At 40.3% G+C, this 255874-nt stretch overlaps 6 protein-coding genes across 12 annotated transcripts; 2 read left to right on the top strand and 4 right to left on the bottom strand.

Annotated features, from left to right (window-relative positions):
- Positions 1-15156: 15156 nt before the first annotated feature.
- On the bottom strand, positions 15157-41738 carry CEP152 (centrosomal protein 152). The gene is made up of 27 exons (XM_082061377.1): positions 41718-41738; positions 38966-39088; positions 37813-37913; positions 37517-37583; positions 36956-37297; positions 36267-36435; positions 35843-35983; positions 34757-34896; positions 34240-34440; positions 32650-32797; positions 31254-31345; positions 30296-30459; positions 29551-29758; positions 28607-28720; positions 28367-28497; positions 28044-28172; positions 27759-27894; positions 26847-27026; positions 26023-26295; positions 25409-25540; positions 24496-25146; positions 22764-22938; positions 18233-18314; positions 18040-18146; positions 17157-17313; positions 16805-16908; positions 15157-16448 (listed from the first exon to the last, which is right to left on the bottom strand). The coding sequence occupies exons 2-27, from the start codon at positions 39050-39052 to the stop codon at positions 15442-15444; spliced, it is 5238 nt and encodes a 1745-aa protein (XP_081917503.1). The 5' UTR covers positions 39053-39088; positions 41718-41738; the 3' UTR covers positions 15157-15441.
- Positions 41739-43541: 1803 nt separating this feature from the next.
- Positions 43542-73283, bottom strand: SHC4 (SHC adaptor protein 4). 2 transcript variants are annotated; one of them, XM_082060887.1, is made up of 12 exons: positions 71914-73283; positions 64956-65026; positions 59069-59132; positions 58617-58736; positions 56927-56980; positions 54008-54059; positions 53042-53168; positions 51047-51224; positions 49651-49711; positions 48088-48267; positions 46443-46696; positions 43542-45719 (listed from the first exon to the last, which is right to left on the bottom strand). In XM_082060887.1, exons 1-12 carry the CDS (start codon positions 72490-72492, stop codon positions 45564-45566), a joined length of 1896 nt encoding a protein of 631 aa, XP_081917013.1. In that variant the 5' UTR covers positions 72493-73283; the 3' UTR covers positions 43542-45563. The 2 variants fall into 2 exon arrangements, with proteins under 2 accessions (XP_081917013.1, XP_081917014.1); XM_082060888.1 differs by lacking the exon at positions 48088-48267.
- A 6785-nt stretch (positions 73284-80068) lies between these two features.
- SECISBP2L (SECIS binding protein 2 like) lies at positions 80069-107598 on the bottom strand. The gene is made up of 18 exons (XM_082061265.1): positions 107450-107598; positions 97095-97273; positions 96257-96581; positions 95606-95741; positions 95073-95302; positions 94959-94983; positions 94065-94180; positions 92348-92479; positions 91747-91830; positions 90797-90964; positions 90504-90645; positions 88741-88910; positions 88363-88495; positions 87539-87701; positions 86993-87213; positions 86207-86361; positions 85541-85760; positions 80069-84635 (listed from the first exon to the last, which is right to left on the bottom strand). Exons 1-18 carry the CDS (start codon positions 107465-107467, stop codon positions 83965-83967), a joined length of 3288 nt encoding a protein of 1095 aa, XP_081917391.1. The 5' UTR covers positions 107468-107598; the 3' UTR covers positions 80069-83964.
- A 7118-nt stretch (positions 107599-114716) lies between these two features.
- On the bottom strand, positions 114717-136892 carry COPS2 (COP9 signalosome subunit 2). 3 transcript variants are annotated; one of them, XM_082061316.1, is made up of 13 exons: positions 136735-136892; positions 127011-127124; positions 125891-125968; positions 125162-125287; positions 123118-123207; positions 122924-123001; positions 121953-122127; positions 120734-120912; positions 120555-120607; positions 119525-119622; positions 117791-117873; positions 116219-116277; positions 114717-115472 (listed from the first exon to the last, which is right to left on the bottom strand). In XM_082061316.1, exons 1-13 carry the CDS (start codon positions 136786-136788, stop codon positions 115328-115330), a joined length of 1332 nt encoding a protein of 443 aa, XP_081917442.1. In that variant the 5' UTR covers positions 136789-136892; the 3' UTR covers positions 114717-115327. The 3 variants fall into 3 exon arrangements, with proteins under 3 accessions (XP_081917442.1, XP_081917441.1, XP_081917443.1); XM_082061315.1 differs by having other exon boundaries at positions 123118-123228; XM_082061317.1 differs by lacking the exon at positions 136735-136892 and adding an exon at positions 136130-136256 and having other exon boundaries at positions 123118-123228.
- A 238-nt stretch (positions 136893-137130) lies between these two features.
- On the top strand, positions 137131-183614 carry GALK2 (galactokinase 2). 3 transcript variants are annotated; one of them, XM_082060973.1, is made up of 10 exons: positions 137131-137504; positions 140552-140640; positions 141636-141759; positions 144656-144746; positions 147573-147719; positions 160404-160502; positions 163187-163339; positions 168282-168492; positions 176634-176835; positions 183141-183614. In XM_082060973.1, the coding sequence occupies exons 2-10, from the start codon at positions 140571-140573 to the stop codon at positions 183346-183348; spliced, it is 1305 nt and encodes a 434-aa protein (XP_081917099.1). In that variant the 5' UTR covers positions 137131-137504; positions 140552-140570; the 3' UTR covers positions 183349-183614. The 3 variants fall into 3 exon arrangements, with proteins under 3 accessions (XP_081917099.1, XP_081917100.1, XP_081917098.1); XM_082060972.1 differs by lacking the exon at positions 137131-137504 and adding an exon at positions 138060-138500; XM_082060974.1 differs by lacking the exons at positions 137131-137504; positions 147573-147719 and adding an exon at positions 138056-138500.
- A 30123-nt stretch (positions 183615-213737) lies between these two features.
- Positions 213738-244677, top strand: FGF7 (fibroblast growth factor 7). Of its 2 annotated transcripts, none has more exons than XM_082060975.1 (4): positions 213738-213877; positions 214396-214980; positions 243027-243130; positions 243525-244677. In XM_082060975.1, exons 2-4 carry the CDS (start codon positions 214695-214697, stop codon positions 243717-243719), a joined length of 585 nt encoding a protein of 194 aa, XP_081917101.1. In that variant the 5' UTR covers positions 213738-213877; positions 214396-214694; the 3' UTR covers positions 243720-244677. The 2 variants fall into 2 exon arrangements, with proteins under 2 accessions (XP_081917101.1, XP_081917102.1); XM_082060976.1 differs by having other exon boundaries at positions 213765-213877; positions 214411-214980.
- The last annotated feature ends 11197 nt before the right edge of the window (positions 244678-255874 follow it).

Raw genomic sequence — 255874 nt, forward strand, 5'->3', positions numbered from 1 at the left:
TTATAAGGTAAAAGAGCAAGGATGGTGGCTTTACCTTAGAGGCTTCTGCAGAATGAGTTCTGCACTTTCTAGCAATTAGCCACACCGAGCTCTACTGTACACACTCCTAAATCTCTACAGCCAACTCCAGAACAAACACATGTCTTGTCCTTACCCCGGAAAGGAAAAGGAAAAGCCCTGCCGTTTTTACTTATGCCTTGGGGTTTTCTCCATTACCTTCTCCACTAATTTACAAATCCTGCAGAAGAGCAAACTACTACCAGTCTTAAAACTTCTTGTCTTTCAAATACTGAAATAATTAGAGGCAGAAGATGACAGTTAATAGTCAGAGCTCAAGATTATACACTCCAGTCAAGTAGCTGGGTACCAGGCTTATCCCATTTCAACACACACAAAGATACAAACGTAGATAGATGTATCTAAACGGTTACAGGAAATGCTCTATTTGTGTGTGCTCGCCACAATAACAGCATTCTAAGCATTTTGGTTGTTTTTATCGTCAAAGAAAGTGGTGGATTCTGCAAGCATCGGTAGCCTACCAACAGTCATTTGATTTTGGCCATTCCAAGGTCACTGTTGAGCAGTTTAACATTAAAGCTTTCAGATGGACACTTCAAATACAGGGAAAATGTAGATGTGCCGTGAAATACTATGGTATATTGGCACAAGAAACAAGTATGGGATTCAGAGTGTGGCTCTTCAGAGTATCTGAATAAGGCCCAAGACAGTAGCAACACAAACCTTATACCACTAGTAACTTGTGCAAAACGAATCCAGGGATTCAACTTCAATTCTGCATGCAGGCCATTACAGATTTGCAGAAATTAGGGGTTTGATAATAAAAATTAGAAATTAAGGGGTTTGATAAATGCAAAAGAAATGAAGGGTTTTGAGAGAAATACAAAATCAACATTTTGTATCGATCTATCTGGATTGTTGCAGGAATTGGATTGTTTCGTTTTTTCTTGTTTGTCAGCCACATAAGCAGGTAAAGATTTTCTTTTTAATGCCTATGCTTGTTGAAAATACAACCCAGAATTGTGTAATGGATTTTGCATTTCTTTTGGAGGGGCAAATGAAAATTTGCTCAGAAAAAGAGACCAGGATAAAGGTGCCAGTAACCATTCCTGCTGTTAAGAAATCCAGGACATGCAGTGCATTGCTGTGCAGTTCTCTTCCTCCACTTTCATCTATATGTACAGCAAAATCAAAACATGTATTCAGTGAATATAGAAGGTAAATATGTTTAAACCAAACCACTACAAAAAATGCTGTCAGATATGTACTAATTATGTTTATAACGCAAAGATAGGATTTACCAGTAAACAAAAGGGAGTTATGAAAGGAATTCTGGGTTACTATTTACTCAAACATTCTTTCAGTTTCAACATTTTCTGTTTCAACTGCTTTAATTTTCTGATGAGCTACCAGAAAAATATCTAGTCTGTGTCACAGGCTAATAGGATTATTTTCTCCTATCTTCTAGGACATTTCATGATGTATTATTTGGTATCTCGCATGGCTGCAGAAATGTGGATTACACTATATGAAGTCATGTTACATGATATGTGGGCTGTCCGTTAATTAATCTAGTGAAATATGTAGCACATCATCAACTTCTGGTGTGGCATTTTGAAGAATATGCTTATGTATTAGAGGTACTTAAGTTGTTGACAACTTTAAAATAGTGCCCACCTGGGTTCTCAAACCACTAGAAACCACAGTCACAAGCAAAAGACTTAAATAGAGCTTCGAATAAGGCTCATCCACACACTTTGCCACAGCCACTAGAGCCTTTGCAAACACCTGGACTCTGAAGAACACCTAGACAAACAGATTCCCATACAGCCTCCAGAACACTTGCCATCCGCTCAAAAGTTTCACTCACAAAAAAATAAAGAAGCAATTCTAATGATCCAGTTGATCACTGTCTCTCCCATGGCAAACGAGAAGTTCAACTCTTACATTAACCAAAATCCAGAAGCTCAGTGATGAAGCTCCTTGATCAAACCCAGAAATAAAAGTCACCAAAAAAAGACATAAAATATCAACGCTACATGCATAGAGGGATTTGGCGGAACACATAAGCAACTATTTTTCCACAATGTTGATTCTTCCAGATGATTTTGAGGATCTTATAGATGCCAATGCAGATGGTGTGGACTGTGGTGGCAGGGCCCAAAAGCAGGGGAGGATAATTACAGGTAAATTAATTATATCAGGAATTATAGAGTAGATGAGCTTTTGCAGCTAGGTATCAGCTTGGAAACAATGATCCTAAATATTTACAACACAACACACACATACACTTTAAACCAAGACAGCTGGCTGGCCGGGCCTTAGTGCGCCTCCCTGTGCTCATCAACATCCTGTACATGGAGCATTTGATACAGTGACTAGATTATTAACATTTAACTGATTGTCAGAGAAATACCTGTTTGTCCTGCTATTTGATTTGCATAAAGACATTGAACTGAAGTTTTCAGTGCCGATGATCTTTATCTTCAGCAGCAATGATGCCGAGTACCAGTCTCCCTCCTTCCTGGCCTTTACCAAGCTGGTCCTCTTCATCTTACACATTCTTCCCTCTCCTCCTATAGGATGTTTATCAGAATTTTCATACTTCAGACAGTTACATTGTTTTGAACGGCTGCAAACAGAACACAAACATCTTACCACAGGGAAGTACTGTGATAGAGTTGGGAATTCGTTTCAATCAGGTTTTCTTCATTTCAATTTATGTGAACTTTCACAGTCATTGCACTTTTTGATCTGTGAATTTACTCCGACCCAAGTGAGCTAAAATAAGTATGTCTGTCTTACATATTTCTTAATAAAGCAAGCCTTGATTATGCCAATGAAAACAAATAGTGTGGGAAAGTTTTAGTGTGTGTATTTTTTTTTAAGTAAACTACAAGCACAAACAGTAATTACATCCAGACAACCAATTAATTGGTTTAAATCTTTTAAAGAAAAAAATATTAGGCAACTCAAAATAAACCAAGCTATCACCCATTTTTCTTAATGCAGTTTGGTCAGACAAACTATGCTAACTAGCTATGAGATCCATTAATTATAGCTTTTGGGGAACAAATTTCACTTCAGATTTTTACTTCCTTTTTACAAATGGTTTTGTTTGAAGTTTTCATCTGTCAGCTGAGTTTCTAATGATAGAGGAGGAAATCCAACCTGCATTAGCATTTAACACCATAATTTGTGATACTGTGCCAAGTGCTGGAGTAATAATTCTGTAATATTATAAGAATTAAAAGAGAGTCTTTCTTGGTTGAAACATTAGGGGCCTATGGGCTTCTGGGGAAATTCCAGCATTTTATCTCAGTTGTATCCAAATGACCATAAATCTATCACATTTTATACAGATTCAGAACACATCTCTCCTGTTTATGCCTCTATGGAATAGTTTTAGCACAGAATTTATGTTGGTTTAAACCAAACGATCCCTTTAATTTACAAGAACAAGGCACATTTTGATATCACCCCACCAATAATGGGATTTGTCCTTACTAAGATCTGCACGAAACAGATGTTCCTACTCCTCTAAAACACCTGTATTCTTCAGTATCAGTGCCAAAGAAAGCAGAAGGAAACTCAAGAGATGCCCTAATTCAGATACCCCTTTTCAGTACAACTTTAGGAAAGTTCTGTACCGCATTCATAGCTATTTACTTTTCTAAAACCAGGTCTCATTTTCAATCAATCCTTATCTAAGAAGAGTGAAACTGTTATACTACATCTCTAATTACTGAAGACATATGAGATTACATTAACCAGAGTTAATTATGGGGGTACTAAATGAAAGATAACTAAAGCATAAGAAAACCTGTGACTTCTATTCTGTCCTCCAGGAAGGGGAAGCACAACCCATCTTTTGCAAGACCAGTGTTGAATAGAAATACAAATAAAATACAGTGGAATGGAAAATAATAATTTATAAAGTCCCAGTCTAATATAATACATACATTGACATTTAATTCTATGTGTACAGGTAGAAAACCTGAAGTTTAACAATAGCAATTGTTTATTTGATTTAAATATTAAATCTAGTGCAAGAAAAGGAAATACATACACTACTTTCTGTCAGCTATAATACTGTCAACTTTAATGGGAGCTTTGCCAGATTAACAGTTGCAAGCCTCATTTCATCAATCTTACATTTCTCTCCGATGACCTCTTAAATCCCACCTGTAAGCTCAGTAGCAAAGTAAAATAAATTTCATGGCTTAGCCTGAAATGCCAACTGCTGGGTGAACTTTGAGTCTAAGACGTTGAGCAAAACGGATACAAGTTTTTATTAGAATGAGTGTGTTCCAAGTGGGTGGAAATCAGTAACTAGGAGCCTCTTGTTGTAGCTCTCATTTATGCAGAACTCCCTACTGACTCGAACAAAGACAGCTGAATCAGGCCCCACATTCCTTCAAACGTTGTGTCAGCAAGGGATTGGGTGGCTCTGCCTCTGTTTTCCATCCCAGTATTCCTCTAGCTATGAGATGTCTTGGTTGATAGGGAGTTGCCCCATGATGCAGTTAAAATAATAAAATAGGTAATAAGAGACCGGGGATTAGACTCTGAACCCACTACATTCCATTCGCAAGGCCCTTCCTTTGAGAAATAACATTATGAGAGCATTGCATACATCTCTCATAGAATCAATGATGAATTTAGGTCGGAAGGGACTTGTGGAGGTCATTTGGTCTAGTACCCTGCCCAGCACCCTGTTCAGGTCCTACCCAGCTGAGTTCTGAATATCCCCAAGGACAGACACTCATGTTTCCAGGGTAACCCAGTCAGTGGTTTTACAACCCTCATTGCAATTCAGTTTTTCTTCATACTTAGTAGGAATTTCTTTTGTTGGAACATGTGCCTGTTGCCTGTCCCCCTGCCACTGCTCACCCCAAAGAGTCAGGCTCTATAACCTCAGTATCCCAAAGAGAACAGTAAGATCCTCCTTAACTGTTGCTTCTTAAGGCTGAATGAACCCTCTTCTCATTTGGGGATTTTTCATTTCCTTCCCCCCCCGTCTGCTGAAAGTATTAAAATTGACTTCCTGAGGATCACTGGAGGGTTGTTCTATCAGCTTGATAAGTTTCAGCAGCCAGTCTTCATCACCTCAAAATGCCCCTCACATGCAAGGTCTTTTATACACAACACTAGACAGAACATGATCCATTTCATAATGCATATATCTTTAATATATTGCATCTTGCACTTCCAATATTGTTACTTGGGTATATTCAGCCCCCAGAAGTCAACAGGAAACTCCTATTAGCTTTAAGATTATTTTGTTTCGTTATTAACCCCTTCTCATTTATGTATTGGCTCAACTCCCATCAAGCTGATTGTGTCCTAAAACAAATAGCTATAAAGCATATAAATAATGCAAATAATCAGGTTGCCCTTCTTTATAAGGAAACAGGAAATAATAATTGCAGCTAATTCAAAAATATATTCATTTTACAAGTAACCAAGTGAAGTTAAGGAAGCTTGTTGAGTAAGAAGTTCCAATAGGTTCCAAATACTGTGGCTCAATTTAAATGGGGGAAGCAATGCTAACATTAAAAAAAAAAGCTTAAAAAAATACTGCGTCTAGAACATCCCAAGTGGTTCGCAAATTATCAATGCCAGATCCACCCAAAATTTCTATTACGGGGTGGAGTTCAGAAGAGATCGGTCTGCTACATTTCTTTTTTAAAGGGACAGGTTTTGACACTTTACACATTTTAAATAAGAATGTTGAAAAACGTTTTTAGCTTTGTGAACTCCTTTCAATAAAACAAACAAACAAATGAAAAGCCCCCCAACTTCAGATAAATAAGAACAGAGGTTGAACAGCAGAGGAAATGTCATCTGACAGCCGCAAGGAGAGCCAAGGAAAAATACTCATGGGCAGGAGATGCTTGGGAAAAAGGACATCTATAGCTATCAATAGATAGATGGATATATAATAAGGCTGACTTTTCCCACTCCTGTTCATCAGTAAGAAGGAGGAAGTCTAATTTTATAGATGAAACAGTGGGTGATGTAAATAAGCAGATTCATGCTGCCTTTTCAAGATAAGGAAATCTTTCAGAGGCTCCAGTCTGGACGCATTTTATGATAAACTATTGGGAAAACAGAGTTTCCCTGCACTGCAGTGATCTGGAGAAACTTCCTTTGGCACTACAAGCCTAGTCCAAAGCCTGAGAGAATTCTTTTCCCCCCTCCACTTATTGCAGTGGACTTGAGAGCATGGCCTGACTTCAGTGTGATGAATGCCATCCCATCAGTTAAGCTAAGCTAGAGCGGTGGAGTTTCTGCAAACAGAACGTACCATGGATTCTGATTCATTATGGAGAAATGGAAATAATTCCTTCCATACAATTGGCTACAAAATCTTTTCTCCTTTTCAAAACATGCAGTCCTCTGCATTCCTTGCTCCATGCACACGGCTCGCTACTTACCTGAGGTTTTGTCACAAACAGCAACAAGTCTGTGCAGTCTTGCTGAATATTCAGGGTCCTGCACAGTGAAAATACAAAGAGAAATCTTGGCAGTGTTGTCTAAAACAAGAAATTAATGCTTTTGAATTTACTCCAACTTGTAAAAAATAAGTCTTTAGAATTCGCATGTGTATCATGCTCTAATACACATGTTAAATAGTGACAAATTAAGACCTAAATGTGTTATGAAAACAACTACACCATTGTATCAATTCAGTGAATCACTGATATGCACGTGTTGACAACGGTCGTTCCCCGTGGAATCCTGGAAAAAGTTGATTTTACTAGGGCATCCCAGCATTTGAAATCTTACAGTGTTTCCTGTGGGGCTGTTTTGGTTTTGGTTTTCACCTCTCCCTCCTCCCTCCAATGGTATCATAAACTGTATTTTAGGGTTAAATTGACTTAAGCAACCCTGGTAACTACTTACTCTGCTTTGAAGGGTTTATTTCACAAGCTGCTCTTCCTGTGATCAAAAACTGTATGATACCAGTTGCAAGGGAAAAAAATGGAAAAATTAAAATGAAATACTTAAGAAAACATTGTAATTTATGCCACTGGCTAAACCCCATGATATGAGAAGGGTTAGCCCTGTGCTTAATCAAAATCCTATCCCGGAGAAGAAAGCTCTTCTAACACATTTGGAAGCAAATTCTGTGTTCTGTTAAGTGGGACTGAAGGACCAGGGTAGAAAGAAAATCTGAGGAACTTCTTCCACTCATGCAGAATGCAGGAGGGACTGAGCCCAGGAAGATGCTGGGATGTACAACAGTGTGTTAATCTGTAAATCCCAGCTATAAACCCGAGTCTGCACGGTTCAATCCTACTCCTGAGCGAGAGCTCACCGCCTTGTTTCAGGAAAACAGTCTGACAGCTGCCAGGTGTAGAAGTTGCTGTTTTTCAGATGATCAGCAAAATATGTTGCACAGTTGCCAGCACTTCTGCAAGAAAGCATTCAGCAGACAGTGTGGTGATTTAATTTATAGGATTGTTCATACTCCAGAAGCTCTCAGAACCCCCAACTGAGACTGCACTACATTAGGAGCACAGAAAGCAAGCTCCAGACAATTAACGATTGCCATTCGACACCAGGTCCAGGCAAACCGTGGCAGTGCTGAAAACACTCTGACAGCAAGGCAGAAACATGTGCAGTAAGTACATCTCTAGCATGACTCCAGAACTTCCATTTACCAGAACTAGATTTTACAGCTTTTGGATATAAGCACTTGCACAGTCATTTTTAAGATCCATTTTCATTGTCAACAGTCTCATTCTTCCAAAACTACAAAAAGGGATGAGAATGATAATAAGGGGGAGCAGGCAGGTCCACCTGCGGAGCTGCCAGGTGTCAGGCAGGACACCCCAAGCATCCTCAGATCCTTCCCTGCCCAGGGCCAGCTCCTCTGAGTAAAGAAACTTCCGTACCCGCTGCCTGCTCGTGTGCTTTTTGCAGCTGTACAGACAATTTTATTTCAACATTACGTACTTTACCTGCTTCCTACACGTGTTCATGTGAGTGATTTTGATTTAGTTTGACCGCTGACACTGCTGTTGAAGAGAAGAGTTAAGAAAAAGTCAAACTCCCCGGCTGATGAATTGGTCACAACTTCCCACAGGGACTGCTCAGACATCCGCAGTGATAAATAGAGTCAAAACCTCCACTGGCTCAGCTCATGTTTATTAGAACTATCTGCTAATGACCTAAAGGGAACAATCTTGAGAAACGTAGGAAATAGTTTCCCCAGCTATTGGTTATTATAACACGCATCGCTGACACAGGCAAATAATCCCTTGTAAGAGCACTGCAGGAAGACAGGAGTTACGTTTTATGAAGGATTTTACTTTTCACATTTGGTTTCCTTCCAGCTTGGAAGGAAACTGGGATACTTAAGTTTTCCACAAAAGAAAAATCATGCAGCAAAAAGGCCAGGATTGGATCTCCTAAACTGTTTCATTTCAATTTTGACTTTTTAGAGTTGCAAAAGTTTACAAATGAAGACTCATTTTAAAACAAAAGGTTCCACTCAAAATAGTGTTAAACTGGTTTGATTCTTGGAATGTCTCCATTTTTCTTCCATAACTAAATATGAAGGCAAACAAAATTTTGCGAAGTATTTTAAGAGAACTGTATTTTCAAATGGAAAATTGTCAACATTTTCTTTATTGTCTCTATACCCGTCTTATTCCCCATTATTTTATTCCAAATATTGGTCCAAGGCATTCTAGAGGAAATCTGAAAATTTACAAGTGGGTAGTTTGAAAAGTGAATCCTCTGTCTACGTTTTTCTTAATATACTCTCTGAGCAGAAAATTGAGAGGAGACCAGTGTCTTATGAGGTACCCAATCTTCTCCAAGGACATTTCACAGCCTTTAAAGTACAGACTCCAGGAAGCAAAGAAAAATTTAGCCAAGAACTTACCCATTAACTACTGCTAAATTAAGCCTGTGCAGCACACCTGTATAGTGTTGATTACAACATCCGTAACTTGAGCAAAGAACCAGGGGATTACTGGAAAAGTAGAAGTTTCCATTCTGATCCTGTAGGTCCTCATCTGTTTTCCAGCTAGTGGAAGCCACATCCTACACAAAATGGCCAACTGGCAAGCTTAAAGGAGGAACCCAGTCATATGACAGTCTCCATATGTCCCACAACTTGCACAGGCCCAAAGAGCCTTAGACACGCACCGAAACTGGCACGTCCCACAGAACAAACACACAGATGTGACCGGGTTCTGCTGGTGTTCCTGCAGCCTGGGCTGCAGGCTGAGTCACCGCGACGTTGACACAAACATCCCTTGTAAACAGGTTTGAGGGCACATAAATGCTTCGCACACAACTCCAAGATTTTTCTGTACATGCTGATTTTAAAGCTATGGGTTCGGTTTGACTTTTAATTAAAGTCAACATATAAAGAACAGTTCCATTTAGAGTTGCATTGGCAAGAATCCAAGTCACTGAACTAGTTTCCCTATAGAAAGAGAAGATGAGCAGAAAGGAGGAGAAGTTACCAGTAGACTTGTTGGTTTTGTTGGTTTGGTTTGGTTTTTTTACACAATATTAACACTCTCCTTAAATCTATCGTGATGAAAAGTGTTATATAAAGTATATATGGTATAAGACCACTAGAGGGGAGTAAAGTAACTTAAAAGTGAATGTTTCCTCTACTTGGTTTTGCTGTACAAATTGCATTTGCACGTTAATTAACAGCTATAGTAAAGCCAGAGTATTAAAGAATTGCATTTGCTTAACATTCTAAGCAAAGTTGATTAAATAATTACAGTATTTCTGTGCCATTGTCCCCTCTCACTAGGCTGCAGGCTGACAGGGAACATTCGTCATCTGGATGAAGCCAGAACACCAGGGATGGCATTGAGCCAGAACATTTGGCAATAGACATGAATTTCTTTACTTGTATTCAGATTTACAAAGCAGCAACGCTACATGATAGAAACAGACTCATTTTATCAAGTGTGAAAGAGGCACCAGGCTTGAAAGCTTGCCCGATAGGTGAGCATGTACAACAGGCAGGAAAACAAGAACCTCGGTTCTCACATAGATCACTGCCCAAATCTAACCAACAGCGAAATATTTACCCGAGCAACAAGAACAGAGACAGAAGCATGATTAATTTGCAAGTGCGAAGTATTCTGCATCAGAATGCTGGGTGAAATCTCACTACAGCTGCAAGTAATGTGCTCCTGTATCACTGCCAGGTTGCCATCGTCTCCATTGTAACCCATCTACACTGTGGGAGACAAGACTGTGCAGTGAATCTGCACAAAAGAGCAAACGTTTAAAATAAATTTCAATGGGAAATCTTAGCAACTCCCACAGAACAAAGGGAAACATGAGAACAGAGTTCCAACAGCAGAAGAATGGCTTTGACAGCAAATTTTAAGGATGAATGACTGAAATATATATATGTGACTGTGTATCTCAATACTTCTGGGAAGTATACCCAGCTTGAGATTTTATGGGAAAAGTGACACTATACAGTAGTAAGTAGATCTAACTCCAGTGGAAAGTACCAACTACAAAGTAAAATAAAAGGTAATGGGATAACAAGATATGAAATTCTAAAGGTGTTAAGGAAAGCCGGGGAATGCCGACAAGCCAGAGCTCTCCTTGGTTGCATATCCACAGCTTACACTTACTGAAGGTGGATTTAATCACAGCAGTCTCGAAAGGCTTTCTCAATCACAGACAGGGTGTTTTTGCAAAGAATGTCGTCATTCTGCAGAACAGACAACCAGTGCAACGAGTCTGAAAACCATCAAGCATGGCAGGGCCAAGACTCTGGTTTAATTTCTTTTCTGTTGACCATTTTTTGTCCTTTGGACTCTCTCCATGCTTGCATGTAACACATCTATACATCTTAAAAGCTGATTTATGCAAAAAAGGTTGAAAGAAGTGGTGTTACTTAAGCGAAAGAAAACTGAGGAGGAAAATAGTAGTTTTTAAGCATGACATTAAAAAAAGGCCGTATTCCATGTCCTTGGTACATTGGAGAAGCAGTGATGAGCTTAAACTGCAGCAAAAACGTTCAGGTAAGAAAGAAAGGGAATGGGGAGGCAGCCTTCCAGCAGTAAGGATAATACTGGAAAGGATTTGTCTGGATGGTTGTAGATACTCTGTTATTGGAGATCTTTCAGAAGACAACGGACAAACATCCCTTAGGACCAACATCAGCACAGCTTATTCTGCCTCGCAGCAGGAAAAAGGACTGCATGACCTTTTTGGAAGAGTAAAGGTGGAGAAGACCTGACATATTATGCAAATTATAATTAATATTATGTAATATCATGAAGCAGATAACACAATAAAAATGGTACCTGTCACTCTGGAGAAGAAATTCATAAAGAAGAATCTATTTCCCACTAGCAAATGCTCAACAAGACAGGGGAGCCACACACAGCTCTTGAAACAACACGAAGCTCAAACAAAGTGAAAAAAAGAGAGTCCAGGCAAAGTCAAGTGAAAAGCCTGAGATTAAAATTAGGTAAAGGAAAAAGAAAGAGAGGCTACGTGCAAAGAACAGAAAACTGACCAATATAAACACAAAGGGAATTTACAAAAAAAGTACAAGGGGATAAACCAGACTAGAAGAAAAGATAAATCTAAGAAGTGTAAAAGAACAGTAAAGCCATCAAGGAGAAAGAAAAGGTAATTTAGTGGTTAAAGTACTAGCCTAAGAGTTAAAAGACCTGGTTCTTAATTCCCTGTTCAGGCTTCCTAACGTTCTGAACGAGCTACCTAACCTCTCATGGCCTCAATTGCTATTCACCTCACTATTCTTGTGAACAGCAGCTTGCTGTGATATAGGCGACAAGGTTTCAGATACGCATATATGTTTAGTAAAAATAAAGAATTTGGGAATTTAAATCTAGTTTATGATAGTTATGCTTAATTTTTTTGTCAATAGCTACGGGTGTTGCTCATTCCATCTGAAAGAGGCCACTAAGGGAATAAGCTAAAACACTAGAACCTGAGACCAATAATTCATGTATTAACTACTCAAAACATGCATGAGTTACAGACAATTCCTGTGCATTCCTGTTCTGTATGCCTATAAGCATCTTATGCGTAGTTAACCATATAAAAGATGTTTAAGATGTACACAAAATGCAAATTTTAACTACTACTTAAACACAGTATGAAAAAGTCATCTTGGAAATAGCTTCTATCATATCGATACGTGAGTATGAAATAGTGACGCGTTTTTACAAAGAGGTTGTTCTAAGCAGGAATGCACAGATATACTATACCTGCTAAAGAAAATACAAATAATAAAAATACAGCAAGAAAAAGTAGCAGAATGTAGCAGTACTCTTGGGGATGGGGGTAGGATGTGGTTTAAAAATGTTTAAGCTAAATAGTGCCAAACTGCAACATCACTACAATAAAACTAGATCTGGCTCCTATAGCATAAACGCAGTATTAAAACAAAGAATCACCTGAGTCAAAAAGGTAGTTAATTCTTGATTCCAAGAGGCAAGTTCTCTCAGCAGTATAACCCAGTGGGTGCAAATACATGGCAAACCTTTTTGAAGAAATTCATTTAGTGGCTCTGTTACAATCTTGGCTCAACTATACAAGTCCAACCACATGTATTGCAACATGACATCCCCCTTTCCGAGTGCTGTCAGCTGCCTAGTTTCAGGAGTTGCCACCCCCTATGCTCGCCTGTTATTGCTTCATTCTTTCCTACTGACGTTAGAAGGAGGAGGGCTGAGGAATGCTTTTGACTAGGAGTTATTGATTCTTGGGCTAAATATCTCCTTGTTCCTCAAAATTTACTCACCAAGGAATGATTGCTGCTTGCCCTCCAGGCCCCTGCATTTGATTCTCATTAAGGAAAACTTCCAATCCCCTCAGCAGCTCTGGAGCTCCCTGGAGCTGTCAGTGCTACAAGACACACAATAAACATGAGGTGAGCAAGGATTTCACCAAACGTTCACCTACACCCACCTTCTCCCACACATTGCAGTTTTGGTCACTGGAGTTGCCCAGTACTGTGATGTGATATGACACGATGGAAACAGCAACCAAATCTAGCTGCGCACATAATGCCCACATATTTAAATGTTCTCCCTTATACAAGCTGAGATTAGAAAGGTGTTTTCCCCCCTCTTTTGCACCATCAGCATAACATCTTCCCACTCCATAAGAAAGACAGCCACAAGAGAACCTTTTCTCACTTGAGGCTACAGAGCCTGCTGAAGAAAACTCCCTTGGTTTTCTCATGGTAGCGGGACCTGCTGCACCCTCGGCTTCCTCCAGAGCACTCAGTGATGCAGAAGATCCCCCCTCATTAGTGTGGGACCCCAGCTTCTAAATTAAATATGAGAAAATCATCAGCTATTCATTGCTTTAGCAAGACTAGGATCATTAAGTACTTCGTTCTGCGCTGAAACCACTGAGCTTTTAAACACAGGAGATTTGTTAAAAGCTACAGAGAAGTGAAAGTAAGAGCTAAGCATACAAACAACATTGAACAAGGCAATAAATAAAGTGTACTGTAAAAAGGTACATTTTAGGAGAATTTTAAAAGCAGTTTGCACATCGGCACTGAGCATGTCGTTTTGGGAAGCAGCTACGCAGAAGCTCTTGAATCTACTTTAGGTGAAGGATTACTTGGAAAAGTATATTGGGTTCACACCAATGAGATGATGGCTCAACTCAGCTGCTTTCCAAATGGTCAGGGATGTCCTGCAGGACAGCCGCATGTTTTCTCATACAGACACAGGCTTTCTTCTTCTGGGGAAGGTTTCTGGACTAGCCCAAGGAATTAATAATTCTGATGTATCAGTTTAATCACAAGTATGTCTGACGCAGGATTAAATGTGCTTCTTTTTTAGCTGGTGCCATTGGGAACACGTTTAAGCTAACCAAAACAAGCCACTCATCGCTGAAAAAAAAGCCTCCACATGGGGCTTATAGGACAACCAGTAAAACCTTTCCCCTGCAGACAAGGCCACAGCTATTTCCTCAGCTAAGAGCTCGGAATTCGGCCCTTGAACTTAACCACTGCCCATGTTTGTTTAGGCACAAGCAGCTCTTGTGGCCTCAGTTCGCCCCCACTGCCGCCAGCAAACCTCACCTTCGCTAGCGGAACTGGGCTTGGCTTTATGGGCGATATTAAAGGCCACCACGAAATCCAGAAGTCTCTCATGAGATTGCCCGAGTCTTGAGTCCCAAAGCAGCACTGCGTACCGATAGCTGTAATGAGTTCTGCCTTGCCAGTTGGCCTGAAATGTAAACAGGCAGGGCGTTTTTGTAAAGGAAGTTAAACACATTTTTCAACAGAAGATTTGTGTTGAATCTTATGCTATTTTCCTCATAAAACTGAAGATTCCGAGACTAGACTGTGCTGTTTGACTCTGAAAGAACGAATGAGCATCCTTAGAGCAGTTCAATGTTGTTACATGTGGAAGGAACATACATCATCCTTGAGAGAATATTCGGCCTTTTTTCCTCTAATATCACAGAATAACAGCAAGCAAAACCTTTTTGTTTATGCCTTCCATATTACTGTTGATGCAAATTGCTGGCCCATAACCACACTGCTAATGGCAACGAGTATGATTCAGTGATATCTTGTGTAAGCAACAGAGAAGTCAATAAATCAAGCAACAAAATGCCTCTTTTCCTCACAGTACCACTAGAAATTAACATTTTGCTTTCCATGGGGTTGCAATTAAGAGGAAAAAGACAAACCCAAACACCACCACATTTTCTAGTTCTCTTCCAAATGTGAGCAGGACTTTAAAATAGCAGCTAAGCATCAGGAGGAACATTACTACATCTTCAATTTCTGTTGGTAACCTATGCTAAAGAACATCTGCAAAACACAGTTATTCTAATTTATACCTTTCTCCCGCCCAGTACAAGCTATTTTTTGCTGTATCAAAGAGAAGAATAGTTGAAATCTGATTTGTTACAATAATTTAATGAAAAAGGCACGTATTTCTGCTTTTATTATGGAGATGCATGTAGAGGCTTAAATGGGATCCTTCAAAATGGGAAAGTCTATTAAAATACTTCAAACAAATCCTAAAACGTCTCTCATTGAGCTCTGAAGGAATTTTCATAATCATTTAAAAAGATGACAAGTTACAGTAGCTTTGTTTTAGATAAACACCACACTGCAAGCTAAACAATATAAAAATAGGTTCTATTTAATAGATTTGTATATAATACACTATAAACAATTATGAAAGTTATTACAAAGGTAAACAAAAGTCTATATTAATATATTTCAAGTAACTTTATAGGATTTCTTCACGTAACACTGAAATTGTGTCACGTTGACCATGAAATGGCCACAGCAGAACAGGTTTTCCCTAATCCTCATGCTTTTATTTAAATATCAAGTTGTCTTTTTTTTCCTTCAAATGAGGAATCGCTGGTATTGGTTCAAGTTAGAAAAACCTATCAAAACCACTATCTTGCTGAAGAGACCGGGGTTCCCGCGTTGTTTCTTTCCGAGCATTTGTTGCAGCATTTTCCTCCCTTTGAACCTGGTGCTACACCAAGTTGTGTGACCGAGTTGGATTTGCTGGAGGTAAGGAATGAAGCATCCTCTGGGTTTGCCATCAGTTGGCCTCTACTGTACATTTTAGTGCTGCTTTTTGTGCTGAGAATCTTGTCGTTACTAACGTCTGTCCAAGAAGTAACAGCATCTTCATCCACAGGGGAAAGTAACGTGATGTGAGGAAACTCTTGACAGCACGCAGGCTGCGCCCGCACGCGAGCGCTGCCCTTTTGCTCAGGGTACACGAGAGGCCTGTCACTGCCATGCAGGTGCAGGCTCCCGTTCACAGAACTCCATTCACTGCCGCTCCCTTCATCCTTCTCCGGAGCTTCTTGAAAACCAAATTCCCGAGCTCTTTTAGATTTACTTTTCCATTTTCCACATGACTGGATAGATTTATCCTCTTTCAGGACCATTCTTTCGTTCTTGCTCTTAAGCACGTGATGAGTTGGCCCAGAGGTGGTGTGGCCATTTGTAAAGCTGGGTGCATGCACATTTTCTAATGTTACCTGCAAAGCAGATGAAGCAGCATTCTGAGGTGCTATATTACTAGCAGCACACAAGAGTTCTTTGTCTACATTTACAGTGGGGCCATATTTTTCTCCTCTTCTATCTTCCTTTGGAAAAAACTCTGACAGAGCATCTCTTGAAGCACCATTCAGATTTTTAGAATTATTCCCATTTTGAATATTTGAAGTCTGTGTTTCGTGAAGCATATGGCGCGTTTCAGCCCGCACTGCATCAACCTGCTGTCTCAAGTCAAGTGGTACACACTTCTGTACAACTTTATCATTGGCTTTTTCAATAACGCTTTTGCCACATGCTTTGCCTTCCATATGGTTTGCCCTAGTCTGAAGGACGCCATCTCTTTTTGAGCACGCAGCTCCACATGGTAGATCAGAATCTAATAGCAGAGCTAGGAGAGAAGGGAAGGAAATAGATTAATTAACAGAAATGTTAATGCTGGAAGAAAAACTAGGTTCTTTTGTGGTTTTTTGGGGCGTTGTTTTGGGTTTTCATTTGGTTTTTTTTGTTGTTGTTCTGTTTGTTTTGGTTTGTTGTTTTATGTTTTTTGTTTGTGGGTTTGTTGTGGGGTTTTATTTGCTTTTTTAAAAAGGAATTGTAAGCATTGTCAAAATAAGCACCTTATATTCACATCTCCATTAACGAGCTTGTAAATAAATAGAACTTCACTTTCCATCAGCATTTTCATTACTGCATGCATTACATCAGTGATGATCATTAAGAGAACAACTATAGAACCCAACATACCTGAGTGGGTAGATTTGCTTTGGGGAACGTGTCGAAGAGGCGTTTCTAGTCCTTTAGCCATTGTAGCAAGCTTACTGGCAGCATTCATTATTTTCTTTTCAGCTCTGCCAAGAATTGCAGAACACACAAAAAAAACAGTTAAAGAGTAGCTCCTTTTCAACTCTGCCTTTTCCTCCAAGGTAATGTTAGTGAGAACGGTATGCCAGGCTGCTCGGTGGTGACCCCGTGCCAACCTGAGCAGACTCGCAAGGCTTCAGGTCATACACCATTTGCTCCAACACTGAAACACCAGATTAACATCTACACGCCTCTTTCAAAACCAACAGCAATTTCCAAACATACTTGAACTTACCCTTCATGTTTCCCATTATCAGTAAGAAGCTGTTGAAGGCATGTCAAGTAGTATTTGCGCATTTTCTGTGCAGTTTCTTGGCGCTCTTTTAAAACCTCTGCTTTGATCATTTCAGCGGCTCGTTCCTTACTTTCACGGATATAACGCAGCATATCACCTACAAACACACTTCATTAGTATCAGTTTTCCCCCAGAAGGAAAAAAAAAGGCAACGCCACAAACTGGGAATGTCTGACGGACCTGGAGCAAGTCAGCAAAGGCCTGGATTTACCTGTCAACATTCCACTCAAATCCTTGTGCCAAATGTTGCCTACTGGATAAATGCCCCTCAAGACCAGAGCAGGTTGATATGAAGCAACATACAGGAACTCAATTGTCCAATTCTGCATCTTCAGCAATAGAAAACACAATGCACAGGGATTTGGGAGGAACGTTAGCTGGTAAAATGCAGGTCTAGGAATCCTTTGTGGCAGCGCAGCTGGCGTTTGAGAACCTGCTGCACTCCAGACAACATGGTGCTACAATTAACCCTCTCTCCTCAGCCAGAAAGTTGCTGATTAAGCCAGAAGGCAAGATCCAGCACAAGAGAAAAGCAGATTCTCCCTCAGGAGAAGTTGCAGGGTAGGTGGATTGTTTGCTGGAGAAACAAGAACAGTTCTCAATATACATTTTACCACTTTAAAAGAGTGCAACAAAGCAATTAATCTTCTCTAAGATTACGGTGACAATTCCAATTTCTCACATTCACTCTAGTAAGAAGGAAAAATCTGCTTCTCATGCAATTTGGCTGTCAGATTCCTGTGCAAATTGGCTGAAGGAGAAGGAAGTGACAAAGTAAATTATTTTGCTCTCCTAACTTTTTAGCTAAGACTTTAGTACTTACACTTAATCTTGCTCACAGCTTTTATGTACTGAGCACGCATTTCTTCCAGCCCTTTCACAGAGTCACAGGATGGACAAGGTTTTGAGACGCCTCCCTTTGACAGTGGCCTGAAATGCACATAAGTCATACTGAACCAGAAAAGCAGCTTATATCTTACAAAAAAAGAATTGCCTTGTTTAAAATTTGTAAATACCTTGGTGGTGTTCCCAGGTCTTTCAGTTTAGTCTTCATCTGAGAGCTTTCTGCAATTAGAGCTTCTAAAGCCTTCTCATTTCCTATTAAAAAAACCAAAAGCATGAACCATTCAGTGCACTTCTCTAAATTCAAGCTGGGTTCAACAGAAGTTATTACATATAAACTGCTGTCTCTGGTATAAGAGCTCAATGTCACAAAGCATCATCAGCAAGTGTATAGCTGTCACACTAACAGGCACATAGGAATCGACCACACTACACTCCAGTGAGCCTGAATATAAAAGTCATGTCCTATAGTAACTAAATAAGCTTAAAGCCTTCATATGCCATTACTAACACTATGCTGGAGGCAAAACTTCTTTTTCTATATGTACACCTGGTATCTCAGGACGGGGGGCAGGGAATAAATAACAAGGGTTATAACACAGGAAAAGAATTATTAACATTGGGCTAGCAATTGTGCCTTCTTTGGGGCAGAGAAATAAAAATAAAACTTGTTGGTTGTTGTTTGGTTTGGTTTTTTTATTTTTGGTTTGCGAGTTTTTTTTAATGACCAAAAACCAGTATTACAGAGAAAGGCTGGACTTCCACGTTGAACTCTGCTCAATGGTACTGAGAAGCCACCACAGAGAATGAGAAGACAGTGGAGCTGAAAAAACCCAAAGCATAGGACTTCAAGCTGATAACCAAGACTGTTGATCATGGTATACAGATAGTCCACCTATGGGCCACCTCCTGAAAGTTAAAGAACATTAAAACCTATTTATTAGTTAAGTTTACATGCTATATGGTTGTCAACAAATGAGCACAGAAAAGCTATTATGCAAAGTAAGCCACCTGGCCTTGCTCACATATCTGCAAGCTGGCAAAAACCTTTCCCTTAAAAACATACAGCATTTTATTCCTCCTCACTGAGCAGGCAATTGAGACTTCATTTAAAAAAGAACACAAAACCAAAATAAAGCCAAACACCACACACGTGAAAAACCCACCACAACACATACAAACCACTGTCTTTGGCAAGTAAAACTATTTAGTCACTGGATACAACCTACCACCTCACATCAGCTCTCCCCAAGCTGACCATTTGCCAAACCTGCTTACATTAGCCACAGTGACCTTCCACTGAGCCATGCTCAAACCATCCTGCAGAGTTCCTGACCCTCAGGATGCAGTCTGAGAGCTCTCCTTAGCCAGAACCTTCTGCAAGTCCAATTCCTGCCATGCTCTAAGGAAAGCCTAAAATAAATGCCCTGAACACTACCGTGTGCAGCTTCAGCTGATTAAAACACTGCAGGGAGAACGATCCTCTTATTCAAATCACCACTGTCTTCCTTCAGAGAAAACATCATTCTTTTTGTTTTGCTCCTTAAAACAAAGATCTGCTGACTTCAGTACAGCTGAATAAGGGGATAGAGCTCCTCAGATAACAACTGAATGGGAACTGAGCTCCATATGGAACATTATGCTCAAGTAAGAAAGAAAACGTTCTTGAGCACAGGAACAAAGCAGATTAGGTATCCCTCCTACAAATACTCTCAGAAATAAATCTAGACAAAAGGAATTCTTGTTGCTATCAGAGACAGATCAATGAATGCAACTTTCTCTGAGTGAACAGCCTACACGCAAGGCCCATAGAGGGAGACCCAGCGCAGGAGTAGTTACAGGTATAGCAAAGGGGTTTGATATGCCAAAGATTTTTCATCCTCATTAGCCCAGATTTTACTATGTACTATGTCCAGAGACTTCTACCAAGTTCAATAATGTAATAAAGGACAGAGTACGTTATTCTGAAAGAACAACAGATGTACATGATAAAACAGCCTCCACAATAAATGCAGGTATCAATATCAAGTCAGATGATATTGCAATTGACTAAACAGACGGCCAAGTCTCAGAAAGGTTTTACCAGCAGGCACTATCAGTCTGTCCGCAGGAAGTGATAAGGATATTAAGAATGCCAAAAATAAAGATGTTGGGCAGCAAAAAGAAGGCAATCACAAAACACTACCCCACAACCAGCAGGGTGTGTATTAAACAAGAGTACTGGATAACACCACTACTGAATCAGCAGCAGTGTCTTACAACAACAGAATCTCAACCAAGTTAATTTGCACCATCTTTTTTTCCGTCAGGAATAGCTTCGGAAAAGTCTTATTTCCATACTACAGGCAGAAGCCTTCCTTTCAGTGATTCTTCCAAAAACAAAGTGGATATTTCATATCTGTCATTGGTAAAGACCGTCACCACACAGGAAAGAAAGATTTAAGAACTAGAGACCTTCTCTCAGTCATCTGTCCTGTATTTCTCATTTGAAAGTGACACAAAGGAAAAAAGACATCTTGATTTAAAAGGCATAGGCTAAGTAAAGCCTACTTACATCCTACTTTAAGGTTTACTGCTATTAATGCAGGAAGGCACAGGAAAACTGGTCAGTGGTTTGCTACTACTGGTGCCAAGAGGAAACAAGTAACATTCGAGGCCAGTCTGGTCTCTATACTCCCACTATGCAGATATGAGTGTGTGCAAAGTAGCAATACAGCCCCAAAGGAGAGGGCTAAAGACCTCCTTGACTTATATACGTTTATGTGTGTGTACATGCACCCGCGTGCACTATCTGTGTAACCCTCATAGGCAACAGGATCCACATGTACATATATTCAAAGAGCACGTGTAGCATTCAGTTCTCCTCTACTCTTCCCGACACACACGAATGAGTGTTAAAGCAATATGTAATGTTTAAAGCCAAGAGCGTAGGGGAGTTTCTTAGGAGTGTGGGGGAGAGGTTGGTTTGTGTTTTTTTTGTTGGGGGGGGGGTGGTTTGTTATATTAAGTGTGCACACACACCCACTCCATCCACTGAAAACTATATGATGCAACAGATGAAAGAGACTCAGGCAGCCAGCAAGGCGGAGTCATTCAAACTTTTCTTTAGGTGACTAACAATCCTAACCTTGGCTTTGCTCTGACTTAGCTGCACGTTCCCTCACAGCAAGCTGAAGATGTTTATAGGCTATCTCCAGCTCTCTTTTCAAGTTCTGGCACACAATCTCTCTTTTTTCAAGCTCCTGGCACTGTGCACAGCAAAAATCTTCCTGAGAACCAAGGTTCCTTTTTGTACATTTCTGACCTGCAATGGTAATTGCTAGAAGTTACACATTGACCATGGGACTAAAAAAAGGAATTAACCAACCTTACTATTTCCAGTGTTCTACTTAGGAAAGCGTGTAAGACATTAGCCTAAAATAATCACAAGAGGCTGGAACCCTTATACAGAAGGTGCAGCAGCATCTGTTGAGTCCTCACAGCCTCAATTCACTCCCATCAGTGATGATTTGATTCTTCAGTCAGTGATATGAGACTTGTAGGTTGATCTTTTTATTATCATTTTAAAAAAGCCCAAAGCGCAGCAGAGTCTTTGGAGTCAGCTGAAGGAGACTCTCCCAGCTGGGAAGCTCCACATGCGGCTGAGTCTGGTTAAGTTAAGAAATTCACAAAGACTGGGCTACTTCCAGGAGAGCAGTGGCTCCTCTCTATAGCCAGGGCAGGGAGCTCTAGAGACAGAAGAGCTGCGCTGCTCGTATTGTTTTGTGTTTAATAGATGGCTTGTTATTTTGGTGTTGAAGGAATTCCAGGCACTCTATAGGCATAAAGCCAAACTCTCTTGCATTTTCTTCCTTTATATTTTTTGGTTGCATAAGAACTCAAGCTAAACAGAAAGTCCCAGAGAGATTTCTGTGCCTCCCATAAAGTTTTTCCCCAGCTACGCTGCCTCCAGCTTTGCCATAGTACATGTGACAGCTTTGGGACAAGCTACAGGACTAACCTATACATGGGGGGGAAGGAAGGCAGGAATGGGAAAGAAAAAAAGCAAAACATCACCTGAGGATTTGCATTTTTTCAACTACATTCTTAATCTAAAAAAATCAGAAAAACTACCATGCCAGATGAAGCATAATTCTTGACACAATATCTGTTACATGAATGTAGAATTTCTCATCTTTAGCTAATGTCAAGAGCAAGTGGTATAATTCCATCTTCAAAGCTCTGGTTTAGTATTACCCTTTTACAATATATACTTTAGACCATACTCTGCTCATCACGATCAATATGGACTTGCTTATGAGCTGTTCTATGCCTAAAGTATTAATGTTCATATGTGCACAACCCCCCAAGAATATTTACATCTAGAGCAGATATGGCAGCTATTTCTTTACTCCTGAAGCATAGCTTTAAAGAGCAGAGAGCTACTAGCATTTAATAAAATTAAACCTCAAAGTCTAGAACTAAATAAGTAAGCTGCAGACCTGTAGCATTTGTTACACAGTTTGTGACTTTAACATAGTACAAGCTACTGCAACATTAAACAACCTTACGGTCAGAAGAACTGCATCTTCCTCTATCACCCAAGGATTCACTAGTTAACTAACTATACATTAGAGTCATCAATACGACAGACTGTTAAAGACTGCTACTAACAAGTTTAAATTAATGATACACAATTTGCCAGATTAAAAACAAACCCAATACCTTTGTCTGTTCCAGTTTCCTGCAAAGGTGGCCATCTCCTTAGCCCGCTTTGTGCTTCCGCTTGGTGTCCAACAGTGCACAGAGGAGGCCTTGCCATGGCCCCAGTAACTCCTTCACCACATTGCAGGCAAGAGTATGCTGCTTTATTTACATTATTCAGTAGTTCTTCATATTTCTGCAAATGAAAAACACTTCCTGAAAACCCAACACCTAGCAATAAAAAGCGTTCCACACTTAATGTAGATAAACAGTATTTATGCATAAAAACAAGCAACCCTGGCCACCAAGTAGCTTTAGTAATTGTAACACAGGTGCTTGAAACCTGCAGTAGAACTGCTGATAGCAATCAAATTGGGAGGAAAATGTGTATTCTAGCATATAGAAGTTTCTTCTTAGCATAATTCACTGAAACAGCATTATCTTGAGTTTTATTTTGGAAACATCAGTAGTCCTTAACATTGCAGAACTATAAAGTGTCTTTGAATAGTTGAAACTAACTTGTTTTTTAAAAAGCATACCCAGCAGAAAAGGGACTAGATGCCTTTAGAGAGTCTGCACAAATGTGGGTTGTAGGGGATGGGAAAGGCAGCTGGAAGGATGTAGCTCCTTTATTGTTATTATGGTAGCATAAGATATTACTAAGAGATTCAAAGACTTCACTAGACAAAAGGTAGTGCAAGCCAATCTATGTTTTGAAGTTCAAAGGCATATTAAAAATGGTTCACCAAGAGGCATACATATCTGTTACAGAAGATGCATCAGACATAGGATAAAAACCTAGATTTTCTTTACTATTGTGAAAATAACTCACAATAAGAAAAAAAATCACTTCTGAATAGAAACATATTAGCACTAAAAACTGGCTAATATTGTAATGAGAAATCACTTCATACTCATTTCCCCCCACATCCTGCTTTTTCTTGAAAGCAAGACAGCTTCTTTCTCTGTCCTGTTCTTGGCTAACTCCCCAGCTGCCAAACGCCGGCTGGAAATGGCATTTCCATTGGGATGCTCCCCTTAATAAAAAACTTACAAGCATAAGCATTGCAAAGTCAAATCTGCCAGAAGAAGAGAAACAGAAGCTTTTGTGCAGAATTCTACTTCGCCTCAAACTCCTCTAGAAGAGGGAAGGATCTCTTTCCTCATTTGGGCAGACACGTTGAAAAGGATTTCCTAGAGCCACAATAGAGTTAAGCAATACAAAATACTACAGATAATGTGCAAAAGGGGTTTACTGTTTTCATCTTTATTTGCATCACAAGTGGGGGGAAAAAAAGTAACATGATCCACGATCACTGTCCAATCACCAACGCAAACTGCTAAATTTCCCAAAGAACAAAAACAGCTACAAAAATAACTAAGATGAGCCTTAATGACAGAACCCACCTCGGAGGGCACAAGGAGCTTTCAACAGGCTCCCAAACTTCAGATGGTGGATTCATCTCCTTAATTTATGAATCTTGGCATTAAAGAGTGACACTCCTAACCTGCTTTTCTCTTTTTTAAAGAACAAGGGTGTCAAAGCTGCACCCATCCTTCCCCTTTTCACTTGTTAATGCTACACTTAGTCCTCTTTTACAGTTTTAAAACACTGTTCCTATCAATGAACTCACATATTGGCTTCTCTGATTTTCAGGATTACATAGATATTTTATACTGGGAGAATGCAAGTATGAGTACAACTTCTCAATTCCCTTTTCTGGTTGGCAGTTACAATTCACAGAAATATTACCTCTTTCCATTCTTGCTCTTCCTTTTCCAGAATGGCGTGAACTGTGGTTCTGTAGGCCTGTTGTAAGTAAGCCTTCAGTTTGTCTTTGCATTGGCGATTTAATTGAGCAGGAGCATCAAGACCCTTGTCCTTGCAAGAGGGCTTATTATGTGCGCCCTTGACTAGTTCCTCATGGATTTCACTCAACAAATACTCAAGCTCAACCAGGCTCTTCTCCTCATACTGACTAATTGCATCCTGCAGTTTCTGTCTTTCCTGAGTCTCCCATTCTCGCTGCTTTTGGTCTAGTAACATCTTCATTTCTGCCTCTTTCTGAATGGAGAGGTCATTCTTCTGCTTTGCAAGATCCTCCTTTGCTATTGCAAGTACCTCTTTAATTCTGTTTCTGTGCTCATCTAAGAACGATCGGTAGTCTCTCTCGTTTTGCTCTTGTATCTGCAGGATTTCTTCTTGCTTTTCTTTGTTCCACTGAGCACGGGCTTTTGCTAGTTCTGCTTTGATAGCTGCAGGGAATTCTTCGTTCTTCAGCTCCAGTTCCTTCTTGAGAGAAATTACCTTTTCTTCAAGTTCTTTCATTCTTGGTCCGGATTTCTCTGTATTCTCATATTCTTTTTTCCATTTCTCTTCAGCAGCTGACAGAACTAGAGCTAACTGGTGAACACATAAGAGTCATTATAAATATATACATACATAAAATATAACCCTGGGTCATTATCAGTCTATTGGAGATGATTTTTAAATTATTTTAAATAGAATCCTATATAGGTAAAAAAAATGGATCAGAACCAGAGTACACTAGAAACACCTTTCCTTAATGATTCCCCACCTATGTCTGTATTCATTCCTCAGTAATATATGCGATTTGGAAGACTGAACTGCTTATCTATACAGATATACAAGTATTTTGGGCTACCTGCTTTGCTGTAGTCTCTTTGTGTTCTTTTTCCCATTTTTCTTGTTCTATCTTTAGATTTACTTTGTACTCTTTGAGGTCTGTTAATTCTTGGAGCCACTTGGCACGAGCTTGGGTTAAAGCTGCCTCTACCTACAAGCAGATAAAAACAACCTACTTCAGTCACCACCACTGAATGCATTTTTATTATTACTTCCATGTAAGCGTGAAAGAATAGATTTCAGTTTGGATTACCTATATTTACAGAAATCGAAAGAATCAGACCAGCAGCATCTCATGCATTTCTTGATGCAAAAAAAAATGTTACCAAAATGGTGACTATTCAATTTATTTTTCTTAACAAAATGATATAAACTTTAAGTCAGTTTTGCTCAGTTATTTTCAAAAGTCCTGCAGAACTTGTTCAACTGTGCAAAAAATAAACAGCTAAAAAAAAAAAAAAAATCAAGCTACACGCTATAGCTTCTTCAGAACCTTTTTTTCTAAATATATTTCTAATATGACAGATATCAACTACTGAGTTTAATAGAAAGTGGAAGGGACACTTTTTTAGGTGACTTAGTTGCACACAGCAGTTTCACAGGCTCTGGACAGACAGAACAATTATTGGTTACCTGGCTAGAAATATTTTTACAGTATTTATTTTCCAGTTCTATTTCAAATTCTTTTAAGGCCTCTTCAGAGGTCAGATTTTCTTTCAGAGCCATCTGGACCTGCAGCCTCTGGTCTTCAACAACCCCTTCTAACTCTTTAGTTGAAGCTTCATCCACAACTGTCACTCGGTTCGTTTGGCTGCTGCAGTCATGACACTCAACTGCAGTTCTTCTCCTTTCTTCCAGCCTTCTTTGCCATTCTCTTTCTATTTTTGCAAAGACTTGTTCTTTATTCTAAGGAACAAAATATTTTAAGACAATCTTCCCAGTGTCCAAATAGCTAGAATTTAATTGGTATTTAACAAATAGAGCTGTTTAAACCAATAATCTTCCCTAATAGTAGAAAAGCAAAACCATGGTCAGAGAGCATAGAGTTTGGTAAAGAATGAGCTGGTTTTTCTTCCTCACCACAGTTTTCTTCTATGGAATAAGACACACAAAGTACTTCTATATGATAACTGAATTAACCAATGAAGTGTAACCACTCACCCAGGGATCAGGGTGGAAAACTCCAGCATATTACCAGCTGTGACATACAGGACATTCCGCACATTACTTTGCAAGGTTTAGGTTTGTGGGTTTGTTTTTTGGCAGGTTTTTTTCCCCAAAATCTTAAGCATGTGTAATACCTATTGACTTCTTCAGAGGCTGCTAAAACTATAGATCCTTAAAAGCCACTTCAAATGGCAGACTAAAAATGCATTAGTCTATCTCCATACAAATTCTCCTTACGAAAATAAACAAACCAACAACAACAAAAGAAACCCACGATCTAAGTTCCGCACCTCTTTTTCCTCCTTTTCCCAGTGAACTTTGGCTAATGCAACTTCCTCTTCAACCTGCCGTTCTTTTTCTTCCAGCCACTTTCTCTTTGCTGCTAACATAGAACTGCTGTGTTTCTGTTCAAGCTCAGCCCTCAGAAGGTTAAGAGAATCTTCTTTTTCTTCTAGTAGCTGTTTCTTGAGCTAGGAAAAACAGAAAAAAATAAAGTATACTCCAAGGCATACTGAATTGCTCTGGTACAAAGTGATGAGAATGCATAAGAAGCATGATTAACTCTCTAGGGCCTGTGCACTGATCTGACTGATAAAACACCTCCTTTTGAGAGTGGAGTCTTAAGGTGTGATATCAGAGGTTATTATAGGCTATCGCTCCAAAATAAGTCTTCTTATCAAGCAGCTTTATTCTGACCATACTTTGAGCTGCACCTCTTTACTGTACTCCCTTAGCAAGACAGTTCACCTAATTTAGTCATTTCATATAGATTTCTTCAGAGGAGCAAAGATTCTAAGCAACATAGGGTAAATTAATTATGACCTGACAAAAACACAGTGTTTTCAAATCAGTTTTATACAGGGAGAAGAAAGCTTGTATAGTCATTCAGTTTTTGGAAAATTTCTCCAGGATGTAAGATGTCACACTGCTGACCAAGCAGTCCTCAAGAGTCAAAATAATGAAAGCAGACTACGTAAAAATTAATAGCTATTGAAAAGGGTTACTTCTACAATATTTTAAACCCCAGGACACAACAGCACGTTAATTTAACAACCAATAGGTCACGTATATTATCAGGTCTGATACAGCTGCATCTCTTCCAAATATCTTTCCCAAACAATTACGAAGTTAAATACGCTTATGGATATTACATCTTGAAAACAGTCCGAAATGATATGGTTGATAGGTATTTCTACTAGTACCTTCTCTTCCTTCAGCTGCTGCTCTTGCTCAAATTTCTGCCTCAAAGTAGCTTCCAAGGTGTCCTTCTCCTCACAGACTCCAATGTAACATTCCTTCACTGAAGTCATCTCTCTGTTCAGCTCCTCTATGTTAGCCCTTCACGGGACAGATTGTTTATAATCAATTAGTCTTTACACCCCCAGGACAGCAAGTCTGTTTTACGAGAAGTGTAACCAGCACTGAGGGCCAGACGAGAAATGTGAAAGTTTCAGTAAAAGTGGAAAAAAAAAAAAGGTAAGTCTTACTTTAACTGCGAGATCATCTCTTCATAAGTTTGAATAAGCTGCTGTTTTTCTGCAGCGTATCTCTCCATCAGGTCTTTCTCAAAATGTGCTTTTGTATCCTCATGATGTTGCTGGTAAGTTCTTTCCCACCTATGATTTCAAGAAAGGAAAAAACTTGCTAGTTTGTTTTTTTTTCCCCCCCCTTTTAAACAGGGTTCAACTTTTCTTTAAATAAGAAACTAGCTTCCTAATGTTGAGCTCCCCTTGTACCAGAGAGCTGGTACAAGATCATACACTCAGGCTAAAAGTTCACAAACTGAACTAGACGGAGTTAACAGACTTACCTGTCAATGGCTTCTTGTTTATCCTGATCAAAATCCTGAACCATCTTTCTCATTTGACAACAGAGATCTTGATTTAAGCTTTTCAGTTTTTCTTCATTTTCCTTCAGTTCTTCAATAGTGGAAGCATGGTTCTGGGCAAATGAGTCAAGTATTATAGTAAGTGGGTTGTAAAGAACTGGTTTTAGTTGCAAGTTTTAGCACAGGGTTTTTTTGTAGGGATAAGCAGCATCTCTGTCTCACCTCAACTTCGTGCAGCAAAGTCTCATTAGCCTTTCTGAGCCTTAGAACTTCTTCCTTAAGATTATCAGAAACTGAAGGACTGGCCACCGAAGCATCCTTCAGATTGGTGACAGGCTAACAATAAACAAAATCAAGATGATATCTTTCACGATATACATGACCTAGAAGTTGACTCTTTTAAAAAAAAGTTAAAGCTGTCAAATAAAAATTTTACTTAGAAAAAATGAAAAAAGAAAAAAAAAAAGGAAATTGCTGCAGTGCAAGATATAACAGTATCACCGTTATTCTAGATGAATTCTTGGAACTCATAGTATCAAGCTTTACAGCAGCACTCAATGTTGTGTTTGCAAGCTGAGTGGCTACTATCATCCAACAGAGCGCACACTTCTCAAGGATATTATATTCCTACCCCACAACCAGATCACAAGATTACAAGAGCAGATGGTACAAGTCTGATCAGTTTATAGAGGGAAGTTAATAATGGGTGAAGAGAGATGCAATAAAGAGATTCCTTGTTGATCAAATTACATAGTGAAGGCCCTCTGAAGGCAATCTGTTTAATGTTCCATTTGTATAACCTAATGATACTATCAGCTTTCTCAGAGAAATTACAAGATCTTTTTGGCTAAAGAAAACCTACTTTCTTCAGTGAAATTTAGTTCTGAAGAAAAGCATAGTGGCCATTAAGTGCTTTTAAGTAAGTGAGCCTAGTAAGGCACATGCTACCCAAGTTCGGCTAGTCCCTTTGTTTCTTTTTCAAAGATACAAAACAAGGTATCATCGAGTGACAATACTTTCCTTAAGACCAAAAGACAGATTTACTTAGTTGCTATGACCACTCAGCTGTGTGTAAAACTTTGATCCGTTTTCATAAAGTTTAAATGTTGATTTGGTTCACTAAAATCCAGTGTAACTTTACTTTTAAAAAAGTGTAAAGAACAAACCTCTGACTCTTTCGATGCTTTTTCTGCTTTCAACAACTGCTTGTATTCCTCTGATGTCTTCTGGCAATCTTTAAGATCATTTTGTAATTGAGTAATCTGGTTTCTCTTCATTTTATTACTGCTCAATAAACGTTCCAGCTCAGCTTTTAATTCTACAATAATTTCATCTTTAGAGAGCTCTTTTTCCATGTCTCTGTTCTGTATCGCACTAGTAAGGAAGACACAACAAATCACATTTCTCTGAAAGCTAGCAGTAGCAAAGAGCAACCAATGCTACCAGAAATACACGTCTAAGGAGTAAAAAGAATGAGAGAACGTGAATACAAATGCCGTATGCTTTTTCATTATGTTGTAATTAATGTACAGAAAACTCGTCCATTCAGCTGTTTCCCCCGAAACTTCATTCTCACATGATGTGAGGTATTTTGAGACAACTCAACTGGTTGCTTTAAAAAGACAGGTTTAAGGGAATCTTTAAGGAAAATGGTATCCATGCATATAATCCATACAATTCAAGGAACAGCAACACAGACCCTATAAAATCTGAAGATTTATTAAGCAGCAATTAGGCATCCAATTTATGGCATTAGTCCAGCTTCCTGTTTCCCAGATTAGCTCACAATACAAGCAGTATTTCAAATATCTATCAAACTAAAGGTTGATCCAGTAAGACCATGTTTTACACATCGCTTGTTAAATTTCTTGAGGATTTTAGATTTTTCTTTTAACAAGAATCACTCAATACCTGCAGAACCTTGGTTTCTTCCCAGAGATATTTTTAATTCCCAAGTCTACATAGGAATCACTCGGGTTTGTATGCAGCTCTCCACCTGCATAATTCAGAAACACTCCAAGCTTGGCAGCAGATTCATACAAAGCTATTTCTTCCTTCAGTTCCATTACTTCTTCCTTAATTGACAGAAAAAAAAATTACACTGAGCAGGGAAACTCCAAGCAAGCACATTAGGCCTATGATAACTCTTCCAAAGAACACAAATACACAGAGCTCTTCTTCCTAAATTTAGTTGTTTTTAGCAGTACTTACTTGAATCATGTAGCATTTGATTTATTTATACTATAATTTTTGATACCTCTAGCAAAGCATATCTTACAACTACAAATTAGTTAAAGAATATTTTCTGCTGTTCAGTATATTCTGTTCTTATTACAGTTCATATATGAAGTTCAGCATTATTTCTTTTGCTCTTACTTCTTTCCTGCTGCCCTTGTATAGTAAAATGGATGATAACAGAAGTACATAGCTGGGAAGACAGTGCTACTTATTAGGACTAATGATTTCCAAGATCATTTAAGTCCAATATATGAACTGAACTGGAAACACTGACTTCCATTCATATTTTGCAGAGGGCTCTCTAGCGTTCCCTTTTGTGAGCAAAAGGGAAATTTTAGAACATATTATCTTCAGCTGTCCCTATAGCCTAATTAAGTTAAGAGATTCCCAACACATAGCATTTACATTCTTCTTTTTCCATTATCAGGTTAGACAAGTGTATATCATACATACGCCCAGCTCTGTTTTAATTGAAAAAGAAGCACGCAACACTAAATGAAGTAGCAAGTAGTCCTTTACTGAAGAAACATGCTTGTTTCCCCAACAAAGAGTTTAAACAACTAACATCTGAGCTATAATGCCCATTCCCCTAAAAATCAAAGTGGTAAAATATTTAATAAAATTAATTAACCTGCAAAGCCTTGTTCATGTTATTGCTTATCATGTGCGCAGACTGAGCTTGTTGCAATTGAAACCGCAACTGATTTGCCTCCTGCATCGAGCCTATTGCGGGGAGAAAAGGGAGAGAAAGACCAAGTCATAAATATGCAAGAAAGACTAAGCAATCTGAAAAAAATCACTGTTAAAAATCATCACGTTGATTCTGGTAATAGGCATTACTCTCTCTATATTTCCTCAATCTCACTAATAAAAGATACAAATAACGAAGGCAGGAATATTTCTGCTTGAATTGAGCGGGTGGAGGTTACTACAGGTCTCCAATTTAAACTGCAGTATGTTTTAAAGTTTGGGAATTACTGTGGCTTAGTTTTTTGAGAATTCTTAATGATAGCTTTAAAATAAATACAACGGGGAGCAAGATGTGCCAGATGTTCGCTTTCCTTGTAGCTCATTAGAAACAGAAAATGACATTGTGTGATTGTGCCAGATGTTCAGCAGGAACAGGATCATCTTGGAAACCAGGGCACCTTCCCTTATCCCCACGTGAAAGGTTTATCAGTTTGCCAATTTATTACCGCTTTAAGGCATTTGATGAATACAGCTAAGAAAAATCATGGCATTTCTTCAGCTGATAATTGTAGTCTTTAAATATCTTATCACATTTATTGTTATTTATTTACCACATAATACAGATCCAATAAAGTTTTTATTCTCCTCTATCCTGACATTTAGCACTCTCTTAAAGAGATTTTTCTTGCAGACTACCACAGTTCTCAGACAGAACATGCTCTTAAATTCAGGATCCAGGAAGACAGACATTTTGTTTAGTTAAGAAGTTTGGATTCTATGAAAAGACATACACTACTATTAAAAGACTTCAACGTGTAAAGGTAGGCACAAATCACATAGACAAAGAGCAGAATATTTCACATGCAATGCCTACTGATATAACTCTCCAAGAACCAGCCTCCAGCAACAAAAATAATTCTATTCTCTTTGAGATCTGAATTTGAAATGGCAATTCAAGTCAAATGCCTAACACAAAAATAAGCAGCTTGCTCCAAAAGGCCATTATTTAATCCAAAACTGAGTTTACACATATGCAGCACAAAATGCATACAAAAATAGTTTAATCATTTTTTGTTCGGGATTCTGGTGGGTTTTTTTGGTCGGTTGGTTTGTTGGTTTGGGGTGTTTGTTTTTTATTTTATTTTTATTAGTTTTTAAACTCCACTTTAGAGTTGACTAAACTTCACTTAAATCTAACGCACAGCATAGGAAATGGTCTAGTACACATTTAGCTTGATATTGATTCCATTTCAACAGAAACAAGGGTGTACAGTTTTTTCACTCTAAAAAATTGAGCCACTTCTGCAAGGCAAGATAAATTTGAGTATAAGGCTGACCTGTTTGCAGTAGATTTGCACATTGCTTTTGGCTTTCTTCTAGGCTTCTTGTCAGCCGATTTATTATTTCAGTTTTTTCACATTTGGTTTCTTCCAGCATCTTTTGAAGTTGCTTAACATGCTCTTCTAGATTTTTGCAAAGTTCTTTCTAGGAAGAGAGATTATTCATGTTACAAACATCTAGCCACCTAGGACAGTTTCAGATACAGAAAGAGTCAATGCATACAAGTCACAGGAGAAAAAGAATCAGGTGTAAAGGAGCAAAGGCCAGCTAGATGAACCACGGATCAAACGCTGTCCTTGGCTGACAAGTCATCTCTTACAGCCTCAAAGCCACGTTTGCACTAGGAGACAGTAAGTATGCTCACACATAAACATATGTGGATGTGAACTGTTCTGTATTTCCTAGAGCAGTTAGTTTTCAGTACGTCAGATTAACCCCTGTAATTAGCCTCATCTAGTAGTCCACTGCAGAAAAATCAAGCCTCCACATTATTTATATTAAGCTTGAGTGTAACTCAATTTAGTTTATTTTAACTGAGCTTAAGCCAAGCTAGCAACTTCCAACGCTTCATAGAAGAGGAACTGTACTTTTTATTTTCATATGATATACAAAGGAGACCTTCATATGCCATTGCTTCCACTTACCTACACAGACCTGGGAGGCACAGTACTTTGTCTTTATACCTTTTGACTTTTCTATTTTCTCTCAAAAACAGGAGCTCTCTCTATATACCCCAAACTTACGACCACAAAAACTTCTTTTGCAGTAGAGACAAAGCTGTTTAAGTTTTGCTGTGGTACTAAGAGACAAATTACGCAGCGCACTCTTGTTTACAAGCAAGTGCTAGTTACCTTTTCAAACATACAACCCATTTATTTTCTATTTGAGAAAAGAATTACAGATCTAGAATTAAAGAAATTTAATTCTATTTCCTTTATGTGAAAAAAGAGGACAATTTATTAAGGCCTGCCTAGACTACATTGCGTGAATATTTCTCATCATGTAATGGACTCTTATGACAAGTCAGGTAGAATAATCTTAATAAGCTTTATAACCATATGACACAACCCATATCAAACCCCATCTTAAAGCCATCCTTTTTTCCCCTCCCTCTCTCCTTTCAAATCCATACTTCTGAAATAAAGTGACTGTTCAGTGGTTACAAATCCTTATCATTTTATGACTAAAGCTTCATTATAGACTTTAGCAAACAGGGGCTTTCTGCATCAAAAAGTATCACAGAATTTATTAATTAGTTCTTAGATTTATTTGCTGGTGCTCTTTCGAAAAGAGACTGTGCACAGAATGAAAGCTCAGGAGAAAAACTAAGGCAATGCGTTCCTGCTTCTTCTGCATCTGCTATGTACAAACTCGCAGTTTCAGCTCACAACTGCCTGGAGATGTTTATAAAAACATACCACATAGGCTTCATAATACTGAGACTTCTGTAGAATCTCCTTTCCATTTGCTTTGTAGCTTGCAGGAGGAGTTATTAGAATTATAGGTCAAGCAGCACAGTTTAGAAAACAAGGGGAGCTCTACAGCCTCTCCAGTACAATACTCGGCATCCTAAAATAATTCCTCACCTGTTCTCGGAGTGCAGATTTTGTAGTATCAAGTTTCTGCTCTAATGATAATATTTGCTTTTCATACTTCTGCTTGAGTGCTGAAATAATGGCCTCGTGTTGTTCCCTGGCTCGCTGAAGGGCATCTGATCTTTGAAGTTCTAACAGCTGCTTCTGCATACTTTCCATGGCAACCTCTGCCACTTTGGATTGCTTCAATATCTGTAGGAACAGTAGTAGAATAGGTCCCAGTTACATATATTTGACTTTTGCTCCCATTTTCTGTATGTCAGTTCAGTTTGGGTTTGTTTGTTTGGGTTTTTTGTTTTTGTTATGCAAGACTTGCTGAAAGTGCTCAGATAATGGCTGGATTTAAATACAAACTACCTTCCACCAATGCATCCTATTAATTCATCATATATCCAGCTTCTGCAATGATCACAAACAGTGTTTCAAGACACTAGCATTTATGTTTAACACTAATGCACCACAAATAGAACTGCAGAGCTCGTCTACAATAAGAAGATATTTATAGTACCTGCTCCTCATTGGTAGTAAGAGTCTGTATTTGAGTTTCAAGGGCCTTTATTTGGCCTTCAAGATGCACTTCCCGTTCCTTTCCATTCTGATAGAGTTTTTGAGCCTCGCGAAGACTAACAGCCAAACCATCCTTTTCATCTTAAGAGAGAGACATAATACTTGTGTGAGAAACATGGCCAGCCACCCAACAACTTCACAGTACACCACTGTTCAGTATCTCTGCTCTACAGACCCATTCCCTAGGAGCCCTCTGTCTTATACTGTGGACAACAAGCAGAAGACAGAACAAAACCAGCCTCTATTCAGTAACAACTTTCTCCCTCCGGTAGCTGGAAGCACTCTGAGATACTGTACCTTCAGAACTCCACTGGAAACAAGCCCCATTCTGTCAGCACTAGGAACTAGCGTTATTCCTTATACCATTTAAAGGGAGAAACAAAATATTTCCCCTGGAGGAACAGCCAAGACACAGCAAAATGCTTGACAGCTGAAGTTTTTTCTCTCCTTTGCTTCTTTTGAATTCTAAAAATTATATTATCTAATTCTCTAAACCCATGACTCTTTTTTTTGTGTGTTCCTATAAGAAAGGGGAGACCCAAACAACCACCAGTCTCCACTACAGCTTTGATCTTTTTGGAAGAGCTTCTCTCCACATACAGCCCATGAAATAGCATGTTAAACCAGACAGCACAAAAAAAAAACCCAAGTGTAATAGATGTACGTTTCTCCTGTTGGGGTTTGGTTTGGGGTTTTTTTTGGTTTTTCTTTCAGTTTTAGTGCACTACTTGGGCAAATTTCTCACTTTTCTGAACATTTTTAATACTTGGCACACAGGGACTCTGGAATACAACGGTGGTCTTGAGAATGCAGTAAAAGTTAAGACAATTATGCAGTGAGGCACCAATCCAGAGAATTTTCTTTAAAACAACATCGAGGGACAGAGTTAGGTCCACATAATCCCAAATCAAACTTAGAAATATGATCAATACCTGCAGAGACACTACCTAAACCAAAGTTTCAGAATAAAATTTGCTATATGTGAATAAAAATGGAAGAATTAGAGATCCGTACAAAACCATTTTACCTTGGACCATTGAAAGCTGATGATTCAAATACCTAATCTGCTGTGCACTCTTTTCCAGCTTTTCATTAAGTTCTTCCAGTTGTCTCTCTCTTGCTTTATTTAAAACTTGAAGTTGAAGAATCTGCATATTTTCTGAAGAATCTGTCAGATTTCAAATAGCACACAGATAAGTCAGTGCAGTCAACTAACCAAGGAAGGCATGGCTATAAACAATTCCTGCCCCAAGATACTACTTTCATACAGTGCCAAACACACTCTTGGTTCACAAAATTGCATCATTTTTTAATCCATGTTTGATTCACATTACCTGATCATATATCTACTTTTAGTTGTCCTCTTATTAAAAATCAACAGGTTTTCTGTTGCTGATTTCCATCGGACTTTTCACACAAGCTTATTGCAAGTCTAAACAGCAAACACTTACTTTCATCATTGCCCAAGAATTCACGTTGCACGTCTTCAAATACTTCATTTCTTCTGGTTCCTTCTTGCATTACTGGAACTTTTTGATGAATGCCATTTTGGTATGGTTTATAAGTCACTTTGTAAGATTCTGGTAATTGACCACCAACAGCATCAGATGCAACAAATTGCTGTTGTGACAACGTATACATAAGAGGAAATAAATTAGAACTACAACTGTAGTCTTGCTCACTTAAAATCTTTTTCATTTTACAGACTGACATTAAGAAAAGCTCTAGTAGCAATTCACTTTCAGGCTCCAACCCAGCACACCATTTGTGTGTGACAGAAATTTTCATGAAAGCTTCCACTTTAGGAAAGCGGTGAAATGTCAATTTCACTAGAGTAAGCACACACTTCAGTGAATCACATTCATTCTACTTCATGGAATTCTATGTAGCTGAGAAGAGGAAAAAAGAGGGGATCACACACCACCACCAAACCCCCGCACAAACACCATCAACATGCACATATGGAAATCCAGTTATTTAACACTTTGTTGCTTTAACATACAAAATAGACTACAGAAGTCTCCCATCATTGTTTAAACTCTTCAGGGATCGAAAGCATTTAGAAATTTTAACTACCAATAGTTAAAACCTGTGAAAATTTTCCAAAAGAGACAGAAAAATGCATCAGCTTCTGAAATACCTTAAGGTGTTCCTGTGGAGCATCTGGAAAATTTATTATTTTACTTTGCTGATTGTTAAATTCTGGTTTATGGGCATTTGTGTAGGGCCTGAAGTTTTCAGGAAGATGATACACATTCTGTTGGTAGCAGCTTGGAGCATTAAACCCATCTCTACCAAGATACAGATCATCAGGAGCCTCTTGACCATTCTGGCCACAGTAATCATCTTTATCATCATATAAATGTTTCTTCTCTTCATCAGCTTGTAGGCCATTCCAATTCTTTCCATGTTTTTCAACATGATCATTTTGCTGGTCACATAAGAATTGTTCAAGGTACAGATTTTGTCCTTGCTCATAGCCCTATGAATTGATACAAGGTTTAAAAGTCATCTCTCAAAACTCAGATTTCCTCCCACTTTTTTCTGTGTTTACCCACCCTCAAGTTAGAAACACTTCAAACGAATAGCAAAACATGTCACCTACATGAAAAGTATTTCTCTCAGGAATTTCAGTAATATTTAGCATGATATTATGAACAAGCAGTTCCTACTAATTACATCGATACTCATATAAGCTTACATTTTGAGGATCACTTATCAATGGATGATTGTTCCACCTTCCATCACGCTTCCCAGGCTCATGTGATCTAGAGAAAGACAAGCAGCTTAACTATGTACTTACAACTTCAGTAAATAAAACAAATGATCTCATAATTAAATCAAGCCACATCTAGTTTGTTTCCAATAGAACACAAACCATACTGCAAACTGCACTAGAGCTCCCCTTTTACTTGGATTGCTTTTACACATCTCATCACCCGGGATTTTGCTCTCTTCTCAAAAGCACAACATAAAAAATGATGCAAAAAGCCTTACTGCTCCTCAGTCTCCTGAATGCTACAGTCCGAAGAGCTGGAGAGCTGGTCTCCACTGTCCTCCAGCATATCATGGGGAAGGTCTGTCAATAGCTGTTGCAACTGAAACAGAATAAACTACATTCATTATATGCTTTTCAAAAGAATGCAAACTAGTTCAGTCCGAAGAGACAGGTGAAATAGGCCACTTGCACAAAATTCTGGTTTTCTTCCTCCATTGAAAAATTCACAACACTGGAGTTCACGGAGAAACTTACATGACAGAATGCTTAATAGACTAGAGTACCAGCCTAACAAGAGTTTGCCAGAAAAATTCCTAAGAGCTGCACCAAAGAGAAGTAAGGGAAATGCTGCCAGACAGACATGTCCCAGGACAGACTACTTTTGAAGTCTTAGATTTTATCTTGACCAGGGAACACAGCAGAGCCTGTGTTTTAGCAGGCTAAAAGTCACATCCCACTGAAATATCTACACCACATACAGTTTTGTGAATCCCACCTTGCCCCAGTTCAAACATGTACAACCTACAAGGATTACTACTAATTTATTCCAAAGAGGCTGCTTTGTTCTTTGTTCGTGCTCGTTGCCTCTTGTCCTGTCACCGGGCACCACTAAAAAGAACCTGGCTCCATTGCCACTACATCCTCCCTTCAGGTGTTCATACACATTTAGGAGATTTCCCCCAAGCCTTCTCTTCTCTGGGTTAACAAGATGTTCCCCTCACACTCTGAACTTCAAATGCCGTTTATGCGCTCTCTCACTCACTGCAATAACCCCACAGTTAATTCATTACTTGTTATCCTACACAAGAACAACATTCTTCATCTGGGTAGAAAGCTTTGGAACACACATCAGATTTCCTACAGTGTTTGCAATAGCATATTTCCAAGTTGAACAGCTATTTTTCTGCACATTTTACCAATTTTCATTATGAAACAACAAGAACAGAAACATCTGAAGTATTTCAACTCAAAAAAAACCCAACCCCAAAATGTTTGAATGTATTTCTCTAGAGACTTAAATAGGTAACTTATAATCGGTATTTTAAAATTATTAGTATAATTGTTCCTCTTTTTTTTCTAAGCTAACCAAATTTTTAAGTGAAAGAGAGTAGATACACAAGTCTTCAGATGAAATAATTTGCTCTTTTTCACCTCTTGTTCTCTTGCATAATCCTCTTGGTCATAGTCTTCATCTTCATGTTGAGTTTGTAGAGCTCCACTATCAAAGTCAAGGGACATTGTTGTCTAACAATGTTTTTGAGCATTCAGCAAAACCTATCATAAGACAGGAAAACATCACACATGAGTAAAAGGGGGAGGAAATCAAAAAGTACCACCCTCACTTTCTGAGTCAAGTAGCCAAATACACACACAAAAATACGTTTTTTGAAACAAACATTCCAGATTATCAGTATAATTCACTTGATCTTTTGTTGCTCAGTATAGCCAATGCTATTTGTTTCTAAGAAGTTAGTACTTAATACAGACTATTTGGGCTTTTCATATGCTGACATTATGAAATTATTGAAGTTCACTTAAAACCAGACATTAGTTTCTTCTAGTTCTAATACTGTATGTAATACATACACTACAATATATGTCAATAGTTATGTCCACTTTCAAGTCTTGGTTAATTTATTTCTAGAAAATAACTATATTTTGTACTAAATACTCAAAGTATGCTGCTGCTCACGTATTTGGGTAATGGCTCTGATAGGAAAAGTAAGAAAATTATCATGGAACTAGGAAAAGTATCACGTCAGTTCCAAATGTAACTGCTTAACAAAGAGACTCAGACTCCATGGACTTGTCTCCTCTGAGCAATGAGTTCACAGTAAGCTACAGTATACAAGTGCTGGCCCACACGTGGTTGCAAGGTAAGTTATTCCCTGATGAAGGGATATTCCTGACAGGCAGATATGAACCAGAATGACTGATGAAGATTTTACAGAATGGCACATTCTTTGAGCATACAGGTGTAGCACATGCTGAAATCTTCACTCAGTATAAAGTTAGCTTTACAAGAGCATTATCCCCAAGTTAAAAGACATAATGTGTCATTTACTTCATTATCATAGAATAGCTTGGGTTGGAAGGGACCTTTAAAGTTCATCTAATCCAACTGCCCGGCCATGGGCAGGGACATCTTCACCAGCTCAGGTTGCTCAGAGCCCCATCCAGCCTGGCCTGGGATGTCTCCAGGGATGGTTCAGCCACCACCTCTCTGGGCAACCTGGGCCAGTGTTTTACCATCCTCATTGTAAAAAAATTTCTTCCTTATGTCCAGCCTGAATCTCCCCTCTTTTAGTTTAAAACCATTACCCCTTGTCCTATTGCAACAGGCCCTACTAAAAAGCCTGTCCCCATCTTTCCCATAGGCCTCTTCTAAGTACTGAAAGGCTGCTATAAGGTCTCCTTGGAGCCTTCTCTTTTCCAGGCTGAACACCCCAACTCTCTCAGCCTGACCTCACAGCAGAGCTGTTCCAGCCTCTGATCGTTTTCATGACCTCCTCCAGGCTCAGTCCAACGGGTCCAGGTCTCTACTGTGCTGAGGATCCCAGAGCTGGACACAGCACTGCAGGTGGTGCCTCATTAGAGCAGAGCAGAGGGGCAGAATCATCTCCCTCAACCTGCTGGTCACATTTCTTTTGATGCAGCCCAAGGTACAATTGGCCTTCTGGGCTGCAAGCACACCATTGCCAGCTCATGTCCAGTTTTTCATTCCCCAGTATCACAGTATGTTTGGGATTGGAAGGGACCTCGGAAGATCATCCAGTGCAATCCCCCTGCTGGAGCAGGAACGCCCAGGTGAGGTCGCACAGGAACATGTCCAGGCGGGTTGGAATGCCTGCAGAGAAGGAGACTCCACAACCCCCCTGGGCAGCCTGTTCCAGTGTGTGTCACCCTCACTGAGAAGAAGTTTTTTCTCAAATTTAAGTGGAACCTCTTGTGTTCCAGCTTGATCCCATTACCCCTTCTCCTATCATTGTTTGCCACCAAGAAGGGCCTGGCTCCATCCTCGTGGCACTCACCCTTTATATATTTATAAACATTAACAAGGTCACCCCTCAGTCTCCTCCAAACTAAAGAGTCCCAGCTCCCTCAGTCTTTCTTCATAAGGGAGGTGCTCCACTCCCTTCATCATCTTTGTTGCCAGTACCCCTACATCCTTCTCTGCAGGGCTGTTCTCAAACCCTCCATCTCCCAAACGGTGCTGATACCAGGGCTGCCCAACCCAGGTGCAGGACCTTGCACTTGGCCTTGTTGAACCTCACGAGGTTCACAGGAGCCCCCTTCGAGCTTGTCCAGGTCCCTCTGGGTGGGTTCTCGTCCCTCAGGTGTGTCAGTTGCACCACTCAGCTTGGTGTTGCCTGCAAGCTTGCAGAGGGTGCACTCGACTTTCTGTTTAAAGGACCTGCTTGCCCACTGATATTCAAGGAAACTCTCTAATACAGTTACCAAGAACCTATACCTGTCTCTATGCACCCGCTAAAACACCAGGTTCCAGTGCGACTGCCCACAGCACCTCTCACGGGATGGTGCTGAGGCAGCTCAGCCATCTCCCCCCAAATTCGCAGCAGATGCAAAAAACCACCCGCCCTCTCAACGCCGTTCCCACCCCCCCGAGCTGCGGCAACAGGACGAAAGGGCCCAGCCGCGTTTCCCCGGCTCCCGGGCCGTGGGAGCCGCGGGCAGCCACCGAGGGCCAGCAGGAAACAGGCCGGGGCGAGCTCACGAGCCGCCGCCACAGCCCTTTCAGAGCGGCAGCGCGGGGTTGCACCTGGCGGAGCAATCGCGGCCGCTCCCCAGAGCACCCGGGAAAAGCCCCTCCAGCCGGAGCCCCTTCGCCTCGGCCTCTGCGGGGCAGAGGAGACAGAGCGCGGTCCCGAGCGCCGGGACTCACCTGAGCCGCCAGGCGCCGCGGCTCCCGCCTCCCCCGGGCACAACAAAGGCGCGCCCACCGCTCTTCCGCGTGACAACCGAACTCTGCGCCCGCCGCCTTGACTGACAGCAGCGGCTGCCAACCGGCGGCCGCAGCAGGGCCTCTCCGCGTAGGCAGGTGGAAGGGCGGGACGCACTCGCGCCGCCCCAGTCGCGCTTGGTTACGCTGCAAACACCACCCCCGCTGACTGTTTGAAAGCCGGCGCGCATGGCAGCGGGAACATGCCTGGCTAGCTGATTGGCTAAACGGACGACCAATGGCTGTGGCCGTTTTCTGGAGGGGCGGGATCTCCTTGTGACGTTAAGTGTGTGCGCGCGCAGGGAGGGTGGGGGGAACGTTTGGCGCAGGTGGCGTAGGCGCCATCTTGTAGCGAACGTGGCAGTTGCCTGGCAACGCGTGAGGCGTGGCCGGAGAGATCTCCCCTCGCGAGGTGACAGCCGGCAGGATGACGTCATGCGGCCGGGCTCTCGGGTCTGCGTCACGGTCACAGAATCCCAGAATGTCAGGGGTTGAAGGGACCTGGAAAGCTCATCCAGTGCAATCCCCCCATGGAGCAGGAACACCCAGATGAGGTTACACAGGAAGGTGTCCAGGCGGGTTGGAATGTCTGCACAGAAGGAGACTCCACAACCCCCCTGGGCAGCCTGGGCCAGGCTCTGCCACCCTCACCAGGAAGAAGGTTCTTCTCAAATTTAATTGGAACCTCCTGTGTTTCAGTTTGAACCCATTACCCCTTGTCCTACCATTGATTGTCACCGAGAAGAGCCTGGCTCCATCCTCCTGACACTCACCCTTTATATATCTGTAAACATGAATGAGTCACCCCTCAGTGTCCTCTTGTCCAGCTCCAGAGCCCCAGCTCCCTCAGCCTTTCCTCACACGGGAGATGCTCCACTCCCTTCAGCATCTTGGTGGCTGCGCTGGACTCTCTCCAGCAGTTCCCTGTCCTGCTGGAACTGAGGGGCCACAACTGGACACAAGATTCCAGGTGTGGTCTCCCCAGGGCAGAGCAGAGGGGCAGGAGAACCTCTCTGACCTACTGACCACCCCCTTCTAACCCACCCCAGGTACCATTGGCTTCCTGGCCACAAGGGCCCAGTGCTGGCTCATGGTCACCCTGCTGTCCCCAGGACCCCCAGGTCCCTTTCCCCTACGCTGCTCTCTAATAGGTCATTCCCCAACTTATACTGGACCCTGGGGTTGTTCCTGCCCAGACGCAGGACTCTGCACTGATGAAAGCTGGCAGGACGGCACGGGCATCTCTCATTTAGAGCAGCTGCGTGGTTGAGGTGGGTTGGCAGGAGTTATGGCCCCTTGCCTCACAGAGCAGCCGCCCCACAGCCTGTGCCCTCGTCCTCGCCCGTGCTGGCGGAGCTGTGCCCATGGGTGAGGCCCCGGGCTGAGCTGCACCCAAGGAAACCCTGCAGGGGGACTGGCCCTTTGGGTGGTGAACAGCAGAGGACGAGGAGGACGCCAAGCCCGCACACACGCGGCTTTCCTCGGGGTGCCCCGTGCTCAGCGAGCCGCTGTGCTTCAAGGGCTCGCTTTAATCTGTTTAAATAATTCAAAGTTGCCTGTAGCAAGCATCCAAAAAAGAAAAAAGAAAAAAAAAATCAGGTTTTTTGAACAATGAGCGTTTGTTCAGCGATGAGGAAGATATGTAAGAGCTCCATCTGGTGACACGGCAGCAGTAATAACGCTGCCTGCCTGCCCCAGCACCAGAAAATAGAAGCTGTAGCAGGAGAGAAACATTTGGGTCACTTGTAACAGCTTTATTGATGGAAGCGGACAGATACGTGTGCTAATGTGTTTCAGTGAAATTTATAGGAGCTTTGAAAAAAGAATGAACACGCTATGCCTTGTACATGCAGCACGATGGGCAAAATTAGATGTTTTTCCCAGGGGTTTCCAGTAACCGTTAGAACAGGGAGTAACCAATTTTCCTCAGCATTTTCACAGGTGCGAAACAATTTCTTTTTAAAATAGAAGAATAGAAAAGATACTATGTAAGGATTTAATATTCCAGTTTCTTGCCAACTATCCTTGCAGTGGCACAAAGCCTGAGCAGGAGCTCTTGCTGGGGCCTTTTTCACAACGGAAAACCTTGCATGGGGTACAAGAGGGGTAAGCTTGAGCTTCTAGTCTGAAGGCTTGAGGTATCAATAATGCCAGCAAGGAAAACTACTAATGTTTTAAAGCTTCTCACTGCTTTAATACATGTAATTGAGTATTTTAATCAAGTTATTATCAAGGAATGAAATATATCTTATGAATACTAGCTGAGGATAAGAATAAAGATGGTTTTTAGTCAGCTCAAAGTGTGGCTCTTCACACTAAATTTTCCCCTCCAAGAAAGTTTATGTCTTCAGTAATTTTATGTGTACATGACGCCTCTTGTTTTCTAGAGAAAAGAGCTCTTTAGTGTCCCATTTAACATGAACACAGCAAAAGAACAGAATGTCGTTTGGTTTGGGGTTTTTTTATAGTCAAGTCTTGCAGCAGTTGCTGAACTCCACAGAGATCGCCTGCTTCGTGGGACTGAGCCGCTGGGCTGGGAGATGGAGAAAGTGTCCCTGCTCATGCCAGAGGACACCGCTTGCTTATCTTAAAGGCACCACTTTCTCAGGCCCTCACTCACACTACCCGTTCCTGCCCCAAATCCCCCCGCCTTTTCTTCAGTTACTTATTAAATCACTGTTTCTTCAACAGGAAGCCCGATCTCCGTTCTCTCTGAATATAGGATTGTTCATATTTAGAGTATTTATTGTGGCGAAACAATTCATAGGTTTCCTTTAAAAGAATTTTTTCCATGTTTAGGAACAAATAGCCTCTACTGAAGAAAGGGAAAACAGTAGCTTGTTTTGGAAAGAACACTGAATAAGGGCACATGCAAAGTTCAAACAGTCTTTTAAATAGTTTTCTCTCAAAATGTATCATTAGTTTTGTTCAGCTTCTCTAGTTGGTAAACAACTATGTAATCAATGAAAATATATTTAGCCTAACTTTAAAAAGAGATGTCTCCAGTATTAATTGGTAATAATAGTAAAGTTATATGCAAGACAAAAATATTAGGATCTAGCATGCTTGTCCTTTAACAAGTTCTATTCCAAAATTATATTACATATATTAATTTCAGCTTTGTAAATGTTGCATAATCTCAAATCTTTGAGTAGTCAGACAGTGATAAAAAATTATTAAGAAACCAGACAGCCTTTCTGAATCGTGAATGCCATTCATTTCAAACATTACTTGCTAGTAAAGTGCTGTTACAAGCAAAATGAAATTGTTAGTGTCTATCGAGAGCAGATGACGTTTTAGTAATACTCAAATTGTATTTGTTTTGGCAAATAGGTAAGAGCCTAGACATGTTTGTTTAGCCACCCAAAACTAATTCAGTATAAATAATATTGGTTTCCAATAAGTCTATGCTAAAAGGCACGTACTAATGTTCCAGCAGTTCGTTCAAGTGAGCTTTTGCATGTAGAGGTTTAATTGTGCTTTTAAATAGTTACTGATTCAGTATGACCTTGAAAGTGACATTTGTGCATGTCTAAAATACCTTCTCACAAATCAGTCTCACATCAGAAGATTACATATATCTATATAACTATGCTTGTTGATCTCTACAGATCTACATAGATATACACATATACATATATTCATACATACACACACAAAAAGGTATCTTCTGGAACAGCAGCAGACAGTGCAGTCTATACTTTTCTGAATTGTCTTCATAATATAATAGAAGGTTCTTGGTACAGTTTTCAGATATGAATCATCTTGGGGTTTGTGAGATCCAAGCGATTATTTGTGATGTTCCATGTGTCCCACACTACTCTCTTTCCTTACAGGCTGCTTCAAGCTCACTTCACTTCCAGAAGAGATGATTGGCAAATTATTTTCCATGTGATACTGAATAAGATGACCCACACTATCAAATATATGGTCTTTGGTTCTCACCTAGTGAAAGAAGAAAGAGAATATATTTATGGTAAGATTGTGCTTGTAACTGGCTGGACACGAGCCTAGTGCACTACAGTCAAAAGGTGTTTAAGCCCCTGAACTCACTGGAGTAGGATGATCAGGCTGCAAGCAGAAATTCAGACCTGTCCTTGATCTACCATTAGGTGAGACAAAAAGCAGAGGATCAAGTTAAAGAGACCGTATGTAGAGCTGAGCTGATTCTGCTAAGGGGAATGAAATAACCTTTGTGGTTTTTAATCCACAGAGGAAGATTTTTTTTTCCCTGAATCCCACTGAGGTTTACCTTTCTGATTTGCTCTCTCCTCTGAGAAGTGTCACTCAAGACTGCTATTCTAGCCCTGAGCAGTAGTAGAACTGATATGACAAACAAACCAGCTCTACCTTTTCTTTATCCAGAATTGTGTTACTCATCAAATTAATTATTTAAGGTTACATTAATATTAAGGTATACACTGATATTAAGGTATACACTAATTATCAGTACCTGGACTAACAACATTTAAGTACCTCACTTCTATTTCCATGGTACTGTGGTGCTTTTAAGTTCTTGAGCTGAACTTTCAAACCTACTGAACTGACTGGCTAAATTTAAAAGAACCTGGATGGAATCAGATCAGTTCCACTTCCCGGAATGCACCCAGGCATTTTGACTGAAATATCTGAGCAGCCCTGAAATTGCAGTGCATGAAATGTTCATACCTTGCCCTCAGGATCCACCAAGAGCAGATGCTTTGCTTGCCCTCCCTGAAGTCCACTGAGGACATACTGACCAGGTGACGTCGTGCTCTCTCGCACCAGAAAGTCCCCATCGTTGACTAAGAGGCTCTCTGCTGCTTTCCTGTTTAATTTGCCATGGTAACAATCTTCATTCTTTAGCTGTTGCTTTATTTGTGGCAGAACACAGAGACCAGCTGTGTTGCTTGTGGCACTCTGCTGAACAGCTTCTGGTAATTCTAAAATTAAATGAAAGGGAATGTATTGGACACTTCACCTAGAACTTCATCCTAAAAGGATGAGAGACAATAATTTTTTGTAGCTTTTAATAAATTCAAATGGCTCAGTCTTGAAGCTGTGATCAAACTAACCTTACAGACTGCATATTATTATATGCACATATGAATGCTGACAACCCTCCAGTGCATTTGGTAAAATTATCATACCATCTACTCCTGTACCTGTGATGGGAAAGCCTTAGGTTGCTAGGCAACAGGGATTAGAAACAGGAATTTTTCTGATGCTCTGCTGTTTCGGGTTTGTATTTCTTTGGTTGTATTAAAAGGTCAAATCTTCCCTATAAAAAAAAGACTTTTGTTGTTTTTTAGCCACTTTTTTATTTTTAAAGATGTAGTTTTTCTTTCTTCCTTAACAAGCTCTGAAGAGAGTGTTACGGCTCATAGGGAGAGTCATGTTGAGTGGCTCCAGCTATGTGCAGGAATGTAAGACAACATGGCCAACGGAGCCAGTGGGGAAGGATTACAGCATGATGCATCTGCTGTGAAAAAAACGAACAATTACTGAATGTACTAACAAAACTGGGTGGTTTGGGATATAGCCAGTCAACTGCAAATGATTCACAGGCAGGATTTTTCTAAGGAAAATAAGAGGATACCACTTCTTCAATGGAATTGTGCAACTCAAGGCTCCTCAGGGTATAGTCAGTTCCTTTTAGAGCATACTACAGCCTCGGGTTGGAAGTATCTCCAGATTTCCTTCACTGTTGTTCTGTCCAGTCCTTTGCCCACTTTCCTATGTGGAGCCATCTCTGACAGAGCAAACACTCAGTGGGAAACCATAAGAGGCAAAGCTAATAAATAAAGGATTTTCAATAATGAGGACAATCAGTAGCAACTATATTGTCAATGGATATCCACCACTTTGAGCCTATAAATCAAGACTTAATTTCACATGTTTAATAGATACTACAGATCAAACAGTTTTATTTAGAAACTATTGGATGAGATTCAATGTCCACTTACACAAGACTTGAGAAAAGATGGTCATAATGATCCCACTTTGACCTCACATGCTTCTGCCTGTGAAGCAAAGGCAGCTGAGGCCACTTCTACCTTAGAATGGTTAAGATCTTGAGCATACAGGGGAAGCCTCTTCCTTGAGATTGCAGTCCCAAGCTTTTGTACCATCTTAAAGACTTTCTTGTTATTGTCTGGGAAAAATGTGACCCTATTTATTGTTACCAGCCAACCACAGAAGATGACAGGTTATTCTCTTCCTCGACCTTTTCTATATTTCTTATGGGGAAACTAAAACCTTTCTCCATGTACACAGCTGGCAAGGCCCCCTCTTTTCAACATTCGGAAAGACATGGCATTGCAATGGAACCTACTGGCCTGACGCAGCGGGCTCCCATGGGTCTGTGTCGCTGCTGTACCGCGGGCTGTGCCAAAAGCCGACTGCAGGGTCTGCGTGTTGATGTAACACGGATCATCAAAAAGATCTGTTCTGTAGGCAGGCTTCAATAATTTCCCCTCTTTTTTTGTCTTCTGTGATCTTTCACCAGGATTACCTGCGATTAGTATATAGCTTGCATTATTTCCTTCCTTTTCTTTTGTTTTTAATTAATGTTAAAACAATGGCAAAAGCTGAAATGGCAACATTGTTGTTGTTCTATATCCCACTAAAGTCATTCCTAAGGAAAGAAAAATGAGCAGATGAACTCATTTTTCCTTATGGCTAGAAGGCACAAGGTACACTATCCAAAATGAGTTAGAATGAAGTTTTCAAAAACATTCTGCACTGGCTCAGTTCTGCTTCAGTCAGTGTCAGCAGTAAACCCCCCACTGATTGAAGAGAAATTAATACACATGACTCTACAGAGAAACAAGCCATATACATTGTTTGTCGCAAAACCCCTTCCTTCCCTTCTGCACCACAAAAAAAAGCTTGTGGGAAGCTGAACAATTCTCTCTCTTGCTATTCTGGTGGAGCGGGGAAGATGGAGGAGGTTGGCACTTTGTGGCTCTGCCTGGAGAGCCAAAGCCACATCTGTCATGTTAGGATCCAAGCCTAGGAACAGGCTAACAGAATATCCCCTGCAGGATATGAAAATAATAGCACTTCAGCTAGCCAAATAGCATGCATATTTTTACTCTTTAGAAAACGTTTTATTCATAGATCTATTCATTCATTCTTTTATTTGTTCACCCTCTCTTTGTAGAAACAATTTGATTATCCTTTCCTTAAATCAGAAATAACATAAGAAACTGGACTAGCCCCCACAGATAGTGCCATGGGTCACTTCAGAGCAGTGCAGGTGGGAATTCAAAAAAGACTTAATTGGGAAGAGATGAGTGAGGAAAAGTGGTCAGGGCATCAGCTGTGGCAAGGAAAGGCCACACAGGGATGGAGGCTGCCGATCTCCCAGGGCCCCAGAGAGCAGGTTTTGCTAAAGGCAAATGGATCTGGGGGACAGAGCTGCCCAAGGCAGGCAAAGGGCACAGTCACACAGAGAAGCCAGCGATGCTGGAACCAAAGTCAGAGCGTCTGTTGGAACAATCACCCAATGCTGATAGTTTGGGTCTCATCAAGCTTTTTTAGAGGGAATGGGCATTTTCAGAGACTGATAAGTAACGCAGTATCTTCCTTTCCAAAGGGTATGAAAGGGAATAAAACAACAAAGAGCGTGAAAGAGAATTAGAAAACCACAAAGAGCTACTGTACAGTATCATGACAAGTAAAATGAGTAAGTCTGCCAGCAGACACGAAGATAGATTAGTGGCCTTTAGAAAAGCTGTAAGGCTTTTTTGTCCGCCCTTCATCTAGGGAACTAGAAACGACCCACTAAGTAGAACACTTTTCACCATTGTATGGAAAGCCAAAGGGCAGCTCTTCGGGGCAGTCTGCCTTGGTTAATTCTACATATGCATGAGAAGGAAAACCAAGCACATACCCACAGTTCTGTTTTCCTCGGGGCAATTTTCATATATATTGATGAAAGTTGGGCTGCCTGTCTGTAGAAAAATTGTAAAAACAGTCACGGAAAGTAGCCCCTTAGAAACCTCAGGTAACTTTACAATATCCATGCACCAGTTAATTGGGATACAAGTAACTAAACATATCTTCACAAAAATTCCCCATCTCTTCAAATATAATTCCATGCTGATACTGTTCTTTCCACAGGGCGTCATGCCAATCCCCACAGAAGCTGTTAACTACTCTGTTATGTATCTAAGGTTTAGAATATACAGTATAACTCCTAGGTAATAAAGTTCATGTTTTCTTATAAACGTTCCTTGTAATAAAAACAAAGAAAAATAGCTACAGACATCATGGTGTGAAACAGTCACCAAGTTGTCTGAGCAGTATTAGAAGGTCAACCGAACAAAAAGGAAATAACAAAAAGTGACACTTCGTGGAAAAAAAAGCATTTGCATTTACACATTGCAGGATAACTCCTTGCAACAACTCTGGTGAGCTTCACATGCCAACCCAGGATTTAGTCAAACACCTTTTTAGAGAACGGTTGGGGAGGCAGAGACCACCAGGCCCAGTCAAGATGTGAAGTATGGTTGAGGTTACCAAAGTGAGAAATGGATGGAGCAGCAGCACAGGAACACAGAGGAACCTGGGAGCAGTTGCCACCAGACACAAATAACACTCTGTAGACAGCACCAACTGGATTCCAGCGGGCATGGCCGATGTGCTCCCTCCGAGCAAAGTGGGGGTACCTGTTTCCCTGCGTGGGGAAATGCTGGTGTTCCCCAGAACTCGCCAGCAGCCGCCCAAGTCTCTGCCGCTGCTCTGAACTCGGCTGGTTTTACTCCCTGACTGTTGGGGTTTATTCCCAGACAGAAGCCACAGATACACGCATCTTTTGCTGCTGTAGATGATTTAACAGAGCCTCTTGAAACACTCCAGGGGTAATTAATGTTGTATATACATTGCAGGCAGGCAGTGATGTATGTATAGGTTTTAGAGCATAATGGATGGGATGAAATATTCATCAGATCACAGAATCAGGAGCCAGGAAGTCTCAGATTTTGCAGATGTTCTCTCAGACAAGCCATTTAAATCTGTATCTATTTTCTTCTCACCACTAACGAGTGAACAAGGGAGTATTACTTGGTCTCCTAAAAGTACTCTAAGGACAAACCAGTTAATATTCAGAAAGTGCTTTGGGATTCAATTATGTACTAATGATCATTAAATCTAGCCTAAAAAAAATGCTTTCCCAGGATAATCAGGACCTGGTTCTGATGTTAATGCCATGTTTTACACCACAGTAACACGCTATTATTCATTCCCATAATAGGCAGGCAAATAGTTATCACAGAAGATGTACTTACCAAGCAAAACTGCTTTTTGCACTGTATAAGACAGTTCGCCCTTTGGTCTGTTTGCTCTTTCATTCGCATGTCTAACGCTCCACCTGTGGGAGGCTCTTTCCCTGGGATTTCATTGTAATATTCATGATCCTCCCTCTCCTGTGAATTCCCAGCTGATCCATTAGTATTTGCTGCCTCACTGAAAAAATATGGGGAAAAAAAAGCAACTGATGTAATCAACTGCTTTCTAATGCAGGCAAACGTCCCCAATGCTCGCACAGTACACAGATTAGCCATACGGAGGCTGTAAAGGGCTTTGGGCCTGAACTTTCAGAGCTCTTTATTTTTCCAGTTACCTCTTCCTGAATTAAAAACAAAGTCATTGCGGTTCAGGGTGCACAGAGGTACAGTCATTTTCTTAGTACCAGGTATCCCACATCGCTTTGCTTTGCCTTGAAAATACCAGAGCCACCTATTAAAACTAAGGTGTCCAAAATGAACCATCCAGCTGATTCATCTGGCTTCTTGTCTCACCTGTATAAATCTAGGGATTGCTGGGAGGGGGACTTAGAAGAGAAAATCAAAACCCCATGGCATATAGTTAGATAAGCCTGCAACTCTTTCGAAAGATCAAATATTGCCAAAAAAAAAAAGTCGTTTTCCTGAGTGGCAAGTACCCTGATTTTAATAACCATAATCAACATAAATGCTCTGTTTCAGCCTGAAGAAAACACTGAATGATACAAAGGAGAGAGCCCAGTGTTTTTCTTGAGCTAAACCAGAATGATGATAGTTTAAATGTACAGCTGATACACTGCAAAACAACGAGGTGCTTCCTGTACTGTCTCCAGTCCTGAAATAAAAAGCTGATCTCAAATCTTGCTTCTCTGTTTGACAAGAATATAATTGGATAAAAGGCCTCGAGCAGGAAAGAGATAAAGTTCAAGTAGCTGATTATGTGATATGCAGTGCAAGTATTTGATTACGTGATTCATAGCAGTTTGGAAGTGGGTGACTCATTCACACAGCAGTATCTGACTTCCCTGCCCGAGGACCATTCCGCAAGGCTGGCTGTGGGTTAGTTAGGCTCAAGACCGGAACCTCATTAGCCTCTTCCATCTCTCCTTGCTCCAATTTACATGTGGCATAACCTAGCAGAGTTTCACAGGAAAAGCTCTTCCTCTGGTTATTCCCCGCAGGGAAAACAGACCAGTATTAGTAGTGGAATGGCATGAACCACTATATACAATGAAATAAATATAAACTGGAGCTGAGGCTGCTGTTACATAATCAAACTAGTTCTGTTCCAGAACAGCAACTGCCAGTGCTCAGGATGCAGTTAAGCAGTGTTACACCTTTACCTACTCATGGGAGGTAGCAAGTGATTAAATTTGGCATTATGGTAAAGAAAAGACTGAGAAAAACGGGCATGGCTAACCTGTGAGGAGAGCTATAAATTAAAGCAAGAATTGTGTGTCCAGGGCAATGGAAAAAGCATAGTTGAAATGGAGAATTGTGGTCCAAAAATTAGTCTAGGTCCTGTACTTTGAGCAATGTGCAGGATGTGAGCAGAACAGCAGAAAGATGAATTACAATTGCTCTTTTTGCCCACCACACGCTTACCACAACTGCAGCGAGCTTAAACTTGGCACAGGTCAGGCCTGAGCTCAGTGTGTGTGCCCTATTTATAGAGCAGAACTTTCTTGGGCAGAGTAATTCGAACATCTGTTCAACTTATTTGCATCATTTAAGATACGGCTATTTTTCGAAGCAACAAAATGGCTGAATTCTATGCTGTTATGCACCTGTACAAATGTCACTGAAATCAGTGGAGTTTACTGGGATAAGCTCTTTTTAGTCTGTACTTTGTGCACACAGAATACACTACAATTAGCATATGTCCAGAAAGCATATCCAAAACATCTTATTTATAGATCATTCTTTGGAATATATTGCTTTCCTGAAATGTACAAAAGAGAAGAAAACTGCCAATTAAGTGACTGAGAACGTGCTGACCTTTCATTAGATGTAACCAGGCTGGATGGGTTCTTCAGATACTGTTTGAACCGGAGCTCAAAAGCCTGTCCTATGGTGTTTATCACCTCCTGCGCCATCCCGTTGGGGCATTCCAGTATGTGGCATGCTGCAAAGAGACACCTTACTTGAATTAAGAAAATGGACTTTATACCAGAAAATAGTGACAGAAGCTATATTGCTTACAGCAGAAAATCTAGGCATGAAGTTATGCATCTGGATGGCTTTAGGACATTTTGCAGACTAAGATTTTCGATGTGTTAGGGAAACTGCCCTAGGTATTTCTTTTTAATCATAGTATCAACTTATACCTTAGTAAAATAAACTCTCTATTTATGCTTCCTGCATGGAGCGCTCCTGTATCTTCTCTCCCTGCCCAGCAGTAAGCAGAAGCAGGGGAGAGAACCAGCCCTGCCAGTGTGCAGTTTTGATGTAAAACAGCATGAAAACACAAGTGTGGGTGGCTCCAGCAACCTGGGTGAGCTTTCTAATACTGCAGGCAAATAACGAGCAACGCAAAAATGATTTTATCCCCTGGGTCAGTCTCCGGAGGGAAGAAGGTCTCATACACCTGAGTATTTACCCCACTCTGCCTTCCAGCCGCATACCCAGGAGTCTGGGTCAGATGAGGAGGCTCATTCACAGCCCTCCCTCATCTGGAAGTTGCCCCCAGGCAGGGACGGCTCGGGAAGGCTCCTACGCCTGCATGGAGCCAGCAGCTGGTACAGCTTGAGTCTGACCTGCACGTTCCCGCTTCGTTGCACAAAGAATATGATGTTTAAAGCCACAGCCTGCATACTGTCACCCATATCCATACAGGGAAGTCAGGAATTGTACAGAATAATGAGCTGTTCCGTAGCTTTCTTATTTCAAAACTTAAAAATATTCCTTGGTACGGATAAAGCAACCATATAAACATGTATAACAATCTGGAAATTGTTTCCATACCTCTTTGATTAACAGGATCTTTTGCTACATATGCAACGTAGTCTGTTGTATCCTATAGGAAAGAAGATGACAAATGTCATCACAAACAACCCTAACAAAACAGCTGACTATAGAGAGATACATTTTTACCTTTAAAAGCTGTACTTCTTTCAGGGAAGGTAACTGGAGGTGCTAGCAAAGCAGGCTAAGGGAGAGATCAGTGACACACTGGGACCTACTGACCCAGTAATTGTGCTGGAACGGTTTTCTTGAAATAAATGCACTAGACCGCTTGGCATTCTTTAGGTTTTCAATTCCAAACACTGCGACAGGAGTAGAAACACAAGTGGTGCCCCAGCGGCAGGCGATGCTGCTCCTCCCCTGCTCCCACCCAGCCAAAGCCTCTCCCGTATCGGGCATCAGGGCTGCGTGACTGCCAGTCGCAGCTTTTAGCTGGAACAGTCCTCACCAATAGCAGTGGAAGATCAAATAGTGCTACTGCATGAACATTGAGTTTTGAAGGCTTTTAAGAGAAAAGTTCAGCTCTAAAATATCACATAATACAGGAGGTGCTGCTGCGTGGCTTTAGTCTGGCTACGATCAGGTTAAATCACTTTGGATCTCAAGGCCACTGCTGAGATCAGACAACCCCAGTTGTCTGTTTCAGATTCTCTTTCCAGCCAACAATGAAATAACTCTCTACTTTTTTTCTAGTGAAACCGAAAAGTGAACTGGCATAGAAAAATTAACATTTCTAGTCATACTGCTAAAGCAAAGAGTCACTTGATAATTCAGCGTTATAGTAAAGATGGTGAGGTAATGAATAACATTCTTTTAATTATTAAAGATGCATTTTGTTATTTTGGATCTTTAAGGCGTGATGGGGAAAATGCAATTTGCAGCTTAAAGGCATGGCTCTCCTGAGGGAAGATGCAATCAGCTGGCAGGAAACAAGGCCCCCTTCTGCAATATGCACAAGAACAATCAGTTAGTAATTCACAATGAATGACACGACAGGCCGGTCTTAGGGCCAGCAGAACTTGTCCTAGATCATTTTTAAAAAATCTCCAAAGTTAATATCATTAAAATAAAGCAAGCTAAATATTTCTTATGCATTTAGTGAACTGAATTTCCTTCCAGGTTTTTCTTGAATTTCATAAATATTTTAGGATACACTTCTAAAATAAATCAGATCTAGAGAGCAACTAAAGTAACTGGAGCAGTACCTACTATTTTTATGTCTTTGTAATGTTTGCGTGGATGACTTTGATTTAAAATAAAGCCACAATAGGCTTTATTCTCAGGCAGAATATTGCTATTCCCTAACAGTGCAGAGCAACACTGAACTGGGCTTAGACACTAAACATGGGGGCAGGTGGAGAGACAGGTCCTGTGGAAACTATTGCCCATTTTAAATGGAAAGGGGATTTTGGAAAATGTATCTGAACAAGCTACCAAAATTGCACCTTACACGAAGTGCCACTAGATTTCTAGTTACCACTGCTGAGCAAGACTTGCATTTCACAGATTCTCCCAGTAAGAAAAGTTGCACCAGCAAACCCATTTCCCGCAGCACATCCGTGTGCAAGCACATCTCTCAGCGCTCCTGCCCATAAGCACTGACCAAACCCAGCCCTGTGTAGCCTGTGAGATCTGATAGGATCACTGTGCAAGACCAAAGCAAGAAAATAATATATATTTAAAAATAAAAAAAGGTAAACAAGCTGTGAAGCATTACTCATCCAACCCACTGAGCAGAGGTCTGAAAACACATCCCTGAATTTTCCAAACTGGAAATGTTACATAAAGACAAACTAGACAGCCAGCATCTAGGCCATGGTACATACGCCAAACGCAAGTCAGCTTGAGGACATACTTAAATTGTTTTATCTATCAAGAAAACTGGTATTTGGACATGAAGCACTGCGATGCTGGAGCTACCTGGAAATCCACATCAGGAAGAGCCTGCGAAGCCCAAGGACTGTACTGCACAGTGCGGTGTATTAGGACAGCACAGGCACCCTAAGGTGAAACGTGAACCTCTCAGACTCCCAGAATGCCGTAAGCGCCACACAGGGCTGGTTCCCAGCTATTTTCCCTTCCCTGCTCCTAAATCCAAAGAGGCAGATCTGTCATTTTCCAGTCAAAGCTGGATCTGGCTACCGCCCCAGTGTTATCGAAAGCGTGACCCAGAGCCTTCTCTTTTCCCTGTTTCATAACACAAGAACAGGGAGACATTCGACAAAACTGAAGGGCAGAAAATTCAAAACTGATTAAAAAAAATACCATTTTTCATACCCCACGGAGTGTGAAATTCGGAATACTGGTAGGGCTGAGCTGGCTCAGATTTGAAGAGGGAACGAGACATGTTCATGGATGACAAATTCTCCACCTAACAATCATTGCAATAAAGGGTTTGGAACAGGACAGAAAAGCTCTTGCTTGAAAACATCAGTGACTTCATGACTATGATACTAAGCGAAAAACTCACGTCTGCAGGAAGAAGGTGGTTATGCCATATCTGCTTCATGGGAGCTGTTTCCTTAACTCAAAATTAGCCTAAAAATTCAGAGGTGCCAGTGCTGACCACTTTTGTGACAGGTATTGGATTGCAGGGACCACAGATCTGATGCAATTCCTATGTTCGTGTGTTCTTATTTTTAGATCCTTAAGTCCAAGGGCTTTTGAATGAACAGAGGCTGACTGATGGGCAACAGGAAAGTTAACTACGCATAGCTATCAAAGATCCACTGAGTTTATTCCATATCTCCTTTTCAGTTTCAGCACCTCAGCCTTCTTGTGTTACTGGTCATGATCCAGAAGTGCGGTGTACTCAGTGCTTTGGAGAGGAAGGGAGGAAGCAAAGTATCTGCAGGTACTCTTCCTCTCATAATAATTTCATTATACCTGTGGAAGTATATCTTATAAATCAATACTTACTGGGTCACCTCCAGAAGCAAATGAGATGGACTGCATGTGATGGTTGGCAATAATCTGAAAAGCATGATAAACTAGTTAAACATGCTCATGTGCAACATATTTAGGAAACAGCAGAGCATATATCTTCATAAAGCAAGCAATTAGTTCCTGTCTACCCAAGCCATTAATACATGCACATATCATTTGTGAAGGAAGGAGATAAAATGCTAATGTTTGAGACTACCCATTCATACTTAGCAACACCTAGATCCCCACGTAATCTTCCTCAAAGGGTTTTCAGAATGAATTCAGCCACCAGCTTCTAACCTGGTCAGTATGAAGCTAAATGAGACTATGAAGCTAATGAGGGGAATAACTGGAGACACTGGATGCATTTACGAAGTCTTGAGATATTCATTCATTTTAAAATTACCAACAATTTTATTTAAACGCCTGCCATATGTAATGGTGGTGTTTTTACAAACAGACCCCACTGACACTGATTGTATTCTCTCTCACCACTAGCATCAAACTGTTACCTGGTGGAAATTTCACTAGCTAGATCAAGCATTGACTATTCTTGGTTTCAAACACTACCTCATCTCTGGAGACAAACTGCTCTTTGTTACAAAATCAAGTGAGGTAGATTACACAGGTGTGAACACACTGAAACATAATGGCAAGAAGAGAATAAATAGGACTTTCCATTTGCAAAGGTCTAGTAATGAAAGACCTAGAAAGAGTTTCAAGACAGTGCCCTGCATGCCAGTGTGTGCAGTGACCGGGCACATCAGTGCGTTTGGAAGCGGATCTGTCCAGCCAGCTTTCAGTCCAGTTACAAACAGGAACAAGTCAGAAGGGCCATGCTTTAGCTTCCAACCCCCAGAGTTTCAACTGCTGCACCTGAAAAGAAGGGAAACCTGGTGCCATAAACCCTTACTCCTCCTAGCACAGAGATCCAAGCGAAAAGAGACCTCTGTGCTGCAGGCAAACCCCCGGGAGCTGCGTGATGCTCAGCATGGCATCAGCTCAGTGCAATGATTCCTCGGAGCCAGGAAGCCAAAACTGATGCTCCCTGATGCTCCCCTGCTCCAGCTTGGAATGCAACCCTCTGGTGACCCTGGACGAGATCATCCTGGGAACTGAAGCCAACATTTGAAGGAGTAATTAGGAGGGCAACACAAAGCTCCTCGTCACATCTGCCAAGAAGGGAGCACACCCCAGTTCCAGAGCAGATCCAGGCTCTTGATGGAGCCCAGAGTCTTTGCACAGTATAACTGATTATGCACATATATTTCGCATCTGTAAAATAGCTTTGAATGACACCAAAGCCAAGATCTGACTCATTATTTATATCAGGTGTTTTTCCCTAGGACTTGTCAGAAACTCCAGTCAGGACTAGTGCCTTGCTTATTAGGCACTACACAGGCAGAGACACATGCAGAGAAACGGTTTGCCAAGTGCTTAAGGATCTCTCCCCATGGAAGACACCATCATAAACAAGAAGGGCATGTTCTACATGTCCAATTCCTCCAAAGTGCTCTCATTTTTAAATTCAGAGGCATCATGTAATTCAGCTTTACCAGGCACATACAAGAAAACTAAAGGATGCTGCTTGCCCTTTGAAGCACCCAGCCTTTCCTTCAGAAGCCACAAAAGGAGGAGAATACAGTAGCATAGACAAAAGGACACTGATTTATGTGTCTCTCACCTGCTGCGTGTCAACATTAGTCAGAGTGAGGCTGCTTGTTGAAATGGTCAGCTTTATGTTCATGCCAGAAAACTGAAGGTTACTTTTGCCAAGTACAGAAGACAGAAACTTCACCGGAGGCTTTGAACAAAGGAAAAAAAGAAAGAGACTGTCAGTTGATTCTGTCAGGGGCAGAAACATAAAGTCAAGTAGATTTTACTGTATCTTATTGAGAACTTAAAAGGAATAAGGATAATGGCTTGATCAAATGCAAAGAGATCTTCTAACAAATATCAACCTTGAATACAATGTGTATACATGGGGCTTATGGCAATAATGGGAAAAACGTTTTAAAAAAATATGGATTAATGTGCACTAACTCCACCACAGACTGAAGCCTGTTAGGGAACCATGTATCCAGCTTATCTAAAGCAGATATAGAAAATTAATCGTTCAGGTAAAAAAGTATTTACCTTGCGCTTTTTTATAGCTCCGTTTGTACCTGATACAGCTTCACACAGTCGGCTTATTGCTTCCCTACAAATAGAAAAAATACAGCACAAACTGTTGGATCATTTCACATGCATTATCTGTAATGGGGCCAGCAACCCTGAAATTCATCATCATCATCCCACTTAAAAACACTTCAGTCTTCCGGAAGGTCTTTCACAGTTGCTTTTCTTTCTTCTTTCCTCCCACTGTTAAAACAAAAAACCAACAAAAGAACCCCACAAACCAACACAAACCCCAACAAACCTATTTAACAAAATACAATGATTCAGCAGCCTGGGTTGGGTTGATTCTTTTTCTTCATACAACACACCAGTTTCACCTAAAGAAAATGTGGTTTGTTGGGTTTGTTTTGTTGTTGCTGTTTTAAGTCAACTAACCACAAGAAACTCAGAAGGCCTTATGCCTCCAAATCCTTTTTCTCAGTATGGCTGATAGGTCTCTTGTTTGGCAGGTAGGAAGCCTTCCCTGCCTTAATCCTTCTTATATAGAGCAGCAGGGGCACACTGAGTGAGCCCAGCTGAGAGCCCTCATTGCCTTTCTGGTCTTTGGGCTTTCTCTTTTGGTTTTGGGGGTTTCTTTTAAGTGGGGAGAAAAAAAGGAGCTGTAAGCCGCTTCTCCAGTTCTTTATCAAATCTGAGGTCTCAGTTCGTATCTTTCAGCACTGAAAATCAGTGACGCTGCATTGAATATTCCTGTCAGAGAACATCCTGAGAAATTCAACCTGGACACTGTCAAAACGAATGGACCCTCACCCATGGCAAAATTATAAACATGTAATGAATATGTTCTGAGTGACAACAGCAGGGAAGAAGAAGAGCCTCATCGTGGGCTGCACAGGATGGGTCAGAAACAGAGCCTTTTACACATCGCCTTTTTTTAGCCTTTTAAAGCAAACACTTCCCCTGCCCAGCTGAAAATATGCTTTTGAAGCAAATTCCTGACATCCTTCTTCTTTAGCTCTTGTTTTATTTAGGTGTACCAGGAGAAAGGCCAAAACTAAAAAAAATGAATGGGAAACGCATCCTGCGGGATGATCTTGCAGATTCCAATAATCAGCTTGGAAAATGAGAGCTCATCTTCTCATTCAATATTAAAGGAAATTAAAATCAGAGCCAAGACATTAGGGCTGCTTGGAGCCTTCAAGTCTAGCTCTACCTAGAAAGAAAACCAGATACAGAACAAGCGGGAAAAGTAGGGAAGTCATCTATTTTGGTGACAAATGAGTTCTTGCACGCTTGAGGCAGCCCATGTGGAATAAGGAGTCGTAGGCAAAGTTACCAGCAACAGGTCCAGTTCTTGTCCAAGCCAGTGTGGTGACTGCCCACTTCACCTCGCTCTGGATCACTTGTCCAGCAAACAGGAGCCAAAAAGTAGGCAAATAATTTCTTCTTCATAGTTTCTATTACCTATTTTTGGTAGGAGAAATCTTCTCACAGGCATGTCTTGCTGCATACCTCTGGGTGGTCTGCCAGGTGATCTAACAAACCTTCTCAAATATTATTTTAAAGGGGCGAAGAGCAGCAGTTGGGTAACACCTTACTGCTACACCTCAACACTTCTAACCTTCAGTCATTTCTAATGGGCAGGCGGACATGACCTAGAAACTGCACAGTACAATAGGAAGAAAATAAGCTCTCGATATGTCCGTGAGAAACTGAAATAGGATTTACTGTATCTGTGCTTTCTTTCTGGAAATCTGCTATTAATTCATCCTTACAGCTGTTCAAGCAGTCTCTGCTTTCAGATCTGCTGGATGGCATGTACCTGTGCATAGCTTCTATAGATCATCGCCTTCCTTCTGGAGAAATGTGCAACCTTATGGGTTCTGGCATTTGCTTGTCCGTCTGACATCCTCCAAATCTGAGGCAGCAGCAGAAAACTTGGACTTGTTATTCCAGTCATGTTGCTGCTTTTTCTTTCTTCCATCCTTGTTACTCATCCCAAAGCAAAACACTTTGGTTTGGGGATGTTTTTTTGTTTTTCTTTTAAATCACTCTGAATGAGATAACTCCACTGCAGCAGCTCTTCTCAACCCTGAGAGCCACAGAATGAAATCAGGAGAGCTGTAAGGAATTTAAATTGTTCTTGTAGTTTAAGGCAAAGAACATCTTGCTCCTCGACTCCTCAGGCATCTTCTGCCACTTGAAGTGGAATCACTGTCTGTTGGTCCTGCAGTGTGCACACAATTACATAGACTGGCCATCATTTCATTGACACAGTTTTCACTTTCCCTAGTCAGCTCTTTTCACCATCCTGAAAAATACTATTCTGCATCACTTTGGTCTCCTGGGCCATCTCCAGCAGCTGAGCTGCTGCAGAGGTCCCAAACCTGGCCCATCTCCAGCAGCTGACCTGCTGCAGAGGTCCCAAACCTGGTCCTGGCAGATGCCCATCCATTGCAGGGGGAGCTTCCCAGGGGTTATTCTGCTGGGCACCATCAGCGAGGATCAAGGCTGGCACAGTTCCACGGGATCCAGGAGGTGGGATGGGAAAGCAGGACCATACTTCTTCAACTGGGTCACCAAGGCTGCTGAGCACGCTGCTGTAGGCAGCTCCTCACCTCCTGGGCTGAGATGGACCGAACCGGGATGGTGCCACGGTCCCCGTGCAGCCGAGTGCTGCGGGAACTGGTGGCGCTGGGAATTTTTGCCTTCTCCCCCAAAAATCTGGTGCGCCCCCATGCCCCCACATGCACTGCTCCCTCTGCCCTGTTAGCAGCCACCCAGCCACGCTGTGGCCATCAGCAAGGGCTCAGCATGCACTGGGGCAGGAGGGAGTAACAAGGACAGCCCCATTTTTGGCATCCATAAGCTTTTAGATCAGCTCAGCTGTACAGGCTACAGGTTTTTTCAGGGTCTACACCTCTGCAGTGAAGCCCACGGCAGATGCTCTTCGCTGCTCCTCCGCGAGCCCGAGCGAGCGGGAGAGCGACGCGCTGGCAGTAACACTGAGCCGCTTTGTTCATTGTTCCCCCAAATGAGACTCAAAGACGAGAGATGGGCTGATGTAAGCAAGTAAGCATGCTGTTGAAGAATTGCTTTTAAGCATCTAGGGCTGTGCCTACACTATCCAACAGAAAGGGATTGTGTGTCTCAACAAAGTTGAAATTAATCTTCCAAACAAAGTCAGCTTTCTTCCACCAGCCCTCCCCAGCAGAACGCTAAAGATGCCCTTTGCTGCCTGACCATTTTCAAGTTTGCAAGTTAATACCCCGATCTGAGATACGAAATCTCTTCTCCCACAAATGCCCAACCATAATGACTAATAATACGCTTGATTTAAGAAGGGGCCATTCAAAAAAATGCAAAGCTTCTCAAGCAGAAGAACTTGTTACCTTTGCTGTTATTTCTTGGTGTTAAACTTATCACCTACATGGAATTTGAGGTCATATATTTACGCAAAATGGGAGGGTTGTCAGAAAAGCGTAAGACTTGGGTCACAGGCTGGCAGGGCAGAAAGCTGGGAGAGAAAACTGCGGCAGTGAAACCCCCTCTGGCAACCTCACCATCCAGGCACGGAGGGGAGAGAGCACCCCGGTGGGCAGCCCTTCCCTGGCTGTGCTGCGGCCGTGGTCACTCAGAGTGCCGGAAAGGCCACCTCCTGACTTCCTCGATCCTGTGCCTGGTAAGTGACTCTGAAAATGCAAGTCCAGCAAGAAACTAGAAAATAAACCCTCCACGCTCATCTCTTTGGACTCCTCGTAGCACTCTGGCAAACATGAGCTTGTTGATCTTTCCAGCGTTCGTGTGAGGTACGTAAATACCTCTAATTTTAGAGATGAGGAGACTAAGGATGCAAATACACATAAAGCAAGGCAGAGAGCAGGAATAATTAGAGATCCTTTTTACATCATTTTAAAACCAAAGATGCTTCTCTGTTTAGTGAAATGCCATCAGAGTGAAAATATTTTTTAACCCCCAGTACAAATAACAGAGAATATTAAAATGGGACCATTTGCAATAACTCTTTGGTTGGTGCATTGTGCATGCTGGCTATAAACTTACTCCCCTGGAAGAACAATAGGGGAATAATCAATGTTATCTTCGCTCCAGTCAGCTTGTAATCGATCGAACTTTAAAGTTTGCATGCATGAACTCAGCACTTCAGCATTTGGTTTGCAAACAGTTTAAGTTTTGAATTTCTCATGCACAAAAGAGCCCATTAAGGTCAGCAGTGGCATTTTTTTTAGATGATGGAAATATTTCCATTGTTAAGTTTTCACATAGCTCTCGTTAACAAAACCTTACTATTTGAGCCAAATTTAAGTTGGCAAGCTCCAGTTGCACAGTAATTCATATTCATTATTTTCCAGACAAACTGTCCAAATCTCCGTTCTGTAAGTGCAGCAGCACACATACCCCAAGGAGGCGATAACCTCCCTGTGGCCGAGGCTGCTGAATGCAGTGGCTTGGCCTGAGTGTGCCGGGCTCATTGCTTTAGGCTAAGCCTACGGGTTGGCTCCCTGGGATGAGTGACCGACCAGGCTGAGGGAACTGCATTTGTATCTCAGGCACTTCTCCATGTACACACACAGGAACGGGGTGAGTGTGTGCTTCTGCTGATTGTAAATGTCAACAACTGCTGATTTTGAATGTAAAACAAATCAGGCAGCTTTCGAGTGCGGTATATACGCAGTTAAGGACTCCAGTTTTTCAGTTTATTCCTTTTAGTGGATAAGTCTGGGAGCCAATAGGTAGAAATGTAACACTTATCTCTTCATGTTCCTTTCCCTTCTCCAGGATTTCTTTGATATGAACACTTGAGGAAGAAAAAGAGCATCTGTAAACCATCCACCAGCAGGAAGGAAGAGCTGGGCAGGTGCAGGAAGCCTCAACCACACTCCTGGCATCCTCAGCATGAACCATGGCAGAAAAATAGCCGAGGGGAGGAGGGAACATGTCTAAGGCGGGGCCAAAACACTCTGCACCCACCCATCCCTCCAAAAAACCTCTGGAGGTGCTGGGATGGCCAGCAGAGCACTAGTCCCGGCTGCGGGACCGTGAGTCCATCCCAGCGGCGTGCAGTGCTCCGAGTGGGAACAGGCTGCTTATTACGAACACTCAAACACTCCTGCACTGACAGACTTACAAGAACAAAGGCGAAAATAAAACCGGGCTTTTCCGCTCCTGACAGGACATTTCAACAGCCTCATGGGTGCATTAATGACATATTAATGATCTACGCTCAACAACTGGCAGCAATCTGCAGAAGTTGCAAACTTCTCAGTAGACCACAAAACATTTCATGTTTAAACCACATTGAGTCGTATCTGAGAGCAAAATATTCATCTTTTTCTGATTTGCAGCCTGGAAACTTAAGCCTGCAGTACAGTTGGAAACGGCTGTATTTCAGCAAGCTCCCCTTGTGACTCCGCTTCCAAATGAGCACATGGGGTCAAGCAACGCCATACATCTGATGAAAATGCATTCCCTTGTTAGATTGAGGGACTGACGGCACCTTCTGCACAAGGTGTGGAGCAACGCTGCCGAGACCTGTGACACCCAGGCAGGTTCACCCTGAGCTTTGGGTGAGCGGTGCACGGTGCAGGCAGCACGGAGCCCATGGGCATGGCCTGGCTGCAGCTGCAGCTGCAGGGGAGGCTCTCTGCATCCAGAACAAGAATTGGGAGAGAAACTCAATCTGTGGCTGCAACAATTCATTTTCCAACGCAAATAGCCTATTGTAATGATCAAATAATTCAAATCATCGCTTAGGAAAAGAGAAAACAAAACATGCAAACTCCTATTCAAAAATGTCTCAGAGATTGGCATGTACCCTTGGCTTTATACAGAAATCATTGCTTGGGTTTGTCATTCCTGGGCTGAATTTCAGTTTGATACCACCTACCTGGTGACTTGCGTTCGTGTGCCAAAATCCAGGGACCTCATCGACTGCAGCACTTCAATGCAGCCCATGTACTGGGGAACACAGAGGGAAAGGAGGACTATGTTAATATCTAGCAGACAGGTAAGAGGAAGAGCACAGAAGGAAGTAAATGTGATTTCAGCCCACTAAGTATATGCAGAACCACAGTCTAAATGGAAAATCAAATCAGCCATCCTAAAGCTGCTTCTTAAATAGATCTTGTTTTACTGAAAAGGGTAGAGAAGAACAATAAAGATACCAGTGGTTTCAATAAGATAGTACAAAAAAAAAAAAAAAAGGTAAAGCACTCTGGAGGCACAAAATTTCAGTCATTCCTTTTTTCCAGTTCTGCTTATTCCCACTGATTAGCCTGTGGTGCTGAGCTGGGAGAAATGCAGGAACGCTGGAGGGAAATGCCGCGGGGGCAGAGGGCTCTGCACGCCCTGCAGCACCGACGGACGCGCCCCAGCCCCACGCAGGACAGCTCCACGTCCCTGCAGAGCAGCAGGAAGCGTTACCGGCCACGAGGAAACCACTGGCTCCATGCTGCTGCACGTCTGATGACAAATAACCTCTAGAGAAGATGGACGTAGAGCTGCAATTCCAGCTCGTTGCAACAGCTCTTAAGAGCCAGCACTATAAACTGACCTGCTTTAAATTAGCAGCTGATTTCCACGCTTCTGTTGTATGGGGCAGAGCTGGGGGCTATTTTTAATACTTGTTTGGGATTTGCATAGGACTAAATTTCAGAAACATCAAGAATGTGACGGCATGTCAGCCCACAGAATCCTTTGATGTTATGTACAAACCTATGGAACATTTTCATCTCAATGGAGCATGCTAGGCTAAGCCTATCCACTGAGTTTACCTTTTCCAAAACATATCTTACTAATTCCTTCAGCATTTCAGTTGATATCTATTTCTCTGCTGTTGGAGTGTTCTGACATCTCTGTTTCACGAGGCTGCCATAGGTCTGGGTCTCTATGTTTGCACCCTCTCTTCCACAACGAATTCTCCGGGAGGGAAAAGGGCTTTTGGGAACACCCCGCAGTGCTCCCACGGTGCCCACGCAGACCCCTCCTGCAGAAAGGCAGAGCCCCTGGAAACCCCAGGCAGGGACGCGCATGCTCGCTCCTCTTGTTTCGAATGGATGAAGGAAGCGCTCTGTGTCCAGAGAAAGGTACCGTATCGACCTCCTCTGCGTCACTTTGCCTCTGAATCGATTTTTCTGCTGGGCCATTCAGAGGCGGTTGGATTTAGGTATCTGATTCAGCTTTGCAGACTTTCAGAAATGAATGTGTGTGTGTGTGTGTGTGTGTGTGTTAAAAAGAGAAACGTATGTGTGCAGTCAGGCAGGGATTCCACAACAATTATATTATCCCTATTTTGGTTTCTTTCCAGATAGCAATGTAACCCTTGGGAGAACTCCAGAATTAGGTCAGCGCCCTGGAAGGACATCAATAAGAATCTGAAGGGTTAGCAGAACGGCTTCCCTAATGAACATTTAATGACTTTGTAAAGGACGCTGAGAACTATCTTACTTGTTAAAGATATTCCTGCTTAATGGGAACAAAGCAAACGTGGAAAATATGTCTAGAACCTCAGCTCGTAGCATAGCAGAGACCTCAGATCCTACAGTATAAGGTCAAGCATCCTGTGAGCTGCCCCCCTATCCTTGAGAAAAGCAAGATTTAGAGGAGTAGGTGAGTCATATGCTGATAAGTGAGTCCCCATTGCATCCTGAACAGATGCGTAGGAAGCTACTCTAAGCAAAGATGAAAAATCAATATTAGGTTTTTGCATAAGTGACCCTGAGTGAAGCTGAACTTATCAATGATTCACAAAAGACCTTTTTTCTTTTTTTCTTTAAAAGCCTGAGTAGGGAAGTGCATTAACATAGCACCTCACTGCATCTCTATTTTAGCCGCTCTTGGTTATTGAAACCAACACAGTCAGTACTGGCTGAACCTTCACATCTCAGTAGGAGGCTCCATAGAACCAGCAGAGCCCTGGGCATGCTGGGGACACTGTGGGTCTGGGATTGGGGCAGAGGGAGCTGGGGTCACAGAGCTGGGAAGAAGCCCATGGAGAACACAGAAAGGACAATGGGATAGCAGAAGCCTAGTCAAGAAAACCAAAGATGCTCTCTGAGGAAGAAAAGACAATTAACATATAAACACAGTAAAGAGAATGCCTCCATAGCTGAGTGTGATGAGTATGAGAGAAAGGGGAAGGTGGGGGACAATGACAGTGCCCATGTCAGAGACTTCTCCTGCACCTGGACTCCAGTTCAGGTGGTGCCCCTACTCCCCATCCTGATCACCCAAACAGCAGCTCCCATGAAAAAACAGGGGGCTCATCTGGAGATTCAGGGTTGAGGCTCCTGTTTTCCTGCTCCAGGGGGGTTAAGCCAAAGCATCAGCAGGGCAGGAGCTGCGGGTGCCCTCGCACAGCACCCCGGGAGAGGCGGGCGCAGCAGCGCACAGCCGCTCTCTGCACCGCCACAGCGATGAGACCCCCTGCCCTGCAAGGAGCCCAAGCTGTCGGCCAGGTGGCTTTGGAACACGGCAATAGCGGTGCCAGGGGTGCACAGGTTGGTCTGAGGAAGGAGTGCAGCTTCACTGGGGAAGCTGGACACAGGCAGGAGGCTGCTGGAACCCGCCCAGGGCCATGGGCACAGGTATAATTCAGCTACCTATAGAAAAATAAAATGCCCACACTGAAACACATTGAGAGCTTAAGACTTGACATCACCAAAGCAAGCAGATGCTGTACCCACTGATGTGTCAGCAGTAGGATGGAGGGCTCTTGCCAGGACAGGTGACGGCTCTCGGGAGGGAAAGGAGAGACTCGCTGGCCCCTACTGGAAAGAAAACAGCTCCTCTGACAGTGAGAGGTCCCTGCATCTCCCTGCAAAGGGCTGGGGAGAACACCAGCACCGGGGCACTTTGGTTCTCGGTGTTTGAACCCAGAGCTCGATCTGGGGCTGGCTGCTGCTCCCCTGCGCCACCGGGAAGGGGGGAGGCGTGGGAGGGAGGCTGGTTGCTGAAGATGCACACATCCTTTCACATGTATTTACAAGAGATGACGGAGAGTGATTGCAAACAGGATCAGGGACTGTGTGGGAGGAGGTATGAAGGCACTAGACAGGGCCCATGTGAATAAGCTTTTCAGGCACACTCTAATCCAGACCCACGTCTCATTTCATTCCCTGCTATAACGCAGTTAGTGGCTCCAGCTCCAATGACAGCCAGTGATTCACCCGCAGGACTGATACAGGGAGCAGCGCACGGAGCTCCTAATTAAACAACACAGCTGCAGCCTTGCCATTTTACATATTAGTTAACAGGCATTAATTCATGTATAATGCCATGAGCAGCTCCTACAGACCCCACATCCAACTAATAATGAACCCAAGCAACAGGGTTTGCTCAGAGAGGCAGTCAGGAACTGTGCTGCTGCTAAACAGCTTCTGTCCAAACATATGTGAGACTAGGTTCAAATCCTGCAGAAACATAACACAGCGGCCTGGGCAGGAACTGGCCACGAGCAGCAGTGCTGTGGCACAGGAGCACTGCGGGCAGCCCACTCAATGGAAGCATTTGTTTTCCCAGCTGGCTGCCGGGCTTGGGGACACACTCTTACGTGCTGCAGCACCTGGTTGGAGATCCCCCCATTTTCACTCAGCCAGGGATGCGGGGAAGGAGCAATGCACAGATCACTGTAGTTTTGGTGGGAGTTTTCTCAGCCCTTCCTTAGATGCTGCCTGTGGTGGCTTTGGGGCTGAAAAGCAAACCAGGCTAGAAAACAGACCGGACACCTTTGTGGGAGAAAAAAGGATTAAAGACTGTAAAGAACACCAAAAAACCCACTAGTGGTTCTTCAGTGCTAGCCTAAGCCCCTGTATTGCTGTTCTCTGAGGATGGCAAGTGCCAAGGGACTTTGCCTCACGGACGTGCCCTGCTCTGACCTTCCTCCTGGTAGCAGCAGCGGGGCGGACAGAGAGAAAGGCCCTTGGTCTGTGCAGCTCCTCCTGCCCACGCGGCGCAGCCTCTGCCCCAAGGGGCACCAAGCTGTGCCTTTCTCTGATGAAGAATGGCTTTTGCTAAACGGAAGTTTTCCTGGAAGAGTTTGACCCTTTCATTCATGCCTTTTCAATTTTAAAATAAATTTGGAGAAAAAACCTAGGGAAAAGTTTGAAAATGGGTATATATATATATATGTATATATATATATACATATATATATATACACACACACATGCATTTCCCTTTTCTTTTCAGTTGTGCTGAAAAGCCACTTTCTGCAGTGCTGTACTCAGGCCAGGGCTCCAACAGAACTGGTTGGCGCTGCCCTGTCCCCATGCTCCCAGCTGTGACAAAGCAAACGGCTCAGAAAGGTGCGGGTTTCTGTTAAGAAGCCGCTCCCCGGGCCCTGGAGGCAGCGCCAGCGGGGGCAGGTGCAGCCCGTGGGACGGGGTGCTCAGCGGCGGTGCTGTCCCCTGCACCCTGCACCCCGCAGCCTGAGCCCCCCACTCACGACTCACAGCTGCGGCTCTGCAGCCGTGAATCACCAGCGCCCATCTCCTTCCTGCGAGAGCCCCGGCTGTGCGTACGCCTGTAGTTATTTATTGATGACAGCGATGCAGGGTGCAGGGGACGGAGCAGCTCTCCAGGCACGGTGTCCGGGTGCTGCGCATCAGGGAAGTGGCTACAGCTGAACTACCACAATTATTACAAGCACAGGAGAAGCATTGGCAATGCTCTTGCAGCTCTCCTGGGTTGGCTCCTGCAGGCCCACAGCTGCGGGAACAACAGTAGCAGGAAGATGTAGGAAAGATGCAGGAAAGCAACATTTTCCTGTTGCGCTGGGAGGCGATGCCACCCTTCAGAGGCACTGCCCATGAAATGGGGTGACTTCCAGAAAGACTAGTGGAAAACCATACTGGAAATACACCCTGGGCAGCAGCAGCAGGAGGGGACGAGCCCTTCCCTGCTTCACACAACCTTCCCGTCAAGTCCTTCTCTTCTCACTCTTCTGCCTTTCTTGTTCGTGTGCTCCCTGGCGGGTGCCACCTCGGTGCTGCCGCTCTCAGCCCTGGGACACGGCAAAAACCCAAGGAATTCCCTGGGTCTCCTCCCCATGTCAGAAACTGAACTCTTTGAGTGTGCCTCTGGCATGAACATTTCAGGTCCTGTGTGCTGGGCATCTTGATGCCATCCCCAAGCACAGGCCTGTCTGCGGGCCGGCCAAACGCGCGGCTCCTGGAGCTGCCATGGCCCTTGCACTGTCACAGTAAGTCACACCCGACATGTTCATTCACCTATTTTAGCAGCTTGCTGGTGTCAAGACATCATTACTATGAGAATGTAAGGAAAAATAAGCATAAAAGAACACATAGCAACATGGCATTATTGGCTCCCTCCACCTGCTGCACCCCAGGAGAATGTCCCGGGGCCTCCTGTGGCTCCACTCAGAGCAGCGGGTGCCAGGCTGGGGCTCTGTCACCTTTCAGCCAACATCCCATCAAACCAGCTGTGTCACCGCTGCTGGACACCAGGCAGGAGTCTCGCTCCTGCTTGGGGAAAGGTGACTATGGCTATTTCCCCTTGTTGCTCTTCTCGCCTCTGACCTGCCTGTCCTCCTGCTGCATTTGGAAAGGGATTGATTGATTTTTCTTGGCTTTGCACCATTCTTTAGAGTTTTCTGCTTGTGAAACATCACACAGGAGACACAAATTTTGCGTGGCTTCTGGCTTTTTTTACTCCTTCTGGCACATTCTGACACCTCCTGTACACGAAACTGAGAACTCACACACGCACTCTCAGCGCCCTGCCTGCAGTTCACCAGGAGGAATAGACATGGGTTAATACACCCTTGTACAGCCTGTTCCTGTGGTCCCCCTTGCATGTCTGGGACAGGCACAAGCGCTGTGAGAGCTACAGAAGCCCTTTTGGCCAGTGCAGCCATTACATGAGTATTTCTGAGGCAGGTTTAAACTGCTCTCCTGGCCTTTTCCCTGTGGTCTGTACTGGCTCCCTCCATGCAAGACGTGGGCAGTTTTTGCCCAGGGGTGCTTTTGAGAGCTGAAGCGTAAGCACTAAAACGTGCAGGGTCAGAGGCTGAGAGCATAAAGAAGGAAACAATGGCCAGCAAATGGCAAGGTCTAGCTACAGAAATATAAAGTCCAGAGAGGAAAAGAAAACTAGAAAGCCACCAAGTGTGGCAGGGGTGGCGGGAATGAAAGCACCAAGCCCAGAAGGCCTGATATCCTCTTGGCCACTGACTGCTAATTAGCAGATGATACCCACCAACCCCAGTCCACAAGAGAAAAATTCCCAGGAAGGATATTTCAGGGTGTCTTCTGAAGAAATAGGCAGGGTTTTCTGTACATCCTTCACCACAAAAATCAGACACAGCCCATCAAAGGAGGAGGGCGGCTGTTTCATCCTGTCCACTCCCCGCCCGGGGCAGGAGGCACAGACACGAGGTGCTCTGGGCAGCAGCCACAGCCCCGCTCTCAGCAGCTCTCCCACACCCGCTGTGACAAACGTGTCAGCAGCGTGGGCCAACATGCAGCCTAGTGCCTGGGAGCTGTGCTGCGAGGGACGGGAAGCCCTTTTCATGGGCCTCCTCCTCCTCCAACATGCACTTCAGGCCAAAGCAACTCCTGTTTTAATTGCAGCTCAGCTGTACTCCTCAGAGAATCTAAAGATAGGCTTTTGGAAATGGATGCTGTGTTACCTCTGGGAGCAGCTGTGGTCCTTTTAACTCCGTCAGTTTGACACCACAGCCCTATGTACATTAGGGGACAGGAAATATACGGGGGAAGTCAGTGGTTCGGGGCACTAGCTCCAGGAGTGGGAACACAGAGGCCACCCTACAGCCACCTGCACAGTTTGTTTTGTCAGAGAATGAACACCCTGTGAGAAGTACTCACCCGCACGCTGTAGGTCGCTCCTGGCTCCCCCAGGTTTTCACCGCTCTGCACGAGGCTCCTGTCCTGCCTGCCCACAGGAGCGGCCTCCTCGGCTCCCCGCACGGCGCACTCACCCGCCGGCTTTGGGGTCACGGACAGCCTGTCCACGTCAGGCTGTGGGTAGGAGGCCGAGAGGCAGGTGATCTCAGGCGAGGTTGGGCTGCTCGGGATGGTAACGCACTCCATGAGTTTAATTCTTGGCACCTCTTTCATTCCCAGGCAGAAGCTTTTCAGCCCTGGCAGATTTGACGGGTTGGCAAGTTTAATGTTGGCCATCCGAGGGATCAGCGTGCACAGGGTGCTGCAGGTGTCCTGTGGCCCCAAGGAGACATCTTCCGTCAGTATGTTGGGTGTTGAAGAATGGGAAGAGGAGGAAGAACCTTTGATGTTTAAAGACGTACTTTGTGTACCTTCATCTAGGGATGTTATCGAATCGTTCCTGAACCGGCTGTACTTAGCCCTGTGCAGCATTCCTGGATGTCTGAACAACCCTACATACAGGACGTGTCCACCAAGGCTTTGCTGGCTGCGTTCTCTCATAGCCTTGGCAGTTCCGTAACTGGATACTCTCGCATAAATTGGCTCTTGTAGATAAAGTATATGGAAATCAAGCAAGTCAAACAACTTAAAAAACAGAAACCTATTGGATATTTTTGCTGATTCCCTCTCAAGTGTCTTATTTTCTTCAATGGACGCAGCTTAAACCTGCATGGACACCTGGTATTTTTAAGCAGTAATAAAAGCAGCACACAGAAAAGCACATCAGTGGTACAGCGGCTTAAGCTGAAGAGCTGCTACCCAAACCTGCCTTCATTCTTGCCTCAAGCCAGGCACCAGAAGCCGCCCAGCCCTAAAGCCTCGCCGTGTAGCATCGTTAGCCGCGGAGTCCTGACTGCACCGAAAGCTCACCCATGTTCCGGACAAAGCAGAGCAAGAGAGCTACAAGCACAAACGCATTTTCAGACCGGCACGAACCCCGCCAGGTGCCCAGCTCTCTGCATGTCCATCGTCGGCTGCCCCAAAGGAGAAGAGCATCCCTGCGCTGCAGCGCTCCTGCCCCGCGGTCACGCACACAACCAGTATTTTAAGAAAAATACTGAACAGCGCCGGCAGCTCCCGGCGTCAGTCTCGCTGCAAAGTCCTTCAGCACCATAATCCAGAAACAAGTGAATATTCCTGCGCCTCCGGCGCCGCTTCCCGCAGAGCCGGGGGGCAGCGGCCCCGCAGCGCCCGAGCCGCCCCCGCCGCGCCGGCCCCGCTGCAGCCGCCGCCGCCGCCGCTTTTATGAATGAAGTTTTTTTGTGAATGAGGCTGGGCGCGTGCAGGCGGGCAGCGCCGTGAATGGCGCTCGGCGGGCGGCCGCGGCCCGGCGGCCCCCGGGGTGCGCCTCGCAGCCAATCGCCGCCCGCCCCTGGCTCACGCGCCCTCAGCGCCCGGGGAGGGGGACGGGGGGGCGGGCAGGGACCCCCGGGGGTGGTGAAAATCCCCTCAAAGCCCCTTGTGCCGGCAGGTCCCTCTGCCCCCGCGGCACAGGCACAGCCCAGGGCTGAGCCCCCGGGCTGCCCGCTCGGCACCGAGGGCGGGACAGGCTTGTCCCAGCGGCCGCAGCCAGCCCCGGCCGGGGGGAGCCCGTCTGCCCCGCTGCGTGTAGCTCGGGCAGCGAAAGCAGCGAGCCAGGCTTATTTTACTCAGCACGAGTTCCCTGGGCTCCCCACGGGGTTTTGATGCCTGGGGTGGCGTGGTGGGCAGAGAAATGCGGCATCACGGGGGTCAGGCCGAGAAGGGAGAACCAGCCTCGGTTCTCTCCCTTAGCTGAGGTCTTTTCTCTCATTACATAGTCAGTACAGAGTTCACCTTCCTCATGCTCACAGTGATACCGGCCTCAGTCTCTCCTTGCGTTCAGTGCTGTAAATCAGCTGCTGGTGCCTGTGACAGGAGGAGGAAATCATGGGCAGAGAGCTGGAGAGAGACTGAGAGCTCACCACAGCCGGTGCATTTTTTTTCCTCTTGTATGAAAGCTATGCATTAATCCTAAAAGATGCAATAGTTGCTGCTATAAAATAGGGAAAACCCCCAGTCCAGACTCCAGTGGTGAAATATGGCTCAGAGAGGAAGCAGCGGCTTTTGAATCAACCCTTTTTGAGGAGGGTGGCTCAGGCTGCTCACAGAATCAAACCCAAAGGCAAAACCTGGACCTGCCGCAAGTTGCAAAGAGTGACTAATTTCTCATGAAGCTTTAAAGATGGCTTTGAGCACAAAAGGATAGGAAATGTTCAGAAGTGATTAACAGCACTATTGCTTGTACATAGAACACAGAAACCCTCTTAGCATGGACATTTTCTTAACTCTTTCACTTCAATACCGTGCTAGAGCACAATGTCAACGCAGCTGGAAGAAACTGCTGGGATGGAGAGGCCATGGTGCCCTGGCTGGTGAGGAGGAGAGAGCGGAGAGGGGAGCAAGCTGTGCCAACTGTACGGGGACAACAAGGACCGATGTTCAGGGAGATGTGGATCCCCCAGGCTCCTGTCTTGGGGGACCTCCCAGATTTCTCTTTTTGCCGCCATGGAAAAACATGCAACCAGACAAACCAAATTCTGTCTTCCTGCGAGATCAGCCTTACCATCCCACCTTTTCTGTGAGTGCACGGCGAGGCTCTGCCGGCCTCACAGCAGCGCTTCGGCAGGAAGGGAGACCGGGATGCCTCCCCAGGCCTTAGCTCAGGCAGACACTAGTTCCTGGCTGTGAGCTGCCTCTGCCCTGTGCTGGTCCTCATCTCCTGAGCTCTCCTGCCAGCTGCGTCTTCCTCAGAAGGCAATTTGAGCCTTCTGTACCTGTGGGAGCAAGAAAGGGGTGGGCAGGGTCCCTGCCAGCAGTGCAATCCCCACTGTGTCCTAGTGCAGCTAGCAGAGCTGGCAGGTGAAAAGGGTTAAGGGGACTCTCTTTAAATCAATGTGGTGAAAGGGCACATTTTCAAGAAAAAGAAACAATAGTGCAATAGCCTGTTCTTCACTAATCACCCAAGAGCTGTGTCTTGAGCCTCGCACAGCACCAGCACCTGCTGCCCCACGGCCAAAGCGTTGTCACCCTTCCCAGGGGTCAGGAGGGCTTGCGGGAATTTCCCCAGAGAGGCGAGGGAGGCCGGTACATTAACCAGCACTTCCCAGCTCGCAGGCACCAATGAGTGTGATCACGGTGTGGGAGGTGAAGAATAGCTGCTGTTTTACAGCAAGTTCCAGAGAAAAAGGCAATTGTGACAAGCTCTGTTTTCAGCAGCAATCAAGAAATACAAGCTCAAGAGCAGAGCCCAGCAAAGAGCAGCATTGTCCAAGGAACAGTAGCCATTGCGGGGAGGGGGAGGAGCAAAAAGAAAAATGCCGTGCCTTTGTAAATTAAAAAGCTTATTTCTTGAGGCTAAAAACAAGATTTCTGTTTGAGATACTGGGAAATGGGCCTCTAACCAGCACAGAGAACAAAGCTCCTTTAAGCACTGGTGAAACTGAGCCTAAAGCCTTGTATACTGCCTAAAAGGAGCCTGTGTTTCTTGGTCGCGGCTCACGTTCCCGGTTGCCTGCAGTGCTCAGGGCCTGGGGAGCTGCCCCAGCTCGCTGCCCACCCACCCACCCACCCACCCATCGCTGCCCCAGCAGGACACAGGGAAGAACCATTTTGCCCCTCACGTGGCTGCTGCCAGGTGAGTGTGCTCAGGCTGCGTGGGAACACCCTGCTGGTGCCCCGTTACCAGCTGAAACCTCCCTTGGTCACTACGTTACCTGCCACATCACACCCAAAACCTCCATTACACCCTGTTTATGGCCCCAAACAGGCTCTCAGCCTCCAATATGCTGCATGAAAATCAGATGTGAGCAGCCCCCGGTCACATATTGTCACAGGGGACAGGAGCTTTGGCAGGTGTAATCATGTTGACAGGGCAGCACCATTACACAGGAGCAGGATCAAGCAGTTAACCAGCTCCAGCCACCTCTAACACCCTCTAAAGGAGCTGCAGAGGAGGCGAGCTAGCAGCAGCCACCTGTCCAGGGTCACCGCCTTTGTGGCAGGAAGGAGCAGAACGAGCCCAGATCCCCAGGGGCCTCTGGGCACCGCGGCAACGACATCATTTCAGATTTGGGGCTGTGTGTTGCAGCTTTAGCAGACAGCGCCGCCGCACCACCCTCCCCTTGCAGCGCGAGGGCCGGGGAAGGCAGGTGCTGGAACACACACACGTGCTGCTCATGGGCGACAAGCGAGCTCAAGATGAGTTGGGGACCACCTTAGCAGAGCATCCAGCTCAGCAGAGTCACCCCAGGAGCGTGTGTGGGCAGAGCAGGGAGCAACGCTGCCACCTGCCCGCAGCGCACACCCGAAGGGCAGTTGCGCTCTTGCAGGAGCCCAGAGGAAGCTGTTACATGCTTCTTGCAACCAGCAGGACAGAGCTCAGCGTTTCTGTTATAATACAGAGTAAACAGGGGATTTTTTTTCCTGTATAAATAGCAACAGCAGAGTGAATTTGAGCTAAGGTGCACCGAGCCGATCTGCCTGGCTTCCTCATTGACACGGCTGGCTGACGCTGACAGCAATCAGCAACGTGTTACAGAACAGCAAGAAAACCCCATAACCAGCAACGTGGCAGCAGGTACCTCAGGGAAGCCCTAGAGCACGCTTATTTGCACCAGCAAACGTAATGCACAGCCACTGTTTCATTTAGTAATTTCCCACATATTGGATTGTCCTCACTGGTTTATCTCCTGTAGATACCTTTTCCGTGTTCTGCATGAATTAAAACCAGGCACATTTGACAACCGCAGCCACCTCCTGCTTTTCAGGAGAGCCAGAGCGGGTTTGCACGGGCTGAAGACACAGAGCGGAGAGCTAATGTGTTTGAGGAGGACAAAGGCACAGCTGCTGCCACATCCCTGCATACAAAAGGAGAGTCAGAGATTAGACTATCACCGCTTTTCTCCTGCTCTAGCTCCAAAGAATCCAACAATGCTAATCCCAGAAAACATGTCCTTGGGTGACTTACAGACAAGTTGTGATTTTCCCTCACGGGCACCACACTGTGCTTCGCTCAGCCCAGTTTAACCATGCACAGCAACGTTGCTTTGTCCAAACCCGCAGCTAGAAGCCAGCAGAACTGCACTGGGCTAAGAGCAGAAGGCAGGGCTGCTCTGCCAGGGCGCGGGTGCATCCTCGCAGCTGCGCACGAGTGGAAGGACCCTGCACACTGTTCAACAGGGCTTAGCTGGATGGGCTTTATCCCCTTTTCACCTCCTCCTTAAAACTCTGCTGGGCTTTGATTTTTTCGACAGGAGATGAGAGCTGAACTCTGGAGGAGAGCAGAGCGTGGGGGGCCTGTGCCACAGCTGTCCCTTCTGCAAAGAGATGCCAGCCTCTGCAGGCTTGACAGGGACATCACCAAACACATCGGAGCTACAGCCAGAAAACAACGCTCTGCCCTAACCACAGCTTTCTGAAAGGAGATTTGCATCCCAAGAGCCCAAGGATACGTTCAGTAGCTCTCGGCGGCCTGTCTCAGCACTGCTTGCAAGGAGGACAAGTAACCATGAGCAAAACCCAGCATCATCTGATATCTGTTGTCCCACAAAGTGCAGAAAGCAACAGCAGATTAAACATCGAGTGCCTGGCTCTGGCTGCGAGCACAGCCCCGCAGCAGGAGGGGTACAGACACCAATTTCAGCCTAAAGAACCCCAAAGTAGCCTAAAGCGTCATCTCCGCAGAATTACCTGCCATATGAAACAAGTTGCAGCAATAGCACCACAAAACTGCAGCCAGCTGGCAAGGGAGCTGGAAGGAGTTGTGATTCAGCGGCATCGCAGGGCCTGGTGTCCACACAACAGCAGGCAGGGAACAGCCTTCCCTGCAATTCAGCTTGCAGCTGTATTTTCGTAAGGCACATATTAATATTCTAATAAAATCAGTCCTGCAGCACAGCTGAACTTCTCCCAATGGTTCCATAGCCGTGCAGAGGAGATCCAAGGAAACACTGAAGGACATGCCCTCCCTCGGCATCTCCCGCTTCCAGCCTTGGATGGTCGCCTTGAACTCAGCAGTAGTAAATCTGAAAGGAAACCGTGTCATCAGGACATTTCTGATTAGTTTTGTTAATTTGCTCTCATCCTCTACGATCTTCTCCCAGTTCTCGCTACCCACAGCGTTCTTTCCAAACATCCTCACCTCTTCCCCAGTCTCTCCTGCTCCTCAGGACAGGTGATGGCAGAAGGGGCACTTACCTTCTCAATTTAAGCTGGAAAACCCCCAAGAGTTTGCAGCAATACTCTCAGGGGCAGAACCCACCTGAAATGCGCCCTTCCCTAGCTTAAAACACTTTATAAAAAGTTTAATTCTCTAAATAACTTAGCTTTAGGTTTTTCTCCTGAAAGAAGCCACCCAACAGGAGTGCATTTTTTTTTTAATGTGCAAAACTACCACAAGTTTAGAATGATATTTATTGTTGGTTTATAACTCCGCAATAAATGAATTGACTGCATAGGCACAACGCCTTGTAGAATCACAAAGTTGCTTTAAATTTAGTGTGGCCATGCATTAGCTTTCCCCATAAACACAGACAAGCCCACTGGCTGTGTGCACGGTGTCACCACGGTCCCCAGAGAACCCGGGCACCAACAGAGCTGGTGGGAAATGGAGTTTGCTCCGCGCCCCCTTCCCTTCATACAGGAGCAAGTCTGTTATCAGTGTTACATGATTACTAACCTCCTCTTCACTCATTAAAGCACTATCCTTAGACAACACCACTGTGAGAGAGCTGGGCGGTGTCGATAGGGGCCAGATGGACGCCCACGCGCATCCGCCCCGCGCCAGCTCACCGAGCGCTGCTGCAAAACTCATTTGGCAGCTACGGGTGTACTGGGGGCCTGGAGCTGTTGCCAAAGTGTATATTCCAGCTTAGGCTTCCCTGCCTTTTGTAGCGTTTGCTAACTCATAGAAGACCCCCAAAGGTACACAGGCTTCACTTGTATCATCTCCCTTAGGGTGTGGTTGGGGTATTTTTAAGCAGTATTGAACCAAAACTTAAAAAAAACCCCAAACTATTTAATGAAAACCAAGCCTGCCTTGTATATGCAGTGATCCTGAAAATCTGAAAGCAAATCCAAAGAGTGATGTTTGCTGCGTGAACAGTGCAATGTGACTGACTGGGGTCTTTCCGCAGGTTATGGACAGACAGGCTGATGAACTCCAGCCCTGTCAGCACCGACGCGGTACCCGAGCGCAAGGAACTTTCCTCAAGAGAATGACAAGATGGTTGGTTTTGTTGGTTTGTTTTAAATGGTGAAGAAATGGAGAGAAAATTAAGTTTGTAAGGCTTTGGGGTTATTAATTTTCTTGTCACTTCCACAGCACAAGTCACACGGTGCCACCTACTTTTTTGTACTTTCCAAAATCCACATCAGGTTGAGAAGATGCAGGCAAACCCCAAACGTGAGGAGTCATTCTGATAGCACCACGATGTAAGGTTTACAACGCTTCCAAGAGAAGACAACTGCAATAGCAGAATTGAAGCATGAAGTTAAGGCACATAAATAGAAAACTCAAAATTACAGGATAAAGCTGTATCCTTTGTGAATTGCTACAAATATTCTCACACGTGGGAGTTGCAAAACCAGTTAATGACACTGTTACTAGAGCTGCGGAAGCGTGAGCAGTTCCCAGTGAGTCACTGGAGAACAGGAGACAGCAGGCTGAGAACTTCGTGTTATTTTCCAAAGGTGACTTCATGCACCAGCGTGACAATAAAGGCAGGTGAACTTAAATTCTCATACATTAGCAGCATGCAAGAAAACCAAGTTTTTAGAGGTGCCTGGGGTTATTCTTAACAATTTTCTCTTGAAAGTGTTACTTCCAGCTCAACATTGTGGACCTAGCTCAGTCTGGTCTCTGAAGAATGGTTTTGCTATATATTTTGCTATATATTTTTTTGAGCTGGGGCCCAGGGAGCCACCAGCCAGCAGGAGGAGCCACCATGCGGCTTCTCCCCCTGCGCCAAGCCCAGTGTGACACCGACCTTCTCCATCTCCTCAAGTGCCAGGGCAGGATAGAGCGGTTGTGAACAAACTGCTTGCTGTAATAAAGCTGTAAATTTCTACAATCATTTTTATTAGTTATGGAAGAACCCCCCACTAGTATTTACATAGTGCAAAAAAGCTGTTATTACTCCAAAAAGTACGGTAGACAGAACAATTATCCTTCATACAGCAAAAAAGAAATGGAAAAAAACCCTTCATATTGTATTTCATAATGATTTTTCTACTGCTTTAACCTAAATATTACTATAAATTTTAAGACATTAAACAGCTTTCCTTATTAGAATCCATTTAAACGTAAAATATAAGAACTACTTATGAACATTTAGAAGGTGGGCTGTGCCAACCGTGCTTCTGCTTTCAGTGTTACCATTCAGTGGCGTGGAAGGTTCGGGTTGGACACTCTCACGCTTCCTAACGTGCGGCAGGGTGGGTGGGAAACCCACGTCGCTTGTTTCCATGGCTTCCTTCTGCTGGTTTTTGTTTCGTTAACAAATCATCGGATCTCATTTTTAAATGGCTAACATTGAAATCAACTCAATAGTTTCATTAGTTGGCACAACTTCACAGGAAATACTTAATGACAGTTTCAGCAAACAGCAGCTTTCCAAACAATAATACTTTTTTTACATATGTATTTAAAGTAACATTATTAAAATTTAAGCTCGTGTTAAAGAACTGGATAGAATCACATTGTGTAAGCTCCCACCCACCCAAATGAGCATGAAGACACCTCTTATCTTTACCAGAACACCAACAAGTGCATTACTGAACATTTTCTACAATGAGTTTTTAAAACACAGGTCAATACCCTCTGTCACTGTTTAGCTCCAATCCTACAACTACCCGCACGCAACTTACGCAGATAAACGGGCCACCAATTCAAACCAGTGCAACTAACGCTCTTAAGCCTGTGTTAGCAAGAGCAGGTCCTAAGCCTTACTCAGACATTTTCACTTGGTCCAGCTAAGGACAGACGTTCATCAGAATTTATTTTCCTCTTACGTATTTGTAATCCGTGTTTTATTGTTAATTCTGACAGAGATACCTATTTATATAAAAAGGTTGTATACGTAGGCACCTCTACCAGTTTTCAAGATCCCTACTACCCCTACCACAGATACATTATTTCTGATTTTACCAGATAAATTAAGTGGTGAAATCATCTCTATAAAGTACGTCTTAAGAAAAGTAGATTTGTTTTCAGAATAATCATTTTCACAACAAAAATATCTATACACCTATAGCTACAGAAACATCTTTTCTTGGGGACAGTAACAACCTGTATAACAAACTGCATACTTTTATACTGAAATAGAAATTCAGCTACTTTAAAAAAAAAAAAAATCATGGTACTGTAAAACATTTGTACGCTTTCCTTTTAAATTCTGGCGATAACAGAATCAAAATTACCACAGTGAGATACTCTCCCTCAAGTGCTCTAAGTGGCAAGGAACTGCCCTAATTTTAGAAGCAAATGGATCACTCCCAAAGGAACCGCAATCTCATCCTCACAGTTATTGCTCATTCCCAGCTTATCAAAAAGGAAGCACTAAACCCAGTTTCAGTTTGCTCCTCTAAGGGTGATCTGCCACATTTTAAAAAGAGACTAGTTCCTTATTTGCTGGCAAATTGAGAGATATTAGAAGTGCTATATCACCTTCAAGAACTCTATTAAACCTGTAGCAAAATTGCAGTGAAATAGTGGGCTGAATATTACAAGACTTCTTTGATATAAATACCAGAAAATTTTAAAATGACAGTCCAAGTTCAGAAAAGACGTATAAAAAGATGCGCCTTTGATGTTAATACTTCAAGATCAAAAGTTATTTGAATCACTGGCACTGAAAAAGCAAAAGGAAAAATTATCAACACCTTTGTTTTTTGATGTTCTGGTAGAGTTTTGCCCTCAGTGTATACACTGATCTCAGCTGCTATCAAGACGTGCTTACACATCCAAGGGCAAGTTTTGCTTGTCAGCAGTTCAAACACCTATCATTTCCTAAAGCAAAAACTCTTGCAAAACATACAGACTGTAGAAATCTGCCGTAGGTACAGCAAAAGGTTTAACATTCAGGAGGCATCATTCCTTAGTCTTGGTTTTCCTATCAAATGCCTGTTCTAACATCTAGGAAGATTACATCAAGGAACTAAGAACGTGACAGAACAGCCAGTTGTCCTAGCAGCTCTCTACACTGCTTATCTACACCGCATTTGCTATGTCTATACCTATCAAAGCAGTATTTACATAATACACACAGTTTCTATTATTCTCATTAGCATCCAAAAAACCCAGGGGTAGATGATTTCTAAACCCGGAGTCTTATTTTCCCAGTGCAACTTAAAATGCCAGCATCACTAGTACTATAAGCATTGGTCCCATATTAGTAAGTGTGGCCTGAATCCCTAACTTAACTATCCATTTCTTGTGGTTTGCAGCCTACCCAGAGGGTTTTTATGCATTTCGATACAAGTGATGAAGAAAAATGAAGTGGAATTAAAAAAAAAATACAGGTTTGCTGTAATAGTGTTATTCATGTGAGTTACTTTGGCTGCTCTTGCAGTGAAGCGCCTGCTGCTGGCAGTTTCAGTACAACCCTTGCCAATATAAGGCAAAGATGGAAAAGAGACTCCTTACGTGCAAGGTTTTGACACACTCCATCTTCAATCTGACGTGAATTCTTCATCAGTTAATGGATTTCACTTCAATATCCAGAATAAAACACAGCACAATTCGCTAGCAATGTGTATGTTTCAGGGAGGGCATCTTTTTGTTTCTTGTACCTCTGAACCACTGAAATACCTCCCCGTACTCCAGGGCACTTTCCCCTTTCCTGGCATCACCACTTCCTTTTCTACTCCAGAGCTCAACTCCTAAAGCTGCTACAACTGTAAGAACAGACAAAGAGGTCACATTTTGAGCAAGAATTCCTAAGGTACATCCTGAACTCAACACGAGGGTGGCCAGGATCAAAGCATGCAGATGAATGCGTAGATACACTGAACCATCATAACATTCACACTTGCCGTTAAAGGACTGTTCTTGCTTTTTGCAATGTTATGTAGATACAATATGCAAAACAGCATTCCTGAGGTAAGTGATGGGAAGAAGAGGAATTCATCACTTCACTAGAAGCCCTGGATAGGGATTATGGTTAGTGATTCACTTAGTGTGGTTTGGCAGACAGCAGCTGTGGAGAACATGGGCAATTTTTGTTTTCTTTCCTTTTTTTTTTTTTTTAAAATGCAATATTTCTACTTTGTAACCCCACCCCCCCAACATTAATTACATCCCTCTGGTTTAAAGTTTTTCTGGAATCAAAGTTGTTATAGCTTATTGTAACCATCCCAACTATCAGCAGCTGTTTAATGATGCATTCAGAGACCAACTCAAACGCTGTGCCTACGTTAGCATAAGAATCGAGCACAGATCTCTCTACTGTTCACTTTTCACTAAGACTGCAAATGGGGTTTTCTAGCTTTTCTTTGAAGAGAACCAACATTTTACTTATTTTCTAGACAGAACTAGAAAAATCACAGCCAAACACACTGACGTGCCTGGCATATAACACCAGTGTAAGCTGTGTAATTTGTCAGTCTTCATGTAGGTTATCTGTTTGAAAATGAGCTAAACAGTCACATCTTTAAATAATTTTGCTTAAAACTCATCAATTATAAGATGTTTCCTTTTACAAAAGATCAAGTTAATACTTATTGACAATTTTTCCACAGAGTTTCTATTCTTGGAAATAGATACTGATTAAAAGCTAAGCTAGTTTTTAAATCAAACAAGTAACAGCTACAAAAATATTGTTGTGAATTAAATACACATATTAAATGTTTAACAGTGCAAAACGTTGAGATGAAGCATACGAAATAATGGCTGCAACCTTTACAACAGTTAGTTTTAATATAGTTTCTAAAAAGTTCCTGAGTTCCTGTTTATTTTTACGGCATATAGATGGAATCTGTGTGTTCCTTATTCAGAGAACTGCAGATGGTGGGTTTATGTTGAGTGTTACTCGCGTGCTTATCATTTGTCCATTCCTCACCATCGGTGACTGGATCGGCTGGCTCAGAAGTCTCTATTTCCTCCTCTTCACTTTGTTCTGCGTTGTCTTCGGCACCACTAAGGGTCTTCCCAAGCTGAAGAGTCTCCATAGTTCTCTGGGTTTCTGAAACCCAAGATTCAATTCTGCTGTTAAGCTGAACCTCTACAGAAATGGGTTCATGGGCGTAATCCTCATCATCATCTTCCTCCTCCTCTTCCTCCTCTTCTAGCATTCCTGGTACAAGAGTACTGGTGGTACTGGTCATGGAGGAATTCAAAAGATCTCGGCAGCTGCCATCCAGTGATCCTGTTTCTGTACTCTGCTGTGAGGCCCATTCCAGATTGTCATCTGGTTTCACCTCATCTTTGTCACCTGGTGTGGGTTTTCCATGATTTGTTGCTGAGGTAGTGCCAGTTGTAGCCAGAGGTGGTTGTTTATTACAAGTGGCTTTTTCCATTTGACCATTACCAGCTTTTTCTGCTGCTGTAGTCTTACAGGAGGATTCTCTCTCATTTTCAGAGGTTTCTAACCCATCAGATGTTTCCACCATATTTCTCCAGTTTGTTTCTACAAGTTCCAAAAGAAGTTTAAGTAGGAAACATTAATTCTTTCTATATACTAATATTTCTCATGAACATCCCAGAATTGTTTAGATAGCAATAGGAGCTAATAATTTTAATACTATTCTATGCTTGCTAGAAAAATTTCAATTAGAAAAAGGGGGAAGAAGGGAAAGAGCTAGACAACAAAACACAAAGTTTGAGCACTTAGTTTCCTGTATAAATTGTGGAAGCACCAAATGCAACAGTGAGCATAGTCAAAGAGGTTACTCTCAAGTACAAATTAAAAGCAGAAAATTGCCACAGTATCAAGTCATCTGTTTAAGGATTTTTTGAAAAATATTTAACAAGTTAAATAAGTTTGAGACACCACAAAAGAATTAACTAAAAACAAGGGAGTATCCTTTTTATTTCAACCTAAGACTGAAAAGGACAAGTCCTTTGGTTCTAACAAGCACTCTCCCTTCTATCCCCTCTGTCATCTGGGCTTAAGCAACCAGATCAATGATTTGCCTTTTGCTCACACTATTTCAAAGTTTAACATACACGTCCTATCTACAGAGACCTCAATGATTTAATTCCTTCCCTCTGTCATTGTTTCTTCCTCAATCATATAATCAATTCTGTGTTTGGTACCACTTCTGTACCGGTTCAATAAAACTGCAGAAGCCACCTCCACTGATGCGAATTAGGTAACTGTAACACTTCTGAGGGTTAGAAATTACAATTACTATTTTCTATACAGTTCGAAGGAAAAAAATATTACCCACAAAACTAAGTGAAGACTAACCCATTTTCTCTTATACCTGAAAACTCTAGGATACCATAAACTGTACTTTTTTAGCTACATTTTGCAATAAGCTGCATTGAGAAAATTCTAGCTTCTAGTTACAAAAGTTGTAATGCACTTACCATATTCTTTCTCATTCACTTCAGATATCGGTTCAGAAATAACACTACAGAATGAGATAGCACTTGCTGCGGAGGGGTTACGAGAATGACCCATATGATGCGGTGCCTTCTTGACATTCTTCAAGGCTTCTTCTGCCTGTTCCTGTTCCATTGCAGCAACCATATCTCTGTAAGCTTTTCTGGCCTCTTCAGTCAGTGATACCAGCTTATTAAACAGGTCCTAAGTATGAAGGCAGTTTTTATGATCAGTAGTTCACTAGTAAGTTCACTTTTAGTCAAAGTTACACTACCTAGTAAGCCTTAAGCTTATTAACACCAAATACCTTTACTTCAACCAAGATTAGTTGTTCTCTGTTTACGCAACTTTAAGGAGATGTGCTTAAAAAACTGTTTTTCTTACAATCTTAAACCTTCCAGAGAATATCAGATGGCATTTAAGTCTACTTGAAAGCTAGAGGTGTTGTGACCTGAGTGTGACTCAGAGTCTCTCAGTTCTGTATTGAATTTCAAAGAAATAGAACAGGTCAGGGCCATTATCAAGTGCATATTAGTTAGGTGTGCTCTCCATGCCACATCAATTCTAACTACAAGGATTAACTACAGTCAGTTCTTAACTATTAATACAAGGTGGTTTAATCCAGGCATTATGTGAATGGAATTACTCACCTCAGCACCTGAATAGCTGAAGATACCCACTACACTAACAGGAACCAGCTTGTTCACGCAACGGCCGAGAGCTTTCCGTCCAAGAGCAAAGACAAAAGGAATTTCTTGCTCCCGTGCCATGGCTATTACATTATACAGAGCCTCATCTAGTCCACCTTGAAGAAAGCAATTTTAAATAGGTATCTAGTCAGTTAAAGTCATAGTGTAGCAAGACAACTCTCTCATTTAAACTGTAATTAGTCAGTAAAACTTCAATATACACAATCACCAGCTATTACGTTGAACAGGATGACAAGCTACACATTTCAAGTATAGTGGGAACAGATTAAGGCAATATTCTATATTTCCTATTAGGGCTGCACACACATGAAACCAGAGCTTTCCACAGCTCTTTTCTTGAGCAGAGCTTTGCTCTTCTCATAGCTCAGGAAGCTTCTGTTACATTTCTGGTTGGTGCAAAATGTGTTGGTTGGCTAAGTAGCCAATTCATACTCGTCCTAAGAAATCCTCCTTAAGAGCACCCAGACTTCAGGACTTTAAGTGTATCGAAGACTGAATGGAATAAAACTACATATTATAACATCTATGTTTCTTTAAGCTATTCAAGTGCATGGACAAGTTTCTTCCAGAGCAGAGCAGAAGAGAATGAATGTGGAGCAACAATTGCACAGCCGCTTCTGTAAGTGTTATATCACACACCGTAACTAAAAAACCGCTTTTACCCTTGCTAATCAGCACAAGAAAACTGTAAACAGTTAAGTGCACCACTTGTTTTACCATTTATACCTTTTGACTGGATTTTTTCGCAGTTGGGAGATATGATTACACACTTGATCTTGTTTAGCTTCATATGCTTAGTAACCTCACGCAACCCCATGACCAGTCTTCTCCTTGCTTTAGCTCTCATGGGATCCTTTTGATAAATCCGTTCTTGAAAGCTGACAAGCTCTTGCAATAAGAGAGTGACACACTCATCTATCTCTTTACTTAGAACTTGGTTACAGTATCTGTCAATTCAAAAAACATCAAGTATTAGCACAGCACATACTCAATACTATTTCACCAAGCCTTTTACCAAATAAAAATAATTTTACTTCCTCAGAACAGTTATTAAACTGTTGGGAATTAAAAAGATTTAGAAATCCTGTATAAAGTTACACACTGAAAACATTTACATTACCAGTAACATCCCTTGCATAAATGTCTGCTGATGAAAGAGTAGCCTTATATTCATTACACTCCTCCTGAGTCTACTAATCCTATCCACACTTAAAAGATGAGGGTCACTTAAGTGCAAGCCGTGAATGTATATTGATAATGCAAAACTCTTACTCTCTGAATCTCTTGCTGTGAATTTTGGTTATTGCAGAAGAAGCCATTGGACTGCCTATTCCAGAACTAGCAGGTGAACCTTGTGACACTGGGGTCATGCAGTACGGAGAATTCTGACTTGCTGGCGAAAGTGAAGTATCACTAGGCATACTTAGTCCAGTTTCTGAAAGGCAGTTTTGAAACATTGTAAAATGAAAAGGCGTTTTCACATAAACAGCATCACAGTTACGTATCTCTCCCTCACTTGTTCCAAATTACATTCTGGAAACACTAAACACACTCTTCTTCTGGGGAGGTGGTTGGGGGCGGGGGGGAACAAAACTAGCACATATCCAACACTCAGTGTGGGTTGTGTAAATAAGCAATATTTGAATACTCATTAAAAATATCCAAAGTGTCTTCTAATAAATCTTTACAAAATTATATATATAGATAATATTTGCTCAACTTATTCCTAGAATATTTAAGTTTTTCACACTTATCTTCAATCAGGTCATTCAGAAGCAACCGGTCATGTTTGATCTGCTTTTTAAAAATGCTATCAACTCTGACATGTGTTGGGAACATCTGCCCAAGAGTAACGAATTAAAGGCTGTATGGAGATGAGGTACTTGAACCCATACTGCACTGAGCCTCCCACTACTGAGGGACAGACAAGACATTTTAGAAAAAGAAGGCTCTAATTTCTTGTGTTTGGTAGCATTTAAAAAGGCTAAAGATAACACTAGTAAATTGTGTTGCATAAAAAACGACAAAATATTAACCTAAGCAGATTAGTACAATTAGTGGGGAGGGATGGACACTAGAGAGACAGAGAGACCAACCTTCTTGAGAGGTCAGCTCCTGTGACTGATCAGCAGTAAAGGTTATAGGAACCTCTTTCTGTTCATCAGATCCCAAAAGGCTGTGGTCAGCTGATAACCGGCCTTTCTTCTCCTCTCTCTCTTTCAAAATAATCTAGGAACAAAAACAGCAGCTATCAACAGCTGAGAATGAGAGAGATACCTGTAAGGAAAAATGTCTGACTGAACAAAACAAAACAAAGTTAATCAGGTTGTTCTGAACCTTCCTACTCAAGCCAGGACACAAACAGTATTTAATTCCAACATTTTACAGCTAGTCTACTCAATACTCTCAAGTAAGAAAATATCAGTTTTTCTTTTTCAAGTACGTGTGTGGATGGAGATCCTCCACCTGTTTACCTTTTTAAGTGCTGTAGGGCGTTTCAGTTTTGCAATCTCTCTTTCTTTTCCTCTTTTCACTTTCGGGGCAGTTGAATCCAAAGGATTAAGGCAACCCATAGATGGCTGTCCCTTTGCAAAGGACTTTCTGTTGGCAGATTCTTTGGTATGAAAGGGAGCAGCACTGCCAACTAAATACAAGAAAGATATTAGTTTCACCAAAAGACATGTCAGCTTTATTTCAACACTGCTTTCAGAATTTCCACTGCTGAATTCCCAAAGTACATTTTCCTTCCCCAGAAAAAAAGCAGTTCATAATGACAGGAAAATGACATCATCTGAATCTTACTGTCGCTTCCAGATGGTTTTAAGCTTTCTTCAACTTCTCCTCGTGTTTTAGGAAGCTACGGATCCCAGAAAAGCAATTACTTTAATACCGGTATGGGATCTCTCTCAAGTGACTACATGTAGCTTTATCAGTAAAATGATAATAGTAAAACAAGTTGCAAACATTTATCCAAACGTTTGTTTTTAGTTGTCAAAGACAAAACAGATGAGAGAGTGCTGTATGTAGTTCTGCAAGAAAGAGCATAAAACAAACGCAGTATCCAATGGAAATGCCAAGTGTTCTTTGAGCTTTGTTTGATATAACCTTGCCAACTTGAATTAATGTTTGAACACAGCTGAAACTCCAAGCAGGTAAATGAAGCCACACACAAGATGGAAAACGGTAACTATGTGCATAACGATGGACTCTAGGCTACATACTGCTGCTCAGGAATGAGACTCGCAGGTTATAATAGATAACTACAAAAATGTCAACTCTGTATTCAGCAGCAAGCATTAAAAAAAGCTAATTTAATGTTAAGTGTCGATAAAGAAATAGAGAACAAAAAAGTGTAATCAAGCCATTGCATACATTCATTATGGAACTAGAACTTAACATTCCATGTGTGTCTGATCTTCCTTATTTTCAAAAAGCTAGAGTAGAACTACAAGAAGATACAGAGAAAGCGATATGGACTATTGGAAAATGAGTGCTTCCATAATGGAATAACTAAATAGACTAGGACTCTTTAGACTAGAAAAGAGATGACAGACCTCATGGAGGGAGAGAGAAGGGAATGATTGCTCAGTCTTTTTGTAATACATAGGCTATGGAAGCAAACAAAATCATGAGTGGGGTACAAAAATCCCTGAACCCTCCTCCCCACCCCCTAAAAAAAACCAGAGTAAAAGGAAAAGCTTCTCCACAGAGCATGTAACAAGGTTAGAATTCACTACCGTACAGGCTTATGGACAGTAAAAACATGTGACAGAAGTGACAGTTTAAGAAACAAACTTGGTTTGAGAAAGCCTTGGGTCAAGAGGCTCTGAACTACAATCAGCAGAGGGGGAAAGAATATCCCCCTGTATCACAGTCACAGGAATATCCTCTAAGCTGCTTTCAAAGAGAATTCTGCAATATCTGTAGCAGATGTTCAGTTTGACCCAATACAGTTCTTCTCACATATTCATTTCAGCACTGAATTAATCTCAAGACACAAATCCAAAATTGTGCATAGCGGGTGTTTTAAGAGAAGTTTGTCCTTAGTTCTGTGTGGACTTCCACCATTGCATACTGCAGCTCAGCGGAAGATAGCACCAGTGAATTTTTTGAGAAACACATTAAGAAAGTCTTCCCAGGTTTTTATTAAAACTTGACATAAAAAAAGCATCTGTTCAGATCAATTATATTTTTGTCATAAAATGCATTTAGCAATTGTCAAGCAGCTTAGAAATACCTGTGTATGAGAGAGGCCTGGTGTTGGTGATCTGACGAGCTTTCATTGCCTGCTGCTGCTTTTCAAGCGCTGCTAACATGTCGCCCAAATCTAACTGAACAGGTGTCTTGCTCTTCTTTCCAGCCGCTTTTGATAAAGCCTCCTATAACATGAACATCACATGCTGATAAATACAAAGAAACAGTGCCTGCAAAACACTCTTCACAAAGAGATTCTTGCTATTATAAAGAGAAGCAACAGCTAACTGATATTCCTCTTTACCAATTACAGGGCAGGGGGGCAGCATTACGCACTTGAAGTTTTTTCTGTTCCATGCTTATCTCTGAATACTCTTGAGCTGTTGCAAGTGCTGCTGCCAAGGCTTTCTTCTTCTGACTTTTTGCACGCTTTGGTACAGAGGTTGTAATTGGAATTGGAGTTTGGACTATATTGATTGGAGAATTCTCTGGTAAGTCATCCAACTAGGATTTTAAACAAAAAGAAAAAAACCCCACCATTAAAGACCTTTCTCTCAAGCCCACAGGAAATATGGCACTCCAGAAACCAAGTCAACCATTGCTTTGGTGAGCAGTACGACATCCCAATTATTAAGTACAGCTAGATGACACAGTAAGTTCATAAAATTAGAAATGTATGTGTATTTCACTTTTGGATGGGAAAACCATGTTATTTCTCTGCAATTATGCCTTCAGATTGAAGGTTTTTCAGCCTGATTACTAAATGAAGGAATATTCCCCCCTTCCCCATAAAATTTTCACTTTCCTGGAAAGCGGCCAATTAGATTAAGTAGTCTGTATATACAGTTCTGCAACAAAATACTTAAGTAGACCAGGTATTAAAAGAGCATCTTTCCAACAACTGTTTCTACAGCCTTAAGGCAGATAACGTTCAGTTTATTTTCATTTCAGTTGGGAGCTGGACTTGACGATCCTTCTAGGTCCCTTCCAACTTAGATACTCAGAATCATAGAATATCCCATCTCATGCATCTTAGAGTTTCACTCATTAGCAATCCCATTAGCGACAAAAAAAAAATCCAGCAGCCTTCTTTTTAAGATGGGTTCTCGCCACCACTTATTTTAATCAGTATTCCTTTAGCATCCAATACTGGCAGCACCAGCACCCTAAGAACAGCACAGTTACTGCATTATAACTATTGTAGCAGAGATTCATTACAAAAATACACTAATTAAGTAGTCTCAAAGCAACTTAAACACACTTTGCAAAATAAAAACATTGCTTACTACTTTGGGTGAAATCTTTTGCTGGATGTTACTACTTTTGCTGCTGCCATTGTCACTGTTTAGCTCTGGAAATTCATCTTCATCCTAAACAATACACAAAATGGGAAAAGTCACATGAAAAGCATCAACTGCAATGGTTAAAACCAGAAGCACGAACCGAATCCTGAAGTCCCACATAAGCTAGAAGGGCTTCAACGTGACACAAATGGAAAATGATGAAAAATTAACAAAGCATTTCTGTATCTGAATAACGCATTTCAAAAAATAATAATTCATTAACGTTTTATACTAAAGAAATCCAGTTACAATTAAGGGTTATAAACCAGAGAAAATGGTAATTTTAATTCACAAGTGAACAGAAAAAGTTGCTTGAAAGTTGCTTATCTAATTTGTCAGATAGTTCTGAATTCTTACACTTTCCACAACACCCAAATACAAATCTCTGTATGTACACAATTAAAGCATCATATAATAATTAGTGCACTATACTGTACACCTCTTAGAGTCAGATGTTTTGCAACTTCTCCTGTTGAGAACATCACTTATTCTCCACACTATATTCTGCTACTATAATGGAGAAACAGTTTTCATCCAATACTACCTCAAAATACAGAGGTTCAGGACTCTGCTCTGTTCTACTCGACTGGCTTGTATTTAGAGGTTTTTCATGTCGTTTCTGCAAATTCTGCCTTCTTTCTGAAGAAGTGCTGTGGTCTCTGCATCTGAAACCGGACTGAAAACAATGAACATGATTGACATTTTGCAATTTCATGATATGTGCATGTAAGGCATTCTCATGTTTGCTAAGTAGCAACAAAGAAGGTATAGTTTTCACATAATCAGATTTAAGCAGCTGTGCTTTGGTGGGTTTTACCTGCACAAACATATTCTACAGATAGTATCTGATTATTCACCCCAAGCTAAATACAGTATCTCTATACATTAATCTAGAAATTTGTAATTTAAAAAATAGGTTCATTTTGGCAAACAAAGAAAACAAGAGTTCTAGGTGACTGTGTAACTCCGACATGAATCCCAAGGAACTGTCTGTAACCATGATCAATCACAAGAACTTTCTTCCACTACATAAATATCCTGCATGTAATTATTGCCTTTTCAATATGTGTTTTATGACAATGCACAGGCACAGAGTTCTCTAATGACCAGAGACCTCAGCATAGTGGTATAAACATTCTTCTGTTTATTACCCAAAAAGTTAATGGAAACTCATGTACAAGACTGGCTGGCTGAAAGCAAAGCATGCCTTGAATCTGAAATTCTGCATCTCTCATACTAACATCTTTCCCAAGAAAATTTCCTATAGACCTGTATAAATGCAGTTTCAAAGGACAATAGTTTCTACAAGAATTCTGCCTCGAGGTACAGTGAATTTGGCTGAGGAAACCTCATTTAAAACTCTTTGTGCCAGCTTTGTTTTTAAATATCAAAAAACCTGCCCGATTTAGAGTCTAAACTATGACTAGATGAAAGGATATCTGGTTCTTCCTACTCTCCCAATGCCATAAACCACAAATAGTTGCTTCTAAAAGCCTCTAATTTTACTACAGATTATAAAAAGATTCAGAAGTGCTACAGTGTCAGATACAAGCATCAACAAGCTTCTTTATATAATAAACCCACGGATACCAAAAGGAAAGAGTCAAAACACATTAACAATTCCAACCAAAAACCTTACCAGGGCAAGCTAGCTCACATATACCTGCACATACAGGCACATTTCTGATAAGGGTCTCACTTCAAGCTCAGCTATTCTTGGCTGCAATAACTGAATTCAAGCAAAACCTATGTTTAAGCAAAGCTAGATTTTTCACCCTCATTTTATAATAATAAAAATGCTAAATAATACGGTAGTCCCATATAAATGTGAAAAAGAAAGTGCCAAAGACAACAGGAGTGAGAACAGGGGATTCCAGTTCACCATCACATCAGAATCTTTAAGAAAAAAACAAAACACAAACTTCTGAAGTGCGAACGGGTCAAAAACTGAACGAACTTTTCCACACCCACATTGTCTTTAGTTCACAAATTATTTTATATATGTAATGGTCTTCCTAAGTAGATACATATAAAGAACAGGCTATCAGCAGAAGATTGCCAAGTACATAAAATTATATCTATCATACAGTGCTAGCTCAAGAAACACACAACTGGACTTTTATGTTGATTTTCTACAATTTTCATTCACTGCTTTCATTAGCTATTTTTTTGTATGTTAACTTCATAATCCACTTCAAATTCCTTATTTTCATATATTACAAGAAATAGAATATTCACATGTATAACCATTAACAACATACCTGTGAACTATTTCTTTGCTCAACTTGTCTTCCACCTCTAGAAAACGTCTGAGTTTTTTCAATCCAAGGTTTTTTTTGCGTTGCCTGGGAAGCTGCACTGGTCCAATTTACACCAGCTGAAAGAGAAGTGCCAGCTATGAAAAAATGAACTAGTATGACAGAATGCATCACGATACACGTGACACCAGAGCCAGGAACACAATTTTGACACAAATAAAGTCCTCTGAGCAAGTTTAATTCTCCTCTGACAACATTTACTTCTGTTGCTATTTCTGGAAGTTAGCAGAACGACCTCTATGGAAGAGTCAGATGACAGACATTCAAACTGCCAACAACTGACCATCAAGAAACAGCAAGACAAAGAAAATCTCAGCTTCACATCCATAACAATGTCAGTCCAGTCATCAATGATAGCCACTAGTGTTACCCACTACTACCAGACTAATCAAAACATTTGTTTATGTTACAGTACTTCTTTAAAGCTTTTAAAAAGGTTCCAGTACTTCTCAAAAAGAGAATGAGAAGTCTTTGGCTCTGTTACTATCAACTGCAGTCCAACAGGGTAAGGAAGGTTGAAAATAAAACACAACAGAAGCACAGCTTTGCCTGAATGCTTCCATTGCCATCTCTGGCTTTTTTAACTCTTTAAAGACAGCCAGCTGTTGATAAGTCATTAGTGATAGCTACTTATACACTTGTTCATTCAATATGTAATGGGAATCTTGGTTGAAGCAGTAAAAATCACAGTAAAGACATATCTTCAGAAGTATCTGACCAATCAGAGTATCATGCTGGAATCAGATCGAGACACAGTTTCTAGCAAAATGCAAAGCAAAAAACACAAAAGCGACCCAGCCAAATTTTAAGCAGCTCATCAGCTAAGACAATGCTTACTTGTATTTACCGATGGTTCTACAACCTGAAAAAGAAAAAGCATTTTGTTTAGTGTTTTTTTTATTAGCCTGTAGGATACAAATATAGTGAAATTATTCAGTTATGTTTACATACATTCACTGCACAAGAATCTGTATTTCTCGAAGCCATAGCTGCAGCCTGGTTATTGCCGTGCTTAGGACTACAATAGCCACTGTCACTGTCGATGTCTGCTTCGCTTGCACCCTGTTCACTAGAGGACTCTGCAGCAGGGTGAGAAGCTCTTCTGCGCCTGCCTTTTGATTTCCAAAGCATTGTAGAGGCGCTCTCAGAAAGTGACTTATTAGCTATATCGGAAGGAAAGTCTGCAAGACACAAAAATATAATTACATGTGCCGAAATTGTTAAGAGACATGAAAAACCTACACGTCATAAAGACAAACGGAGAAAGCCAAAGTCTGCACATGACAACAATTTCCTTTTAATAAAATTTAAACCAGCTTTGAATTAAACAAAAAAGAAGCAGCTTAGGTTCAACTATCAACAACCAATTCCTTCGATAAGAGTTCGTTTTTGACAGTGGCAAAGTCCACCTCTTTTTGGGAAAGATGGCAACTGACATGCAGTTCTAGTCATGTTGTCCACCCAGAACACAAGCGAGAAATTACCTGTTTGCTGTGATGCATCAACCAACAAAACAATCTTTGATCTGTTCTCAGGACCTGATGAACTAGTCTCCTTCTGAGTAGCAACATTTTTTACCGGAGGACGTTTATTTTTTATGGGCATCTGTAACTGCTGTTGCTGTTTTAAAAGATAAGCCACACATACACATAAGTCATATGATCTGACTTCATAGCTGTAATTAAAGCAATCAGAAGTCCTACTGATCTCTACAGAAGTCGTATGTTTAAAGACAAGAGATTAAAGGGAAATATTTGATTTATTAACCTCTTTGAAGCATTTTCTGCATGAATTTGTTATGATGTGGAAGGATTAAAAAAAAAAATGACAAAGTATGAGTAGACTTCCTTTGTTCCCTAATGAAGCAATTCAAGCTCAGACCAAACCAGCCAAGAGGCAGCAGAAGGGAATCTCTCCCACATCCTACTTGCAGGCTTTATAAACTCACCAAGTATTTTACCACGGAATGTCTCTGTAGACAGAGTTTTGCTACTCTCCAGTTAACACCTTTGCTGCCCACCTTTCCTTCCATTGATACTACTGACATCCCTGCTCCTGCTCAAATGAGATGCATGCTTCCCACGCAAAGATACTTTCTTTATAGAATTCTACTTATCCTATTAAAAGAGACTTACTTTTTGTATGACTGGTCCCCTGTTACTGCTTCTGCTCCGCTGATTGGATAACGGAAAGACCTGGCCCGCCGGGCTGGGACGCTCAGTGCATTCTGTAGTTACTGTATTTACAGCACTTGCTGTTTGAAAGGGTGCAGAATAGGGGGTAGGGAAAGGATGATAGAAACCCATGACCTGAGCACATGGTGCTGGCATCAGCTGATAATACGTGTATTCTGCAGAAACAGGTGGTTGCGCAGATATTATAGGATAAGCAAGGTATGGTCCTGCAGGATTTGGGTTGGGTTGCTGCCATCTGATGTCGTTGTTGTATAATGGAAACTGTCTGTTAGAATTAAAAGGAAAGACAACTCCTCAGTAAGTCATTCCCTCTCAAGGAAATTCAGACCTCTACCACCCCCTTAAAAAACTCAAACCGCAACTCACTGGTTTCATGAGCTCCTAGCTTTTAATAACTGAACTTAAATTTATTAGGACTTCTTAGAGATGCCAATTAAACAATCCACAAGCTCAGATTACATTCAAGTGCAAAATAAATATCTTTGTTGAGGTTGGCATTTGTATAAACTTAGTAAATTTCAAATATTAACCTTGGAAATAATATATAGGTACTTCCTTTGACAAGTACTTTGGACCCATTACAATTTCATTGTTTCAGAAAACACATATCACGTAAGTAGATACCTACGCTCACACAAGGTAAGCCAGCAGATGCTAGAAGATTAAATATGGTGAACAAAATGAATATAGAGCCAACAGTCGCTGACTCCTGCGTACCAGAAGTTTAAGCTCATTTAAAAATAGGTCATCTTCCATGAAGACCACAACCACATATTACCTATTGGATTGGTTTTCCTGTACAAACGGATAGCAAGTGATCAGGTAGCTGGGGATAGGAGTTGGTTCCATGCCATTAATTCCTCCACTGTCGTTAGGAAGCGCCATTGGGATCATTAGTGTTTCTGGACCCTTCTTCTGAGGAATAAACGGTTCTACTTCAGCTGACAGCTTGACATTCTTAAGAAAGAGAAAAGAAATAATATCTTTATTAAATACAGACATAAATTGTTCAGGAACACTTAGATCCGTAAAGTTGTATGGCAATTATCACAAGTAGCAAGCAAATGGATGACAAGACTACAGGATTTCTGCAATAAATTGAAAGAGACAGAAAACAGTTGGCAAGTGCTTGCTACATCCTTCCAATCAACACAAGCTGTAATACAGATCACCAGCATTTAGCATTTGTGTTAACCTTTACATTTCCAAAGTGCAAAACAAACACTAATTAATTTGAAAGGGACTGAAGTTCAGATCTCGCAGAGGATAGACTAGCTTGAGCCCAGAAAGAACTCGAGTCAGCACTGGAGGTGGAGCACAGTTGCGTAGGCTTGCACAAGTGAAACCAACATATGGCACACGTAGTAATGCCTGGTATGCTCTACAGACTTGACCATGTTCATAGGCAATTAAAAAAATAGATGGTGTACCACAGAAGAACCCCCCCACACACATTCCATCTCCACAATTTTAACATTTTTTAAAGTGTTAAGAATATGATTATTTTTTGCCATGAAAAGGAAATTAAAGACTGCTTAGAAAGTTTTAAACTGTGCTTTCAGAGTAAAAGATCTTCCCTGATTCTGAATGTATCTTTAACAGTTTGAGGGTATTTTTGCCCACACTTTTGCTCTTGTATAGATTAGCTGGATCTTGTACTTAGACAATGAAAAACACTATTTGTACCAAAAAAACCACTCGTGCAAAGATTTCAGCTTAATTATACTCGTCTCACATTGGCAGCTCATAGAATACCAATTTCTACGAAGATTCTCTCTAAAGTTGGCAAGGACTCCAGAAACTTTTCCTTTCATTTGTCTCAGAAACTATTCCAAAGTCAATGCAAAACCTTTATGAGAACAGGCCCTTGTTTTACAAACAGAAGAGCCTGAAGGTTTGATGTGCTGAGGACAGTCTCCTGTCCTTATCACCACCTGTACAACATCCACATGAACAGGATCAATTAAGCAATGGGGGCCCTGAAAATACCACAGCAAGTAGCCCCATGCCTACCACATGCTTCTCAGTCCATTTCCTTGCCCTATGTCAAATCCACAATACATCCACAGATATTTCAGCTTTACTGTCCAATATCTGAATCTACAACTTTGTTTTAAAAGCCCCTAAAATTGATTTTTTAATAAAACATGGGGTCAGATCCTATATTTGTTTAGCAGAATGAGGACGGAAGGGTTGGGAGGGGCAAGTCCAAGAATGTTTTGAAAATAGAGTTGTCCCAGGCAGGGAGAAAAGCTACTTTTTATTTGATGAATAGGTACTTTAATGTATTAGACTGATCTAGAAATATTCCTAGCTCAAGCATTGGTCTGAGCAACAGTGAGGTCAAGACCCACTCATATAGAGTAATGGATCTTTGTTTAGTTAGTCTGACACACTTACATACAAGAAAGTTTAATTACTGAGCAAAAGGTAGAATCATCATCAAGTAAATTACTAAGACCACGAGTTACACTGTAATTCACCAGCAAGTTTCAAACCAACTGGTATTTAAGTCATTTGCTGTCATGTACTCTTCGAAGGAAGACAGAAAAAACAGTTGAGGCTGTAAAAGCTCCATAACTTTCATGTGAGCATTATATTCACTATTAAATTAGCATAACTACCAGTGACTGATGCAATATATTTTTATAATATAGAATTATTTTCAATACGTATTACTTATAATTGTAGCATTAGAATTCCCAGCCAATTTAAAAAATTAAGCAAAAAATTTTGCTCAATGCATTCTTTTCAACTCCAAATACAACACCCAAACTAAGCAATGGAGAAGGCTGTCATTCTGTAACAACCATTCAGGTGATTTCTACAAGTGGAATCAAACTTCTCCTACAGAAAGTGTTACTATATACAAAGTGTCTGCCTCTGTTTTTATTTTTATCCTTCCATTATCACATTTCCTAATTCATACTTCTTCCATAAGTTTTGATGCTGTCTTAGCTGCAGCATTAGCTAAATTTTCACCATTAGCCATTTCCTGTAAACGTCAGTTCACCATATAAGTTCTTTTAAATGTCACTCACTTTTTGCAAATACCATGCACCTCTCTAAAAAATGAGCTTTATAAACACAGGAGGAAGCTTTCTAAGTGAAATGTTGTTTACAATCAGCGATGGCTGTCTGCAGGATGTCTGCAAGTATTAACTGGAGATCAAAGTTACATCCTTAACAACTTTGATGGTAGGACATCTGCAAACCACAGTGGTCAAGGTCAAAGCTTGTTTATAATTGATCTGAGAACTCAAAAAAATGATAAAGAATGAGGGGGTGGAAATCATGAAGGACAGAGTCCATAATTATTTTTAACCATTTTTTCAAGAAACTTCTGTCTTTGAACTTGCCAAAATGTGCTGAAATGTCCCTTCCAACAAAATGAGTCTCTGCTTTGATATGCTTCTTTAGTAAGAACATCAGTCATTTACAGATACAATTGTAGCAAAAGAGACCTGAAGTTTCAGCAGCAATCAAAAAAGGAAAACAAAACATCCAAAAATATAAATAGAAAACTAAAAGTGGAACTAGAGTGGTAGAGGCAAAGAAGTACGTCTTAGCAAGTGACAAGATATACTATCCTCACCAAAAGAAGTGGTTATTAATGAGTGTTCTGAAAATGTTTATGGCTACAAGAACCAATACAGAAGTATAACTACCTGCTGTACAACCAGGTCCACGCTACAGTGGAATAATCACTTTAATATTAATTAAATGCATTTTTTTCATCATTATGTACTAGGCAAACATTGCTTCCTTCTATGTTAACTCTTTTTCAACTCCTGAAGTTACTCTTGGAGGACAAGCTGTGGTGCAGCAGCGGCACTGATCTTAAGCAACCCAAACCAAATCCTGCTCCACCCAGAGCTTCCCTGTGCGCGGGCACATCCCTCAGCCTACCCAGCAAAACTCCAAGGCATCCTCCTCAACACACAGCACAACCAGGATAAACACCAGTCAGTGAAAAAAACTCAGGTGTTAATGTACAGCGATCACATCATCAATGAAAGGAATACCACCACTCAAATCCTTCCCTGTAAACTAAGAGGGTTTTTTTTCATGCTATTTGCCAAGCAAAAGTATTTGTTCGGGAACAAATGGTGGCTGGCCTACAAAACTAGATGGCATAAACATTAAAGAAATATACCAAGGCTGTCTTATCTATAGAAAATTCAACAGTAAAACTAGGATGAGTGCTTTACAAATAGGGTATTCTTAGTGACGCACTGAAAACTTTCCAACCCCTATTCCTCCAAATCTGCTGGTCATTATCTCCCAGCAATGTGTCAAGTGAACTTTAGACAAGATACTGATTATAAACCACTCTAGTACTGGCTCAGAAAATAGTCAAAACATTTTATTTGTGATTCGGGTCAGAAGAAGATTCCCTATTTTAAAGGTCTTTCCTGTCTGGCTATCTGCTCTTTCCCTGTATTATTTTCAGAGACGTGGAAATACTAAAACCATTCCTTAACGGTGAGTCACTCGCAGAATGGTCTCATTACAATTATTTTTGTGATATTGTATTGTATCATCATTCGTTACTAGTATTATGAAAGAACAGCTTTTCACATCAAGTGTTAAAAAAATGAAGATAAAATGGATCAAATCAGGAGCTGAATGACTTCCCTCAGCAGGGCTGCCATAGAAAGTACTTGTCAATTTGCAAAGATAATCCCTACCTTACCTCTCCATCCAAGTATTTTGGACAAAAAGCTATTAACTTAAATATTCCCAATAAAAATAGGATTATAGATCTTTTAGGTTTACAGTATAAAACACTGTAATGATGTAATTTGACAAGCTTAGGAAAATTTCATTTGAATTATTCTGCTTGATTGTGCTAGGTTCAAACAACACAGAGATGCCCAAACTAGAAGGACAACTTTAATGCTTCCTTTCCTGTTGCCCAGTCTCTTATACAGGTAATGATTAACTACTGCTATGACAGAGCAATTTGCTGATATATTTAATTACCGTTTTCTGTACAGCTCCTAACATATTTAGCTTACCTATAGTGGCAAAATAAAGGTGCAATATATCCCGTAATCATAAGCACATATGGGTGTATTTGAAAGTTAATTTCTTCTTCTACCTATAGAACTTCAATGATGTCTGTTATTTAAAGGAATCAAAACTGTATTTCAGAAATCTTTTACACACATTATACCTTAAACACCGTTTTCTTTTGCAATTTAATCTGTACCTACAGGTTGGGCTGGTTTGTGGAGGGGTGGGGGTTTTTTTGTTTGGTTGGTTTGTTTGTTTTTGTTTTGTTGTTTTTTTTTAAATGCTTCCAAGAAACTTGTTTCAGCAAAAAAGGTGTTCAAAAATCATTCTGCAAGCATAGTACAAGGAATCCTCAGCACAACAGATACATCTCATTAGACACCAAGTCCCCATTTCTACCTCAGGGTAGAGAACAGAAGGACAACTCAAGTAAGTTGCTAACTAAACAAAATTAACTTCAACGTATTGCTTCCTAACAGTATTTACCAGTCCCTCTAAAATACCGTGCAGTTCCTTTTTACATAGGATGCGTCTTTAGATGAGAACAGTAAACTTCATTAAAGCTAAAAGGGAAACAACGCACCAAGTGGGGTCAGACTGCTAACCAAACCAAAATATAAACAGAATTAACTCTCCAGTGTGACTACCCGGACATCTCAGTGCTTTTCACAGGTGGCTAGTGGTTTCATTTGACATGTGACGGAAACAAAATAGCAAGCCTAAGTAATTTGCTCAAAGTTATCTAAGCAGATTTTGTAGGACTATGGTTTGCTCAGCTAGGAGGAAGGGTTGGTGAAGATAGACAGCCAACTAATTCCTCTTTTTAATAAATGGCATTTTAGGTGTCCTGATTCCTGTCTGAACAACAGAAATAATATTCCCTTAATAGTGCAAGAAGAGATAGTGAAACAAAAAGCAAAAGAAAATAATAACCAATTTTGTAGGAAGAGAAGGGGCTGCTAATTTCTCATTACACTGGACAAGCAAAAACAATCTCCAACTGAGACTTAATTTTTCTTTTAACAGGCTGTCTCTGTGCTGCTTTGGCCAGACAGAGAAATAATAATACCAAATATAAGTTTGTTGGTGTTGTTTTAAATACCACGTTGACATGGTTAACAATCAGTGGAAAATACAACTGAAGTGAACTCCAGAATAAGAGATGAGATCCTTTTTTAAAAAAAGTATTTGCTTCTGAAACAAAATGCAAGTGCATGAAACAAAGTGCATGCAAATACATATTAACACAATTCCTCCAAGATTTCATCCGCACAGTACAAATGGAGTGACAAATGCAAACAAACAGAACTAACAGAACTGATCATGCCACTGGTTTTGTAATCACAAGCAAACAAAAAGAATTAGACAAGAAAGATTTGTCAAACACTAAAAGATTAGGGGAAGGTTCCTACACTTTTCCTAATCCTTACAACAGAGCACTTGCAATATTAACTTATGCTCTAATTGCTCTCTCAGTGTTGAGATTTATTTTAGTCTGCATCCACTAAAAAAGTAGCACTTTGCCACTGACATCAGTTGGTACAGGGTCAGACCCTAAACAGTTAATACAAAGTAATATATGTTTTTGATCAGGCAATCTCAAGACAAATATCGCAAGAGCAAACAATTTTATTTTGGAGTGCAACTTTCTGATGTTTATTCAACTTTCCACATCACAAAGCTAAACAAAGCTTTATTGAAATTGACCTTTGATAACCAAATTCAATTCTAAATATAAATTTAAGTCACTTGGAACCATCAGCTTTTCAATCAGTTGCCTATTAATGGAAGCACACCGCGTCAGAAGAAACCAAGATTTATACAGAAGTCTCTTTTATAGATATCCCTAGTTTCAATTTACAAAATGTTTTGTAGTAGCTCATTACATATTTCAGTCCAACAATTACAAGTCTTTCAAGGCAGCATATATACTGAAGCGATCCTTTGTTTCCTATATAAAAGCTACTGTAGTCAGCAACAGCTGCAAAGACAGAAGATGACACAAGCAGGAACAGACTGGTAAACTTGTCCTATAGTTATAACACTGTATGTTTAATCTTAGAAAAGTTTTTGTTCATTGTAGCTTAATGTCACTCAGCACTTTCCATTAAATAGGATCTCTGTCAGCCTGCTCTCTGAGAAGAGAACACTTGGATATCAATCTTACCATTTACAGGGTAAGAAAATAGACACAGATGCCACATTTCAGAGGGCTATAATAAAATCAGATGGTTTACTGTCTCAAAGTCTGGAAACAAGAAGTCTCATCAGAAACGTAAGATAAAAACACAGCTCAAAACTTTTTTATTTTTAAGAAAAAACAATCCTGTTTCTGAATTTTGGATTTCATCATTTAAAAGTAATTTTAGTAGTAAGACCGGTCACATTTCATCTATTTTAAGAGAAACTTTACAATTATGGAAGTCATTGTTTCTATAATTAGTTGCTTCTAAGTGGCAGATACTTCAGGAATGGCAAATATGCGGTCCAACTGGAAACACAGCAGCAGGCATTTTACAAAGCACAAAATTTAATCTTCCCTATTTAGATTAAACATATTCAGTTCAATGCAACACTTAAAGCAAATACACTATTAAGTTACTCTTTCTTTTTCCCTCAGCTTATAATGGAACCATGCATAATCCTCTTCCCTTTCACAGAAGTACCAAGCTCAGAATACAGCAAAGTATTAAAAACTCTATGTATATGTAGAAAATGAGCAAGTGGCACAACATGACAAGTTGGCATGCTTAACCTCAAAACCAGAATATTCTAGAAAAAAGGGGAAAAATAAAATTTTATATTTACAAATGCTTGTTCAAAGATAAAAAAATAAGCTATCAACAGGATCCTCTTCACTTACCGAACTTATAGCATTGAACAGCACATACGAACTTCTAACTCACACTAGCAATGTGAAGTAGCAATATTTGAATGCTTTGTAGCCTATGCACTAAAAGTATTAATGTAAACCATTCATGCAAATCAGCTTCCTCCTCTCCACAAACTAGTCAATGATAAATAAATTTGTGATCCAAATGTTATGATGTTCATGTGTGTGTATATATATATCTCTTTATAAACATTCAAATTCACCTTCTATTACAAGATGATAGTAAACTCAGTTTTTCCTTTCAAGGTTCAAGAGAAAGTAATGTGCAAAACAGCACAAGAAAACTAACCTTTTCCAGTTTACCTCAGTCAAAAATCCTGCCATGGGTAAGAAACACTGAAGTGACTTGGATAAAGAGCACAAACCATTGCTCCAGACCTACTTCTATGGCAAGCATGTTATCAAGGCAATTGTTGAACAGTCAGGAACAGCAGAGGCAAGCACAACAGGCTGTCTTTAAGCAATACCAATACAAAACACAAGTGACTGATTTTGCAACTCCACCTGATTTCATATCTGCACTACTGGAACCAAATGTCTTAATCACAGGGCGAGACAAATGTATAACAGTGAGAAAAATCAAAGCACAGCAGTACCTTTGAGAGGGGAAGTTGTTTCTCCAACTTTCTACCGCAATCAGCTTCAACAGAAAGAGTGCCAGAGGTCACGTGCTGAGTTTTATCTCTTGTAGGAAAATAATCTACACATAACTGCTGAAACCCAAACACTTTGTGATGGGAACAGTTTCGGTTCTGGTGTAGCCAGAAGTAAACTCCACACCTACTACAAAAATCACAACACATCCTATCATAAAATAATCCATTTTAAACAGCTTGATTATGTTTTCTGCTATGTTAGCTGCCAAAATATCACTGAGCACATTATAACAAGCAAGGTCATACTAGAATTTAGGTAACAAAAACCTGAAGAACAATCTGTAAGTAACACCTTTTTGTTATTTAGGTGTCTAAACATTCTTGGTGCATGACACCTCATACTGATTTACTGAGCCAATATCATAAAACTCTTTTCAAATACATTCCCAACAAAAAAGCATTTGTGATCCTCCCTTACTCTCGAAATACTATAAAATAGTACAATAGTCCTACTCCCTCATATTCTAATTCCACAGCAGTTAATCCTGTCTGCATGCACAGTTACCATACTGTGGCTGAGAGTGTTCTGGAGGAAAGACGAGGATAAGTACTGTTAACACACATTTGAACACCTCAGTAGTCATTTATCAGATGTCATGAAATACAGGTGCAGAAAGGAGCCTGAATCAAAGAAAAGATGGAACAGCACCCAAAACTGATGCAACCTCACCAAACACACTAGTAAAGGAGATTACATACAATTCTAAGAGTACAAAAGGTTCAAACTCAAAGCATTTAGAGATCTCCTAATCAAGATGCTACTGTATAACAGGAAGACAAAACCAACAAGATAATTGAATCATTTTAGAAACTCATCAGGTATTAATTATTTGTTGGCCCAGAAGCCTTATTAGTGGATAAGGAACCAACAGAACTAGATGTACTGCAAACAGACTAAATAAGAAGATGGTTCCTTCTTCAAAGAGCTTAACTGCAACCTCCAAGTTAAAATACTGCACTTAGATAATGACATAGACAGAGTCAACACTTCACCCTGTAAATAACACAATGATTCTCAGTTTTCACTAACTATTTCCAATAAATAAGAAGAGAGTGGTTTGAAAGGTGCATGTGTGTGAACCTCTGGTAATGAAGAGCTCAAGCAACACAGAATAAATATTTCACAAGTGCAGTACTAATTACAGATGAACCAAACAGGGGGAGGGGGAACCAACACACCAAAACTCAAGATTTTAAACTAAAAAGTACAACAGATTAGACTGATCTAAATTTTATAGAATAAGTTTTTCTACATGAAGGCAAATAAGAAAGCATGAAAAAAAGGGAATTTGAAGTTATTATCACACTAGAAAGACTAATGAGAAAGCCAGAGTGGGAGCCATAGTGTAATAAGATACACTGTTCACTAACTTCCTTGGACATACAGACAAAATGAAAAAGCAATATATCTTACAGAGTGCATTATTACTCAGTATCTACTTGGCCACAGTAGCCCTTGTGTTATTTTATTGATTAGACCTAGTATTAGAAACCCTGGAGATGCCAAAGCTGAGAACAAGACAAAACAAAAAAAGGCAGTAATTCATGAATTTTCAACGCATTCTGCTGAAACAGAAGCTTAAAAGTAAGACCAGGTTGTTGTGGATGGTAACACTCACTTTAGACAGATCTTCTTTTAGAACTATCTCTTGATAATAAAACATTTTATTACTTATATGAAACACAACATATGAACCCTTAACCCCCAACTTAAGCTTCTTCATACCTACAGTCTGAAGGGTCTTAAGCATAACAGAAGCTGACTACCTTAACAAAGCCAAGTTAAATACTGAAGAAAACAAATCAGCGAGCTATACCAAATTCTTGCCAACCCAGCTAACCAGCTGAGGCCACCAGCTGTGTCCTAACGCTGAAAACTTCAACCTGCGCCTGATATTTACAGTATTTCAACAAGAGTGACATATCTCTCACGTTGTAAAGTTCTCAACAAGCCTGTAAAAGGCTCTTCTTGGGACCAGGCAGGTTTAAATCAAGTGCCACTAACTGCAATTATTCCCTAAGCTTGAAACAAAGCCTGAAGGAACAGGAGGGAGGCGGGCAAACCGGAGCTTTACATCCCTCCCGAATACCAAGGGAGATGCTCAGAGCTCCCCAGCCGGCCCGGCAGACCGAGCCTGGGCGCTGCCGGGCCGGGGCCGGGCCGGGCCCGACGCCTCTCGCAGGCCGGCGCGGGGAGAGGGGACAGCGGCCGCGTTACCAACCCGCAAACGCGCCCCGAGCTCCCGCTGCCAGCCTTGAAACCGCCCCATGTGAAGCCTCCCGGGGCCGTTCTCCGGTGGGGAAGTACGGCAGCCCCCCCCGCCCCGCTCCCGCCGCACCGCGGGCCCGGCAGGCCGCGGGCCGCACCCACCCCTCCGCTCGGCGCTGCCTGACGGGACGGGCCTGACAGACGCGGGGCTACCGGGCCGAGCCGCCCCCTCGCCGACCCTCTTCTCTCCCCGCCTGGCCGCTCGTCCCCCTCCCTCACCGCGGCGCCGAGGCGCTGCAGCTCCCTCCCGCCACAGCTGTTTACGGTCTCCTCAGCACCGAGCCCGCCCCTCGCACCTTGTCGGCTTTGTCCATGGCTCCAGCTGGGCTGGGCGGCGGCGCTAATAAGAACGGCGGAGAGGGCGAGCCGCCTCCTCCATGTCGCTGGCTGTCCCCGCCGGGCTCCCGCACACACCCGGGGCGGCGCTGGCCCCGCTCGCAGCTCTCACGGAAACCGAGCCCGGCTACGCCACGGCCGGGGGCGGGGAGGGGGACGGCGGGGGGGGGAGGGCACCGGGGAGGGATCATCTGGGACGGAAGCCGGGCGGGCCCAAGCCGCGCGAAACGCCTTCGCCCGAGCGGCGGCGGGCGCCCTCAGTCCCCCCTCCCCCCGGTGGCGGTTGTCGCCGGTGTCCCCTGCCCGGTGGCTCGCTCGGCCGTGTTCCGGCCACCCGTAAACAAGCGAGGCTGTGAGTTTAACATTAAAGAAATCGTCTCAAACAACCGGGGAGCGGCGCCGCGTTACCCCCGCTGCCCGAGGGCGTCGCGCTCGCGGCGCTGCTGCCTGCGGCGCGCGAGGGCGGCAGGTGCGCGCGGGGCCCGGTCTCCTCAGAGGCGCTGGCGGGCGAGTCTCGGGCTGGCGGTGTCCTTGAAATTATCTGTAACACAGAAGGTAAAAAAAAAAAAAAAAAAAAGAATCTGTGATTTATCTAGAGGAGGAAATCTAAAAATGTCACACAAGCAGCCTGAGCACGGGCCGGGCTGTGAAGCGGCCGTGGCGCTGCCGCCGGCCCAGCCCCAGCGGCTGAAACCCGCCGGCCTGTGTGTGGTGACCAGGTCCCTGCCATTGCAGGCGGGACAGTTCAAGACGTGGGTTTCAGCACAACCTGTGTGATGTTTATTTATTTATTTTGCTGCCCTGGTTTTAACTCATGTTTAATTATAGTGAGTAGTGCCAGCAAAGTCCATGAGGCTGTTGTTCACCCCTCAGACTGTTCATCTGTGGAGGGCGGGAAACAAGTGTATGAGCCAGTGCTGCGTAACAACATAAGCTCCTATATGCCTGTTCAATATGTAATGTTCTACATTTCATTAAGCTAATATGTCTATTGCCTTGGGTTTAATGGAAATCAAGCATGATTTATCTACACTTGGTTGATAAAAAAAGTAGAACTAGGCTGAGTACTTTTGTAAAAGAAAAATGCGAAGGATATTCTGGAGCAGAATCTTGAGAACTTCCAGGTGAAATACATTTATAAAGTGTATTAATACAAAAGCAGGTTTCTGCTTGATAGAGGTTCTTGTGAGAAATAAATAGCTGAGGTAAAGGAAAAAGCCTATATCTGAATTTGCCAGAGATAAAACTACTAAAAAATGTCTCTATAGAGCTATATTGCCAGAAATTCCTATATTTAACCTTTGTTTTATAATTACTTAATCTTTGCAAATTCGTGTTCATTATGCTACATATTTGTTCTACTTCATATAAAAAAAATTCTATTTCTTGGATTAATTGACATAATCCCTTTGCATTTTCTTAAGAGTTGTTCTTCACCATTAAAACTTCATACGTAACACATGGTATTATGAAGATGGCTATGACATTGCACAGTAAGATCTCATCTTGCAGAGAGATGACACAAACAGAGAAATTGTGCAGACTGTCACTGCCTTCTGTGCTATTCCATCCACATCAGCAGGATCACCATACAAGTGTAACTTTTGCCTAGATGACTGCAACATTACTTAAGTTCTGTGACTTGACATTTTCATGGGGTTGCAGCCAACAGAGTTATAGGTCCCATGGATCATATGGGAAAGGGAGAAGGTGAAGTTGTAATCCAAATTAAATTTAACTACAGAACTTCTGGTAACTTGTGTGAGGAGTGTTTTTACAAATAAGAAGAGGAGGGCTGCTGCAGCACCCTAATTGATACAGAACTTCATCTTAACTAGAGAAGCTACAGCAGTTGTACACTTTATATGTACTTCTGTATCTTAGCACTTTTCTTGATAAGATTAATGGTCGTCAGAATTAACCCAAGTGTTCATAACCCTAGGAAGCCATTTCAAGGTAGTAACAGATTAATTTCACGGTATAATGTTACATTCCCAGGGTCTTTTACACAATGACATTGGTTATTTCAACACAATAAGCCATGAAAGCAAAACTGGGGATTAAGCTCATCATATCAAGAGCTTTCAGTAGCTGCAATGGAACAGTATTTCATCAGGCACTGATGAACTTAAATATGAGATGTAAATCTACAGATAAATGGTTATGAAACATAAAATAAGACACCTAAACTTAATCTCCATAAATGAAACAGCAAATCCCTACTGAGTGAAAGATATTTTATTCCCCATAGTTGAATGTGTTATGCTTATTTGTGCAAAACCTAGTCACTTTGCATCTTCCAAGTAATGTGGGAGAACTTGCCTGACTGGACAGAAAACAGTGAAAAAAAATCCCACTGAAACAGCTATAGAACAATTGTCTTCTTGTATTAGCACACCAGCATTTTAGTGTGGAATGCAGCTTAATTTGTCCAAATTGTTGCTGACCACAGAATATATATTATGACATTTGCTTAAGATAGTTGCTGTATTTTTAAAAAATAATGACTCATTATGGCAAGGCTGTTCATTATGAAATCCTTCTTTTGTTCCCAAGATACATACCAACAGAAAGGTCAATTTGAAAGGGCTGTTATGCATACTTAAACAACAATAAGAAGTTCTAAGATCTAAATTGGGCAGTGATTAAATAGACATAAGATCTACATAAATCTATACAATATACATATACAGAAAGTCATGCTGTGTGACCTGAGAGGCCATTCGAGAGAAGAGACCTCAAATCTCCCATAAAATTTTGCTTTGTATTACCACCAAAAAGGAAAACATACCAAAGCACTCAGAACCAGTTATGTTAGATCCCCTATCCACAGCTATCACAACTATGCCAGGGGATCTGGTTACATCATCGTCATCAAGTGTTGTGTAAGAGAACTCAGTGTTACAGTCCTTAAGGAAGCCATAAAAAAACCCAAACCAAAACAAAAAAAAAACGCTGTTCAATTTAAACACACTGGTAATTGCAGTAGCTGGGTTTGCATATTCAGTCTTAAGGGTCCAGTTCTCAAACCTGGCAGTTAGTAAACAATTATTGCTACTATTTTATTGTAACACGGAGTAAATGAGTGAATAGTTGGGAAGCAAAAATTATGCTTGAACATAGCGGGTGATGACTGCAGTTTTGCTAATAACTTGTTTGGTTTATTGCTACATCTGCTGGATAGGGGAGATACTCTTCCTGAAGACAATGGAGGACAGTGACCAAATGAAGAAAATCTAGGTCAAACCAAAAATAAAAACTGGAGTCTAAACCAAAATATCTCAGCAGTACGGAAAGGCACTTGGTAATGACTATTCAGAATTAAAATCAAGATTACAAGCAAATCTAACAGCATACATGTGGCTACTCACGCTCTCTATTTACATAGGCTCAATTTACGTTAGTGGGTAAAAAGTCCTACAAAACATGGAAGGATGTGATTACACACGTCTCATTGAAATCAAGGCAGGTTCTTATACTGCAAGCTGAACTTGTATATAAGCTTCATCGCACTGGCATGGAACTGTGAAATAACATCCCCCTGCACCTGCGAGATCTGGGCAGACTGAGACTGAGCCCCATGGCAGCACCACCTGAACCTGGACCACAGCAGCACTAACATGTTTGGAGGCTGCTGCAGTGAGCAAAGAGGCAGAGGCAGCAGGTATGCAGCTGACTCCCAGATGACAGCTGTACTGGGGCTAAAATCCTCAGCATAACTCTAGAAAAATACAAGTACAAAAAGCAAAGTATTTCTTGGCAAATAAGCATTTGCGTCTGGTGTGGGGAGATAAGATGTGACATCCTGCACAGACAGCTAAGGGCAGACGCAACAGGGAACTTAGTGCAACCAGAGTGGGAAGGTGAGCTGGGAACTAGCTCGCAAAGCTGAGAATCACAATTCTGAGAGCAACATGCGATTGCTACCTGACAGCAGCCAGAGCCAGCCCAGCACTCCCACACAGAGCAGCTGCAAAGTGCCCTCAAAGCCAACCAAGACAGGTCCTGCCTTGCAACTCTGTGTAATATGGCCAGGAAGGGATTAGCCTTTACTCTTGCTGTAATGCTTACAGTTATTGCATCTAAAATTTAGTGCTAAATATGCAATAATTATAACGCAGATGCAGTTTGCATTCTACATTTCCACAGATTTAAAAGCATTTAAGGCAGAGATAATATTTTCTGTCAGTATCTTAATTAACATTTAACTATGACTAGCTGTAATATAGTATTTTATCTAGTTCTCTAATCTGGTTCTAAAACATGTTTTTAGCACTTTGAAAATAATAAAGTGATAGCTAAACTTTGACTTTTAAAGTCAGTATTAACATCTATATGGAGAAATTTAGTTCAAATAACTGCTGTATTTTTGAGAAACCTAGAGGTACTGTCCAGAGTGATGTCATTTTACTCTTAATCCATACACACACAGTTCCTGCTCAAGTAAATTAATTCGCCACTCCTCAAAAAAAAAGTAAACGTGAGAATACAGTCTTCAAATGCAGACATGTTTTACAGCTGACAACTTCTGCGTAATTACAAAAGTCACAGTGTTTATTAACAGACTACAATTCAAATACCTTCATTATGTTATTCTGCCAGGTGCATTTCAGCTGCCTTGCCCTTTGTCTTTTTTTTGTCGTTCTTCAATGTATTTCTAAGCGTACTTAAAGGAAAAATGAAATGAAAATGAAATCCTCACTACATCATGGTTTCAGATTCAATCCACTAGAGAAGGGCTTCGATATGAGAAAAGAATGCATTCCTCCAAAGTATGTTTGATAAATAATAATAAAATCTAAAATGCATGCAGACATAGCACCCAGATCCTGCCAGATTTCATTTGCATGACGTTCAGTTTTAATGAATAAGCTACCAGAAACTTAAAAGAGGGGTTTATAGATACACAGCTTAATCATTATTGCCATCTTACATGAGATTACAATAGCTGTTAAAATGTTCTTTTGCAAACAGTGTTATTGGTACTAGCTAAGGTGCCAGTTCTACCAGCAGCAACAAAAGGTTTATAGAAACATCCAACAAGTTGTGAAAAGCATGTCTTGACAATTAATGACAATTGCAGCAATTTAATGATTGGAACCGAGACTGAAGAATGCAGTGAGACTGCTTTGCGCTTCTTGAACAACCTGCAGTGCAATAATATTATTTGAAAAAAAAAAAAAAAAAATTCACATTCGCGCTCTTCCTTCAACTGCTTGTTCACTTTTCCTGAGGGGGCAGAAATGACCCCAGAGCTAGATCTACCAGGGAATAAGCGGGCTATAGCAACTATTAGCAAGTTCTGCTGCAGTTGTGTGACAACACAGCTCTTCTCTATTTCCCAGCAGACAATTCTCATCTTCCAGGCTAAGATTTACGAGAACTCAGAAAAAGGAGTAGAATCCCTTAGGGACTATGTAAATCTTCATTATGTGCCTAGAGCACAGATGCTAAGGCACTGTATGCATGAGCAAAAACTAAAGTATGCCAAAACACACAACAGTTTATTAGAGGTAGACTGACAAGAACTGAAGTATGCCAAAACACACAACAATTTATTGGAGGTAGACTGACATTTTTTTAATCTAAAACCACATTGCTAGCCCTCACTATTCAAACTAATAGCGCTTCACTAGTTGTGCTAGGCCTACTACAATTAGTACTTCACAACAAAAAAATAAAACAAGGGTACTAGCTGGATAGGACAGGATCTACTACAGCATTCCCATTTCCTTTTTGATAAATCCAAACATGCCTCCCAGCAGACATAGTTGGGATGGGAAGGATCAGTTACAACCCACAAAGTCAAGACCTTTTTTTTTTTTAAGTTTACACACGGTTCTTTTTTTCCCTCCTCTACAAGACAGTAGTTGTTCCTTCTCACAGCAAGGGCGGCAGGAAATGGCAGTGAAAGGAAACACGCTGGAATAGCTGTCACTATCCTCTGTGCCCATGGGAAGGAGAACCTTTAAATAGTTGTCACAGTCCCCTGTCCCCATGGGAAGGAGAACCTTGCAAAATTTGCTATCCAAATTCAAGTCTCTGGATCTGTAGATAACAGTCCCAATTAGTGTGTAGTATTATTAAGTTCAGTTTCACATCATCAGATCCTAGTGGGGTTTTCAAAGTAAAAACAATGTTATGCATCACAGCACTGTCAGGAAACAAAATATGAACAATGTGCTTTAGTGAGTATTATCTACTGATTTTATGAGGGAAAAAACTTTGCTTAAAAACTAAGTTCAATTTATATTCATAGTTTACTATTAAGTAAGTGGATAAGTTAGAAACACCTAGTGGTAAAAAAATAATGTATCACTGAAGGAGAGATGCTCACCCAACATACAGCATCATGCTACTCACACAACACATCAAGTTTACTGTGTAAACACCAGGAAAAAAAAAAATCACTTGCTTTGACAACTGTTGAGCAAAATAATTTTCCAAGGGACATAACTATTCTTCAGATGAAAGTTAATTTTATCCTATTTAATTACACACTGTTACCAATTTAAATCCTGTCCTATAACAGTGAGTTTAGCACGCTGCCTTGCACATGCGTGATGGAGATGTGTCCTTTCCTTATTTTTGGGGTGGTGTTAATTGCTCTACGTATGTATTTTTCCTTCTTCTGTAACAATGGCCGTGTGTGGCACGGCTTCATGCACCATTACACCACACCCTCAGGTTTCAAATGGAGTACTTGCAGTCACGGAAGAAGTGATTTCTACATTTTTGAGACCTGCAAGAGAATTTTTCTGTCAGCTCCCAAAAAGCTGCTACAGGAAAAAAAGCTGCTATGCTTAACATAGATCTGCTGATCCCAAAATCTTAGGACATGGAAGGCATGTGCCTACTATGTGGTAGGACTTCAGGATTTAAAGAGCAGCTATGAAGGGACTTACAGTACAATCAAGCATATTCCTGAGAAATGCCAAATACCCACCAACATCAACTAGACACGACTCATAATAGTTTGGTATCTTGCAAGATAAACGTCAGTTAGCAAGACTGCTACATGTCAGCTTTTAAACTCTCCAGTATTTACTTTTAACTATGTCAAGGGAAAAAAAAAAAAGAAATCAACAGCACACACACAAATGTTTAGACTTAAAATCTCCATATTGTCCTTCATAAGTGAAGTGAGGATGAAGTAATACCTATTTTCTTTTAAAAATACCAGAAGTAAAAATCAAGTATAACGAAAGCACAGCAAGAAACAAACTGTACAATTTCTGAACCGCACTGTTTATTTTGCTGCTTGAAACCTAAGTGACAGTATGCCACTATAATTATGGGGTTTCTTCTAAACCTTTACTACACTGCAGGTACAGAAATATATGGACACATTTTTGGAGAATTGACATTTTGCAAAATGCAGCAAACATTTCAATTTATACATGAGAAAAGGAAGTGTTCAAAAGGGTATGCATTTCAAGTTATTGCAGGTTATTTTTGTGAGAGAATTTCTGCAGGTAAAACATGTTTAAATTTAACCAACAGTAACGTGTCAGTGTATTCAAAATCATGACAAAAATCTTCTCTCTGGTCATTAACTGCCCTTTGACAAATTACTAGGATGTTGTATGTTTAGGGCAAGATGTCAATACAGCATAAATCCCGTGGCATTTTGGTTTTCTTCTGGAGATTAAAGCTGTTTTTTTCTTGGGATAAATGCAGCAGCAAAACACAAACCAGCTGATCAAAAAAGCACTTCTGCCATAACTCCAATAATTTCAGGGCACACCAACCGACAGTAGTTTTGCCATTCCCAGTTCTTTTAATGTTTACATGACTCCACTGTTGCCTTAAGTATGTTTGTAAAAGCTTGTTTTCTGTTAGGCCAGCTTGCTGACTACAGCCTGGTTGAGAGAATTTAGTTGGTTGGTCCATTTATCTAACGCAGTATACCGTGCACCACCTCTCTTCTGGTGATCCAGTTCTAGCAGCTGGTTGACTTGATCAATTCGGCCGTGTATAGTGCTAGAAGTAAATAAATACATAACTATAAATTGCTAATGCACATGGAAATAAGAGCTAACAATAAATCAGAGGTAAAATAAGAGGTCCTCTTATACTAGAGACACATGAACTCTACTTCGGAATCCAGCAATTTATAATATATTGTCCTGAGCAGTACTGCCCATTTAGTTGTTATGATGGGAAATAAAATGGACTAATTCATTGGGAAATATGTATATTATCTCCCTAGCTATGACCCGCATACAAGTCTGCAACAATGTGAGGTAAACAGTTATTGACAAGCAAAGAATCATTTAATATGGAGATCTATGTAAAAATAAATTAAAATATAAACCTACATATGGATTATATTTCCCTAGTAGATACAACAAGTTACCCACCAAAAAAGATTTTACAAATTGTAGTCATGTTTTTCCAGTCAAGGAGAACAGACTACTAAGTTGTCAACTTGAAAATGTGCTCAAAAGTATACATCGGCATAAGCACCAATTACTAAGAATAAATAATTCAACTAATTTATCACATAATTAAAGTAAAAACATGCCACTCAATCTCTTTCTATAATTTTCTTGGCTCACATCTTACAAATATATCTTACTGCTCATAAGCCAAGCAAATCCAAACAAAGTCAGCACTTTCAGGTCTAGAGTCAACCAATATTGTCACAATGCACAAAAATACTGTTTTGTTGCTTCTTGTATACTTTATAGTAATCAAAGATCAGTAATCAAGAATAAAGTACATACTTATCCAATATGCACTGCACAAGCAAGCTTTCCACATCAGCTACATCTATGTTTAACTCCTAAAAGAAAAAGAAAACTCATTATGCTGCTGCTCTGTTTTGCAACATCCTTCCAATCTTTATTTTCATATGAAGAATTTGGTTTCATTTCAATTTTTTACTGTTCAAAAATATCAAGTCAATAATGGTCTATCAAATAAAAGTACTCCACCCCAAAGTATATATGGCAAATGATCAAGAGATACGTAGCCTCTCAGGAGAGGCTGAAGAATCTAAAGCAAAAATTTTGGAAGCTCCAGAAACAAGTTCCTTTGCTGACTTACTGAAAACAGAACAAAATGGAGTGTGGGGCAGGGAACAAAATGAAACACTACGAAATAAAATAAGACAATAATTATCAGAAAATAATGGGTCTGTACTCAAAACTATTTAGAAGGCTAATTGCCTCTTCAAGCTCAAGCGAGTTCTACAAGTGTTAAGGCTAGCTTAAAAAAAAAGCACACGAGTTCTAAAGAAAATCAGGAATCGCCAATACTTCACGATATATTTTGGAATTTTGTGAATTTTTGCAAGAAAAATCACAGACGCACAGGACATGGAAATAGTAATCTATTGTCACTGGGTTTTGATTTTGTTCTTTCCAGATTAGGGAATTAAATCAGTAATCATGTTCCTACCCAGATGCAAGACTCTACACTTTCCCTTGTTATATTTCATTAAGTTTTTCCCTGCCCATCTCTCCAGCCTGTCCAGGTCTCTGGATGGCAGCACAGCTTCCAGTGTCAGCCACTCCTCCCAGCTTGGTGTCATCAGCAAACTTGCTGATAGTACACTCTATTCCCTCGTCCAAATCATTGATGAATATATTGAATAATATAGGCCCCAGTACTGACCCCTGAGGCACGTTTTATCTGCCACGTATTGGAAAACAGCTCTTCCTGTTGTCCTTGATCCCTCTTGCCAGGTTTAATTCTAAGGAGGCCTTAGCTTTCCTAGTTGCCTCCCTACACCCTCTGACAACAGCCTTATGTTCTCCCCAGGTGGCCAGCCCCTCCTTCCATGATCTATAAACTCTCCTCTTCCACTTGAGCATACCCAGCAGTTCCCTGTTTAACCACGCAGGACTCCTGGCTCCCTTTTAGTAGAATAGTTGGTTTGTTCTATTACCCCAGTTCTGGAATTCGTATCACACAGACATTTTAAGATATCTTTTAAACAAAAGGAATTAAAATTTAGATTTCTATGTTCATAAATTTAAATTCATAGTTACAACTTGAATTATACAAATTCCACTTTTTATATTTCTCTTCAGAAAAGCGCTTTTCTACACCAAGTAGAATATGGTAACTGAGTATTTCAGAAATATATCATATTACATATTATAAAAAGCATCGGGATGACACCTGCAATTTACATTTTCACTCTGCCAAGCTGCCAGCAGTGCATCAGTACTACTTTGTGGTTTAGATTATATTTTAGATGTTCTATTTCTGGAAGCACTGTATTTATTTAAGAACTTTTATTCACAATTACTAATTTGCTTAAGCAAATGCAAGGCTCTGCTGACACATACCTTAGAAATAAAAGGAATATGTATTCTTGTGTAAGGCTTAATTAACTTTATAAGCACTTGTGTTCTGATGTTTCGCAAAAGCTCTGTAAGAGAAGAAAAAAAACTGTAAAAACAAAAGTACTGAAATAAAGATGCAACACAGCTCTGAAGGTGGACTTGAGTTGAAAACTGTATGGAGCACTGTATTCTCTGGTACAAATTTAAACTATTCAAATTAACAGGATAAATCATACAGATTAGTGCACAGTATGCCTGCCCCTCTAATTTATAGCTAGAATGCCTGCCTTGTACAAAAGTGAAAAGAGGCTTTCTTAAGGCTCAGTAACTCACATATGCATGAACTTCATGGGGGATATTCACATTTTAGGTTAAAAGATCAGGGCCTAATGGTATAATTATGATGAGGAACTGAAGTATAAAACAGTCTGCATGAAGTGGCTGATTCTGCTTACATAAGATTGTGCAGCCATTGTTTTACACATGTTTACATTATTAAAGAAAAATTGGATAAAATGAAAGCAAAAATTACAGCTGTAAATTAACAGAAAAAGACCTGGATCCATTTTTACCTAACTAGTTACACAAGGAGTGTTTATATAAAGAAAAATAATACTGAAGACCAGATTAGGTATCTCAATAAAACTAAGGAGATTAAAAGAGTGAGGCAAGGGATATAAACATTCTAACCATGAACATGCATTCTGTATTACTACAGAGTGGAAAAGATGAGAATCTCTTTTTTCCCCCCTGCATATCACTAGCAGACTATTATCATATAAGGGGTGAAACTCAAATACTGTTCAGTCCTTTGATTCAGCTCTTCTCTTGCTTTCCAGTTCTGTCCTACTTTCTTCCTTAAGCATCCCTCCCTAACCTTGCAGAGCCTCCCTACAAGACTTTGAAGCTTACCAGTAGTCCACACAAGCAGCAGTAGAGGGGTTATATTTAGGTTCCCCTGCTGTTTGCTATGTTCTCTTTTACAAACAAATGTAAGAAAACCAGGTCTCCAGATTTAACTCTTCCCTTTCGTGTAGCTATCCAGCTGAATGATCTTGCAGTGCCACAGTAAGACCCGCTTGTTGTGAAAACAGTAGTTATCTGAAAAACTCCACGCTATGTTCAAGTGAAGAGACTTTAAAATTCTCAGACACATGACAAATGCAGGGGGTAACTATAATATATTAATGGAAGGTAACGGCACGTGTTAGTGTGTTTCCCTGTTTTATTAAGGAGAGGTACTATAAATCCAAACTTTGGTTTCAATATACACATTAGAATTATGTATCTTGTTACATATTTTATTATTACACGTTTATTAATGCAACCTTCAGTACACTGTCTACATATTTTGTCTTTAATCTGGAGCAGAAAGTTAACTGTATAAATCAGCAAACATCTAACCTGAGACTGAGAAAAAACACCTTTACAAGTAACGCTTGCCCTCATTTAATCCTTCCAATGGAAAAAAAACCCACACCACTCAAAATATTCAGTGCCTAACACCACTGTAAATATTATCTTAAAATATCCACTCTTGCTAGAACTTTCTCCATAATTCCTGCAATTCTTCACAGTCATTCTACACGTCTGCATGCACGCTGACCATGACCAATTTCTAAAGAACTTAGAAACACTAAAGGAATCATCCATAAGTAATTACAAAGAACTTTCATTCTACCAAGAAGAAAAATAAACAAGTAGTGGGGGAAAAAAAATAAAAGACTGCAAAAATACCTTCAATGTGCTCCCTTATGAAGGGATCATCCATGATGTTGCTGTGATTTGTTTTCAGAATCTTCTCAAATTCAGTGATGTCGTTATTCTGATAGGCACTTCAGGAAAAAAAAAGACCGAATTATTATTTTTAAAAGTTAAACAGACTCATAAGACTGTGTTCTACTACTTCTAAAAAAATCCCTGTATTTAGTTTTGGTGGCAAATAATTATATTCAGAAGCTTTATAAGGAAAAACTATTTCAAGATGAGATGCAACAGAAATTACTTTTATCCTATTCAAATTTTAGTAGCATTTACAAAAGTTTAGTATGAACATTTAGTTACTCCACAAGTGCACTATAGTTTTAAAACCTTTGTACTTTAAGAAGTTATTATTTAAAAAAGTCTAGACCCTAAAAGGAGCCAATTGTGAAGAGTACCATTACTTGAATTTTGGCTTCATGAAGCCACACTTCATGGAACTAATAAGAGCTAAAGAGTCTAGAGGGCTGTTGCGGTCTCTACAATGTCTGTCTTAAGCTGAATTCTGAAAATACTGAAAGATGGAAGAAATTCTGACTTCCAGGATTAACCATCAGTAATTCTGGCATAATATTATTATACTGTTTAGATTCTTATTTATAGCTTATTTGTAGGTCTGTATTGTTTAACTAGACAATCTTGTTATCTGAGAAAGGATTACAAAAAGAAGGTGGGTCACTCATCTCAGGTTCTCGTATATAATACGGCAAACCCTAAAGACCAGTTGCACTGCAAGGTGGGACAACTCTAAGGAATGAAATAAAGTTTTTGCCACTGCAGAAGAAATTCACTGTAGTAGAAGATAGAATGTTTCTGTATAGTATAGTATAGTATATAGTATAGATACTTTGGTAGAAAAACAGTCTGCAAATATTTGCCCAATATTTATGAAATAACTGTGTTAGCTGTGCAGAGAAAAGCCACCTCTAAAAATACTCCACTTCTGGTTTAGAGACTACATATTTTTATTTTTTTGTTCTCTTCTCCAGAAAAATCAAAATCTTACCTTACTAAATTTGTCATTGCTAGAATCTCTGGATCATTTTTGTATGGTTTAGCCTGCACAGAACAGAAAGCACAATACGCATGTTTAGATTTTCAATATTTTTTTCCATTTTCATCTTATGGGTAATTTCCCTATCAATTCAAAAAAGGGGGGGGGGAGGGAAGGAAAAAATAAAATACCTCCTGAGAGTCAAATGGATTTATTCCAGATTTCATGAGCATGTTTGCTAAGACCAAGTATTTTAAGCAAGTGGTTCTTCTGGGGCTCCCTGATTCATCATAATTCTTGAATGCTTCAAAAAAATCAGTATGTGCCTTTTCAAACTCTCCTTCTCTTAAGTGCATTTTGCCTCCACATTCTGAAAAGAAAAAAACACAGATGAAAAGGAACACTGTGTGCTTGTTGCCGACTACAACAATTGTGCTCAGAAGTTCCATGCTATTTCTAAATAGATTACTGAAATATTTTCAGGAGTCCTTTCATTCTCTGAGGCATTAGGCCTTTCACATACAGCATTGCCATTTGAATAAACCCATTTCAAAGAAGAAAAAACAAAACGCAGCCCACACCATAAATCTAAAAGCACACTAATCCTCACAGCCAATAATTATTTAACCTTATGTTAAAATGCTGTAAAAACTGTAATGGCATTTATCTCAGTTTCAAAGGCAACAGACTTGCTATATTTATGGAATTTTCTCAATCTGTTGAGCAAAACCACATGGAAAAATTGAGGAATACTTTATCTTTCCTTTTATTTCTGAAGTACCCACTGCTGCCTGATTGTCTGCACAAGTGCCTACACTAGGGGAAGAAGGAGGGCACAACAGCATTCCGGAGAAGGCTTTTTTCAAGACCCGCGGCACATTTCCATTATAATTCGTCATTACAGATAATAAAAAAAATATTTTCAAATGCATCTTAAAGCCCTTCAGTTCCTGATGAATTTTAGCAAGGTGAGACATCAAACACAAATTTATAAAAGGGGAGTGCAGAAACTGCAGTCCCTGCCGCTAGCAGTCCTGTCAAGCCTTTGCATTTCTCCTTTGCAGATGCCTTTGCATTTCTCCGTTGCTGCCTGCCATGGTGTCAAACAGCTCAAGTCTTCCTCTTGCTCTGCTATTGCTTCTCTGCCACAGTACACGTGTCCTGCCCCCTCTGACCACTGCAGCTGGCACTCAGGCACCAGAACAGCAGAGCTGTTTGCAGGAGGCAAACACTAAATGATGAGACTGTAGCCACTGCATTTGTAGTTCTTTACTTTCATATAGCTGGTCTGCCTCTGAATCTACAGGATCTTCTGTCTTCTTTATAGTTGGAACCAGAAAAAACATATCAGATTTTTGTAAAAGTAATCTATGTAACAGACATTAAATGAAAAATTCAAGATTAACTTGCCTCTGATAACTCCCATGATCAGTGGATGAGGAATGGCTGACTTGATGTGCAATGACTGTTCATATAATGCTTTAAGTTTTTTGTTATTTTTCTGTGCTGTATACATTTGAATTTCCAAAGCATAGATTTCCAATAGTTGAGTACCTTTTTTTAGATCATCTTCCCCATCATCAGTCTAGAATAGATTAAATAACAAATACTGTGAAATTTTTAGAGAACAGTGATTTCAGTTTTATTACCAAATAATCTCAGTAATTTCCTGTCAGCAATAAAGATATTCCTATTAAACCAAAACATAATACTCAAATAACTTATCACAGGCCAAGTTGTGAAAACCTTTATTTAAAAAGTCAGTATTTTGGTTTATTTAAATGTTTTCCTTGCAACAAATTTCAGAACTTTGCCCTTTATTATTTTCCAGTTCCGTTAAGCCACACTCTCGGTATATCAATGCAATGACTGACACACATACATATATATAAGATACTACATACAACTCTTCTGCTGCCTATAACAGAATCATTTCCCAGAAATTTGTAACCCATTTTCCATGCTGGAGGAAGAAAAGGGGAGACAAACAAGCACAGCAGGCTGCATGGCCAATTCCCCCCACACTTCCAAATGCAAAAGTAGCAACTGTACTTCCAGTTTTCAGTAAAGCTCACTTGGCATCTTCACTGTGTTTTAAAATACATGTCTATATATTATAGGCTATTCATATGTGCTTCTCATACCTGCACCTAACTAAAAGGAAACGTAATCTACAGTTGTGAATAATTTTTTAAAAATCATCTTTAAGCAAGAATAAAACATCATTTTTTGGTTCACGCTATCACACAGATCACAAGTGAAAGCAAGCACAGTATTTTTCCCTCTGTACTAAAGCTCAGCAACATGCCTCAAAGGCCAACACCAGATGTAAAAAAAATCAGTTGTTTACTAAGCTACAGTGATTTAGAATATAAAGGTACCTGGCATGACTGATGCAGCTGACGCAAAATCTTTTGTAACTTTCCGTATTCTTCTCGTTCTAAATATAATTTGCCAAGCTGTAATGAAAAAGAAGCTGAAGTACTATTCTATCAAGATTTCAAAATTATCATTCATAGGAATTAGCTGAAGGTGTCACAAACAAAAGCAAAAAATAGTAAGTTATATATTTTACCTTTGTGTTTGTCTTAAACCACAATCTATCATTCTTAGCATCTTTCAGAGCTTCAAGTGTTGTTTCATAGAATTCCTGAAGCAAATCCATCTGACATAAAAAATCAGAATTCTATAATTGTAAACAGCAAATTTGTACCTGTTAATAAAAGTCAATCTGAACAAACTAAAAGTGCATGCTTGAACTTCAAAATAAGGTATCTGCAATCTTATCAAATGTCTGCTTTTAAATTGTAAAGAGCCCCTAAGAAACAAAACTTAAATACATTTGCTTTTATTATATAGATATAATTAAAAAGTATTCGCATTTTAAGATTTGCAACCATCTATCCTGCTACTGAAAAGCGAATGCCACCTTATACAAGCCCATCTTATACAACCAAGTATTAAATTTTTTTATTGTGTAACAAAAGACAAATAATAATAGGCAACATTGCTCCTACTTAAAAGTAGAAAAACAAAAAAAATTTACATATCAAAAAGAAAATATGATTTACAAAGAGAGAGAAATGGCAAAAGGAAAAGATTTTTTCTCACAGAATCACAGAAGGTCACGGATTGGAATTGTCTCCGTAATTGCCACTAGGTCATAATCTCCTGCCCTAACACAGGTTTCTAACTCCTGCCTATTCCCTATGCTGCACGCATTGGTGTGCAGGCATTTCAGAGAGCGAGCTGAGCACACCCACTTCACCCCAGGGCTATGGGAGGCCTCCCAGCCTTCATCAACTCTAGAGTGATGCCCTACAGATGCAAGCCCAGCTACCACCCCATTCCCCTTCGAGTCTAGTTTAAAGCTCTCCAAATGAGCCCTGCTAATTCCTGTCCCAGCATCCTTTTGCCCCTGCGAGATAAACCTTTCCCACGTATCACTGTTTGGACTGGTGTCCTGTAAAACCAGCCGTTATCAAAGAACCCAAAGCCCTGCCTGTAGCACCAGTCCTGGAGCCAATTGTTTACCGACTGAATTTTTCTATTCCATCCCATATCATCACCCAAAACTGGAAGGAGGGAAGAGAAAAATCACTTGAGCCCCAGACTCTTTTACCATCCGTCCCAAGGCCTTGAAATCTTTTTTGATTCCCTTCAGACTGTGGGATGCAGCTTCATCCCCATCTGTCTGGATTCTCCTTTCTATACTGTCAGTGCTGCGTGAAAGAAAGCTCTTGAGTACAAACTGTTTCCTTGCAGTAAAACCCCAAAATACAACATCCAAAATGGAAATCAGAGTACTGACTGTGACCTTTAACAAAGGTGCTACAGAAACTGCATTAGTATTGTTTACAGCCATTGTTCTTTTGGGGATAACTCGATGTGTAGCCACAGGTAAGAGCTCCAGATTGACCCTCCAACGGCAGTGAGACCTAACACACCGACCTCTGCCAGGATCGTCTAAGACAATCCTTTACATCTCAAGAGCAGACCATCATTCAGCTATTAAACTTGCATTTCCTCTGAGTGGCAGGACAGGAATGATTGTGACAATGACAGAGGAGTCATCACTACAGACCAGTGATGGTCTGCATGCAAGTGCTACTTCCAGATAGACAATTAGAGGAGCTTTCTACTCTCTGTAAAGCTCCCACAGCACAGAAGCTGGGCTGTGTATCTATGAACACGTGCCTTGCTTGCACACTACGCTCAAAACCAGGCAGTGTGCAACACCAGCACTTCAGTGCAAAGTTTTCAAAGGTTTCCCTCTCCACACAAAGTAAAAAAAAAAAAGTATTGTTTAATTCCAAATTATTTTTGAGAAGGCACGTAGAGTGTGTAGCTACTGTGCTGAAAAAATAAAAGCATTTACTTGGCTTATTAGCATAGAAACCCCAGGGAAGTATAGCTGGAAAAAAGACAAATTTATGAAAAGTCATGCATGTTGATAAATATGGGAGATATATTTTAAACATATAACAACAAATTAATACTGCAAATGTTCTCTATTAAGATCAAAAAATCCCCAACTAACAGCCGACCATACACAAACAAGTCCACAGTTAAAAATGCAAAAAGGCAAACCATGAACACAGAAGAACTGATGATCTAACCTGCTTAGAAGTAGATATATAATCAAGAATAGAATTGATGGATTTTTCAGAGTAATTCCTTGTAACTGCACTCCGTATGTAGGTCAACAGTTGTTTATATCTGTTCATCATTTCCGGAAAATTAGTCTAAAAGAAAAACAAAACTACATGATAATTTTTGTTTTCATTATTAAAATCCAAGTTATATCTTGCAAATACACAGACAGAAGAGAAAGCATAGCAGAAAGACTATGCAGTAGTGGTTGCTATAAGGAACTTTTACATCACCGCTCTATTCATAAGCAGCAAAATCAGGAATTACTTCAGCAAGACTGCATGGAATAGATATTTAAAACACTTCTATCGACAAAGAAAGTAGAGTTGGCTCTACAACTATTTGGAGCAGTTGCATATGTAGCATGTAAATTTTTCCCGGATTTGTTCTGGTGAAGTACCCTATATAGAAATGTTAACGGTTTCAGTGCTGTGATCCCTCAGGATAGCAAGGCCTGAGCCTCAGCTTGCAGAAGGTATCAGCTGACCACAGCAGCTGTTCTGGATCCATTTTGCCTTTGACTTGCAACCAACACATCATTTCCCTGCCATGCCTGTAGTGGCCATTAAAAGCCACAAAAGACAAGTTCTGGCAGATTGAGTTGTCATAGCCATAAATTAGAATAGTAACTTAAGATCCCTGGATCAAAAACATATTTATGCCTTTTACTCTCAAGTGATGGCTGTAATTCCTACCAATTTAAAGTTTATTTTAATCATCTGTTTCAGAGCTTTGAATCCCCATTCTCCTTTTTCACCTTCGAGCTCCAAAACCTGAAATAGAAGAATTTTTTCAACGTTATTTAGGAAAGCTTTATTCAAACTTAAATTGATTTGCATCTTGTTTAAAATGTACACATCCCATACATGCCTTTTCCCCCCACTTTGATCCTTACAAAGTCATGTTTCACTCTGCCCTCTTCTTCAATTTTACTCTTTCCTGATATTATTGAGAAAGTTAATAAGGGGTATGTATCTTATTAGTTTTCCTAACTTAAATGCCATAGGGAGGGTGAATTGTTTTGTTGTCGCTGTCTAACACCAAACAGTAAACTTTAATGCCACTCCATAAATACATATACACAAAAAAGTTGTAAGACTTCTTGACTAAATTAGTCAAAAATTTACACTTCTGAATTACTACGATTTCTTCATATATCAGAAAGGCTTCTAGGCTTTAATGTAACATAATTAATGTTACATTATGTTTGGGAATGTTTTGTAAGCAAAACTTTTAGAAAGTTTTTTTAAGTCATACATAAGACTGTTAAACACTATAAACAAGCCAAGAGATGCAAAAATCTATTTCTCCTTCAAAAAGTTACGTCTAACATATTGCTTTCTGGTGGCAGTGTGCAAACATTAAAAAATTAAAACTGATACGAAGGAAAGAAACTCTGTGTCATTTAGTATTTATACATTTAAAGCTTTGGAATCAGCAAACCAAATATAATACCTAAGACACTGGGGAAAACACCATTTCACTTAAAAAAAAATGAATGGATCTGGGTTCTATAGTTGACATATGAAAACACACTTAGGACTGTTTAATTAACTTAATAAATCTTGAAGATTTAAAACTCAGTTCTGCAATAAAACAGGAGTATTCCGTGTCCTATTTATGCTCCCTGGGAATGATGCTGAAAGGCAGTCAGCCAGGAGTCCAAGTTGTCCAAATATAAGCTTAGCACATTAATAAGTTAAAGTCTAAACATTACTCTTAAAATTCCAGAAAACAAATCAAATGCTAAGCAAATTTTAAAATGTGAATTAATCTACAAAAGCCCCAAACACATAGAATATAAAGACAGAAAACCTTCTGAAAACTGCTTAATGCTGCTTTGGGATCATCTTCCTTCAAAGCTTTGGAATTGTAGTATTGATTTTCCAGATCCACATTTGGTTCAGAATTGCTGTCTTCAGAATATTCCTACATTTTAAAGAAAAAAAGGGGGGGAAGGTCAAATTAAAAGGTTCAGAACATCTAGCATTCTGCTGAAAATGGATAAAATATTAAGACATACTGCTCAAACTGACCCGGAATGCTTGTGTATTAACAGAAAATCATCCGTTTTGGAGCTTGAAACAGATGCGGACTCTTAGGATGATTTCATCCCTCTCCCATTTCTCGGCCAGCCCCACCATCCACCAGCGCTTCCCTGTCAACAGATTTCTTTCTGGACTCGTGAACTCATAGCTCTACCAACTCCGCCTTTATGACAAGTACAGACTGTATTACTAAAATTCTGCCAATTTTGGTATTTAAGGACAGCCGCCTAATAGCAGATGCCATTTCTGTACGGGGGAGAGAACATGCTGGCCACTAGTCTTGTACAAGGCACTCTCTTATATGACTTCGGCTACCCCCAGAAAAGACTGTGGCTGAGTTGCCACACAAGTAATGATTCAGCAATGGAGGAGATAAAATGCTCCCATGAATCTCTCTCTAAACTGCCTTTTAATGCCATAACGATTCATACTTGTCTAAGGAAATTAAAAAAAAAGAATAACGACAATAACACCAGCTGCTTCTGTGCTGAGAAGCAGGAGATGATTGAGAAAATGCTAAAGATACTGCCAAAAAGGGCTGGGGTGGGGCACAGGCACAATAATTTAATCAAATAATTATCATGTATACTAGTGCCAGATAAATTAAAGAATTTACTTCTACCAATTATTACTTCATCTAAGGAAAAAAAGAAGTACTCTGAGGCTTTTTCTGCTGGAAAAAAAACTAAGTATTTTGTCTTCTTTTGCTGAAGGACAATGTTTTATGTCTGAATTAGAAAACACTAACAAAGCTCAAATAATTTAATTTGAGGTTTACATGAGTCAAAAATATATCACACCTCTGCATTTTCAAGCCAACTTCTCTCAAGAGAGTGCTACTAGGAGATGAACTGTTGAACAGAATCTGTTTAAATCTCCAAGTTACTGTCAGCAGCGTCACCTTCCCTTGTACCATTCTAAGCTGTGCATAGTCAGGTGCCCTTCTTTAAGCTGGCATTTCTTCTTTTACTGTACTTCTTCATGAGGCACATTTATTCTTTTGCTCATTCATATATTGTTAATATTAATGGACTCCTTCAAAACCATGGGAAGGAATGAAAAAAAGATGAGGCAAAAGAAGTTTTAAATTAGCTCTCTCTTCCCTACAGTGCAGGCAAATCTTTCAACGTTTAAGTTTTCTGGAGTTCTAATGGAAAAATTAATTATGGAAGCTCACAGTTGCCTCAAATTTTATTAAACATGGTCCTTGAGACATTTATCCTTTAGCCTGATAATGTTTCTATTTGTTACATGTAGGCAAGTTGTTCACATACGTATTTATTTATACTCACACAATGTATTTGTGTTTAGTGAGAACCAATGGACTTAAAGGCCTAGGGAACTCCATAACCCTGTTCTCTGAATTCCCAGAGAACTATAAAACTTAATACTGAAAACTGCAAAGAAAACAGGAAGCAAGTGTCTCATTTCACTGGACAGACTTTCATTCTGGTTATCTTGTTTTCGTAAATTCTCTATCCTATTGACCCAACATTAATGGAGCCACTACAAGAACACGCACACGATGTCAAGAGCTGTAAGCGTATCAGGCACCTTGTGAAGAGATCGGTTGCCAAAGCTTAAACAACACAGCATTTAAGATACGTATCATCAGCTGACGTCTTGTTTATACTAAACTTGAACAATGAGGAATATTTTTGGCAGAAGTATCTATCTGTAAAGATAAAAGGAAAGCAAACTAAATTAATTCCTTTTAGGAAGCAATGTGCCCTGTTAGCCTCAAGCCAGAAACATCTGAATTTTCATCTTAGCTCTGGCAGTGATTCTGGATGTGGACTCATGCAGGAAGCCTTTTATTCAGGTAATTTTTCTCAATGCTACTTAAATGTTCCATAAAGCTATTTTCATAATAATATTAATACATAATAATATGTGTTGAGAGACAGTTTTTTTCCTAATCGAAACACTTTGAAATCAATCAAAGGTAGTGTCTGATGTTCTCACAGCTCTATTCTTCCCTCACTTGATGCCTGTTTGCCTCACGTAGAATTCTGGATGTTGATATGGACTCAAAGGCCTAAGGGAGATAGGGCTTTCCTACTTCTGGAAAAAGTAATGTGCTTACTTTAAAAGATATATTTAGACTTAATGGCTGCGAAGAAAAATTTAAAACCATGAACTAAGTATGACATGATGTTGTGAGTCTGTAGATAATAAACCAAAGATCAGCCATGTAGATACTGCATCTTAATTTAAGCATCAATGCTAATTATGCAAGTGCTGATCAATTCAGGAGGACCAGCACTTTACTCTTCTGAAGCAGAGATGGCTTAGTGCAGTACCATGCCAATGTGAGAACAGTCGGCTTTTGCCAAAAGCCAAATGAAAGGAGGAAAGGAAAAGTGTGAAGCTGTCTCCTCCAAGTTCAAACTAAGAAAAAGATGCATTTCCTTCCCAGTACTGAAACCAGAAAAGTTCTTTTAACAATAAATTCAGATATTAAAGGCCTAACCTTTCCTCACCCTCATTTTAACACCCCTACTTCCTGCCCCAACAACTTCCCCAACTCAACCCTTTTAAAAGACAGAAAGTTTGTTACATCGAACAATGCAGTACCAAAATAAAAGCACACAAAAATTAGGTAGAATATCTGGTTTACAGAAAGGATTTCGACATAACTCTAAAAATCTCTACCATCTAGACCTAATATTTTGCCGAGTGATGAAGACCTTTAATTATAACATCAAAACAGAAAAGCACCTGTGTGATATACTGAAGCTCCAGCTGATGTAAAAAAAGGAACAGATCTTGGTGATATTTTTTAAATGGACATCAACACTACCAAGTACAAATGAACACAAGACAAGTCTGAGTACACAGAACTGATCTTTGAAACGTATTTAGTTCTCCCTTCCTGAGAGGATCAAAAGAAACAAGTAGGTTTTTTAATTATTACTCATGAAATCAGAAAGCCCTGATACAGCTTTAAAAAAAAGCAGCTAAAAAAAAAAGTTCAGACATTATTTAAGCACTGCTCCATTGAACATCTGCATCCAATCCCAGCACTTTTTGGGGAAAGAAAAACTACCACACTACCTCAACTGTAATGGAGATAAAGCCTCTGACATAGCTTCCTCTGCCTGGAACATAGCTCTTTCAAACCATTTTAATAGAAGTTAAATTAGCACCAAGGAACCAATTCATTTTACAAGTCTTTATTACATTACATATTAAGTTTTCATAAAATTTATTTCATCTAGTAAACAGCTTTAACACATTAAATCTCAACTTCTAAAATGAACACAGGCAGAAGACAATTCACCCCAGTCAGCTTTCCTCGTCCTTTCTAGGGCATGGATCCATTTGCAGTTTCTCCGCAGCGAAGGCCGGCTCAGAGCATTCAGCACTCCCCAGCCCTCTCTGGTCACGTCTGCTCCTGGCATCCCCCTTCCCCTCCACTGCAGCAATTCACCATTTCATGCTGTACAAGTCCTTGGTGGCTGATCCCGCTCGGGCTGAGCGACCGGACCCGCCAGCGCTCACACACAGTCCTGGGGCTGGTGAGACACGGCAGAGGAGCCGCTGACCCGGGAGGTTAAAACCGGGCGCGGTTTCAGAAAACTGTAGCGGGAGCCGTAGTCCATGTGGGCTCAAGAGATTACACAGAGCTCCTGGAGCACAGCACCTCTCCTCACAGACAGAATATAGATTAACTTGGAGACCATACCACTGTATCAGTGACATTTAACGGTATATTTGTGGTATTCTGGCAGATTAGAGCAGCACATTAACGCGAAAAAGTTAAACGTGCAAACGCAAAGATAGCTTTTATGAAAACTACTGTTGTTTAGTTACTAGTTTTCTTGTCTCCTCTCTTGCCTAAAGCACTTCCTTAACCTCTATGGCGAAGTGGCATGATAATGTAAACTTTTACTTCTCTGTTTATTATTCACTGGCTGTATAGGAACCAAACTCCTATTTTGCAAACCTTTCTTATAAAAAAGGGAAAGTAGCTACTCAGAGGATAACTTTCCAGACAAAAGACACAATACAAAGAGTTCTATTTCTGCAGAAATTTATCCTTCAAGGACATTGTTAACAATACTTATTACTGTCAATTTTCAATTGCTGGTAATTTTACCAAATTTCAACCACTGGGCTGACTCAAACCATTCTTTTTTTATTAAGTGCAATTGTTTCTGAGAACAAGTCTGGTACAAATTTGATTTTACTTCAGCTAACGTTGTTTCATAACCATGGCATTGAGGTGGTCTGCTATATCTAGGATTTGGAGTGAAGACCTGGTATTTTGCAAGAGAACTTGTGATGTGGGTTGGGGGGTTGTGTGTGTTTGTTCAAAACAAACAAATGCCCAAATGAGGCCAACTGAAGACAAAACAAAAACACGCCCAAAAAAACCCACAAAAAATGCCCACAAACCTGCAAGTAACTCCTAAATATATTAATATATTAGCTTGCCAGCTAAATTTCTCAAACATTTGGTCTATAATTAATATGCACTATTTTCACATAGCTCATATGCACTGGCTGCAAAAGTTACCAACCGAACCCCATTTGCTCTTCCTGGTCCCCCGGCACCAGGACAAAAAGCAAATACCAGTTTCTGTCTGCATTTGCCACTGGTATCCAGGCACATGAATATAAAGAAAGCAATCAGACTGGAATGCAGAAGAGTAAGGGGAGAAAGAACATAGACAAACCTTCAGAGTAAAACCAAGAGTGTTATTTGTGTAAGAAGAGTGCAAAGCCATGCTTTGGGAGTCCTGGTTTTCTTTTCCCCGTTGCAGGTCTCTGCTCTCCCGCAGGTCACCCGGCACCTGCTGCCTCACACCGGGGCTGACACCAGGAATAAGGAGTCTGGGAAGCCAGCGACTTGCAATGGGGTCAGTACAATTCCTAGAAAGACAGCGCTCTGCCTTTGTTTTATTTTATTTTAAGCAGAAGTTGGAAGATGCACAGAAATGAGACGGGAGACCACGGAAAGAAAAACCTGGGATTATGAGAAGAGTATCAAAAAGAAGTGCCTTTTCTTTCTACCTCTATCACACAGCTCTTCTGTAGTTCTAGGCATCCCTTTCTAAGAGTCCAGTTTTTAGGATAATTGGGATCTAATTTACCTCTGTTTAACACCCACCTGCATATCAGATTCTGGGGAGCTCTGTTCTGAACAGTGTGTGGAATACTCTCTCAAAAAGAAATCAGAACTTGTATCAAACTTGTCAATGTTCAGACAGAAAGAATTTACTAATTACTCTTATGTTTTTGCCTCAATACTTCCTTTTGAGCAATTATGGTAATGGGTGAAATAAGCCACAAATATATTAGTTTTGTGTTTAAAGATGTCTGAAGAAAATGCATAGAACATCAGCACACACACTGAATTAATATAAAATAAGAAACTAATTAATTCAGAGACCAGTATATAACCTGTCCTCTGTGAAGCTCATTGAATTTTTTTAAAATCACAAACTAATGTAATTAAACATAACAAAGAAACAGAAGAGAGTGAAATGGATCTGCTTCATTAGATATTTCCCTAGTTCTGAATGCTTGTTTTTGCAGCAACAAAACTTCTTGTTCAAAGTATGTATGTATTATTAAAAATGATGGCAATACTGCCTCATAAAGAGGTGGGAAGAGACGACAACATCTGCATGAAATTTCAAGTGTATCTTTAAAAAAAATGCATCAATATAAGGTAGGAGAATTTCCCTGCCTACTGATGAGATTGCTTATCAAGTCTGGTAACATACAGAAATTCCTTGTGAGTATATTTCTTCCTGTTGTAAAGAAAGAGCAAACCAATCTACATTTACTAAGCAACCTTTCTGATAGCTTGAAATAAAAGGAGTGCCTGTTTCCTAACTTTAACCCAGCCTGAAAAGGGAAACCCTCAGTGATCTGAGGGTGCGCTCCCCATATTTGAGCCATGCCAACCCTCTTGAACCTGCAGCCATCTCACCAGGGTGCAAACTGCTGGAATTGTACACGGCTCCTCTGCTGAAGTCACTGAAATGACACAACTCCATAACATAAAAAGACAAGTTGCCCAGCAAACAGATTTGTCTGTCCTTCCCCCAGATTAAAGTTGAATTTCAGAACACAGTAAAATGTCTCACTAACAACACTGAAGACAAATTCCTTATTCATTTAAAACAAAACAAAAAAAACAAGATGATGTTTTACAACAACTGTCAATGTGTTGTCATTGTGCCTGGAAGAAGGGCTGAATTTAGTCTCAATTCTAAACATGGCTTTTTATCTGAGACTGAAACCAAACATTCACAATGGTCCTTCCCTCTTCCTCCTCATCCACCCTCACACTGAAACTACTAAAAAGAACCAGGACTGAAACCATGTAAGGCACCTAACAGCACCAAACTAGAAATTAAAATTGCGTGGATTTCATGACCAGTAGACACTATTCTGTTCATTGAAGCATAAAGTGGAATAATCCATGTTATAATCGAGGCTGTCACTGTACGTTATTAGCAAATTGTGAAGCTAGGTCCATCCACCCACAAACATAAATGAAATCTTTCCTGATATCAAGACCTCCAACGTATAAAGTTAACTTCTACAGGATGGGTTGAGGTCATTTACATGCAAACCCTTGACTTTTAACCCAGTGAAAAACTAAGCAGAAACAGTCAGCTATGATCTATAAAGTGGGTGGTCTTCAGTTGTTTAACAGTCTATTAATTACTCTAATTATACAGAAATCCACGATAAAGCTAGGAAAGAGCTGGGCCTTCAGAATACCTGTTCACATTTCAGTTCAAGTGCGAAACATTTGCATAGTTAAGGAAATGTAGCCGACTGGTTCTAACCTATCAGTGGGTCAAGAGCACATTTAAAGAGGAACAGCCATAATCTCCTGTAATAAAAGCTGACAAAATGAAAACTTTTTGGGGAATCTTCTTTTCACTATTATTTTTATCCTAGTAGCTACCCTGGGAGACCTGAATCTAGTTTCACCGTACTGTATTTTGACAAAAGAGCTATTTCGTTCACGAATGGCTTCTGTAATTTCTGCCTCTCCTCCTATTCCTTAAAAAAATATTCACCAACACTCACATGTGCTCTTTAGTTTTCAATTCTGTACTTATCTGAGTGTTTTGCCTTGTATCTTTTTGTTTGTTTGTTTCAAACCCTTCTGCAGCAGCCCTTACACTGAACTTAAGAACCATGCATTCCCTTATAGTCTTCTCTTAATTTAACTAGATTTATATCAACATGAAAGGAAGAAATCAGGCCCTGTCTTCAGGGCCTTTAACTATTTTCCAAAACAATTTTGCAGAACACTGCAATTACAGTCTCAAGCACGTTGGAAAACAACATCCAACCATGGTTTGTTAGTCCAAGAATGCTGAAACTACTCTAGTTGGAATACCTTTATTCTTAAATTCTGGTGGTTTGGGTTTTTTTCCCTCCCATCAGTTATAAATCCAAACTAAATGTAAAAATCTGGTTTATTTTAATATGTAGCTTAACTATTATTTGATGCTTTACACGGAAGTTACATACTGAAAAGAAAAAAAAAAAATAACATTCTCCTAATTATTTCAAGGAGAACTTTTAAATTTTGCAAAGGTCTGGGCTAGTGGTAATTAATGGTGAAAACGTTCCAGGAAAAGTTAATAGTCAAGGGCTGAAATTTGCCACAAGCAAGAAGTTTCAGGAAGGTTTTTCCAATGAGGGGAAAAAAGTACTTCAGGACAAAGAAAAAGCATTGGACCAGCAATTATTCTTGCTGGAAACTGATATAACACATCGTGAGCTATGAGCTACATTCTTACTCAGACCTATATGTGGACAGCTGCATTTGAACACTGAAAAATGTAATTCCAGTGGTTTCTCTACATGTCCAGTTCTCACGCTATGGATACTCAACAGGAATTCTGCTGTGTTTAGTATTCCTTTGGTTGTATCATACAGAAAAATAAACACAGTGTTTTAAATCAGGACACAGGTTTCAGTGTTACTGAAAATGAATGGAAACTGACTTTGAAACAAACTGGGCCAATAAAATATTCGTAATAGTCTCAGTGTATTGCCTTTAGAAAGCTTGCTTCTCAAAGTTTGTGAATCCATTCATGGACTTAAGTGAAAGACTAACAGTTCTCAGAATCCTGATACAAGCAGCTCAGGTGGTTAAGATGACAATACATGTCAAACAAGCGCTCTTATGTGACTTTAAAACACTCAAAAGCAAAACCAGGTGCATGTATTCCATATGTCATTTGTTCTGAGCAGCTCATAACATAAACTGCCCAGAAACTGTTTCAAATAAAATCAGACATGTCTTTTAAGTGTATTCATAAGAAGCAATTATTATCAGATATTTCGTTAGAAAGCAAATCATCTGGAAGCAAGTGTCTGGGGTTTTTCAGTTAAACTGCAGTACTGTAAATACAGGTTTAGCTGAAATTAATGCAATACAGACTCTCAAGCCTCAACCATACACAGCTTTTTAAAAAAGTGCTTCTGTTTTCAAAACCTATGCAAAGTTCAGAAAAGCAAAAAAACAACCAAACTAACCTCAAGCTCCAATATGATGATGGCAATAGAGTCACAAATAATCAGACATCGCAGAAAACACATTTTGTTTCAAATACAACAGCTATTGAGTTTACTAACCTCCCCCAAGGTGGTTTTAATCATTGGGAAAAAAAGTTTCTTATAATTCAAAGGAGATTTGTTACATCAAAACAACCCCAATATATAACCAATTTCCTCCAATAAATCACTCTGTTGCTAACTACAAGCAGCATTTTTTAACTGTAAAAGCTTAGAACAAACCCTGGTGTCAGAATGTGACTAGATAAAACATTTAAAACCCCAAACCCTGCAATTAAAAAAAAAAAAAAAAATCAACCAAACAAACAAGGGCAAAAAGCTCACCAAGACTAGGAGGGCAAAAAGTTAAAAACCAGTACACCCTTGACGTGCTGCATCCGAGACCGGCTGTGTGGCCATTGCTCCTCACTCCCGTTTCTCTTGCCCCCACTTTTTGCTCAGTTCGACGCTCAGGCCGGCACACGAGTGACACCTGCCCCACGGAGCCCTCAGCCGCGGGTGGGGACGAGGCCTGACAACTTCAGGACTTCACTTCGTGCCTGATGCTCCGGTCAGAGGCGGGGGGGGCAGCGCCGGAGCTCCCCGTGCCCTGTCCCCTGTGTTAGACAAACGGGGGCCCGGGCTCCCCGGGCCCGAGGGGGCCAGCCCGGGCCTAGCCGGCCTCCGGGCCGAAGTCGGCCTGTTTATCCGCGGAGAGGTGGCAGGGCGCCCGGCGGGGCCCGCTCCCAAAGCAGCACCCGCTGCCCACCGCCACCAGCCCTCCGGCCCGCAGGGAAACTCGTCCTGTCAGCGCTCCCTCCCGGGGCAGCACCGGCGGGGCTGCTGCTGCGGCGGGCGGCGGCCGCGCCAGCCCCGGCCGGGGCGGCACCGCTCCCGCGAGGCCCCCGGCCGCACCGCGCCCCGACCTCCCCGCGCTCCCCGCGCCCTACCAGGTCGTAGTCCTCCTCATCATCGCACATGAAATCATCCTCCATGTCAGACATCTTGGCCGGAGGACGCGCGGGGGGAGGGGAAGGGGGCGGGACAGGGAGGAGGCAGCGGGGACGGCCCCTTCTCCCACAACCCCGCGCGGCGCTGCCCAATGTGGCTCCGCTCCGCCCGGAACCCGCTGCCGCCCGGTGCGGGGCACACGGAGCCCAAACCGCGCTGCACCGCCGCCGGCTTCCTCTCCCTGCTAGCAACCGGCCCCTAGCAACCGCGGCTGCGGGCGGAGCCCGCGTCCCGCCCGCCCTCCCTGGCGGCCTCCGGGGGGGCGCTGCGGCCCCGCCTCGCCCCCTGACGCCGGAGGGGCCTCCGCGGCGGCGCCGCCTCTCAGCGGGGCGCAGGGCCCCGGCTCTGCCGCCGCCCGCCCGGCCCGGAGCGCGCCGGGATGGCGCCGGGGCCGGCCGCCGCGTCTCCGGTGTGAGCGCTGCGAGCCCGACTCCATCACCGGGGCTGGGAGTCTGTGACTGCGCGTCTCCGATGGGAATGTCCGGGAGCCCGGCCCTGGCTCGGGCGGCGGCGGCGCTCAGTCCTTGGTGCAGCCTGTTCGCCTCAGTCAGCGCTGAAGGGTTTGCATGCGCCGTGTTTACCATAAGCAAATCATACTGTATCAGCAATCTGAAAAGGCCTGAACTGCAAAAAACACCGAACTTGCAAAGCACCGGCTTCCTAAAGACTTTTACACACTAATTTCTGCTGCTGTCTTCAGCTGAGTGAGGTAAAATCCCGTCAGACAAGCGCGGCCTGTCCACAGGGCCCGCGGTTCTCACACACCCCCGGGCCTACCAGCAGCACTGGGCCTCCATATTCTTCTGTTGTGGATCATTTTATATTATTACAGTTTCTGACTGTCTCTTTTATTTCTATGGCTACTTCTAGGCCTTTAAAAAATTGTGTTGCTATTCTGCCAACCGTAATAATCAGGAGAAAGAAGTTTTACCTCAGACACATTAATCCACAATGACATCTAAATATTACTTTGCTTTTCTCAGTCCGAGCACTTAAAGCTCCAGGAGTTGAATATTAGTGTTTTTAAGATATACACCAACATAGTAACGATAAACAAGTGAGTCTGCAAACGCATTTGAAAAGCTCAGTTCCTGAGGAGCTGCAGCCGTTAATCTTGAGGGGCGAACAGGAGCTGTGAGACTGCTTGCTTGAGGGAAGCTGGCACAGCCACACAACAGAAAAAAAACAAGGGGAAAAAAATAATGCCGTAGGGGATCACGCTGCCTATTTTTTATTTTTATTACTCGAGCATTTTGCCGAGGGGCGGCCCTGGCCTAGCGCGGGCACTCAGGGTGACCAACCGCACAGGCCGCGCCGGGCGCTTTTCTGTTGTCAGCGAAATTGTGACAGGAACGAAGGAACAACCCCATTTCCTTCGCGCCTGCGGCAGCTTTCCCGGCACGCCGGGCTGCGGCGGGTGAGGCGCTGAGCGCAGAGCGGCCTCCCAGCCCGCGGGGTGCCCCCGGGCCTGCGGGACGGGCCGGAGGGCCGAGCGCCGCCTCAGCGGTGCCTGCCGCCGGGGCCGGGCCGGCAGGAGGCCGCGCTGCCAGCTCAGCCGCCCGGAAGGACGGCGGCCGCCCGTCCCGCCACCGCGGTCCCGCCGGAGCCGTCACGCCGCGCCCTGCCCGCCTCGGCCCGCGGGGGGAGCCGCCATGGCGACGGACGCCCCCAGCACCCTCCGGGTGCAGCTGGTGGAGCAGCCCAGGTGGGTGGGTCGCTCCCCTCGGCCCTGCACCGGGAGGCCGGGGCGGCAGCCGGGACGCGGGAGGCGCCGCCGCTAAGGCAGGAGCGGGCGGTGTGCCGGGAGGTGGGCGCACAGGTGGGACGGGCTGTCCCCCGGCCCCTGGCTGAGGGGTGAGAGGCTTTGGAGTTGCGATATTTCTATTCGTCTCAATACAAGTGACACTTTCATTTGGTGCGGCCCCGGGAGCACCATCGCCGCACCCCCATCGGCCTGGGGATACCTGGATTTCCCCGGCAGCGAGCGCGCCCGGGCTGGCAGAGGCGAGCGGCCCATTGTCCCGCTGAGCAACTCGCTGGTCACCGAGCCCTCAGGCCCCATCTGCCCCGGACGCAGCTCCCTGCAGCCCACACACCCCCGCTGCCTCTCGCACAGTGCCCCCGTGGCAGGAAGGGAAATCATTCATTCGTCTTTCCTCCTTCTTCTTGTCCAGAATTTTGGGAATACTGCTTATCCTCTTATCCTTTTGTCTATAAAAGAAAGGTGGAACAGCACAGGCCTGGCTGTGCGTTGGTGTGGCTGTGGCAAGTGGCAACACATGCTCTTTCCTCCTGGAGTTGCACTCAGCATGTGCAAGTAGAATGCACAAACAGTTCAAACCATCCTTTTACCTGTTTTAGCACTGCAAAAGCATCTTTAAAAAACAACCAACCGACTTCTGTTACTTGTGTACGATTGCAGTGTTTCAGTGTACATTACATGGAAAGGAGGAGTCCAGCATTGCCAGATTTGGATGTGTGAGGTTGTGAGGGATGCCTTTGCTTAACACTTTTGGCAATCATCTTCGATGTAGGTGCTTAAAATGCAGCATGCGTGTTGCAACATCACGGCCAAAGCCTGTAAATAGCCTTTCATCAGGCCTTCTTGTAAAACCCACATTTAAAAACAAACAAAAAAAAAGATCAATCAGCACTTACATAAATATACCCCCATGACTGCTCTGTTTGTTCTTAGTCTCTTGGTACCAACACCACTGTAAAAATATCTGTGAAACAAAGAAGCGTTTTAAGTACTGACACAAAAAGGAATAAAGTTAACACCTAGAATTCTGCCAACAGATTCCCCCATAGACAACAATATTGTTATCTAGAAATGGGATTGTACAATGAAATGGCAGAAATTGCTTCTGCTAATTGGAAGACTGATAAACTAGTCAATACTAGGGGAGATTATAAGGAAGGGAAATTACAGAGGGACCTAATACAGCTTTGTTACTGGGCACAAAGATGGAAAAGTACTGAAAGATCTGTTAAGAAAAAAAAAATCACTACAAATAATATTTTGTAGCTTTCCATCTAAAGAAATCTTACAAAACATTTGAATATGTAGTTGGACAGTGACACAGATTTAACAAAGAAGTACAAACTAAATAATTGACTGTGAAATTTTGTAACATCTGTTTCTCATTGTTGTCTTCTTACACTCTGAATTAACTAGGCTTCTAGCTCTAGTTTTAGACTAAATGTAGAAACCTTAGCAGGGTTTCTGGTACTGGATTTTTGGTAGCAGACTGAAAAAAAAATGGCTATATGCTCTAAAGCCAATAGGGTATACTGGTAGAACATTCTTAGTCCCATTATAAAGATGGTTTCTCTTGTGTTCTTGCCACATTTTCACCATTTAAGTCTTGCTTACATTAATGAAAATTAATGGGTTAGTGTGCCACCTAAATTGCTTTAAGGTAGTTTTGAAGCAGATCACTATCAAATTTCTTATGCTTCCCTAAGATAATGGCTTAATCTCTTCTTTGTTTGCCCACTGTTCCTGCATGACACACCAAAGCATCCCAACTTTGCAAGCAGAGCAAAAGCTAGATACCTGTACAATCTTCGGAAATAAAGCAATATGCAATATTTTTAATTTGCGTTGGAACTTTCAGTGGCATGTCTAGCACCTCCAAATGGAAAACCTAAAGAACTTTATGGGAACGGCTGCTGTAAACCTTCAAGAAACATTGAAACTTCCTGCCATTTCTGCAAATATAGTCCTTCTAAATGTTTCTAACCTGCTTTCAGATTGCAGAAGCTGAAGGAGATGTTTCTATCAAAATTTGGAACGGCTCCTGAGTTTTATGTTCGTGCACCAGGGCGAGTCAACCTAATAGGTAAAAGAGAAAAATTAATCTGCTGTTATTTTATCTGCCATCATGGAAGCCTAGTAGTTTAAAAACATAGAATCAAAGTAACATTGGTCTTAATTTTACTTTTTTTTCAGAGAAGTTGCTTGATATAAATGGAAAAGAAGACGATACTAGTTTTTACTACCCCTTGTTATAATCAACTGCACGCTCAAATGTCAGTTTTGGAAAAAACATTTATAGAGACTAGTGATGGTTTTGAAAATGGGAGTAACTGGCCAGCTTATGGTTGATACCATTTTTTAAAGGCTTTGGAAATCTAATAGAAATTACTTGATGAACAGTGCATGCACAAATTAATATTTTTTTCTCTTCCATTATAATGTAAGTTACCAAATATAACCAACCACGTAGCAATGAGTATGATAAAGCATGAAATGATTCTACAATGACCTCTTCTTTTTTACTCTGCCATAGAGATGTGTCCACAGAACTGAGAACAGTTGGTTGTGAATCACTGGCAGACTGGAGAGACACAATTATTTTTTATTTAGGATTTACTTGTATTTCTGTGTCAGCAGAGATGCACGCACAGACAGAGATCTTGTTCAGGAAGGAGCGCAGAGCCAGGCAGAGCAGAGAGCTGAGCCAGGCTGAGGCCTTCTTTATTAGCCAGTGACAGTTTATAGGATTTACAGATACGGACCTGGACTAAGATGTTACATAGATGTTTTTCCAATAATTGTTATTAAAAACACAGCACACTGATGTTATCTTTGTTTCAGTTACGTTCCCACTCATTCGCAGACCAGGCCCAAGGACATTCACACATCATATATACGGGGGGCAGTTTTCTGACCCGAGATACCATTCTCACTGGCCTGGGCTGTCACTTCTTACACTCATAAAAACCATACTTCTGCATAATCTGTCCAAGGCCCTTTAGCTGGAACTTCTGTTCCCACACTGCTATGGTAGAAAGAATTATTCCTAAATATTACAAATGTCTGTTTCTTTGGTAGGAGAACATATAGACTACTGTGGTTATGCTGTGCTCCCCATGGCTATAGAACAAGATATACTAATTGCAGTCAAACCTGTAAAAAGTCAAGTTGTGCAACTGGCAAATACCAATTCCTCATACTTGTAAGTATTTATTGTATTTATTTACTAATTTCTATGAAACTCTTTATGCAGTTGTAATACAGGTTAGCTTCTCAGAATCTGACAAACTTCTGTTGAAATATAGAGTTTAATTGTGTAAAATGAATGATACAAGCAGATGGAATCCCATTGATTCTACACTGTGCGTACTAGTTTAGAGCAATAGGTTCGCTGCTTCTGTCTCCCACCTGTTTGTTCAGATTGGCCTCTGATATTTCAATCTTTCTAAAAGTGCAATCCTTCTTTCAGCTCATCTTTCTTGATGTAATCCCTGCAACTGGCAGCAGTTCAGTTTCTCCTGGAGAATGAGTGAAATGTTTTGTAATCAATTACTGCATATGTAAGCTAACACTTCTGCTCTGGAGAACCTGGGGCTGTATTTTCATAACACAATGGCTTTAGAAACAATCCTGGCTCAAAGAATCTGTATTCCCTCTCTTCCACTTCCTCCACAGCTGCTTGTTCACAGAATCATAGACTAATTTAGGTTGGAAGGGACCTTTGGATATCCCTTGTAACCATCTTGATGGCCTTCTGCAGGACTCCCTGCAGTTTGCCAATGTCTTTCTTGTATTGAGAAACCCCAAAACTGGGTGCAGTATTCCAGCTATGGTCTCACAAATGCTGAACATAGGGAAATAATCCTGCCCTTCTTTTCAAGTTCAGCCACATTTTTCTGCCTCCTTCCTTGTAACAGGCTGATATTTGTGTGGTTGGATGGCAGTTCAGAGCAGGTCACTCATCCACATGAACTTCTGCGGGTGTTTTGGAAAAATCAGAATTGGCACAAGCTGAGCTTAAGCCATTTTTGCCAATGGTAATTCACTCCCTGGAAGCACAGTGTATGGCAGCGCAGGGACAGGAACATGTTGCCAAAAGTGGGAACTACTTAAGCACATATTAAAAGCTGCTTAAAGCTCAGTTTGTTACAAAAACATGTTCTGAGCTGCTGCTAAGGCAGTTGAAGGGATTTTTTACATCCATGGCAAGTATTTTTCACTCACTTTGTGGAATATGTTTTCATGCTATAGCTGAGCTGAATTAAGAGCTTGCCACTGCCGAAAAGGTGATGGCTTCTTTTACCCCTAGTCTCCCTGTCTCTGCTTCTAACATCAGTCCGTCCTCTGCCTTTTACCAGCTGTAGTACTGATCTGATCTTAAAGTGTACTGTTCATGCACAATCACTATATTTTCATAGCTACCCTGGTTTCAGTTTGAAATAATGTTTTAAACCATAAACCAAAAATAGGTCTCAGAATACAGCTTTAAGCATCTCTGTTTTGTTGAGACACTATTGCTTAAAAACAAAGCTAAAACATGGCCATAATTTCGTAACAAAGAAATATTTTTCAACACTTAGAATGCTATACCACATAACAAAACTGTTGACAGTATATCTTTTTTTCTCAGCCTGTTGCATTGGTAGATTTATGCCTTTGGTGAATGCATATATATAGGCCTTTGGCAAAGAAGAACTCGCCATAAGCCTCCATAGAATCATTATTTCCTATTTCATTCTTGTTTTGTGAACTGGTAAAATCTGTTCTCTAGCCCTCTTTTCCACTGTGATAGTTCACATTGACTTTTAGAAACAGCAGGACAGAGAACAGGCTGCAAGGAAAACCACATATGTGTTTCTCATCATAAATCATGCCAGCTGATCAGATACCTTTTATGTTATTTGGGCGAAAACCAGATTCAAAAGTTACAGTCTTTTGAAGTTCCCAACACCTCCCCTTCACATAAGGTCTTTGTAATTGAGAAGTACATGTACAGAGAAGATCTGACATGATACCTCTCAAAATGCCTTCAGAAATACCAGAGGAGGATAATTATCAATCGGTTTCCATCTCATGCCATAACCTTGGAGAAGGGGCAAGCTTTCCTGAGAATCTTTTGAAACAAAAAAGCTGGGACAGACAATATCACAGTATTTTTACTTTATGTTTTTCCTTTTTTTAATTATAAAGTTCTTATATGAAACTGCCTGCCTTCTATAAGGAGGATCAAAGGCAAGACTGAAGATTTAGATTTAAAATAAAGCTCGGGCATTTAGGAGTTGTTTTTTCTACAAAATTCAATGTGATAACAAAAAAAAAAAATACACTTAAGGGTTGTGGGGATCTCGCCGATCCTACATTCTGTGTTTGTGTGAGTTACATCTACATGAAACCTGCTGAAAACCAGCACATCACTAACCGACATAGTTTACAGGTACAGACTGGACTAGCGTAAGGACAAAAAAATGCAATTCTCTTAGGAGTTGCAGACTGTCCCCTACTGTCTAATTTCCTGAAAGTGTTTTTATTTCCATTAAACCTAAATATTTCTCTGAGGCCTCTGCACGTCACTCCATGCCCATTCTGACAGCACCTATTTGTAGCATGAGTTTCTTTAGGAACATTCAGGCTTACTATTTTTATTATTTTGAAATGAGGATGGATTAGGAAAACCATTCCCAGAATGATCCTGGAGGAAACAGATCAACTACTTTAAACTAAATTATTTTAATTATGTCTTGTAGCATACATAATATTCTAGGTTGGACAGATACAATTATTTAGATTTTCACTTCTCTAAAGAGATCAAGAAAACATGCACGTGAGATGGAAGGCACGCTGCCTTAATTAGGGATGCCAAAGGCAGTTTAATTTCTGAATTTATTTAATAAATTCTACAACTTAACCAAAAATTCTTATGCTCCATTCTAAAGTATCCTTATATAATTGATTAATAAAAATCTATTAAAACAAACATTCACTGAAAAAAGTTGACATTGAAAGGGTTTTATTCATCAGCAGGTGGCAGTAATAAGCCACGTTATTTCAAACTAAATTTACTGACAAGTTAAAGCCTCAAGGTTTTTCTGTTTTCACAGGGATTTCAGTACTAATGTTAATAAAATTCAGATTAACAAAACCAAACCTCAGTGGCATAACTACTTCCTGTGTGGACTGAAGGGTATTCAGGTAAGCCAAATCCATTTAATTTATGAAACCAATGTAGAAATACAACAAGTGTTTCTGTTCACCCTCAAAATACTTCCCTGCATTCTACAGCTGTTCTTGACATACAGGTTTTTTAATGTTAAAATTTGAAAAGCATATACGAGTGGGTTTGTTTTAAAAATGAGAATAGTGGTCTGCAGATATTCTATGACATGAATTACAATAACAAATAACTGCTTAGTAAAATCATGATCAAACTCATTATCAAAATGGCATTTCTTTATTTTTGAAGTTTAAAAGAATGCTTTCCAATGGAATAATCTAATTAAAATGTGATTTTAAGAAGGTTAGGAGGCTTGTCTGTCACGACACAAAGATCACATTTTAGTCCTTTTCTTCCTATGAACACATTTTAAAAATCATTAATTTCCATTAGCATTGGAAAACTACAACTTGTGCACAACAACTAAGTGAAGGCAACCCATGCAGTGGGCAAAAGAATGTGTAAAAAGTGAGTAAACAGCATATAGAAAAACAATCCAGTAAGAACAATTATTCATCCCAATTTTCAGTGTGTGGAATTTGAGAAGGATTTTCAAAATTTACCAAGTTAAAAGTGCAGCTCTGCAGGAAACAGCACACTTACGGTAAAGACAGGAACACTGAACAGACAGACATTTTCCTGTCTGCTCATTTGAGCTTTATCTTCTCCTTTGTGAGCTCATCTGTCTCCAAACTGACTCAAAGAACCAACTACTCATGAAACCAAGTACTAATTGTCAATGTTGTCCTGGGAGCCAGCCTGAACTCACATTTGAGGCTTGTTATAAATCTCACCTGCTGTTTGCAGGTGATTTGTGGCCCTTTGAGGAAAAAACATCTCAGCTGATGTCAATCCAGAGATATTTCTGGAAGGGCAGATGGGATGAACAGGGATGGCTGGGTCAGGAACAGGTCAGCCTGCCCAAATGATGGGGAAATGTGCTTTTTAAAGGATAGGCCATGTAGGTCACCCCACAGGACAATCCGATAGATGAGGACTGCAGCCAACAAAGCCTGCCTCAAACCTGCCACTGAGGTCTTCAAAATACAATAGTTGGAACAATCAGTGCCACAAATAGCTCACAATCCACCGTTCCCAAACAGACTCCTGCCCCTGTGTTTAGACCCCAATAAATTACTTAAGTTTGCAGTAACATGAATATTTGCAGTTTTGTTTTGCTCAGTAACACAGACGTTTAAATTGCATTGACTGTAGAGATATAGATTAGGTTTCTTTACAATATATCCTTTCTTATATTAAGGCTAGCATGACCAATTGACTTTATTTATTTTGCAGTCTGCTACTGAGGTTTGTTTCCTAAGGAACAAGCTCTCATACTTTAAGGTTAATTTGCAAAGCAGGTTTGCAGACTTTAGCACTGGCAGAAAATAAGCATAAACATTACAGACTTAAAAAACAGTGAAATACAAGTACTTGGAGGGTCCAGCGGGATAATCTGTTTATATTAGGTTGAACATGCTATCCTTTTGGGACAGAACTATTGCAGAACTTGGCAAAGTCCATTTTCATTTTTTGAAACCGAAGTACGTTTTCTATTTAAACATCGCGTGATAAGCTTGCAAGCCTGATTCATGTTCAAGACAATCCAGAAACTGTGGATCAGTTTCTGGTTACTCAAGCATTTTCTGTTTTTAAACAAGCCTGTGTAGTGTTCTTCATGAAGGGGCATGAGCAGCAATAGTATTTTAGGTATGAATTCCCTTGTATTTGTAGTAAAATAATTTGAAGTGATGGTAGAAGACATTAAAGGAGGCTCTTTGTGTTTGCTGGTCTCTACCGTTGGTCTTTCTGGTTGAAGCTGTTTCAGGAAAAGTAGTAGAAATCTTTTGAAGGTGCGCATTTCTGTAGGGAAACACTGCTGTTTTTTCTGATTATTGTCGTTGTAGCATAGTTTATTGACATATAAGTCTGCATCAGAATGTAGCTATTCATATATCCCCATATACATTCAGTGATTGTTTTTTTAGTAAGTACTGCATGTTTATTTCAAACTACCAACAGAGAGAAATTTATGTTAAATAAAAAGACGAAGCAACTAAAGAGTAATTAAAAGACTATGCAGATTTGAGACTTCTGAATTAAATCTATTATCTGTGATATCTCTCACGTATGTAAAATTTTAAACTTTATTCTAAAAATAGCATGACAAAGGCCATCACCGCTGGTACGTCTTTGTGCCTCCTAAAGCAGAGTGTCCTTCGAGTACCATTGTGATTTTCTTGGTGTCAGTCCTGTGGCTGCTTCAGGAGATGGAAGCATCTGGCTTTGAATACAGCTGCATGGCTGCTGGTTCCCCATCAGCACGATGTGGCTCCCTAATACCACAAGCCAGCATTAGAAGTGAAGCATAAAGTGGACCTTAAGCTCTTCAGGATGCCTTAAGTGAGGAGCTGTGGAGAAAAGGACACAAGTAGGGTATAAAATGATTGGCAGCTTCTGGTACCGTCACGGCGGCAGCTCAGAGCAGAGCCAGCGCTGCAAACCCACCCACGAAGCTCGGTAAATTCACAGGAGCTTAGCCTGTACTGAATTCTGCTTGGGGTACATTTCTGTCAGCTCATATATGTTTTGTGTACAGGAATTGCAGACATACCTTTGGCTGAAGCCCTACCACTGGCTTTGTTCTTAAGGAAAATGAAAATTCTGCTTTATTTTGGAGATACCAGAAGCAGGTCCTTGGTTCCAGCAACTCAGCAGAAAGATTCTCTTTCTAAGTATCAGATAATTGCAAGCCTGAGCCTGTCTGTACTTGAAACTGAGATTGTTTATTTTTTCATTGTTAGGAACATTTTGGTCTTAATAACCCAACTGGAATGAATTGTCTGCTAGATGGAACCATCCCTCCAAGTTCTGGTCTCTCTAGCTCCAGTGCTTTGGTGTGCTGTGCAGGACTCGTGACACTAAAAGCTAATGGAAAAACCCTCTCTAAGGTAATTTACTGTAAAACACAAGAGTGTCAGCAGTAAAATTCTACTTAAAATTAAATATTGTTAATGCCCGTAAACATTAAAAACACGATACAATTGTTTTTGCAAAGAGTTGCTGGATATAAACTTAAGATATTGCACAATTGAGCAAACATCTTTGGCCAAATTTTGGCAGGATTTGAATTTGGCAAGAAAACAGGCTTACATTAAAGCTGAAAAAAGGCACATTATTGTAAGCCTGTATTTTGGCCAACTCTCAGGTCCATGCCTGAACCAGATGTGCTATCTGGAGGCCAGGACCGAGGATATATGTGCTGAAGCATGCGGACCACACCCCCGAGGCCTTTACCCTCTCCCCGAATGACTTTTCGTGGCTTTAACAGCAGAGCATCTGTTGGAGGCCTGTGGAACAATTTCTTGATAAATTATATAATCAGCGCAAAGTAGAGGTAAAATTCTTCCATCTGACTCTCCTTATTCTCTTCGTAGGTTTTTTGGAATGAGCGTATTTACAATCCAAAATGTATTCTTCACTTTTTTAAACAAACATTAGTCTAAAAACAACCCCCAAGTATGTGACCTGTTAGCAGTACAACTGTTAGTAGAATTTGGCTCATGTAATACAAATTTCTGGAGGAGTCATTGTCCTTGAAGGTGCCATGTGGGAATGAAGTTCTCTCCAGTAAAAATGTCTGGTTAAGTGAAACTAGGATTTTAAATTAAAACATTGTCAGGAAGAGAGAAGAACAGATCCGAATGTGACTTTATGCATATTTGTGCCTATTGTCTAAGGCAGACATTCCCAAATTGTGGTACAAAGCCAACTTAAAGTGGTACGTGATGATGGCAGCTGTTAACTGCGCTTGTATACAAGCACTTATCCGAGTCATGAGGTAAACACATCCACACAGAAGGGTTTTGCTGATCAGTTGTGACTTGCTTCTTCATGTAGCTGCTGCAATCTGCTCCACAGTAAGTGCTCATCCCACACCGCACAGTTCCCAGTGCTCGCTTCAGGAAGGGATGGAGCAGAGTTAAGGCAGAAAGAAGCAGGGTTGGTGAGGCAGGGCACCTTTTTAATGTGAGAGGATGTGGCTGCAGTCACCGTCGCGCTGTGTTGGTGTAATGTGTGGTCAAAAGGTAAGTAAGGGATTGGACACTTAACAGAGGCTCTGGTTTGTGAGGTGAGATGCAGTGCAATGGTAGATAAAAACAAGGAATTGAGGATTCCACTTCAATGAATGACACTTTGCCGTAGGAGGATTGGAGGTGACAGATGTGCTTTTTTATATGTGTGTACCTGGCCTGGCAAAAAGTGTCTGGTTTTTCATAGATGGTCCTATCACATCTCTGATGGTGGTAACCAATGACCCAAGCTTGGGAATTACTGATTGAAATCACTGGAGTGCATGTGTTCAGAAACTGGTATCTACAAAATCCATAAAACTGAGAGAGGCCAGAAAGCCCAAATTTTACTAGGTTGTAGAAATCCGTATCTGGAAAAGCAGAAGCCAGGTTTTTGTTATTCCAAGAAATACTGCACAGCTTTCTTCAGTGAATAAATGACTGTGTGTGTATCTTGAGCTGAGTTTACACATGGCTTGGGAGTACCGGCCAGTGTTATGCCAGACCTGCTCTAAAGAAAGGTGAAAAACTCCATTTGGCATTTTCATAGAAACTTGTGGAGGAAAAGAAGGAAGACAGAGACTCCACTGAGTGTCTGTCCTTCTCATGTGTTCTGTTAAATGAACCCAAAATCTCTTCTGCTTGCTGGTTGGAAAATTTGCTGAAAGTTAATCTTGTGTCTCAAATATAGCTGGACAAACACAGAAGACACTATTGCACGTTTTTGTCAGGAAATGCTGTCTGTAGCCAATATTTTGCACTTGTGATGAAAAATGAGCAATTAATGTAGAGATGAGAAGTCACTATATGCAACACAGGAGTAGTTAAGAACTTACCCAAGGTTTTGAGTGCTTGCATAGACGAAGACACATGGCTGTGGTGGTTAAGACAGAGGATGACAGCTCTGAAGACTGATTACTTTTGTCCAGGCTTTAAGTTTTCCCAAATCTCACAGGACAGTCACAACAAGTTCAGTGTCCTTGGTTAATTTATGATTTAGCCTTCGAAACTTCTTGTATCTAGCTAAATCCAGATTCTCTGCTGTGCTGAATTTATGCTTAGCCTTGCAGAACCGCCTTGTATAAGGCAGAGCTAGTCTGAGTATAAATTAGAGCAATCTAGGCATGTGAGCCCTCAGAAGTCTAAAACGTGTTCTGGCCACTTCTTTGCAGCTCCTTATGCCTCTGGTGCTGGTGTCAAACGGGATCTGTGCAGGATCCAGTAATGCTGGCTGCGTATCAGCTGGGAGCTCCCCCATGGCAGGGAAATTCTTAGCTGACCAGAAACAGGGGCTTTCCACATCTTTTCTACTAGAAAGCGAAGCAGGACCTTGCATTTTTAGGGCTCTGGATATTTATGTGTTTGTTTCATTTTAAGGAAGAAATATCACTTTACCCCTTCATCTTTTTTTTTTTTTTTTCTCAAATGCTTAAGAGTTGCGAAAGTTGTAAATGGTATTATTTATAACTAACACTATCTGGTCATAGTGGTAATTTTATGAGAAAAGATTGACTTTTTGCCCCTCATTAGTGTGATGGACTTTTCAAAATCTTAATATGATGGTCTGTAGCAGCAGAACACAGACACTTTTGGCTTTGGAATCAGATTTGGCTGAACTGTAGGGCTTCTGTAGCCAAAGTTATGAAAAATTGACCTTTTACTGAGTGGAACATTTATCTGTTTTGTTTCTGTGAAACTATTTTTATGAGAATATTTGAGTTATATGTTTTTTCTTCCTGATAAATGTACGCTTAAAATAGTAGCTGTAGAGTAAAAGTTGTTGAAATTTAGAGCTTTTATGAGATAACACTTCCAGTATGAAGTTTGGGCCTATGAGATTAAGAGCCAAAAATAACCAAAATGAAAAATATTGTAAAAACATGGCTAGAATTTCATGGTGGCTTACTATAAAAATAGCACTTTTTTGATGTTGAAAACAAGATCAGGAAAAAAAGCAAGCTCTCGCTAATTACTGCGTGTAGAAGTCTGCAACAGGGCATTGTTTCAGTGTGCATACAATAGTTTTTTTTAAAAACCCATCACACACATACACAATAGTTTAGGGAAAAGAGACAATTCGGCCAGATGTGCAGTGCTAACCAGTTGCAGCAGTGCAATAGCATTCAAATAACAAGACGGAAAATTCAGAACGCGATCTTTAAAAAGAGTCCATTTTTCTCCTCCAAACAGGATACCAGTCAAAGACTGTGCTGGCATCACTCAGAGAACAGCAATGCTCGGTATTAGCTTTTGATTTTAAAGTGATTTTTATTTTACTGTAACAAAATCAATCTTTTGTACAACTTTTCATCAGGAGAAGATTCTTTTTGTAAAGGAAATAGAATCATGCTCTAAATTGTTGCAGCTTTGTGTTTCATGGTAGGAAGTAATGAGTAGAGAAAATCACTTAGTAACTTTTGAGTTACTAGATTGACTTGAAAGACGTGATGATAGTGTTGCTGTCCAGATGGTAAATCTTGTGGTACTAAGTTCTGTTCAGCCACTCGGACATTTTTTCTGTTGCTCAAGGCTGGGCAGCTGCGCACAAACTTATTGGGAAAAATAGATCCAAAGTGAACAGGATTTATTTAATTTAATGTGAAATGTTGAGCACAGGAAGTTGAATTATATTTGGCTCTGTCTAGACTGAGAAAAATCTCAAGTCAGACAGAATGAGAAATAAAGGACCTAAATCTAATCTGTAACGGCACAGGGTCCGTTGGCTTCAGTTTTCTGAAATGTTGGCCCAGATCAATTGGAGTGTGAGATTTTCAAAACATTCAACATTGTCCTGTATTTAAACAGTAACAATACCTGGCAATGTCATTGTTTTCAGTGGGAGGATAAGCCAACTGGAATCCTTTCTACGTTGTTTCTGAAGCCTGTATATAATAAGGAACGGGCTTTAATCAAATACCACTTCCTAACAGTTTTTCTCATGTGCAATAGGGTTTTAATATCTAGCTATCTGGCAAGAAAATCTGTCAGGATTCATATCGATAGTGTGAGTTTGAAATTAATAACATGCTGATAATACTGGTTAGGATTATTTTATAATATTGCTGCATCAAAAATATTTGATAGATGCATGCTCAGGTTATTTATATGAGAAACTCCAGTTGCACACACACAAAATGGTAGCTAGATACAGTATTTTAAAGTACTGTTAATACTGAGAAATGTTAAAGTTCCTTTCTCCCCATAGAGTTAAAACTCAGGGTTCTTTAATTTGTTCCATTTGACTACGTGTGTTTGTAATCAGGGGAAACAGAGGACTTTGGAGCAGTTGGTAATCAAAGGCTGTGATCTCTCATCAACCAAATTGATAACCTTCTATTTGAGCATGTTAGAGGGCAGACGAAGTCAAGCTAAGATTGCTGTGCTTATGAGGACATCCAGATACTATCTTGACAAATATTTTCCCATTTTGGAAAAAAGTAAGCATAATTACCTTGCAAAACGTATATGAAATTTAGCTAATTGGGATTTTGCATGCAAACTGGAAGCAGATGGTAACTTAAGCAATCTATTCCTAGTCAAGACCTCCTATTAAAAACCAAGACATTCCTGCTGGTAAAAATAACCTCAAAATTTGGGCATCATTTTATACCTTAATAAATATAGTGCCTTATATTTCAGAAGCTATTTTTGTACATATATACGTATGTACAAAACATGCACAGATTTAAAAAAAATCACTATGTAACTAGACTATAAATTTGCCGTGAGTGACAGAGAATGTTTTCTTCTTACTGTAAAATACTCATCTTTATCTGTAAATGTTTTTACTCCATTTTTAGTCCTGTATGCTGTAGACGTTCACAGAAAATCTACACTGAATTTGCCATAAAATGACCAACACTATTTATTGTAAAGTGAAGCAGCAGACTGAGTCTGACTTTTCAGATTAAACTGGCCAAAATGTTAATGAATTTGCATTGGGGAACCATAGAGAGTAAATGTACACACAGGACTTTTGGCTCAATAGATATTTAAGCACTCGAGTTACTTACATTTGCATGCTGAAGACTTTTGGAGCACTGAAAATGGGAGTCTTAAAATAACTCATATTAATGACGGTATTTTCTTCATGGAGCTTCTCGTCATGAACAATAAAATTTAAAACAGGAAGAAGATTGGGGTTTTTTTTATCTTGAAGATTAGCTGTCACTATTCCTGCATTGTTACATATATAAAATCTAGCACATTTAACTTTGGCCAGAATGAACTTCCATAAAACCACTGAGGCAGATACAATCCAATACTATGATTTTATAGAGAAGGTTGCTTTATTTTGGCTGCTGTCATTCTGGATTTGTATATATCAAGTTTCTGGGTAATGTAGGGTGAGCTGTTCCAAAAAACTACTAAGCAACACTAATTCTGTTTTACTAACAAATATTTGCCTGTCTCCTGCTCACTAATTGTCTTACTCTTTTAAGGGGTTTAATCTTACACAAGTTTACTTCTTTAAAGGTCTATGTGAGATTGAAAGGGATTGATCACTGCTATGGAACATATTGGCAGTGACAGTTATATAGGGACAAATTCTGTCACAGTTTACATACTGTCCAGACCCATTGCAGGAGTGAAAATCAGAGCAGTTGGCCCTTGGCCTCTTTGTGAGCAAAGGGACTATTAAAAGTGAAACTCCCTTATCTGTTCTCACTCAGATAATTCTTTAGGTCTCTATTTTTAGGAAATTTTTTATAAGTAAGTGGTAGTGATCATCTGCTCACTTTCATTATTCCTTGGATATCTTTGTACATTTAGGCCTTTGTGTTCATTATCAATAACGTCAAACTGAGAGAAAATAAAATAAATGATGGGGCAACAGAGACTCAAATGAGCCGTATTGGATGGTATCAGGGTATATATGGCCAAATCTAATACAATGTTGAATTGAGCCTGGAAACAGTCAGAAAAAATAATCTTTCAGCAGTTCTTCAACATTTTTGAAAGACCAGAAATAGTTGAAAATCAAATCCTGGATTTTAGGTGTTTCATATTGAAAGTAAGTAAGCAAGAAGAGAAAAATACATACCAGTGAAAAGTGTCATTTTACCGAAAGGCCACTTCTTCTATTAAAAATCCCAAACAAGGTAACATGATGCAGAGCTATTGATAAGTTCTTATTACAAAAAAATCTCTCCATCTAGAGTAACCACACATAAGGCAACTAATAATTAAAAATCACAACCCTTCTTTGTCAGACTAAATTATATCTCCACTAATATGATTTCCCAGATTAGACTTTGTGCATGCTGGATAGGAAATCTTGTGGCTCAAAGATAAAACAGCTTTAAGTGGTAGTAATTTCTGTCTTTGTAACCCAAGATTGACTTGCTCCTTATCAGGGAGAACTTTAAATTGTTTCAAACAAAAAGCAGAGGTAGTTAGTAGAGCTCCTAGATCAAAGGCCAGCCTTGCTCTGCACATGGGGGCCAGTTGCCTGGTAGACAAGCTGGGAAGCGCTGCCTCCTGCAATCGAATACATTCTGAGCAGACTTCAGAATTAAGCTTCAGAAAAAGAACAGCCTGAAAAAATACATTTTGTACATTGTTAGGTTTAGATTCTTCCAAACGCTGCAACTAAAGTTGTCTAAAACCTAAGAGTTTCGGTTTTAAATCCTCAAGAGACAGCAGCTTCCTTAAATAGATTATTTCTTCACATACCTTTCTGAATGCTTAATTGCTTATTAGGTGAGCGAGTGAATTGTATGCGCTGAGATTCTACTCCTAATGATGCTGCTTTGTATTGTTTTACCTATGGATATTCTCATTTGATATGTTGTATCTTCTTTGTTGTTGAAAATGTTACATTTAATATTTCATGTAACTCACGGATAGCAAACATCTCCCATGGACGCACAGCCAGCCTGGCATGTGTACTTGCCAACAGATATAAAAGCATTGGTTGTGTTTGTATGTATCGTATCGGGTCTGGCATTCAAAAGCTGCAATATTTAATGTTTCTTGATCACCAGGGAGACTTCAAGGTTTAACTCACCTACCAGCTGCTACTACTGTCGTGTTATGCTCATCCCTCTCCCGTGCTCAGAGGCTAAACAGATCAATTGTACAAAATAGCTCCGGGTATTGCTAGACTTTAGATATTTAAGTTTCCATCCCAACTTCCCTGCTTATTCTAGCTCATCCTGGCAGACCTCACAACACTGAGCATAAGGGAAAGGTTTTCTGCAGCCCCACCACCGCAAAGCTGGTTCAAACAAAGGGACTTTGCACTGGAGCGGCTGATGTGGTCACATAGACTCTCCTGTTGACTATAGTGTCAGGACAGTAACTTCAGTGAAATAGGTGGAATAGTAGTGAGATTGCATTACCATATGGTTATATCAGCACTAATTAACACAAATTTTATGTGGTTTATTTGCCACATAAAAGTAGCAAAAGAAATTTTTTCTTAGGTGGTCTTAAGAAAAGCTATACTGCTGCCTCTTGCCTTTCTCACCAACCAAGACAGTTAAACTAGAAAAGATTCAGGGAAAAGCCAAATGGGTGATCAAAGGGTCAGAATGAGGTCCCCAAAAATAAGCTAGAACTCTTTGAAAAAATGCACTTAAAGGAGGAAGTGATAGAGGTCCATAAAATGACAAATGTAATGGATGGAGTGGATAGGAATCAATTGCTCTCTGCCCCTCACATTGTAAGAGCCAGAAGGTATTAAATGAAGTTAGTCAGGTGCATGTTCATAATCAAAGAAAGGAGATAGTTCTTTACCTGACAGGTTGGAGAAGTCCTTTTTACTGGATGTTCTACATGCTTTGAATAAGTTAAAAGGGAGTCTGAACAAGTTCATCTATAAGAAATCCGTTGTTGGTTTCTAAATGTGCAGAGTTCACATTCAGCTCAGGAAGCTCTTTATCAAAAAATAATGTTTTGGGGAAATACCTGTACTTGCCCTTTGGTCCATATTAAGAGGCCACTTTCAGGTTTGGTTGGACCCACAAAGGCTGTTTTTTTGTCAATATATTCTGTATTTTTATTCCAACCCGAGTCTTTGAATGAATTTTAGCTAGCTGACAGCCCGTTACTTACTCGCGGGCATTACGTTCACTTCCATTCTCGGCTAGGTTTTTGGTTTGTTGGTTTGGTTTGGTTTGGTTTGGTTTGTTTCTTGGGGGGGGGTCAGGGGGGTGGCAAGATCAAAAGAAACATCTAATGTTTGAGCTTTACTTTTTTAATTACTACATTAAAGATCTCGCTTTACTTGTTTAATAGCATAGACGACAGCTTAGGACTTACTGTCCACAAGAGAGTTATTATTCACAACTGATGAGCTGGTCCAGCCAGCCTGGTTGGAACAACTTTCTGGAACAATAATACAGAAATTCAGAGGGCAGTAGCGTATCATATGGGGATCACAGAACAGTTGGGAGAAGGAAATTTTTGATTCATATAATTAAGTAATTTTGTTCTAGAGTCATAATGCTACTGTTCACACCCATTTTTACTTCAGTTTTAGTATCTTGTTGTTCCACTTTTCATTACCACCATCTTAAAAAGGTGTTAAACCGACCATGCAAAGGTTTGCCTGAGACCATATTCTTTAGAGAAATGAGCCACAATACTGGAATAGGGATGTTTTTGAATTCTCATTTCAGCTTTGTGACTGATTCACATGACTTTGAACAAATCATGCAAATATCTGTGCTGTCTCTAAGCTGAAGATAACAGCAGCCTTATAGGAATGCTTTTAAAGTAAAGTATGTAAAATTCTATGAAGACTTAAATTATGATTTATTAGTGTTTTTGAAATACTGCTTTAGGGATGGAAAAACCATGCTAATGGGTCTTGGGTGCATAGAACTAGTCATGTTTCGTGGTTGGCTTGAAGTGCTCTCTTGTACGGATCAAAATACATGAGACGGAAGCGTAGTCTGTGTGCACACGGGGTTTATCCATTCTGCGTGTTGCTCATGGTGCTTCCTGAAGAACAAACGCCCACTTTCACCTAATTCTACAGGAACGCCTGTTGGGACTCCTGAGGAACTCAGTAGGGATGACATAGTTTATTTTAGATGTATAACATTTGTGCTTTGAGCCCAACTGAGGAGTGGCTGCCTCCTGTGACCCGCCTGCCGGGCAGGTGATGCTGTGGGAAGCCTGGGGGGTGGTCCCCAAATGTGGCTGTGAGGATGCTCTGAGTTACTGCTCTGCAGGAGCTGCAGTGCAGCCGGGAGGAGGAGGTGATGGGTGCCCAGGTTCAGATACACATTTGAGATGTGGCCAAACTGCGCAGTGAAGTCTGGGATCTGATCTGAGAAGCTCTGGATTTTTACAGGTGGGACATACACTACAGAGAGATTTAAATAACGGATGATTCAAAGAGTCCCTGCCCTAAAAAAGCTTCCGAGTGTTTCAAGTTGAATCAGAGTAAGGCATTGCTCTGAAATAGGCAAGTTATTTGATTTTATTACATAGTTCTAGCAAATATTTTCCTTAGAGATATTTTCTGTAGAAGCTTAAAGTCAGAGGAGTTGTGTAGCAAAAATGTGTTTTTTGCACTTTATAGTAATGACATCACACATATTTATAGCATTATCATCTAAGAATCCCAAGTAGCAATAACCAGTTACAAAGAGGGGAAGATACTCCTATTTTATTGAGGAAATGGAGCTATGATGAATTAAAGGGACTTTCCCTGAATCACAAGTAACTTCATGTGGAGCTAGAAATTGAGCTCAGACCTCCTGACATTTGGTTCACTGTTTCACTCATATGACCATCCTTTTCCAGTATCACATATGGACACAAGGCTCCACAGTTTAGTCTTCACATTAGTTTCCAATGCTACAATTTAGTTCCTCTGAACTTTGACCTTTCACTGGTTTTAGCAAAAAGGCAAACATTTGCCCATTTGTCTCAATAGTAAGTAGAAACTGCTTTCTATAGAGATGACAATTTCCTCTCCATTCACATGCTTCTCATCCTAGTATTAGAAGGCCAGCCTGTGTCAGCAAGGGCCTGTTTAAATTAGAAACCAAATAATGTTTCAGGGATGCCTTGGGCTGTCTTGTGGAGAGGGTTCTTCTCAACCCTTGCCAGTTACTACTTGGTGGTCCTGCCAATCCTCGCCGAGTTTCAAAACACAAGTTGCTCAAGCTGGAACAGCGCTGTTAGCCCAGCACACGCAGCTGGACGGCTGGTGAGCTGGGACGGAGCAGGGCCCAACGTTTAACCAGGCACAATTCACCAGACTGTGTAAAGGGACAGGGGAGTGGCACTGTCCTAATTGTTAACATTCCTCCTCGGCAAGACTTCTCCTGATATTTATTTAATAAGCACAGGCTCATAAAGTCTAAAAGATTTAAGCAATCAAGTGGCAGCTGATGTGTATATGGAGACGACATGCAGCCAGACTAAGTGAAGGGTGAAATGCTTAATTACTGGCTCTACAAAGCTTTATCTAGCAATTGCAGATGAAATACTACCTCAGGCAGCTGTGCCCAGGAGTGGAACATACATTGTGAGTACCTCGGGAGCTGTACTTCGGGCCAGGTTTGCGCAGCACAGCTCCTATTTAAGTGTGCATGGCCAGTGTGCTGGCGTGGTCTTTTCAGCCAGCACGGACAAGTTTCTGTTGCTGCCAGTGAGTCACATTAATGACCTCCAGCCTGATGTCTCCTGCCAGTGGCCACCAAAATCAGGGATGTGACATTGCGCTGCTCTCAGAGGGGTGAAAGGCAGGTTCAGCAGAACTGGCTGAAACATGCCAGCGTTTCCACATCCCAGCAACAGATGTTTGTAAATAGGCACGCCTTCACATGTAGAAAGGAGTGAGCATCTAGAGACTACTGTGTGTGGAGATCTTTCTGTTCTGTGGAGCTGTGGCTGAGGATTTTAGCATTAAATAGGGAAAAAAGTATCATTACATTCATTAGAATTTGGAGCAGAGACACGTGGTGACTGGATGTTAAGCTTTTATTGGTGGGATGAAGAGGTTTAAAGTTCAAACTGGTGATGGGGCTGCTCGGTGGGGACATGAGACACGGGAGGAAAAATTAATTTTGCTGAACCTGATCTTCAGCAAAAGTCAGGCACTAGGAGATAGCTTTTGTTAAAAAGAAACAACAGCAAAATGTGTGATGTTCTTATACTTTCTCAAGAAAAATAAAAGAAGCATTATCTCTATTTCAGCTCATCTTTAAAAGACGCAAAGGAAAAGCAGCGCAGAAAAGCTTTTGCTTATTGCGCTTTCTATGTTGTCTCATTAATGGTCTCTTTCTTCTGAGTGGTCATTTACCGTGCTTGATTGAAAGAGATCCAGCCTCCGTAGTTTGAGAGTAGCTTTGTTAATGTTCTTTTGAAAACTTCTGCTTATCAGCCTAAGGCTTATTGGCTGTAACTGCGTTGTGAGCTGAGTAAATTCATGTTAGTGCATTTGCAAACTGTTCAGCCTGATTACATTGATCTAAGCACCAATTTTCCAGCTTTGTCCGCGGTGCCATTACAGAAGTGGAGGGAGCAAGCCGGCAGGCACCCTGCACATACCTCTCTTAGCACCGTGATTTACTGCCTCTGTCTGCTGCCTTTTACAGCTGTGTGCTGGCTAATGTCCCTGCCCTGCTGGTCAGCCTGCTTCAATCCTGTGATGCTGCCTCTTTAGCGTGGAATCTGCGTTTGCCCCTGGACTGAAAAACGGACAGCAGCTTTTAGACATTTTTTAAAGAGAACTTAAGTTATTTTCTCATCTTCCGTGTGATTACCTTGTGCTTAGAAAAACAAACTGGTTGGGGTCATGGTAGGTGGACACAGAAGCTTTCCTTTTGACCTACTTCTTTTTGACTAGTCTATGTTCTTCGACCATTCTCCAAGGCCTCTGTTGTGTTTTGTTTTGACTTGGCCTGATGGTTGAAAGCTTTCCTGTAAATTATTATTTTTGACAGTTATGATAGCGATATTCACCCTCCCATAGTATCCTCTGACCTGCTGGTATCAGAATGCACAGAGATATGCCTAAAATGTCACAAAGGAATGCCAATCACACATAGTTACCAATTAGTTGAGATAAATAATGTAAGCAGAGTACAATATCTCAAGCAGAAATGACAAGCAGCACTGATTAGAGTATTTACAATGAAAAAGGGTTTCTGAGTTAGGTTCAATGCCTGATTTCTGATTACAGAGTCAGTGTGTTAAAATAGTATAAAGTAACAACTTGCCATTTTTCCATAAGCCACTAGGATGCCTGTATAGATGGATTCAGCTAATAAATCAACAAAATGTTGGCTATTAGGATGGAGGAGTGTGAGGTGAATGAGGAAGGGGGGAGGAGAAGAGTTAAGTGTCTAAACAAGGATACCCTGAAAAGCATCTGGCCATGGTGAGTCCAGCAGAGGCCAAGTAGTTGATGCTGTTTTGCTTCAGAATAAAAGGAAAAAGGGGCCATTTGGCATCTTGGTTGATACCAGCTTATACTACTTGGTGTATGAGAGACAATGGTTTCAGAGCTCTTTTCTCGCTAGTTCGTATGTAAGCAGTATAAAAGTATTATCTTGAACCTTGGCTGAAGATTCACATGTTCATGTTTTGTTTCAGGTAGAACTTGCAGAAATTTGCACAAAGAGCGAACGTTATATTGGCACAGAAGGTGGAGGAATGGACCAGTCGATCTCTTTTCTGGCAGAAGAAGGAACTGTATGTGGATCTTTGTAATCTAAACTAACAATGTGATGTTAATTTAAGCACCATTGGTATGCAAATGGAAGAGGAAATACATATCTAAACTTGTGTGCAATAGAGTAGGACAAGTTTGTAGGGATATGATGATGAAAATGAGAAATGGCAAGAAGGAGGAAAGAAAAGACGTGGGGAAAGATGTACTCTAGCAAAGCACCAGGTTCCACACTATTGGGCTAATTCAGCACTGAACTTAGAATGTTTCCCATATAATGAAATCTGAATGGTCGGTATGCTTTGTATTCAGTGTAAATGGGATAATTATTACAAAAATGCTTTCTTGAAACTTCTTAGAACTAAACAGTTCTAGGAAGTTTTGCCAGGTCCAGTTACAAAGACAATGGAGATTTTTTTTTTCCCCAGTTTTGCTAATTCCAGACAATTCTGTGGCTGGATTCTGATGCAGAAGCCATCTCGCTGTCTTAACCGTGGTGACAGAAGGTGGACTGGCAATGAGATACATGACCTGCCAAGTTATGCATGAGTGCTTGCAGTGGAATTTACAGTGGAGTTCAGCCACTGGCCCAGAAGGTGCACAGGACTGTGACTGTTCAAACCTAAAACCTGTCAAAATACATTTATTGAAATTAACGTAGTGTTTCATGACAACCTTTACTTTCCTAATAATTGTGATATTGTATCTCTACAGCTTTTGTTCCTTAATGCCATATCTTTGATAAGCTTATAAAGAAAATAAGCTATTTCCTCGAATTACACCAAATGTTTAATTCCATAATGGGGTGTGTATTTTCAACGTCACACCACCTGTACTTACTCTACACCTTTCCTTCACACTTTATACTGTTAGCAGTGAGCATACAGCTACACGGATGCTGAAGGAAGCAGCATATTTTCCTGGCATACACACAGATGATCATGTAAGTGGAGGCTTTTCAGATACCACAGAGGTGGTGATCAAAATGGCAAAGGAAATGTAAGAAAATATTAGAAAGAAATGGTGAACAAACCAGAAAATAGCCATGCTTTGGTGTACTTGCGGCTGAATGCAATTCTGGCCTCCTAACTAAAAAAAAAACAAAAAAGAAAAACCCAACAGAATGAGAAAAGTACAATAAAAGACACTGAGGTTCATCAGAGCTATTTTTCATATGAGCAGTGACGGAATAATTTAAAACTTTTCATCTTTGAAAACAAGTATCTTTGAGGGTGATATTTTGAAGCTCTCGAAAGCTCTTGAATGGGTAAGAGAAGGTAAACTGAGAATTCAATGTTTTTCATAACCAAAGCACTAATAGAAACACAATGACATTAGCAAGCAGCTTGTTAAAAACAAACAAGGAAGTTTGGTGTGTTTTTCCAAAACATTCGCTGTTAAATTGAGAAATACCGAACACTGTGTAAGGCAAAAGTTGAAAAATGGTTCAAAAAAGGACCTTGTTGGATACACTGAGAGAGTATTAGCCTGTTTGTAGCTATTAAACATCATAGTCTGCTGTTCCTTCCAGTGTAAGTGGAACCACTGTAATCTTTGCTTTTAGGAAGCTGGAAAAAATATAGCGGGGAAAAAAAGATTGTTTTGTATTTGTCCTATTTTTATATTCCCCCCTAAATATCCATTTACGGCTACTGTCAGAAACCGGACAGTGGTACATTCTGATCTAATGTAGCAGTTCTTAAAGGGTATATTTAAATGTAAGCAAGCTTGTCTGTCTTGATAGTGATTTTGTGAGGTGGTCCAGAATCTCAATGGCAGGGAGTAACACACATGCTGTACATAATGTACAAGCAGATTTGTCATTGTTTATTTAGCACTTTAGCTGTTCAAGGAATTCTCTGGAGGTGAACGATGCCAAAACCAGTAAGACGTCCCTGCTTGCAGAGCTACAGCCTATTCTAAGAAGCCAAAGCAGGGCACATGATTTACAACTTATCCCAATGAAAAACCAGATGTGAATTTAATCTCTTGATTACATTTCATCCTGAATTATTTAATTAATGCATGCCTAGCTTATTCCATGAAAAGGTCACAGAATCTTGGGAACATCTTACACAGCCTGTGTAACACATCTCTGAGGCGAGGCAGTCTCTTGTGTTGGAAGGAAGGAGAGATTAACTATAGTTTTATAGATAGTTTATGTTTCATTTTATTTCATTTCTCTGTCTGATTGCCCATATGTTACATGATTGCTTTCTCCAGTCAGTCCTCAAATTTTGGTAATATTCTGTACCTCAGTGAACTAACCTTAATTTAGTGGAGAATCAGCAAACTGAGGGGGAGACGAACACTGGCGAAGGGGAAGGGAATGTGAAGCCCCTTGTTTCTAGCGGCACGCACGTCAGCTTCAGCCAGGCCTGGGACTTTTCTCCAGATCAAAGAAAAACTGTTGTCTTAAACAGGCAAGAAAAATAGGTTGGGTGGGGTTCTGCGAAATGCTGAAAAAACCCAAAGACTTAATGGAAACATTTTAAAATCCAGCTACGGGGGAAAGGTTTGAAATGTATGTGTAACTTGGCCAATGAGGTTAAACCTCGTTTCTCGCTGTTTCATGTCAGTTTTCTTTCCTTAACTGTCCCTGGATTTTCAAGAGAAAAAACATGCAAATTTGCATTTGATTTATAGAACTAAGTGCACCGTTAGCTAGTAGTAAATTAAAACTAACCATTCATTTTTCTTTCAATAGGCCAAGTTGATAGAGTTCAGTCCTCTGAGGGCAACTGATGTTAAACTTCCAAGTGGAGCAGCGTTTGTTATTGCTCACAGTTGTGTTGAAATGAATAAAGCAGCGACTTCTCATTACAATATTAGGGTAATGGAGTGTCGTCTGGCTACAAAGGTAACGTATGGCTTATGTCAAACTCTAATGAAACCTTCATCTAAATATGTGCTTTTTTCCACTTCTGACCAACCATGTCTTTAACACCTGGCTAGGTGCTACTTTAAGTAGCATTTTTCTTTTCAGAACCAGACACCTCCATCTCTGCAGAAACAGAACTCCCGCTGAGTTTAATGGAAGTGCAAGGACTGTGCCCTTATATAGAAGATCATGTGATTTCGTTCTATTGAATTTATTTTGTATTATATTTCAACGGGGGAAAAAAGTCTATTTTTTCAGCAAAAAAATTTCTCAGTTAATAAGATAGACTGTTTCTAATTAAAGCTGAATAATGACAAATAATGGAAAGCAACCAGTGTGGCCACATGTTTATGTGTATATATGGCAATAGATGTGTATTTCCTAGGATTTAGAGGACATCAAAGCTACTAGTTAGAGGCCTGGAAGTAATATTGGAAATGCTGCATAGCAGCATGTATGTCAGTGTAAAGTTTAAAAACAGGCTCAAATCAAAATCCAACACTTAGGTTGTGCTGCCAGTTTACCGCTTGCAATTATCTCTAAAATGTATGGAATTTGATAATGAAAAATCCAATTTAGTTCTGGATTTCTGTAAACCATACATTTAGGAATGTGTAGATGTAGGGTTTGATTTGAATTTGTTACAGGAACACGGTGGATTTGTCTTTGATTAGATTAAGTTAGGATTAAGCATAAAGATTCACTGCAGTTACAGTGTGCCGTGTGAAAGAACAGAATTTGGGTCACAAATCTAGATGAAAGTCTGAAGAGCTGCAGCAGGGAACTCCTTGCCACAAAACATGTGGCCAAAATCTGAGCAATACTCAAAAGTACTTTGAGCATCTGTTGGCATCATAACTGTATGAAAAATTACCGTAGTTAATGTGAGGGAAAACAAAGAGAGATGATGAGATACTGACAAAATGTAATATAAAATTATGTGTTGAGATATTTTTCCAGGAGGGAAGCTAAATTTCAAATGACTTTTTAAGTGGGCTTTAAACTCAAGTATCAAGAACATAGCTGCAGTTTAGGTGTATGTAAGATACGGTAAAAGTAACAGCACCAATAACCATAGTTAAAGCTGTTGTCACTGAAGTTAATAAGATTCTTATGCTATTAAGAAAATCAAGATAAGGACCTCTCTGTGTGTTGATTCTGGCATAACTGATAAGCCTCTAATTTATGATAGTTAATTGACTAAGTGTGTGTTTTAGGAAAAGCCTTTGGAAATGTTTTTGCATATGAAACAGCCTTCACAGATGATCTGTTCTAAACACAAACTACGATGAGCGTGTTAAGGTGTAAAAGCTTTTGCCATGTTGTTCCATATACCAGATTTTGTGAATTGAATTGTACTTTTCTAAATTGCCTTAATTTATTGGTCCTGTGCAGTAAACTGAAAAGGTGGTAAGGAAAGATTATTATTTGGGCTTTGTTTTGGTTTGGTTTTTTTTTGTTTTTACGTTCCTGTCATGTGTGATGCAATCTCTGAAAAGGCACCTTTAGCAGATGCTTGATTTTAAGGAGACTAACAACGTACACCTGTCTGCTTTTAAACATATGCTACCCAGATGGAAAGTTGCACACACTATAAAAATACATTGAGCCAGGAAGACACTGTCTTTAGGAACAGGTGACAGTGGGGTGAAGGAGGGCAGGTACATCAGCAGGAGCAGGGAAGTCTTTTAAGCACCATTAAGCTAATGGAACTATGAAATAACAGTAATATTTTAAAAAGAAATTCTCATTGGTAAATGCCTTAGGATAGACGTTTTTCTTTCCTTCTCTGCTTTAGGTCATTCTAGAATTTTGTGTTTGCAGAAAGTTCCATGTAAGTAAAGATGCCAACACAAGATATCCCTGCTGGTGTCAGTATAGAACATTTTGATGTCAGCTTGTCCTACAACAAAGTGAACTCTTGATCATCCTCACAAAATTAACTTTCCCAGGTTCTGCTCCTTTTGCTTCCCTTCTGGACAGTCATTCTTTCGCTATTCTTGTTGTAGCCTCCGAGTGCTTTCCCGTACTCCGTTAACAGTACGGTTAAAGACGCTTATGTTCTGCAGAACACTCACAATTCCAAAGGAAATTAACTTGCACTTCATACTTCCGAAAACTCACACAGTAGGTGCTGCAGGATGAACAAGAGCATCAGCGCATGCTGTGCACTTCACTGCCAGCCCCAAAGTGGTGCCAGGAACGTCTGCAACTGGAACCACATCTAGTTAATCAACTAATGTTTGTTAAATACAGAAAGATGCTCAGATGACATTATGGAAATGTAAAGTGTAATAAAGCGATGTTGCTGTATAAGGGCTAAGTATTCCTATACTTACTGCCAGTCAGACTTCCTTTTATTTATATTTGTCCCGTCATTTACTAAGGATGTTTTCTCTGAGTTACTTACAGTTCCCCAGTGCGGCCGTGTTGAACACTAAAGGACAATGAAGCCTACAGATGCTGTGTCCTGGCAGTTAAGAGCCAGCTGGATAATGTCCACGTCTTTAATCCATCTAGTCAGAGATCATCAAGAAAATATCCAACTGTGGGATCACTATTCAGATTACTTTTGTACATTTAATAGATGGGATTTTTTCCCATTTCTGTTCTGTGTCCATTACAATTTGAGCTCCTGCAGCTAGATTATTTTCAAAAACCATTTCTGTTTGCCCATAGTATTTTTCCCAGTGCTGTTAGGGTTGAAACTTGGATATAAGCAGGACAGACGTTTCCATCAAAGCCCAGCCCGCTGGCCTGAGCGGGTCAGGTTCCATTAGGAACATTTGACCTGTAAAACCCCAGCCCAGTTCGCTCCTCTGAAAAACAGCATCTCCCTTGAAGTACAGAAACGGGAACAGATGTGACAATACACATGACCGGTTGCTACAGGGGATTATTTATTTAAAAAGGAAGTAGAAAAATTTTTGGTACCTTATAGAACATTTTTTTTGTAAATTGTTAGTTCTGTTTAATAAAAATCTAGGGGATGCTGAACATCAGGATTAAAGTAGGAGGAAAAAAATCCATTAACACCTTGAAGCAGATTTAAGAACATGTCACAAACATGCACCGACATAAGAGGTATTGAGTATTTAAGTAAAACAAATAAAGCCGTAATTGTTATTCTAACTTACCATGAAGTAAGCTAAAATACGATCTCATAAAGGCCATAGGGTTATAGGTACTTAGAGCCTTTGAAAAGCAAGCCAGAAGTGACTTAATCACTCTTTTCCAAGAAAATTTTCTCAGCCCGATTTCTGCATTAGCCACTAGACAGTGCTGCTTCTTTCTCTGCCTCTGAACATACAAAACTCTGGTTTAGATGGTGACAGAGTCATATGATTAGGATTTTGATTGGATTTTGTTTGTTCTGCTCTACTAAGCCTCACATAAATCTTAGCAAGTCACTAGATGGCACCAAAAGTAGTTAATTTTTATATACTGTAATAAAGCAAAACTGGAAGAACCCCTACAAAAGCACTGTTGGAGGAGAGCAGGAGGGTGAGAATCTATAGCAAATAGCTGGACAGCAGATCTTCTGCACTCTGCACAAAGCAACTAGTTTTCAGACATGTGTAAATCCCATCATTTTTTTAACCCAGGAAGTTGATGGCTTTGCTGAATTGAGACATAAAGGATTTCAAACCAATCTCGCCCAAAACCAGTGCTTATTGGAAAGAATAACAAAACACAGTGGGCGAAATCTTGGCCCTGTTGGTGAGAGGTTTTAACACTGATTTGAACAGCAAAAGGATTTCATCCCCTGATCTTGCTGTGCGCCTCTCTGCAAACATCCCGCCTGATCTGGCACACTGGGAAGCTTTAATCTCAATTTAAATGGTGCAGAATTGGAGGTATGTCGTGTGCTTATGAATACAGTAAAACGACATTGGCGTGTACCTGCTGCTCTGTGCCTTACTCTGCAGTAGTCCGTTAAAATCAAAGATGGTAAGTCAATAGGATCCCACAATGACCGCTTAATATTATTCTGTAATTCGTGACATTAAAAATATTCCACCCTCTGAGGAAAGCTGCTTTACTCAACCATTTTCATTAGGCACACGAGAGCATCCACTCACGTAGCAACCTTCCAGAAAAAAGCCTCTTTGACATGTTTCCTTTTAGGATTCTGGTGTGTTGAACTAACTACTGGCAATTGCCAAAACATCACAAAGATACGCAAAGCATGACATCATTGCCTGGAGTAGGAGAACCAGATGTATCTATAACTAATCCACATTATAGCAATCACAAGAATGGAGCAGATTCTGACTAACGCATCGTAACCTTCCTGTAAGGCTCAAAACTTCCATTAAATTGGGTGTGAAAAGAATGTACTTAAATTTTACTTTAAACCCTGGAGATTGAGAAGGGTTACAGTTAATTCTACCACACAAATCTTTTACCTACTTTCATATTTTTAAGGCTATTAGAAGAAAGAGTTTTAATGACAACTTCAAACGTTCATCAGAAAATTCCAGGAGCATATTTGAAATATCAAACTGGGTTTTAAATGTTAGAGCAAATTCTAAGAGTACAGAAACAGACTTCTTAGGGACTTACAGGGTTACAATATTGTAACGCTTGTAAAAGCAATTGAATGCGATTGTAAAAGGCTAATAAGGCGCTTGGAAGTAACAACATCCATGGAAAAAGATCAGTTACTGATTTGAGACCATACAAATGATGCCAGTATGGCTTTTACAGACAATATCTGATTTGACGGAAGAATATCTGCCATTCACAGACCTTTTAGAAAGAAATACGATTATCTTCTGTGTACTGATAGAAAGTGCCTTCTGATGGTTCCATATTAAGAAGTAAAAAAAAGTAGATGGGTCTTAAAGGTGGTTATGGACAATGAAATAGTTTTAAAGAGAAAGGCACGCTATTTTCTGGTTTATTTTTTGTATTTTAGCTTCTCGCAAAGTCAAAAGGCTTGGACTGGAAAAATATGTCGAGACTCCACGATGTGCAAAGCGGGCTGGGGGTCAGCCTGGCGGAAATGCTGACCGTGGTGGAGGCGGCGTTGCATCCTGAGCCCTACAGCAGAGAGGAAATTTCTAAATGCCTGGGCATTAGCCTGGAGGAGCTCCGCTCACAGGTCCTCAGTCAGAACACGCAAGACGGTAAGTGTATAGGAAATGGTGGGGGTTGGCGTACAGTGTGCATTATATAAAAGCTTAGGTATTGATATGTAGTGCAAGTGGAAGTCTTGCCACAATACTTCCACAGAATTTTAGGTGGCAAGTGAAAGAATTGATAATAACGATTTTCTAACTTAAAAGAGAGCAAAACTCTGATTTTGATTGATCTGTTTCTACAATGGTAGGTAGCAGATCTCCTACTATTTTAGATCAACCTGTGCTGTTTGAGAGTTCTCTCTAAATAACCCAGGTTTCATTCTAGGGAAAAATCTATTCTAGGCTTCCTTTTTAGGCAATAGCTTGTACAACCCCAAACATTTTGGATGGTTACTGGGATCCTGTTTGCTCTCCCTTAACTGGTGTTAAAGACCAGCATAGGTGGAGCTTGTGGTTTTGCTTCTGAATTGCTAAATGTATGATCACTTCATAATCATGCCCGGGGCAACAAGCCATCTAGGTCTGTCCTGAGAAAGAAATCTCTGTCACTATCACTATTCCTTTTTGCTTTTAGGAAATCATTAGTGGAAGTTAACAATTTACTGTTTATAGACTGCTCATGTATTATTGCTTATGATTATACCATGTAGTCATGAGCACTGGCACACATGAAATGTATCCTGGAAGCATATAATAGGGTTGCTAATAATATTGAGTAACAGAGCATTTATGAAATAATTAATTTGCATTCATAACAGGTTTCCAATTGAGACCAGAGTCTTTCTTTAAGAACTTAAAATAATCCTTACTTCTGTGTTTCCATTCTGTGGCCTTAACACTTCTGGTGGTTTGCAGGTGAATTGTATCCTTGCCAGTCTTTCCCAAGGTTGCTTTCAGGGCAGGTTTTCGATGCGTATATATCCGTACATATCTATGTATACTGATGCTTATACTGAAATAATCAGTCTATCTGGAATGACTGCAAACTTTATACATTGACCAAGGACTACGTCCTTAATCAAGAACCTGTTTTGAACCCCAGTTCAAAAAGAGTATGAAAATATTGTCTAATTACATTGCTGGAGGGTACCAGCATGGAATACAATATCTGAATCCGGCTCTTCATCTCCATAGAAAGAGTCATGAAAACTCTGTGCTGTCTGTGCACAGAAATGTGCTGAACCACGTGCCTGCACTCTGCAGCGTTCTCCTGGGAAACTACACGGTTGTGAATCTTTTCCACTGTCCCCTTGCTCTCCCCTTCAGGAGCAATACAGGACTATTAACTTACAGATGTTTGTACTCCTTATACTTGGTTTATCAAACACAGTTCTACGGTTCTGTAGATTGGAATTGTTTGTACAAGTTATTTTCATTTTTTTTCAAAAGTCAAAGTCTGGATAAAAAATTTAAACATAAAAGCTATAAAGAAACTCAAGGGAAATTTTATGCTGTGACTCTGAATAGCATTTGCTGACCGGAATCTCTTAAACTTGCATGACCATGATTTCATTTGATAAGGGAAATTAAAATGGCTTATACTGAAAGCCTCTTTGCATGAACAATACACAATTAAATAAACTGTATACAAAGAAGAAACCAGACAGTCACAGGAAGAAGGAATCTAAATCCACTGGTTGCTTTTGTTACACACTAAACAAATTACATTTTACCTTGGCTTTGGAAAACCAGGGGCTGTTTGACAAAAATATTGTTCTTATTTCCCGTCTTCTTTCCCAGTATATTTTAATGACAATAGCTGGCTGCCTCGTGTGAGAGAAAACACACTGAAAATAAGTGATCTCTGCAGAGAGTTTCAGAACGCTGTTGAACTTCTTTGTTCAACATGAAGAAGGAGCCATAACATTTAGGGTATTCTTCCTTTGTGCACGTCTTAGCAACTTTTCTGATAAAATATTATAATGTTAAGGGTAAATTATTTGCATGAAAATTGCTATGTAGATATTTACTAGATTCTGAGTGTTCTCTGTGGCTGAATATAAGTTGTCAGTCATTTTAATTCTTTTTATTATTCAAAGCCCAGTGATAGTTACAAATAGCGTTTTGTACTGGCGTTGTGTCTCATGTTTAGGACCTGAAGGCGCTATGTAAATGTTATTTAGACAGCCTTACGTCTAGCTTCTCCCCCTCTACTCCCCCAGAGATGGCACTGTATACTTACATAGAGTTTAATAAGGGTACAATGCTGACCAGATGAAAACTCCACATCCCCACAAAACGGTCCGGCCAGGCTCTGAGCAGGTCCCAGGCCCCACGGCACCGCTGCATCCCTTTTTGGGCAGGAGCTCAAGGATTTCCACGGCTCCCCACCGTACAGCCCACTTGTTCCCCACGTTTGGGTAAGTGCAGATGGTGCGTAAAGCCACCTCAAAATCCTGAGTTTAAATCTCCCTTGCAAGTGCTTACACTGGGATTGCACTTGTGGCTTCTGAACATCTCTAGAAGAACCAATATTTATGACTTTCTAAGGTGCACTGTGCCATAATTCTGGCTCGGACTCAAGTGCTTCACAGAGCATTTAGTGTGCGGTGCTTGTGGGACATTAAGTATTTATAAGCTTCACCACGAAAGGATATCCTTCTTTTAACCACAAAATGTTTCTTCCTTCTTAAGCGAGGTATTTTTAAACCCATTTTTCCTTTTTACATATAAAGTTGTAAGCTAATTTTGACATTTAAACCTGGGAATTAAATTGCCATGGGAGGAGCAGGCATCCGCTTGCAGTGTGGATTTGCCCTCCTATTTGTCCCCTGGAAAGGGAATTCTAAATCTGTGCTGTAGCTTCAGTGAGTGGTGCTTGAGGAGCCTTTCATTCCCCCTGCCAAGTAATTTGTATTAATGGTGATCTCAGTGCAAGAGCAGTTTCAACATTATTTGCAGAGACGGGCGTACGTGAAGGTGGCGTCTCTGATGTTCTGTCAGGCTGCTCTGGGATACGTAAAGCTTTGCCGTGTGCATTAGCAGAGTGCCCTTGTCTTACACAAAGAGGAGTTACCCCCAAACTGATAGACCTAAGAGCACTTCCCAGTTTGGGGGTCCAGGTGCCTACTCCAACCTCAGCCTGATGCCACAGAGAAATTTGAGAATGTACCATCCCCTTCCACAAAACATGGTTTAGTTTACTTAGGATGAGCCCCAGAGAGGTGGCTGCTGCCTGGAGGACAGAGGCCTTTGGGCTGCACCTCAGGTTCGGGACAGGCCCTGAACGGGCTGGGTTAGTTGAGTTGCAAAAGCCTTGTTAATGCCACCATTCCTCTGGAGGAAGAATCACTGTAAACCAGTAGTTACCATAATCTCAAAGCAGGTGTCTGCTAAATGGGTCGCTAAATCCAGCAATGACTCGTCCCCTGGTTTATTTTCAGAAAACCAGATTGCAAACAGTTACTTGAGTAGTCCCAGTAGAGTAACTGTTCCCCACTTCAAGTAGGGGGTTCACAATCTGGCTCAAATTAAAGCCATCTGGCAGCATTTTCTTACATACGTTGCGAGCCAGAAACCTTCACCCTCATCATGTTCAATCAGCAGGATGCCTAACAGAGAAGGGTACTATTCCACATGAGTAATGGTGGTAGAAACTGTCCCCTACATGATTTTGCGTCAGTGAGTTTTTCCTGTTGTAAATTTCTAACAGTCCTATCAGCCGTGTGTAGCTCATTAATCTACAGTGAAACATATCTTAGGAAGCTGCCAAAGCAACTAGAAAAAAATCTATAGCCTAAAGAGGTTGTTCTTTAGCTAAAGGTCAGATTGAATTGTACAGGAAGCCACTAAAGAAAGGAATCTGCTGAAGCTGAAGTTGTAACAAATAATAAGAATTGCTGAAAAGCCACAACGTTTAATTATAAAGAAAAAAAATCCCTGTAATTGGAGCGGACAGGTTTGCACATTTTTTGTAAAGCTAAAATTAAAAATATGACCATACAGTTGAAAACCCACAATAAACTTCTCTGTTATATTTAATTAACCCACAATTGTTTGGGACTAATAGCCCAGGTTTTTGTTTGGTTTTACGATACTTTGTATGGATTTTGGACAAACTTTCATGAATGCCAGTCTGCTGTGTCTTAACAACTGGGAAGGTCCTTGCTGCAGTGTGAGCTGTTAGTGCACTGGAAACTGTCACTGTTTCTTACAAGGGCATTTGGTGGTTTGTAAGTGAATTGAATGTGCTTGTTCACAGATGCTGTTACAGAAATGCTGGGCAGAGGCACAAAGCCAGGGCGCGGGGAATCCACAAAGGGTTGGCAGGAGCTGCTGAAAAATAGATAAGGCCTAGTCATACAAAGCGATTAACAGTGCAGGAGATTCCTGTACAACATGCAGTGTGTCCTCTTCGACACTTCGGAAACACCGTTAGCGAGGCTGTGACCTGGAAGGTGGAGTAACTGCTGAGTACAGGCGAAATGTGTTAAAAACTTAGTGACAAAATGTCACTACCAGCAGACCTGGGTATAGGATTCTTTGTCCTCCTTAAAGGTTTCTTTACTTTAATTTCTTAGATCTGTATCTGTTCCAATCCATAAAAGGCATCGCTCGCCCTCACTTGAGTCCATAAGAAACGTTTTCTGTGTGCAGTTGATACCATACAAAATAAATCTCCATCTTCGTAGTGTCTTTTCAGAAAGGGACAAAAGAGACCCTGAGATTCTGCTTGTGCGAGCGTGCCCAGGTCTAAAATCAAACAGTTCACTCCTGCACGGCAGGGAGCGATGCAGAATGGGGCAGAGGAAGCGTGTAGTGATTTTCACAGAGCAGTTTTTGAGAGCTCGATTCTGGTCAGACACTAGATCCTTCGTATAGAAACCTCCGCCAGCCTGAGTGGCACGACGTCATTTTAAACAAGGAGCACCCGCAGTGGCTGCTGCGCAGTCCCCTTGGGGAAGAACCGCGACTTCAGACGTGTCCTGGACGATTGCTCGGACATCGGGGAGCAGCCAGCTTGTTGCACTGCACCAAAGGTTTTCGGTTCCCCTCCAGTCACCAGATACCTACATTTTCAGTCAGATTAGGTACCTAATTTCCATTCGCTATAACAGATTTAAGGATCCACATGCTTTCCATAATCTGGCATTAGTTCCCTAAACCCTGCTGTTTTGCTCGCCTTGGAGCAGCACAGAGGGTGAGACCGTGTAACAGTCCTGTGCAACACCGGAAGGTTCACTTTGAGGGCTTCAGTTTTTCCTCTTCCAGACAACTCCAGCCCTAGCTCAGATAGAAACTAATTGGTCCTGTGCACTTCGGTTTTGTTTCCTTTAAGCGTGACAGAGCATGGCTTAGGAAATCAGTTCTTTTTAATTGTAAAAAAGTGCGGCTGCACGAAGCACGCAGATTCTGATTGGTTCCTGCGCTCTTCTGAAATCACAGCTCCCATAGCTCTTTGGCATGTCCTAGTAGTTCTGATTTTATTAATGCATAGCTAATATACAGGCAGTGGTGTGGCAAGGAGATTCTAATACAGATGTAATTTTTGGAAATACCACATGTGCTTTGCTATCTTTTATTAAATAGAAATGGTTAGTTGGAATAACCAGCCAAACAGAAGAGATACAGGAGGGTTTCTCTATTATCAGAAGCATTTGGTGTTGAAAGCCAAAAATATGTGAATTGTTTCATTATTTTATAATAGGACTTATGGAATACAGAGGTGTTTGCTGTTCCGAAGACAATTTTACCTGAGCAGTACACTATCAGAGATGAAAAGCAAAGTATAAAAAGAAATCTAAACACAAACGTAATATACTGCAATGAAATGCTGCCCATAACCAACCAATAGTTAACATAATGATACCAGCCTTTAATCGATAGTGATTTGATAAACGCCCACAAAGGAGCTTGACAATAAGGCCCAGCTGCCTGGCAGGATTGCTTTGGCCTGGACAGACAGCCAGTGTCAGGGTAGCAAACTCTCCCCTGCGCCGCGACTGTCCCGGGAGCCCGTGCTGCCACAGACACCGCTCAGGTCTCCTGGCCGGTGGCCACTGCACCCATTCTGGTTGCCAATTCATAACGTGATGAGCACAACACAACCCCAGAGATTTTTAAGGTAATGTGGCCAGTAGAGCATTGCTCTACCAAAGGGTGGTCTCTGAATCAATCACAGCCTTTGGCAAGTCTGTTGCCTTACAATTGAAACCAGACATGTTTTCAGTTCATTCTTTGGGTTACTACTGTTCAATGGTGATTTACAAGAGAGTGTGAGCTATGGCAATCTCTCACGCAACTTCAGATATTCCCTAAACGAATGCACATTTAGAAATCTCCTTGCTTTAAAACAATGGCTTCTAAGAAAAGAATATTTAAAGAGAAACCATCCTTAAAAATAGGCCAAGTTCCCTTTCTTCAGTGTTCAAAAATACTGAGGCATTGCTCTGCAAAACACAGTACAAGTGACTCCAGCAGCAACAGAATCCAGTGGGGTAGAACACACCTCTGAATGGGAGGCCAGAATGGGCTCTTTCTGTGCGATACTCTCCAGGTGTTTCTGGGGACACGCAGTTTCCCATTGCTGTCCTAGTTGGAGACACGTTCAGAGGCCTGTTCAAAGACAGCAACACAGGGCTCCTCGGTAGCAGGCGGTATTGAATTACAAAATAAATATCACCAGAAGCAATATCACCAGTAGCAGAACACTGATGTTTCTCTATCATTTGAGACTACTCATGTCTCTCTCAGCACTGTATTTTCAGTACTTCCAGTAGTGATTTACACTTACTCTGGAGAAATAAAAAGGGATTATACAGGTGCTGATGAAGTTTTAGTCTGTAAGGATTGCGACAGACTTAGTAGTGAATGTAATTTTATTTCCAGTCTTTCAAGGAGATTTCTACATATACTTGCAAATGCAGCTTGTGGAAATCATCAGAAGTGGTTCCAGAGCTTGGCCGTCTCTGTGCAACAGCCGAGCGGGAACTCCATGTGTCTGGGTCAGATAGCAAGTTCTGTTTTGAATACAGGGCTTGTCTCTCTTCTCCTTTTACTTCTATTTGAGTGTTTCATCAGCCATTTTAGAAAGCAAGAGAGACCAGAAGCTCAGAGACCTTACCCTAAAAGAGAATTCACATGTAGAAAGAAAATGAGGGATGTTCTGAGGTGCTCTAACAAGAGTGCGCTTAAGTTGTGATGAAATCAGGAAACGTACTGCAGTAGGTGCTCCAGAGAGAGAATAAAGTCCACTTATTTACCACCCAAGCAGCTCAAGTAAGCCAATTTAATCATAAATTAAACTATGTCATGTATGCTTCTGGTGAACAATACTCCTCAATAGCAGCCATGACATTAAATCAAACAGAACTATATTAGGAGAGAAAAACAATGAACTACAACACAAGCAGGAAAGGCAGATCAATTCTCAGATATTAGTTGCAAGCCAAACCCTCCTGTAAATAGGAGGAGTAGCTTAAGGAGCCTTTAACCACAGGCACTCCCTTCCTTTTTGTGGCCCATGGTTCAGCCTTGCTGGAGGTCTCTACCCCAATGGCCACACAGGTTTGGGCATCCCCCCCTTCCCAGGGGAGCTGCTGTTTCATAGCACAATAGAAGAGCTTTGGTGAAAATCCTTGCACGAGTCTTTGATCTTACTAGATCAGTTCTAAGCAGTACCTGGCTGGGCTTGACACCTCTTGGCATCCACACTGACACTCTGACTGGTGACACTGCTGGGTTTTTGTAGTTTGGTGGTGGTTTTTTTTCCAGAAAAGGTCCATCTGCACAGTTACACGATGGATGCAGCCCTGTCCTGGAGCAGCCACACACGGCACCCTGGGCCAGTGGCTGCCTGCAGCGCACCGGGAGCCTTCCTGGGGTTCTCATCACTCGGTTTTGCTGGTATTTGAAAATCTGAAAGCTTTACATTAATGCTCTAATGCAAGTGGCTGCCAACTCTTGAACTTGTGGCTTGCCTCTGCAGAGTAAAAGGAGAGTGGCTTTGTTCAGTGACACAAAGAACTAGAGCACATGCATGAAGTTATCAACGTGAACTCTAAATACGATTTTACTAGGGCTTTTAAAGAAGATGTAGTGAGCTTCTGCAGAGGACTTTTAGTCTAGGGGGTTCTAATATCAAATATTAATTACTAAAAAGATCTAATTCCACTATGTTTTTGTATGTTTCTTTTGTAGCAAATATTAATGGTAACTGTAGTACTTCATGTTTTCATTTTGTTTAGTTTCCACCTTTAAGTTATACCAGCGTGCAAAGCATGTGTATAGTGAAGCTGCCAGAGTGCTGGAATTCAAGAAGATCTGCAACGAAGCACCTGCCGATGCAATCCAGCTGCTGGGAGAATTAATGAACCAGAGCCATATCAGCTGCAGGGAGATGTACGAGTGCAGCTGTCCTGAACTGGATCGCCTGGTAGACATCTGCCTGTAAGTTTCGACTGCAAGGAAGAGTAATCGCCTGTTGAGAATATTGTTTGAATTGATGAGAAAATATGACATGGTTGGCTATTGCAATTTTAAAATGAAAGTATTCTTGTCTCTTATTACAAAATTAATCTCCTGCAGGGACATTACATGGTCAATTGTTTCCCCGCTGCCATCTGTGTAATACTTTCAGATGAAAGCTGCAGTTTATGGCTTTATTACAGACTTTGCTTTTGGAGTGACTCATCATCACAAGTGTTACGTTAGACTGTTGGCTATTCTTTTGTTAAGTTGTAGAAGTCATAACTGGTTTTCTTAAAACATCATCTTGTTCTATTTGAAAGCTGTTACTTTTTGTGTATTTCTTAACCATGTCAGTACTGCCGCCGTGGGAACTCCAGGGCATAAGCAAGCTCTTCTACGTTCTCAGGCCACCTTAAAATCACAATGGTATATTGTGAAATGCTGTTGCATTTTTTTCCAATTCAAAAAAATATGTTGTCCAGGGTATCAGAGAGGTTGGACGGCTTTTCACCGTTTAAAACATGAGTGTGTTCACTGTTCCAATGGCTGACACTCTGGTTCTCCGCTCTGCACCGTGTGTCTGATCTTTCCCTACGTTATTCAGTCCCCATCTCTGCTCCGGCCTCATTCTCTTAGCTGGGTTCCTTGACTCAGTTGGGCCATGATAAAACAAGCCCTCTCAGCTCCAAAATACATTCACAGAGTGTCATTTTGTCCCTTCTCCCTCTATTCCTCCCTCGTTTCATATCCTCTATCCAGAATAAACCAAGTCTGAGAAATGGCATGAAGCGAGCTGGGAATCACAGAATGGTAAGGATTGGAAGGGACCTCAAAAGATCATCCAGTCCAGCCCCCAGGCTGTTGTGTGTAGCAGGCCCTTGTTTTCATAACTCTGCTACAGTGGATGATGAGATCTGGTATAACCATGTGTTAATACAGAAAGTCCAGTCAAATACTTAGTACTCAAATTCTATGCAGTATTTCATCCATACCACAGGACAGCATGAAAGGTACACGTTTCAGTGCCTCTTAATTTCCATTTTTTTGGTACGTTTAGTCACAGGACCGATACCTTATGCTGACTTTGATCTAAAGTCCCTGCTCATAGAAGGAATTCAGCGGCCGTGATCATTTTACCAGTGGCTTGGGGAACACGCAGCCGCCCCCCTGAGCTCGCCAGCACTGCTGCGTCCCTGCCTCTGCCACCGTCGCTTCCCTCATTCCCTTCACCGTGGCTCCGGTGATGCCACCTTCGTGCTTCTGCTCATCTGTTGAGGTTCCTGCTTCTCCTCGGAGATGGTTGTGCTTAGTTTGGGAAGCTGCCCTAAGCCAGGGCGTTACCTGCCAGAAGGGGAATGTCGGGGGGGCCGTAGTGTTAGCAGGCCTGAAGTCAAGAAATGTTGTTTCACTGTCTTTTAGAAGCAAATGCTCCCTCAAAATATCCCATCCTCTCTATATCTTTCAGTCTTGAAGAAAACAGAAACTGTTTCAATTTGACGCTACAAGAAGCGCATACCTTACCATCTAAAAATGAAAGTTACACAAATACTTTAAAGTTACAAAAATATTCCCTTAGCAGCAGCAGGCCTTTTTTATTACTATTATATTTTTAGGCCTATAAATTAGTCTGGCTTATAATGAAAATCTGAATTTCACAGACACAAGTTTTCTTACTCCGTGCTCATGCGGATTTTGTACATTGTAATACCCATTTACCAGGTTTGTAAATTGATAGAGTATGGTACTGATGATTATTTAGGATAGTCTGATCTCTTTTGCAGACAAGATGGAATGGCCTCTGAGCCAGAAAACTACTAAGTTAAAAACTGAACAGAAGACTTTTGGACATTCATAGATTATTTTGCATATGGGGTACACGTGCTGTTTTGTGATAAAACACAGAGAAGCCCTGATAGCCATTGGACAGTCTGACAGTAGTTCAGCAATACAAGTTTCGTTCCTTCTCTTGGGAGCCAATCCCATACATAACTCAGGCTGTGTTCAGTTTATTGGATCACGTAACGATCACATAACAGAATCAGCTGCGACACTCACTCATGGGGCAGTTCCACCATGGTCATCCCAGCTACACAAAGGGATCCCAGCTGATCCACGTGTGAGAAGGGAGACCTGTCTGCAGAGTCAGCTCAAGACAGAAACTGTGCTCAACCAAATTATCAAAAATCTTGGGTTACGTCGTCTCGATCTAGGGCAGGGGATCAGCACTGCCTGTTCTGTGACACCGCTCACAGAGGAAAAGCCTTAAAACTTCACACTGCATTACTTTCAGGTAGAGTAACTACCCGGTGTTGGCGCCTCAGTCAGTAGCATCGGTTGACTGACCTTTGCCAACACGACTCGCCATTCTAAGTGTCCTCGCTTGGGGTGTCCAGCTTGGATCAGACTGGCATGGCCTGTTCTCAGAAGTGCTGGGAGGAAACTACCCTGTTTCAAGGAAGGGAAAACAAGTGGGTATAAACTGGTGATCTGCACTACAGTGTGGAGCTACCTGTGCTACACTTAAACAAACAAGCACGGGTGCTCGCGACAGGCTGTCGCAGCACGAAGCTCGGCATGGGTACGGAACTTCGGCCTCTCGTTTTTGCTGAGCTCTGTTCTTTCACAGCCGCTGCTCCGAGCTGCCGTGGTGCCGTAACGCCGACGGACAGGCAGCAGCACAGCCACCGCCACACAACCCAAAGGAAAGGAGGACACAGGACTCTACTAAATTCGGTTAAAACTAATCACAGCATTTCAGTTCCAAGGACCAAAATATAAACAGTGAAGGAAAAAAGTGATACTTGTGCCCATGTTACATCAGGTTTCTAACTTAGCAGCAGAAGAGCCCACAGCTAGTACGGTGAGTGGAGCTCAGCACCACCGTGGAGTGCCATTCGCGCGAAACGACTTCTAATAGATATATTAAAATTATTTAATCTGGGGTGGTTTTACTACATTCATTGCACAGAAAGAGGTAAATTATTTGTTCCTTATTCTTTACAGTCGTGCCCTATCAAAAGTATTTCCTAAGAAATGTATCTTTCTTCTAAAGAAGGTTGATATTCTTTCCTGTTTTTCTGACCCTGTGATTAGATTTCTGTAGTGTATAGCTGTGTAGGGCTGTTCTAGACAAATGCAGCTTGAGCCAGCTTCTAATTTTTGGAAACTATTGGAAAAAAAAAAGTCTTAAATTTTCTCATGTTGTACATTAAAAAACTGTGAGACATAAAATCACTAGTCGCTCTAGGAAAACTTGGCTGATGTGATTATAGAAATGGCCAGGAACTACATAAATTACGTTCTTTACTTACAATGATCTACAGCTGCCCTGTAACTTTAAAAAGCCTTTCCAAAAATACATTCCAGAGAATTGCCTGAGTCTACTGCTGCTCTCTCCTTACAAGGTTAAACTGTGAAGAATAATCTGCATATCCAGATGTTTTCTGTTTTGCCTAGATCTTTATGTTTTACTGTATAACCTCTGCCAAGAAAGAAAGGGATCCATACTTGCTGCGGTTTGTAGTGCTGAAAACTGTAACCACCAGTTGGTCAGTTGTTTTTTTAATTTTTGCGAAGACAGAAGGCTTGTACTTTCTCTAACCTATCCATGCTCTTAATGGCTGGTTTACCATTAGTCTTTTCAAGTAAGTAGCACAGAAGATTTACTAAATAGTCAAGGAACACAACACTGGATCTGAGCTCCTGAATTTGTTAGGTACTTTTGAAAATCTCTCAGAATCCTTGAGTGTTGCAAATAACTTTACTTCACTCCCTTATTCTCCATCTTTTGGTAAGAGAGAGACCGGCAGATCCCGACTCTCGTTAAATGTGACGTTAATGGGGTGGAATACTCCTTCTGCTCAGTCTGGATGTGGAGCTGCGCCCATCCCTGCCCGCCCTCCTCGCTGCCTCCCACCTGCGGGCAGAGCTCACGGTGCCCTTGGCTCCCAGACCAGAGCAATTCAACACATGAACCCTGTGCTGGGCGGTTCTCTCTTGTTCTCAAACTAAGTCCAAGTAATGACTGTGCTAGCTATGAAAAAGAAAGGTTTCTAGCTTCACAAAGAAAATTAACTCATTTTTAGTCAAACCAGCACATCATATTATCTCTATGTTTTCTGATTAGCTGGTTCTTAGTTGTTAGCATTTGGAATTAACAATATTTCTCTGATTTTTTTGTGTCTTGAAGCACAATGATCTTTAAAATGAGGTACTGCAATGTCTTACCTATCACTTCCATATACCAAACTGTGGGACGATTCAAAAGAGACGAGTTCAGAGCAGTTGCAAAGGTAACTCTCCTGTTTGATCTGGGTGTCTGCCATGCACCGCATCTCCAGGAGATGCACAAGTAGGTGCTCGCTTCTAACGCCGTGTCACCTCAGGTACCTAAGTTTTAGGTGTTACAGCACTGCCCATCAAAATGCTGAGTTCTTCAGCATTAAGCCCAAAGTGTCTAATCACATCACCACATTTGAAACCATTAGCCACAGTGTTTTGAAACACAGTGACTTCAGCTCTGAAACAGGCATGTTTTCTGTCTACATTATGCTTTATTTCAACTATTTTAAAATGACTCAGTAAAAATGAGGCATGAGCATGACCACAGAGAATTATGAAATCAATAAAAGGGTCAGAACAATTCTGAAGGGATTTCAGTTGCCTACCAAAATAAAAGCAAGACACCATCTGAAATACAAAGTTCTGATTGAGGTAACAGACCAGATGAGTGCAGTTGATTGAGCAGACTTTGAAAAGTGGATTGGGCCTTATTCATTGTAATATTGCCTATTAATTGCAATAGAGACTGGATTGGATCCTGGTCATTTTAGGAGGTGGTTCTATGGACCAGAAGCAACAAAAATTGCATCAGAGGATGAGTGGCTTACAGGAATAATAATAAAAATAAGTAAAATAAACCAGCAACAGGAAATAAAGAATGAACACAAAATTGAGTCAATACGAAGGGTGGCACCACACAGACACACTGAAGAAAGTGTTTCTGTTCAAGAAGTTTTGTAAGCATGTTTAGAATCAAACACATATGTAAGTGCTTGCTTGCAATTTGACCTAAACCTCTACTAACCCAGCAGTACACCAGACTCATTTAACATAAAACGCACATACGAAGTGTTACCACAGCCTGCTCGGATGAGCTGTCATTCTCCAGTGGTATTCACATGGTGCTGTATCTCCCTCAGACACGTTCTAGGACTGGCAAATCTCTCTATGCACAGGTACTGGAAACATGTCAAAAGGATTTGCAAATCGGATTAGATCTCGCATAAGGTTTCAAATGAGTTTTCTAAATCATCCTGTTCTGACTGGGCTGGAAAAGCCCCAGAGAAATGTATTGTGTGCTATTTTCTTATTTTTTCTGCATCTAAGTAAAGATCAGGAACACGGGTAAGTGAACTCATGAAAATAATTCTACTAAATCCTAACATGACGGTGTCTGAATCTTGCAGAGCAATGGCATGGGATTTGCTGTAGGACATTTCTAGCAGGCCAGTATCTTGAGGCTGGGAATGGTTTCTATTTTGGATGCCATTTATTTGTCATTGTTCCTTCTATTCATCCTCCTTAGTGAGAGCATTTTTTTTGTCTTTGGGGACTGAATTGTTCTTTTACCTCTACTGCTGTCAATGTGGTACGTTCCTGCAGTTCCTCTAAAGAGAGACACCTACCCCGGCCGTTCCGCACGAGCAGACGTTGAGCGCAGCGACTCTGACTTCTGAAGAGTCTCCGAACTCTGCTTTTCTTGCCCGCTCGCTCCGCAGTCCTGCACAAGCTGTAAATCTTCAGCGTGTTTGAGATGTGTCCTGGAAGAATAGAGCTATTTGTCTTTGCCACATTAGAAAATGGCTTGCATGCCTACATCCTGTGCAATTAGTTTATGAACCCTCCTTTGTTATTTTTGTCTATATCTGTTTTCACTTCTGATGTCTTATGAATGTTGCTAACACAATTCCTTTCTTCTCCCATTTTCTTCTTCTCAGTTGCACTGAGATACTTAAAACAGCGGATGCTGAAGCATTATAAAAGAGGGTGACTTTCGGAATGGACAGAAAAGACTATATTGCGGTTTAAACTAACAGCATTTTTTGTTGTCCAAAATGGTCACTGCAAATTGCATTAAGGTCAAGTGAACTTCAGAACAATCAGGTGACACAGATGCATTTTGGAGCAAAGTATTCACTGGTTTTCTATAGGAATTTTATGTATGACAAATGACTCCTTTTTGGTTTATTTTACACAATTTTTTCTCTGTTATTTTGTTTTAGGCAATTTGGGGCCATCGGGTCACGTCTGACTGGAGCTGGCTGGGGTGGCTGCACTGTGTCAATGGTGCCTACTGACAAGCTGAACACGTTCATGAAAAATGTAAAGAAAGCTTATTACCAACCCGATGTGCAAAGGTTAGCGCTGGAGAATAACAGCCTGTTTGCTACCAAACCTGGAAGTGGAGCTTTGGTTTTTGTTGAGGCCTAAAGAACGTAAGAATTTTAAAGAAACTATGTAGGGCATTTAGAACTGGCAGTACTTCCCATGCCGCAGTAAATGAATGCCTTTTCTGGTTTGTATTGTAATGAGCAGTTGCTATTATCAAAACATATTTCTGAAGAAGTGATTAAAAGAAAACTCTTTGATTATGAAGTCTTTTTTCATACTAAAAATCTCTTTCGGAGTAAACATTGATTTGCAAAATCCTATTGACTAGAAAACTGAAATTGAAATAAAGGTGACATTTCATTACAGTGGATCTCTCTTCTTTTCAGTTTAGTGTCATAAAAGTAAGAGGAGGTGGAGCAATGAGCTTTGTCATTGCAGGGCAGGAGCCTTGCAATGTCTGCAGGGCTGCTCAGTGCTTCTTCTCTTTGGGTGCTGGATATTCTTTTGTTGAGAGTGTCCTGGAGAAATAGAAGATTAAACTGAAGTATTCAAAAAATTGGAAGGAACTCGCTAAGCATTACAAGTTTTGTACTCTCCTCAAATGGGATTATTACTGTTGCAATTAACGATCATATTGGAGAAGCACCTGCAGGCCAAGTAAAACATTAGGAATACATTATGTTAAGCAGGAAAACTTTCCTTCTAGGTATGTTTCTTACGTATCCCTTTGCAAGGGTGACTTGTTAGGAAAGCTTCAACAACAAGGAATGCCATCTGTGAGCTGTGCAGTATGACGACACACTCCCCGAAGTGAATGAACAAATCATGAAGTCAGGTTTGGTTTTGAGTTATCCAAACACCATGCTCAAATTGCTGAATCCTAGCTGTGCTTTTACAAGATAGAGCATTTGCATTTTGTGCAAAACTGTTACAAAGGATTAAATATAATCCATTGACCATGCAAATAAGCAAGTAAAGTCTATCAGGAATAAGTAAGGAGAGAATTCACTCCGCTGTACTGAGCAAAATAGGCAAGACCAAGAGTGAATGGCATTGACATATTATTGACAAACTTCCACTCCTGACAGCCTTGCGGTTGTGCGTGTGGTGTGTTGAAGCACAGCATCTGCAGCCCGTACCCGCCTCCTCCGCAGCAGAAACGATGGTGCCTGCAGACAGGGCTGGCCGTACACCCTGCCCAGAGACGTCCCAGCCCTGCTGCCCGGGAACGGGGCTCCCGGGCCCTCTCTCCCAGCGCACAAACTTCCACTTCTCTGATACCTACAGTGAAAACTCAAGAGAAGTTCTCCTGGTGTCAGAACCCTTGAAGCCATAAAAGACATCGCAGGAGTTGTCCCTGTGCACATTTTTGTGATCCTAAGCACAAGTTAACGTCCAGAAGTCTGTATCAAATTAGAGATCTCTCGGAAGAGATCCTCTGTACATTACCCGTGCTAATTCAGGCCAAAACCAAATTCTTAGAGGCTACTAATTCTGTGAGAGGACTGCCAAAGTTGAACACAGCAGACGAACATCAGCCAACACAAACTGCCAGATCTTTTCAGGAACCTCAGAGGGAACATAAATGGTGATATTATCACTAGAGAAGATCTCTGCTTTCTGCCCTGCAGGAAAAGGGGAACGGAGAGTGCTGGACATCGAGCAAATCAAGTACTCGAGAGAGGAAAAGGATGGGGCCTGGGCATGATGGGGAGAGAGGAGAGGAAAAGAGGATTTGGAGGGAGGACAGTTGAAAGGATGCGTTTGAGAAGGGGAAAGCAAGGGATAAGGGAGGCAGTTCAGAGAAAGAGGCAGAATTACAGGAAGGTTTCATCTCAAAACAATGTTACTCTCTAAGGAAACCGATTGCCTTGTAACCTATTTGTAGTGCACAGCTGATAGGCTGTACATTCAACTAACGTAAACACAGAACTCCAAAAAACAAACAGCCATAGGTAAGTATCTTCACTAATCTCCAAGATAACCTTAGAGATTTAACAAAAATAATGCCATGGCTTTGTTACCAACTGCCTTAGTAAATAAAATTCTCCGTTTAACTCAGTGAGTCCTGTTTCATATCCAGTCAGAAGAACGGAGCACAACGTGGTACATACCAATCCTTTCACTGACAGATTTACATCAAAACGTAGTTCAGCTGGATTCATGGAAGCACTGATCAGGGCATGGGCAGAATACAGATATATTTGGGGGCAGGGGGTTGATAAGTTGGGCACGATACACAAAGTCATGGAATCTCACCAAAAACACGCAGGCAAGTTGTCGGGCTGCAGTACATTTCAAAAGTTTTCTGTCAATAAATCTTAAAGAAGATATTCTCATAAACAAAGAAAGGGAAAACGGAAAACTGGCAAAGTATAAAAGAAGAAAACTCAATGTTCTAAAGCTCTGACTAATTTCTCTCCTCTTTTATTGCTTCAATGTCTTTCCCATACTTCTGAAATCTGCAAATAAAACTGGGACATGACTTTCGTTGAAAGGCCCACAGTGTTCAAGCTCTACACGTTAAAGTGGCACTCGGGCATTTCTATTTACTGACTACCGAGAGCAAGTCAAAGTTTAATTAAGGAAAAAAAAATTGAATTAATCTGCATTTAGGTTTTTTTTTTTTGTTTGCATTTTAATCCTTTGAAGATTTTTTTCTACATAATGGTAAAACCCCCTGATAATCAGAGCATGAGAATGATACACCAAGGTGTAAGGTGAGCAGAAAGGCCATTAGTAGTATTTCTACCAAGAAAGCAAGAAGATTTTTGTTTGGATGAAGAGTTCTGTATACAAAGCAGCAACTCCTAAGCAAGTCTTTCCAGATCTGTATTTTTAATGGCTTTTTCCAGTTGAATTTTCAAAATCTCTTTTGTAGTTAAAACAGTGCTAATTGGTATATGCACACACATCTATTCAGAAAAGTACGAAAACGAAATATCAGAAGGCACTCAGAGGTGATGCATCCTGTTCGCATGAGCTATGATTATCAGCGGAGCGTGATGTTATCTTGTTATAATGTCTGGCCATAATTCATTCAATCGTGAGTTTAATCTTTCCGTGCGGTAAACAGGTTCTAAACCTTTCCAAAAAGGATTTGGAATGGAGACGCTGTTAGACATCTAAGTGCAGCAACGCTGCCTGGTGCCATGTTAATGCTCTGTATTATCTTGATCCCATCGACACGTCCTTCCTCATCGCTGTGTGTGCCGACTGTGGATCTCGTCTGTAGGAACATCCTCAGGCTCCGAAATAGAGGAGTAATTTTACCATTCGCGTGATGGGGGGATCACGACTGTATATTTGTCGTTTGCTGCCTTGGACACAGCACACAGACGTACATCGGGAATATTGGTTTCTAGTTAATATGATCTGAATGCCAACTTCTATTTTAGTAACTGCTGTGTACTTAGTATAATCCTTCTGAAATTCCTCTCTCAGTCCATGTGGCTTTTTAACAACATCTTGATATGTTGGAGCAACTGCTGTGCTACAGTTTCAGTCAAGTGAAAGATTGACAAAGTTGGTTTGTGTGCTAAACCCCTATCAGATACAGTTAAAGATACACCCAGAACAACATCCACAAGAGCTGCCTTGTTCTAAAAAAAGATACTTTGCCAATCATAGTTTTTGTGGGCAGGACCGAAGCAACGCTTTCTGATTCTTCATTATGTGCTTCGTCAAGGAAAACGAACCCTATGAAAGGACTTCAGACTGCAAAGTAATGACAGAATGAAAACCAGACTGATCAGGCTTAACATCGTGAAACCTCTGAATCATGCAGCATATTAAATTAGATTTTAAATGCTAGTTTTGAGATGGAAAGCGCTAGGTATTGATGAGAAGCTGGTTCACGATGCAGAAAGGAGTGCAATGGGGAACATAGAACTGAAACTGACAATTGCTCGCTGTGACAGAGCCTCCTTCCACAGGCCTTCCCAGCGCATGGAACTGGCAGAGAAAGCGCTCCATGCAAGTTGCTGTCACACCTGTCCCACCTCAGCTCTTCTAGGTTAACCAGCTTTGTCATTGAACGCTCCTCTTCTTCCCATAAAACAGAGACAAAAGATTAATTCTGTTCTCGACCTTATCTCTCCGAGACACCACATCACGGCCTCCAATACCAGCACCGTGTTTATAAGGAGACAGAAGCTGCCAGGTGCTGCTGGTGGACAGTCCCCAACCTCCTCCGAAATCTCGCACCCATCGGTGGGACCACAGTACTGTAACGCAGTAGGAACAAGCTGTAGCTGGTACATTGGGAACTGCTGTTTTCTGGGCAGGCTTCTTTCTCCTCAGGTCAGCTATGATTGGTTTACCAGTAAAACCTGGAGATGAATGTTTTCTGGAGCCGCAGAAGACTCCGCAGATTTGGCCACTGAGCTCAGCAGAACCTGGGTTTGCCCAGCCCCCACTCCCCAGCAAACAGCTCATGCGGGAGAAGAACACGCACTGAGAGCTTGCACACCAACCTGCCCCAAATCTCACATGTAGTTAAGGCGCTCAGGCCAAATTCATGATACGTGTAAGACTTTTACAAATGGAAAATCTGCAGAGGCGTAAAAAATGTTGAAGCTGATCGGATGAGAAGACACTAAGGAGCTTTCAGAATTGACCAGTCAAATGTTTGAGATTGGTTTCCAGTAGCAGCGGTTCCCGCAGAAGCAACAAACTGGATGAGTATTTATACAAAAGCATTTGGTATATTTATTGGATTTTAAGCCTAATCCATTTAGAGAATTGCTATTGTCTCCTAAGCTCTACTTTGTAAGCCAAAATTACACATTAATATTAAAACGAAGAAGAAAAAGCTCCTCTCCCCACAAGAGCATGCCTTTGTGCACTTGGCACACGAGGCTCGAATAACTCAATAAAGATTAGATGTACTTCAAACCGAAACACTCGGGTGCCCGAGCAGCTGTCTGCTTTCCAGACAAGCTGTGTGTGATTTGGGGTGGGAATAGAAGTATGTTCTCTTAGCCAACGAGCGAGGCAAGATGTGTGGCTTTTAAAAAAATCCACATTAATTTCTCAAGGACACCGAAGCAGGTTGGTTTGAAACTCTCACAGCACTTCTTGAGGATCGTTACTAAAGTCCTTCTTTTTTGCCAGATTTCATATAATGTTTTGGGATTTTTTCATGTTGTTCTACATTTTCTGGTTTCTTATCTGTCCCTCATGACAAATACAAATGTTTATTTTTGTTGGTTAAGCTGTTGTGACTTCAGGAGGGGTTTTTCAGTCGTGTTACTATTGATCAATTATCAACAGAATTAAATTGTTCTGATTAAATGCTGAAGAGTTTCCTACCGGCTTTCTCCCAGGGAGCATCCTTTCTTGTAACTGTCTCCTTTCTGTCCAGGCTTCTGTCTAACGAAGAATTAAGACAAGAAATTCTTCCTTGAGGAAAAATTCAGCGAGCCACTTCTAAGCAGCAATAGCAGCCGCAGGAATAATAGTTTTTTATGAAGGTCTGAACCTAATTTTATGTTAGAAATATAAAGCTCCAACTTTCATAGCTGGATTAAAAAGTCTAACAGAAAACAGGAGCTAAAATCAGAAGCAAATAGGCTGGCAAGGATTTGCAGAACTGCCGTCAGATAAGGTTAGAGCTCCACAATTAAACTTAATCAGAGCCAAATACTATCAATGGAAAGATTTGGGGACAAAGGGTTAAAGATCAAGGGAAAAGTACCTATTGTCCTGTTTTTAAAGTAAGTTATGATCAGACCTTGGCCTGAAGAATATATATCCAGTTAAATTCCTGTGCAACTCTTCCTACAGCAAACCCAGCTCTATCAGCAGCACAACAGATCATGAGCTTTCAAAAGCCTTGATTTATTTCAGAAGAGCATTTGAGAGTGAGAGAGAAGGCCTGGGCAGCTTTTCTTTCTGCAGATCTATAGCCTGCTGATGCTCAATGGGGAGGGAGTGGGCGCTGCTCCAAAGGCCTTTCAGTGCTTCCTCCAGAGGGAACAGGACGGTCAGTGGAAGCTGCTTCACGAGATGAACTTACAGGCCTCTCCCTATCGCTGTTGAAAAGCTCTAGAATGGATTGTCTTGTCTCAGAATCAACAAAAAATATTTTAGGAACTTGAGATTTCAGAGTTTTTCCTTTACAAAGCTGATTTTTGGTAAAAAAAATATAAATGGTTAAAGGAATACAATTTTATTGACAGAAAACATGTAATGTTTGCACTGAGCAAATGGCTCCGTGAGCTCCTCCGAGCGAGCCCACGGGGATGGGTTAACAGAGTCTGCATCTCAACTCGAGCTCAGTCTCAGCTGTAGCTCCGCTAATGAGATTTACTTTATTTCTGTGTAGGTGGTCTCTTATTTCTTAAATGCAATTAGCATAAAGTTGTTGCCTGATGGTTTTATTTATTTTTGAAAGCGCCGACCACTGGACTGACTTGGATAGTTCTGGAGTTTCCAGAATTGACTTTTGTGCTCCACAAGCCTATTTTCAGGAAATATTTTGTAAGAGGGATGGTATTTTGAACTCTACTTTTATGGCTGCAAAGGCTTCTCCTTTTTTACTTCCTTTGTCTGTTCATTAGGGGCCATCTTTAATTCCTAGATGTGTTTTTTGGAGACGAGTTCCTTTCCGTTGAAATACGTACCACTAAACCAAATCATTACAAATACTTTAAGACGTTACACAAAGCTACGTGTTTATTTTATGAGATTCTATGCTGTGTAACGTTCTGAGCAGTGCGCTCAAATTTACTTACTTTTCCATTTTTCGGTTCTCTGACATGTTCATCAGCTGCTCTTTGGCCATTACAGAAATGCATGAAAAACCATCCATCTTGCTCTGTTGTAGATGTAAAACTAATAGAAGGTTTTAAGCTTTTAATCCAACTACAAAACACTTGACCATCCCATTTTTCTGAAGATGACACAGATGAGTGCCATGCAGTGTTTCCAACTTTTAAGTCTTATTCCAGTCTTGCTTCCTTTGATTCATTTATAATTCGTACTCTCAAAAAAGAAAATGGAACATTTTTGAAAAGCAACATCATGCATATTGCAAATTACAATAAACATGTCAGCAAAAGTGGATATACTAACAGTTTATTGTGGCTAATTTGCTAATTTATTCTTTTTACATAAATGGACAAGTTACGACTGCCCATTGTGGTCATATTAAAGGGAGAATGGTGTGGAAGTTTCTGTTCTCAATAAATCCATAAAAGAAGTGGACAGAACCTATTTTTAGACTGAATTCTGCTCCTAATGTGAACACCTAAAATCTGCTGAGAAAAACATCGTTGGTTTTACAAGACTAAAATTTTCTTTTCATCCCATTAGTCAGCCTAATAACAGATTTTACAATTTCTCCTTGTAAAGTTCATAAAAACAATCTGACACGTATAAAAATACCACACTGAAAGCTGAGAAAAAAGGGAGTTTTCCACCCTCCTATATGATGTTGCGAAATTTGCTGGAGCGAGTCAAACCACTGTAACACAGAATCTGACACCGAAATACACTCAATAAGGGTTGTCCTGCTGTAACAAAAGCTGCTGAGATTTGACCATGTTCTTTATAAGCTGTGCCTTCTCTGTATACTCCACACTAAAAGCAATGGCAAACTACTTTTTCTTCAGTGTGTTTTGTGCCAACACTTCAATATGCAGGAGATCAAAATTCTAAGAGTTCCCATCAGAAAATGTTTCACGGGAACTCAAGTAAGTCCTCACTAAATCCTCCAAAATGGCTCCAGTTGGAACAATTTCATATACATCAGGAAAAGTACAAGATTAATTAGGAAATCTATGCTTCTGAAACCCCTTTGTTTAAGAAATAAACACAAAGGGCTCTGAATATCTGTACTAAACAACAGATAAATCCTCCCTGCATTCAGAAAGATACACGCCAGGCAGAAGTGTGCCCAAGTTCAGACCACGCTCTAAACGTCAAGATCTATAGATGTTCAGATCTGAAGAGTCTAGCTCAGGGCCACAATGGAAACGAGTCAATATTTAAAGCGAGAATCCAGATATGACATGAGTTCCATTACAGTTTGTGAGGTTTGACTTCTATTTCTCACTCAGCCTTACTCCTCCCAAATCTAAGAGAAATAAAGAAACCGAGCTGAAGTGCAGTCTTTCTTAAGCCATTCTGAATCATACATTAGGTCAAAGGATAACGAGGCGAAGGACCAATCGAATCTTTTTTCGGTATTTCTAAGTTTCTCTCTTTCAGGCAAACCACTTGCTGAGATTGTCTGCATGACTGTGGTCTGTCTCAGTCTAGAAAAGAGAAACCCGTCCCAGCTATTGTGGATCCCAGCAGAAAAAGGAAACAAAATAAATGGGTGAGACTTCAGTACTGCATTCTTCTCCTCCCCGTCCCAGCTGGTTTAAACCATCTTGGGAAAAAGCTTTGAAAAAGGGTTTTTAAACACAACACAGATTGGGAGTCAAAAAGCATATAGTTGTTAGTAAACTTCAGTACAATTAGTCCTGTAAGTCAAGGAACATGAGACAGCATTATCTGTTTTCATGTGTCTTCAGACAGTCGGGGTCCAAAGAACCTTGGCCACCAAAGTCTGCAGAGCACATGCTCACATTGTGGATCTGAACTGATATAGGAGTGTAAAAACGGGACAGTGTCAGGAAAGGATATTATCAAACTGGCTGAAAACAGAACAGACTAGGATGGTTTTTTAACTAAATTGTTGGTTTTTTTCCACCCAAACAAAATAACATACCACCGAATTATAATACCGGTATTAAAAGGGATCAGGATTCCTGACAAAGACTGATGGCAATGATCTAATGTTATAGGAGACCATTCTCCATTTCAAGCAGGAAAACTGTAGACTACAATAGGCTTAAGACCAGTCCTTGGCATGGAATATAAACATCTGCAAGTAAGCTTGAGTTATTTTAAAATCAATGCAGTATTTTATGCAGGGTAATTAAAAAAAAAAAAATCAAAGCGTGTGATAAATTAAAGTTTTATCAAAAGAGAACCCAGTGAATCCCATTTTAAACTGTAGTTTATTACAATCACATTGTTACCTTAATCTGACTAATTCTTATATAAGGCTGTTCCTTTTGCGAACACTGGAAGCACTAAAATATGGTAGAAGGAAGAGCTGAAAAAAAATCACCTAAAACATGTCAAACCAACCTCACACAAATTCAGGTTATGAAAGAAAAAGCCCAATAGAAACGCAGCACTATTCAAAACCCCTGAGAGTATAATCTCTGCAACAAACTTCAAGCTTACAGTTATGTCTGAGTTTTTTGTCTATTTTTAAAGCACACCTAAAATTACTGTAGCTGCAGATCAGAGAAAAATCCCCTTGTTTTTCATTTTATTATCTCCAATTACATGTATTTTCTCTCCATAATGCTCTATGTTCTGAGATTGTCACTATGTAGATAACTTTGCTCTGCAGAGTATTTTAGTAGCTTAGTTGATAAATATTGACAGAAACGTGGCTTTTGTTAGTAAGCTACCCACAGGATGATTCTTTTAATTTCAGAAATATGTAAAGCGAACCTCTGTTATGGTTTTAGATTCCTTTGGCATATCGCTTACATGTTCACAGTCTTCACTTATTTCTTCATCTGCCATGTATTTCCTATCTTCAAGTAGATCTTTGCAAATTTCACCCTCTGCTAACAAAAATATAAAGATCATAGAGTTCCACTTACTGGCAATACATAAATATTGCTGTCTCCCTGTTTTCCTGCCATTCCTTTTCAGCACGTAGCATTTTCTTGGTACCGTAGGAAACACTTCACACTTCCAGTGAAGTGCTAATAAAACAAATCTCCCTTTAGTGTATTTCACTACAGATAACAAATCAGTTAATGAAAAATGGTGCTAAGAAGGTTATTTAATCCAATTCTGTGCTTTAAAAGATTAAACTACATTATTGGGAACATACTGAGCTGTTGATTCATTGGAAACTAGACAACATCTTACTAATACCAGCTATAAAACATTGAAAGAAAGTTGTTCACTTCTTGAAGGTCTTGAAGCCAACAGGCAAGCGTTACGGTAAGTTGTCAGCCCTCTGTCAAGACAAAGCCAGATCTCAACTGGGCAAGTACATCTCGGCCACAGGTTACAAAGCAGACACAGATGTACAAACTATCAAGACAGCAAAACAAAAGTTTGGAAGAACAGTGAGAAAAGCTTTACATTTTTGCATAACAGGAAATCCACTGAACAAAAAAAAAAGAGTTACAAATAACCACTAACATGCCTCATTTGTCTTAAAGAAATTGAATCATTGAATAAGAACCACAAAGTGAAGAATTTTATTTCAAAAAAATGTCTTTGAACACAGCGGCTCAGTGCACAGAGTAGATGGTGGAATTGAAGACAAAGAACTGCCAAAATAGAACTGAAACGAAAGCCAAGATGAAACAGCCTCCTCAAGTTCCGATGCCTGCAGACAAACACCATTCAAAAAAGTTTTCCTGCAAGGAAAATTATCCCATAGGGCTTCAAAACAATTTATGTACTCGCAAGAATATGTGGGAGAATAAAGGTTCCAAGGCCACTGAAAATGAGCGCAAGGGGGAAGGAGGTACCAAGCACCTTCAGTTCAGGTAATGTGAATTCTTGGAAAGGTGTTAGAATACGAAGGGGAAGAAAGGTTACTTAATACCGAGATCTGCTCGTTCATGGGCAAACATCTACCCCGGAGCCTGCACCTCCACTTTTCTTTTTGCCTTGGCAGGACACACAGATTATGTAGAGTCATGTGCATTTTTCAAGCCCTGCTGTGTGCGCAGGCACAGGGACACTCAGTTCTCCACAGTTTCAGAAGAATTTAAGAGAGACTTGTAGAAAAAGAGAGAAAGATCAGTGGCAGTGAACATATATAGAAATCTGTAGTTGCTGGCAGGTACTCCTCCCTTTCTTTACTTGTCCGTTTTAAGTGAGGAGGCAGTACCAGAAGTTCAATATTAATATCAAAGTTCTCTTAGCAAACCAACGATTCTATGAGTGCAACTGAGGCATTCGAGCACAGAGCTTCAGAAAAGCATGGACGCAGCTCTATGGAGCAGCACTAAAGAGATGTGGCTGGAACAACTCTTTGGCTGCATCCTTGTTGCAGTAAACCCTTCCTGGAGTGGGTCTGATCACCAATGAAGAAAATCACTTTTATTCCCCACAGCAATTATTTCCATGGCCCATCATTTAAGTGGTCGTTCCCTCTGCAGAGATGTGTGTAGTCACGTCTCATTACTAAAACCGAATTAAGAGATCACTGAAAAGGCTTTGTTTTTCAGACATAATGCAGGACTTACTGAAACCAATGAGCATAGAAAGATGTGAATTTAAGAAAGAAAATGGACAAAGTAATGTCCTGACTCCAACTGAATTAGAATCTAATCTTGTTCCCAATGTGATCAGAGCTGTGCTATCTGGGAATAACACCTGCGTGCTATACAAAAATCCCCCACTGCGTGCAGAAGCTCACAGGCATGAAAAAATACTTGCATGGAAAGGTGCAGCAGCAAGCAGGTGGACAAGGGTCTGAAACGCTGATCAACAGAAGTAACAAATGTAGACATCACTGCTGCAGGGGACCTCTGAGGAGAAACACCCTCACGCCAGGAACAAAGATGATGAAGATGAAGAGCTCCTCTGACGCAGTGCTGAGGGCAGAAGTGACATTGCTTATTAAAACCAGGAGTGAGCTCAAATCCTTGCGGTGCCCTCCTGCCGTGCAGTAACGTTCTCGTGGTTAAGAATAAAGTGGACAGTGTGGAACAGGATTGGTAACCAACAAGATGAGGAGAAAGCAAAGCTACTGTCATCAAGACAGTGCCAGATGATCAGAGAGGAAAAAAAGGAGAAAAGTGTGCAAAGAACAGGAACACTTTCTCTTCCTACCTTGATCTGCAAAGGATCCCAGTGTCCCCAGCTGAGCGAGTGAGGGGAAGGCGCTACCCAGCCCAGTTTGCCAGCCTAGTGAGAACAGCAGGGGGAAAGTCCCATCTTGGAACATGCTGAGCCCTGCAGCCTGACAAGCCAGCAACGGTGTCCTTGTTGGCAAGATTTGAGTACAATTTGAACCAGGAAGGAGTGCAGGATTACCACCGATAGCCCTTTTTCCTTTACTGTAACCACCAAGCTCGGTGGCACTGACATAAAAGCACCAGAGGCCACACTTGAAACGCATCTCCACATTTCCTGAATTGTTGGCTCTGTCTCTGATAACATCATGATTACCACTGGACCTAAAGAAGAACCTGAATGTCTGAAAGCTGACGTTTTCCAAATTACATCATTTGGTTTAACTGAAATACTGCTTCTTCCCACAAACTTTTCTCATTTGTACTACACATGCACACTAGATACTCAAATCCTTGAGAAATTTAAACTTAACGAGAGGGTCAGTATATCAACAGGATTCTTTTATAACTCCTATGACCTCACCCATCAATCCTTATGAGCAATGCAAAAATAATAGCTCTGAGGTTTATTTCTCTTCCTTTTACATTTTTCCACACTAGAGTAGTCCAGAAAAAAATTACCTAAGGGTTTAAAAAGAGTTAATAAGACTTAATTAAAGACAACTTAATCAACAATAACCAGGACTAGACAAATCCTGATTTTGACAGGGTTTTCATCAACAGAATTAACATTCATTTACAGTTCACTGGTGGACAGTTTAACTAAAGGCACAATATAGCCCAAAGAACCTTTTTATTGCTGACAGCAATATTTGGATTAAAATAAACACAGCATGATTTTTAAATCCCAAATTGAGTCTGCAGAGCAGGCAGTTAAAAAGGGGTGGTGTTCTTTGGTGGTTTTTTTTTTTTGCTTGCAAACTGAGCAAACTTGATCTGGAAGTCATTAACAGATAATAAACATAACCTTCCCCCACTCACTCCCAAGATGCCATCTCTACAGTCACTTTGCAGACTACAGTTGTATTTTTACAGTGTGTCATCCTACAGAGAAGAGCCTCACAGGCTTTAACTTTATCTCTTTTCTCCCTTTTTGCTAAGGAATTAGTGCCTTCTCTTCAACAGGACTCAGTTCCTAACAAGGAGAAAAAGTGGAGTGAAAAGAGAAGAAAAAGTTGGTTTGCTTAGTGAAATATGTCACTAAATTTTCTTTAGGATGACAAAAGCCATCCTGAAAAGAAAGCAAAAAATCACAGCAGGTCAACTTTAAAGCGTCCTGCAACAATCTGTGTCAGACAGAAACCTGACATACCTCAGCCATTATCTGCCAGACTCAAGGATAAGCAGAGACCAGCCGCTACTTCTCACGAGACCATTTCTTAAAGTAGCTTTGGAGATTTTAAACTCTTCTTGTCACATGAAGCATCTGCATCCTTTTGGTGTTCAAAAGCAACTGGCTTGTTCTGCGTGACAGCCTTATAAACTAAGTTGTAATCTGTGTTGCTGCATCATGACTGGCCGTAGTTTTCAGTAGACTAGGTACTCCTTGCTTTCTAAATATAAACAGTTTGAAAAGAGTAGCTTAGTGAGCTAATTAAATATATTACATAAATACAATTTACATTTTAAAGAATCATTAAAAATAATTATTCTGTTAACTGCCACAAGAAAACTGCTTTAGTCTCTGAAATTTGTGCAAGTTCTTTATAGCCATGGCAACACGCGAAAAACTAGACCAACCTTAGTCATTAAAAAGAGAAACGCTGCCTCTGATTATCTGAACAGAGAACAGCATTGCTGTATAAACTGCTCTAAGTTCTAATTTTTGAAGCTTTTCAGATAAGAACTATGAAAATGCTTTTCAAAATACGACCCCAATTTAAAAAGAAAGAAACAGGAGATCTTTATAGGAGCAGTGCTATTGCCAGCCTGATCCAGAGACACGAGGTAAGGTTTCTAGGGAGGAATATCTGGTTTAACACATTCAGTTCCATGAGCTTTTATTTTGTCATCAAAGAGGGATGAATAGCTTACCCTCTTTCCTCCCTGTGTAAGAAACTCAAAATTAGGCATGGTGCAAACATCGTGTCACCTGCTTCTTTAGTTTGAAATTATCTACATCCCTGGTCCTATGAGCCTCGGAAAGAGATGGATTTGTTGAAAGAAGTGAGGACTGGTGGCCCAAGGAAGATAAAGGGAAAGACATTCAGTACTGAAGGGGCTAAGTGCAGGATAAGTAAACCACAAACCAAGACGTTAGAGGCTGGAGATTCAACATTGTATGTTCAAGAAGAGGTCAGTGATAAAAGGATATTTCAAAATGTGACCCACACATCAGTCTAACACCAATGCAAAAGAACAACCTTGACAACCATAAGACACCACTTAATTGCTCTGAATCTCCTCAAAATCTTGAGGGGGAGAAAAGAAAAAAAGACAGAAAAATGTCTTTGTAAGCAAGCCTGTAGAGCTGAGGAGTGCAGCCTCTGAGAAAGGGTGTAATTAGGTCATTTAAAAATCAATAAGATTTACTATCAGTTCCTTCTTATTTAAATATAGGATCTATAGATCAGGTTTTGTGCTCATCACTGCATAAGAAAACTTTAAAATAAAAATGAACACATCGAGAGCTTTTATTGCTGAAAGTCAGAGAGCTAAATGCTGCATCTGCTTTACTAGACTTGAAAATCTGACTTCTCTCAGTAGGAAGAAATAAGAGCTAACTGAATAGTTTCCTGTTATAACAGACGAACACAAGAGTAGCTGTACCCGGGCAAACCACAGGTACACAGAGCGCAGGATCTCATTTCCAACTCTGACCAACATCAGATGCCTAAGGAAGACTAAGAACATAGGAAGCACATAGTGCTATTTCCACAGAAATCTCTCTTGGCCACAAGCATTCTGTGGCTCAGGAACCAGGGTACTCACTCGGTTTAACAGCTTTGTACAAGTTTTTTGTAACTAGTTGAGTAATCTTTAAAACTTTTCAAAATTCGGTATCCACCATGTCCTTTGGTACTTAACAATACTGTATGAAGAGCCATTTCTATTTTATTTTAGTTTAATCCAATATTCTGCTAGTCTCGTTTGCTTTAAAATTAGGAAATAATCCAAGAAGTTCTAGTAACATAGAAAATGTTGCAACAGAGAGCTGAAGACTTTTGTACATTAAGATATCACGCAAACAGAGAGCTCTTCTCCCAGAATGTCCTCCGGCAGAAGGAACTGAGCTTCCCTTTCCTGATCCTGCTCATTTAATATTCCCAAATTACTGGATAAGAATTCATATTTTCTGGAATCAATATTTTCAAGTTGTTCTACTATAACATAACCTTTCAAAAGCAGTTTTGTCAAATACTTTAATGTTAGACTATATTTTTCAGAGAGATTATTTTACAACACTGTTTAGCTAGATGAAGATCAGCTGTTCTCTCTACCTTTTTATAAATCAATGTAAAAATGAGCCAACCTGCGGATCAGGATACCAAGGTGCACAATTGTTGAAGTGCACCTAACTTACGCCAGTCCTTAAATAAAGCAATCACACCCCACTGAACGCAGTCCTTAAGCATAACAAATAGCTCAGAGGTTACAGTAAACAGCTTTTCTCAGCAGCAATTCACTCTGAGGCACTGTCAGTATATAGAAATTCAAATTCTACTCTTCTCAGTAGCCCTACTGGGAGGAAAAGAGGCAGAACAAGCAAATAAACTGGATCCAAGAGCAGAGCAGGTCTGATCCACAACCATTTTTCAGGATTCACCTAGACCTGTTCCTAGCAGAACTATTCCTTTATTGGGATTGTTAACTTGATGCAGATGTAACTTCAGCAAAACGTTGGATATTCACAATTCTGCCTAGGAAAACTAGAGAATAAATAATATAGAAATGCATCATGCTGAAAAGAAAGGCCATTTAATGGAGTGACAAACTAGTTTGATGCCCAGGGTGTACAGACATGGTCAATGTGTTACCCCCACGCAGGCAGGACCAATGAACTAGTAATCAAGTAACATTAGAATGTTCTGGCGCAAGCCAACTACCACAATATAATATTTGTGCTGCTAGCACTGCTGCCCAGACTTCTGCTTCTACTGAACAAATATTGCTATCAGGAGAAGGATTTATTCCTTTTGCCTTTTTATTTTTCCCCCCTTGATCACTTTGTTTCTTAGAAGCAAAATTTTACTGTACAAGACACAATGAATTAATAAAAATCACTCGGACTTAAGCGACCACCTTGATACTCGAAAAGAATTCTGCCTCCCAGCAAGTGTGGAAGCCTTTCACCCGAGGTTGTTTTAGATATGTCCCATCACAGTGGCACAGCTACTGCACTGCTCCCAAGTGGCCAGTGGTTTCAGGAACAAGGTACTACAAGTCTAAAGTCTTCAGAGACCACTGCAAATTCTATCACACAAGCAATGTGTACTCCTTACCTCATCAATTCATGTCTAAGTAGCTACATATTAGTGGCTGACCATCCTTTCATCACACTTGAAATATCAGCAATGACTAGAAGTGCATATAAAGTTTGTAGCAAGCATCCAGTACTTGGAATCAGCTGCTTCTGGTGAACAAGCAATTAGGAGTTCATGTGCTTTCAATATTATTGCTTTTATACCACCTTTAGTGTTATCTCCCACAACACACAATTAGGAAACACTATGGAAATGTGCCAAACACCTATATTATGTTCTAACAAAATACACCAGTAATAGTAAGAACTTAACACCAATGTGATTGTATTAGCTCAGATACCATCTTTCTCAATATCTTACCCACATCTCATCACACGAATATCTTAATGTGTGGTGGGAAGGAATGAAATGTAGTGTTGCTAGCTGAATGACCTGAAAGCGTCCTCAGTAATATTCAGAATAGATGAGCTGAAGAGAAGACAAGCAGGCCACCCAGAAACACTAAACATCATGAATGGCCTCCAGAGTATTTTTATTCTTCTGCAGTGCCAGGTAATAAGTGGATCAGAGTTTGGCTTTAACACCTGCTGCCTGTTGAGATCTCTGACTGGCTTTTCCAGCTTCAATCTGAAATACGTTTTAAACATTATTCATTCCCATGACCTAGTGTCAACGTCTGATAAAGAAAGTGATCTGGTTGCGTTATCTTCCAGTATTTAATATCAGTTCTGGGTAGAAACAGCTGGAAACAATATCACATTTGCTACAACAAATTTTCAGAGGAATTTGTTGAAAATAACTCGTATCTACAAAGAGTTGATTTAGAAAATAGACTTATAAATTGAAGGTGTGTAGAGGAAAGGCCACATGAACAAACTGCTCAAAATGAGTACCCTGTTGGGTTATACGGGACATATTCAGAAATAATTGACACCTTGCAAACTCAGATGGAAGTCTAGGTACAATTTTATCCCAAACTCTGAATCCAAATTTTCTCAATTAAGATGAGGTAGAGTCAGATTATCTCGCATTTACTATTCAGTAATCATTAAGCTGTTGATGGGTTCTGCAATACCTCTTCATGCGCAGCTGCCATTGATTTCAGCAGATGCTTGGCATGCAGAAACTTAAAACGAACTCCGAGACTGCACAAATTGTACTAAGCTTTTACTCTGCTGGGTTTTTTCCAGCTTAAATGAAAGCATTTGACTCTTTAAAAATGTTGTTTATTATTTTGATTTAAACCCCAGAATATCTAGACTGCCACTAGTTATTGTAGCATGTCATAAGATACCCGCAAATGAAAGCAAGAAACAAAGAATGAAGGCTATTTGGGGCTTAGAAAGAGGAAGGAGCAAAGATTCTGGTTCTAATTATTACAGTAATTTTGAATGAACAACTATCAGGTGATGAGGACCTTGTAGCACATTAATATGTTCCCTGATTTTCAAAGATGGAAGCAGAAAAGAACAATTTATTCATATTATTTTTAGGGTCTGACACTTAAGTTCATATGTAATTAGTTTTTTAATACAGATATCAACACTTGAGCAAAGATAACATGTACTTCTCTATCTATATTACTGGGTCTCATGCTTGAAAACAGCGTTAGGCATTAAATAGAATATTGATCAGTGTCAAAGTAAAAGAAAAGCATTGTGATAAAGTTAATCAGCAAATATTTCTATTCCTGCAAATGACAGTATCTCCAGCTGTGACAATTAGCAGCTTCATTAGTGCAGTTACTGCTGCTTCTATATTGAGTGGAAAGTTAGAACTGCAGCTCTTCCAAAGATGGAAAATAAACCACAGATCACCCTTTTTCTCATGTAAAACTGCATCTTGCTTTTAATCACTGAGAATACAGAAAGCTGGTTTTGGTTAATAAAAATTAATGTCTAAAATGGGGCTATAATTGAGAAATTATTTGCTCTTTGCTCCTTATCTCTAGTACCGCTCACTAAACTGTACCATCAGATTATAGATTAGGACATTATGGATTATAGATTAGAACATCTGAATTCCCAAAACCTTTGAGTCTAAACTTTCAGTAACAAGAGCAGCAAAGGAAAGAATTATTAACATTTTTTTAATTTAATCATGCATGGGAAAGCACCACGCTACCCGAGCCTCGCAATACACTTGGTACTGGTGCCCGGCAGGCGCTGGAAACGCATGTCCATTTAAAAAGCAGACTAATTGCCACCCACACAAATGTCTTCTCAGAATAGCACCGAGTTCGAACAGGTGCAGGGCAAGGAATTGCACGCGCACACAGGCATGTGCGGGGGATCGAGCGGGACTCCAGCTCTGCGACATCAGGCACTCCTGCAATTTGAAACTTTATCTCCAAATGTTTAATTTACACATTTAATGGAGTGCAATTTAAAAAATAAAGAGCCTAAGTCAAACTCCTGAACTGACTCATCTCTTCAAGAAGGTGCCAGAAGAATTTATCCTGGCAAGCAATACAACTGACTGAATCCATTCCAGCCTAATCCATTTATCACTCTCGTGAATAGATTAAAACAACCAGAAAAAAAATAAATAGAAAAGCTGCATTACATAGTCTTTAAACTGTGAGCAAAGACAAGAGTAACGTTTTAGCTTAGGTTACAAAAGATTCCCCATATTATGAAATATGGGATGAAACACACAATGAAGTCTGAATTAATCTTAATTTCCTTGGACTAAGCATGAAACCAATACATCGATTTTAGAAACTCATTCTGTGATGGTGTGTAATTTTAAACAAATCTGGCCTACTCCAAGAGTACTTAATCAAAAGGAATTGATTTCTGACAGCTGTTATTATTTGAAAAGTTAATATCTAGGAATTTTGTATTGGTTTGAAAAGGCATCTGTTTCTAGAAAGTGTAAAGCTTTGCTAAAGCAAAGATAATTTATCTGCTTTCATTTTGAACAATAAAGCTGCTCTAAATATTCTTATCTTATAATATTGAATGTTAAATAGAGTGAGTTTATCATGCCATCAGTTTTTAAGCAAAATCATTGAAGTCAGGTGGGTTTTCAGATCCAGAACAAAGATATGATCCGCTATCATCTTACTTGTAGTGAGAAAGTGAAATAGAACTAATGATGTATAACTGTATAAAATGAAACAGAAAAGGATGGATTATGCCACAGATTGATAAAGAGTTTGCCCATTAAAAAAAAAAAATACCTTGAGCCTTATGAACTGTACTGAAATTTATATTTCATTCTACCAAAGATTAAAATGTATTAACTTGTTTGACTGACTACTTGGAGAACATGAGTTCATGACACAGCTCATGTATCTTATTTACTCATTTATTCAGCAAAATTCCAAATTGGCACTATGCATACAGAAAGGAGAATTTTAGCAAACCAGCTGTTTCTTGAGCCAAAGGAAAAACCGAACCGCCTTCCATAAAAAAGACAGTAGCACGTCCCCAAATAGAAGGCGGAGCTAATGATTTTTAGTGGGGAGAGAGGGAGGGGAAGTGTTCTGGTAAAATTTGGCAAAAAAGAGCATCTGCTCTGAAATACATCCACATCTACCAGGAATGCAGCATCAAGTCAATGAGAGTAATAAATAGCACTTGACAATCTTGTGAAGATTCTCTCTTGTAAACGGGTAGTTGAAAATACAACATTTCACCAGTTTAACTAACTCCACGTTTCAAGATGATGTAACAAAGCTATTAAAGACACTTTCTCTTCCAACATAGGGTTGTGATACTCTGTATACCCTGCACTTGTTCCTGGTTTATTTAAAAATGTAAACTCAAAACTCCAGTGATGAGAGCTATTGTGGCTCCTCTGCTTTGCTGTGCACTCATTGGATATCTATTAACTTCTATACGTCCTTTATGCTCTCCTGTCAAGAACAGAGACCTTTAGTTTAATTCCACTAATGGGGACTGCAGTTACAGCACTCCAAACATATCCATTCCTGTCTAAAAACTGAATTTTCAACATTTTATTTTTGCTTTTTATTTTGGGCTTTAGCTTTTCCTAACACCAGGTTAGAGCAGAGAGAGGTAGAGGTCATGAACCCCAACTTTCATTTGGAAGTTTAGTCTCTAATTAATGTACAATACTGTCATCCTGCCAAGAACACCACTCCTGATTTGATCATACTGGTATTAAATTTGACTTCCAACTGAAAATATGCTACATACAGCTTCAGGGAGAAACTTGGCCTAACCAGACTCAAGGGAGAAGCGAGTATAGATTAAAGTGACAGTTCCAAGAAATAAACTGAATGCTGAGTGAAAGGTTTAGATAATCTGTTATCAGAGTTTTCTCAATAAATAAGGGTATATTCTCACCACCTCCCAAAGCTATTTCTAAGGGACGGTTTCTTCAGATTATTCTGCAATATTGGGGAAGCCTAGTCTGGAGATGGTATCAGAATGGATGTACTTTAAAGTAAGTGACACCACAAATATGAATGTAACTGAGATAGGCCCACACTTCAACAAAGCCCTGCCTTGTCATAGAAGGTATTGGAGTCAGCTGCTTTGCTGGACTATTGCAAACTCCCTTGCTAAAGTGCGTATGTATGCGTTAGCCAGAGAAATGACAGAAGTCTCTCTTTGTTGCTGGCTCAAACCAAGACAAGAAATATAGAAAACAAGTCCTACCACTTGAAGGTCGTTTGGTGATCTATTTGAAACAGCAGGTGTCAGTTTAGCTGGTAGCAAAGAGTTTTCTAATAAAATAACTGCTGTTGCTTTCTGGCGGTCTTACCTTATAGGCCAAATACTGGGTCAACTAAGTAAAGAAAAACAGGACTAAGACCTCCAACCCTCTCACCTCTAGATGCAGAACTGCATCAAACAAAAGGCAGAACAAGTTTAGCTGTACGATAGCACTGGAGCTGCTTTACCCAAACTCTTCGTCAACCAATTGCTTTAGTTTCCACAACTGTTGGTTTGGCACTTTCCATAAGTACTAAAATGCTCAGACACTTCAGAAAAAACAGGAATTCCAGACAGTTCGAAGGGTTCGCCTATGTGAATGTCAGATATTTCTCCGTTATTAGGACCCAGGGTGAGCTTAATCTAAAAAGAGATCATTTGGCCTACATCATTAACACACTTCTACAAACAGAGGATAAAACAGTTTTAAATTACCAGAAGTTGCATCATTATGGATTATTATTTTAGCATTGTTAGCCTTCTATAATATGATGTTGGTCCCACTGGAATACTGATTAAAATAGGAACCAGATGTGCTTTTCATGATGAGATTGAAAAAGATAAACAACCAGAAAATCAATTCAAATAAAAAGGATGCCCTGGGGGTGCTTCTCAAAACTAAAGAGGGAGAGCATATGTATCGTTTAAAAGGGTGGGGCAGGAACTGAAAAACACTCAAAACCAGAACTCTCCTCTTCCACAAAAATCCCTAAGAAACATGAAACAATCTAGTCCTTCAGACACCTAGTTTGATTATACTCAAATGCACCATTATCTTTAAATTGGGTGTGCCGGCCAACGCTAAAACAAAGAAAACACAGTATTTTCAGTTTTGCTCATAAATCCACAAGAAATAAAGCTTACGGGAAAAAAAAAAAAAAAAAAAAGTCTAATTTACATTTAGACCTCAGCGTTTTACAGGAATACCACTTTGGTTTATTGGCCTATAAGTATGATACGAAGGTTCCAAAACAATTACCTATTTTCAACTCCAGAGAGCCTTATCTTCATGCCAATTCTGATGGGAGCTCTTTCTGTGATAAATGCAGGCCAGTATCTGCAATCTTGAAGACCGAGGATGACTTAATGGTACTGTTGCGCAGAACAGACCAGCTGTTTCTTCACATGCGTTAGAATAGATCAACTTTTCCATTCACAGAGGAACGGGGATCGGGAATCACAAGGGAAATTACAGAACCAATCCTCAGTGCAGCAGCTTCTACGACAGATCTCACCGTGGCCCCGCTGAAGCCACAGTGGCTTTTTCCTGTACCTTGCCATGGAGGTCAGAAGCAGAGACCACTGAGGAGGGTGACAGTCTCCTCTGACAAGCACAGCAAAGAAAGGCAGAATTTCACTTAGGCAGAATTTCTTGTTTTTAAAGGATGTCTCAGTTATGTACCTTAATTTCTGAAGAGCTAGAACAGAGAAGAGGTTGGCCCTGCTCAGAATCAACTCCAATGCCTACCGTCCCAGTTGTACCAGGTCATTTTGCCGCAGCTGAGAGTCATTTCCAGTGGGAAAAGCACAGGCAACACAATGAGGCCTGCAAACCTCAGTGTGAACTAGCACACCATATAAAGGCAGAATGGACAACTTCTTTCTAGTCTTCACAAATAAACGTTTTTGGGTATCAGTATCTTATTTTTTGTGTGAACAAAAAGCTTTGTTGCCGTGTGGTACAGTAATTACTCCATCCCTAGATATCCTTCATTGCAAACTACCAAAGCCAAAATACATTGACTATTAAACATATTTACATAAAACTTAGATTCCATGCAGTACAGCCTAATACACATTTGATTTGCCAAATTATGTTCTTTCTCCTACATATGTTTTGAAAAAATATCAGGCAGAAGAAGAGGGGATTTACATGAGAAATTCCTTGACCTCTCCCTGTACCTTCTTAAAATGGCCCCAGGATACTAGAGTTTACCTCCAGGGTCCTCTATTTTCTATCTCCTATTCCTTCTGACATCCTGCTTACTTTAGGATCTCATTACTTTGCTCTGTTCCTCCAGAGCCCTCACATCTCTCTCCCACTTTCTGGGAGTTCCCCAAAGTTTTTCCATGATTTCTTCTCCTCCATTGTTTAATGCTCTTCCCACAGCTGCTTCTCCGTTCTCTTCCATGTGCCAGCACCTGCCTGTACATTAACAGGCCCCGTGGGATACCTGAGGACACCCTTCACTGCCCTCACCCAAAAGTTCACTGACCTTGCGTCCTCAGACAACCACCTGCATTTAAAGCTCTATTTGTGGATGTTGAATCCAAGTTGGATCAAAGTTCCATTCTTTGAGACATCTTCTGCAATGTTGCAGATACTGGTGCCTCTTGTAACTATCTCTGTAATAGTCAGAGTATTAAGTAAAATTCTTTGCCCCTTGCATTGGAGAAATACCTTGACTTGACATTGCAAACACCCCTCTGCAGGCATAACAAACAATATTTCCACAGAACAAAATATTTGTAATAGAACAAATGGGTTTTGGTAAAAGTTCTGTGATCCTACGCTTCCTCCTCCTCACACCACAAACTGTGTAAATCAACAATTCTAATTATCAACTACTCCAATATCAGAATGAAAGTAAGATTGCAAAATCAAGCACTCTGAATTTGGGAAATACCAGAATTAACACTGTTCATGTAACATTACTTCCACTTCCATGTGATCATTCTTTGCATTATCATGTATTTTTTCCACAGTTGTAGAACTAGACACGCCTAGAAAATAATCCCATCTTCTTGCTGTTGAAGTAATGGCTATCAAAATCATGTCGGTATTGGGGATTACTGATGAAACCTCACAATCCTTATAGAAAAGTCTAAGAATTTTAACAACCCTCCAGATTTTAGGATACTTTAAGAGTCTTTTCTTCCACAGGCTTCTCGGTCAAGAAACGATATGAAAAGTCTGAGTCACCAACAGGAACAATCAGCAAGGGCACAGCTCAGTTACTCAAGCAGAAAAACTCATCTGTAACTCAAGATTATAGTATGCATGTTAAATTTGATAAACTATTCACCAGGGATTTTTTAGAGACCAAGAATTCATACCAGGCACTGCCAATGTATTGTTCATGTCTAACAATGCTACGAAACAAACAAACAAACAACGGCGTGATCTTCGAGAGGAATTCTATTGAAATGTGGTTAACTAGCAAAAAACTGCTTGTCAAAATTCTTTAAAAAAACCCAACTTTTCAGTAACTTTTCTTAAGTATTTATATCTTCTTATTCTGCAGTTTTCAGTCAACTAGATTAAAAAAAACTACTTGTTCAGTTCACTGCCATGCCAAGGGACTGCCATGTTCTGTACCTCAGCACAGTCCCTACAGGACTGGAGCTGATATACCTACTCACTGCCTCCAAAATTGGCCTCCAAAAATCACATTATTTCTACTGCCTAAGTGAATTACTAGCATTCTTAGGAACAGTTATTCCTCAAGCTTCTTTTTCACACAAATACCACAGTTTTTCACCTGTGATGTACTTTCCCTGTGCCATTTAAGCCCTTGAAGCACAAGGGTTGTATTCATACAGTCTGCTGACCAAAAAAAGGTTTCTACTACAGAAAAGGTCCGTCGAAGTAAGACACTGTCAAGTATCACAGAGCCAACAGAGATGGAAGAGGTATCAACTAGACAGATGCTGCAGATGCACTCAACCCAATATCATAAAAAGCTGATAAGAAGTTACGACTTCACTAGACAAGTTCCTATCACAAGGAATCAAGTTCTCCCTCCTCTTTTATAGGATTAAAAAGTTGTCTGCCATGGGGGAAAAGGGAACACACAGATCCCTCAGTCCAAGCTTCCCCAAGCTTCACCCCTCTTTCTCCATTGCCTCCCAAATGTTCTGCATTCCAGTTTCACAAAACAGCAACATTCACGTTTGGGTGGAGAATATTTTAGTTGCAACAGACAGTCTTTGTCAAGTGTGAAAACCTAGCAACTGGAATTAATGTTAAAAGGACAAATTATTTTAGTAATGTGATGGTTATGATAAGCAAAGTAAACAAGGAGTAAAGAGGCAGATCAGAACAACATCAGTTCTGGTTCGGATCTGTTTCAAAGCCTGACTTTCATCAGTTGCTGACAAAATTCAATCCTTGCTGATACCACAAGCCAGACAAACACCCATCTAACAGAGCAACAGCTGCATCAGAAGACATTTAAACTCTGGGAAGTACAGCTGTTCACGGATAGAAGGGATCGCTCCTGGAGGAGCTCTGAAAAACTCTGCCATTTGGACAAAGTCCCCGTTTTCCTGCTACTTTGAAAACAAAGGTATTTTGATTTTTTGTCTCTCTATAATTAGGAAAACCATCTCACAAGTCCATGCCCACATTAGATGCCTCAGGAATGATGCTGACATGCTCATTCCAACCCTGCACTTGATATGGTGAATGGCGCTCAGATCCCTAGCACTTTACATCCTCATTTCACACCCTCACTACATTATCAAATGACTACTCTGGCCTGAATTTATATAGATTGAGTAGTATACCATGGACTTCATTATCAGCAAGTGAGGGAATGGAAAAACTGAGGAAGTCTGGTGGAGCTCACTCTCTAAACCAAATACTAACACAAATTCTCTAGTAGAGACACCGTTTTATTAGATTCCCTCAGTTCAGAACACGCTTATCTACCATTCAAATGGTAAACAGCTGGAAAACGTATGCTTCTGTGACTAAGTGGTATCCTTGCCTCTGACAGAGGGGTAATAAATAATAAAATCATTACAGAGAATTGCTCTTGTTCTGAACCTGCTGGTGAGCTTTCAGCTGTCTGCCAAGGGCACAGCTTTGCAGGGGAACAGGGTGCTTTTTCCCTACTTAATTTTTCTTTTAGAATACGTGTAGTAATAGGCCATATAATTAGCTGAAGGTCAGGAAAAGCCTTTCTCCAGCTGTTTCCTAAAATAAAATATTAAGTACATAGTAGCGATCCAGTTGCATTTCCATGATATACACTCTGATGATTTGCAATTTTGCATGTAGGTCTGCTGCTGAATGAGGTGGGTGCCCTGGTGATGGAGGATACAGAGAAGGCACTTACTGAATGTCTTTTTTGCTTCTGTCTTTACCGCTAAAGCCAGCCCTCAGGAGTCCCAGATCCTGGAAGTAAGAGAGAAAATCTGGAGAAAGGAAAACCTTCCCTTGGCTGAGGAAGATCAGATCAGAGATCGTTTAGGAAAACTGGACATCCACAAATCCATGGGCCCCGATGGGATGCACCCATGAGTGCTGAGAGAGCTGGCAGATGTTATTGCAAAGGTCATGGAGGACAGAAGAGGTGCCTGAAGACTGGAAGAAAGGCAACATCAGTCTTCAGGAAACTACAGGCCAGTCAGCCCTGCCTCCATTCCTGGAAAGGTGATGGAACAGCTCATCCTGGACATCATCTCCAGGCTTGTGGAGGAAAAGAAGGTTATCGGGAGTGGTCAGCATGGATTCACCAAGGGGAAACCATGTTTGACCAACCCAACAGCCATCTATGATGGTGTGACTGGCCAGGTAGACAAGGGGAGAGCAGGTGGGTTGGACTAGATGACATCCAGAGGTCCCTTTCAACCCCAACCATTCTGCAATTCTGGGATCCTGTTAATACAGGTGCCATTATGCTTGCTGCACATTTTTACTAGTCCTTTTAACAGTCTTTATGACTTTAACTGGTAGCATATCTACATCAGAAAACACAGTGCTTAGTGCATCACCCTCTAACTAGATGCCAACAAGTAGCTAGTGGAAGTCTACTAATAATTTCAGATGCATTATGGTTTAATCAAAGAATGCAGCTAGTGGTGCAAATCAAAGAGAGGACCATATAACTTGCACAATGTAGTTCTTTTCCATGACTAGATTTTACTTAGAGATATAAAGAAATATCTGAAAAAGAGGATAATTTTCCATTCTGTTGTCAATCAACCTTTGTTCAATGAGATATATAGGTAGTATTAGCAGATCAATGAAGCCATAGTTTCAAAACTATAGAAAAAAGGCTGAAAACTGTCCTCCAAAATCTGCCTTCAGGTGGGTACAAATTAGAAGGAGCTAAAATGGTTTGTTAAGATTAAAAGAGCATAAGATGGAGTAATAACAAATATATATTATCACAGCAACAAAGCTTTATTCTTGCTTTATATGTTATTAATAAATTATTTTTTAAATGATCCATAAAGAACATTTGCTGTAGCTAATTAACTAAAAAGGAAGTTGTTATATAGTTGTCAACTATTTGATAGTGTGGGTTTGGTTTTTTTTAGTATTTACTGCATCCCATTCCCATTTCCCTGTAGATTTAAATAAGATCTGGACGAATAGCCGGAAACAACAAAATAAATTATGTTTAAGGGACCTGTTTTGAAAATTGCTCGGAAAAAGTTGTTGTCTTTTCAATACGATTTTAATAACCCATACCAGTTACGAAAACCAAAAAGGCATTCGTACAGTCAGGCAAACAAAGGATTCATAATCATGGTTTTTAATCTTAAGTTATACTTATATTGACAACCTGAAAGAGAGAAATCCAAACTGAAGTGGCGTATTCCTCAACTCTCCTTTGCTTTTACTGCCTTGTCAAAGGAGTTTATTTTGCATGCATGCTGTGCTATTTTTCTGATGTCAATGTTAACAGAAGACTTGCACAAACAGTAGCACTGTTCTTGTATCTTTTGCACGCAGCAAAAGACAACTTTGATCTAATCCTGATTTCTGAGATCACGGAACTAAGGATAAGGAATTAACCATGAGAACATTTAGCACCTTCACAGCTGCAGATTTTTTCCATACGATCTTCCAATCCCTTTTAAACTATTGCCACAGGGCATTAAAATCCAGCATCTTAGATTTATAAGTTTAAAGTCCAATACAAAGATTTTTTTTTTTTTCTTCCTACTGTCTTAAATTCTGAAAGTTCTGGAAGACGTTCTAAAGCAAATTTGAAATGGACCAGGGAACAAGGAGCGGCAGAATGATAGTTTCCTAGCAGGTATGTGCTGCCCTGAGGGCAAACTGGACAAAATAGAGTTGTTGTCTGGGTTGGTTTTTTGGTTTGTTCTGTTTTTAAAGTTGCATTCATGACCCAAGGCCAAACCAGGGCAGTACATACTACAACAGGCCAGCCTGGAGGTGAGGAAAGCACGATCCCTATAGTTGTGTTTTCATCTAAAAGGACATAAAATAGTCTCCTATGTGACACAGTCTCCCACGGCATCCTTATAGCTAAACTGAGGGGGTGTGGTCTGGATGAGCGGGTAGCGAGGTGGGCTGCGAACTGGCTGAAGGCAAGAAGCAAGAAGATAGACTAAGTAGTGCCAGTCAAGCTAAATCTTCCATAAAACTAAACCAGTTCCATTTGAGAGAGCTCTTAGTGATGCTTGGTTTAAACAGAAGTGGGCATCAAAGATTTATGCAAAGAATCCTGACTTGCATATGCAGATCACAATGGCATCACTAAAAAATATGCCGGTAGTACTTGAATATCAATACATAAAACTGTGATTAAATAAAACTGCAGTTAAAGCACTGTAGAAAGCACTGTATTGATATGAAAGACCCAGAATATTTACAAAAACATCTCTACTTGCATCCTTCTCTGCTAAGTAAAACACAGATTACCTTTTATCCTTGATTGCTTTCTTTATAATACTCAACAGATAAGCCTTTTGAATACCACAATTTTTTTTCATTGCTATCATTCTGAATGCAGACTGTGGAATGGATCAGAGTACACACTGATATAAATCCAGCAACTGTACTGGCAACAGCCACGACTGGGATAAATCACCTGAGTCAATACTTCTTGTCAGAATGGTGGTCATGGGTTGATAAGATACAAGTCAAACTGAAAGTACCTGTAATCACAGTTTACAAGGGTTAATTTCATGAGAGCCGCTTTGTGTATCTACTGTGTATCTACATCCAGCCTTTGAAAGACCTTAGCGTCACACCTTCCTATCCTAAAGGTGTGTATATGGAGCCTTTTGCTGAACTAGGACAATCATGCTGAGCCAAGAATATGGGGAACAGCCCAACATGCTGAAATAGAGACAATGTCAAGAAAAGTTAATCAGCTTTGGACTTTGAGTGAAAATGGTTAAAAAAAGAATGCAAAGCGGGTGACAAATGGGATTAATCCAAGCGAGTGCTGAGAGGGAAGTTGAGGATTTTAAGGAAGGAAATGACTCAGTATGTGTGCTTGTGTATAGGAAAGGTTGAGTAATACAAGGTTGCCTGCTCTCATACACCTCTATGCTCATTTGGGATCATTCCATGGAAAAATCCCTGTTTACTTATGTCACCCTCACCACAAGGTGGCACATCTGTACTCCCTATGCTTTTTAACTGCCTCTACAGCTTACTTCGTTTTTAAGAAGTAACTGTTACCCATATCTACAGAGAGGAATATTAAACTGCATTATATTTTCAAGTAAAGACAATGAAAGGTAAGTAAACTATTCTTAATATATGGATTAATTCAAAACTTTCCTTGTCACTATTATCTACTAAAGGTCTGAGGTGTATTCGCCTCAACAGTGTGGAAATTAAACAGGATAAGGAGCTATTGAAAACTTAGTTTCAGCGTGTTTTACAAATATATTCACCAGAAACTCAACAGAATTTAATGGTGACATAGAACATGGGCTTTGGATAGCAGAAAACCAGCCATATCTCCCCATTATTTTGCTATTTTAAGGCTGCTGGTAACCCATTGGTTGCTATGCAGCGTGAGGTTTTTGCTTGCATTGCTGTCACTTTTCATTCTCGTGTTGGGAGTTTCAAGAACTAGTAGCTGTGTACGCTAACGAAGGCTCTTCCCTATAATTTTTCCTTCATGCTGATAAAAGCTTGTGTTTGAATGTCAGACTTTGAAACATCCAAATTCTCATTTTTACCTAGTGGATGATTAAATAAAAACCTCAATGATCTCCTGTGCAGTTCTTCTTTTTACATAAATGATATATAAATATACTGCATGATCTCTAATGGCCACAACACACACTTCTCCACAGTACATAACGGACCCACATGTTTCATATATCCATCAGAAGCGCACTAAGCAGACTGCGAATCCACCAAATCGCAAACTGAGATAAGCGTGCGAGTACAAAAGAGAGGAGGAGGAATTTTTTAGGGACAGAAAAATACTGACCTAAATCAAAGCACAGAAACACTAGCTAGCATGCAAAGCAATTCTATCCACACACCAGCGAATATATGTTTTTAGAAAGTAGATTCTTGGAGATTTAAACTATAAACTATGTACATAGCTCCCTCTGATGACCATTGGACACGATACAATGCAAGTCTCCTTTTATTTTCGTTCGTGCGCTCAACTGACAGCTGACTGGTTAAATTCTAATTGCTTCCAAGTGAGGTCAGCAAAGGTATTTATCGAAAAGGACTGAACAACAGGCTCAACACACACATGCACGCGCAAGCACATACACACCATCTCTCCAGTGTGGTGATTTATGGAAACAATTATAATTCTGGTGGAGTCTTTCTGAGCTGAGAAAGTTTTGTAGCTACAGTAGAGTGTCTCATGTTGCAAAAAGCAGACAACAGCAATGGAATACTTGGCTATCCAGCTCTTATCAACAGGAACAAGTAAGTTATCTGTCCTTTACAAGAACATTTAACAGTTTCTAATTGCTAATAACTTTTATCTTCATTTGTATATGTTAGATGTAAAAAAAAAATAAAGACATTAAGAAAGCTATTTCTATTCATAAAGTTAAATGGGTGGGAATAAAAAAACAGAGCTAAGACTATGAGTTCTGGTTTGAAATATGAAGTAAAGTTATCTGATAGATTGTGCTAAGAGTGAATATAGAGTTGTGAAGTAATCAGCAGAATTTTACCAAGCATGAGAAAGTAGTTCAACTGAATCAATAGGGGATTTTGGAAGGACTTAATACTGAAGGCAGAACTATGTTTACAATCAGTTTAAATGTCTGTTTATGTAAAAGTTGTGAGAGATATCTATTGTATATACATATGCATATTTTTAAAAGTCAGCTTAGCATGTCGTACGTTTTTGTATAGTAATTTTCAGTAGCATAATGTATCCTTGCACATTTGTAACAATTGAGCATAAAGACTTACACATGCACCTTTTCTCACAGATCTTTTACTTTCAGTGCAAGCAGCAAATTCAAGTAGTACAGAAGGTCACGACAACAAAGGTTTTTATAACTTGTGTCTTTAAAGGATATTCTGACTGAAGAGATATTTAAGAAGCTCTTCTATTTCGCCATTAACTATTAAGGAATAACGATCAGAATTCTAGAAGAGGGAACAATCTCATTTAAATGAATCTGTAACTCGTAAAGACAGAAGGCAGGTCGGTGACCTAAGAGCAACAGCCTACTTGAGATTTAATTTTCATTATGTTGTTCATGAACACCCAGAACACTGCACTATAATGCACAAATGGATACTGACATGGATCCTGCCAATTTTGCTCTACAGATCATACTTTTACATTATCTTTCTAATGGGCACTATATCTTTAGCTTGCAATGACATGACTCCAGAGCAAATGGCTACAAATGTGAACTGTTCCAGCCCTGAGCGACATACCAGAAGCTATGATTATATGGAAGGGGGGGATGTAAGAGTGAGAAGACTTTTCTGTCGAACTCAGTGGTATATGAGGATTGATAAGCGAGGCAAAGTAAAGGGGACAAGAGAAGCAAACAACAACTACAGTAAGTAACATTTTCGCTTTTCCTCTTTAAGTTTTTAGAAATTTACACGCCGTTGTTTCGCATTCCTTGATTTATAGTAATTTCAAAAGGATTTTGTATAGCATACTTTGTATAAGACAAGTTTTTCAATTAGTCCTACAGCAGGACATTTGTTATTGATTTTGAAATGCGTCATTTTAAATACTACAATGTAGATCTCCTAATGTATTAGGTACAGCTGGTAACTATTAGCAAACAGAGAGCCTATTTTAACAAGTGAATTAAGGTTGCAAGTATGAAAATGTATATACACAAATGCTGCTCATAAAATACTTATGAAACATGAAACCACATTTATATAGTCCACAGACTACCTAAAAGTTTGGTGTGTTTGAGTTAACAATTAAAACATATGCAATACTAGAAAGTTCAATGGAAAGAATTATGTAAACTGTCTTGCAAAATCTTTTGGAGACTTTGCCAAGCCAGGAACAAAATCTATTCTAGTTTCTGCAGTTCATTATTACAATGATCATGATGCTGAAAAAATATTCTCTCCCGTTTCTTCCAAACCCATGACTCATCTAGGGAGAATGGACACATAATTTTTTGCAAATCTGTACCAAATACCATTTTTGAGCTGGTAAAAGAATTGTGATACTAATCTGTACTTTTCACACAAATACCTATAGATCTTCCATTTACACTTGAAGGCATCAATGTTACACTCACTACTTTTGTCACTTTGGTGTTCATGTTATTACAAATATATTTTTATTCAGTGAAATATGACATCTGCTTGAAAAGACATTATTAAGACACAACAGGAAAATACCTAGGATGATATTGCATATTTCAAAACAAAGTTATAAGAAATAGGGGCCAGAGACATGGTGGTCTAGTGTTTATAGTCTACTGAAAGGACAAATATATTTCCAAGGATGCTATTAAATACAGTTTTAATGTAGGTTGTACATATTATTACACTTTTTATAACAGCAGCAGTGAAATAAATCAATAAATCAAACTTTAAGAACTTTTAGCATGATTCAGCTGATGCTGACGGCTCGTTTGGTGTACGAACAGCACTTTAGCCTGCTAAGCACCTGGCTACCACTCTTCATCCTTTATTTCTTCCTGACCGCATTGCGTGGTTAAAACTTCATGGACTAATGTCACTGCTGCTTTTAAAATTTGTTTCCATATGTCTCCTTTCTTCCTACACTATTACGTAGTGAACAGCCATGTTCCTCTGAAAGACAACACATGGCCAGCAGCCAAGGAAATTATTTGGTCCATATTCAAGAAGACTCCCAGTGAGTTTCAGGAGGACATGACTACAATAGAGAACCATAGGGCAGTTGCAAACTGAAATGTTGCTCCCATAAAAATCACGGGGAAAAACTGTTACTGACTGTTCAAATAGTTTCTTCTAAGTTTTTGCAGCTAAGTAAATATTCACTGTACCCAATTTACAAACACTTTACAGATATTATGACAGCTTATAGAGCTGAAGAATTATATAAACTTGCTTTGTTTAGTTCCATGTTGCTTAAGTAAAAACTTTGTTAGTCACTGAGCATTATTTCCAATTCAAGTAAAGGTTCTCGAGTCTCTGCAGAATGCCATGCTGCTGAAGCACACCAGTTACTCCCTGAAACGTTCTGTGGTTAAACCATTAGAAAACATCAGATCATCCTGTGCTAAAGGCAATCCATTTTCCTGTAGTTTTCTCAACACTTTATGACTATTTAGTGATGGTAACTAACTATTGCAAATTACAGAAAGGCAACTTTGAGTCATTAAGCGCTTATTTTTATATTGCAGTGAAAAAAAAAAAATCTGATTTTTTTCTTTCTGGTAAATGCAACGAGAATCGGGAGAAAATCAATACTTGAGTGGTTTATCTGGTAACTGACGGGCACTGTGATGAACCATCTCTGCTAAATTGAGTTAAAGTATGTGGGAAGTCTCCCACCATCTTAAGTTTAAGTCTCTTGCTCTAATTTATCTACTCTATAATAGCAAATAATATCCAAATGCTTTTGCTGGACAAGTAGAATGGGGAAATAGAGACAAAGAGGACTGGGAAAATGTGAACACTGATAACTTGGATTTTTCAAGTAACTTAAAAATATCAGTATTGTGAAAAACAACTTTGTCATACTCTCTATTCAACTGAGTATGTAAGAAGCCCTTTGACGATGTGGTTAGGGCTCTATACTAAAACACCCATAAAGCAAATAATATTATATGAGGGGAAAGAAAACAAACACATGGAAAAAAAAACCAACAAAACACACCTGGACTAATACACTTTCCCTAAGCAAAAATTTTGACATAAAAGAGACTAAACAGGCTATTTTTATCCAGGGTCTCTGAAAAGCATCATTTAAAAAATACTACCCATTACTAAGATGTATTACTATAATGGTCAAATGTCCTTGCTCTGTGATTTGCAGTCCTGGAAGCTGGTAAAAGGTAAATCAGAGCTGTTTCTCTGGACAGAACGTCAGAACTGTTGCTGTCAAATTTGGTATCAATAGACACAAAAAGCGTCGCTCTGAGAAATATCTTCATATTTTATCCTAATTTTCCACTTACATAAAGGAATTGTTTTCCCTTTTGAATTGCTAAAATGAAAACAAGACAAAACTTCATGTTTTTAACTACCATAACTTAGCTCCATAAAAAAAGCTGCATTGACAGTTTTGCAGACAGAGTCAACTACTTGTTTTTAGTCCGTGAATCATGAACCATGAATTATGTGGAAAGCGATCTTCACATTGAGAAACGTCTCTAGAATAACATCATCATAACTTTGGCAAATGCCAAAATTCAGAGGGCTTCTCTTGGGACTCTAAATGTAAGAATGCCAAGATGGGGAGGAATTAGGGTCTTTGTATTTCAAGCTTCTCTAGTAAGTTACAGAATAAAAAAAATACATATACATCCCATGAAAGTAACAGCAAAAAATAATGAAAGTGTTTAAGTTTCCTAAGATCTTAATTCAAAAGGCACTGTGTTAAATGTGTGCGGATTGCAATTCCATGGCAAAATTAAACACTGAACCAAACCCTCACCAGTTGTAATTAACCTGTATTTATCATACACTTGTTTCAAAAAACATTAGAAGTGAACTGCTTAGTCCAAGAAATGCGTGTGTAGTGTTTCAGTGAAAGCAAACTGTTGAATCCTGTTTACAACAGGGATGACCTTGTTAGGTACCCACAGAACGTTATTCTGTGCACATTTCCGAAAGCAGTAGAGCCTTCTGGTGGACACAAGGGTGATAACACAAGGGTAAACTAAGCAAATAAGAGGACAGTGCTCAGCACTGGGCAGGGGAAACCACTTTGCACCTGCCAGCTTTGCTTTCATTCGGAAAACAAAAAGGCAGAGTGAAAACTGAGAGTCACGTACTGAAAAACTAAAGGAAGAGTTAAGAAGTAGCCAAGAGATGAGGTCACCCAGAAAAATCTGTCATTAGTCATAACGATCTCTCTTTGACAATCACTTATTCTACCTTGTGCAAGCCTATACTACAGGAATTGTATTTAAAAAAAAATAAATGCTATTTCTTGTTCATGTAAAATAAGTGGGCACACTAACCAGCCTTTTTGAATTCATGATTGGAAAAGTGAGAGAAACTGAACAATCTTTGGAGATGTTATGGTAATTTGTTAACTCTATCTTTGATAGAAAATAAATCTCTCCTTATTACTGCTTACTCCTTTCATTTCAGTTTGTGTTTATGATTTTTGCCAGATTTTATTTGATTTTGTACAGAAAAAAAAAAAAACAAAAGCAGCAGAAATCCGAGTTTATTTTGACTCTCTCCAAGAGGATTTACAACTAGGACTGGATGATGCTTTAGGACTTTCCACGCTCTGTTGCCTTTGGAATCTCATTTTAAAGACTTCAAAGGGTCTCTTAGTTACCAGCAAAGCCTTCCCGGAACCTGAATCCTAAGATGTCTGATCCTGTCATATTCCATGTGTGCTCTAAACCCAGAAAGTGCCTATTTCCTCCTCTTTTTTTTTTTTTTCAGTAGATAAAGGCAACCAAAAAAAGCAAAACAATATATGTATATAAATATATATATATAGTCTAGTGAGATCTTGGCACAAAACAGCTGAAATCTTGATTAAAATGTTCAACTCAGAAAACTACTTCTATTTTGATCAAGATCCAACAAGTCATAGTTTTCAGCAATATTAAATGAACTCTGCCTCAGTTTTGTTCAAACCCAAACCCTGACTGATGACAAAATACACTTCATATGCACTAGTGGTTAGATACTTAAACTTGCTTAGAAATCAAAAGTATATTTCCAATGGCATTTTATATGTGCTTTTCAGGGTAAAATAAATGTTGGAATATGTATGCTGTGCCACTATATAAAATTTATTTCTGTGGCTTAAATACATATTACATAGAGGACCAAAAAGATTCACTATCTGCAAATCAGATAGTTCAAGGCAGGTATTGATGTAGCAGAATCAGTTAGGGGTTATGTGTGTTCTAACCAAACAGACAGTCTGACTTTGCAACTGCATTCTTGATTTTTGAAGAGGTCATTGGTTCAACCAATACATTGGTGTCAAGAGAAAACAAACCTTCACTAACATGAAAGTGCTTTTGCTTCACATTCATACTTCCCTAATCTTTTCAATTATAACAGTGATTTCATTCAAATGGCAATATATGTGTATCCTCTCAAAACCTGGCCTTCGGTGCCAAGAATAATGTGGCAATACAGCGATTAATCAGATCTAAATATAACTGATTTCCCTGCTCCCTCTCTAGCTTTGTGTAGCACTGGTGATAGATACTAGCCCTCAAGTTTCAACCAGCAGAAGAGACTCTATGCCTATACCTTAGCCTATACCTTATAACAAATCCCAGATTTCACCATCAAATGCTGAAGAAGATGGGTTTAAGCAGAGATGCAGATTACCAAAGTAGATGAGTTGTGCCTGTCTTACAGCTCCTACTGACTTTTTTGAGCCCCGCTTTGAGGGAAGCGAGGAGAAGGAAGGAAGGAGTAAAGTCTTGAACCATTGCAGCAAGATTCTGCAGATCTCACATATCAATGTCCAGATCATTGACAGGGATGCCACAAAACACAATTAAAACCCTTCATTTGTGAATTTACCTCCAGAATCTTCATCACCTTGCCTATTCTGTGGTATTTACCAGCATTTACCACGTATTTTTTCACTATGTATGAAGTCAGACCAGTGGCAGTTTATGCTCGCTTTCTTCTGAGTCTGAACACAAAGTGATTGCATAAGCTTTGTGAGGGCAGAATCAAACCTGAGGGCTCGGGCTTCACCAGCTGCTCTAAAGCACCAGGGCTCTGTCTGCCTGCGTGTGCTCCAAAACTGGGGAAGAGCTACAGCCAGCGTGAGCACTGACAAACATTTAAGCTGAATCTATACACATTGTGCTTAAACGGATTCATTTTTAATTCAACTGTGACTTAGCAGTTTTCTGGATCTCTCAATATTGAGATTTATCACAAATGAGAAAGGTTACATTTTCATGCAACTGTCAATCAAGTTTAGCACTTGACTGCAGAAGCAGTTGCAGGATACATTTAAAAAGACAAATTTCACCCCTTCTCCTCCACAGCTTCCCCCCACCCCCCGCATTATTTACAATTTCTGAATATACAAAAGAAAAATCAGTATTGTATCATTATTGCTCCATCCTGAAGAAAATGTGCTGAAGTGGCCCTGACCTGAGACGCAAGAGACTTGAGGCTAATCCAAACTTTCAAGCAATTTGCTTACAGACTTTGGGAAAATTCTTCAGAGTCCCTGTGCCACTATGAAATACAATTATTCACCTTAACATAAAGAGCTTTGAAAATTATTAGTGAAAAAATTTCCAAACCTACAAAAGAATTGTGTGTTAATGTTATAGATATTACATATTTTTACTATGGAATATTAATTGACTAATGGAATATTAACTAAAATAACTGAAGACAGTAGCTAGACAGAAAAACACAGAGCTCAGATGAATGTTAAGGAAGCAATTTTCCATACAGGTAAATAGAATTTGGTAGAAAATTTAATTCCTTATACAGTCAATCTTGCAAAACAAAACCAAAATCCAGCTCTCTCCCTTCGCTGCTTCCAGCCTTCTGTATTGTTTGAGTAGCTAAAAGTCATTTGTCATATTTCTACGATCCTGAAATACAGAACAGCTGGGTTTTCCCGCCAGCTCAAGAAGACCAAGACAGCCTAAAGCACATAATTATACTGTTCCACGCTACAAGACGTATCAACTAGCAGTATATTTTGGAACATTTTCCTCATCAAAACAGAATAAGTTTAGGCAAATGAAGGCTGTTACTCTTCTTGGGTGGCACACAGCTTTCATTGCATAATTGACTGTCTATGACTATATTTGGCAACTGTATTTCAATTGTTTTTTTTGACCTTCAACTTCATTTTTAATTTTTAGTTCTGGATATGAGCTGATGGAAAGGTCAAGTAGCCTTCTGCTGTATGTAATTTATAAATATTATTTAAAAAAATGAACAGGGAAAATTCTTATGGCAGTAACATAATCGAGGTTAACAATCAGAGCACTGAATTGTCAGACTTTCAAACTTTCAGAACACATGACATCATTTACACAAATGGAAAAAATTCTGTGTAACAATAGGTGCTGAAAAGTTGGAAGTGGATATTCACAGATGTGGCCCACAACTTCAGGAAAACACACAACAATCTATAAAAATACCAATGCAATCAATACAGTCTCTTGACTGTGACTTAGCTTCTGAAATAAAGAACAAAATAAGGATCGAATTATAATAGAATTTTGTACAGCATTCGCACACTGCCTGCGATACGAACCTGCACAATTTACCAACAGAAGACTACAGTGTTCTTAACAGGCTGAATCACATGATCAGACAGGTAAATCCCAGTTAACATCAGCAAAGCTACGTCAATTTATTCCAACTGAATATTTGCTCTTTTAAACGTATAGTGGGAATCTGACAATTCAAAACCAGGATGAAATTATTAAAAGGTCTAGATATTCTGAAAAAACCCTGACATTTTCCTTCGGTACACAATCTTTCAAAATTAAGCACAGTCAAAACATCAATAGATCAATGCAAAACTACAAACAAACCCACAGAAAACATGACCATGTCATAGCATTTATAACCACAATAAATTCAACGGGGAGTAATAAATACCACTCGTCTCCATCACATCAATCAAAACACTTTTTGAATACTCCCGTTACTGGTGGGGGTGTTTTTGAAAGGAGTTTCCCGGCGCTAGTACATCAACCTTTACCAGCGTACATGCCTTACCTTACTTCCATTTTTGGTAAGCTGGCTTTCTTTTAAACGTGTTAGTAGACACTGGGAGGTGCTATAGACTATAAAAAGAGGCTGATCAGACTTGTCCTTGGCCATTTTGATGCCTTCAGATGTTGATATTTGTCTAACTGAAAGGTCATGTATTTCAAAACAGAAAAAAGTCCACCTGCCAACAAAAAGCATATTTTCATTAATAACCTGTCCTAATTTCATAAGTTTTTATTATGACATTTAAATGTCAAGTGGGATTTGATATTTCAATCAGAAGTAACTGTTTACAGAACAAAATGTAAATAGAGAACTTTATGATTGTTAAAGGCAGAAGTTATTCTAGATGAACATGTATACTATCTAGAGCTGAAGATACTAGGGGAAAAAATAATCACAATGAAATCAGATTTTGAAAAGGTTGCACATGAATGTGTGCTGAAGCCCCAGAGCTGCTCAGGTGAACTGGTGCCATAGTTCTGTGGGCTGTTTGTATGCACAGCTGAAAGCAATATAGTGGCAAAAGTGAAGTTTTAGATGCTTGCCAGGTGTGGAGAAACACTCACCACAACAGCTTTCTAGTTTCTTGCATAACACATGCACAACATTGCATTATGCTGATAGATTTGCCCTTTTTAGTGGTCTAGGTGAACTGTAAGAGTGGCAATGCTCAGGCTCTCCAGATAGCCACTATGCAGATGGATTTTGGAGAAAACATGGATGTACCTAAGTCAAGGGAAGACGGCAACACAGAACGGGGAACAGATTGATTCCATCCAGCGCTCGCGGAGCTTTTGCAGCAAGCACTTTGTGAAAATGAGCTGTGCTCCCTGACAGAAACTCTGAGCTAAAATAGAAAGGATAAGTGAATCCCAGAGAGTGCAGCCAGTACTAGTACAATCAGAAAGTGCAACTTTCACCAGCAAAAGCAACTTCAATTCCACCATGCTAACTTATTTCCTTTGGAATAGCCTATACAGCCGAGGAACTACATGTAATGTGCAAAATGATACAAAGAAATCCAAGTGGTCTTGAGTGCTCATTGGTGGGATTTTTATGAGGATTTAGGGTACCAGCTATGTAAATCTAGCACGTAAGGATTCAAATAACGAGACTTGCTTGTTACGGCCACCTTGCAACAAGAGACAGATTTACACTGTGGGAAAGGCCAGCACAAGACCTTCCCCAGCAGCGATCCCTTCTGTCTGCTTACATGGGGAAAATGCACCTGAGAAGCCCTGAAGTCATCACAGCCACTTCACTTTCCAATACTACAGCAAAAATTTGAAATACTGCCTTTACAAAAGGAAAGGGACAAATACCTGTTCTCAAAGTGGGATTCATTCCAATTAAATTCCCCAGCCAGTACCATGCTTTGTATTACTTTAGCACCACTTTTACCAATACCATGCCATACCATAGTACGAAAAGAAATCTCTGCCAAGTACTAAGCACACACGTGAACTGCAGGCATGACAAGTTCTCAAACAGTACTCTACCTACAAATGTTGTTACTAACCAGAAACTCAATTGGATACAACTTCAAGAGGCTATTTTCAAACTTATTGGTGAGAAAAAGCCCTTATTCCAATTAAAGTAAGCTCAGTTCCTCTAACTGAACCTTTTACATTTTTTACTGAGAATGGAGATCCTGGTCAATATTTCCAACAAAGACTGAAAATAAAAAACAAATTAAAAGGTACATAATTTCCAGGGCAAGCAAGTTCTTCTTTAGAGCACTCTAAAGCACTGTATAAAAGTCAAAAAAAAAAATGAACTTTCTTATACCTTATGTCCAAATTATTATTCCAAAAATACCATTCATCCACACAGGAAACAAATACTATCACCTACCTTATCAGGCAAGAAACAACATGAGAAATGGGGAAAAAAAGGAGCAGGAAACACAGTGAGAGCTTCTTCCCTGCAAGGGACTGCTGGCCAGCTACAAGGGGCTGGCTGGGCCTGGCTTCCTCCCTCTCACTAATGTCATCAGCCACACAGGTGTTCTGAGTCTCCTGCTCTCTTCTCCATCCTGCCACCCCCACTACTGGCACGATGCTTCAGAGTGCTGAGCATTCTCTCTGAGCACCTGTTTCAGCAGTACAAAAGGAAGTTTTCTTATTAAGGCTGTAAAAGACAGTCTGGCTCGTTTTCCTAGCTTACTAACAGTGGAACAGCCATACATTTGGGTGAATTGGTATTGGAGTTTGGAGTTGATATTTATTAGTTCAAATGAAGCCAAATGTTACGTGAATTTTGAGAGGAGCCTTAGGAGAGTCTGCTCGAACTACAAAGTTAAATGGCAGGAGTCCAAGGCCACTTGTACCTCTCCCTTTAAATGCCTACTAAGTTGGGCCATTAATAAAACCATTCTTTTCAATTATTATACACCAATTTCAATCAGAATGTTCAAATTAGTACACTAATGCTCAGGCTACTTGGTTATAAATACCAAAATAAAAATACTTAATATACTTTCATTTCTGACTGAATCTCTGTGTGACTTGGGAAGTCCAGTCTGCATTGCTGAACATAACTGGCATGCAACAAAATTAAAGAAGAAAAAGGATTTCCACATCTTTCTAGGAAACTGTTACAACATCTTTCAAGGAAATCATGCTCTGTTAATTTTTTAGCTAAGTAATCTTGTGTTTTGAATTTGAATTCATCTATTTTAAATCATACTGTTCCAGGAGACATTCTGAATGATTTAATGGGAATTTCTGAAATGGCATTTTCATCCATAAGGAACACTGGAAACAAGCCCTGTCTATACCAAACCCATAAAACTAGCATTAGACTAAACTAGACCAAAGGCAGAATTCATCAGGTGATTAATAACATATAGCGCATAAATCCCATAATTTAGTAAAGTGGCCTAGCTCTGATCTGGCCAGATTATTTAAGAGAATGCGATGATTTCCAATGGCTATATCACTTAAGCAGAAAACGATCTAGTGATAGAAGATATATTTGTCATAATTATTGTGAGAAATTATTGGAGAAATTATTCAGAAGTGTTTAACATTTGGAATGTAATAAATACCTACCTTTGCCAAAATAAGACTAAATACTAATCTCACGTTTTCTTCTTATAGAACAAAATATTTCAAAAACATGAGTAGGCATTCTGTACATTGTCCTTTTCAGATAGGATCCATAGCCATCCCAGAGACAATTTTCTAAAAGTGCTGACAGGTACCGAAGGGATATTTGAAGTTAAATTTCAAAAAGCAATACATAACCCAAACCCCATAGCATATATAAGGTACTCACATTTCTAAATCACTTCAGATGATATTTTTAAAAATGTCTAAGTAGCCACTGTTATGCAACTATGTGAGACAAAATAAATAATAGAACCCATACTTCCTGACTGTCAGCTCATCACTAGCAAGTGATCATCTTATATCCACAAGATACACAATTTTGTTTTTCCTGCTAGGCCTAAATTAAAATGTATGACTGCCATTACCAAAAGCTTTTTCCCCTTTCTTCCTCTTCACATTAGATGTTCACTTTTTCTGTCTGTGATACCATTTTGTTTGGGGTATACTTATCCATATATGAGAATATTTCACAGAATCACATAATGTGAGGGGTTGGAAGGGACCTGGAAAGCTCACCCAGTCCAACCCCCCCATGGAGCAGGAACACCCAGATGAGGTTACACAGGAAGGTGTCCAGGCGGGTTGGAATGTCTGCAGAGAAGGAGACTCCACAACCCCCCTGGGCAGCCTGGGCCAGGCTCTGGCACCCTCACGGGGAAGAAGTTTCTTCTCATCTTTAAGTGGAACCTCCTGTGTTCCAGTTTGAACCCATTGCCCCTTGTCCTACCATTGGTTGTCACCCAGAAGAGCCTGGCTCCATCCTCCTGACACTCACCCTTTAGATATCTGTGAACATTAATGAGTCCCCCCTCAGTCTCCTCTTGTCCAGCTCCAGAGCCCCAGCTCCCTCAGCCTTTCCTCACACGGGAGATGCTCCACTCCCTTCAGCATCTTTGTTGCCCTGCGCTGGACTCTCTCCAGCAGTTCCCTGTCCTGCTGGAACTGAGGGGCCACAACTGGACACAAGATTCCAGGTGTGGTCTCCCCAGGGCAGAGCAGAGGGGCAGGAGAACCTCTCTGACCTACTGACCACCCCCTTCTAACCCACCCCAGGTACCATTGGCTTCCTGGCCACAAGGGCCCAGTGCTGGCTCATGGTCATCCTGCTGTCCCCAGGACCCCCAGGTCCCTTTCCCCTACACTGCTCTCTAATAGGTCATTCCCCAACTTATACTGGAACCTGGGGTTGTTCCTGCCCAGATTCAAGACTCTACACTTGCCCTTGTTATATTTCATTAAGTTTTTCCTGCCCAACTCTCCAGCCTGTCCAGGTCTCTGGATGGCAGCACAGCTTCCAGTGTCAGCCACTCCTCCCAGCTTGGTCTCATCAGCAAACTTGCTGATAGTGCACTCTATTCCCTTGTCCAAATCATTGATGAATATATTGCATAATACAGGCCTCAGCACTGACCCCTGAGGCACTGCACTAGATCCAGGCCTCAACTGGACTCTGCCCCATTGACCACGACTCTCTGGCTTCTTCCCTTCAGCCAGTTCACAGTCCACCTCACTACCCGATCATCCAGACCACACTCCCTCACTTTAGCTGTGAGGATGCTGTTGGAGACTGTGTCAAATGCCTTACTCAAGTCAAGGTAGATCACATCTACCGCTCTGCCATCATCCATCCATCTTGTTATGTTCTCATAAAAGTCAATGAGGTTGGTCAAGCACGACTTCCCCTTGGTGAAGCCATGTTGCCTGCCTCTAATGACCCTCCCATCCCTTATATGCCTTGAGATGGCACCAAGGATAAGTCGTTCCATCAGTTTCCCAGGGATGGAGGTGAGGCTGACTGGTCTATAGTTACCCGGGTCCTCCTTCTTGCCCTTTTTGGAGACTGGAGTGACATTTGCTTTCCTCCAGTCCTCAGGCACCTCTCCCGTTTCCCAAGACTTGGCAAAGATGGTGGAGAGCTGTCCAGCAATGATGTCAGCCAGCTCCCTCAGCACCTGCGGGTGATCCCATCTGGACCCGGGGATTTATGGATGTCCAGATTGCCTAAGTGCTCCCTAACCCAGTCCTCAGCAACCCAGGAAAACTCCTCCATTGTCCTGCCTTCCTCTGGGGCCTCAGCGGTACGGGATCCTCAGGACAGCCCCCGGCAGAGCAGACAGAGACAAAGAACATTCAGTAACTCTGCCTTCTCTGTATCTTCTGTCACCAGGGCACCCACCTCGTTCATCAGTGGGCCTACGTTGCCTCTGCTGTTAGTTTTATCTGCCACGTATTGGAAAAAGCTCTTCCTGTTGTCCTTGACCCCTCTCGCCAGGTTTAATTCTAAGGAGGCCTTAGCTTTCCTAGTTGCCTCCCTACACCCTCTGACAACAGCCTTATGTTCTCCCCAGGTGGCCAGCCCCTCCTTCCATGATCTATAAACTCTCCTCTTCCACTTGAGCATACCCAGAGGTTCCCTTTTCATACAGGTAAAAAGCATTTCCTTCTCTGTGTGCATGGTATTTGACTGAAATACATTCTCAACAACATAGAGATGCAACCAACATGAGAATGTAATCATTGAAAGTACAGCATTAGCTCTCTTTTCAACATAAAGTCAAAATATGGCTGTTCTATTCATATTGACTTACTGATGAACTATAGAGAACTACCATTAATAGCCTCAGTAGTTGCTGTTGAAAGGAAAAAATATTGCACAGCTGTGGAGGAGTTAAGTTACTGACTAGCGGAAAAGCTATCTAACCCCGTGATTCATTAGGAAAAGTTTGCTCAAGAGTTGAGAGACCCATATTAGGAAAGAGACAAATATATGCTGTTTGTAAAAGCCTGGCTCTACTGAAACCCCTAAGAGTTTTGTCACTGCTGCCTATCAATGGCTTAAGGAGTTAATTTTAGAAGGTGCCAAATAATAACTATTGCTCCTGCAAATCCATGTGCTTTTACTTTAAGATATAGTTTCATAACATTGGTAATACAGACTGGCATAAAGAAAAATGAAATTCCTGTTCCACCATTCATCTTTTCCTGACTTTCAAGTCAGAATGATTTATCTGTATCTTAACAACTCTATCTTGGAGTAATGTTGTTATCTCTATTTATTCTACTCAAGATATGGGCTTAAGAGTACAATACACCAGAATATGCCCAATTTAGGATATTCAACTTGAAAAATAATTAGCTATCACTTTTCAAATCTATGTGCAATTTTATATTTCTGTATGAAAGATATAAATGGAACTTTATTCGAATTTTTTTGAGCTATATTAAAAACACAGATGCACATTTCTATACTGACTAAAAACTGAATGCATTATTTATACTGAATATATATTTAATAGTAAAAATCTAAACTTTTTTTGTAATTATTTTTTCTACCGTGTAATATTTGCATTCACATATGAATCAAGAATACGTTGATAGCCATGGAGGAATTGAGGTGGCACAAAAAGACCAAGTCAAGAACAGCAGAAGCACTTTGTTTCATTTTTGTGGTAGAAAACCAATTGTCTCCTCAGTCAACTTTAGTACTTTTTCTCCAGCTCCTTGTTGCAATACAGCTAAAGTCACAAATATTTTATGCAAAGGAAAAAAAGGTTTCTTCACCACTCTAAGTGCTTGGAATAGTCCTAATTGTTCCAGTCAGAGAAAAAAAAAAGCATAGCAAATTCTTTACCAAGAACAGGTTTTTTGTATCTATTTTAGGCCACACCACTACAGGAACAGCCAAGCTCTGTGCTCTTCTAACTTCGTGGTCTTCAAGGCAGTGCTAAAATTTCCTGTGGAGTCTAATGTAACACAGTAAACTTTTACTTTTGTGTTACAAGCTCTAGGAGAGAACAGTATCATCAGAAGCAGAAAGGATCATAAATGCAATGGAGAATCAAAAAAGGCCTGCACCTGAGTCTACTAATCACAAAATTATACAAACTTCATGCAAATATTCCACAAAATAAAAATGTAAGAGCTTCAAACCCTTTAGTTGCACATATAGCTTCTGCTACCCAGCCCATAGTCTCAGCTTAAAAACCCACTAACCTTCATCTAAACTCTCTAAACCTATGGAAGAAATCTCTACCATGTTACTCTGCTTCCTCACAGAGAACATTTTACCCTTCCCCGCTTGAACAAGGTGCTGTTTAAGCCCATTAGCTGAAATGCAGGTTTTCAAATATCTACAAATCATAGCCCAGCACTTTTCCAGATTTTAAAGGGGTCCATATACTCTGCTACAGATTGTTTATGTATTACTTCTATGGAGCTTCATGACACCAAGACACATAAAAGCAAAATAAGAATTATGTAAATCATAGCAGAGAAATTGAAAAGTGAAGCATTCCCAAAAGCCCATCTGAAACTTTTATCAAATGCTTGAGTGGTATGAAATCTTCCTTTTGTTTCAAGATCAAGAGAAAACAATGTCTTGATGCTTATGCCAGTGCACTGTGCTGCCGTCTATCAAACAGGTTGCTCAGTTATTGTCAGAGATGGAAATTTGGAATATAATAATACAGCTGCCAGGATGGATCTGAATTTAAGATATTAAGTCCTTTAACAGCCTGGTCACAGATAACTTTATCATAAACTGTCACAATAGAGTAATACGTTAGTACCTGTGTGCTCTGAGAGCCAGTTTCTCTTCTTAAGAGACTTGATCTTCTAAAGGACTAAGGGCTAGGTTTTGAAGAATGTTTCAGTAACTAAAGGTGGAGTTAAGCAGCATTAGATACAAATGAAAATCCTCCCTTTAAAATAGCCTGTAAGTAGGGTAATTGGTGATAATGCAAAAGAAGAGTGGATAACAACCCAAGGCAGCTTTCTTTTCCTTTTATATGCCCCTTTTATGTAAGTTCACCTGATGTAAACAATGATAATTGAAAGAAACATAACTGCACTGATTCCCACACAGGGCTATGAAAACTAGAACAAAAACAGTGAGAAACTGGGTTGTGTACAAATGAATAACACGTAATAAAGTGTGTTAAAGTTAATAAAAAAGTTTAAAGAAACTCTTCATATAATTTGGTTAATGCTATGTTCTGTTAACTGTACAGTCTCCCTAAAGTCAGGCTTTCATCAGACAAAGTTTTTACACTGGTAAAAATACTGTGTAACTAAAAGTAAATTAATGACATTAGCCAAAATTAAGACAAGGAATTATTAAGCTATTTGAAAAAAAATATATATATTTTTGGATAACTGACACACATTTTGATCCCTGTACTGAGGAAGACAGGAAAGACATCAAAAAATCCTTATTTATTTCTCAGAATTGGGTTAAATTATTAGATTGGTTTTTATTTTGAGGATTTTTACATTTTCTTCCATGAGTTTATATTTCAGTGTTTGGTCTAAGATAGAATTTGAAAGTTCAACTAAATCTAAATTATTTGTCGGCAGCAAACCAGAACAATTCGAGAGACCATATCATATAAATACATGTCCAGTAGTGTTTTGGAGGCAGAAAGAGTGAGGCAGATGGTTTCTATCAGTTCCCACTCTGTGGTGCAGCAAGGGGTTAGTATGATTTTCTTAGCAGCTTCTTGCATTTTGTACCTTGAAAGGAATGACGTACTGCCTGCTTGTGTTCTCGTAGACGCTCTGATATATTCAGATGTCTGGCTTCAGCTGCTCCTGCACCAAGTAGCAGATCTGATTTGGAAATCAAACTAAAATGTATTCAGTTGGGTAGTGCTTGCCCTACATTTTCATAACATCTGGGAACATTTTCAGTATTAAAAATGCATTTTACTTTCTATTTAAACTGATAATACAGTTTTCAGCATGGAGAATGGAATTATGATCATTCTGTGTGCATTTAATAATAGCTTTTAGTAATGATTGTCAACAACGCATAATGCTAAATGATCCTGAAAGAAAAGGAAGGCAGCTCTTAGATTCGGTTTGTCCCCAGAAAACAGCTCTGCTATTCCTTCTGTCAAGCCTGTCTCAGGGACCGGAGAAGTCAGCACAGGAATGGCTGGAAACAGTACAATCTGCAGAACAAAAGCGCTGGGATACTTCATATAAAAAAGAACAGGTTATGTCTTAGACGTATTTTTGCCCCGTTTAACAAAGTCAGTCCAGCACACAGTGTCATGTTCTATGTAGGACATCTTTGCAACTGCCTGCAGCCAGATTACACAGGTGATAAACCGTAACAGCACATGAAATGCACCTGGATTGAAGTTCTTCAGAACACAATTCAGATAATGAATCATCCTGTTTCCTCTAGACAGAAAAGGTACGTGAATATGCACTCCTGTCTTCCTTAGAAAAACAGAGGAAAAAGTCTTCCAATAGAAATGATATGACTATTTTATATCAACTATGATCACTAATTATACCCAGGAAAGCGGGAAGGAAATTGAATCAGTGATGATGTTGGGGCAAGACACCAAAACACTAGCTCTTTACCAGATGAAAACACGAAATAGAATAGTAACAAATATCAAAGAACAAATTAATATATTTAAACACTTTTACATCAGTGAAGAATTTGGAAAGACAGGAGGCTCTAGTCCTATCTGGAATTTTCCAAGTTTCAGACAATCAGAATAGCAGTAGGCACTGAAACTCTAAATTTGGAAAGTTTTGCACCACTAAACAGATGTAGCTCATTTTGCTGTGAAAAAATTAATTAGCAGCATTTTGCATTTACATTTGCTATTTTGCAGCTAGATTGTAAATTCCGCAAAGCTTGAAAAGAAGATTTGTTCTAGTGAAATTGGCACCGAATATTTAAATACTAAAAACATTCTTCATCTGAGCTGCAGGGAAAGTATTTTTTGTACAAATTTAGCTCTAAATTATTAAATCATTAGTTTTCTTACTGTTTGGTGATTTTCTTACTTGCTTCTTACTGCTACAATTATATTTTGTAAACAGTCACTCCACCCTTTTTTTTCCATTTTTAATATCGGTACATTATTAACGCTGTACTTTTTCAGATTGAGGATTAAGACATTATTAATTCTAAAAAATAATATTCTTTTTCATTATAACCATATGTTTGGCTCCAAGGCAATTTTTATTGGAGGAAAATAGTTTCCTGCAAAAATGAAAAATTACTACATGCTGTATGAAGGGCTGATCAAGAAAATGTATCCGTATGAAATGCCCAGTGGAGATCAGCAAAGTGAGGCATTTTAATAAGTTTAAGGAGAAATTCATAAGTGGCTGCCTGGGGCAGTGTGTTATTCAGGTGTTACTGAATACTGCTGTTCACAACTCAGACATCTACATTCAAAAGTTCCATAATTTTAGAACCTACTTCAGTGAAAAATGTCACACCCTTTTGGTTTTGAATATCAAATCAAGAGAAATATTGGAAAGACAGTGATCCAAAGTGCTAATGTTCCAGATATATAAACAGAAGGAAAGAAAATTTAGAGCCAGAATATCCTAGACCAATTCTTATCACACTACCATTTTCAATGAAGAATGAAGCATTTGATTTACAAACTATCTAACTCACCAACATTAGCAGAGAGTTAACACAAAACTAAGGCCAAACCAGGTTGTACAATAAGGAAAAATACTCAAAAATTCTAAGCTATTCACTGCAACATGGTGACTGAAATCCTCACTACAGTAACTAGTGAGGGTAAGCTTTACTGAGTGTTGTAAACTGATGAGCACTGCTTTATATTTATTCACTTTGAAAAGTAATTAGAAAGGGTATTATGGCTTTTAGCATTTCCCACTGCAGATCAAATGTGGTAAATGACACCAAGCTGGGAGGAGTGGCTGACACTGGAAGCTGTGCTGCCATCCAGAGACCTGGACAGGCTGGAGAGTTGGGCAGGGAAAACTTTAATGAAATATAACAAGGGCAAGTGTAGAGTCTTGAATCTGGGCAGGAACAACCCCAGGTTCCAGTATAACTTGGGGAATGACCTATTAGAGAGCAGCGTAGGGGAAAGGGGGTCCTGGGGACAGCAGGGTGACCATGAGCCAGCACTGGGCCCTTGTGGCCAGGAAGCCAATGGGACCTGGGGTGGGTTAGAAGGGGGTGGTCAGTAGGTCAGAGAGGTTCTCCTGCCCCTCTGCTCTGCCCTGGGGAGACCACACCTGGAATCTTGTGTCCAGTTGTGGCCCCTCAGTTCCAGCAGGACAGGGAACTGCTGGAGAGAGTCCAGCGCAGCCACCAAGATGCTGAAGGGAGTGGAGCATCTCCCGTGTGAGGAAAGGCTGAGGGAGCTGGGGCTCTGGAGCTGGACAAGAGGAGACTGAGGGGGGACTCATTAATGTTCACAGATATCTAAAGGGTGAGTGTCAGGAGGATGGAGACAGGCTCTTCTGGGTGACAACCAATGGTAGGACAAGGGGCAATGGGTTCAAACTGGAACACAGGAGGTTCCACTTAAAGATGAGAAGAAACTTCTTCCCGGTGAGGGTGGCAGAGCCTGGCCCAGGCTGCCCAGGGGGGTTGTGGAGTCTCCTTCTCTGCAGACATTCCAACCCGCCTGGACACCTTCCTGTGTAACTTCATCTGGGTGTTCCTGCTCCATGGGGGGATTGCACTGGATGAGCTTTCCAGGTCCCTTCCAACCCCTGACATTCTGGGATTTGTAAGTAAAAAGAAAGCTGTATTTCCTAAACACCAATCTGGAAGTTCAAACGAGACTTTACATTTCGTGCTGTGGTTCCAGTAATACATATTCAGAAGGCCAGATTATATATTTGTTGATGCACGTGAAACTGTTTAAATACTTTGAACAATGCAGACTTAAGAGTGGAAATCTGCTTACTCCTTCCTTTTCTGTCATAAAGGTAAACACTCACAAGTCCAAGTACACATGCAAAGAACTATCTTGTAAGTAAAATAATAGCATTTCTCAACAGTCATTTGCTTCCCTGCTTGTACCTTCTCTCTTCTGTTTCCTTCTCATCTGGTGTTTTTATACTCTCTTCACAGTTAGGAAGTCAGCAGTTTCTTTCAGAAACCTTGACATGACTCAAATTCCATAACTAACTTAACTCTCAACTGTTGAATGCCACCAGGACAATGGTTTATTACAGAGTCATTCTATCTAGCATTGCATGTATCAATCAGCTTGTAGAACTGGCAAACAGCAGAGAAATTTTGGATAATGTCAAGTGAGAAATCTTTAAAATGATCAATACATGAAAATAAACCAAAGTACAAAAAATACCTTGGTGGATTTCCATTTAGCAATTTGTTCATTTTTTTTAATAGCGTATGTCTACTGGTTTTGTGCTCAATGAATCGCAAAAAGTTAATTAAACATCACCTGCTTATGCTTAATTAAGCATGTTCTGCACACAGACTAAACCTTAAAAGCGAATTCTGCTACTTGAGGATGCATGAACAATATGCTGCATCAAGTCCTCAAGGAATATCTCTCTATCGTTAATCATGTTTCCTCAGACAACTTCAATTTTTCCTGCTTGGAAATCAGATATGGGACAAACCCAGGAGTTTTGAGTGCTTTGAATATTTGTCCATAATATCCAGATGTCTGGCACCTCACTGAAGCAGTAGCTTCAATGGTTCTACTGAGAATCCCTGACAGATCCATTGTTTATGTGCAGATCATTTTTACAGTCATATTCATATCTAGAGTGCTTCAGTTAGTCTACATATGCATGGCAAATGCACACATGGATACACTACAAAGCCTTTAAATAAAAGCTTTCTTAGCCTTTTATATTGGTCCATGCCGTAAATAATAACATATTTTATATGTGTTTATGCCATAAATCCAAATCCTGACTATCACAAGGAGAAGAAGATATATGACAGATAAAAGAGAAAGTGATAGTGAATTTATGTAGTAGCTTTTTTTCTCTTACCATAATTAATTGCTTATTAAAATCATATCCATAGACAGAAAATTGACAGAAAATCTCATTTCTGCTTTGAAAATCATTATAACATATACTTGTATATCTATTTCTACTTACAAACAAGTTCTATGAGGTACCATCTGGGAAGCTCTTGCACTCTCTTGCTAAGAAGAGTACAAAATACAAATTCTACTTTCTATCAATTTTAATTTAATAATGGGGAAGGGTAAAAGAATAATTAAATCCTATTACAATATCTCTTAAATTAATACCTTTTTGCAGTAAATTTTTTTACCATTAGATTTTATATTTGAGAGAGAATGAGCACACAAATTGCTCTAGCTAAAATGAACTCTAAGGCACAACCATTTAAAAATATTATTGAGAATCAAAATAACTTAAGCGCAAACAAATACTTCACAAACTATGCCATGAAAGTATTCATTTACTTTCAGAAAACAAATAATGATAGTGTCCTCTGGAAAAAAACATTTAAAGTGTAATAAGCCAGCTAATGAACATATTTCATTCTCCCGGAGAAGCTGCAGCTCATGGCCTGGATGGGTGTATCTGCGATGGATAAAGAACCGGGCCCAAAAAGTTGTGGTGAACAGAGCCAAATCCAGTTAGCGGCCGGTCACAAGTGGTGTTGCACAGGGCTCAGTATTGGGGCCAGTTCTGTTTAGGCTCTTTATCAGTGATCTGGATGAGGGGATTGAGTGCACCCTTAGTAAGTCTGCAGATGACACCAAACTGGGTGGGAGTGTTGATCTGCTGGAGGGTAGGAAGGCCATACAGAGGGATCTGGACCAGCTGGATCACTGGGCAGAGGCCAGTTGTATGAGGTTTAACAAGGCCAAGCGCTGGGTTCTGCACTTAGGTTGTATGCTACAGGCTCGGAGAAGAGTGGTTGGAAAGCTGCCTGGCAGAGAGGGATCTGGTGGTGTTGACTGACAGTGGCTGAATATGAGCCAGCAGTGTGCCCAGGTGGCCAAAAAGGTCAACAGCATCCTGGCTTGTATCAGGAATAGTGTGGCCAGCAGGACTAGGGAAGTGATTGTGCCACTGTACTCAGCGCTGGTGAGGCCACACCTAGAATACTGTGTTCAGTTTTGGGCCCTTCATCATAAGAAAGACATTGAGGTACTAGAGAGAGTGCAGAGGAGAGCGATGGAGCTGGTGAGGAGCCTGGAGCACAAGTCTTATGAGGAATGGTTGAGGGAGCTGGGGCTGTTTAGCCTGGAGAAAAGGAGGCTGAGGGGAAACCTTATCGCTGCCTACAGCTACCTGAAAGGAGGTTGTAGTATGGATGGTGTTGGTCTCTTCTCCCAAGTAGAAAGTGATAGGACAAGAGGAAATGGACTCAAGTTGTGCCAGGGGAGGTTTAGATTGGATATTAGGAAAAAATTCTTCACAGAAAGGGTTGTCAGGTGTTGGAACGGACTGCCCAGGGAAGTGGTGGAGTCACCATCCCTGGAGGTGTTTTAAAGGCTTTTAGATGAGCTTCTTAGGGTCACGGTTTAGTGCTAGAGTTGGTTAGGTTACAATCGGACTTGATGATCCTGGGGGTTTCTTTCAACCGAAATGATTCTACAATTCTACGATACTACTGCGATGACTCACCGAACGCAGGCATGCGCTAATAACACCATGAAAGTTTTCCAAAATACTGTATGATTGACCATTATGTTTTTAGTATTTTCTTGCTTTAAGAAGCACAAACATTAACGTATTACATCCCAGAACAAAAGAACAAATTACATTAAATACCATTAAACACTGTCTTGTAAGCAATGATGAGAGCTTTTTTCTTGGCCTTGAGTCATCTGCAAAGGTCACTTGAATTCATAATTGGATGCTCCAAATTTAATTAATTAAAAACACAAGTTACTGAAATTTGGAAGTTTCATTTTGTTTAGACTTATTCTCCATCCAAGTCTTTTCCATCCCCTCTTTCCATGTTTGAGATTCCACATACTTTAACTTAAGCCAATTCTGCCTAGGAAAGGGTGTTTCACAAACACGTTCCTCATGAGAGCTTAACTGTCAGTGCCAGCCTCCCTAACACTAAAAATCATGAACAGACTTGGTTTTTTTCCAACTTCAGTGCACAGAGAGGCCACAAGGAATAAAATGCTGTAAATATTACGCAAAATTTAGTATTATAAACCATTTAGCATATTTTATAAAATCAGCATTAGATACACTGTTAGCTATTTTTTTAAAAGGAAAGAATGAGAACATTAAATAATATTAATAACTAGCTTCTGGACATTTGCTTTTCTTTCCTTTTTCTTTCCTTTACTGCTTATTGCCTTCTTTCCAGCATTTAGAATACTACAGAAACTGAGAAACTAAAGCACATATCAACTGACTGTATTTTACATACACTGGACAGAATTTCAGGTCTGTAGGAAACTTCATTCACTACAGGAATTTCAAGCTACATTTGATACACTGACCATGCAACCATATAGAATTGTTTGGAATTTCATGCTGATTTTATAGAAATTATGGTTGGCTTCAATTTTCTATGCCCATTTTCAGGGTTGGGTTTGGGAGGTTTTTTTTCCTCTTTATGGATTTAATCTGATTTCTTTCACAGTTACTTTGTGGTATATTCCAGTCTTCTCTTTAACCTCTTCTGAACTTCTGTGTGGATGCTTAACATAAAGTAACTGAAAAGCATAGTTTACATTTTCATTTTTAAACCAAGGATATTTAAGACCTTGTTAAAGTTTGGCCTTCTGAAATTCTCATCATCAGTATCTGTCAATTTAAGCATGTCTTTAAAGTAATTTTGGTTAGTAGATTATTAAAAGAGGATTTCAATGAAGCAGTCTACATATAAGAATTTTCTCTTTCCCATCCGAGCTTGGTGACTTTTTTCTTTTCATGAACAGAGATTGAAAGAATTAGAACTTTTTACTTCCAAAGGAAGATTTCAGCTCTTTCTAATTTTTCAGAAGTATCCGGTGCTACATAAACTAACACTTAGAAACTGGCAAAGACAAATCTCATTTGTGTGTTCAGCCATTTTCTCTATTTCTGTGCTGTTTTTTTCCTGAAAATATTTTAACTTACTATACCTCTCCTGCCTCACTGAAGGAACTACCTTAGGATAAAATCCTTGCTTATTCATCAGAAGCAAAGCTCTTCCTGCATTTATAGCAAATGAGATTATTGGGTTACTTTCCAGTACACAAAATGTTCCTGGCTAGTCTTATTAAAGACGTTGTGGTGACGCAGAATTTCAAAACAAACAAACAGACAAACAAAAGAGGGTTTAAAAAAAATATAATAAAACCTAACTAAAAAGATACATTCACAGACTCGGCTGAACGTAACAGTCACGAGTGTATAACAAACCATATACACTAAGAGAATAAGAATAACCATATCAGCTCAGATCCAAATTTAATATAGCCCAGCACCCTGTTGGCAAGAATGACCAGTAGCAGATGATTACATAAAGAATAGAAGAGACACGAAATACATATAGTTGGCCAAAATTCCGGTTGAACAGTTTTATCACTTCTTGACACTTACTGATGGCTTAGGTTCCTATATGCAACAATGCATCCTAGTGTCTATTTACCATGATGTAATTTCTCTTACAATGATCGAGTGCCAGGAACACAGACAAAATACAGACCAATATTACTATAAGGTCATAGAGCGTCATATAATCTGATATCTTAATAGAGATACTGAAAGAAGGTGAAAGAAAGAGGGGAAAAATACAATTTACTTGCTCTATTTTATGGATTTACAATTTTATTCTTTGTTCTGTCCTTTAGGAATTTCCTGGTTTAGTGCTATAATGATGATATAATATAAAAGCTCATTTTTATATTTAAATATGAAATAGTAATTGGTAGATACAATGTCTCTTTAATCTCAAAATTTGTATTGAGTGTTTATATATCAAGCTGAGTATTAACTAGCTAGTTCATCAAAGAATTAGGGCTTTGAGAATTATGTAGCGCATCATAGGTGTGCAGGAAAAAGCTGGTCACCTTATAAATCTTGTACGTTCAGAAGCACCTTGTAGAACAGTTATAGTACTGAAATCTCTGTTTGTATTTAATTGAATATTACTCAAAAATAATTCTTCCTGGTCTGTGAGAAACATCGGATGTTGGATACTAAATCTAAGCATGCGATTCAACTGCAATGCTGATGCAGATAAGCTAATATACTTTTTGTGTATAACAAAACAAGTGAGTTCCATACAAGAGACTATATACTGAAAGATCATACATCAAATTCTCAGCTAAAATCAGCTATCACAGTTCTAACTACACAGTGAAGTCTTACTTTTCCCAGGTTGCTAAAAATTGTATTTCCATTTTCTATGTCATTTATTTAATTTCAATTAAAAATATACAACGAATAGCAGCAATACTACATTTCTGAAGGGAACAGAAGAAATACTGAGGCATAGCCTTCAGAGGAAGAAAAGGGAGTTTACAGTATGCTGTCTTATTGCTTAAGGAACTTGTGTCATGTGTCTTAATACAGAGTGAGGAACTCGGTGATTAATCACTTGCACATCAAATACAAAAGTGCATGTGAGATGCTGCCTCAGAGACTGAAATCACATAAATGCCTTGCTGAAAATGGAGAAAATCATGGTTCGGTTCTCCTTCAGGGACACATAAAGACACATCGCAACAGACATGACGTAGAACTGGGAACAGAAAACTGAGCGCATGCAGTTTATGATTGGCCATTTAACTCTGAGATAGATTTGTTCTGAGCAAAGAATCCAGGATGCACAAGCTCTGTTTCCACTGAACCCTCCGTGGTCTTGTTTTCTCTCTTTAACATTGCTAATATCACAACATTTTTAAAGTGACATAGTTATTGGAGAGTTCACTAAACTTGATGAAGAGATGTACAGACAGAGTATCTTTAGAAAAGTGCCATTCAAAGACCTAAAACATTCTTTGGATTTCAAATTACCTCTGAGTTAGAGTGTCAAATACTACTTATGTGAGAGTTAGTCCTAATTCTGGTGGTACATAATTGCTGAAAATTCTGAAAAGCACATAAAAGCACAGCAAATAGTACTGAATATACATAACAATTTGGGAATCTCAAATTATCTGTCTTTAATTAAAATGCATTGCCTTGTAGGCACAATGGGATTTTTTAAAATAAGATGAAAAAACACGTAAAGATTTGAATACAATAAAGCTATCACACGTAGTGCCCAAGTAGAATGAAACTTTGAGAGATAATATTTTATTTTGCCATTCAGATTTGCTATACAGTAGGCTTATAAAATATTTGTACATCCCCAGCTTCTATCCTCTACTAAATTCTATATGGATAGTGCAAAGTTTCCACATGAAAGACATTTATGTCTCAACTGAGAATAAAGTAGAAAAACTACTGCCAAAAACTCAAATAAAATAATTCCTACAAGTTAGTATGAATGTCACCATTTACTTCATGGGGAAAGAAAAAAAAGCTAAAAAATCATGTAAAAATTCTAGCAATAATATAGCCTTGGACAAAAGCTTTTGGCATTTCCTTTTTAAAAGCAGTAGTATTTCTTACTACTGTAACTTCAGCCAACATCCGCTTACTCAAAGAAATCTCAATTTCTATTAGCACGAATTGTTTTAAAAAGCCATTTTGAATCTTTTCGTTTTTTAGTTCTGTATAAATAGAAAACTCAAACATGGATTTTTTTTTTTTTTTTAAAAAAAACCCTCTCCTTAAGTTAATGGCCAGCAGAGGCAAAAGAACAAATGGATATAAGCTGTCGCTGAAAAAATGCAGATTGCAAATTACTACAGTCTCTAGCCATTAAAATAAATCAAACTCTGGAACAGCCTTCAGCGGAAACACTGGGGGCAAAGAAATAACAACTCCAATTTAGTATTGGCAAAGTTTATGAAAAGAGAATTATCTGATGCAATTCCCAGGCTAGCAGAGCACTGGACTTGATGACCCAGAGATCCCTTCCACTGTTATGTTTTTTGTTTGGCTAGATGCAGATGTTCATCTGTTTTTCAGCCTTGCTGTGGTTTTTCTAAAGTGTAATTTAAATGAAAGTTAATATAATTTTTGTAAGTTTCAGTTAGAAATTACTCTTTTATAAGACTTGTTGCTAGGCCTGCAGCAGAGTGAAACTTGTCAAAGATTTCTGAAAGCTTGACTTAAAGTTGGCTTAGCATTGGAGAGAAGCACAGCAGTGTAAGTGTTCAGAGATGAACGCCCAGCAGGGCACGGACCATGAGAAGAGACAACTGATCTACTGGGAGGGAAAATAGGAAGAAAAAGAAATACAGGCTAGGGTGAGTGTCAGGAGGATGGAGCCAGGCTCTTCGCGGTGACAACCAATGGTAGGACAAGGGGCAATGGGTTCAAACTGGAACACAAAAGGTTCCACTTAAATATGAGAAGAAACTTCTTCTCAGGGAGGGTGGCAGAGCCTGGCCCAGGCTGCCCAGGGGGGTTGTGGAGTCTCCTTCTCTGCAGACATTCCAACCCGCCTGGACACCTTCCTGTGTAACCTCAGCTGGGTGTTCCTGCTCCATGGGGGGATTGCACTGGGTGAGCTTTCCAGGTCCCTTCAACCCCTGACATTCTGGGATTCTGTGACTGATATATCAGTAATATCAAGGAAGCACACAGAACAGTAAAGCAAGCAAAGGACATCAGGATACTAAAAAAAACTATAGCGAAGGAGAAATAACCTAGATATTTCATGCCTTTCTAAAACTAAATAATGAAAAATTATTATCGTGTGCGGTGGCTGTGAAGAGTCAATACAAACTTGAAAGAGACGAAAAGGAAATGTTTTGTTCAAGAGGAAGGTCATCTTTCAGGCGACAATCTAACACGAGCCTCTCTTTCCTCTTACTTTGCTTTCATCCCCCATGCTTCAGATATTGGAATTTGCCAAGCACTGGTTGGCTTCGGAAGGCCTCACTCTGCAGAACGAGTCACAGTACAGATGCTACTGCACACAGTTCTGTAGGTGGCTCAGTGTGGAAGAAAATACCTCAAATTCAGAAATCTAAGCTATCGCTTAAAAGAATAATAATATTGAAGCTTGAAAACAACCTGATGTTCCTTAATAACTTGCACCATCCTCCTGCCTTTGCTCAGTTACTTGTTTGTTTGTTTTATTAACATAAGAATATGTTGTTATGTTGCAGGTAACTTAAATGTGTCATAGTGGCTACAGAAAGCTATTGCAGATATACATCAGCAAGATGAAAATTGCGTAATTTGCAGAAAACAACTCCAAATGTTTTCGGGTTTGAATAAATAAGTTCTCAGAGCAGCTTTTAATGATTTTCAAATACACGTATCTTTACAGCTCTCATCAGTCATAAAAGCATACAAAGGTCAAACAAATACTTTATCTTATTTAAGACACCGTGGTCTGTTTTCTATCACTCACAAGTTCTAAGGTTTACACTCTTTCAAAGCGATGATACTGCTACACAAGTCTTCAGAATAAAGGCTTTACACAAATTCTGTGAACATTGATGGCTATGCATATAATTCTCCCAAATGAACCCCGATAAAGACATGCTGATTCTTCAAAAACAGAAAAATTACGTATACTAACATGGCAACTTCAGTATATACCTAAAAATTTTAACTGGCTGTGTGGAGACATGATCACATAGAGATGATTTTTGAAGTCTAGCCCTCTCTTCACATGAATAAATACATGATTTTTCTGTTTTCTATGACTAGTTGCTGCAGATTTTAAGAAAAGGCAGAAGTCTTACAGAACATTAGTTTAACTAAAGCTCCTAAGTTGACACGGAAACAACCAACCATATTTCAGCCCTTACTGTGTCCCTTCACAGGTATTCTAGAAATCCGAACAGTGGCAGTCGGAATAGTGGCAATCAAAGGAGTGGAAAGTGAATACTTTCTGGCAATGAACAAGTCAGGAAGACTCTATGGAAAGGTATGGATGCAAACTTCTCTTCTGTGTACAGTCACCACAAACAACCTTAAAGATAGATATTTTTAGATGTAGCATCTGTATAGTTTGTACAAAATAGATTCCTAACAACTTAAAATGTATCCTGCACTTCTCCCATATGTTCTGTAGTAGACTTTTATGTCTATTTAATAAATTCCGTGCTTAGAGCTCATATACATTTTAAAAATGTGGACTACTAAGGGGGGATAGACAAAGCTAAAATATTCAATATACAGATTTCAGAATTCCTATTTATTAATTAAAAATATTATTAAGTGGGGTTTATCGTGCATATTCTTCTCCCGTCTTCCCCAATTTAAGTATTAAAAAAACCCTCGTACTTATTTTACTCTATTTTATTATCTACTCTCAACAGAAAGTATGCAATGAGGACTGCAACTTCATAGAACTGATTGAAGAGAACCATTATAATACTTATGCTTCTGCAAAATGGACACACAAAGGAAAGGAGATGTTTGTTACTTTAAACCACAAAGGGGTCCCCATGAAAGGTAAAAAAACAAAGAAAGAACACAGAGCATCCCACTTTCTTCCTCTGGCAATATCCTAATCACAAATGATCTATAAAGAACTGGTTCCAGCAGGAAGATTATTTTTAAGACGACTATTTGATGAGATATCAAGAGAGGCTGGAATACTACTGAGAAACTGAACAAGCTGGACTTGCGCATTTATGTTTATTTTTAAGAGACTACATGAAAAAGATTTGAAAATATACACAAAACCAGATTTACTAACTAAAAGTTGTAAAAAATTCTAAAGAGTTGTACAATCGTTATCTTAGTCATTGTAACTGGGTAGTTTCTTAAATTAATTTACCCCGAAGAATAAGCCATGACTTGATTATCTGATAATATTTTATTTAAGAAAAAAAACCTATCTGCTTCTTAAATATGGCTGCTATAATAATAATAAGCAGATGATAATGTTGTGTAAAATATGTCAGACTTTAAGGCTGCTGGAATGAGTTGTCAGATTATCAAGTCAGTAGTAAACGTGGAGGCTGAGCAGTATTTTAAATACTTCCCCCAAGAAACTGATATCCTATACATAAACTATATGTTCAGAAAAAAAATATATAATCTTGTAAATGTTTATTGTTGTATTCAGATAAAAGAGTTAGTTTGGAAAAACTAAGTTTACTCTACTACAAAATGTTCCTATCTATTAATGAAATAAATACCTAATGCTGCTCTAAAAGATGTTTCAAATAGTGTATGTAAAATAAGAATAGGAATTAATAATGTACTTCATCTCACTTTTCACAAATTAACATTTTATATAACGATGAAGCAAAAATTCAGACATATTAAGGTTTTTTATGTAACATATCCTATCTTTTGTATAATTCCTGTTAGGGCATACAGCTTTCAATATTGTTTTTCTACCCTTATACATGCTTTTTCTGTTGTTACAGCATTAAACTTTATTTTAAGTTGTATTTGAACTTTATTGTTCTAAGTTATTTAAATGTTATTTATAAAAAAAAAAATACTTATTAAGCTGCATCTGTTTCATATGCTTTTAATTCTAAAGGAATAACAAAATGGTCTGGCTGAGATGCATGAATTTTTTTGTGTGAGCAGACACAAAGACTAGTACACAACCCTCTTGCCAACATACATTGGATGGCAGACAAAAATGACAGCCCGCAGCAAATCGCACAATGGACATCTCAAAAGAAACAATGCAAAAATGTAAGAAATCTTTGCCACATACTCTTGCTAATTGAATTTCATAGCATGCTCAGAGTTACACCAGGTAAAAGAGGGTTACAGTTCCAGCAGGTGCTGGGACTAATCCTCAGATGGTAGAACCTATTCTCACAGATACAGAATATGGGAGAGCCTATATGAATAGTTTGAAACTTCAGCCAAAATCAATGTGGCCTGATGAAGAAAAGACATCTTAATTTTCTAGCTACTAAAGCGTTCAGCTAAGCCCTACGCGACTAATGCATTACATAGTTTCATTCTGTTCAGTTTGTTTACAAGTCGTCTCGGCATTGTGATAATTGTGCTTAGATAAAGATCACAAAAAAATAGCTAAACCAGCTGCTAGATGACTGCGACAGGGTCGAGTTAACTACTAATGGTCTTAAATGCTCTACTTTTCATTACATGTGTCTAGAGTCAGCCATTTTATCATACATGAGATACTTTCTAACTGCACTCTCAGAAAACAGCAACAACTCTTTTTAACAAATATTTCTTAAAAAAAACCCAACAACTTGTTTAATAAATCCTGTAATTTGGAAAACATTTATGCGTAGATATAAATGGGTCTATGCAGAACAATTTGTCAATACGGCTATACCAGTAAGCTTTCACTGTGCTTTTGCTGGGTATCTATCACTTGTTACCGGGCTCAAGGTCAGAGCATCCTGACACGTAGGAAGTCAAGGAAGGGAGCCAGGAGACCTGCGTGGTTAAACAGGAACTGCTGGGTAAGCTAAAGTGGAGGAGGAGAGTTTAGAGATCATGGCAGGACGGGCTGGCCACTTGGGGAGAACATAAGGCTGTTGTCAGAGGGTGTAGGGAGGCAACTAGGAAAGCTAAGGCCTCCTTAGAATTAAACCTGGCGAGAGGGGTCCGCCTGGACACCTTCCTGTGTAACCTCATCTGGGTGTTCCTGCTCCGGCGGGGGGATTGCACTGGATGAGCTTTCCAGGTCCCTTCCAATCCCTGACATTCTGGGATTCTGTGTTCACGGAACACAACAGACCAGGGGTGTCAAACTCACGTTCACTGGGGGCTGCATCGGCCTCGCAGTTGCCTTCAAAGGGCTGAATGGAATTTTAGGACTGTATAAATGTAACTACTCTCACATTTATTAACACCCCTGCAATAGACTGTGCTGTCAAAGAAACTTTTTTGCTGATAACGCTGTTTCTACCCACACTCATAGTGACTTGTGCTATGACACAGGACACCGTAGTGTCCTATGCAGATTGCTGTCTCTGTTCAGCCTTGCTAACCAGGTCAGCCTGTGTATGTCTATAGGAGCTGCTGCGATATTGTTGCACAGCATGAGACCTTTAGAGGAAAGGGAACATTGGAAACCATGGACAGCCAATTCTAATGGAAGACAAGATATGTTAATATGGCTATACACCCTATTCTTATTCATTTAACAGAAAACTAGGCACCAAAGTGGATCCGGACAAGCAACTAACTTCTCAGGGGTCATAAAAGAGAACAAGTGATTATTGAACAAAACTGTGAGCATCCTACAAGCCTAAGCAGTAAAGTAAGAACACAGAATAGGATACTAACAGGAAGAGCTAAACTATTAAGGCTTCTCCCTCTTATTTTTTTGTCATAGGAAAAAATAAGTCATTAGATCTTGGAGAGAAACATCAAAATAACAATAGCTTCAGTGACTGGAGAAATTACTGTCATTAAAACAGACTCACTTAGGTCAGAAGTGTTATTATAATCAACAGCTGAGGTGATTTACTGAACCTGCAGTTCCTACTTGGGGAAAAAAAAGGCAAGGATGGCAAAAGTTGCTTTGTTATGGTTGGGGCAGAAGGAAGATAAAAAGGAGTAAGAGAAGATAGGTAGCATAAAATGATGGCTTTAGTTGTTAGACAGAAAAGAGTAATTTCAGGCAGGAAGAAGAGAGAAGCTGGCTAGTTTAAAGAAACAAAATGTTGGAAAACGTTCAGAAAGGGAGCAAGCTAGAAGCAATATTAGCACAAAAAGCTTGCGAAAAGATATTAAAATAGCAGCAATGAGAAAGAACAGCAGGCTGGTATGAAAGAATAAAAGCCAAGATCTGACCTATGAGGACAGGGAAGACAAAGGGGTGGAAGTTAAGAGGCTAGAATGCAAGACATACTGAAAATGGGAGCCACATGCCAGAGAAAGGAGTAGAAAAGAAGAGTAGATGTCATTAGTATTAGAGGAACTGGCAAATCAAAACCAGCAGATTTTCCTCGATGGAGCATCAGCAGCTTCTTTATATATCTTGTAGTATAGTTTACAGCCTTATCAAATGGAAGTATCAGCCTATTGGGAGGATATATATTTAGAGTTGATCAAAATCCACAATTCATTTTTAATTGCTATAACGTTTTGATTTTGTGCAAATCAAACTGAAAATCTTACTAATAAATTATGTTGACAATTAGATTCTGCAATGTACTAAAAGTTTCTTTCCAAAATGTGTAAAGTAATGTGCAATATGTGTCTATAAATATTTATAAGACTTACTGGCTGCTGCAGAACTGGCAGATGCACTGGCTTGTATGTTAGCAGTAGCATCTTTACTAGTATGATTTAAAGCTTTTGAGATTCCATTTCTTCCATATGCATTTCTTTGGACCGCAACCTGAAAATTAAAAAAAAAAAAAAAATAGAGTTTATGTTAATTTTTAAAATCACTCCATTAGTATTCCAAATATAATAATATAACTCCCTTTATTTCCTGTCTCCAATGTGCAAATCTTTATGCCCATGGTCAACTTCAGGTTTGGGATCCAAGCCTGTTAACTGAAATAATTGCATTCATGTACTTGAAGTCAAGCAGGACACTTTCTGCTGTCTCCCTTCTGATTCTGCTTGGTTTTGCACACGGGTGAATCGGACTCTGTGGTTGTTCCAGTTCTGGTAATTTAATACATTTGCAAATGTTTTGTTGAGGTTGTGAATTATTCTGGCAGCAATATATAATTTACTTTATTCAGTGGTTTTCAATATTCGTTCCAGTAGAATTTTGCACAGCTCCCATACCATAAGTTCCATGTAGATACAGAATCTATGCCGTAGCAGCAGCCTCCTACTTTCTTCAGATTTTTTTCTGGTCTGACTAAATTTCAGTTAATTCTATCCATTATCTACACATTACAGAGTATACTGTGGGTATACCCAGCTCTTCCAAGTTAAAGGCTCATTTGCGGTTTGATGCATACATAACTTTGAAGTATGTAAACCTTCTCTAAATTAAATTTCTCGGGGCAATCTTTTTCTACGTACAATTTTCTCTGTAACTAAAAAGAAAATTCTGCCCAACAAACAGTGACTGACACAGAGAAAGGTTTTCAGAAAATATTTCTGTATTTTATATCTACTTCAAAAACATTTCTATTGCAGTTGTCAATCAATTTCAACATACAAGATAATGAAATCCACATTGTCATGAAATCTAAATAAATGAGCACTGAAGATAGAAATCTGCTCTAAATCTAAGTTTTGGAATGGATATTAAATGACATACAATCTAAAAATCACAAACTGTTACTGTTAACACATGCAGATATTTAATGGTAAGACAATATTATTTCCAATAGAAACTTCTAGGACAGGTACAGTCTGAATCCTGTAAGAATATTTGTAGAGAGCAAACATTTTTTAGAGAGAGAGACCTTCAAGACCACCTACAAATAGCTGCTGGGGAAGATCTCCTAGTCTTCTGTTTCAACAACAACAACAAAATCCCAACTACCTTCAGCAGCTTTTCCAGGAATTAGTACCGTTTTGCTTAGGGCTTGAATTTTAAGGCTTCTTTCCTTTTTAAGGCATTTATGTGCTTACCACAGATTCTTCCAGAATACTTCTCCTACACAGTGTCACAAAGAAAGCAGTGAAATGAAATCTGCATGAAATCAGTTCAAATATAAGTTACATCTCTGGGTATGATTATATGCATGCTGGCCAATTCTGCAATAGTTAAGTACTTTTACAGCTAAAAGAGCTACTACAGAACAGAGTCACTGCATAAGGCAATGATTGGACTGGACTAGAGTCTATACATAACCTTAGAAATACAGTATTTTCTTTTAGTATCATCCTGCTCCCAACTCTAAAGAGATTTTCAGTTCCCATTCCCTCAAACATATAAGCTTTTAAACCCCAAGTGACATCAGAGCCTAATTTAATGGGGAAAAATACTTAATTAAATTCAACTGAATAATGCCAGTCTAGCTTCATCCTCAGTCATCTTACACAGGAAGAGTTCCAAAACTGCATGTAACATGTACCATGATGGAAAGACAGAAATACAAGCAGGTTATCAGAAATGTCTCATATTTGCATTACTGATCACTGGAAGTCCAGTCCAGCTAGTCTTGCTACACAGATAAATAATTAGAATGTAGTATTGCCTCCACTGTGCCAGCTGTGGGATACCGAACAGGATACCATCAGGACAAATTCGTACAGCATAGTTTAACAATTAAAGCAGGTTACATACTCTGCTTGACATGCTTTTCCCAAAAACACTTTGAAATGTCTGATGCAGTTTTATTTTTCCTTGAAGAGAAAAAATGCCATGGACAGTCAGCTCAGATCCTTTGTAGGGGAAAGGGACCTGGGGGTCCTGGGGACAGCAGGATGACCATGAGCCAGCACTGGGCCCTTGTGGCCAGGAAGCCAATGGTACCTGGGGTGGGTTAGAAGGGGGTGGTCAGTAGGTCAGAGAGGTTCTCCTGCCCCTCTGCTCCGCCCTGGGGAGACCACACCTGGAATATTGTGTCCAGTTGTGGCCCCTCAGTTCCAGCAGGACAGGGAACTGCTGGAGAGAGTCCAGCGCAGGGCAACAAAGATGCTGAAGGGAGTGGAGCATCTCCCGTGTGAGGAAAGGCTGAGGGAGCTGGGGCTCTGGAGCTGGACAAGAGGGGACTGAGGGGTGACTCAGTAATGTTTACAGATATCTAAAGGGTGAGTGTCAGGAGGATGGAGCCAGGCTCTTCTGGGTGACAACCAATGATAGGACAAGGGGTAATGGGTTCAAACTGGAACACAGGAGGTTCCACTTAAATATGAGAAGAAACTTCTTCCCGGTGAGGGTGGCAGAGCCTGGCCCAGGCTGCCCAGGGAGGTTGTGGAGTCTCCTTCTGTGCAGACATTCCAACCCGCCTGGACACCTTCCTGTGTAACCTCATCTGGGTGTTCCTGCTCCATGGGGGGATTGCACTGGATGAGCTTTCCAGGTCCCTTCCAACCCCTGACATTCTGGGATTCTGTGATCTAAATTGGTTTATGTGACCTGTTGATACTTTTAAGAGCTGAAATAAAGCATCTATCCTTGTTTCACTGAAAATGCTAAGTAATTGTACTGTTATCAGGAAAAAAAGGCATCTTTAGCATCCTTGGGAGCAAGAAGAAAAAGTGCCACAAAATCTGCAATTCTGTCAAACAAGTGGTCTTACATTCTTGGTTAGGCTCCAAAGGGCAAAAAAAAATCAGGAAAAAGGTATCAGAATAAATTCTGATACAGTTGTGTACTAATATACTGATGCATGACATTATTAAAGCTCACGCTGTGAGGCTTTGACAACACAAAGGAATACCACCGGAAATCCTTAAGTTAATTCTACCTCTTACTCCAATATGTTCTTCTTCTAAATGGATTAACAGATTTTTTTCTAGTATATTGCAGTAGTTCCTGATTTAGAATAGTACTTAGGAATATGCATTATTTGAAACATATGTTAAGTCTATCAGTGGACAATTAAGATGAAATCTAAGTGCTGTACTGAATCAAAGCCAGTGTACCTAATCACAGTCTCCTGCCACATGAATATTTCCTTTTCTTCTTAATAAAGAACATAGTGAGCACCTGAGGTAACAGAATCCAGACACTTTTGATTTACGTTCTTAACCTAAATATTCCAAACTCATACCTTTTATAAGTCCTAGCACCATTACACAAAGTAAGCAAACTAAAATAAACAGTCAGTTTGATCTAAAGGTTTATATTAAGCTTCATGGTATAAAACTGCTAACTAAATTAGTTCTTCATCCATTCAACTACTGCTGTTTAAAGCTACATGAAAAGTTAGTCTTGGGCCTTACTTCTGTATATTGCTATTTCACTGTCAAGTTCAACAAACATGCTTCTGTTTGTATTTAAACACTTTTTCTCAAAAATGTTACATTCACGCACATGTTTTGCAGCAAGTACTATCAGACTATTTAGACACAGAGTTTATCAAGACTGCTCAACAATCTGAATTTTAAATCTTCCACTCTGCACAACTTGTTTTTATCAGCTTGACAGTATTTGGACTTAGACAAATAACAGGAATTAACAGTTCCCTTCATTTATAAATCTGAAGCAGTTAAAATTAATTCAGAAAAATGTAGTATGTGACACAACATTTACAATGTTCTTCAGTCCTATTAGTTAGTAACTATTTTAACCTAGATTGTGAAATATAGTCTGTGTAATACTACTTAATGATAGCTTCATTTGCAAAATGGTCATTAAAATAATTTTTATTTTTATTAATAGTAACTTAATATGCAAGATTGATCAAAACACATGATTTCAGAGTATCTGATATCTCCTTGTGCACTCCCTGTCTCTTTGCTGGCAGGGCCAGTGTGAGAGGCTGAAAAGTCCCTGACTGCTCAGCAATAACATCAGAATGTTATTAACATTATTCTCATTCTAAATCTAAAACATGGCACCATACCAGCATGTACTTTTTTACATGTAGCACAAAAAAGCTCATGTCTTTGACTCCTCAACAATGTACTGAGCAGCCTTAAAAATGTTTAAATACTTAATTCATAATGGACCTATTTCACACATGATATAAACAATATTTTAAGCTAAGACAATCCATACTATGAATGGTGAATGTATTTCAGGTAAGGAGCAATGGTCTAAAATTGAGACTTTTGGTGACTACAAAATACCTTTGGAGATCGAAAGGAAAAAAGTACTTTATCAAGTTGGGCTTCCCCCTACCCCCAACAAACATACCGAGTTAGGTGTATCCCACTCTGGATCCTAGGAAAAATCTTGGAGAGCTGGCCTTTCTTCTTTAATCCATAAAATAGTTAAAAATATGTAATATACCTTTGCTTTCCGCATGTCACTTCTCTGAGTCAGAACTTCCTCTGCACCTATTTACTCAGTAGCAATGTCTTAAAAATATGAGTAAGGTTTAGCTAGAAACAGAGCCTGGGTTGATGATTTTATTGATTAAAAGCTCTAATCAGGAAAATATTTTTAGTATATCTAGATCTACATCTAAATGTATATGCGCACAAAACTTAATATACCATATAGTCCTATTGCATCCCTGGAATGACTGGAAGGCTTCAAGAGAACCATTTTGGTCTTTCTATATGTCTCATCTTTCCTATACAATACCAAGACCTGTGAATAACAAAATATTTCTCTAGATCACAGAATGTCATGTTTTGGAAGGGCCCTGGAAAGCTCATCCAGTGCAATCCCCCCATGGAGCAGGAACACCCAGATGAGGTTACACAGGAAGGTGTCCAGGCGGGTTGGAATGTCTGCACAGAAGGAGACTCCACAACCCCCTGGGCAGCCTGGGCCAGGCTCTGCCACCCTCACCGGGAACAAGTTTCTTCTCATATTTAAGTGGAACCTCTTGTGTTCCAGTTTGCTGGTCCACATTGCAATAAGCATGTTTTTTCAGCATGCTTATCTAGTTCAGTGATACATGCATTTATCTTCTCCAAATCTGAGAGCGGACTGACATTCAAGGGAGCATGCTCATACAGATATTTACATCTAGCATTGAAGAAATAATCTTTTTTGTAACTTATCCATCAAATAATAAGGCTCATCAAGAGAGATATGACTCGGCCACTCCTTCTGCAATCAGTACATAGTAAAAAGAGTTATTTCTGAAAATGATACAAGTGCTAAGATTAAATCAGGTGACCTGGGAACTTCATTTTGCATAAAGAATAGTAATACCAGTATCAATGCATTTTACATATACCTTCTAAGAATCTCTAATTTTGGCAACACTGTTAACATAGAGTGCGATTCCCTCCTCTCCCATGTCCTGCCTTCAGAGATTACTACATCATCTCCAAAAAACACAAGACCAGAAATAGGCCAGGGAGGCTCATTATAGCATACACAGAGTAATTAAAAAGACTATAACTTTTTAGTTAGAGAAGGAGAAAACCCAAGAAAAAAGAGTTACTATGTTTCTAAAGAGGCAAATAAAATCATGTGCGATTTAGGTTCTCAGAAAGGACAGTAATGCCTTCCATCTGTTGAGAACTGCCTTGGAAGCATAGGAGGAAACTCTATTCCTTGATCCAGCAAGAGAATTTAAACTAGCAGCTTAAATATTTGAGCAAATTGTTGAAACCAACAGTAGACATTTGAAGTTAATCATCAAACTGGTCTCTTCCCTGAAATAACTCAGTAAGTGTTAACACAGAGTAATGAATGTGTTTTCAAACCCTCTAGTATAGCTGAAAGATAAGGACATGTTCTATCTTTATAGCAAGAGAGCAAGACAAAAATATTTATTTTAAAAAAATTCAAATGAAATGCAAACTATTAATACACATACATTCATTTTAGGGTAAAAAGGAAAAAGGTGAGTAAAACCAATCAGAAAATTAAAGTATATTAATATTTTGGTTTGACAGTACCCCAAATTAAAATGTTTCCATTTTTCTGTGAGATTGCTCCTCTTAAAAATATACCTTTTTAAGAAAAAAAAAAAATTTTATAATGCAATGTTCCACCCATCAAAATACTTTTGAATATTTTCTGTTTCTTTGTTCCTGTGAGAGAAGTTCTGGTTCAATGCAAAAGAGCAATTTTTCTCATAGCTCTGTAGTGAAAGGCTTTGAGTGAATCAGTACTTGCAAATAACATAGGCAGGTCAAAAGGAATGTTCTGTTTCCTCCAAAAAGAATGTAATATTTACGAATCACTGGTAACAGCTCTATATTAAATTCTTTAACAAAATACAAAGGCATGTTCAAAGGTTTCCCTAGTAGTCTTATCAGTACAAGAAAAGAAAGCAAGCTCATTAAAAAGCAAAACTAGCTATTCCCCTTCTCATACTCATCACAAGTTTTTGCCTCGGGGTTCAAGACTTTTTGTTATGTTAGCAATGCTGTGGACTGAACAAATATTTTAAATAAAGCTTGATTCAGACTCATCACTCAAGCATACTTCCAACAATAGAAAATTGCTGTACAGCAGGCAAAAAATTTCCTCCATAGTTTAGCTTTGAGAAAAAGGGAAGTTAAAACAGAGAGGCTGCTCTCTTAAAGGGTTGTCATTTCTATGAAACTCTTACTACCCAGTGCCTGAGGGTCTTGGAAATACAATCTATGCTCAAACTCAGTTCTCAATATTTACATTCACATGGCTTTGCTCAGGACCTGACTCTTGCATGTTCACTTCACCATATGCATGGGTAGTTAAAATAATAAGCAGTCAGACTCACCAAATCTTGTTTCAAAAGTAAAAGGAGGCTTTTGCATCTTCGTCTGCAAGTTCATTGTCATTTCTTCCAGTAAAGAGAATACTACACATCCTTCGATGTCAAGAAACGTGCTAAAAATGTGAAAGATACGTAACGACGCTTAATCATAAAGGCAGAACTTCCATTTTCTACTCAATACAAAATATTAATACTATTATTTATGTACTTCTAAAACACATACTGAAGAAAAGGTGAATGTCCGATCACCTGGCAAATGAGCACTGTTATTACTGGTTTTGTTTAGAAGTTAGAAGAAATGCAAAGGTTGCAGATTAACAGAAGTCTTACTAAGATCAGTCAGAATCTTCCAAGTTTAGTGTAATCAAAAATTCAAGCTCTATACTGTTACATCTGAGCAGAAACCAAGTGTGAGAAATACCAGTTTGAAAAAAATTACCTTTTTAGTAAATTCTGAAATTAAGGACCCCAAACAAAAACTATATAGAAACCATTCCTAAAAATGGCTTAATATCACAGTTTTTGTGCAAAAACTGAATAAAAGTCAACAAAGCAGTAATTCAGATTTCAGAACCTACTTTTAAATGATGAGCAGGTTCTGTTCCCAAACAAGTTCTGGATCAAGCATCCAAGTAAATGAATCAGAGTAAGAGATGGTACAGTTCGTAAAACCTACTATAACTCAGGTTGGCAAGAAAGAATTGTAGAAACTATTATAAAAGTCTTCTTTGTGTCCAATATTTTGTTATTTTGACATAATTCACTGCTGCACATCAAGAAGTATTGTTGCAGCCATAAGGAGATAAAAAAATTTGGATGGTAGCTCTTTTTTCTTACTACTGCAAAGTATTACATACCGCTAGCATGAAAAACAGACCAAGTCAAAACAAACCAAATAACAACAGATTGCTGGTAGAAATCCTCTGCCACTGAATGGAATACCACTTAAGTCAGTGAGGTTTTTGGGGTGTAACAGAGATCAAAGTTCGCCATAAAATCTGCCTACAATGTCAACTTTTTCCCCTAAGGCTATTATAACTAATGTATCACAGATTTCATTTCACTGAGTCAAGAGAAACATTCTCTGTACCAAAATTACTGTTTTAGCAACATAAAAATGCAGTAACTGAATACTGGGTAAATGCTACTGCTGAGCAGCATGCTCAACCAGGCCATGGAATTCTTCAGAAAAGATCTCATGTCCTATTTTAGAGATAAAAAACAACAAGAAATAGGGCAACACAATTCATCCAGCCCTCAGTGCCAACCATTAAGTACGCTGAACACATACTAGGAAACACCTGAGGAGACCAAAGCCTGAGGGACATTTCACACGGGCAGGGAACACCTGTGAGGGAAACCAGCTGCGAGGGGCACGTTTCTCCCCGCCAGGTAACAGATCTGGTTTCCGTTCAGGTTTTAGTGACACAAAATGTGGAAAAGCCGGCCCACAAATAAACACAAAATGAGGTGTTGGAGACGGGGCGCGAGGAGCCGCTCTCTGCCTTGGGCTGCTC

Source organism: Streptopelia decaocto, assembly GCF_964273445.1.
Source record: "Streptopelia decaocto genome assembly, chromosome: 9".
Taxonomy (NCBI): Eukaryota; Metazoa; Chordata; class Aves; order Columbiformes; family Columbidae; genus Streptopelia; species Streptopelia decaocto.

What these genes read in the sequence shown, in the direction of transcription:
- SHC4 (XM_082060887.1), bottom strand. Translation starts at nt 72,492, where the DNA reads ATGAGAGAACGCAGCCAGCAAAGCCTTGGTGGACACGTCCTGTATGTA. An exon ending in CTGGTTACATCTAATGAAAG is followed by an intron (nt 51,225 to 53,041) that starts GTCAGCACGTTC and finishes ATATTTTTTCAG; the next exon opens with TGAGGCAGCAAATACTAATG. An exon ending in CGAGGAAAACAGAACTGTGG is followed by an intron (nt 48,268 to 49,650) that starts GTATGTGCTTGG and finishes TACTAATCGCAG; the next exon opens with GTAATCCTGGTGAAAGATCA.
- GALK2 (XM_082060972.1), top strand. Translation starts at nt 138,448, where the DNA reads ATGGCGACGGACGCCCCCAGCACCCTCCGGGTGCAGCTGGTGGAGCAG. An exon ending in ATGGAAAAACCCTCTCTAAG is followed by an intron (nt 147,720 to 160,403) that starts GTAATTTACTGT and finishes GTTTTGTTTCAG; the next exon opens with GTAGAACTTGCAGAAATTTG. An exon ending in AGTGTCGTCTGGCTACAAAG is followed by an intron (nt 163,340 to 168,281) that starts GTAACGTATGGC and finishes TTTGTATTTTAG; the next exon opens with CTTCTCGCAAAGTCAAAAGG.
- SECISBP2L (XM_082061265.1), bottom strand. An exon ending in TGGAACAGAAAAAACTTCAA is followed by an intron (nt 90,646 to 90,796) that starts GTGCGTAATGCT and finishes TTCATGTTATAG; the next exon opens with GAGGCTTTATCAAAAGCGGC. An exon ending in CAGGCCTCTCTCATACACAG is followed by an intron (nt 88,911 to 90,503) that starts GTATTTCTAAGC and finishes TCTTGTATTTAG; the next exon opens with TTGGCAGTGCTGCTCCCTTT.
- CEP152 (XM_082061377.1), bottom strand. Translation starts at nt 39,052, where the DNA reads ATGTCCCTTGACTTTGATAGTGGAGCTCTACAAACTCAACATGAAGAT. An exon ending in ATTATGCAAGAGAACAAGAG is followed by an intron (nt 37,914 to 38,965) that starts GTGAAAAAGAGC and finishes ATTCTGTTTCAG; the next exon opens with TTGCAACAGCTATTGACAGA. An exon ending in GTAAAAATATTTCTAGCCAG is followed by an intron (nt 25,541 to 26,022) that starts GTAACCAATAAT and finishes ATCTGCTTGTAG; the next exon opens with GTAGAGGCAGCTTTAACCCA.
- COPS2 (XM_082061315.1), bottom strand. Translation starts at nt 136,788, where the DNA reads ATGTCTGACATGGAGGATGATTTCATGTGCGATGATGAGGAGGACTAC. An exon ending in ATATATCTACTTCTAAGCAG is followed by an intron (nt 123,229 to 125,161) that starts GTTAGATCATCA and finishes TTACAATTATAG; the next exon opens with AATTCTGATTTTTTATGTCA. An exon ending in CATAAGGGAGCACATTGAAG is followed by an intron (nt 117,874 to 119,524) that starts GTATTTTTGCAG and finishes CTTCTCTTACAG; the next exon opens with AGCTTTTGCGAAACATCAGA.
- FGF7 (XM_082060975.1), top strand. Translation starts at nt 214,695, where the DNA reads ATGCACAAATGGATACTGACATGGATCCTGCCAATTTTGCTCTACAGA. An exon ending in AGAAGCAAACAACAACTACA is followed by an intron (nt 214,981 to 243,026) that starts GTAAGTAACATT and finishes GTCCCTTCACAG; the next exon opens with GTATTCTAGAAATCCGAACA. An exon ending in CAGGAAGACTCTATGGAAAG is followed by an intron (nt 243,131 to 243,524) that starts GTATGGATGCAA and finishes TACTCTCAACAG; the next exon opens with AAAGTATGCAATGAGGACTG.